Source organism: Ranitomeya imitator, chromosome 3 (genome assembly GCF_032444005.1).
Source record: "Ranitomeya imitator isolate aRanImi1 chromosome 3, aRanImi1.pri, whole genome shotgun sequence".
Classification (NCBI taxonomy): domain Eukaryota; kingdom Metazoa; phylum Chordata; class Amphibia; order Anura; family Dendrobatidae; genus Ranitomeya; species Ranitomeya imitator.
In genome coordinates this window covers 727,535,204-727,823,561 of record NC_091284.1, presented here as the reverse complement: position 1 = coordinate 727,823,561, position 288,358 = coordinate 727,535,204, and the positions used below count along the sequence as shown (strand labels likewise).

Here is a 288,358-nt window from a genome sequence, read left to right as displayed (position 1 = left end):
ATTAAGCAAAGCAGGATTGCCAGATTCCAGGGAAAATGCCCAATCCTGTGGGTCACCACGCAGCAGGGATATGATGATTTTAACCTGCTGACTGGGATCACCAGAGGACCGGGGTCTCAATGCAAAAAACAGTTTACAGTTATTTTTGAAACTCAAAAATTTGGATCTGTCACCAAAAAATAAATCAGGAGTGGGAATCTTAGGTTCTAATGCAGGAGTCTGAACAATATAATCCGAAATACCCTGTACCCTAGCAGCGAGCTGATCCACACGAGAGGCTAACTCCTGAACATTCATGTTAGTACTAGGTTCCTCAGCCACCCAGAGATTAAGAGGGAGGAGAAGACAGATCAAACTGAAAAAAAAAATGGCTCAAGACCTTTCCTCCCTTCTTCTGAGATGCATTTAACTTATTGTTGGCCAGTTGTACTGTTATGATCAGGTGGCCTTGGAGCAGCATGAAATGACCTTCGCTGGAGCAGTGGTAACTATACTGACCGCAAACTCTGATCCTATCACCGCAACTAGAAGTAGCCGTGGGGTGTGCCTAACCAGACCTAGACGCCTCGACACAGCCGGAGAACTAAATATCCCTAAAGATGGAAATTGGAAAACTCTCTTGCATCAGAGTAGACCCCCAAAGGATAGACAGCCCCCCACAAATAATGACTGAGTAGGAGAGGAAAAGACACACGCAGACTGAAAACAGGGATAAGCAAAGGAGGCCACTTCTACCTAGAAAGGAAAGGAAAGTACAGGATACTATGCGGTCAGCATAAAACACTACAAAATATCCACAGCAGAAAAATACAAAAACTCCACCACCTAATTAAAGATGCTAAAGATGTGGAGAGTATATCTGCGACTCCAGCGAATCCAACTAGACTGAGAAAAACATCAGGCACAGTCTAGCAGAAACAAAATAGAAACAAGATAGCACAGAAAATAAACACACAGCGGTGTGTCTAAAACAAAAAGAAGCAAACACTTAACTTGGCTGAATTGGCAGCAAGCAGGAGAGGCCAGGCAGGACCAAAACTTCGAAAGGAACAATGGACAACTGGCAGGGACTAAAGAGTCCTGCAAAGCTATATGCCCCAGTCAGCTTTGCAATTAGCAGATACACCTGTCCAATCCTGCAGTCCAGGCACCACTGCATTACCCTCTACAACCACCGGAGGGAGCCCAAAAGCAGAATTCACAACAGATTAGGCTTGGTGTTCAAGGTGTTTGTGGGTTAGGTGATAATGTCTGTGAAAGAACTAGTGAACCAACCAACAATGTCACGTCCTATACAAAGACAACTATCAACTTCTGTTACTTGACAGGCTACTCCACTGCCTTTCTTTGGCAGACACACAGCAGTACGCCTTGTTGATGAGGCCCAGAGAGAGCATATGCTTGAGTGGATGGCAAGCGCAGCTCCAAGTGGCCTCTCCTCCTTTTCCTCCACCTCAACATCACACCCAGTACAATGCACAGAGGTAGCACCCAAATTACTCTTGCTTCCCCCGCATCACAACTCTCCAACCCTACAAGTGACTGCAGGGAGCCACAGGTGGGTGAGTCTGAAGAGCTGTTCATATGGTGCCCCTGGGGTCCAGTCGCCACAGAGGTACTGCACCTCATCCAGAGGTGTGGTACCCCACTCTCAGGTAAGGAAGGAGCACTACCCAAGACTCTAACACTGACATCCAAAACACACCAGTTCAGTCGGGGCACCTGGGTGTATCCCTAGGGAGGAAGGCCTCATCCCAGGCTGGATAGGAAAGGGTGGTGGGAGTGGGTGGGGTAGGTAGAGTAGGGGAGGAGCTTATTAGGAAGAACAGTGTGCAGAGCTGTTGGTCCTAGGAGACCAAAGGAGATGGTGTGAGAGCAGAGCAGAAGAGACAATTGAAAGGGAGAGATTGAAGGAAGCTCGTGGGAGGACAGAAGGGGTCCTAGGGGCACGGGTAGTGCAGAAGCCACCTGTGGGGCCCGTATCAAGACGTGGAGGGACCAGGTTTCAGTTAGGGGACCGGCCCCAACTTAGTGGAATACTTCAAGTTCAGCTAAGAAACCAGAGGCTGTGGCTTTGCAAGAGTCACAGCCACATCCACCCATACTTTGCCAAAAAGGCAGCCGTATAGAATCCAGGGGACTGAGAAGACATCGCCCAACCAGGCTCGTGGCTGCTGGCTTGGGACACTGTGGGTTACGCGCTGGGCAGGAGAAGTGGACGCCAGCATAGTGAGACAGCCAGAGAAAGGCATATGAAAGGAGTGCTGGAAAGATGCATCCCAATTTACTGGGGAGTTTGCTGGACCACAACCTGAAGAACACCTCATCAGGCTGAAGTTTGTGGACTAGAGAACTGTAAGCAAAAGTGGAAACTGCACCTTATTGTGTCCAGCTGACCTCGACAACCATCAACCGCCTCATCAATCGCATCTGCTGCTTTTTGCTCCTCCTCTGTTACTGTACCAAATATCGTGATGCTGGTGTCTGACTGCAGAAGCTCAGGTTCTTTACCCACTCCAGTCATGCTGAAAGAGAGCTGACTGTCAGCTGTAACGGAAGTGGAAATGCCTGCTGCTTTGACTGATCTCAGAGAACGAGCAGACCACAACTTTCTCAACCCACAGTAAAATCTCTACCTGCACCTTCCTCATGGTCCAGCAGTTTGTCCGGTTCACCTTACCCTGCCCTCTCTCAGCACTGCAGTCAGCCCATGGTCCTACAGTTGTGATCACGTAAAATATTGTTTCATCCTACACATGGCAAAGCTAAGAGTTTGAACTCCACCATCTCCAATCTGTTGGACACAGAAATGCTGCCTTTCCGCTTCTTAGATACAGATGGTTTCCGAAAGCTGATGGCTGACGCAGTCCCCCAGTACCAGTTGCCCATTACTTTTCTAAGAAAGCTGTACCTTCTCTACACAAGCATGTTGCAGACAACATCATCCATTCCTTGACTAAATCTATGTCTCTCAGGGTGCATTTCACCAGAGACACTTGAACTAGGAAGCATGGCCAAGGGCGTTACATCTCACTGACTGGGCACTGGGTGACTCTGGTAGCTGTAGGGGCAGGCGCTGTCCTTACGTCTTGCAATCCCCAAGGCTTGCAGGACAAACCTCTTTATTTCACACTTCCTCCACTGTTTCTGCCTCCTCCTCTACCTCCTCTAGGGACTCCTCATGTGCCCTCAACCTCTGCCTTAATGAAACACGCATTCCAACAGTGCAGAGTGAATCTCCACCACCTTTACTGTGCAGCCAGGGCTCACCGCAATCAGGCAGAGTTAAAATTTATATGCCTCGGAGATCACGGTCATACAGCTGAAGAGTTGTGGACAGCTCTTCAGGCCGAATTTGAGCAATGGCTGTCTCCGCTAAACCTACATCCAGGGAAGGCTGTGTCCAATAATGGTGCGAACCTAGTGGAGGCCCTATGGCGAGGCAAGCTCACACACGTACCTTGCATGGCTCACATCCTTAACCTGGTGGTACAGTGTCTTCTTCGCCACTATCCTGGCCTGGGTGAGCTGCTGCAGAAAGCACAGAAGCTATGTGCTCACTTCCGCCACTCACACCTCTCAGGTCATCGCTTACATTGATACAGAGGTCTAACGGTACCGTTACACTTAACGATTTACCAACGATCACGACCAGCGATACGACCTGGCCGTGATCGTTGGTAAGTCGTTGTGTGGTCGCTGGAGAGCTGTCACACAGACAGCTCTCCAGCGACCAACGATGCCGAAGTCCCTGGCAGGGCCGCGCTTAGTAACCCGATGTTTACCCTGGTTACCATTGTAAATGTAAAAAAAAAAAACACTACATACTCACATTCCGGTGTCTGTCACGTCCCCCGCCTTCAGCTTCCCGCACTCACTGTGTCAGCGCCGGCTGGCCGTAAAGCAGAGCACAGCGGTGACGTCACTGCTGTGCTTTATGGCCGGCGCTCACAGTCAGTGCGGGAAGCTGAAGGCGGGGGACGTGACAGACACCAGAATGTGAGTATGTAGTGGTTTTTTTTCTACTTTTACAATGGTAACCAGGGTAAATATTGGGTTACTAAGCGCGGCCCTGCGCTTAGTAACCCGATATTTACCCTGGTTACCAGTGAACACATCGCTGGATCGGCGTCACACACGCCGATTCAGCGATGACAGCGGGTGATCAGCGACCAAAAAAAAGGTCCTGATCATTCCCAGCGACCAACGATCTCCCAGCAGGGGCCTGATCGTTGGTCGCTGTCACACAGAACGATTTCGTTAACAATATCGTTGCTACGTCACAAAAAGCAACGATATCGTTAAAGAAATCATTATGTGTGACGGTACCTTTAGTCCATGCCAGTTAACAGGTTGATATGCGATGTGCCAACACGGTGAAATTCCACTCTGCACATGCTGCAGCGACTGAGGCAGCAGAAGCAAGCCCTAACGCAGTATGTCATGTCTGTGCACCCTTCTGCACAGGTTCGAAATGACTACTAAGATGGCGCCATCATCAGCATCACTATTCCGGTCATCTATATGCTGGAGCAGACTTTGAATAGCCTGCAGATGGAGGTGGTGGTCCCAAAGGCAGAAGAGGGTGCGGAAGGGATAACATTGTCTCCAAGTTCCAGACTGTCGTCACACAGGTGAGTGCCAGGAAAGGTGGATTACTGCTATCGAGGGGGGATGGTGATAACAGACAAATTGTTAGTGAAGGAGCAAGATCTGAGCAACAAATGTAGGAGGAAGAGGTGATCGGCGAGCAACTATCAGGAGATGAAGAAGATAAAGATCCCCTCTCTGTTTGCGGTTGGCTGGAGGGAGCGGAGGAAACAAGCATCAGTGTTACCCAGCCACCAACACTGCATGGGCTTGGACTTCATGGAAGAGCCCTGCAACCAAACTTGTATAGGGCGCACCTGCATTAATAAACAAATAAATGTAAAATAAAGATGGGGCGCAATACCTTGTACGGAAAGAAATCCGTAATTCAAGGAGATAACAGACCAAACAAATAATGGTATGCACACCAAAACAACATGAATACAAATAATTATTTTTATTAGAACACTAGGATATACAAAATGTGTATTAAAATCACTTAAAAACATGAACAACTCATGAACAATAAATCACACCCCTGAACCAAAGACATGTCAGACAATGATGGACAAAATGTCACTGCTGAGTTAGCTAGTTGGACAAAGCAGGTATATAAATACTTGTGACTAAAACTTTGAAATTACCACATGCTAAGGTACCAAAATAGATACACAAGCAAAAGGCTGCAAAAAAGCATGCTGATAAGCTTGTTAAAGATATAGGTAACCTGTATTGAACAATGCTGTTGGAATAATAAACGGACCACATCCACACCTGCTACCCATAAAATCACAATATGTAGAATCTAGGCGACATAATAGCCAAAGAAGCAGCCATAAGGTAAAAAATGACAGTGTCAAGACAGAAAAATAAATAGAAATGTCCTTAAATATAGCTACCTGACCAGCTCTGGAGAAATCATGTGGCAGCCAAAATGGGCAAAAATGTCAACATGGAACTGGGGTGTGGGGAAAACCCCACACGTATCGCTGCTAAAAGCAGCTTTGTCAGGGGCAGTATGCCTATGGATCTAATCACAAGAGTTATATATAAAACAATCAATGCTTCAATTAATTACCGGAGTGTATGGTCCATGCGATTGGTAAGAGCTGAAAAATCATCCAGAGTAAGGACGGCCATCTCGCGCGAGTAGGGCCGGAAATATAGAGCACGCATCCACAATGTAACAGACCAGTCTGCATGCGCAATTTCAACCTCATGTTTATGAGCTTCACATCGCCAGCGCATGTATGACTCACGTCACACCTGGAACCTTTTCTTGTGGTGTTTTTTACTCTTGCACATGCGCAACTTTAGCTCCCTTCACATGGGCTTGATGCCATCAGCACAGGCATGGCTTACATCATGCCCGGCAATATCCTTTGCTGGACCAGACCGGTCTATTACATTATGCATGCGTGCTGTACGATATTTCCAGCCTTTGACCTGGTCCCTCCACGGCTGGATATGGGCCCCACGGGTGGCTTCTGCACTTACCGTGCCCCTAGGATCACTTCTGTCCTCCCGGGAACTTCCTTCAATCTCTCCCTTTTAATTCTCTCTTCTGCTCTGCTCTCTCACTCCTAGGACCAACTGCTCTGCACATTGTTCTTCCTAATAAGCTCCTCCTCTACTCAACCTACCACACCCACACCCACCACCCTTTCCTATCCAGCCTGGGATGAGGCCTTCCTCCTTAAGGGTATGCCCAGGTGCCCTGACTGAACCGGTATGTGTTGGATGTGAGTGATAGAGTCCTGGATAATGCTCCCTCCTTACCTGAGAGTGGGGTGCCACACCTCTCGATGAGGTGCAGTACCTCTGTGGCGACTGGACCCCCCCCCATAAAACACCGCAATAAATTTTTTAGTTTAGAGGTGTCTGTCAACAGGTAAGGCAGGTGAAAAACATTTCTTCCCTTTATGGGAGGCTCTCCAGATTTAAACATTGCAATTATAAATAACAATTCTATCAAACAGTGTATAAAACATTATAATTCTTCATTTAAACCTTAGCATATCTGCAAACATTACCACTGTTGTCAATGAACTTTTCTTCCTTGAACTCATCAGGTCAGACTTAGTTAGAGGTAGTAAAACATAAGTAAAACATTTTCATTTTAAGTGCAATAAAACATCTTTATATCAAAACTATAAAACTATAAAACTTTCTCTATCAAGTTCAGTAAGTTTCAATGGGATCCCAAACCGGGGCATCCTTCTTGTTAGTGCAATATGGGGGAACCCGTCTCAAACTCCCAACGTAGGCTTTGGGCGTGACTACAAAGCATAGCTGGTCCCCATGTTGGACCACTTCTTTGGCCACGCCAGACGGTTTTTGTTCTTTGGTCTTTTATTAAAGGGGTGGAGTGTCCTATTCACACTCTTAAAGGGGTGATGTACAACGAACAAGGAGCACATTAAGATGTGCTAACTATGTACAATAAAGTTCTGGCCACTCACTGTCCATAACCCTATTGTCTCTGTATTAACAGGAACTAAACCTTATCAGGTTAACTTAACTATTTACAATCACGTGTTATTTCTTGCTCACTTCTGCTGTTTCCAGGGCAGTACCTGATGCTGGCCACTCCCTGGCCGGGGAAGTTCGTCTGCTAATGTTACTCCAGGTAACACAAAGAGGTCATGGCCTATGAAGTCATGCACAGTCAGATCATGTCTTGCCATCGGTGTTTGAGTGGCCTGGGAACGTACTGCAATCGGTGTTGTTGCTTCCACAGTCTCCAAGGTAGTGTACAGACTGTCAGTTTTGCATAGGCTGTCGGGTTTAGTGCCGCAGTTGGAGTGGCAGCTGAGACCATTTTGGCTTCAGATGTAGTTGGCACTGCTTGCGTCTTAGGTCTAGTAGCCTCTGAATCAGGAGCGGTGTACTAGCATTTCCTGACATTCAGGGCATACCATCCCTTCTCGCCGAAATGCGGGGTGTAGGTCACTTGATCCCCTGGAAACAGATCCCTATCCGGGTGTCCGTCCAGGAGGAGAGATTCCACATCCTTCCGGTTGACAAACACCTCTGCCAGTAAGTCGGGCTCCTTTATAAATCCCCAGCCCTCTTTCAGTCTAAAGGCAACTATGGTGCCCTGCCTCAGCGGACCCTGCGTTGCATGTCCGACCCTGCGGGTCTGGGCGTTGCCTGCAGATCTCTCTCCTCAGTTGCCTTACGCTGGGCTTTGCGTTCCTTGTCCTCCGCCTCCCACTTAAGGGCTATCTACTGCTGATACTCCTCCCAGCTAAGGACTTTCACCTTTCCTCTTTCCTTCTGCTCTTCCCCAGGGAACCCGATTAAATCTGTTGCCGGGTTTGCCCAGGTGTATACTACTTTCTCGGCATGTACCTCCCCTGGTAGATTGGTGGTCTGGAGCGGGGCCCTCAGATAACTTTCTATACCTGAGGACAGGTCCCAGTTTAGATGAGTATGAACCCGACCGGGTTCCCGGCTTGGCAGTGCAGCTAACGGGCCCGCTAAAAGATTGTTTGGTCTGTCTTCACCTTGACTCATGGAAGAGTCCGACATATGAGTACCTTCTTGTTGCACTATCTGCAACATGGGCCCCGTATAGTTATGATTCGAACTAATGCTGACTACTGGGTTGCCACTCTGTTAGATCCACGTTATAAGACCAAATTTTGCCAGATGCTACCCGCCCTAGAAAGGGACCCGCGAAAGCTGGAGTATCAAAATACGCTTCTACACAACCATAGGAGAGGTTTTCCCCAAGACAGCAGTGAGGCACACAGTGCACATCGCAGCTCTAGACTTACAACCTCTGGCACATCAATTAATTAACACCAAAACATTAGGAGCAGCAGCTGCAGTAGTGTTAGTGGAAGAAGCCATTTCTGTGAGTCTTTGACACTTTTTTTAGATCACTTTGTGCACCAGCACAACAGATCCCAAGTCTGACATATGGATGATGCAGGAGTATCTAGAACTGAATATCAATAACATCATTTTCACAAATGGATGAGTGGCCTGAGCTCGCCTCACAGGCCTTAGAAGTTTTATCATGCCCGGCAGCCAGCATACTCTCTCTCATAACAGGTCTTCAGCGCTGTTGGTGGTGTCCTGATGGATAAGCACAGCTGGCTGTACCCTGAAAGTGTAGACCGCCTAACTTTCATCAAGATGAACAAGTCATGGATCTCCAAGGACTTTTGCACCCCAAGCGCCAACTGTACAGTCTAGGCGATGTGGCATTTTTTTGTGTGCTGCATTAATCCTGCGCAACTGTGTAACAAAGTGGCCCGGGGCGGTAGTCCCAGCTGAGTCAACTATGCCACAATCAGTAGGCACCACGGGACTTTGCATATGGAATAGACAGGATGACACAATCCTCAGACACGACTAGCAGTGCAACAGGGAACAAAGTTTAATAGCAGGGAACAAAGTTGAAGAAATTAAGTACAACACTGGCTTCTGGCCCTCTGCCTGACTGGCGTATGGGGCCTGATAAACGGAGGGTGCCCACATCGGGCCCCCTCTCTTCCGCTCATCGGGCCCAGTGGCAGGCTTCTGCCAGTGCAGTAACTGGATCTGTATCCGGGCCCGCACGGCAATAGTTAAAAGCTGCCAGCCAACCGGAGGCTGGCAGCTGATGTCAGCACGCACGTCGCCGGCGTATGACATCATTGTCATTCGCTGGAGAGTACACGCTTGCAATGCCTGGGGTGGACGTCAGCGCTGGTGCGAGGACAGGTAAGGAGAAAGTTTTTTTAAATTATTTTCATTGAAAGCGACCTGGGGCAGAATGGAGACACTGGGACAGGAATGGAAACACAGGGGGCAGGAATGGAAACACGGGACAGGAATGGACATACAAGGAGGCAGGAATGGAAACAGGGGGCAGGATGGAGACACAGGGGGGCAGAATGGAAACAGGGGGCAGGATTGGAAACATAGGGACATGAATGGTAACACAGGGGGCAGTAATGGTGACACAGAGGGCAGGAATGGAGACACAGGGTGCAGAATGGAGACACGGGGCAGGATGGAGACATGGGGCAGGAAGGAGACACGGGGGCAGGATAGAGACAGAGGGCAGGATGGAGACACAGGGGGCAGGATAGAGACACGGTAGCAGGAATATGGGGCAGGATGGAGATACATGGTGCATGATGATGGATCAGGATGCAGACATGAGGCAGGATGGAGACACATGATGCAGAATCATGGGGAAGGATGAATACGATGGAGACAGATGGAGGAGGGTCATGGAACAGATGGAGCACGATCATGGGACAGATGGGCCAGGATCATGGGACAGATGGGGCAGGATGGGACATCACATGGGGGCAGAATGGATACTCAGGAGGGCAGGATGGGAGAACATATGGCTGGAGCGAGGAATGAGACACATGGGGCCCAGGATGGGGGATATTATTATCATAGGGGCTAATTAAGGAATATTATTACTGCAGTGATGTATTTATTTTATTTTTTGGGCATCCTGTTTTAAATGGGGGGCGGTCCTATTACTGTGCAGAGCGACACTATGTCACCTTTTTTTCTTCATCTGGTGTAGTGCAGAAGTTGGGAAAAAATTAAGTATTGTGTTCTGCAAGCAATGCTCTAGATAACTGTGTTATTTTCTGCAGAGACGAGCCCTGGCTGGAAGAAGTGATGGCGGTCTGTGCTGGATGAAGATGAAAAGTGAAAATGAACGACTTCATTTAGAGACGTCACTGGTGAGTCAGTGTGTTACCTGTACACTGACATTATACACTATATACTATATACAGAGGTCCTGTGTGCAATGTCACCAGTGATCACTGTATTACCTTTACACTGACACTATATACAGAGCTCCTGTGTATAATGTCATTGATCACTGTATAACCTGTACACTGATACTGTATACAGAGCTCCTGTGTATCATTTCACTGGTAATCACTGTCTTATATGTACACTATGCACTATATACAGACCTCCTGCGTATAATGTCACCGGTAATCACTGTATCACCTGTACCAGGACACTGTATACTGAGAACAGCTCTGCTGTGTATAATGGCACTTATGGTGATAATGGTATTGTGTCGGTCATGGTGTGGCGCTATTTGTTCCTTGTATGTGCTGTTATTTGGTCACTATATAGTGGTAATATGTTGTCTGATCATGGTGTGGCAGTATTTGTTCATTGTATGTGCTGTTATTTAGTCCCTATGTGGTGGTAATATGTGGTCTGGTCATGGTGTTGTGGTATTTGTCCCTTGTATGTGCTATTATTTAGTCACTGTGTGGTGGTAATATGTGGTCTGGTCATGGTGTGGTGGTATTTGTTTCTTGTATGTGGTATTATTGGTCACCATATGGTAGTAATATGTGGTCTGGACATGGGGCAGTGGTATTTGTCCCTTGTATGTGATATTATCCAGTCACTGTGGTAGTAATATGTGATCTGGTCACGGTGCGATGGTATTTGTCCCTTGTATGTGTTGTTATTGGTCATTTTAACAATTGAAAAATCAGTAAAAATATACATAAATTGTATTGCATATTTTAACAAATGTTTAATAGGTTAAAGTAGTACAAGTCCTGGCCAAAAGAGTCTACCCTGTTGTGGTGGCGGCATAAAAAATCTTTTGGCCTAAACAAAAACTGCTGTCTATATGTGTGATCTCTTGATTGGAACTGTTAATGTGTGATTGTTGAAGACTTGGTGCAGATGTGGAGTTTTTCTATGAGTGGACGGTGGGACTGTGGAATGTTCGAAGGGTGGAGGAGGGGTTGTGGTGGAGCCTGGGCAGAATCTGAAGGGGGCCCCAAAAATGTTTCCAGTATGGGGCCCGAAAATTACTAATGGCAGCCCTGTCCCTAGCAATATCCACGGCCATACCCACAACAGCCATGTCAGCCAGTTGAAGCAGTAGTCCATACAATGGAATCTGGACGCTTAAAATCCCTTCGGCGACATGCCCGAGCTTCTGACTCCAGCAGCAGCTTCCTGACGCCTTTTCTGACCTGATAGTCCAGCCCACAGTTTTAACCCCCGGCTGTCCCTAACTCTACAACAGTTACATTAAAACATTAACACATATAGGAACATTGCCGACACATTATTATTATTATTTATTTATTTATTTATTTATTTATTTATTTATATAGCACCATTAATTCCATGGTGCTGTACATGAGAAAGGGGTTACATACAGGGTTATAGATATCGTTTACAGTAAACAGGTTTACAGTGACAGACTGGTACAGAGGGGAGAGGACCTTGTCTTTGCGGACTTGCATTCTATGGGACACATCACAATAATACATGGCAAAAGGGCAAATGCAGCATGTCATAATACAGTAATATAAGGCAATTCAATGAAGGTACATGGCATATACAGTAAGAACAATGTGAACGCAGAAGTCAGCACAATACAATAGGAACATACTGTATTTACATCAAGTGCTTGGGGGCCACTCGATAAGGAGAGAGGAAGCACTGAGGTCCTCCGCTACCTCCTTACAACTGTACTCTGTAATATTTTTAGTGTGGATTCTGTGCCTGCTGTTGCTGCTGAAGCTGTTAACACAAATTTGCAGAAATGTGAACAGTCATGGTTGGTCTCCATATGCTAGGTTGGCTGTAGTGGAATATTATACTATTTCTACTCTCGTGATATTTATACCACTTCGGTGGTGGCAGGTCCTCATTTTTTAAAATTTGAAGACTCCTGATTGGGTGTACATCTGCTGGTTAGGCTGTAGTTGAAGATGTGTCTGTCCCTATTATACTATTTCTACTCTTGTGAAATTAATGCCACTTTGGTGGTGCCTGACAATAATTTTGGAAATGTGGAGAATCCTGATTGGGTTTCTCCATCTGCTGGGTTGGCTGTAGTGAAAGAGATATTGGTCTCCATTATACTATTTATACTCTGGTGAAATTGATAACACTTCAGTAATGTCAGGCCCTAATTTTTGGAAATGTCAACATTCCTTGTTGGGTGGCCATGTGATGCGTTGGCTGTGGTGGAAGAGATGTCGATCCCTATTATATAATAATAATAATAATTTTTATTTATATAGCGCCAACATATTCCGCAGCGCTTTACAAATTATAGAGGGGACTTGTACAGACAATAGACATTACAGCATAACAGAAATACAGTTCAAAACAGATACCAGGAGGAGTGAGGGCCCTGCTCGCAAGCTTACAAACTATGGGGAAAAGGGGAGACACGAGAGGTGGATGCTAGCAATTGCTTTAGTTATTCGGACCAGCTATAGTGTAAGGCTCAGGTGTTCATGTAAAGCTGCATGAACCAGTTACCTGCCTAAGTATGTAGCAGTACAGACACAGAGGGCTAATACTGCATAAAGTGTATGAGAACATGATGCGAGGAACCTTTTTTTTTTTTTTTTTTTATTATAAATAGGCCACACAGGGATCGTTAGGTTAATGCATTGAGGCGGTAGGCCAGTCTGAACAAATGAGTTTTTAGGGCACGCTTAAAACTGTGGGGATTGGGGATTAATCGTATTAACCTAGGTAGTGCATTCCAAAGAATCGGCGCAGCACGTGTAAAGTCTTGGAGACGGGAGTGGGAGGTTCTGATTATTGAGGATGCTAACCTGAGGTCATTAGCGGAGCGGAGGGCACGGGTAGGGTGGTAGACTGATACCAGGGAGGAGATGTAGGGTGGTGCTGAGCCATGGAGTGCTTTGTGGATGAGGGTAGTAGTTTTGTACTGGATTCTGGAGTGGATGGGTAGCCAGTGTAATGACTGGCACAGGGTAGAGGCATCGGTGTAACGGTTGGTGAGGAATATGATCCTGGCTGCAGCATTCAGGACAGATTGGAGCGGGGAAAGTTTTGCAAGAGGGAGACCGATTAGTAGAGAGTTACAATAGTCCAGACGAGAATGAATAAGTGAAACAGTCAGAGTTTTTGCAGAGTCGAAAGTAAGAAAAGGGCGAATTCTAGAAATGTTTTTGAGATGCAGGTAAGATTATACTATTTCTACTCTTGTGAAATTGATGCCACTTTGGTGGTGTCTGCCAATAATTTTTTAAATGTGGAGAGTCCTGGTTGGGTCTCCTTCATGCGTGTTGCCTGTAGCAGTTGGCCTCTGAGACTGTCTGGCCTCCACTTTCTTGGAGTCAACTACCCAAATTACTATTATCCTTAGATTTTGTAGTCTACGAAAACTGATATTTGTGCCACCTGAGTGTGGCTGAGCATAAAAGCAGGTTGGGCTGTTGCATGTGGTATCAGGGCTCCCAGCACAGCAGGCCTACACCTTTCCCTTTCCTACCTCGTAGTAACATAGTAACATAGTAACATAGTTAGTAAGGCCGAAAAAAGACATTTGTCCATCCAGTTCAGCCTATATTCCATCATAATAAATACCCAGATCTACGTCCTTCTACAGAACCTAATAATTGTATGATACAATATTGTTCTGCTCCAGGAAGACATCCAGGCCTCTCTTGAACCCCTCTACTGAGTTCGCCATCACCACCTCCTCAGGCAAGCAATTCCAGATTCTCACTGCCCTAACAGTAAAGAATCCTCTTCTATGTTGGTGGAAAAACCTTCTCTCCTCCAGACGCAAAGAATGCCCCCTTGTGCCCGTCACCTTCCTTGGTATAAACAGATCCTCAGCGAGATATTTGTATTGTCCCCTTATATACTTATACATGGTTATTAGATCGCCCCTCAGTCGTCTTTTTTCTAGACTAAATAATCCTAATTTCGCTAATCTATCTGGGTATTGTAGTTCTCCCATCCCCTTTATTAATTTTGTTGCCCTCCTTTGTACTCTCTCTAGTTCCATTATATCCTTCCTGAGCACCGGTGCCCAAAACTGGACACAGTACTCCATGTGCGGTCTAACTAGGGATTTGTACAGAGGCAGTATAATGCTCTCATCATGTGTATCCAGACCTCTTTTAATGCACCCCATGATCCTGTTTGCCTTGGCAGCTGCTGCCTGGCACTGGCTGCTCCAGGTAAGTTTATCATTAACTAGGATCCCCAAGTCCTTCTCCCTGTCAGATTTACCCAGTGGTTTCCCATTCAGTGTGTAATGGTGACATTGATTCCTTCTTCCCATGTGTATAACCTTACATTTATCATTGTTAAACCTCATCTGCCACCTTTCAGCCCAAGTTTCCAACTTATCCAGATCCATCTGTAGCAGAATACTATCTTCTCTTGTATTAACTGCTTTACATAGTTTTGTATCATCTGCAAATATCGATATTTTACTGTGTAAACCTTCTACCAGATCATTAATGAATATGTTGAAGAGAACAGGTCCCAATACTGACCCCTGCGGTACCCCACTGGTCACAGCGACCCAGTTAGAGACTATACCATTTATAACCACCCTCTGCTTTCTATCACTAAGCCAGTTACTAACCCATTTACACACATTTTCCCCCAGACCAAGCATTCTCATTTTGTGTACCAACCTCTTGTGCGGCACGGTATCAAACGCTTTGGAAAAATCGAGATATACCACGTCCAATGACTCACCGTGGTCCAGTCTATAGCTTACCTCTTCATAAAAACTGATTAGATTGGTTTGACAGGAGCGATTTCTCATAAACCCATGCTGATATGGAGTTATTCTCATTGAGATAATCCAGAATAACATCCCTCAGAAAGCCTTCAAATATTTTACCAACAATAGAGGTTAGACTTACTGGCCTATAATTTCCAGATTCACTTTTAGAGCCCTTTTTGAATATTGGCACCACATTTGCTATGCGCCAGTCCTGCGGAACAGACCCTGTCGCTATAGAGTCACTAAAAATAAGAAATAATGGTTTATCTATTACATTACTTAGTTCTCTTAGTACTCGTGGGTGTATGCCATCCGGACCCGGAGATTTATCTATTTTAATCTTATTTAGCCGGTTTCGCACCTCTTCTTGGGTTAGATTGGTGACCCTTAATATAGGGTTTTCATTGTTTCTTGGGATTTCACCTAGCATTTCATTTTCCACCGTGAATACCGTGGAGAAGAAGGTGTTTAATATGTTAGCTTTTTCCTCGCTATTTTTTAAGGGGCCTACATTTTCAGTTTTTATTCTTTTACTATTGATATAGTTGAAGAACAGTTTGGGATTAGTTTTACTCTCCTTAGCAATGTGCTTCTCTGTTTCCTTTTTGGCAGCTTTAATTAGTTTTTTAGATAAAGTATTTTTCTCCCTATAGTTTTTTAGAGCTTCAATGGTGCCATCCTGCTTTAGTAGTGCAAATGCTTTCTTTTTACTGTTAATTGCCTGTCTTACTTCTTTGTTTAGCCACATTGGGTTTTTCCTATTTCTAGTCCTTTTATTCCCACAAGGTATAAACCGCTTACACTGCCTATTTAGGATGTTCTTAAACATTTCCCATTTATTATCTGTATTCTCATTTCTGAGGATATTGTCCCAGTCTACCAGATTAAGGGCATCTCTAAGCTGTTCAAACTTTGCCTTCCTAAAGTTCAATGTTTTTGTGACTCCCTGACAAGTCCCCCTAGTGAAAGACAGGTGAAACTGCACAATATTGTGGTCGCTATTTCCTAAATGCCCAACCACCTGCAGATTTGTTATTCTGTCAGGTCTATTAGATAGTATTAGGTCTAAAAGTGCTGCTCCTCTGGTTGGATTCTGCACCAATTGTGAAAGATAATTTTTCTTGGTTATTAGCAGAAACCTGTTGCCTTTATGGGTTTCACAGGTTTCTGTTTCCCAGTTAATATCCGGGTAGTTAAAGTCCCCCATAACCAGGACCTCATTATGGGTTGCAGCTTCATCTATCTGCTTTAGAAGTAGACTTTCCATGCTTTCTGTTATATTTGGGGGTTTGTAACAGACCCCAATGAGAATTTTGTTACCATTTTTCCCTCCATGAATTTCAACCCATATGGACTCGACATCCTCATTCCCTTCGCTAATATCCTCCCTTAAAGTGGACTTTAGACAAGACTTTACATAGAGACAAACCCCTCCTCCTCTCCGATTTTTACGATCCTTTCTAAACAGACTGTAACCCTGTAAGTTAACTGCACAGTCATAGCTTTCATCTAACCATGTCTCGGTTATTCCCACTATGTCAAAGTTACCTGTAGATATTTCTGCTTCTAGTTCTTCCATCTTGTTTGTCAGGCTTCTGGCGTTTGCGAGCATGCAGTTTAGAGGATTTTGTTTTGTTCCAATCTCCTCACTGTGGATTGTTTTAGAAATGTTCTTACCTCCCTTCTGAGTATGTTTTCCTGGGTCGTCTTTGTTCGAGTCTAATGTTTTTCTTCCCGTCCCCTCTTCTTCTAGTTTAACGCCCTCCTGATGAGTGTAGCGAGTCTTCTGGCGAATGTGTGTTTCCCAGGTTTGTTGAGGTGTAGTCCGTCTCTTACTTTGACATTCAATTCTAAGCTGTAAATGCTGGCCCACACCCCAATGTCTAATTGCTGCCATGCCATGCTACAATTTGTACTGAGAGTAAATTGAGGCCACTTTCCTGGTGTCTGTTGCTCATTTGATGTGTTTTAGCAGCTTTTGGGTGGATTGAAGGTGTTGTGTATGCATTTGTTTTTGCCTGCCATTGTCTGTAATGGCGTTCGCTGTGTTTGGTGAATATTCAACAAATAAATTGGAGAATATTGCAAATTTGGCAATCGTAAACCGAACATTGAAATATTTGTTCATCTCTACTGTTGTCTCAAGAGAACTTGCAGCAGAATGTATATTTCTGCCTCTAGCTCCTCCCCCCTTCTACCACTCCCTTCTCCATAGAATTTTAAAATCATCAACTGGCATCTTCTATCTTAATAATCTGAAAATATATCTTTGCTGAATACAGATTTTACCCATGAACATGAAAAAATCAGTGCAGGAGGAGGAAAAAATGATTTCTCCAATAAAATATATTGCAAATTTTCTTATTTTCAAGTGTAGTACGGATTTATGAAATGCAATTTAAAACAACAGTTTATCTTTACCTAAGCTACTCACATTTTTATACTGTATATGTAGTAACAGTGTAATTTATGGATTCATTAATTGATGTGTGTTGATGCATATTTTCAGTATATATGTTTGTATATTGGCCTTTTGGCCATGGCATATGTGCATTGTGCATTTTTATAATACTTGTATGTATATTTTTTGCATTGTGCACTTGGGTATGTGACCACCTCCCGGCCATGCACCCTTATCCATCCATCTTTACCAGATTGCTTTAAATTAGAGCTAAGCCTGGATCGTGTCATTGGCCAGTACATATGAGGCCTGGTTAACCGCCTAGAGAGGTGATTCACCAGAGTTAGGGTTCAGAGGTCACCATGTTGTTGGTGGGTTGCGTATACACTTTTTGATCAAAAGTGGTTCCCACATTTGTCTGTGCGTAGTAATTTATGTATTCATTAGTTGCAATGTGCTGACACATTTCATTAGAACATATTGGTGAAGTGCAGTTCACATAAACTTTTCTGGGAAAAGAAAGAGAGATTTCTGCCGACTCGCATAAAATGGGTGACTCAAATGATCCCTGGATACCTTTGCATCGATGCCCTACACTTGAAGGAACTACTCACAAAGCTCAAGGTAAGAGCTGTGTGTCCTTAAGGTTCCGAATATTCAGTCTTTGGCAAGCACCATGGTACACCAAAATAAGACAGAGGAATAAAGATTTTCCCACATCTTCTTCCACAGATGTATAAACTCCATTTACATGATGAACAGACCGGGACTGGAGGTAAAGGTAAAATCACTCTCATGGAGTAATCGACACAGCGCATGACCCAGACTACTGTATCATGCTTGAAGGGTTCACCAGCTGGGACATTTCATTGGGAACTGGGACTCTTCTGACAGCAGATTACCTGCCACAATGAAAGGTTATGGATTTTGACATGTCCTATATATTTTCCATCGATATCTGGCATCAGGGAACCATTCGACAAGTCCCCATACATACATGGATAATCCTGCCAATATTAGGAGAGATTGCACCCTTCTCTTGTAAGTATAGCCAGATTTAGCTCAAAAGTACAATAAAATCCAAAAGGATCAGAGCTTCATCAATAGGCTTGTAAAGGAACATGAATATTTATTGGAACATACCTTTCTAATGGATATATTATATCCTATAAGTACACTGCAGACAAGCATCCTCTATTTTTAGTTGTACAATAACAGCCTATTGAACTTAGTAATAGAAACACAATTAACCAACTGTTGTATAGCATTTAATCAATAGGTATGCTCTAGTGACCTGTCTGTGATAGCATGTTCAGTCTATCTGAAATATCAGCGGGTCGTTCTGAATTAAAAGATTAAAACCAAAGTGATGTGATTTATTAGAAAATCAAAATCAAGAATACTTAATGTTTAATGGGCAATTTTCTCCTTCCAAAAATCAATATAACCTCATGTGTAAAGCTATATTCCTTCAATGAAGCCTAATCTTGTTGGGAGATTTCTGTACTGACCAGCGTCATGTAATGTACAAGAACCCTGGTTACTTCAATTATGTTTATGAAGGACAAAAACTCATCTGCTTGAAAACGCACAATATACAAATCTAACAATTCCCACTGCTTTCAAAGAGACAATTGTCCAATAACTGTTACAGACATAAGTCTATCAGTGTAGCCAGGCAGTGACAATTGCTGTATCATCTCTCTAGGCCGAACATGGCCAAGCTGCAGCACTATGGCTGTTTCTACCCAGCCTGTGGACCAAGAAAGACTGCCTGTCCTGCTGCAGACACCCTTCCCCACACAACATCTCGATTTCACAATGGTAGAACAAGGAGCTGTCAACTCTCTCTTCCACCATTGAGCCTGTACAACTGAGATTCAGTTCAGCCCAGCAGGCGCGATGACTTCACTAGTTCATGCGGAGACTGGGTCTGCACACAGCAAAGGCTAGAGCAGTGGAGTAGTTGGAATGGGGTTAGAAGAGTAGTATTTGATTTTTTTTGTCATACACTTGTGGGGGGAATGTATGGGGACATCACACTGTGTGGGGGCCATCATACAATTCGAGGGGCTTTGGGGATCATATGGTTTTGAAGGAAATGGGGACATCATATTGTGTGGGGCTGTGAGGGCCATCACACTGTGTTGGGGGTATGGGGCCATCATATTGTGCTGAAGGGCTGTGGGGATCATATTGTTAGGGGGACTGTAGGAACAGTATACTGTGTTGGTGGCTATGGGTGCCATCATATTGTCTATGAGGGCGTGGGTGAAATTAAATTGTGTTGAGGTGCTGTAGGGGCCATCATAATGTGTTGTGTTGTGGGGTCTGTGGTGGCCATCATACTATTTTGTGGGGATTAGTTGGATCGCCCACAGACACAGGGCCACGGCGTTCTCAGTACCGGGCCTCTTTGGTTCAGTTCTGAGACTGTCACGGTGGCTAGACCCGGTCCGCGACCCTGCTAAGGGGCGTCCAATAAAGGTGGTATAGTCTGTCAGGGGTTCGTGATGCCACCTGTGGTGTTCGGTCAGGGTGACCGACGCTGCTGTGGGGTCCACTGGGGTGATGGAATTGCAGCTGGATGGTATACCTTCCCACAGGTGAAGTATGTCCCCAGAGCTTCCCAGTAAGGTGGATAGTGATGGTGTGAGGTGCAGGCAATAACGAGGACACAAGGTTGCAGTCTCTTTACCTCTTTACTGAAGACTTCAAGATCCTCAATCCAGAGCACGTTTAACAGGGCTATCAGAGACAGGCCAGTCTGATGGGCACTTCCAGAGTTTCCCTCGCAGATGGAAATCGTTGCCCACCACTAGCGCCTGTGTGTTGTAGTCCTACCCTGCTGAGCATTCGGAATAGTCCTCACAACTGCTGTTCTCGTTCGTTCGTTCTCTACAGCTCTCTTTAGTTCCAGATGTTGCTAGTTTCTCGTCCCCCAGTATGTTTTGGCTAGGACGCACCCGTTTGACGGGAAGGCTTGGAGGTCTTCCGGGACCCTAGAGACGCCCCTCTCCCAATGTTGCCCCCTATGTCTTCTTAGGAAATTTAAGAAGGAAAGAAAGAACATGCACCAAATATGGACCAAAAAATCCCCCTGACGAAGGAAATTTTCTTGGGTCCGAAACGCGCGTCGGGGTACATATCACCACATATTGGCGGTCTTGGAAGCAATTTTCCCCAGCTTTATAAGTAAGTCATATCAGATAGACTGGATCATATGGTCAAATAGCACTTTTCTTTTGGTGTGGCTGCAGCAAGGCTTGCACGAGTAGCTGCCTGTTAGTTGATTTTTGCACAAGTCTTTTGTCCTAAGCACCTATAGTAGGTACTTATACACAAGTTCTTTACTGTTATGTGACACATATCACTTATATATATTACATTATATATGATTTATTCATATATGCACATATATATATATATATTTTAAATTTTTTTATCTTTTTGGTCTCACAGAATTTGTTTTTGGTATTTTTTATTTTATTTATTTTTTTTGACATATGGTTTCTCTCTTTTTTGGTACTCATACTTTTATATATCCTTTTATTCGGTCTACTGGGGTATCCAGAGTATATACCGTATACACATTTTTTGACCTGCCATGTGCTGATTTTATTGCATTAATTATATGGTGTGTGATATGTGCATATACATATGAATGTAAAAAACTATACATATACATAGTTATTTTATCTTTTTATCTTCTATTGCTGTTGCTATATATAATAATAAAGATCATCTTTTAATATTATTTCCCTGCCATCATTATTTTTTTAATCATTTTTATTACTGATTTTTTGGTCCATATTTGGCGCATGTTCTTTCTGTCCTTGTAGTGGTTTCACTATATTGCCTTAACACAGGTGGTGACCGGTATTTTTATTTATTTTTTAGCTTATGGGTGTATCTTTCTATTTTAGCCACTTCTTTTCATAAATAATACCTGGTTTTCTATCCTGTGTCTATTTTATATTAGGAAATTTAAGGTAGACAGCCAACCTATAATTAACTGTCCTGCGGAGTTTGAAGTAAGGCCTGAAGTCAGTTACTCCCGCGGTGTTCCGGCCACCGGCTACGCGCCTCAGTAGGATGTTGCCTCGGTCTCACGGCACGACTCCTACTGGTACTCCTTTTTGCTTGATCTCGTTTACACTGTTCCACAATATCCTTCCTTTCTTGTCTCTTTCTTAGGATACCGCCGCAAGGTAGTGCAGGCGCGGTTCCGTAATGTTCTGTTCTGTTCGCTAGGCACCTGCCAGGTTCCCACGCCTGACAGGGACCCCCCTGTGTCTTCTCCCTGCAACACCCCCTGCCACGGGATGTTGCCTGAATCCAACCCAGTCAGCTTCTCACTAACTTTCTATCCAACCCCTAGTTTTACCAGTGTGAGGAGGGGCCCAATAAATAAAGCCTTTTGCTCCCCCTAGTGGCCGGAGTGTGAAGTGTAATGTGTGCTGGTGATACCTGGTCAGGAGAATTCCTTCAGTGCCATCAGACGTACCATCACTCCCCTTAGTGGCAGAGTGTCATACTGTAATGACCAGATCTCTGGGGTGCTGCACTCTTCCCCGGTTAAATCCAGTACTCCTGGACTGGGAAGAAGAACAACAATACATAGCAGCAAAAGACACAAAATTTTTGAAATGCTAAAACAAGTAAATAGAACAATGCTTCTCTTTATGGGAGGTGAGGATACTTGAACGTTACAAACAAAATTAAATATTTTTAAATAACATGTTGACTATAAATAACTCTCAGCACCCAGCCGGGTATTCTACCAAGTGCAAACTCTGAACAATAAGTTAACTTTTCCTTTAAGGGCGTATACGCTGAACCCACTAAAGGCCTACTATAAAATGCTATATTGTAACTCAACTTTTCTTTCCGTTCTAACTTCCCCAATGCAGGACCGCCTAGCTCCTTGGCTAGGCCTACTGTCATTGTGCCGACCATCTTTCTACAGTTCTCAGGAGGACTCTCTCTCTAACCCCTACGGGTTCACTTTCAAGCTTTCCTGTCCTCAGTCTCCATCAACATTATTAACGTTTCAACTTTTATTAAGGCACCCATGTAAACATTCCTTTTAAGAGGGACCCAAGTCTCTAGAAAGTAGTGCAGATTCTCTCTGTCTGCAAGTCCACTGAAAGCAAGACCTTCTGCGTCATGTCCAGAAGCATTATCTTCGCAAAGTCTTCTTTCACTTGTAAAACCAGTAGGGAGCACCTTTAAGAAGGTGCAAACTATATACAAAGCAGTTTTGGATTCATTCACTGTTCATGATCCGGCAGTCTTTGGAACAATGATAACTCTGCAAAAGTAGAAAAAGAACTATAAACAATAGGGATCCCGGGTAAACAAAGGGATCCCTAGGAGTTAACCCTGGACGGGTTTAAGGTAGCAGTTAGAAACAGTTAACTATTTACATTTTTGAGTCTCCGAGGTTTACTTCTGCTCTGGCGGCCTCTGCCAGGGTCTAACCGGGCAGGCAGACCTCGAGGGTCTGGGAAGCCTCAAATCCCGGCCTATTTCTGGCAGTGCGGGAGTCCAGTGAGCGATCCGAGGAACAGCAGCAGCGGCTGCCGCTGCTTCAGCCCGTTCTTCCTCCAAGGACTTGGCAGCAACCAGGACGGAGGTACAGCGCTGGATATCCCGAGCCCACCAGCCGTGGCCCTTCTGGTATTTGCAGTAGCTTACCGCATCCCCCGGCAGCAGGACAGGACCCTTACTGTCGCCCCGCAGGCCAGCCTCCACCACCTCCCGGGTGATACGGACCCTTATTGTCGATCTGATTTCCTGGACAAAGCCTCTTCCTCCCTGGGGCTGGTAAACGATCACCACTCCCCATTTCGGCAATGACCCATCCAGCAGCTCACCGCGGGCCTCCCGTTCCACGTCCCTGGCATGCTCAGCTATGAGGTGCTTCTGATAATCCCCCCAGGGAAGGAGCCCATATCCCACTCACGCATTTCCAGGTCGAATGATGCGGACTCCGGAACTCCATCAACCACGCCGGTAGTCGGGTCATGCGTCGGCGGAACACCAATCCCCGATCGGCCAGGGTACCGAGCTCGCTCGTAGGTGGCGGCTCCGGCAGCTCCACGCCGTTCCTCAGGGCCGGCCACCTGGTCTGGTGCAGGTAGCGGGGGCTCCGCGGACAGCTCCCAAGACTCAATCTTCTCCAGCGGCGGCATGCCGGTATAATCCGGTGATGGGGACCTAGACTGGGCCATCTTTCTCCGCAAGCCTCCCCGGCTTTCCAGCTCCACTCCATCTGAGTCATAGTTTCATTTCTTCGGTCTCCGCCCGCCATAGAAGATGAGAAGGCGGACCTCAGCCGCTGACGGACCCGCCCTCAGGATACAGCAATACTTAGACTGGGCGGTCATTATCTTTCGCGTTCTCCAGCTTACTCACGCCCACTTCCACGCCCTTCTTCTTCTCTTGCGCTCCTCGTGGCACTACAATGTCGGCAGTTTTGGTGGGAATCTTGCGGCAGATAGCAACACACAGTCCATGCAATAAATCACAGTCCAACACGTTCCAATCACAGTTCCAAGGCACACATGACCCAATTCTTCAGGCTTAAGTACAATCCTGTTCGTGACGCCAAGTTGCGTTCTCGGTACCGGGCCTCTCTGGTTCGGTTCTGAGACTGTCACGGTGGCTAGGCCCGGTCTGCGACCCTACTAAGGGGCACCCAATAAAGGTGGTATAGTCTGTCAGGGGTTCGTGACGCCACCTGTGGTGTTCGGTCAGGGTGACCGACGCTGCTGCGGGGTCCGCTGGGGTGATGGAATTGCAGCTGGATGGTATACCTTCCCACAGGTGAAGTATGTCCCCAGGGCTTCCCAGTAAGGTGACCCCCTTGTGTCTTCTCCCTGCAACACCCACTGCCACGGGATGTTGCCTGAATCCAACCCAGTCAGCTTCTCACTAACTTTCTATCCAACCCCTAGTTTTACCAGTGTGAGGAGGGGCCCAATAAATAAAGCCTTTTGCTCCCCCTAGTGGCCGGAGTGTGAAGTGTAATGTGTGCTGGTGATACCTGGTCAGGAGAATTCCTTCAGTGCCATCAGACGTACCATCACTCCCCTTAGTGGCAGAGTGTCATACTGCAATGACCAGATCTCTGGGGCGCTGCATATACTGCTTTGGGGACTCTAGCAACATCATACTGTGTGGGAGATTGTAGGAGATTATACTATCATACAGTCTGAGTAGTTGTGATGATATCAATTCTGCTGGGTATATTATACTGTGTGGGAAGTTGTGGGGTTATCATTGTTGCATAGTTTGGTCGCAGAAGAAATGTGTGAGAGTAGATTATATGGGGTAATTCAACTTTTATCTACACAGAACATGAGGTACATGCATCAGCTTCTTAATACAGAATAACAGGAAGTCTCAAGGACCTTTTACCAGAGAGAAAGTGAAACCAAAGTACAACAAGTATATGCATAACATTCAACTAAGTATATAACAGTAACAACATCGCTATCTACTGTCAGAAAAGTGTAAACTCCTCCTGCACACAAATAAGTCTGTGTCTGTTGCACATCTGCCTGCACCCTTTCTCAACAGTAAGAACTTATTCAATTAAGCCTAATTTCTTCATTAGTCTCTGATGTCTTTTAGCATTCAATGCCTTTGTGAAAATATCTGCTGTCATATCTTCAGTTGGGTAGTTCTCTAAATTTAGGATTACTTGTTCCTGGTGATCTCTAAAGAAGTGAAACTTTACATCAATGTGTTTAGCTCTTGGATTAACTCTTTCCATCTGAGCAAGAAAAATACATCTTTGATTGTCCTCATACATCTTTGCTGGTCCCAATTGTTGTTGTCCTAAGTCTGTTAGCAGTTGCCTTAGCCATAGAACTTCTTGACTGGCATGTGCTGCGGCAACATATTCTGCTTCTCTCAATGACAGTTTTACAATAGATTGTTTCTTTCTAGTCCAACTACTAGGTCTGCCTGAGAGCAAGAAAAGATAGCCACTGGTAGATTTCCTGTCAATTGGATCTCCAGCCCAGTCTGCATAAACATATCAAGTTAAAATGCATTTCTCATCTGCAGGTAGTTTCAGTTTAACACTTACATAGCAAATAGATCAATGGCTGCACTCAACTGTACTAAAGCAAGGAAATGTGCGATACATGAAATGTGAATAGCATAATGGCTTGTGAAATCTATGAAAAAACATAAGATGCTTAGCACAAGATTTGGCCAAAAATTGTGAGCCCATCCACCACACGTCAAGGTAATCTCAGATCGGATGGGTCCCTGACCTGACTGCCTAGTGAGAACACTTACCTCTGGCTAATATCATGGTAAAGCCTGCATTTATAGGAAGGTCGGAACCAACTGTGCTTGGATGTAATTAAAATCACAGCATGGTGAAGGGCGGGGTGTTCAAGTCAGAAAAAATAGTACATAGCAAATATAGGAAAACTGACTGAACAGCAATCTAGTCTGAACTGGTGCATAACCAAAAAAGGCTTACATAGCAAATAGATCAATGGCTGCACTCAACTGTACTAAAGCAAGGAAATGTGCGATACATGAAATGTGAATAGCATAATGGCTTGTGAAATCTATGAAAAAACACATGAGATGCTTAGCACAAGATTTAACACTTCTAGTCCCTTTCAAATAACGTATTACTCTCTTCACTGCATTCCAATCCATTTTGCTTGGCTTTGACACCTTCCTGCTCAAAATTCCCACTGCTGCTGCAATGTCTGGCCTTGTAACAGTCACAAGATATAATAATTTTCCCATTGCCTTTCTGTATTGTTCATTATTTGGTAACAGATTTTGTTCACTATTTATTTCCTTCAGATAGTTGGTTTCCATTGGAGACTTTACTGGTTTTGCATCTTTCAATCCAAATGTTTCGATTATGTCTTGAATCATGTGATTTTGATTAAGGAAACTTCCCTCGTCTTCTCTTTCTATCTGTTTTCCTAGGTACTGTTTCATATTTCCCAAGTCTTTAATCTCGAAGTGTTGATCCAAAGTTTTTACTATCTCAGCTTCATCCCTTTCTTTTGCAAAACAAACTGAAATATCGCCCACATAGATCAGCACATAGACTATGTATATAGACAAGGATCTGCTTAGCTTCTTTAAAAATGTTCATTTATGAGTACTTCTGTGATTTTATCATTCCATGCTTTTAGTGGCTTGTTTTAAACCATATATACTTTTCCGTAGCTTACAAACCATGTTTGGTTTCCTTCTATCCTTGAATCCTGGGGGTTATTGCATGTAAATGTCTTGTTAAGTCTCCATTCAGAAATGCTGCCTTTACATCTAGATGTTTCAACTGCATTTGTTTCGTTGCTGCAACAGCAAACAAAGTTCTGATTGTGGTGTGTTTGACAACTAGAGCAAATGTCTTATCATAGTCTTCTCCATATTTCTGAGAATAGCCTTTAGCAACGAGTCTTGCTCGGTATCGATCAGCTGTGCCGTCTGCTTGGTATTTTACTGTAAAAACACATTTACATCCTATAGCCATTTTTTCTTTTGGCAGTTCTGTCAGTGTCCATGTCTTTGAATCATGCATGGATTTTATTTGTTTCTGCAGCCTTTATCCATTTGTTGGCCTCTTCTTCTGAGAGTTGAGATATGTCCTCCCAAGATGTATTTTATTTGTGCTTGCCTTGTATGAAAGACGTTGAGGTGGTCTTCCCTTGTTTTCTCTTACTGCTCGTCTTGGTTCTGTGTCTGTATGGAGCTGTATTTCTTGACTTTCAGCTTTTTGATTTTCATCGATTTCCACTTCTTTCTCATCAGATGTTCCTGCAGTTATATCACTGTCGTTTCTCTCATTTTTTGTTTCCAGTGATGTCATTATGTCATCATTTAGATCTTCAATGAATGTTATAGGCTGAACTGGATGGACAAATGTCTTTTTTTGGCCTTGCTGACTATGATACTATGTTACACTGCTACTCACTGTGATTCTGTCTGCCTTGGGATCTAGGATTCTGTATCCTTTGCAATTTTCACTATATCCAACAAATATTCCTTCAATGGCTCTGTTTTGAAGTTTGGAGTTTTTTTCTTCTGGAATAAACACAAAAACTTTGCATCCAAAAACTCTTAAATGATTCACACTTGGTTTCTTACCTTGCCACAGTTCATATGTTTGTTTGTTTTTCAGTTTTCTTGAACAAAGTCTGTTTTGCAGTTAAGTAGCTGTCATTGCTGCTTCACACCAGTATTTCTCTGGCAATTTGGAATCTGTCAGCATACATCTTATCATTTCAGTTAGAGTTCTGTTTTTCCTTTCTGTTACCCCATTCTGTTCAGGTGTGTATGGAACAGTCTTTTGATGCTCTATTCCATTCTGTCTTAAGTAGTTTTCTATTTGGTAAATTCACCTCCATTATTACTTCTGATGATAATTGGCTTCCTCTGAAACTTGTTATTTGATTTTGTCACAGTCTTCTAATTTTTCAAAAACTTCACTTTTGTTCTTTATCAAGTACGTCACTGTGTATCTTGAGTAGTCATTTATGAAGGTCATCATATATCTATTACCTCCTGATGTAGTCACTTTCATGGGTCCACATACATCAGTGTGTACCAAGTCAAGTGGTCTTCTGCTTTTTGCCTCACTCTCTTTAGGTATAGATACTCTTGTAGCTTTAGATGTTATATAACATTCACATTTTACGGTAATTGAGCAATCAGATATCAATATGTCTTTTGTCAAATTCTTCCTTTGAAAAAACAAAAAAAAATGAATAACCAAGGTTCAAGAAACCAAGAAAAACTAAAACGAAAACCTTGTGTCCTATCAGATTACGGATAAAACATACTATTTGTTGTTCACTTTAAAACATTGAACATATAATCAACATAGAGACAACCGTGCAAGACTAAATCTATCCCTCACACTGTTATTGCTGAATAACCCTGCCTCACAGCGGAGGTTGGCATCTTAAAATATATACGAGATAAGCGCCCCCGCTCGTCGGCGGCTGTCCCTAATGCTCATACCTGCCAACTATGAACAGTGTGATTCAATTAAGTCACCGTTCTGACATGACAGGAAAGTGAAATGGACAGTGATTGCCGATTTTCAGATAGATAATGAAGGGCAACCATTAGACAGGGTGAGAGAGAGTGAATGACCAAATAACAAAATAACATAAGGTGCAAAAAAGTGCATGATAAACACACAGTACTTCTCTATAACTGTTCCCTGCTAATGCTGTCAACCTGCCTGACCATGGGGGTTGGCACCCTACTGTTCAGCGGATATGGCACCCCCACTCCTCGATGACTCACCCTAGGACAAAGCCCTACAGATAAACTAATTCTCTCACAGGGTGTGAGATATTTGACCCAAAACTTGTGGCCATAATGACCAATCTCAGACAGGCTGAATACAGTTAAAGCACATGAGCACAGTGCTGATACACGACCATGACCTCATCTTCCAACAAAGAATATGACAGTTATAATAACGGGGTACTCATCATCACTGATGTTTTGAGAATAGATGCCTCTTCTTTTGTAATGCCATTATACTGTCAGGATGTCTGTTGTCCTAGGCGTCTATGCCACAAGTGAATACAATTCTTGTGATCATGTGTACATAACTTCATCTGTTCCTTTAATGTGTCTAGATGATATAATTGTTCACTTGCTTTGCCATTAATTATAAACCTTATCTCCTGCTAGGATTGTACAATTATCGTCTTTGAATTTTACAGTAAGTTTTGGTTGACAGACGCTTTACGGATAACAATCCTCCTTCTAGTCCTGGAACATATAGCACATCCTTTACTAGTAATTTTGAATTATGCCCAAATCTATGAGGACAGATTAGCATTCTTTATCCAGTACCTTCTGCGGTTATTTTACTCCCACGTGCAAGATAAATTCCTTCCTTATGATTTTCATAAAGTTCATTAAAGAAGCTTTTATCACTAGCCATGTGACTTATTGCTTCTGAGTCAATAAACCAGCCTGACGATGACTCTTTATCAGTTACTTTAAATGTACCATTCCAGTGATCTGCATGTGGGCTAGAAATTGTGCTTTTTACTTTCTGTTTATTCTCCTTTTGGTGTAATTTCTGTTGTTCTGCTTTCCATATAGTACAGTCTTTCCTTAAATGTCCTTTTTCCTACATCTGAAACATTTTCTTGTCTCTATAATATAGGGCTTCTTGTCTGTGGCTTTAAGAGCATTTTCACTCTCCTTTTCAGAGGAATCGTTTGTTTGCTGTTTCCTTTTATGATATTCATCCATAAGTCTGGTCTTTACAGACTCTAGTGTAAGGTCTGCTTCAGGTCTTGTCTCTAGTGCATTTTTCAGGCAGTGTATGAATCTGGTAAACTGCACAATAATATTGCTGCTATATGGCTGTCCTTAACCCCTTAAGCCCCGAGGGTGGTTTGCACGTTAATGACCGGGCCAATTTTTACAATTCTGACCACTGTCCCTTTATGAGGTTATAACTCTGGAACGCTTCAACGGATCTTGGCGATTCTGACATTGTTTTCTCGTGACATATTGTACTTCATTTTAGTAGTAACATTTATTCGATATAACTTGCGTTTATTTGTGAAAAAAACGGAAATTTGGCGAAAATTTAGAAAGTTTCGCAATTTTCCAACTTTAAATTTTTATGCCCTTAAATCACAGAGATATCTCACGCAAAATACTTAATAAGTAACATTTCCCACATGTCTACTTTACATCAGCACAATTTTGGAACCAAAATTTTTTTTTGTTAGGGAGTTATAAGGGTTAAAAGTTGACCAGCAATTTCTCATTTTTACAACACCATTTTTTTTTAGGGACCACATCTCATTTGATGTCATTTTGAGGGGTCTATATGATAGAAAATACCCAAGTGTGAGACCATTCTAAAAACTGCACCCCTCAAGGTGCTCAAAACCACATTCAAGAAGTTTATTAACCCTTCAGGGGTTTCACAGGAATTTTTGGAATGTTTAAATAAGAATGAATATTTAACTTTTTTTCACACAAAATTTATTTCAGCTCCAATTTGTTTTATTTTACCAAGGGTAACAGGATAAAATGGATGCCAAACATTGTTGTACAATCTGTACTGAGTACGCTGATAGCCCATATGTGGGAGTAAACCACTGTTTGGGCGCATGGCAGAGCTCGGAAGGGAAGGAGCGCCATTTGACTTTTAAATGCAAAATTGACAGGAATTGAGATGGGACGCCATGTTGCGTTTGGAGAGCCACTGATGTGCCTAAACATTGAAACCCCCCACAAGTGACACCATTTTGGAAAGTAGACACCCTAAGGAACTTATCTAGATGTGTGGTGACCACTTTGACCCACCAATTGCTTCACAGAAGTTTATAATGCAGAGCCGTAAAAATAAAAAATCATATTTTTTCACAAAAATGATCTTTTCGCCCCCAATTTTTTATTTTCCCAAGAGTAAGAGAAGAAATTGGACCTCAAAAATTGTTGGCCAATTTGTCCTGAGTACGCTGATACCCCATATATGGGTGTAAACCATTGTTTGGGCGTATGGCAGAGCTCGGAAGGGAAGGAGCGCCATTTGACTTTTCAATGCAAAATTGACTGGAATTGAGATGGGACGCCATGTTGCGTTTGGAGAGCCCCTGATGTGCCTAAACATTGGAACCCCTCACAAGTGACACCATTTTGAAAAGTAGACCCCTTAAGGAACTTATCTAGATGTGTGGTGAGCACTTTGACCCAACAAGTGCTTCACAGAAGTTTATAATGCAGAGCCGTAAAAATAAAAAATCTTATTTTTTCACAAAAATGATCTTTTCGCCCCCAATTTTTTATTTTCCCAAGGGTAAGAGAAGAAATTAGACCACAAAAGTTGTTGTGCAATTTGTCCTGAGTGCGACGATACCCCATATGTGGGGGTAAACCACTTTTTGGGTGCATAGCAGAGCTCGGAAGGGAAGGAGCGCCATTTGACTTTTCAATGCAAAATTGACTGGAATTAAGTTAGGACGCCATGTTGGTTTGGAGAGCCCCTGATGTGCCTAAACATTAAAACCCCCCACAAGTGACACCATTTTGGAAACTAGACCCCATAAGGAACTTATCTAGATGTGTTTTGAGAGCTTTGAACCCCCAAATGTTTCACTACAGTTTATAACGCAGAGCCGTTAAAATAATTTTTTTTTTTTTTTCGCAAAAATTATTTTTTAGCCCCCAGTTTTGTATTTTCACAAGGGTAACATAATAAATTGGACCCCAAAAGTTGTTGTCCAATTTGTCCTGAGTACGCTGATACCCCATATGTGGGGGGGAACCACTGTTTGGGCGCATGGCAGAGCTCGGAAGGGAAGGAGCGCCATTTGGAATGCAGACTTAGATGGATTGGTCTGCAGGAGTCACGTTGCATTTGCAGAGCCCCTGATGTACCCAAACAGTACAAACCCCCCACAAGTGACCCCATATTAGAAACTAGACCTCCCAAGGAACTTATCTAGATGTGTTGTGAGAACTTTGAACCCCTAAGTGTTTCACTACAGTTTATAACGCAGAGCCGTGAAAATAAAAATTCTTTTTTTTTTTCACAAAAATGATTTTTTAGCCCCCAGCTTTGTATTTTTACAAGGGTAACAGAATAAATTGGACCCCAAAAGTTGTTGTTCAATTTGTCCTGAGTACGCTGATACCCCGTATGTGGGGGGGAACCACTGTTTGGGCGCATGGCAGAGCTCGGAAGGGAAGGAGCGCCATTTGGAATGCAGACTTAGATGGATTGGTCTGCAGGCGTCACGTTGCATTTGCAGAGCCCCTGATGTACCCAAACAGTAGAAACCACCCACAAGTGACCCCATATTGAAACTAGACCTCCCATGGAACTTATCTAGATGTGTTGTGAAAACTTTGAACCCCCAAGTGTTTCACTACAGTTTACAACGCAGAGCCGTGAAAATAAAAAATCCTTTTTTTTCCCACAAAAATGATTTTTAGCCCCCCAAATTTTTATTTTCCCAAGGATAACAAGAGAACTTGGACCCAAAAAGTTGTTGTCCAATTTGTCTCGAGTACGATGATACCCCATATGTTGGGGTAAACCCCTGTTTGGGCGCACGGGAGAGCTCGGAAGTGAAGGAGCACTGTTTTACTTTTTCAATGCAGAATTGGCTGGAATTGAGATCGGACGCCATGTCGCGTTTGGAGAGCCCCTGATGTGTCTAAACAGTGGAAACCCCCAATTATAACTGAAACCCTAATCCAAACGCACCCCTAACCCTAATCCCAACTGTAACCCTAACCACACACCTAACCCTGACACACCCCTAATTCTAATCCCAACCCTAATCCCAACCGTAAATGTAATACAAACCCTAACCCTAACCCTAGCCCTAACCCTAGCCCTAACCCTAACCCTAATGGGAAAATGGAAATAAATACATTTTTTTTAATTTTATTATTTTTCCCTAAGGCTAGGTTCACATTGCATTAGGGAAATCCGTTTAGCACTAGCGGATTGCGCTAACGCAATGTCTTTTTAGGTGTCGTGTTTAGTGGTCGCGTTAACGTCCCCGCTCTGGAAGATCGGGGATCGGACCTCGGGCGCGCCGCGGACGCTGCAAGCAGCGTCTGAGGCGCGCCACAAAAGAACGGCACCTTGCTAGCGCGAGCCGAAAATGGCACGCTCTAGCGATGCGCTACACCCGAAAATCACATTGCTGTCAATGGTTGTGCTAACGGACCCGTTGCACGGCGTTAATTGTGACATTTTCGCCGTGCAACGCTGTCCGTTAGCGTTAACCCATTAACGCAATGTGAACCTAGCCTAACTAAGGGGGTGATGAAGGGGGGTTTGATTTACTTTTATAGCGAGTTTTTTATATCGGATTTTTATGATTGGCAGCCGTCACACACTAAAAGACGCTTTTTATAGCAAAAAAGTTTTTGTGTCTCCACATTTTGAGACCTATAATTTTTCCATATTTTGGTCCACAGAGTCATGTGAGGTCTTGTTTTTTGCGGGACGAGTTGACGTTTTTATCGGTTACATTTTCGGACATGTGACAGTTTTTGATCGCTTTTTATTCCGATTTTTTGTGAGGCAGAATGACCAAAAACCAGCTATTCATGAATTTCTTTTGGGGGAGGCGTTTATACCGTTCCGCGTTTGGTAAAATTGATGAAGCAGTTTTATTCTTCGGGTCAGTACGATTACAGCGATACCTCATTTATATCATTTTTTTTATGTTCTGGCGCTTTTATACGATAAAAGCTATTTTATAGAAAAAATAATTATTTTGGCATCGCTTTATTCTCAGGACTATAACTTTTTTATTTTTTTGGTTATGATGCTATATGGCGGCTCGTTTTTTGCGGGACAAGATGACGTTTTCAGAGGTACCATGGTTATTTATATCCGTCTTTTTGATCGCGTGTTATTCCACTTTTTGTTCAGCGTTATGATAATAAAGCGTTGTTTTTTGGCTCGTTTTTTTTTTTTTTTTCTTACGGTGTTCACTGAAGGGGTTAACTAGTGGGCCAGTTTTATAGGTCGGGTCGTTACGGACGCGGCGATACTAAATATGTGTACTTTTATTGTTTTTTTTGTTTTTTTTTTATGTAAAGAAATGTATTTATGGGAATAATATTTTTTTTTTTCTGCTTTATTTAGGAATTTTTTTTTTATTTTTTTTTACAAGTGTGGAAATTTTTTTTTTTACTTTTTCACTTTGTCCCAGGGGGGGACATCACAGATCACCGATCTGACAGTGTGCACAGCACTCTGTTAGATCGGTGATCTGACATACAGCCGGGCAGGATTAGAGCTGCAGCTGCAGCCTGATCCTGACCCGGAAGTGCTCCCTGCAGGACCCGGATGCAGCCCGGCGGCCATTTTGGATCCGGGGACTGCAGGGAGAAGACGCTCGGTACCCGGTGAGCACATCACCGTGTACCGATCGTCTCAGGGAAGCCCGCAGGGAGCCCTCTCCCTGCGCGATGCTTCCCTGCACCGCCGGCACACCGCGATCATCTTTGATCGCGGTGTGCCGGGGGTTAATGTGCCGGGAGCGGTCCGTGACCGCTCCTGGCACATAGTGCCGGATGTCAGCTGCGATAGGCAGCTGACACCCGGCCGCGATCGGCCGCGCTCCCCCCGTGAGCGCGGCCGATCGCATATGACGTACTATCCCGTCCATGGGAATTAAGTCCCAGGTCACCTGGATGGGATAGTACGTCATATGGGATTAAGGGGTTAATGTCTTCACCAGCTGATCTCAGCTGTGTTACCACCTCCATCATGGAGTTTATATGTTCCTGCATGTCTTTCTTTGCACTTAATCTCATCTTGTAAAGTTTTCTTAGCAGGAATAGTTTGTGATTTAAGCTGGATCTCTCATGTAGCTTTCTTAATGCTTCCCACATTCCTTTTGCTGTATTCTCATTCCATATGTGGATTAACTGATCATCCTCCACTAATAAGCTGATAGTAGCTCTTGCTTGTCTGATTTTCTTATCCCATGTCTAATTATCAATGAGTCTGTCTGTAGTGATTACCTCCCATAAATCATCTTTAGACAATAACATCTCCACTTTAAACTTCCATAACTGATAGTTCTCAGTGTTCAGCCTAGCTACTGTGAGTCTCAGCTCTGAACTGCTGCTCATCTTTAACTTATTTGTCTTACTTTTTTTTAGAGAGAATTGCTCTGAAGTATTCTTTTGCATTCACCAAGTCCATTTGTCTTCTATGCTGGGCCCATAACCTGCTGCATAGTTTGATTGCAGAAGAAACTTGTGAGAGTAGATTATATGGAGTAATTCAACTTTTATCTAAACAGAACTTGAGGTACATGCATAAGCTTCTTAATACAGCATAACAGGAAGTCTAAAGGACCTTTCACCAGAGAGAAAGTGAAACCAAAGTACAACAAGTATATGTATTACATTCAACTAAGCACATAGCAGTAACAACATTGCCATCTACTGTACAGAAAAGTGTAAACTATTCCTGCACACAAATCTGTATCTGTTGCATATCTGCCACCAATCATACTGCCCAGAAGGCTGTTGAGACATCTTACTGTGTGTGGAGCTGTGGAAGCATGATACTGTGTGTGAGGGCTGTAGAGACATCAAACTATGTGGAGGAGACCAGTTGATCAAGTTACAAAGGCAGAATGGCAAAGTATTTACTGCTGTTTAGAAACTTTATAAAAACAGTAATGCATATGGTTTTGATTGACTGCTATTGATAATAATACATAGGGGCAGGCTGACAAATTTGGCAAGGGGCAAGCACACAGCAGTGGACCATGCATGAGCAGCGGCCCATCCTTATTGTGTTTATCAAACTCTATACAGAAACATCTTTACCAATGATATACACAGAAATTGTACTAGAACCAAGCTAACTACATAGAAGGAGTAAAAGAACCAAGACTACTACACAGATATGATACCAAAACCAAGCATAGGCTAGGTTCACATCCAGCAGGGTGGCGTTTCGCGTAATGCTTCTTCCATGGGGGCGCCTCCATGGAAGAAGCATTTTGCGAAATGGTTCTGTCGGGGTGAGAGCACACGGCAACGGGAACGTTTGCATCCAGCACTTTATAGGTACTACACATAATACTATGAGCTACATATTAGCCTTTCCTTTGTTTGCGTACTTGCCACTTTCTCATTGAGACTAGGCTAAGCCCATTTAACAGTTCATGATAAATGTTTACATCTGCACTATGCACTGTACACCTTACATGATATTCATGAATTGGAATTGATTCCATGTCCATTTTTTTGTATGGAAAGTCTTTTTTCATCCTAATACTATGTAGTGTAATACCCTATTTGCTGATATTCACTGTGTGTCCTGATGCTCCCATACTCCTCGTATGTTCCAGAAGCTTGATTTCACTTTATTCTATTATATATTTTTATCTAATGTTAATAATGAATAAAGTGTAGCATAGATATAATACAAAGTCCCAATCAATAACAATGCTAATGCATGTTAAAAAGTAGTCAATCCATACTTGTTTTCATTATGTATACCCCTCCTCACATGTAAAGCGCCATGGAACAAATGGCGCTATAACAATTAATAATAATAATAATAATAATAATACCAGGAGGTGGCTCCATGGTCCCTGTGATAGCGTCAGCCCCAAAGTGCGGTTCAGTGCTTCATTCTTCTAATGCCTGCTCCTCTCTCAGAAGATGGCAGTGACAAAATGCATGTTGGGGCTGATGCCATCACAGAGCGGGACAGTGGAACCACCTCCTGGTTTGCTAATAGATTTATCTTACGATACATATTATTTTTACTTATATGCAGTTTATATTGTCATTGTATCAACTCATTATTTCTTGAAGAAATCCAAACTGTGGCATTCTAGTTTGTAAATTCATTATACTGTCATCCTTTGTTGCATCACTTACCGCCTGGTGTTCCTTATCTGGTACCTGTTGTTGTTTTATAATAAAATATAATAAAATAAACATAATAAAATAATTATAAAATCATTTTATTATGTTTATTTTATTATATTTTATTATATTTAATAAAGAGTGATATATTTCTATTTTGGCACGTGTAATCTGTTTTTTTTTTTTTTCATTTGCGCAGTGTATTTCTGAATCTGCACCTGTTACCATGCCCAAAGCTTATGTACAGGTATTTTCATACTCTTCTACTTCTACATTTATTGTTGCACATCAATTGCTTTCTATTGCTTTATTTAAACCAAAGCGGTCACCAGGTCAAATGTGACCAGTTTTGCCTATTATTTTATTCCTGCTGCTCCCTAAGTATTCTGTTTTTTGTTGTTTTTAAATCCAACATATGGTTCCTTTTTATTTTGGGCTAATTTTTATGATCTTGACAAGGGGGTGATGCTAAATTATGCAAAGCTGACTAAAGACACTCCCCTAGAGAACCATCTGAGCCCAAAATAAAATGGCTCATATCTCTGGAACTGTATGGTCCATTTAGAAAGTAACGAAAGCCAGAAAACTGAGAGGAATAGTGGGAATAAAGTACGAGCAAAAACTAGACACTTTTATGTCTTTAAGTTAAACATGGACCGTGTCTGACTGGGGTGCCAAGGGCCCACCAATAACCAACTCCAGGGCCCCACTTTTCACCAACATGCAAATGTGACATTATACTCAATCACAAATATATATAGTATAACAATGAACTGGGTATATTGTTAAATGAATAAGACGCCGCATTTGTCTGTACATAGTGATTCAAGTATATTGTGCCAAGTAATGCTCAGATAAGAGGATGGTGGCCCACCGGAGGATTCTCCTGTTCTCCTGTGCGCCAGTCCAAGCCTGACTATGGATATCTGTCTCACCCACAGGAACATCCATCATGTCCAATCTTTCTTTGCCTCAGCATCTATCCATTTCGAGTTTCAATAGACCGCCATTCACATTAGATACTGTAGCTGTTGCATCATGTCAGATACTGTAAATGGTTCGTCCACCATGTATCTAATCGGTATGTAAGTTCAAGTGACTTTGACTTGTGTAACAGAGCACATATGTAACATGAGTTTAATCTTCTACTCAGAATTTGGCTTCCTGACGGCATCTGTCAATTAAATTACATTACTGATCTTAGTGACCACAGAGCCTAGTGCACACTTGCCAACTCTTTGAGAACATCCGGGAGAATCCTGGGAAAAGTAGACCTCCCACTTGAGTTTTCAAATCACGGGTACTGCCAAAGCCTCCCGTAAACCAGTGATTTAGAAAGCTTTTTGTGCCAATCGTACATTTAGGGAGGAGAAATGAAGTGTGGAGAGGACTTGGCATCTAAAAGGGGAACGTGGTTTGGTGTAGACCTATAAGTCTAGGATCAGTGGCTGCAGAAATTGACAAGTATGGTCTACTTCTGGTCAATCTGTCCTGAATGCTGCAGCCAGGATCATATTCCTCACCAACCGTTACACCGATGCCTCTACCTTGTGCCAGTCATTACACTGGCTACCCATCCACTCCAGAATCCAGTACAAAACTACTACCCTCATCCACAAAGCACTCCATGGCTCAGCACCACCCTATATCTCCTCCCTGGTCTCAGTCTACCACCCTTCCCGTGCCCTCCGCTCCGCTAATGACCTCAGGCTAGCATCCTCAATAATCAGAACTTCCCACTCCCGTCTCTAAGACTTTACACGTGCTGCGCCGATTTTTTGGAATGCACTATCTAGGTTAATACGATTAATCCCCAATCCCCACAGTTTTAAGCGTGCTCTAAAAACTCATTTGTTCAGACTGGCCTACTGCCTCAATGCATTAACCTAACGATCCCTGTGTGGCCTATTTATAATAAATAAAAAAAAAAAAAAAAAAAAAAGGTTCCTCGCATCATGTTCTCATACACTTTATGCAGTATTAGCCCTCTGTGTCTGTACTGCTACATACTTAGGTAGTTAACTGGTTCATGCAGCTTTACATGAACACCTGAGCCTTACACTATGGCCGGTCCGAATAACTAAAGCAATTGTTACCATCCACCTCTCGTGTCTCCCCTTTTCCCCATAGTTTGTAAGCTTGCGAACAGGGCCCTCACTCCTCCTGGTATCTGTTTTGAACTGTATTTCTGTTATGCTGTAATGTCTATTGTCTGTACAAGTCCCCTCTATAACTTGTAAAGCGCTGCGGAATATGTTGGCGCTATATAAATAAAAATTATTATTATTATTATTATTATTACTTGTCTAACATACCTGACTGTTGTACTCACAGACATTAGTTCTAGTGGGACCTTACTGGGACAATGTGACACGTGATGTAAGTCTTTTAGCTGCTCATTTATTGCGCATACAATTTATTTTGGTCTTTTTTCAAGTGATCGCCTTTAAATCAGGAAACAAGGAAATGTTGAGGAAAAGTTCTCTATTATTTGATTTATGAAACTGATTTAAGACTAAGATTTCTGAAAGAGACCAATTTACATTTTTGAAGAATTGTGTTTTTTTTCTTGATTTCCTGCGACACATTATTAAATATATACTATGAAATTTCTTTATATTGGTTGAATTAATCTGGCAAATTTGAGTGAATAGTCTCTTGCCATTAAATGAAGCAATTTTTGTTCTCAATAAAAAAAAGTAAAGGGGTGGTCTGAAACTAACACTGATTTAATCCTAAATATCAATTTAATGTAATAATCTAATTGCCTTTCTAATATATTTTAATTAAAATTTCCCCAATTGTTCCCTCTCTAATCTGTCTCACTGCTTTATTTTCTTTATTTTATTTTTTTTTTACCAAATTCTGGTTTGATGACATTTAGTTTGAAAATCCCCAGTAAATATTGTGATACTCAAATGAGAAATTAACAGGGAGGAGAGGCTGCGGTCACGGCCGCAGACTCTGCCCCCCCCCTGAAACGAGGTGTCATCAGTGACATCCATTTCACAGGCTGGGCTATAGTTACTAGAGTTGAGCAAATATGTTCGGAAAAAGATCGCTGAATCCGAATTTGCCATATTCGTACCATATTTGCGTTGAATTTGGGTTTGACGCTCGTTTCCAAACATATTCGATCATCTGTACGCCCATTGACTACAATGGCATTTGGCTATGTTCGGCAAATATTGCAAATCTGGTTATTGTAATCCGAACCGAAGATTTAAATATTCCCTCATCTCTCCTAGTTACTGGAATACTGAGCATGCATTGGCTGTCAATTCTAAAAATAGAATCTTGTCACTGTTCAGTATTCTTTTTCATGCATAGTGACAATGCGCTCACTTGCCAGCACTAATGAGAAGTGCTAGCAAGTGAGAGCATTGTAAAGTGATAACTCAACGAGCAGAGCGAATAGATAGCAGTCCCACCCCCAAAACTGATGTCTCATTTGGGGGTGGGGCTGGTCTTTGCTTTTCTGCTCGCTGGGTTATCTCCTTACAATGAGCATGGACAGTGAACTCTCTTGCCGGCTCATCACTTCTCATCAGTCATGGAGGGAGAGCACTGTCACTGTGCATTAAAAACAATATTGCACAGTGACAAGATCCTTCTGAGCATATGTTAGGATTGACAACCAACGCATGCTCAGTATAGCAGAGACAAGACCAACCGCTGAAATGGACGACACTGATGATGCTTTGTTTCAGGGTGGTGACAAAGGCTTCGGAAGTGACCGCAGCCTCTGCCCCCTGATGATGTCTCGTTTGAGTATCTCAGCATGCACAGGGGTAGTGAGTGGGTGCTTTTACTGATATTGCATAGGAGTCCAGAAGCCTCTGGCCAAGTGACATGGCTGGCAAATGTGCCCCTTAGACCTTGTTACTTTATTGATTATTGTAACCAGATAACCAGAGGTTAATACCACAGAAGTGCAGACAGTTATTAAAATGGCCCTTTTAGGTTAAAAAAAATCTTCCTCCTTCATGAGTGAAAACTTGAAAAAGGGACTTTCTTGTTGAAGTCAGAAGAAAAGGGAAGTCACCATTTAGGGGTGTCTGATGGGCTGGATTAGGGGTCAGTTACAAGACTTATTAAGAAATGTGAAATTTTACTGTCAAAGATGGCTCCTAGTCTGAGGCCGCACTGTCAGTGCTACTGCCTATGGGAGCCACCATGAGGAATCGAATGTTATGTTATGCTTGAGGTGCTGGTCATGAGGCTTACAGGCTTACTGTATGTAAGTGAAGGGACCCTGATTGAGTTTAATTAATGGGAAGCCCAGGATTTGTTTTATAGTTCTATGATTTACTTGCTTTGCAATTTATAAAAACAATAAAGCTGGGTGTGACGACTATGTTGGAGTGAATGTCCTTTGTGCGCCCACCAAGTATCCCAGATGGCGGTGATCCCAAGTGCTACTTGACTATTACACATGAATGTGAATGTGTATGCAGCATGCACACTTGGATCACTATTGTGATATTGAGCTATGATGTTTGAACAAAAAGTGTTGAAAAAGTTGTAATCTATTCCATAACTCTTTTAGAAATGACTTGTTACGCTGGAGATGATGTTTTCCACAAAACACACACCATTTCAAATTGCTTCTATATTGTTTTTTCCTTATGATCTGCAGGTAACTAAACAATGAAACCCTTGTTTCAGGCAGCCATTCACATGCTCTCGGAGAGGATGATTTTAGTGATGACTGTAGACATCCAGGCCTAGAATATATCATTTAAAATGGAGAAAGCCTGTGGCTGACATAATAGAATAAAAAAAAAAAAAAAAAGCATTCTCCACCTTTTGACCTTCTGGATTTAAATGTATCTCTAGGTTTATCTACTCCATCATAACCTGGGTCAAAAACAATACTGTTAGCTGTCTAGCTCCAGCCACAGATTCTCCATCCTCGCCCTGTGGCAGCTGGCTCACTCTGCTCCTGTGCATGTCAGGCTACAATTTCAGGTCACCTCAGGCGGTAGCATGCTGCTTGAGTATTCAAGCAGTCTGGTGTTATGCATTGCCTCACTGCTGGGCATTGCTTCAAGTTTGTCTCCTAGTCAACCCTGTTATTTCACCTGTTACATCTATCTGACAAACCCAGTTGTCCAATACCACTGGGCTTTGCTATATCTAACCTGAAGTGTGTCTCTTCACAAACCCAGGTCTGACATCCTAATGTCTGGTGATAAACTCAGCTTTGCTATTCCGCTGGGCTCTGCTACATCTAATATCAAGAGTTTCTCTGCTGTTCTAAGGTGCCTATTTGCATACTCAGCATCTTTCTGCCACGTTCAAGATGCCATCCTGCGCACTCAGCATTGTTGTTCTACACCCAAAGTGCTGTCCTGCGCACACATCATTGTTGTTCTACACCCAAGGTGCCGTCCTGCGCACTCAGCATTGTTGTTCTACACCCAAAGTGCCGGCCTGCGCACTCATCATTGTTGTTCTACACTCAAGATGCTGTCCTGCGCACTCAGCATTGTTGTTCTACACCCAAGGTGCTGTCCTGCGCACTCAGCTTTGTTGTTCTACACCCAAGGAGCTGTCCTGCGCACTCAGCATTGTTGTTCTACACTCAAGGTGCCGTCCTGCGCACTCAGCATTGTTGTTCTACACCCAAAGTGCCGGCCTGCGCACTCATCATTGTTGTTCTACACCCAAGATGCTGTCCTGCGCACTCAGCATTGTTGATCTACACCCAAGGTGCTGTCCTGCGCACTCAGCTTTGTTGTTCTACACCCAAGGAGCTGTCCTGCGCACTCAGCATTGTTGTTCTACACTCAAGGTGCCGTCCTGCGCACTCAGCATTGTTGTTCTACACCCAAGGTGCTGTCCTGAGCACTCATCATTCTTGTTCTACACCAAAGGTGTCATACTGCACACTCAGCATTGTTCTACACCCAAGGTGCCATCCTGCGCACTCAGCATTGTTGTTCTACACCCAAGGTGTCGTCCTGCGCACTCAGCATTGTTGTTCTACACCCAAGGTGCCATCCTGCGCACTCAGCTTTGTTGTTCTACACCCAAGGTGCCATCCTGCGCACTCAGCATTGTTGTTCTTCACCCAAGGTGCCGTCCTGCTGACTCAGCATTGTTGTTCTACACCCAAAGTGCCGGCCTGCGCACTCATCATTGTTGTTCTACACCCAAGATGCTGTCCTGCGCACTCAGCATTGTTGTTCTACACCCAAGGTGCTGTCCTGCGCACTCAGCTTTGTTGTTCTACACCCAAGGAGCTGTCCTGCGCACTCAGCATTGTTGTTCTACACTCAAGGTGCCGTCCTGCGCACTCAGCATTGTTGTTCTACACCCAAGGTGCCATCCTGCTGACTCAGCATTGTTGTTCTACACCCAAAGTGCCGGCCTTCGCACTCATCATTGTTATTCTACACCCAAGATGCTGTCCTGCGCACTCAGCATTGTTGTTCTACACCCAAGGTGCTGTCCTGCGCACTCAGCTTTGTTGTTCTACACCCAAGGAGCTGTCCTGCGCACTCAGCATTGTTGTTCTACACTCAAGGTGCCGTCCTGCGCACTCAGCATTGTTGTTCTACACCCAAGGTGCTGTCCTGTGCACTCAGCATTGTTGTTCTACACCCAAGGTGCTGTCCTGAGCACTCATCATTCTTGTTCTACACCAAAGGTGTCATACTGCACACTCAGCATTGTTCTACACCCAAGGTGCCATCCTGCGCACTCAGCATTGTTGTTCTACACCCAAGGTGTCGTCCTGCGCACTCATCATTGTTGTTCTTCACCCAAGGTGCCGTCCTGCGCACTCAGCATTGTTGTTCTACACCCAAGGTGCCGTCCTGCTGACTCAGCATTGTTGTTCTACACCCAAGGTGCCTTCCTGCGCACTCAGCATTGTTATTCTACACCCAAGGTGCCATCCTGCGCACTCAGCATTGTTGTTCTACTCCTGAGGTGCTGTCCTGCCCACTTAGCATTGTTGTTCTGCACCTGAAGTGCCGTCCTGACCAGTTAGCATTGTTGCTCTGCACCTGAGGTGCCGCCGTGCGCACTCATCATTGTTGTTCTTCACCCAAGGTGCCATCCTGCGCACTCAGCATTGTTGTTCTACACCCAAGGTGCGTCCTGCGCACTCATCATTGTTGTTCTTCACCCAAGGTGCCGTTCTGCGCACTCATCATTGTTGTTACTACACCCAAGGTGCCTGTCCTGCGCACTCATCATTTTTTTTCTTTACCCAAGGTGCCTTCCTGCTGACTCAGCATTGTTGTTCTACACCCAAGGTGCCTTCCTGCGCACTCAGCATTGTTATTCTACACCCAAGGTGCCATCCTGTGCACTCAGCATAGTTGTTCTACTCCTGAGGTGCCGTCCTGCGCACTTAGCATTGTTGTTCTGCACCTGAGGTGCCGTCTTGCACACTCAGTATTGTTGTTCTACACCCATGGTGCCATCCTGCTGACTTAGCATTGTTGTTCTACACCCAAAGTGCCGGCCTTCGCACTCATCATTGTTGTTCTACACCCAAGATGCTGTCCTGCGCACTCAGCATTGTTGTTCTACACCCAAGGTGCTGTCCTGCGCACTCAGCTTTGTTGTTCTACACCCAAGGAGCTGTCCTGCGCACTCAGCATTGTTGTTCTACACTCAAGGTGCCGTCCTGCGCACTCAGCATTGTTGTTCTACACCCAAGGTGCTGTCCTGTGCACTCAGCATTGTTGTTCTACACCCAAGGTGCTGTCCTGAGCACTCATCATTCTTGTTCTACACCAAAGGTGTCATACTGCACACTCAGCATTGTTCTACACCCAAGGTGCCATCCTGCGCACTCAGCATTGTTGTTCTATACTCAAGGTGTCGTCCTGCGCACTCATCATTGTTGTTCTTCACCCAAGGTGCCGTCCTGCGCACTCAGCATTGTTGTTCTACACCCAAGGTGCCGTCCTGCTGACTCAGCATTGTTGTTCTACACCCAAGGTGCCTTCCTGCACACTCAGCATTGTTATTCTACACCCAAGGTGCCATCCTGCGCACTCAGCATTGTTGTTCTACTCCTGAGGTGCTGTCCTGCCCACTTAGCATTGTTGTTCTGCACCTGAAGTGCCGTCCTGACCAGTTAGCATTGTTGTTCTGCACCTGAGGTGCCGCCGTGCGCACTCATCATTGTTGTTCTTCACCAAAGGTGCCATCCTGCGCACTCAGCATTGTTGTTCTACACCCAAGGTACCGTCCTGCGCACTCATCATTGTTGTTCTTCACCCAAGGTGCCGTTCTGCGCACTCATCATTGTTGTTACTACACCCAAGGTGCCTGTCCTGCGCACTCATCATTTTTTTTCTTTACCCAAGGTGCCTTCCTGCTGACTCAGCATTGTTGTTCTACACCCAAGGTGCCTTCCTGCGCACTCAGCATTGTTGTTCTACACCCAAGGTGCCTTCCTGCGCACTCAGCATTGTTATTCTACACCCAAGGTGCCATCCTGTGCACTCAGCATAGTTGTTCTACTCCTGAGGTGCCGTCCTGCGCACTTAGCATTGTTGTTCTGCACCTGAAGTGCCGTCCTGACCAGTTAGCATTGTTGTTCTGCACCTGAGGTGCCGTCTTGCACACTCAGTATTGTTGTTCTACACCCAAGGTGCCATCCTGCATATCCAGCAAATAACTCAACACACCAGATCAGCTTTAACAAATAAAGTACATTGCTGCTTCATCGTTTTGGGTGAGAGTTAAGCCTCCCATACCAGCAGATGGCTATAGGTCGAATGATCCTTCGACTGATCACTGGGCTCACAGCCATCTCTTCCATACACAAAAGTGGTTTTTCGGTTGAGCGCTGATGTGTTCTCTATGAGCAAGCCACAAACATACTGCTGGAGGTTTATCTCCAGGAAAAAAACGATCAACAGTCCAAAATCAGACATGTCCGATTGACATCTCACCTGACGATCAGTTGGCTGGCACCCCCATACACATTAGAACCTGTTGATATTGGTATCTTGTGACAACTTCAGTCTCAATCATATCGATAGACAGGAATCCAATCATGCTGAACTGCTACCTCTGCCTACATAGACCTCTGGGAACAATTCTGACTGTTCTGAGAATAATTAAAAAGCATCTTGTAGTTCTGCTTTGTCCGTTTTGAATATTTGTATTCCCCATGAATTAATGATTCTGGTCATTCTTTTCTTAAAATTCTGTATTGTGCCACTCCTCAGTTATTCATCCTGAAAATGTATAAATAAGTTGAAAACTGGGTATTATCATTACTCCTGTGTATGGAGGGTCACTAAGATAAACTATATTGTTCACAGGAACCAATCTGAACACAGACATCTATACATTTCAGATACAATATTTCAGAAAAATATTATGTACAAATCAGAAATAGAAAAACTTTTGCCTTTCATGAAATGAGTGTTTCAGTTCTTATTTTTTTAATTAGTTTCAACTTTTAAATTGTGCAAATTTACGGTAAAATAAAGTGTTATGTAAAGTTCTCATGATGAGATTTTGGTGCGCTTTTGACACTGCGTGAAAAAACAGTGTCTTACAGTTTCATTAATTATAGATATCTCGTGCCCACTGAGCTATTTTTTTAAACCAGCATAAACTGACCTACGGTGCGCGCTTCAAATCCACAACATGTCAATTCCTCTTGCGAATACGTTGACAGTACCATTCAACCACTGGTTTCACATGTCCTAGACTCCTTTACTGGTGAGTGACAGCTCTGGCTTGCATGGAGGAAGCACTGTCTGAAGAAAAAGCTCAGGCAAGCCAGCGCTGACACTCGCAGAGTGGTGCACGGAGCTCCTTGGCCACGTTACTTGGCCAAGTGCCTTAATTAGTATATTTGGATACATTTCGGTTTCTGCAGAAACAGAGGCAATGATTAGAACACTAAAGTGGGGTTTAGAAGAGCGATGATTCTCTTATGAGAATTGAGGCGATTATGCTAATGACACTTGGCTTAAATGCTATCAGTGTCTGATGAGAGTGTCATCTGAGTGCGATCCGATTCTCTCGCATGAGGGAATCGCAGCACAGGTACGGAGAAGATGGAGAACTTAATTTCTCCATCTTTTACATTGTCTGTGTCCGCAGATGTCGGACGGCACTTGGATGAAATCTGAGTGCAGTCCAATGTTTCACACGCACCCATAGACTTGTATGGGTGCACGTGATTCAATTCTCGCATGCACTCGCAGCATGCTGCAATTATTCTTTCAGGCTGAATCGGCATGAGAAAATAGTCGCAGATCTGCACTGCCCCATAGTATAACACTGGGCCACGTTATATCTGATAAAATATCGCATTGCAATCGCCCATGTTATAAGCCCGCTTGACTGAGTCCTTAAAAGGGAACCTGTCACCTGAATTTGGCGGGACCGGTTTTCGGTCATATGGGCGGAGTTTTCAGGTGTTTGATTCACCCTTTCCTTACCCGCTGGCTGCATGCTGGCCGCAATATTGGACTGAAGTTCATTCTCTGTCCTCCGTAGTACACGCCTGCGCAGGAGACCTTCATCAGTTACTGACGTAGTTGATAGAAATACGTAAGTTCCACAATTAGATGTATTTTTTTTAATGTTCCTGTGCCGAGATAATCTTATAAATATTCCCCTGTTGTGTGTCTGACTGTACAAGAACATGGTCTGATCATACCACAGCTCCTGGGCAGGGGAGGAAGAAAAGAGAGGATACCGATATTACAGCACAGGATCACAACTGATTCTTTTTGTGAGGTAAAACATGTTTCCCTGCCTGTTTTTAAGGAATGTTTTACCTCACAGAAGGTCAGATCCCACCTGATCAAATGCTGATCAGAGTGTGATTAGCATACTTGGACCGATATTCTCAGATGTGGAGGAAACAGTCATCTGCACTTGCCCTAGTAGATAGGAAAAGCTAGGAACATTTTTTTTTTCCTATGAGAAATAATGATGTCCAACTGATGGTAAAAACGCACACAAGGACCAAAATGGATGAAAACTGGATCCAGCACACTGATGAAAAATGGACTTAATGAGGCCTAATTGCATGTAGTTCCTGTAGTAGTATGGCTGTATTATAGTGATTTATGTAGTGCTTGATTCAGTAGTTAGGTGATTAACACACTGAACACAAGCTTTGTGCGGCACATTGAATCATAATGGAAATTATTAGGGTAATTTGCTTTAAAGGGTATTATGAATGCCAATGCCACAGACTTTCACTTCCTGAAAAGCACGGCTGCAGTGCTGGTCCTAAATGACTGAAAGCCAATTATTTATAACCTTTCTGTCATTTACCAGCAGTGACCCACTTAGATCATGCTACAAAACAACATGTTATGTTGGAGGGATCCATAATGGAATCCATCAGTACAACTACTCGTTTACCTAAGAGGACAGTTAAAGGGGACAACCGGGAATTATTTTTATTTATCCATAGGCTTCCAGACAATGAAAATAACAAATAGAGCTATACTCACCACCCCAGGTCCAGGGATACCGCTCCACTTCAGCTTTAGTAGTAGCTAACTGGCCGCAGAGATAACATCACGACTACTGCGCACAGACCGCCGCCATCTGCAAGATGCCGGATTGTGCTGTGACCTGCCCTCTCTACTTTACCTTTCTGCTGGGCTCCTCCCTCGTATTGGCTCCAAAAACAACATCAGAAACAGTACGTGATTCAAGCCTATGGAAAATTGTCTTTTTACCTTAGAGTTTTTTTGTGTGTCAAATTGATCAAAATGTTGCACAATTTTTAAACATTTTTTGCAAATTCAAAAATATAATATTTATGTCTCTTTCTTGCTTTTTTTTTTTTTTAGAGTTAAAAGGCTAAAAATCTTTTAAAATGTTGCATGTTAGCCTTCAAAAATCACATTGTACTCACATGACATGACATGAAGCGATTTTTTTTTTTACGCTGATGAGTTTGAGCCCTTAAAGGGAACCTGTCACCTGAATTTGGCGGGACCAGTTTTGGATCATATGGGCGGAGTTTTCAGGTGTTTGATTCACCCTTTCCTTACCCGCTGGCTGCATGCTGGCTGCAATATTGGATTGAAGTTCATTCTCTGTCCTCCGTAGTACACGCCTGTGCAAGGTAATCTTGCTTTGCGCAGGCGTGTACTACGGAGGACAGAGAATGAACTTCAATCCAATATTTCGACCAGCATGCAGCCAGCGGGTAAGGAAAGGGTGAATCAAACACCTGAAAACTCCGCCCATATGACCCAAAACTGGTCCTGCCAAATTCAGGTGACAGGTTCCCTTTAAGTTCAATGTTGGAAACATGCAGTATGGAAACTTGCGAGAGGATGTGGCTTGTGGATGAATCCAAAAATTAACTTAAAACTATGCCTGTGCCGTGGTACTTCCACCGAAAACGTCTGTCTCATCTGTATGGGGCTCCTACAAAAGTGTGTTTGTGAATTTTTTGCAAGCCCCAGTCAGATAAGTAAGGAAGTTGCAGAAACTTCCATTCCCGCGATGAGATTTTGATGTGGGTTTGATGCTGCATACTTTTGTTGAGTCAAAAATGCAGCATCTTAAAGTTCCAGCAAAGTGGATGGGATTTTTAGAATTCTCATGCCCACTGTTCTTCTTTTTACTGCATAACCTGACCTGTGGTACGTGTTTCAAATCCGCATCATGTCAATTTCTCTTGCCAATGCGCTGAATTTTCCATGTGGATTCTCCTCCTAAACTTGCATTAGGTGCAAAAATTCCACAGGTAAAAACCACGTGTGTAGACACATATGTACACACAAATCGAGTTTCTGAGGCAGAAACTCATCCACACCTATGTCAATAAAGTTTTGTTAATGCCAAATGCCAGGAAGTATCAAAAACACAGAAGCTTCATATAAAAAAGGGTCGGGTAACCTCAGGCCCGCAGGCCGTTTACGGCTCTTGATGGCCTTTATCCGGCCCACGGTAGATTTCTTGGGACCACAGTACTTGGGCTGGTAGCTGTATTTTGATGGCCATCAGCCCATTAATTTCTTCTTGCTGTACAAGCACACACACGCAGTGTTCACTACTGGGTGCTGAGGCGCATGCCGTGAAAGATTACGTTCTGACACCAGTGTCAGAGTCAGGATGTATTATGTGGATGGAGTTAGAGAGCAGCGAGTACGGGCCCCGAAGATGGGTTTAAATATCCAAGTGGCCTTTAGCAGTAAAAGAGATTCCCCATCTCTCATTTAAAGCATGACGCACCAACAAGAAACAAAAACCGCAGCATCAAAAAATCTATAAAAATGCATGTTGAAAACTTCACACAAAGGTACAATAAAATAAAAGCATCACATAATTTAAATAATAGATGCTGAAATTCTGCAGCGTCAAAAACTCCCCAAAAACTCATCGTAGGAACGAAGCTTAATGCAACAAATATGCTGCACGCGCGTATACCCTAGATACGACAGGATGCATCGCCACCATTATGTGAACTTCTCTGCATAAGGGCTCGCTCACATCGACGTATACATCAAACAAGCGCTCTCCAATTTTTTATCTGATAGCACTGGAACCATTATTATTCAATAGGGCTGTGCTGATGACTATTTTTTTTTTCACTGACCGAATCTGGCAGTGAAAAAAATTGAAGCATGCTGCGATTCCACTTTGAAGTTGGATGAAAGTCAACCATTTATGTCTATGGGTTCGTGGAAAACATGGACTCGTAAAATGTAGATACTTAGCAATTGCGCTAAGTATTTATTTAGAGTAATGCAATTCCAATTTGCTATATTTCATGTTTTCACGCTATAGCACTTACAGAGTGCTACTTTATTTGTTGGTTATCTATGGAGATGGCTATTCTTGGTATGCACCTGTGCACACCGGTTTTCTGTTTGGAAGTGACGGTCAGTCTTTTGACATCTGAGTGCAGTCTGATTCCGCTGACTCACACAATGGAGAAGATGGAGAAATTTTGCTCTCCATCTTCTCCTCACAGTGTACTCCGATTCTCTCATCTGAGAGAATCTGATCACACTAAGCTGACACTCGGACCAGAGTTTGATCCGAGTGTCATTACCATAATCCACCAGATTCTTTCGGATGAGAGAACCTAACGCACCCTTAAGATGTGTCATTTCATTTATGGCATGAACATGAATGCCAGTGGTGTAAGCTAAATCTCCAGCATGGCCCACAATTATTCTTTAGTAAAACTGGTCTTTTTATATCAGCCATAAGGACCTTTTGGGCCCCTCTGGGCTCCAGGGCCCATGTGCAAATGCAAACCCTGCGTCCACTATAGTGACACCCGATAGATCCCACATACATTGAAATGAAAGTTACACGTCAGTCCACACCAGCGATGTCACTGTAAAGTATAACAGGCTTTATTTGTAGTCGTATGACCTCGTTCAGCCGATGAAAAAAATAAAAGCATAAAAACATCGCAATAGCAAATATATTTAATGACGCACATACATATTATGTGAATATGTGTGCTTGTATATATATGTATATGCATATGTACAAACGCAGACCAATGTGCTTCTGACACTTCAAGGAAAGGTATTGTGCTGACACCGCTGAGCTCTTCAGCTGCGCGTCCTGTCTCATAGTCCCTTTAGCGGAGGATAATTGGTCATTAAAATCTTTGGCAAAATACTGAGTGGAGAGGGCTCCTTAACATAATCCAGTTCATGTTGGGGCATCAAAAGCTCCTGCACATATTGCTTATTATGGGGGTTACATTGCAGTGCCCATATTTAAATTATTTCTATGAAGTTGCCCCCTGGGTGTTGTATTGCTGTTTATGAAGTCCCATTCCAGTCCTCTCAGAGAGTAAGGCTTTTTTGCATCAGTAAATAAGAGCAGAATTGAGCACAACACAAGGCTTATAGCCCTGCTTATGGCTGACCCCAGAATGCCTCATATATCAGGGGGTGAAGCCATCTCGGCTCTTTGGAGGAGTCCAAGAGAAAGAACATTCTTCCCCTTATGTGCTTGGATGGCTAAGGAGTCTTGGAACCACTGCTATCTTCCTCTGTAGGGCTGCCTTCGCTGCTTTCACTGGAAGGAGGTTCACTGGGCTTAGGGGTTTTGGCGCCATCCTCAAAGGCCTCTGGATTTTCCAGCATCTCACGGATCAGTGGAGGCATAGGTCCTGGGATCTCCATTTTCAACGTGATTGCCCGCTCTGCACCTGTAGTAAGCAGAATGAAATATTTATGTTAGCTAAGGAATGGGTAGCGCTAATTGTACTAGTCACTTTTACATTTGAAAACTTAGAAGCTCTCCTCGCAATTATGCTTTAGTAAATATACTTGGGCCAAGTTCACATGTTTCGGATTTGTCACGGATCTCTGGTGCGGATTCCTCATTGCATATCCACAGCAATTTATGGTACAATACGAGTACTGTATTTTCTGGCGTATAAGACTACTTTTTAACCCTTGAAAATCTTCTCAAAAGTCGGGTATCGTCTTATACGCCAGGTGTCGTCTCATAGGGCAGGTGCAGAGTAATCTGCGGTCGCCGCATATTGTGGGGGGAGCGACCCCAATGACGAGGTGAGGGGGCACCTCACTGGGAAGGTGTAAGTGAAGCAGAGGCAGAGAAGGAGATAATAGGATACAAGGGCGAGCCAGATTAGTGAAAGAGGAGTGTTTTTCTAGGCACAGCACCACTCTCTCTCTCTTTTTTGCATACCCCTGGCATCCCAGACGCTGACAGTTTGCTTCACTTACACCTTCCTGGCGAGGAGCTCCCTCACCTCGTCATCGGGACCACTCCCCCCCACCATATACTTCGACCGCAGATTGCTCCGCACCCACCCTATAAGACGACACCCGGCATATAAGACAACCCCCTGACTTTTGAGAAGATTTTATATTTTAACTGGACAAGTTGGGGGTCGTCTTATACACCCAGTCGTCTTATACGCCGGAAAATACGGTAAATGTTTTTTTTCAAAACACTAGTCGCATGATATGGGAAAAAAAAAATCTGTATGAAAGTGAGAGCATGGTGCAGATTTCCAATCTGCAGCATGCGCATCATCATTCAGAGTTTCATTGCGGAGGTCGCATCTCCTTCAGCGCTGTACTCAATGAATATATCAGTTCTGATGAAGGCCCAATTATTAGGAACGAAACGAAAATTATTTGGATTGCTATTAAAAAGAAAAATTGTCTCACTCACTGCAATTTTGAGTGCCGAGTCTTTCACTTGCTAGTACAGTATATGGATTGGAACCTCACTCGAGCATTTTATCCTAGAACCAAGGAGTGCCGTATACTTCTACAGCTCAATAAGATTCTCATCCTCTTCAATTCTTAGTAAATGGAGCAGGGCAAAATCAGCAGCCAAATCCGTATCAAAATCTGCTTGTGTTACTTGCAGATTTTTAATACTAGAGGATAGGACCATTCCGATTGGGAACACCTTGTTGCGGTGGGATGGCCTTTACATTTTTTACATGTAGTATTACTAATTACTTACTGCCCAGTATAAGCTCATTTTCTATCTATCTTTGGATTTGTCTGTGAAATGGCCACAGTGTGAATGTGCTTCTACACAGTGCCCGTATACCAACTTATGCTCCGGCTCATTTTGTTAGTTTTGCTGTAGTTTTTTTGTCCTTTACACAAACAGGGACCTGGTTCCCTTTTTCACCTAGGTATTTCATTTATGTAGCTTCCCATGGCCAGGGGCTGACCAGCCAGACCTCGGTCCTGCCCTGTCCCCATCTACATTGAGGTCGTCTGTCACTAGGTGAGGTTTTAATATTAGAGGATAGGACCATCCCGATTGAAGCACACCTTGTCAGGGTGGAATGGCCTTTACGCTATTTTGGTCAAAAACAGTATTTATTAAGTGCCCTATGTTATTTCCATGTACTATTACTATTTACTTACTTACTGCAGGGTAGATGTTCATTTTGTTTCTATCTTAGGTTTTCGTCTGTTAAATGGCCACAATGTGAACATGCTTTTATATATTGCATTTATACCAACTTATACTCCAGCTCATTTCTTTGGTTTTACTCGTGGATTTAGTTGCAAAGATTTTCCGCAACGTGAGAACATAGCCTTATTCTCTATTTTTTTTTAAAACACTCTACATTTTGCCACTCCTGTTGAAATTTAGGAATAAATTGACAACTGGGTGTTATCACAACCAAAAGGACAAAGGGGAGTGTCCCGTGTCCAAGCATAACCTGACACAGGCATGCGCTGACTGGACAGTGTCTGAATGTGTAGGTACACCCTCCCTTACTCCTAACAAACAGATGTGGATTTATGCACATATTTCTATGAGGAATAATAGGGGAATGGTACAAAGAGGAGTTTAAAGAAATGAGGCGCTAGAAGAGTTATATCATGGGGAATCTTTATTTTTACTAAAACAGACATGTTAGGAGAGATCATTTCTGCAACTGTTATAATAAGAGAATCATATCCAATAACGATATGGCGTCTCGCTGTGTCACCTGGGGAATTAGAAATGGTTATGCATAGTACATGGTAATATCAGAGAATTATTTTATTACCTTTGGTGCTGATTCCTCTCAAATCTGTGATCTTCATAAGCATGCGAGGAAACATGTATGGCTTGTTGGGTCTTCGTCTTCGAGCGTAAAATTTAAGGGCTTCCAGTAATGGCTCCTGGAGCTTTTCTACCTTTTCTGGCTCTTCCAAATCCATCCGATCTATGGTGAGCAATGCATATGCAAGACTTAATACCATGGCATTGGAATAACATTACACAAAGTGGCCCTATCAGTTTCTTCCCTATCAGTTTCTTTTCCTTCTTAGTTCCGTGGGAATACATGGAGCATGATTAGCATATTTACTGGGCATTTCGCATGGTAAGTGGATACATTAATATGCTATATAGCCTAATAAGCATGTGAATACCCAAAACCACAGGGCATCTACTATGCTATGGGAGAGTCACATTCTGTTAGAGAGGCGGCTTTTCATCATGTAGATCTAGCTATACACACCAGATAGCTGATCAATCAGCAGATGCGCCCTACTAATTCCACCATTCACAGGAACTTGACTGAGTGGTTAGCACAGCAGCCTTGCAGCGCTGGGGTCCTGGGTTCAAATCCCACCAAGGACAACATCTGCAAGGAGTTGATATGTTCTCCCCATGTTTGCGTGGGTTTCCTCCTACATTCCAAAGGCATACTGATAAGGAATTTAGATTGCGAGCCCCAATGGGGACAGTGATGATAATGTATCTATAGGACTGTGGAACATGATAGCGCTGGATAAGCAAAGCATAATAATAATGAGGCAATTCCACAGAAATCTGTGGGTTTTGCTGACTTTTATCTAATGTGTATGGGGTTCTCTAAACCATTGGCGAAAAACTGGTGCAAATGTTGTTTACCAGATTTCTAGAAAAAAATAAAGTGGCCTATAGAAGTCTTAAGTGCACAAAACTGCTCCACTGCTGTTGGAGCAAAATATTAGTGTCAAGTAAGTCAACCAGAAGGTGGCACAAGGAAAAAGAAAGTGTCAAATAGTATCTGCACATGACATCTTTTTCAGGCGGATTATTGGAACCCACCTGAAAAAGAGCTAAGAAAACGCCAAAAAAGAATTAATGTGAAAATGACTTGCTGGGCATTTGTTACTTTTTTTTATCACTTTTTTAACCACTCCAGGCTTTGATAGTCATAATGCGACTAAAGGAAGTGAGCTAAAAAGTCTCCAGGCAACTATCTTATAAATGAGACCAAAAAAAAACCCCTCAATGTTTGTAATACCTCCACAGATGAGGCAGATGGCGCTCAAGAGTCCTATTTCTGTGTCATCCATTTCCAACGGGAGCAACTGTCCGGCAAAGGCAAAAAGCAAGTCTGTGAGAGGACCAAAACCGGCATTGTGCATCTGAGTCCGGTTCAAGGTCAAACCATCGGAAAAAGTCATGGTGTCTTGTTCGGGAGTGTAACGTGTGCAAATTCGCAGCATCTGGAAGAAATGAGGAAAAAAAAATATTTTTTTTGCTATGTATTATGGAACATGCTTGTATCATAGGAGTGGGGCAGTTATATAAGTAAGAGAAGGTCTTGAATAGTGACATGTCGGGGGTCAGATCTATAGAATTAGTTTTTGAAGGCAAAGAGGCTTTTTAGTTTAAGAAGTGAGGAAATTCCCAGAATTTCAGTTATGTCACGTAAGGCTACGTTCACACTAGCGTTGCGCCGCCCTGCGTCGGCGACGCAACGCGCGACGCACGCAAAAACGCGCGCAAACGCACGCAAAAACGCGCGCGTTTTGCGACGCGTGCGTCGTTTTTTGACCAAAATCGGACGCACAGAAAATGCAACTTGTTGCATTTTCTTGCGTCCGACGCTAGCGTCGAAAACGACGCAAGTGTCGAAAAACGCCACCCAAAAAACGCACGCGTCCCCTATGTTAAACATAGCGGTGCGTCGCCGCTGCGTCACCAGCGCAACAGCGACGCACATTGGCGGAACGCCAATGTGAACGTAGACTAAGACATGTTTGCTGTTCTATGTACAATCCAACAATAAACTAGATGAGAAACATTATTTCTTTTTGCATGGACACGAGTCATGGATTTGTAGATTCTATGCACTTGTAAGTCTTTCTCATGCCGATTCAGCAATTATACTCGTAGCAAATACCAAAAGTCTAATAAACGGTGACTGAGACCAGTCCTGAGACGGCGTCTGTATCTGTGCCATGCCAATCACTTGCTGCTCTGTGGTGAGCCTCAGTGGTGTGAATGCTTTGGGCAGGAAGTGATATATTGTGTGATAAGCTGTCACTACAGGAATGGAAACTTCAAACTATTTTTGCAGAATGGCAGCAGTAATAAGTATGTCATGTTCAAGAGCATTACTCACCAGGATGTCAAGGCAAGCGGCTTTCAACAAGGTTATTTGGTCGGCGATGGTCAAGGTGGTGAAGCCGGGCAAGCGTTTGGCAAACTCCACTATCTTGATGATGCATTTGGTGGCAAGTTCACTGAATTTATCCCATAGGCCAAGATCTAGTTGCACTCTTTGGTCAGCGCTGGAATTCTGCAAAAATATATAAAACTGTTACCAAAACAGACCAAAAAAATAAGAGAACATGGGCCACGACTCATTAAACAGCTTCACACCAATTCTGTTGGAAAATTGAAAACTATTTGTGCAGTTCAGACTTTTTGAAAAATGGGCAGAGCTGAGCGAGGAGGTGGCCCAGTGTGGGGAGGGCAGGGGCCCAGTGTGGGGAGGGCAGGGGCCCAGAGTGGGGAGGGCAGGGGCCCAGTGTGGGGAGGGCAGGGGCCCAGAGTGGGGAGGGCAGGGGCCCAGTGTGGGGAGGGCAGGGGCCCAGTGTGGGGAGGGCAGGGGCCCAGTGTGGGGAGGGCAGGGACCCAGAGTGGGAGGGCAGTAGCCCAGTGTGGGGAGGGCAGGGGCCCAGTGTGGGGAGGGCAGGGGCCCAGTGTGGGGAGGGCAGGGGCCCAGTGTGGGGAGGGCAGGGGCCCAGAGTGGGAGGGCAGTAGCCCAGTGTGGGGAGGGCAGGGGCCCAGTGTAGGGAGGGCAGGGGCCCAGTGTGGGGAGGGCAGGGGCCCAGTGTGGGGAGGGCAGCGGCCCAGTGGGGAGGGCAGGGGCCCAGAGTGGGAGGGCAGTAGCCCAGTGTGGGGAGGGCAGGGACCCAGAGTGGGAGGGCAGTGGCCCGGTGTGGGAAGGGCAGGGGCCCGGTGTGGGGAGGGCAGGGGCCCAGTGTGGGGAGGGCAGTGACCCAGACTGGGAGGGTAGTGGCCCAGTGTGGGGAGGGCAGGGGCCCAGAGTGGTGAGGGCAGGGGCACAGTGTGGGGAAAGCAGTGGCCCAGTGTGGGGAGGGCAGAGACCCAGAATGGGAGGGTAGTGGCCCAGTGTGGGGAGGGCAGAGGCCCAGTGTGATCAGGGCAGGGGCGCAGTGTGGGAAAAGCAGTGGCCCAGTGTGGGTAGGGCAGTGACCCAGAATGGGAGGGTAGTGGCCCAGTGTGGGGAGGGCAGCGGCCCAGAGTGGGAGGGCAATAGCCCAGTGTGGGGAGGGGCCCAGTGTGGGGAGGGCAGGGACCCAGAGTGGTGAGGGCAGGGGCACAGTGTGGGGAAAGCAGTGCCCCAGTGTGGGGAGGGCAGAGACCCAGAATGGGAGGGTAGTGGCCCAGTGTGGGGAGGGCAGGGGCCCAGTGTGCTGAGGGCAGGGGCGCAGTGTGGGGAGGGCAGTGGCCCAGTGTGGGGAGGGCAGTGACCCAGAATGGGAGGGTAGTGGCCCAGTGTGGATAGGGCATGGGCCCAGTGTGGGGAGGACAGGGACCCAGAGTGGGTGGGCAGTGGCCCAGTGTGGGGAGAGCAGGGGCCAAGAGTGGGGAGGGCAGGGGCCCAGTGTGGGGAGGGCAGGGACCCAGTGTGGGGAGGGCAGGGACCCAGTGTAGGGAGGGCAGGGGCCCAGTGTAGTTAGTTCGTCAGTGGCTGTTAACGGTGATCTGTTTGTAGCCATGATGTCACCCCTGCCGCCAAAATACAGAGATCCAATGCCTGGTCTGATCTCTGGTCTGGTCTCCGTGTAGTCTGGCTCTGCCCCTGGCCAGATCTTCCCAGCATCACTGTAGGTGACTCACAGGTCTCTGCCTCATGTCTACATTGGGAGCACAGGCAGCACGGTGGCTCAGTGGTTAGCATTGCAGCGCTGGGGTCCTGGGTTCTAATCCCACCTTGGACAACATCTGCAAGGAGTTTGTATGTCTTTGGAATGTGGGAGGAAACCCACGCAAACACAGGGAGAACCCCTGTGTTTGCGTGGGTTTCCTCCCACATTCCAAAGACATACTGATAGGGAATTTAGATTGTGAGCCCCATCGGGGACAGTGATGATAATGTGTGCAAAACTGTAAAGTGCTGCAGAATATGTTAGCGCAAAATAAAGATTATTATTATTATTATTATTGGGAGAGACCTGTCAAATACCTGCAGCAGTGATGGGAACAGAGTTGGACTAGACTGGTCGTGGCGGCTACGATCTGTAGCTGGATCACTATAGTATATTTTCTCTCAAATGCCAGAATAAAATATACCTGGCTGCAATCCTTTAGACAGACACTGATTCATGCTACCCATGGTTTGATAGATTCCCGTGAAGCATCAATATCTCACATCTTCCTCCATCTCTTACCGTAGTGTATTTGCCAAGCTGGCAGAGAGAAGGGAAGGTTTCCTGATGAGCTTTGCTAACTTTCTGGATAAGTTCTTCCATCTCGGGAGGCATGTCGTAGTTGTCTGGTACCACCACCTCTTCTTTTATTTCTTTCTTTTTCTTGTTCCTGTCATTTCGCACAGCTGTAGAAAACATAATATAGACCATTGATAAGAATCTATGGAGGAACATGTATCTCTGTTTCATGCCTTTGAACAATCTATATCCATTGCAAGTCTCTGTACAATCTGTACAAATGTATGTATTTGGTTGCTCATATTACTATGAATTGTAAAGAGATTAATTAGATAAATAAGTATACCAATATATATATAGACGACTAATACTGAATAGACTGCAAAAAAAAATATGACAACACAAAACTTTTTCATAAGTACCAGAGAAGATCCAGTGTTATTCAAAGGAAGGACAAAAGTATTGGGACACTTGTCTTAATAATAGAATTCAGGTTTTTGATTCCGTCCCATTACCACAGATGTGTAACGTCCGGCCCCGAGCCATGCCACCGGCCCTTAATAATACTTGTGATGGAATGGGTTGTTGTAAAGAGATCACTGATAGCAGCACTGTCCTGTAATGGGACTGATATCACAAGTCAGTTCGGGACTATTCTTTCTTCCTAAATATTCACCGTTGAACTGTGAGTGATATTATTGAAAAGTGAAAGTGTTTATGAAAATAAAAATCTCCTGTAACATTAATATCAGCACAAAAACTGTGCACCGGATCCTTCGTGACATGGGTTTACATGGCCGAGCAGCTGCATGTAAGCCTTACATCACTAAGCACAATGCCAAGTGTCAGAGTGGGGTAAATCCCAATGCCACTAGAATCTAAAGCAGTGGAAACGTGTTAGAGTGATGTATCACGCTTTTCTATCTAACGTCCAGTGGACAAGTCTGAGTTAGGTGGATGCCAGGAGAACGTTACCCATCTGTCTCCATTGTGACATATGTTATGTTTGATGGGGGTGTTTTCAGGGGGTCAGCCTCAGGCCCCTTAGTTCCATAGAAGGTAAATCATAAGTCTTCAGCATATAAGACATTTTGGATACTTGTAGCTTCCACTTTGTAGGAACAGTTTGGGGAAGACACTTTTCTGTTCCAGGATGATTGTGCCCCAGTGCACAAAGCAAGGTCCATACAGGTATGGTTGGGCAGTGTGGAATGGAAGAACTTGACTGCCCTGCACTGAGACTTGTCCTCAACACCATCAGACACCTTTGGGATGAACTAGGATGGAGATTGCAGCTAGGACCTCTCCTCCAACATCAGTGTCTGACCTCAGAAATACTCTTTCTTCTTCTTCTTATTATTATTATTTTTTTTTAATTATTATTATTATAGCGCCATTTACTCCATGGCGATTTACATGTGAAAAGGGAAAAGTGAATTAAGAGGTCAAAATTCTCAGACATATTCCAAAATCTTGCAGAAGCAAAGAAGTTCATATTAATGTCTATACATTTAGAATAGAAGAACCACAGTACCCCGATGAACGAACAATAAAGGCGGCAGCACTTAATCAATTATAATGCCTTTATTAAGATGGCAAATGGTGGTATCATACCAAAGGATGCCTACATTAGGACATACATCATATAATAACAATAATTTATACAAGAACCACAATATATATATATATATATATATATATATCTATATATACTGTCCATTCTTCGGGGTACTGTGGTTCTTCTTCTTCTGTTTGAGTGGTTTCAATCTTTCCCTACTTAGCACTGGTGATATTTATTATAGGATTTTACTTAGCTGGATTTTGTATATTATTTTTTATTTTCTGGTGCTTTGTACATTGGTTAACATTTAGAATAGGATGTGAAAAAAGCTCCAATAGGTATAATGTGTAAGTGTCCCAATACTTTTGGTCAATATATATATATATATATATATATATATATATATATATATATACACCTTAATTGCATTATCAGGACACTGTAGTAGCTGACAACATCAGTATTGGCTGAAGCCTTTTTTAAAGGATCATCACAATTAATCTCTAGTCATAGGAGTGACTAGCCGATATGGGACAAGTATCCCAGTCTTGTGTCTGCTGTCTGAGTTCCCTTACAAAATACCTCCCGACCTGAACTTTAACCCTGTAATGTGACCTCTGTCCCTGCCTGCAGGTGGTAGGTTTGAAGCACTACAGGGGACAGAGATGGATGACCTCTCGCTCCTTCTAAATCCCTAGTCTCTTCTTCATTTTTACTGTCATATATCTTACTAAAAACCAACATCTGTATACATTACCGAGAGGCAAGACAAACTAAGCATTTGTTTTCACCGAGGCTAAGACAAGTTAGTAAATCACATTAGATAGAATATTTGAGGCCAGCGCTCTATTACTGTATAAAGGTCAGTAACCTTTCAGTCAGAACACTTAAATCTGGGCCGTCATGTTAAGACATTGGGAATATGAATGGTAGGATAAATTAAAAGGGGTTCTCCACATGTGTAGAAAACTAACAAAATAAATGACGAGATGCCCTCAAACTGTGCAATATATCTTCAGTGTAGGCGAATCTCCTACTGGGCGAGCGGTGTGACCAAGACAGATTGCACAACTGGAGCATATCATGTGGTCATTTCAACCAACCTAGAACAATAGTGGTAAAATAATTATCTAGTTTCATCATCAGTGATGAAAAGATTGACAAAATCTGATATTTTTATAGACTGATCCACCTCTATTAAAGGAAATAAATCTATTGTCAACTATATGAATAGAATTATGTCAAAGATAAGAATAGGAATATTCTGGGGGTTCTATGTTTAAAAACTAGTAATAAAAAAGCGGAAGGGTCAGGGCTTATCTGCACCATGCGTCGCATGACATTGAAATTGTAGCTACAGAATGCAACATTGGATGTAATTATACCGATGGTGTTGCGGTACGACCCGTGACTGTCACACAGGGTTGCAAATGTTTCTAAATATGTCGTTGGTCGCATGTGACACACTTGTCATAGACTTCAATGGAAGTCACAAGAGACATGCAACTTGTGTGCGACTTATCTGCAACTTGGCTGTTTTATTCACAGCAAATATCAAAGCTCGAAAACTCTAAAATACTCAAATGGTGGAAAAGTTTTTTTTACACCTATAACGTGGCTACGGTTCGCTCCGGGCCACTGCTACATCACAGTGCAACAAAACTCAATAGGTTTGCATTACGACCACTAGGGTACGGCGACAGCGACAAAGAATCCGAGGAGGTTGTACTTCTTGTGATGAAGTATCCTCACGGGTCGCTATGTGACCCCAGTCAGTTGTATAGCACCAATGTAGAAACAGCACCGAGAGCATGGTCGTACCACAAGTGTCGAGGCCAGAATCATTCTGTAGCCCCAGCCTTAGGCCACGTTCACATTTTCAGTATTTGGTGAGTTTTTTACCTCAGTATGTGTAAGCCAAAACCAGGAGTGGAACAATCAGAGGAAAAGTATAATAGAAACACTTCACCACTTCTGTATTTATCACCCACTCCTGGTTTTGGCTTACAAATACTGAGGTAAAAAACGCATCAAATACTGCTAGTGTGAATGTGGCCTTAATCTGACTTCCTGTATAGTCAGAATTAGAATAATTAGTTGTCAGACAGGAAGGACTATGATATGTGCTATTTCTTTGATTGATGCACACCATTACCTTTTTAATCCTGTAAATGCAGAAACCTGAATAACTACCTTTCCTGTATATATTATAATTGTACATGCAATATATTGTAAGTCATTTTAAACTACTGTGGAATATGTAAAATAATAATTGCAGTCACCTGCAGTCATAATATTCTCTAATTAATCAGTACTAAACATTATAAAATATAATTTTGGTTTCCCAGCCCTGAGCCCGCTTGAAGTTCTCCTTACTACTGTACATGTCCCTGCGTTACTCTCTCTCACCCTACTCCCTTGTGCCCTGACTTTCCTCACACATTTCCTTGTGAACTTCCTATTCACCTCGGGATAAAGTGTGCGGGACCCTAACAACAGGAAGCCAGGCGCCGGAAACCCACTTATAGCACGAGAAGGGCACAAAAACTGCGCAGGGAGAAGATGGAGAGAGAAGGGAACATAGGGAGATAAAGCAGGAGCTTACCACAAGCCGAAACAGGGAGCAGGGCGAGAGCAACGTAACACATATTTAACTGAGTAAAAAAAATCTGAAAGACCAAACTGAAAAGAGTTAAAATGAAAGATAATAGAAGATGCACAAAAAGTGAAACAGGAAAACAAATAGGAAAAGAGTAAGCAGTGATAAAGACTTGGCTGCACAAGCAATAATGATAAAATATCAAGAGGACATACAGGGGATATACTAACACATCCCGTAATACTATTACTGGCTCTATGGCCACCATTACGTATATTTTAGATTTCTCTAAGCAATGTATACCATGGGGTATTATTATGACAAAGTAAATCATTCTATGGAAAATAAGATGAGAATTAAGGAACAGAGAAAATTAAATCTGACCTGGTGGCTCAGTGGCTAGCAATGTAGCCTTGCAGCACTGGGTTCAAATCCCACCAAGGCGAAAGAACATCAACAAGGAGTGCGAATGTTCTCCCTGTGTGTGTGGCTTTCATTTGATGCCTCAAAGACATACTGATTGTAGATTGTGAAGCTCAATGTGGGCAATGACTGTAAAGCTCCATTGAGTAAGGCCGGTTTCACATTTGCGGTTGTGTTCGCAGCATTTCTTCCGCAATTATCTGCATGCGTTGTGTTTTCCTATATTTAACATTAGGGACGCATGTGTCTGCGATCGGTTGCGTTTTGTCGCGTTTGACGACGCATGCGTCGTTTCGTCGTCTGCGGTTTGGCGCGGTAAACGCAGCATGTAGTAATTTTAGAAGCGTCAATTTGCTGCCTAGAAACGTATGCGGTTGTTAGTACAAGGAATGCGTCAAAAAAATGCATTACTGTCTATGGGAATGCATGCGTACACATGTCTTTGCGTACGCATGCGTTTGATGCGCTTACGTACTTCGGACTGCGCATGTCCAGGAACTGATTAAGACATGCCCATTAAAGACACACCCTCCTGGAAATACCAAATGCATGCGCATAAAAGGCGCAAACACATATAAAACGCATGCAAACGCTGCGTTTTTTTTACCATCATGTGTAAGCTGATGCGGATAATAAACGCTGCGTTACCAGACGTTTGCATGCGTTTGTGCATGCTTTGTGGTTGCGGACGATACGCTGCGGACTTAACCGCAAATGTGAAACTAGCCTAAGTCGGCGCTAGCAAATAAAAAGGGAACGTGTCACCATGAAAATGCCGTTTAATCTGTAGGCACCATGTTATAGAGCAGGAGAAGCTGAAAAGATTGATATATAGTTTTGTGGGAAAATATTCAGTATAACCTCTGTTTTAAGCATTTAAACCACATCTCTTTCGTGGATTTTCAGTCCAGTGGGCAGTCCTATCAGTGACTGACAGCTATCTCTGTATTCACTCATGTACAAATAAAGCTGCCAGTCACTGCTAGGACCACCCACTGGACCGAAAATCATACAAAGAGAAGAGGTTTAAATGGTTAAAACAGAGGTTATATTGAATATTTTCCCACAAAACTATATATCAATCTTCTCAGCTCCTCCTGCTCTATAACATGATGCCTGCAGATTAGACGGCATTATAATGGTGAAAAGGTTCCCTTTAAAATTGCAGTTGTGTACGCACCCATATTATGACCTGCAAAGACATTTATGAGCTGCCCAAAGTATAATGTCTGTGTGGGGCCATTAGATGTTCTGGTTTTTGCACTAAAGTTTTAAGGATTTCCTCAACATTTTCCACAGTTATGTTCTGTCTAAAGGACATCTGTAATCAGGGTTTTACTAGTAGTTTAGCTAACGGGGTTGGCCCCTGACCTGGAGGGGGCCACCCGGAGCTACACACCCTTAATTGTTGTGCATGTTGATTCAAATAAGTTCTACGGCAGAGCAACGAGAAATGGTCTCCCTGAACTACTACTCTCCGTTCTGATTCCACAAGTCGTATTAGACCTTCGGCCTACAGAACGATAGGTCCAGGTCAGAGCAACGCAATGACATCATCGCGATACACCAAGCACCGGACGGGAGAATCCCGGCACGATGACGTCACCGCATCGGACTGTCTGGGACATGCCACTGTCTACCAGATTCAATGGGTTTAAGTGACTATATGATTTTTCATTTTAAGATTGTATGATTAAATGCTTATTTATGGGGGCTACTAAGGGGGCCATAATAACAGTATGGGAGCTCATATGAGGGCAATAATAACAGTGTGGGTGATACTAAGGGGGCCATAGGAGGCTGCAAAAGGTACCATAATCAGTGTGGGGACTACTAAGGAGGCTATAATAGTGAAGGGGCTACAAAGGAGGCTATAATAACAGTGAGGATGGTACAAAAGAGGCCTTAATACCAGTGAGGGGGCTAATAAGCAGGCCATAATAACAGTGAGGGGGCCACTAAGGAGGGCCAAAATAACAGTGAGGTGGCTACTAAGCAGGTCATAATAACAGTGAGGGGGCTACTAAGGAGTTTGTAACAAGTTAGGGGGCTACTAAGGAGGTCATAACAGTGAGGGGACTACTAAGGGGGCCATTACAACAGTGTGGAGGCTATTAAGGGGCCATAATAAGTGTGAAGGCTAGTAAGGAGACCATCATACAGCATGAGGGCTACTAAGGGGGGGGGCCCTCACACATAGTGGGGGCTACTATGTGGGCCTTCATACATAGTGTGGGTTACTCTGGGGGCCAAAATGCAGCATAGGAGCTACTAATGATACAGCGTGCGGACTACTAAGAGTGACTATCATACAGCTTGGGGACTACTGAAAGGCACATAGACGGGTGTAGTGAGTTCACTGGGAGATCAGGTGTAAGGGCCTAATGATGGCATCACCGACAGGAACAAGAAAAGTGAAGTCCAGTGGAAAGAAAGAGATGAGTAGCCCCCTCGCTGTATAATGGTCCCTCTTAGTAGCACCCACATTGTATCATGGCCCCCTTAGTAGCCACCACATTGTAGGAGGCCCCCTTAGTAGCCCCCACTCTGTATGAGGGCCCACTTGGTAGACCCAACACTGTATCATTGCCCCTTCCTTTGGTAGCCCAACACTCTTGTGTGGATGTAATACAACATCAGGAATTCATTCTTTGCTACATTTAAGAGCACGCACTGTGCTCGAAACGCATAAAACGTATTCCTTTTTTCCCTTGTTTTGGATTTTATTCCATGAAAAATAAAATTGCCATACTTTTTATCCACACAAGAGTACTGAGGTACTAAAGGGGCCATGATACGGTGTTGGGGCTACTAAATGGGCTCTCATGCGGCATGGGGGCTTCCTACAGAGTGGTGGCAACTAAGGGGGCCATGATACAGTCTGGGGGCTACTAAGGGGGTCAACATACAGCATGGGGGCTGCTAAGGGGGCCCTCACACATTGTGTGGGCTACTAAGTGGGCCATCATACATAGTGGGGTTTATTTTGGGGGCCAAAATACAGCAAAGGGGCTACTAATGATACAGCATGTGGACTACTAAGTCGGACCATCATACAGCCTGGGGGCTACTAAAAGGCACAAAGAAGGGTGGAGTAGTCAATTCACTGGGAAATTAGGTATATGGGCCTAATGATGGCATCGCCAACAGGAACAAGAAAAGTGAAGTCCAGGGGAAAGAAAGAGAAAAGAGTAGCCCCCTCGCTGTATAATGGTCCTGCTTAGTAGCCTCCACATTGCATCATGGCCCCCTTAGTAGCCCCCACTCTGTATGAGTGCTCACCTAGTAGACCCAACACTGTATCATGGCCCCCTTTGGTAGCCCTACACTCTTGTGTGGATATAATACAACATCAGGAATTCATTATTTGCTACAATTAAGAGCACACACTGTGCTTAAAACGCGATGCCATGGGGGCTACTAAAAGGGACATGATACAACACTGAGGCTACTAAGTGGGCCTTCCTAAACAGTGGGGGCTACAAATGGGGCACTCCTACAGAGTTGGGACTACTAATGGGGCCATCATACAGAGTGAGGACTATTAAGGGGGAAATCTTAAAGTGGTGGCTTCCAAGGGGGCCAATATACTGTGTGGACTACTGTGTGGACCATACAGTTTGGAAACTACTGATGGGGATGACATACAGTTTGAGGGCCATTATACAATGTGAGGAATTCTTTGGGGACATCCTATAGGAGGCATCATACTGTTTATAGTGGAGCTGTAGGGACATCATATTGTTTATAGTGGAGCTGTGGAGACATCATACTGGGTATTGGTGGCTATGGGTGTATCATAGTATTTATAGAGAAGCTGTGGGGACATCATGCTGTGTATGGAGGAACTTTACAGGGGAAGACTCAGGGGACGTTATTAATGTTAAGTGGACACTTTTTGTAATAGGGGCACTTAGGGCATTGTAACTTTCAAAGCGGCTCACAGGGAACATTACTTTTTGGGGGCAAAATGTGGGCACTGTATTCTAGGGCACGTACACAGGGCATTAATATATTCTAGAGGTCTGTTTTACTATCTAGTGGGCATAAAATAGGAGCTTTACTTTGTAAGGGGCACAGTGGTGGGCATTATTATATGGGGCAGTAAGAGGAGTAATGTTTTGTGCCTTTCAGCAGCCTTTCAGCATTGGGTTGAGGAGTTTGTGCAGGTTGGGAATAGATGGGGACAGTGGCGGAAATGTGAAAAGTCAGATGTGTCGTTGTAGTAATCTCTGCAGTCGAGTCCTGGCTGGAGAAGTTGTCATGTCGATCTGGGCCAGAAGGAAAAGACAGGAAAAGTGACGACTCCATCAGAAAGAAAGTCAGCTGTAAGTCACTATCTGTAACTGTTTCTGTAACCTCTTATATGGTCACTGTATGTCGGTAATATCAGTGTTGGTCCTTGTATAGTGATTTACTTTCAATAGCAGCCTAGTCATCCGCTGACGTTCCCCTATATCCATTATTAGAGGGTGCCACCATAGTTGTTATCAGGGCTACCTTGTTAGGGGCCCACTTAGAAGCTGAGCTAAACTCCTAGCTACGCCTCTGAGTAGTACCATAGAATGAGTGTCTGCTGCCAGGAAAGTGTAGTATGATGCAATTAATTGACAGGCTATGTCCACCAAAGCATTCTTTTTTTTAAAATTTGCCTCAAGTGGGTCCAGAACAAGGAACTACCTCTACGATGACCAAATGTCTTAATAAGCCATATGGACAGGAACTATTTTCAAGAGACAACTGTAATGATGTTCTATACAGAACATAAAACGCCTCGGTGCCTCAGTATAAAAATACAGACACACAGAGGTACGTATGGGCTCATAGTAGACTACCAGGATTGAAATTGTTGCCCTAAAGTATCAATTCCTAGAAGAAAACAAATTAAGAAAGCAACGTTCTTCCAAAACAAGTTTCTCAGAAAAGCACTCCTCTATATTGGTTATTTATTTGTAGTTTTAGACAATATTATTGGCAGTCATCTCATATATGAGGCTACGTAAAAAAGCCTACTTATACAAGTCAATGACCAGGAGTCTGCAGGGTGGCAATGTAGACCAACACGAGCAGAAAGCCAGCATTCACAAGGTTAATGCGTTTCAGGCCAGTCAGACCTTTAGTCATACGACTAGGAGCTTGACTGGCATGAAACACGTAAAACTTGTGGAATATTTTCGTTTTTTGTATAATGTCTCATGTCTATTAAGAAGAAAAATAAAGTACCAAATTATTTTATTATCTTATGGATGCTTGCTCATTATTTGTTTAGGTCAACGTTGGTCAAAAAACGGCCGAGCAATCCTTTACACACGGTGAGCTGAGAATTAGTCTTTTCTTTCAGCAAGATGAGAATCGCCCGACAAGTAAAATGCTCATTTGTCAAGGGCAATTCTTTTTATGTTGGCACTAAAATTATTGTTCTCGGCAGCACATTTTCCTGTGTAAACAAGAGATATGTGCAGCACGGTGGCTTGGTGGTTAGCCCTGTTGCAGCGCTGGGGTCCGGGGTTCAAATCTCACCAAGGAGAACATCTGCAAGGAGTTTCTTCCATGTTCTCCGGTTTCCAAAGATAGGGAGTTTAGGTTGTAAGCCGTTATCGGGACAGCAATGATAATGTATGTAAAGCGCTGCGGAATATGATGGCGCTATAAGCAAAGGAGAAAAAATAAATGTGCTGCTGATAACAGGATACTGTATGGGGGACAGCAATTGTTCTATCCCTATCAGTGTTTTGTCAACCTATGTACACTGGCCAATAAATGACCACCAATCAGTATCTATAATAGCCATTCTGCAATCATCTAAAGAACTGGATTGACCTGTATAATTGGGTCATATGTCAGACTATCAATTATATCTCTAAGCATACCTATAGGACATAACAAAAAGTACAGAAATAAAATAAAATCCAGAAAAATGAGTCACACTAATCACGTATATCTAAGCATCACTATATAACATAATTAAAGGTACAGAAATAAAATAAAATCCATTAAAATCCAGAAAAGTTGCAAATTGTAAGAAATTCATCACTTTTATTATGCACTTGGATTTTAACACTTACCGTCTAAAAAAACCCCCACTGTGAATAAAAAAAATAATAAAGTAAAATATAATGAAAAGAATAATATAAGATGTAACAATAATATATGACATAAATATCAGGTCAATGCCACGGGTCTCGCATCAGATAGCTGAAACAGTTTGTATAAAATGTCAATTCAAAGGCAATAAATCTGGAGAAGACTTGACATGACCTACACAATAGAGTCCACTTCATGTAACGTCTATGTCAATAAACAGGACCTGCTAAATAGGTTGAGATTGCGCCGTTTTCTTTTAATCTTCCCCCTACGGAATTACGGAATAAAGGCTTTCACACTTTGATGACGGGAGTTGGGATCGCCTGTTACTTGAGTATGTTTACCTTTCAGGAATTCAGAATCGAGGAGCCTGTCTGGGTAAAGAATCTATTTAGATGAGCACCCGAGGGACTAAATGAGGTGCTGGGATTACAAGGAATGCAGAAAACATAGCATTAACCGTGTCAGACCCGGGTGTGAAAGCCGTAACCCTCTCCTAATGGCATTACCCGTTTTCTTTTTACACCCCACGTACTATTGAATGTTTTATAATAACTCACCTTCTTTCGACATCCCGACCTGAAAGCATTTTTGTAGTCGGCAAAATTGGCAGCGATTTCGTGTCACCTTATTGATCTGGCAGTTCTTATCACGATGACAAGTGTACACCATGTTCTTCTGTATACTGCGACGGAAGAACCCCTGCCAGACAGAGGGAAGGATGTGAGGTGAACGGATGGGGTGAGTGTAAAGACAAAAGGAGTGAAGAAAAGAGCAATAATGAGACGGGAGTGATTTATATAAGAACAAGAACGTGGGAGACTGATACAGTTAGCTGCAAGGACACAAGGGTAGAGATAGCACCAATGGAATGAGATACTGCGCACATTTGACTCTAAATTGCAAAAGAATGAACTACAAGATCATTGCGGAGGAGGTAAGGAACTATGAAAACAAAGCGGGACATCGCTCACTATTGATCACAAGAAAAAAATGTTCTGAAAAAATAGTGGAATGTTTCCTTTCTAAATATGAAGCAGCCCCCTTTTCCAGCAGAACTGTTTGAACACGTACCACCCTCTGTGGTGCAGGGAATGGAGCAAATACTGAGCTGAAATCATTGATTATTCTAAATAGACACAGATGATGAATGGTGATGACATGGGGAGAGGGAGACAAATGAGGCAGGGGAAAGCAAAACTCTAACAGATGGAGATACTGAGGCAATGATAAAGGAAGAGAGGGATGAAACAGAGTTAGTCAGACAAAAGTGTCAGGAATTACTGCAAGAAAAACCTACAAGGTCTACTCTCTACATTGACATGGTGAAAATAGTCATTATCAAAGTTATGAGTGAAGTTGCCACACCTTAGACACCTGATGTCCCCACAAACATACATGTTTTTCAGAGTAAGTTGCTGTCAGCCACCTCTGTCATTGGCCTATCTCCCATGAGAAAAAAGATTGCACACTGTAATTCAACATGCCTCATCCTTCTATTTCCCAGAGGAGGGCCATATACCTTATGGTACCGTCACACTCAGCGACGCTGCAGTGATATAGACAATGAGCCGATCGCTGGAGCGTCGCTGTTTAGGTCGCTGTAGAGACGTCAAACACAGTAACTCCAGAACGATGCAGGAGCGATCCAGTGACGTAACGGCGACTCACTTATCGTTCTCGCTGGTTGTTAGCTCCATGTAAAACGTTGCTGGCATCATTGCTTTTGATGTCAAACATGACGATACACGCCGACCTGGCGACAAAATAAAGTTCTGGACTTCTAGCTCCGACCAGCGGGATCCAGATCGCTGCTGCGTGTCAAACACAACGAGATCGCTATCCAGGACGCTGCAACGTCACGGATCGTTGTCGTTCTCGTTGCAAAGTTGCTGAGTGTGACGGTACCTTTAGGTTAAGAGCTCATTTGCAAGTCAGCTATCTTTCCCGACTCTCCAATACACATGATGATGGGATAATATTAGATGATGGGATAATAATCTGACAAATTTAATTTTGGACTGAATGTCTTTTTGTTCTCTAAACAAAAAATCTCTGCCAGAGATGTCTGGCAGAGGCTCACTCATAGAGAACGCAGGAACACTCGGCATAGCGAGCACACCTGTGTATGGAAGAATTGGGAGAGAAAGCTGCCTTTTGAACGATCTTCTGAACCATCGGCGGCCAACAGCAAACTGACATTTATGGATTAAATGTAGAGAATCCAATGGACTCAAGACATTTTCAACCAATTCTATTCTTGTTTTGATGTTATAAGTTGCATTTGACAACAGCTGGAGTAATCCCCTGGCAAATATTTGCATAATGAGTTTCCATAATGTTCTTTTTGGTTCTTCAAGTTCTCCTCTGGATAAAATGGCCATACACATACAGTACCCATCTTATCTCTCCTAGTCCTACTAAACACATGTAAAGGTACCTTCACACTAAGCGAGGTCGCTAGCGAGATCGCTGCTGAGTCACAAGTTTTGTGACGCAACAGCGACCTCAGTAGCGATCTCGCTATGTTTGACACGTAGCAGCGACCAGGCCCCTGCTGTGAGATCGCTGGTCGTGTCGGAATGGCCTGGACCTTTTTTTGATCGTTGAGGTCCCGCTGGGTAGCACACATCGCTGTGTTTGACACCTTACCAACGACCTCGTTGACGACTCAGACACCGACACATAGGCGTGCATTTGCGTTGCCTTTTCCACACACCTCCGCTCCGATTGGTGGTCGCTACTGCGTTCTGATTGGCGGTCATGCCTTCAACAGAAGGCGACATAGTAGCGCTTCCATCCTAGGTGTCAGAAGAACCGTTGAAGAATAGATAAATCGAAGAGGAGTCGCAGGCCGGAGAACTCTACAACGATCTGCAAACCACTACACGGTCAGGAACAAAGGACGGAAGGGCTATTGTGTCGCCTCATAAGGCAAGGCCGCCACCAATCAGAACGCAGTAGCGACCACTAATCGGAACTGAATGGGAGCGGAAAAGGCAACGCAAATGCACGCCTGTGTGACTACAACGTCACACAGGACGTCCCTCATCGAGGTCTGAATCGTCATAATAGCTGCCATGTGACAGGGTCACAACGACCAACGACATCGTTGTACAGGTCGCTATAGGTCGCCGCATCGCTGCTGCGTCGTTGGGAAGATCTCACTGTTTGACATCTCACCAGCGACCACATAGCGACGCAGCAACGATCCCTGACAGGTCGTAACGTTGTCGGGATCGCTTTAGCGTCGCTAAGTGTGACGGGGCCTTAAGGGTTGCTTGGCCAAGCCTGCATGTATTCTGAATAGTGAGAAGAGAATAAATAATCTACTGCCAGACTCCTCCAGTAGTGTCTTATCTCTTAAGTGAACAAAAGGATAGGACAGAGTAGAATCAGGAGGTTGCCATATACAAAGATAGTGGGCTTGGACCTTCCGAAATTGGCATTTGTATGCAGTTTAAAGAGGCGGGAAATATATCAAGCTGATGAAACTGATGCTTGATTAACTCTATTTTGCATTCATATAGAACATTAGTGATTGTTTTGCCTAATAATAGTACTGATATTTTTGCTTAAATTCCAACGAGGAGCTTCACAAATATGGACAGTCTATGTTCTGCCCATGTCTATGTGTTATCTCTATCTCAGTCCCCTATACAACAATGGTTCTGCCGATCCTTCAGCCGGCAGCTATCGAGATCACCTTTCCCATACAAAGGAGTGCTTGCTCTGCTGAGTGCTCCTGTGGTCTCTATAGAAGAGATACTGTCAGGGTATGTGCACACCTCAGGATTTCTTGCAGAAATTTTCCTGACAAAAACCGGACATTTCTGCCAGAAATCTGCATGCGTTTTTACCGCGATTTTGACGCGTTTTTGTGCGTTTTTTCCCAAATGCAAAGAATTGCGGGAAAAATGCAGAAAATCCGCAAAAATAATGAACGTGCTCATTTTTTTACCGCGATGCATTTTTTTCGCGGAAAAAAACGCATCCATGTGCACAAAACATGCAGAATGCATTCTAAATGATAGAATGCATAATGTATGCGTTTTTAATGAGTTTTTATAGCGTTTTTATCGTGAAAAAAACGCGAAAAAACCTGTACGTGTGCACATAGCCTCAAACATATCTGAAGGTAACTTATCTCTTAAAGAACAAAAGGATCTTTATCTTCCATATGTTGGAGAGAGTTTGGAAGCATCTATACACATTAGGTTGTAGGCCAAGCCTACCGGTATCAGCGTATTTTGGACACTAGTCTAACATGTATGGGGACCTTTAGACATCATGCATACTCTACCACTACTACAGTAAGCAGTAGAAGAGTAGTAGGAACCCTGTGTGACTATTCGGTTCGGAATTACATAGGTGTTGTCCACTAGAAGCAAACCTCCTAATAGAGGCTTCCTCAGTTTTACAAATGCTTTATCTTTCTTGGTGTGCAGAGTAGAAATTAACCATTACAACATGGTAGTCTGAGGACCAATATAAAATGACTAATTACTGAAATGTCTGGTGGTCAGTCATAAATGAAATATGGGTTCCTTCATAACAACAGTATCTATGGGCTTAAGATTGGAGAACCAAGCAATCATGGACTATGGCATCTTACCTTGCATCCTTCGCAGGAGCTAACGCCGTAGTGATATCCAGAAGACTTATCATTGCACACGAAGCAAGGCTTGTAAACACGTGGAGGTGGGGGAGGTGAAGGAGAACTTGGCACCATCTCCTCTGAGCTGGTACTTTGTGTTTCTACAGCTGTGTACAAATAAGAAAAAAACAAGGTGGTTAAAAAAGAAAATCCAAAACATTGAATACAAGTCGACTTACATGTGTGCCATAATTGTGGCGATGACTGGTACTACAGTGAATATCTTTGGCTATTTATACCTTAGGCATAGCCTTGAACCTTTTCTTCTTTCCTTTGGCTGCACAAAAGTTATTTTTTTATAGAAACACTGCACTACTTTTAGAAGTCAAGGCTATAAGGTCAGAAGCCACACACAAACATTGTATTGTGTTCAAACATAGCCACCACCAACATCTTCAATAATGGATATCTTACAAAGATGTACAGACATGTAAGTCAACACTAAGGTGTGAATAGAATTTAAAATGTAACCTTTATTATTAATTAATGCTAAAAACACTGAGTTCAATACATCCATTTGGATGTATATAAGATCACAGCTATAGAGATTGTAATCCCAGCTGTGATCCACTAGATCCCAATTTATGCTAGGGTATGAAAATAATAGAAATTCTTAGGTTGGATTACAGATCATGATCCCTAAGGATATGCGTTTCGCCAGTATACCAGCTTTTTCTAAGGGCTCTTACTGGTGGTGTACACCCATGAGAATAAAGGTCCAATGTGACATAACTTTATTATTGTAAGTCAACATTAAGCAACAATGCGGTGCCGAAACCCGAGATCAAAGCATATCCATTTACATGAGCTGCATTCCCATAAGCCTTAAGGTCCATGAATGCTCGTTTCACCATAGTCATGAGTTCTACAGTCTAGGCTGCCAACCACCCATCTACTGAGGCAAACGCTCGTTCACTGGGTGAAATGATCTTTTGCTTTGCACAAAATATAATTTTTCTCAGCAGTGCATTGTCCTGTGCTGCCAAGAACAATGGCAACCTATGAGCACTGAACGCCCTCTAACTGATCATTGTAAGTCATCGACAAAATTTAGTGCCACCGGTTGGGTAACGTAAACGGACCCTAAGGGTGAAGTGAGTGAAGTTGTCATCTTGTAAATGAATGTTGTCTAGCCAGCAAAATATTTAATGCCACGTTGACTAGACTTTGTTCATGATTTCTTTGTAGTAGATTGATTGAATCACCGTGAATGCGAGTTCAAACTGCAAAATTGTGACCTCCCCAATGTGTACAGGCCATAGGTAATGGTCACCAGAAGCTGTACTTGAAGAAAGGAAGTATTGATGAATTTAGACAGATGGATGAGAATATTCTAATCTGAGACCTTCTAATACAGAGGGATTTCATTATTTCTTCCTCTGCTATTAGGCCGGGTATTTGACTAAAGGAAGTTGCAATGTGAATATCACAAAGACATGTGCTACTAATTTAGCTCAGCCTAAAATAACCAGGAGAGGGGGAAAGAAGGCAGCCTTAACCCTAATGTAACCCAGCCTTCGCAGCCCCCTTAGGCCGAGAACATCCCTCGGGGCAGCTCTGCAGATGCTTTTTATCTGAGCTTTCAACACACATAGAATTTCCTGTTACATTGCCCTGAGAAGCACATTCCAGCTTCGCCAGGTTAAGAGACTGTGCTCCTGCAACTTATGTCCCCGGAGAGCAGCGTGCAAAGAAGGATCCCAGATCACCACCTTTCTAGATACCACCATGTAAGATTCAGCTACAGTGCATTTATATCTTACAAAAACCTTTTTCATTATTATACATTTTTAATGACTATAATGAGGGCTATAGAATATATATTTCTATACACATCATAACCTTATGGAAACAGCACCTTTTAATATTGCTTATGGTCAAATAAATATATATTGCCTGGATATACAACCCTCTAAATCAGTGTTTCCCAAACTTTAGTCTTTGCGGCTCCCCAACAAGCCATGTTTTCAGGATTTCCTCAGTGTTGCACATGTGACAGTATTACCAAGGCATCAGATATTGCCGCAGGTTTTCTCACCTATGCAATACTAAGGAAATCCTGAAAGCATGGCCCATTGGGGGGTCCGTGAGGAATGGAGTTGGGTAAACACTGTTCAAAATCATACAAGAACACAAATAGTTCCATATAGCTGATATGATAGTGGTGACATTGGACAATTTTATCCAAAGAGTCTAAAAAGACAACTATCATTGTTACCCATAGCAACCAATCACAGTGCAGCTTTCATTTTACCACAGCAGTCTATGAAATGAAAGCTGTGGTGTGATTGGTTGCTATGAGAAACAAAGCCGGTTTTCCTTCGAGATACTTTTGACAAATAAGACCCATATATGATAGCGTCGTGGAGTGAATGATGCCTGTGTAGCAGTTGCTTTACAAAGATCCATTAAGTAACAGAAGATGAAGGTTAGCAAAAATTGAAATAATTCTCTTTTTACATGTCGCGACATTTTGGTACTGTATAGAGGGCTACTTGACGCTCATAATGTAGATCCTTCGGTGGTCAAAACTATTCTCTCCCCTATCGTGCCTTCCCCATCCACCAACCAACCACACCCCCTTACCCAAATAAAACAGACAACTTGAATTTGGATAATGTTGGCCACAGCAGCCTTTATTACAGCAGATACATAACATTTAGAAACAGCTTAGTAAAGCATGGAAAGGTCCTTGAAGCTACAAAATCTAGTGATCCCAAAACAACCAATAGTAAACGGGATCACTCCCACAGGCTCGGGAGCACCATAACCAAAGGGTTCCTTTACAAATAACTGATACCCAGGGAGCCAACATTCCCTTGCTGTAAGTCCCACAAAATCACCAGACTAAACAAATTACAATTAAGGGATCCATACCCTGATGACTCCCCTGGACTAATTTAAAACAAACTTAAAGGACCCCGCCAAATGGCATTAGCCACCATGACCCAGCTAGTTTTCAACAATTCGGAATGAACCCAAAAAATAGGGGGGGAGTGTGGGACTCGAATGTGCCCTAAGAGCGGACCAAAACTGGCTTTATAAAGGCTAACGTAACCCTATGCTCCTCCCAAGTAAAAAATATCCCCACCTCCCTCCAAACCATTGTCCTGTTGGCTTACGCCCATTGTCTGGGACTAGGGCTCTGGCTTTTATTATTTGGTTAATAGATGGCACTGATATTTGAGCACTTTGTGGAGGTACAAATTATGCAATACATTACATGTACTCAATGCCACTGTTATGTGCCAGCGTTATATGAGCACAATTATGGTGTTATTAGGAATATTTGAGGAGGGCAAGGGGGCCCAAAATCTTTTCTTAAGGAACAGCTTTTTAGAAAAATTACGACCTTTGGTAGATTTCAGATTGTCAAACGTGACACATTACAAGTGCATATACCGTGTTTTTCAATTAATCAGCCATAGGGTGATCTGTGAAGAAATGACTGCAATTACATTTCCTTTGACAATTAGCAGCTAATCCTCATCTATTTTGCAAGGAGCATCTAGCAAGCTCCAGCTTTGTCTTCGGTGATGCTTTTCATCCAGACAGCAATGGATGACAGAGACCGAGTGCTGAGGTTAAAGGAAGGTGTTCATTACACAGTTATCTGATGTGTGGGAGGACAGAGCACACAAAGTGTCCACTTGGAAGAAGGTATAAATAGATTGGAGGAGATGTGAAAAGTTAACAAAAGCCTGATGAGGAATCCAAGAAAGAGAATAAAGGCTTCTGAAACTTATCATGGCTGTATGGACAGGCTGGGTGGAAAAAAGCTGCAGGCAAAACTGCACTTTATGACCATGCATTTCTGAACATACTACATTTTACAGGAGTCATAATACAATTAGCCCATGAATTCCTCACCATTAATTATGTAGAGGTCATATCAACTCCCCAGTCCAGCAACACTTAAAATTTTGCTGTAAATCATATCTGTACCACAGGAAAATCATTGAACAACCACAAAGATTTACATTCAGGCTCCCCTGGTGGTTGCCTTACAAGTTAGACCTATGTCGGCCAAAGACACCAACTGAAAGGGAAGCTATTGTCAGAAAATGACCAATTGTTTAAATCAGGCTTTTGTGCTACATGTATATTTGAAAAAATTATACATTTTAATTTTTCATATCATGATATTTAAAAAAAATTGTAATCTTGAAATTTTCACACTTTTTTTTAGACTCTAATAGCAAAGGATCCACCATTCAAAATTGAAAATGTCACACAGGATCTACCATTCAAAATAGGTAATTTCTCTCCCACACTTCACAATGACCTTTGAACTAGCTCATTAGATGCTTCAATACAAGATATAGTGTCAAAGTCTGTTCATTTTGGCTATGTACATGTATTGTTTCCTGAAACAACAGGAACTTAGAGTCTAAAATAGCCCCAGTGGCCAATATGAAAATTGTAAGATTTCTATCTTTTAGTTTTAATACAGATTATGATGTAGAAAAGAAACAATTGCCAAAAATTAAACAAAAAAAATTTGTAAAAACAGATGTAGAGAATAGGTCATTTTCTGAATATAGCTTCCCTTTAAGGCTCATTCAGAGAAGCCAATAATGAGGAACAAACGCTCATTAGAACCCTCATTCATCGGTTATTGTCTGCTGTAAACATGCCAGCAATCATCTGCCAACAAGAAATACGCTCATTAATCATGTGATTGGATCGTCCATGCCAGCATTAAAATGACTATTTTCAGTGGCACCTCAGTGTTACCAGGTCATAATGCTGCAGATAACAATGACAGCCTATAATAATAATAATCTTTATTTTTATATAGCGCTAACATATTCCGCAGCGCTTTACAGTTTGCACACATTATCGCTGCTGTCCCCGTTGGGGCTCACAATCTAAATTCGCTATCAGTATGTCTTTGGAATGTGGGAGGACACCGGAGAACCCAGAGGAAACCCACGCAAACACGGGAAGAATATACAAACTCCTTGCAGATGTTGTCCAAGGTGGGATTAGAACCCAGGACCCCAGCGCAGCAAGACTATCCACTGAGCCACCGTGCTGCCCCTGTGCACACGATCATTGACCGATTGTATTCATTATTGTTCTGTGAACGTAGAATACTAATCAACATGTCTAAACAGACGATCAAATATCTACCAATTGACTTGTATATAGCCAATCAGAAATCTCTAACGGCCGAGTCCAGCTCATCTAAATGGGTCATTATTAATTTAAACTGGATGCTAATCTAATGTATATGGGGATAACAGTCATCTAAAGATTATGTTCCTACCATTTACACACATAAAATCTGTCTAGTTATGTAGCAATATGGAAACATGTGAATTAAATTGCCTTCCCACCCAATATGAAAATGTATGTGTATTTATATTCAGCACTACAGAATATGTTGGTGCTACATTAAGAAAATATAATTTTTAACAGCGCAAAGGAAGTTTTAATAGTGGCTTTCTAATTCTTATTTAGTATTTCCTGGTAGATCCTGCTCCCCTCGGCTCTTTACCTTTTTAGTCCAGTAAACAATACATTGTCTTCTTTGTATATTTAAAATGTTAAAACAAAAGACCCAAGTACATATGTTTATTGAATACAATCCGTTGCTTCGCAAACACTCGTCCTCCGCACAGATTTATCCGCCAAACAAACATTATGAGGAGCCAGAGGCTGACGGCAGCCATAGAGATCTATAGAGTATAGACAAACGGAGGCCAAGAACAACACTTTCTGACCAGCTTTATTGAGAAGTCTCTCCTCTCTATTTGCACATAGGAAAAAAACATTCATGACATTATTGCTATTCAGTTCAGTCATTATGTATGTTTATATACACATATTATGTAGTTGTTGTCTGGAAGATGGTTAAGATGACAGCTATCTTCCCTGACTCTCCCATACACATATACTGTGTTCTTTAGGAGTGCCCTTCCAGACTCCTCTGACAGCAGCAGATCTCACGGAAAACCAAAGGATCGACGTTTGGCAATCCAACAGGCCGGATCCTTTTCTCCCTTGACATTACCTCTTGTTGGAGGAGAAAAGGCAGGACCCCATACACCTTAGATAGTTGCCCAATCCTTGGCGGGTTCGGACAAGTTTAGTCAAATATGTACAGAAGCTTTTAAAATGATTCTAGAAAATATAGAAAGCTGTAGGTCTAACGGAAACTCAACTCTCGGTTATCTTTCTTGACTCCCTCATACACATGGACGTTTGGCTCCGTCAAATGTTCACGTGTTTTCAATACAGAAAGGGAAGTAAGCAGCTGGCAAACACCTTGGGCAGTGGCTCATCTCCATAAAAACAAAAGCAACTGGGCGTTTGTCTCAGAAGAATAAGATGGTCTCACAGACATGAGATGATTGACCAGTCTAGCCAACGTTGTCGCACTCAGCCGACTTTAATCTCATATGTATTTTGGCATTTAAGTGTAAAGGCGTCAGGGACATTGCTCTTAAGGTACCGTCACATTAAGCGACGCTGCAGCGATATAGGCAACGATGCCGATCGCTGCAGCGTCGCTGTTTCGTCGTTGTGTGGTCGCTGGAGAGCTGTCACACAGACAGCTCTCCAGTGACCAACGATGCCGAAGTCCCCGGTTAACCAGGGTAAACATCGGGTTGCTAAGCGCAGGGCCGCGCTTAGTAACCCGATGTTTACCCTGGTTACCAGTGTAAATGTAAAAAGAAAAACACTATATACTTACATTCCAGTGTCTGTCGCGTCCCACGGCGTCCGCTTCCCTGCACTGTGTAAGCGCCGGCCGTAAAGCAGAGCAGTGACGTCACCGCTGTGCTCTGCTTTACGGCCAGCCGGCGCTGACACAGTGCAGGGAAGCAGAACGCCGGGGGACGCGACAGACACCGGAATGTAAGTATGTAGTGTTTTTTTTTACATTTACACTGGTAACCAGGGTAAACATCGGGTTACTAAGCGCGGCCCTGCGCTTAGTAACCCGATGTTTACCCTGGTTGCCAGTGAAGACATCGCTGAATCGGTGTCACACACGCCGATTCAGCGATGTCAGCGGGTGATCCAGCGCAGAAATAAAGTTCTGGCCTTCTAGCTCCGACCAACGATGTCACAGCAGGATCCAGATCGCTGCTGCGTGTCAAACACAACGATATCGCTATCCAGGACGCTGCAACGTCACGGATTGCTATCGTTATCGTTGTTAAGTTGTTCAGTGTGAAGGTACCTTTAGGTACATGGATGCGGTCTTGCTGACCAGAGGATCATGATGTAAATTTTTAGACTTCTCAAAGCAGACTGGTAAAAGACCATCAATCGACTATACAACAAAAAGACTAGTGGTTGTTTACTGGCATTTACATAGCTCAACGAAACAATGATTGGGACAGAACGATTAGCAATAGTATCATTCTGTCCTCAACAAGTATCAGGATATCGGCAGCCCATCTGCTGTTTACATCGGGAGAAGTAATGCCAGTAACAAGCGCGCACGAATAAAAATCATCGCACCTGATGAACAAGATTTTTGCATGCTCGTTGGCGATTGTCAGCCTGTGTAGATGAGCCAATAACTATGGATTAGATTAGGATATTAGGATTTACAATTTAGCAAATCAATGTTCACAAAATTAACAGGTCTAGTAGACTGGTCACTTCTGGACCACAAGATGGCCACTTACTAAGCTTCAGCAGTTATTAAGTCTCAGTAAACATGTATGGTGTTAAAATGTGGAGCAATCTGCAGTATTTTACAGGTCCCGCATATTTATGCAGTCTACGACACCCACTGCATACACAGATATCCATACAAAGTCATTTGATGGATTCTCCGGTGTAAGTACACCACACAACGGTCCCATACAATCATTGGGCGGACTCTTACATTCTCACCACTCTCCCTTGCTCTGAGACTTTTAGAAAATTTCAGGCTTTACTTGTTGAAACTAGCTATTGTTAAATAACGGACACTCCCTTTAAACCTGTTGTTATAAAAAGGCCAGAAATTTTCTCTGATACTCGTGTATCCCATTACTGGGCCTCCTGTCTATGAAACATAGGCACTTTATGAATTTTATACATGTCCATGTATGTTTCCTGCCGCGGTGCATGAAGCTGCGCAGCCGAGATGTGCGTGTGCATGTATTTTCCTGTATGAGTGTGTCCTTACTTGTGTGAGCTGGGTGTGTATTTTAGGAATGTTATAGCTAGGATTGCTCCTCTCTGTCACAATAGCTGAAATGCTCCAGCAGGGCTAAACTGAGAAGCTTTTCAACACCTGGGGGAGAGTTTTACCCCCCCAAAGCAAACACCCCTCTCCTGATCCTGCCAAACTGAGAACTGACATAACCGGTCCCTCAGGTAAATGCTACTATTAACTCATTCCTGGTAAGAGACAACGCGGTATCCCATGATATACCTAAATGATGAACAGGTAGCGAGCCTGGACATTTACACCAAATCACTAAATTTACAGCATAACATAAATATAAAATACTAATTAAATGTAAAATAAAATAATATTGCAAAATTGGGTAGATATGACATTAAGGAGTCTTAAAAAGTTCACTGTGGGATCGATTCCACTAACCACACTGATAATCACCCATGCTTGTTATTTAGCGATTTAACAGATAATTTAGGGATTAATCATTCTTAAATTGAATCTGTCAATAAGATCAACCAACCTAAGCCTTCAATATGGGCATGTAGGTTATAGGAAGCTGAATAAAATGATACCTTGATATCTGCCATCGAATGTTTTATTCCAGAGATATTCAGGTTTTTCTTACATGTAAATGACGTGTTCCAGGCTATGGGCCGGACACTGATCTGTATAAGAATCTGCCTCCAGGGATTGTTTTAACTAAAGAGGCGTTAGCGGTGTGAGAAATGTAACTTTAACACATAACAGTAGAACTGAACTTTGTCTCCTTACAAACACATTAGCAGCTGCAGCTCTCACAGCTCTGCTGTATTGTACTGTCTGCCTGTGAGATGGAAGCTGAGAGGAACCCACAGATGTGTCAGGTATAATTACACACAGCTCTGCAGTGAGATCAGGAGAGCAGAGAGCGGCTATTACACATCACATCTCTTTTTATTAAAGGTAAGATCCGGAGGCAGATTCTCATGCAGATCAGTGTCCGGCCCAGAGTCTAGAAAAGCTCATTTACATATAAGAAAAAAATGGATATCTCTGGAGCAAGATATAGGATGGCAGATATCACGGTATCATTTTATTTAGCTTCCTATGACGTGCGTCCCCAGATGAACAGCTTTAGGAGGGTTGATCCTACTGACAGATTCCCTTTAAGGAGGTGATACAATGGATGAAACTTGTTACCCACAAGTTAGGTGAGGGGCCCACCACCGTGGGAACTCCACTGATCCCAATATCAAGGCTTTGCAGTGCCACACTTGAGTTGAGTATTGCCCTGCAATACATACGACTAGCGCCAAGTACTTGTCATGTCTGGCAGTCACATACACATTGTATGGAGTGGTTGTGCGTCTATATAAATTGGCAATATAGATGAACATTTTGATTTCTGCTGCCCTGATCCAAAATACAGTGTGGTCCTCTGTCACAGCCAGACTTCACTCTGGCAATTACTAGGTTTCCAAGACATCAAGCGAAACCTAGCCACTAGACCTTGAGTAACATCTTGACCTCTCATGACTTATGTCATGCCAGTATATCATATGCAAAGCATAGTAAGGCACCCAGGATGCCAGCCCGAAGATGGCAGGCACAGAATAGACCAGCTTCTTTGCAGGATTGGACTGGGCCCTAAGACAGCACCAATTGTATCACTCATCTCTAATTGGCAGCATAGTCTCAGCTCTTCTTCAGGATGTACACAGATAACCAGTGAAGAAGGAAGTAACCTTATTTAGTAGCCAGAAACACTTGCTTCATGGGTCATTAATACTAGTCCTGCCATGAGGGATGGAGACAATAAAAGAACATCTTAATCAAAAAGAACAACGTACAAATAGCCCAAGAACATGATGGAAACGGAATAGGAGGGGACTGACAACTGAGCTTATCTCTGATGGCTCATCTCCATATTGCCATTTTCCTCAAGTAAATAAGAGCAAGAAATGAAGATCCTAATCAGAGATTCTCTCTCCAGCTCTTTGTATGTATATAAAGGAGTGGAGAATGGAGGGGGTCCCTTTTGCCTGCTGGGAGATTCAAATGCAGAGGTGTTTGTGGTGGGGGAAGGGTTGTTGATTTAGAATATGAGCCATTGTCTTATCTTAAAGAGGTGAAAATGACTCTTCTTTCTGGCCATTGTGCACTCAATCTGGGATGTTTTGCATACTAATTGCATACCAGAGTCAGTGGGGGAAGGCATGTCCTCCATAGAAATGATCTTCAGAAAGTGATACCAGAAACTGATCTGACTTGATAAAAACAAGCTCCATTGGTCAGATATTTAAAAAAATCAATATTTCTTAAAATACATATTTCCATTTGAAATATTAAGTCAATGCAAAATCATGAGAGCAACTGAATGTTTACATTGACCAACATAGAAAATTAGAAGTCGCTACTGATTAAAGGTCATATTTGTAGCCTTATAGTTCTCCTGATAACCTATGTCACTTACCCCATGTGCAGGGCATTGCAGTAACTTATGGTTACGACCACTAGCAGCTAACTGTCACTATCCGAGTGGTCGTAACCATGCATACCTAAACTACTGCAATGCCATGCACATGGGGTAAGCGACATAGGTGATCAGAAGAACCCATACTACATTTCTAATTGGAGGTATTTGCTAATTATTTTGCTTATTATTACACCTCCTACATATTGACATAGGACCTTAGAGATGAGAATACTACTTTAAAGGGAACCTGTCACCCCCAAAATCGACGATGAGCTAAGCCCACCAGCATCAGGGGATTATCTACAGCATTCTGTAATGCTGTACATAAGTCCCCAATGTATCCTGAAAAGTAAGAAAAAGAGGTTAGATTATACTCACCAAGGGGCGGTCCCGCTGCAGTCCGCTCCGGCGCCTCCCATCTTCTTACGATGACATCCTCTTCTTGTCTTCATGCTGCAGCTTCGGTGCAGGCGTACTTTGTCTGCCCTGTTGAGGGCAGAGCAAAGTCCTGCAGTGCGCAGGTGCTGGGCCTCTCTGACCTTTCCCAGCACCTGCGCACTGCAGTACTTTCCTCTGCCCTCAACAGGTCAGACACAGTACGCCTGCGCCGGAGCCACAGCATGAAGACAAGAAGAGGACGCCATCGTAAGAAGATGGGAGGCCCCGGACCGGACCGCAACGCCCATCGCAGCGGGACCGCCCCTGGGTGAGTATAATCTAACCTCTTTTTCTTATCTTTCAGGATACATTTTTTAAAAATGTCACTGTTCTCGTGAATCTGGAGTTGTTTATTTTTGTTCCTGTGTCTCTCGATTGATGAGATATGGTCCCATGTTCAATGTGTATAAATTTAATCTTTGTAGCCAAATGGGCATGGTCCTTAAGAATACTTCCATAGGGAAGAGCTGTTGACCACGCCTGCTTGGCTAAAAATATTAGATTTATACGCAGGAAAAAGGGGCTACACCTCAGGAATGGAGAAGCACAAGAACAAAAGAAAAACGTCAGCAGATTTGGGATGAAGCAGCATTTACACCAGGTAATAACTACATATTTTTAACATTTACTGATTCATCTATTGACTTATCAATCAGTCTATCCTGTGTATATTTCAACAGAGACATCAACCTTCTGCACTGATCATGATGAACAGGTGTTGTAATAGATCTTGCATACATCAAAAGTACCTGGGGGGGCACATACCTCCGCCAACTCGGCGACAGCTAGTATGAATTTCTCAAGTTTTCCATTAGTTATGAAGATAATAAATCACTACCGACATGATGATCCCGATGACAGATAAGAACATATTTGGGGTACATGCTTCGTTTGCTTTGATTAATCAAGAGGTTAATACATACTCTGGAGATTTAGCTAAATGTTATCTGCTTAGACACAAATTCTTATAAAGACAGGAAGTCAGAATATAATGCCACATAGTAGGTAACAGTGATACCAAAACGGAAGATAGAGGGTAAATCAGATTAACTAAACCACACAAATCTTCATTATGACTATTTTATAGTGATATACGTATTTGTAGGTCAAATTCCCAGGACCGCCCCCGCCATACTCAGAAATCCAGACAGAACTGGAGTTGTGTGGGGTCTTCATCTATTCGCTCCCAAGTTGTATTTAGGGCGTTTCTGGAAAGTAAAATCTCTGTTTCTGTCTGGGTTCGAATCCACAGACATTAGATATTTGTTGCTAGACTTCACCAATTATTTTGGGATTTGGTCGACGGTTTACAGATGACAGATTTCCTTATGAAAAATGTTGATAAATGTAAGATTAGGTCGCTGTAGTTCTCTATACTGTCCTACAGTTCCTAATACAACGTCTGACATAATATACGGACCACCGCTGCAGTATTGGGAGTAATCTGATGTACTATAAATGTTATCATCATGTGAAAAGAGACTACACAGTAGACAGAAGATGATTGTTTTTGACCATGTGCCTTAAATTTCCCTAGGGATCAAGAAAGTGTATCGTATCATATCGTATCGTAAAGGGAACCTGTCATTTTGAAAATATCTTAAGATCTACAGACAGGACGTTATAGAGCTCGGTATGCCGATGAGATCGATAGTATAATTTTGTGGGAAAAGTTTCAAAATAACTTGCATTTTCTTCTTTTAAACCTTGGTATTTGCATGCATGTGAGTCAATCATATGCAGTGATTGACAGTCTTCTCTGTACGACTGTGTATGCAGGTAGCTGTCAATCACTGTGTAGGATCGCCTACTAGACTCCTGTGCATACAAAGAAAAGAGTTTTTATAGTTTTTTAAGATTGAAAGTAGACAAAAGTCCATGGAGTTCAACCTAAAACCTAACATTCAAAAACCCACTTAGAAGTCAAATACGCCACACGAAGCCATAGACTCCTATAATACACACTAAACCATAGTAAAATCAGTACTTTAATTAATAATATAATAATACCAACAATAACAATTAACAAAGAAAAAACCTCCAATATACAGAGAACGGACCTATATACATAACACCAAGATAATATCTATCTAAGTATACAATGGCAAATGCCAGACCACAATGCATAAACTGCCTATTCATGCCAACACACACTGGCCAGACAGTAAGGGTACCGTCACACAGTGCAATTTTCATCGCTACGACGGTACGATCCGTGACGCTCCAGCGTCGTAACAATATCGCTCCAGCGTCGTAGACTGCTGTCACACTTTGCAATCTACGACGCTGGAGCGATAATTTCATGACGTATGTGCGATGTAGAAGCCGTTGGTTACTATGCGCACATCGTATACGATATATGTTACACCATGCAATCATGCCGCCACAGCGGGACACTAGACGACGAAAGAAAGTTTCAAACGATCTGCTACGACGTACGATTCTCAGCGGGGTCCCTGATCGCAGGAGCGTGTCAGACATTGCGATATCGCTCGAACGTCACAGATATATCGCTCGAACGTCACGAATCGTGCCGTCGTAGCGATCAAAATTTCACTGTGTGACGGTACCCTAGATCCTCCTGCAATCAGAATGGCTCAGTGTGATAGGGAAGAGCACTATAAGGTAGATTAAGCTACTTGTTTAACTGCCATGCGGCATGTATATGATGTAGCGCAATCACCGAAATGATGCTATTACCAAAGCAACTGAACTATGGCAGAAGGAAAGGCAAGCAAAAAGAGTATACTTACAAAAGTATGTGGTGTCCGTAGTCCGTTCCTTCACCCCGACGCGCGTTTCGTGACACTTCCTCAGGGGGCGCATGGCAGTTAAACAAGTAGCTTAATCTACCTTATAGTGCTCTTCCCTATCACACTGAGCCATTCTGATTGCAGGAGGATTTACTGTCTGGCCAGTGTGTGTTGGCATGAATAGGCAGTTTATGCATTGTGGTCTGGCATTTGCCATTGTATACTTAGATAGATATTATCTTGGTGTTATGTATATAGGTCCGTTCTCTGTATATTGGAGGTTTTTTCTTTGTTAATTGTTATTGTTGGTATTATTATATTATTAATTAAAGTACTGATTTTACTATGGTTTAGTGTGTATTATAGGAGTCTATGGCTTCGTGTGGCGTATTTGACTTCTAAGTGGGTTTTTGAATATTACAAATTACACACAGTGATTATATATTGACCTTTTGATCGAGTTCATCCTAAAACCTAACATGTTGGTTCAGAGAAAGACTAAAACCCCACAAGGCAAATGTTAATTGTCCCAAATTAAAGGAAAACTTTCTTCCCAACTTCAATCAATATGGCAATCAGACTAGTTCCCTGCATCAACGTCTCATCACAGAATATATTACCCATTACCTGTAAGAGTTTTGTGTTTTGTTTTTTTCAAAAAAGTCATCCAGACCCTCCTTGAACTTTTTTTTTAATGAGTCAAACATTACAACATAATGTGGCAGAGTTCAATAATCTCACAGTAAAGAATTATCTGTGAAGATTAAACCTTTGTTCCTCTAGATGTAGAGGATGCCTCGTTGTCATCGCTGCAGGCCTAGGTGCAAAAAGATCATTAGAAAGTTCTCTGCACTGTCCCTTCATATCTTTGTACATTGAAATAAGATCACCCTTAGGGTACGTTCACACTAGCGTTGCGCCGCCCTGCGTCGGCGACGCAACGCGCGACGCATCGAAAAACGCGCGCAAACGCGCGCAAAAACGCGCGCGTTTTGCGACGCGTGCGTCGTTTTTGACCAAAATCGGACGCACAGAAAATGCAACTTGTAGCGTTTTCGTGCGTCCGACGCCAGCGTCGGAAACGACGCACGTGGCGAAAAACGCAACCAAAAAGACGCACGCGTCCCCTATGTTAAACATAGGGGCGTGTCGCCGCTGCGTCGCCGCTGCGTCGCCGACGCAACAGCGGCGCAACGCTAATGTGAACTTAGACTTAAAAGCCCCCATACACATTAGATGGCCCACAGCTATTTGTCCCATACACAGGAGAGCTAACTTGGCCAAGCTGCAGACCGACACATCGGCTGGTGGCTTATCTCCAGGAGAACAGCGAGATTGGTAGTCCGAAATCAGACATGCCCAATTGGCCATCAGTTTGCTGGGACACCCATACACATTAGATTTTATGCCAAACAAAAGTGAAAAGTGGCGAGTTTGGCCCACATTACTCTAATGTGTATGGGGCGTTAAGCGTTTGTTTGTCCAAAATGAATAAACCCAAGTTTGATAACCTGTCTTGGTATTGAAGTTCACCTATTCATTAATAGGTTGCTTTTAACTGGTTGCTTTTCTCTGCACTCGATCTAGTTCAGCTATGTCCTTCTTATACACTGGAGCCAAAAATTGGACACTGTTTTCTAAAGGTACCGTTACACTAAACGATTTACCAACGATCCCGACTAGCGATACGACCTGGCCGTGATCGTTGGTAAGTCATTGTGTGGTCGCTGGAGAGCTGTCACACAGACAACTCTCCAGCGACCAACGATGCCGAAGTCCCCGGGTAACCAGGGTACACATCGGGTTACTAAGCGCAGGGCCGCGCTAAGGCTGGTTTCACACCTGCGTTTCAAAACGCATGCCTTTTAAAAAAAAAAACGCATGGTGAAAAAACGCATGTAAACGCGTGCAAACGCTGCGTTTTTTTGACGCATGCGTTTTTGCATGTGGTGAAAAAACGTGGCGTTTTGACGCGTTTACATGCGTTTTTTCATGCGTTTGCGTTTTTTAAACGCATGCAGATAAATGTGTGACAGCTGCCAATCATCAAAATAAAGTAAAAAACCCACTATAAACAGAAAGAGCTAGGGTTATGGTTAGGGTTAGGGGTAGGGATCCTAACCCTAAAGGGATCCTAACCCTACCCCTAACCCTAAAGGGATCCTAACCCTACCCCTAACCCTAAAGGGATCCTAACCCTAACCCTACCCTTAAAGGGATTAGGGTTAGGGGTAGGGTTAGGATTAGGGTTAGGGTTAGAGGTAGGATTAGGGGTAGGGTTAGGGTCCCTTTATCAATTTTATGGTGTGGGGTGGTTTATCAGTGTGTTTTTATGTTTTTTTTTTAAAAAACGCATGCACAAAAAAACGCATGCGTTCCCATTGACTCCAATGTGTTTTTTGACCCCCAAAAAACGCATGAAAACGCATGCGTTTTTTTGTGTCCAAAAAACGCCTCTCAAAAATACTACAAGTTGCATTTTTGAAAATGAACGCATGCAGTAAAAAAACGCATGCGATTGAAAACGCGACCAAACGCGTACACAAAAAAACGCATGCGTTTTCAATGTTAAATATAGGGAAAAAAACGCATGTTTTTTTGTGCAAAAAACGCTGCAGACAAAAACGCAAGTGTGAAACCACCCTTAGTAACCCGATATTTACCCTGGTTACCATTGTAAATGTAAAAAAAAAAAAAAACACTACATACTCACATTCCGGTGTCTGTCACGTCCCCCGCCGTCAGCACTGACTGTGAGGGCCGGCTGTAAAGCAGAGCACAGCGGTGACGTCACCGCTGTGCTTTACGGCCGGCGCTCACAGTCAGTGCGGGAAGCTGATGGCGAGGGACGTGACAGACACCGGAATGTGAGTATGTAGTGTTTTTTTTTTTTACATTTACAATGGTAACCAGGGTAAATATCGGGTTACTAAACGCGGCCCTGCGCTTATTAACCAGATATTTACCCTGGGTACCAGTGAACACATCGCTGGATCGGCGTCACACACGCCGATTCAGCGATGACAGCGGGCGATCAGCGGCCAAAAAAAGGTCCTGATCATTCCCAGCGACCAACGATCTCCCAGCAGGGGCCTGATCGTTGGTCGCTGTCACACATAACGATTTTGTTAACGATATCGTTGCTACGTCACAAAAAGCAACGATATCGTTAAAGAAATCGTTATGTGTGACGTACCGTAGCCACCGTAGTGTAGCCACATGACTGACTTGTAGATAGGCAAAACTATATTCTTGTCATGAGCATCTATGCATCTTATAAATCTATTCCAAGATTATATTTGCCTTGGCAGCAACTGCCTGGCATCGGTCATTTACTTTGCAGTCCATACTTACACCCAAGTCTTTTTCAGTGACAGTTTTACTTAGTGTTTTATTATTTGCATTTATCTATATTGAACTTGAATTGATATTTTTCAGCCAAAGCCTCCAGTTTACATAAATCCCTCTGTATGCCCTCTATAAAGTAATTCATAAATATGTTAAAAAAGAAGAGGGCCCAATACTAACCCCTATTGTACATCACTGTTAACTTTGACCCAATCAGCATTTGAGGAAGTACAGAGATATTGTTTTGTGCCAAATGAGTGTTCATCTGGGCCAGCGGTCTAAAGACTCCCTTAAAGCTTAAGGCCTTTATATCTTCCATTATTAACCACCCTCTGTTTTCTATCAATGAAAGAGTTGATAACTCAATTATACATATTTGATCCTAGTCCCATTGCTCTTGTTTCATAAACCCATATTGGTGTTGGGTCATGAAATTATTTTGATTGAAAAATTCCAGGATAACATCTCTCACAAATTTTGCCCACAGCAGAGGTTAAATTTACCAACCTATAATTTTCGGGCTCAGTTTTGTTCTATTTTTCAAAATTTGCACCACTTTTACTATGCGCCAGTTGTGTTTTTATGGAATCCTTGAATATTATAAATAATGGTCTTTCTATCACAGTACCTAATCCCGGCAGTACTTGGGGGTGTATGCCATCCGGGCCTGGTGATTTGCCTACTTTAGTGATTTTGAGGTAGCGTTGCACTTCCTGCTGGGGTCACCAGGTAACATTTAAAGGAAAATTTATTGTATCCATGATCATGTGATCTGTCATGGGATTTTCTTAAGTAAACATTGTAGAGAAGAAGTTAGAAAACTGGTTTTCCTCACATCCTCTTTCACCATTTCACCCAGATTATTTTTTAGGGGGTCAACGCTATCATTTTCTTAAGAGTTTGTTACTGTTTCAATTAATAAAATACACATTATACTATTTTTTTCCCAACAAACCTATATATCTTTCTTGACTGACCCGTAGAAGCACCAGGAGGGTGCGAAACGGCCGTCGTCAGGCTTGCCGCACTCTTTGGAATCTGTACCCCCGGCCGTGAAGACTTTTAATCTGTAACAATAAAGATACCTGTCTCGGATGGATCGGTGAGTGCTGCCTTTCTTTATCTCGATTGGATCTATATATCTTTCTGCTCAGTTTCTCTCTCTGTACTATCTTGCCCTCAGATCAGACTGCATGAGATAGCTTTTGGTGGAACATTCCGTCAGCAGACAGCTATCTTTCCAGGTGTCCCATAAGCAAGAGTGCTTGGCCAAACACTCATGTGTTTTCAAAGAGACAGCTCTCTCAGCAGCTAATCTCCCTTGAAAACAAAAGAATCAGATGTTGAAATTCCAATTTTCTCCCCCAACATCATGTCTTTGGAAAGTCAGGAGGCTCACATACAGGTCAGATGGTCAGCCAAAATTGGTAGAATTGACTGACTTTCATCTAAAGTGTAATTGAACCCACAAACAATAGACAGTGGTATTAGGGATCATTTGGCAGACAGCTATTTCTCCACATCATCAATACACAGAAGCGCTTGCTCTGCTGAGTGCTCCTGTTTTCTATATGAGAGAGCCACTGCCAGACTTATCTGGCGGCGGCTTATCTCAGAGAGAACAAAAGGATTGGGAGTTTGAAATTGGACATGCCAGATTTATATATATCTTGACACCATTTGTCGGGGAAAAGTTGGGAAGCCCAGGTACACATTAGATTGTTGGTCAAACCTGTCAAAACTAACAGTAGTCTTAAGGTACCTTCACACTGAGCAACTTTAGAACGATAACGATCGCGATCCGTGACGTTGCAGCGTCCTGGATAGCGATATCGTTGTGTTTGACACGCAGCAGCAATCAGGAACCTGCTGTGACATCGCTGGTCAGAGCTAGAAGGCCAGAACTTTATTTCGTCGCTGGATCACCCACTGACATCGCTGAATCAGCGTGTGTGACGCCGATCCAGCGATGTCTTCACTTGTAACCAGGGTAAACATCGGGTTACTAAGCGCAGGGCCACGCTTAGTAACCCTATATTTACCCTGGTTACCATTGTAAAAGTTAAAAAAAATAAACAGAACCTACTTACATTCCGGTGTCTGTCCCCCGGCGTCAGCTTCCCTGCACTGTGTCAGCGCCGGCCGGCCGTAAAGCAGAGCACAGCGGTGACGTCACCGCTCTGCTTTACGGCCGGCGCTTACACAGTGCAGGGAAGCTGACGCCGGGGGACGCGACAGACACCGGAATGTAAGTATGTAGTGTGTTTTTTTTTTACATTTACAATGGTAACCAGGGTAAACATCGGGGTTACTAAGCGCGGCCCTTTGCTTAGTAACCCGATGTTTACGCTGGTTACCCGGGGACTTCGGCATCGTTGGTCGCTGGAGAGCTGTCTGTGTGACAGCTCTCCAGCGACCACACAACGACGAAACAGCGATGCTGCAGCGATCTGCATCGTTGTCTATATCGCTGCAGCGTCGCTTAATGTGACGGTACCTTTAGGTGTATAGATGAATTAAGACAGCGCCCACAACAATGTCTCTGAACTTTCCCATACAGACATCTCTGTCTGTGACTTATCTTCTAATACAGTGTTCCCCAACTCCGGTCCTCAAGAGCCACCAACAGGTCATGTTTTGAGGATTTCCTTAGTATTGCACAGGTCATTAAATGCTTGCCTGTCCAAGTGATGCAATTATCACCTGTGCAATACTAAGGAAATCCTGAAAACATGACCTGTTGGTGGCTCTTGAGGACCGGACTTGGGGAACACTGTTCTAATATAATGATTGTCAGTTTCAATATTATTCTATCTCCCAACATCATCTGTCGGGGAAATATGGGACTTCTGGCCCTACCAAAATTGGCAGGTTCTGACAAATTTTATCCAATTTGTATTCAGGCCTTAAAAAGGGTGAACAGACCTTCGAGTAATTTTGCTTTATTAACACATGCAAAAAAAAAAAGAGTAATGGAAGATGAGTTTGGAATGTCTTTTTCTTCTTCTTTCTGTCCTCCTCAATCTATTTTCCCATCTTCTCTGTAAGTAGAACACTTCCTACGTCACCTTAAATGATGGATTGACCTATATTTCCTGCATGTTTAAGAGATTGCAGCTTTCTCAACTAGCCATCGTTGGTGGTGGTGACCAAATTTGACATAGTTGAAGAAACAAACAAAACATTAGGTATAAATTAGCAGAAAAAAAAATCCATAAAAACCCAATGTTCAGAGAGGACCGGTTACATAACATAGGCAATGTGAGGCTCCATTGTATAAACAACTTAATTACATTCATCTGCAGTGACCTTGAATAAAACACGCGTGGCTGTGCTATGATGTGACACTTGTGAGGTTAGCTCAGGTCACTGAGAACTTACTGAATTAATTAACTCTTACAATCGTGCTCTATTATATACCTGATAGATGATATGCACGGGGCGAGTATATAGAAGGCCCAGCAGCTAAGAAGGAGTTTTTCTTTGATATGCTTTTGCTCAGAGGGCAGCTGACACATACCATAATTCTAGAAAATATATTTTTGGTAATTTGCAGAACTAGCCGTAGAAAAAGTAACCAGTTCTAACAATATTACACAAAGAGTCACGTTTTTCAGCCTCTTAGTGAAAATGTACATTACATGCTCTGTCCCCCGCACACAGAGGGTTCTTATGTATTTTGCCATCAGTGGATCTAATATACAGAATTATTCCTGGAATGTGAAGAGCACAGGCTCAGCGTGTGGACAGCATGCTGTGCTTTTCCTTGATGTGCTGTCAGGATGGAGTGTTTGACTATATGAAAAATACCATCAATTGCAGAAATTGTGAGCAGTCAATTGGCCACACTTCTATATATTCGCACCATTTTTCTAAGTTACCGTACAGTGTTGACATGGTTTGAAATCACTGGACTTATACACTAAAATGGGATATTTCCATCTCAAACATCTGTTGCATATGTGCCCCGAGAAGACATATATGCCATATTCCAAGCTAGAAATAGTGACATTAATTCTATAGGCCCTTACAGACAACATAAAAGTCCCCATTGGGGATCGTAATCTAACTTCCTTAACAGTATGTCTTTATGTTGTAGGAAACCGGAGAACACGGAGGAATCCATATAACTACAGGGAGAATACACAAACTCCTTATAGATGCTGTTCTTGGTAGGATTTGAACCCAAGTCCCCAGCGCTGCAAAGCAACAATACTAAGGCTACTAGCGTTTCCCGACGCAGCGTCGGGAAACGCAGCGGTGACGCATGCGTCATGCGCCCCTATATTTAACATGGGGGACGCATGGACATGCGTTGTGCTGCGTTGTGCGACGCATGCGGTTTTTTTGCAGCAAGTGTCGGGCAAAGAAAACGCAACAAGTTGCATTTTTTTTTGCGTCGAAATTTCGGCAAAAAACGACGCATGTATCGCAAAACGCAGCGTTTTTGCGTGCGTTTTTATTTGCGTTGCGTCGTCGACGCAGCAGCGCACAACGCAATTGTGAACGTAGCCTAACCACTGAGCCACCGTGCTGCCCTAGCCAAAGTGTTTTTGGCCAGTACATACTGAGTTCGCTCTGCCCTAAATTTATTCATCGTTTATTCATCGCTCACTATGCTTTTCACTACAACTTCTTCCCAAAAACGTTTACTACAGTGTATTTTTTTAATTAACTGTAACAATTGCAAGTGTATAGTCGTATAGCTGCAGACATCTATCCACACCTATGGCGGAACCATACTAAACTGTCCCTTTAAGGTGGAGTTGGTTTCTAGGCATAGTAAGGTTTTCGAGGCACATATACAGTAACAATCATATAAATTTCCTTTTTTTAACTGGAGAGTGAAGAGTATCTGCATATTACGAGGACAGGAAGGGTCTTTATTCCGCTATCTGCCAATCATTTGACCACACTGGCATGATAAAAAATAAATCTGTACAAGTGGAAAATCTGTTGTTGCCTACTCGCAACCTACAAGTATAAAGTGAAATCCTACAATACAGCAACCCAATCAACTACCTAAAATCTACAGCAAACGGCAACCCAAACAGCGACGTACTAAATCTTCACCTTAAGTACATTTAATCCTTTTATTTCCAGAGTTTGGCATAACAGAAAGTTAATTCCAGACAAGGACATTATATAAGTGGCACAATCAATGGACATTACTGTGGTTGGTTAGACAGTTACAAGGCCATAAATCTCCATCTGCAGCCATCTAAATTGGATCTTTACAGCCGCGATGTTCAGGGCAGTCAACTAATCTATACTCAATCAACATCAAGTGGCATTTCAGAAGTTCCAGCCATCGTACGCTTAATTTACGGCAGTGTTTTATTCTAGAGCATTTCAGCAGTATTGCATTAGAGCCTGATGATGATATCAATATTATATATATGGATGACATCATGGATACAAATGACAGCATGGACAATAAAGACATCATGACCATCACAAACCATGGGTTCAGGTTGATTTTGTCTTCAGTCTTCACACATAATTATGGCATATCATACTACAAATTTTAACTGCAGTGTAAGAAAAAAAAATCCCAATCTCTGAGTAACTATCCTATATAATGTGCCGTAATTGTCTCAGAAGAACAAGACTTCTCTAGTAAATATTCACATTGGTAAATAATAGAACCACATGGAGCCTCTTCTTCTGTTGGGTCTTGTCCGTCGGTATAAAGGAAGGAGAGTTTCAGCAAATTCTTTAGATGATTCTCCTTGCTGACCACCTCTTTTTAACACAAGACATGCACTTGACATAATTAAAGTTTAACGGGATCACACAAAAAAGGACCCCGAGTGCTCACAGTAATCCTCTTCCCATGACAATGCGGGATCCATTACAAAAGGTTGCCTTGCCCTACTTCTGCTTGGCTCTGCATTGCTTTGCTGACTCTGTATTTTTAGGTGTCACATCAGTCAGAAATACAAATACTCCCAGAAATGCTAAAAAACCTGCACACAATGGTTTCTGAAGAGGAATCATCTGGTTCCCTTGTGGCAGAAGAGGGATGGTGCCTTATGGCTCCCTGAATTGTAATAAAGTCATTCAGGTTGTAGATCACCATGGGTCAAAGCAGGAATGGTGTGAGAAAATTCTGGAAATCTGGGCTGGGGATGGTGATGATGCGTGTGGTGCGAGTGATGTCACATACTGGGCCTTCGGTATATGGGGAATGGACTATGGCAATGACATCCTCAAACTGGGACTAGTACCCTATGTGGGTGTAATGGTCGGCCTATTGGTCAATTGTGCTCCTGCTCCTTCATTACTACTAATCATTAGATTTACGAGCTTGCTCATATAGACAATGAGATACAATTATGCATCAAGTACAATGTATTACTCAACAGAATAAGAGCTTTGATGTATGGGTAAAGTTAATGGAGACAGTCTAGCGTTGGCTGGGAAGACATTCATAGAGTGACAATGTTGCTCCCAGTGGTAGGGGTGTGGCTCGAAGAACGATTTTTCTGCTCCTTGGCATATTGACGCTAGTGATGCAAGTCGCTTCCAAGATTTGACAGTGGTGCTGACCTGAGATTACCCACATTTGACCAGGATTTTGGTGCTGGTGGCAATATTCACCGTGATACAAAAAAGTCACTGTCCAAAGAAGCTACAACAAAGAAGAAAAGTGCTCAATTATGGTCTAATCTCTTGAGCAATTAAAATGAACAATAGCAATAAACCCACAAACAGTGGCCAGCCCAGGGATGACTTCTGATGCCTTTTTAGTTTTTGCATCTCCATAATAACCCTGTCTGATGGAAAAGCTGGTTATCAGCCCTAGCATTTCCTGGGTAGATCTCATTACAGTCCAGGCCCTAATCCTTCTTAATAGCTTCTGAACACAACAAAACAAACAATCAAGCCTTTAGCGGAGGAGGGGATTCTCTTTAACTTGATCCCACTGATGGCGATAGAGGCAGCAAACACACCTGTGGAATGTACAGGGCAGAATGTCCGCCGGTCACACACTGAACCCTCTATCCAGTGCCACCGAGGGTTCAAGCTGTACTCGGCTGATGCCAGGAGGAATCTATTTCATTCATTCTCAACACAAACATAAATACTAGTATCATGATCTTTCTTTTAGGCACAGGGGGAATAGTGTTGCCTTTTCCATTCACACAATCGTACACTGTTAGGATCTTCGTATACATGGCTTCTGTCTTTCAGAAACATCCACTCTCATAATTAGACTAAAGTTGGCCAACGTGTCAATATCGGTGGGCTTGGTCGATAACATAATGTTATTGGGGGGGTCTTCTGGCTCTTCCCAAACTGATGATGTCCGGGATAAAAGTATCAGGCTGAAAACTGATCCTTTCTTTGACTAGGAGGTAAACCTCCAGCAGAGGAATCTGGCAGCGGCTCGCTCATAAAGAACAAAGGAGTTTTCAGCCAAGGGTTCCTGTGTATGTGGGAGTCAGGAGAAATAGCTGAACAATTGTTTAGCAGGCGGCTATCTAAGAGTACTTTCCCATTGCGTTTAGGCACCTGTTCAGTTGCCCTGTCTGAGCTTACGGCTGAACCCCCCACAAAACACGTTTTGGACATATGCTCCGACCAGGCCATAGACTATAATGGTGCTGTCTGAGTGTCCAACTTCAGTAGGCGTACACGCCTGAAAATGATGCATGGCAAGGCGCACGTTCACTCTGTTGGTACCATAGTCTATGGCTCTGTCGACACATATGTCCGAATCCCGTTTTTGCGGGTGCCTAAACGCAATGTGAATGCACATCAATTCCCCATGCACTTTAGATGGTTCGGCCGGCAGCTATCTGCCCTGACTATAACATACACAGGAGAGCTCTATCTGCCAGGGTAGATTTAGTGGTCCTCATACACATTAGACTGTTGGCCGAACCCATCAATATCGGCAGGTTCAGCCGACATTAGCCTAAAACCATAAACTTTAACACCTGTAGATACTGTAAGTGTTAAAACCTTAGGTAACTGTAGCCTGACAGCTTTCTTACCATACACATGCATACTCAACAACGCATACAATGGGGAGAGTGTAGTGACCTGCTGCCAGACGCCTATATGGGTGCCTATCTCCTAGGACATTAAACATGCCTCATTGATTGCGAGCAGCACTCCTCTTGGTATCTCTTAATTATATGTTACTCTCTAATGTTTTTATTATCTGTACAAGTCCCCTCTGTAATGTAAAGTGCTGCGGAATATGTTGGTGCTATAGAAATGAAAATTATTATTATTGTATTCCTGCCATTTGGTCAGTCCCACCAGGGAACACAGCTGACTTTTCATGGTGCACCATTGCCTATTTCCATAATATTAGAAGAGGTTGGCCACTACTTTTTTATTGTTGATCTGTTCTGATGGATAGGCCATCAATATCTGACCGATGGTGGTACGCCCATCGATCAGGGGCAGAGTAGCTGCTGTAAGTTTTCTAATGATGCTGGACCGCAGCAGATCAGTCATTTCTATAGTGGCTGAGGCCAGGTACGGCAGATCTACCCCTTATTCTTTAGGACTCAGCTGCGGCTACTATAGAAGTTACGGGGCTGCTCCGACAACTTTTAACGGCCACCGATAACAGCTGTGCGCCAGAGTTGCAGGGTGTAGCACCCTGAAGGATCAAATATGGATGGCCTATCCTAAGAATAGTCCATCAATAAAAAAAAGTAGACGTCAAAATTGATAACAGAATCAGAGCTATGATATGGAGCTGATCACTTTTACCGGCAGTTTATAAAACTTTATTTTCCTACATTTAGTCTTTCTATTTTTTAATCAGGCATCCAAAATGTGCTCAAATTTTAGTTTTATATTGGATGGTGTCCAAGCCATACACCACAGAAGCCATTTATCTACAGCTAGGTCTGATAAGATCTAGGAAGATAATAGCAGGCTACAAAATGTATTTATGGCTCTCCACTTACAGTAGTAAAGTGGCAGCTCTGGGTGCATCGCTAGTGAAGTAAGCTTATATATCAATTCCCAGTATTCTAAGGCTACTTTCACACTTGCGTCGTTTGCTGTCCGTCGCAATGCGTCGTTTTGGGGAAAAAAACGCATCCTGCAAATGTGCCCGCAGGATGCGTTTTTTGCCCATAGACTTGTATTGCCGATGGATCGCGACGTATGGCCATACGTTGCATCCGTCGTGGACTGGATGCGTCGGTATTTGGCGGACCGTCGTCACAAAAAAAGTTCAAGGGAATGTTTTTTCGTACGTCGAATCCTGTATTTCCTACCGCGCATGCATGGCCAGATCTCTGCCCCCTCCTCCCCGGGACTTTACAATGGGCAGCGGATGCGTCGAAAAACTGCATTCGCTGCCCACGTTGTGCCGAATTTGCACAACGTCCATCGGTACGTCGCACCAACGCTTTGCGACGGCCCCGTACCGATGCAAGTGTGAAAGTAGCCTTAAGGTGAGCTGTAATGACTTTGCTGTTCACATTAGCATAATGCTGACCTACAGTAAAGACCTATGGAAAAATATTATCAGAGTTGATCCATTTTCTCTAGGCAATAAGGGTCTCTGAAGGGCACAGAGATAAAACGAAGAGATGATTTACGGTAACTTTCACCCTAGTGTTATGTCAATTCCTGCACCATATTTCTTGAATATACTTTGTGATGTCAGAGCGTCAGAGTGTCTGTCTGACTTCCTTCCCCTTCCAGGCATTTACATTGCAATCATTTTCACTGAAAATTCATGTCACCGTCTTACGCACAAAATGTGACAAAACTTGTTTGACTCAGCTATGCCAACGTGAGAGATGAACGAGAGGAAGTGAGACATGAGAGGGAGGGGTAGACCTCGCTGAGACTGGGGTTAGAGATCGATAATTTATTACAAAAAAAAAAGGGGAAAGCCAAAATCTCAGAAGGAAAGTACTGACAATAAATTAGCAGAGAGGCTTTGATTGAGAGCCCAAAATAGCTACAAAAGAGACTTAAAGGAAACAACTGTATGAGCTTTGATGGCTTCTTTTATTTCGACTTCTGAAGTTACTGAGAGGATGAGTAGTCGTAAATGAAGAAGGAAATATATATTGATGATCTCCAAGACCAATGGCGGTATACGAGATATAAAACTTAGCACAAACAAGAGAACCTGACAGCTGCGACACGCTGCCTGATCTACGGGCAGCATGAATCGGACACTGGCTGTAGAATTTCAGCCAGATATGTCACTAAAATGCTTCGGGTCCCTGGCGGCTTCTCGAGCGCAGCTCGCTCTCCTGGAGTGACAGGTTTCTCCCTGCTTCCATGTATGTAGAGAGACCTGTCACTCCAGAGGAGCGGGTGGGCAGAGGCCACCTGTCCGACTGGTGTCCCGTGCAGCTCAGTCCCCAGCTAGCTATTAAAGTATGTTTCTCTCTAAAAAGCTCCAGCGCCTCAAGAGTCAAATACCTGGTTGAGATTATACATGCGTGTGGCTCGGGCCGCATGTATCAGCTGCCAGGTTCCCTTTAATACTTCATTCAAACATCCTGGATTTTTAATGGATGTAAAAAAATGTACAAATTTGATCAGTGTTTTGGATCCGATGCTTGGTCAGTGTGTCCATTTTTGACATCAGTGTTTTATCAGAGATAGATAGATAGATAGATAGATAGATAGATAGATAGATAGATAGATAGATAGATAGAGATAGATAGATAAATAGATAGATAGACTGTCCACTAATGCCATCTGTGTGATTTTCACAGACCCATAGACTTGTGTGGGTAATTTTCATCCATGATGCTGATAAAAAATTAACATGTCTCTGATTTTTTTTAAGAACATAAGCTCTGAAGAAAAAGACATGTAACATAGTAACACAGTTAATAAGGCCGAAAAAAGACATTTGTCCATCCAGTTCAGCCTATATTACATCATAATAAATCCCCAGATCTACGTCCTTCTACAGAACCTAATAATTGTATGATACAATATTGTTCTGCTCCAGGAAGACATCCAGGCCTCTCTTGAACCCCTCGACTGAGTTCGCCATCACCACCTCCTCAGGCAAGCAATTCCAGATTCTCACTGCCTTAACAGTAAAGAATCCTCTTCTATGTTGGTGGAAAAACCTTCTATCCTCCAGACGCAAAGAATGCCCCCTGTGAACAGCTCCATACGTTATAATGGGTACATGTTCTATTTGTATCTATCTAACCTCCTATCTCTGCAGGACAAGTTTTCAGCAGACTCCTTATCATCAGAAAGAGGATTACAATCACAGGTAAAACCTCTACACTCAGCTGATAACCCAACATTAGAGATGAGCGAACCCGAAATTTAAATTTTGGGGTTTGTACTGGTGCTAGTGTCCAGTGCTGAATGCCGAACATGGGCTTCTCCCGTTTGGTGTGTGGAGTTCCAGCAACAGAAAGAGAGAGAAAGATCATTTTACAACACCAAAGTTTGGGTCCCCATTGACTTTTATGACGTTCAGGTTCTGGTTAAAGTTCAAGTAAAGTTCTGGTACCTGAACCGAACTTTGGGCTAAAGTTTGGCCCGAATCCGATGAGCCCGAACTTCCCGGATCTGCTCAAGATAACCCAAGATGATCCACCAATCACAATAGACCCTGCTTCCCATTCCTCTACAATGCCTTTTGCACACGCTCATTAGATGCCTAAATGTAACACATTGGGTATGAGAATGGTCATTGCTGTTAATGTATATGTGCATTTTCTGAGAAGATCTGAAAAAGCCCCAGCGGCCAGTGTGAAAATTGCAAAAGCTCTAATTTATATTTTCATCAAGCTTATAATATGGTCAAAAGAACATTTATTAAAATGTAAAAGAATTATAAGTTGAACACAAAATTCTGATTTAAACAGTCAGACATTTTCGGAGGACTGATTCCCTTGAAGAATAAAGGTTTTCTAAATTAAACAGAAGAAAATTAACATTATGGCTCAAAGATTCACAAACAGCTTGAAAAATGCCACTGGCTATAAAAACTAGACAATCCCTATGGTCTTTAGTTAGACAACTACATTGGCAGCAGTCGCCTCTTTTTATACAGATAACAGGTCTGCAAAAATTTCTGCTTTTAAAGCAAATCTTTCTGGTGAAACAGTAACAGAAGCCGGCAACAAACATAAGTGTAAGAAGTGACTAATATTCATTGCATCAGAGTAACAGATTTTTTTTTTTTTTTGCTGAAATGAAGATTTTTTTTCCATCTTTCCAGAGAACCCATCTCTGCTTGTGATCATAAAAGCAGCAAAACCCAACAAATATCTTAACTTTGAATCAGAATGATGGAGACGCTGTGAACTCCGCTAATAAACTTATCAAACATTTGCTCTCATACAAAACAGCGTAACCCACGTACAAAAGGATTATGGCCGTGAAGAGGAAAAGGGGGGCTGGAGAGAAGCATTTGAGAAGTTTAAAGGCACTTTTACGAGGGCCCCAGACTGGTATCAACAGATCAAGGGGACAGAAAAAAAAAAAAAAGAGGCAACCAGGCCCCTTCACCCAGCTCTCACCTCTTCCATCATAAAAATAAGCACTAAAAAAGCTGGGACGGGAATGAGGGTTAAAAATGACACACTGTTTTCCAACCCAAATTTCTAAAATTGAGGAAATTCTTTGTCTATAGGCTGCACTTCAAAGTGGAAACATTTATAACAGTCATAAAATGTTTACAACCTAGCCGGACCATTAAGAGCCATTTGTCCCTAATACAGGAATCCTGGTAACTTGTGAGGAAGGCAGTATAAGAAAGCCTTTGTCAGGACATCATATGGAAGGCAGGTTTCTAGGCTTCCAGTGGAACCCACAAACCTGTAATAATCTCAGCTTGCCTATTTCCGTTTATCCGCCCTTTAACCCGTCATCGGCGCCCTTACTGTAGTTTTGCAGTTTAACTTGTCACGTTCCGATCCACCATCCCTCATAGCTGCTTTATAATACCCCCCAGAATTTGGAAGATGGGGTTAAGTGAGAAGGGGGAAGAGGGGTGTCATCAAATAAAATGGTGGAAAATAAATCATATATGAATCTGGTCCGGGGTATCCTCACTCTGGCATCTGTCCAACAAAAGGCTTACAAGGAGCAAGTCACCTAGAACTTGACTACAAGGAAGGGTTGGCAAGAGTTTAAAGGGCAGGTCATCCCTAGGTCTTCTCTTAAACAGTCATTATGGAGGGCTGTTGGAGGCTCCTTCAGTTCTGCTAACGATCATCTCTGCATTATGTGGCTAGTAAATGGCTAGAAGCTGCTAAAACCATTCTCCAGAAAGGTAAAAAGTGCAAGACCTCCCTACATGCTACGTCCATACTTGTCCTTACAATCATGTTGTTTTTTTTCTATAAATATTAATTGGTATTATAGTAAAAATATATACGTAATAATAAATACAATAATAAATAAACAATAATATAACAATAATAAATGCATCATTTTTTTTATTTTTCTTCTATTTGACAGCCCTCCATTTTCCTCCTATAAACTAGGCACCAAATGGACCCCACAAATATCAGATTTTACCATTACAAGGGCCATTTCTATCCATTAATGGGATTGTATTAGAAAAGGAAAATAATGTATTTTTCCTTGTTACTCATTTATTAGGGCTTTTGCTGGCATTGCACCTCAGCTCTATTTTGTCGTGCTCAGCTGCAGTACCAGGCATGAACCATAGGTACGAGTGATTATTATTATTATTATTATTTCCAGAAAAATAAAATTAGCACTTTAGTATAGCTTTAGTAATTTAGTCAAACAAATTTTAGTCATTCCAGGCAATCTATTTAAGTTACAAGTTAAAGTGATAATGCTAAAGAAAAAAAAGATAAGCACAAGGAATCTAGCTCTTTAAAGATAGGTTTGATATACAACCCCATTTTCAAAAGAGTTGGGCCACTGTAAAATGTAAAGGAAACGAGAATGCACTGATTTGGAAATCTCTTACGGCCATATTTTATTCACACAAGGAGATAGAAATGTGTAAAATGTAAAGGAAACGTTGAGGAACATTAATCTGAAATTGTTCCATGATTTTTAGACGCAGTTGTTCACAGATTGGTGAAGTTCTGACCATCTTTGCTTTTGAGAGACTCTGCCTTTCTATGGCTATGTTCACATGTCCAGTAATAATCCGTTAGAAAGGATCCAGCAGCAATCCGTTGGCACAACTTTTTTATCCGGCAAAAAAAAATAATACTTTCAACCGGATCTATTTTTTTTTAAACATTGAAGTCTATGGAAAACTGATCCGTTAACTAGCCATCTACAGTCTTCCATTCTAAACTGATCCAATAAGCGAAAACCGGATCCTTTTCAAACGAAAGCAAACTGGAAGGTTTTTAATGCATCTGTTTTCCTTAGACTTCATTGTTAATAAAATGGATCTAGTTGAAATCAGCTTTTTTGCCAACAAAAAGTTGTGTCTGCACAACTTGTTGTCAGTGGATTGCTGCTGGATCCATTCTAAGGCTGAGTTCACATTGCGTTAATGGCAATGCACTGACGGGATCCGGTACATAGCGGCACTAATGCTATGTAACGGATGCGTTAGCGCACCCATTAACTGCCATTATCTAGCGCATCGCTAACGCATGTCATAATCGGCATGCGTTAGTGATGTGCCGTCATTCTGTGACGGACCCTCGGACGCAGTCTGCAGCGTTTTCGGGTCCGTCACCGCAAGCACAAATAGAGCATCTGCGCTAGCGCGATTGCATAAACGCGATCTTTTTTGGCACTTGCGTTAACGCAGTCCGTTTAACGTATGTGTTGAACGGACTGCACTAACGCAATGTGAACCCGGCCTAAGGCCATGTGCACACGTTCAGTATGTTACCTCAGTATTTGTAAGCCAATATCAGGAGTGGGTGATAAATACAGAAGTGGTGCATATGTTTCTATTATACTTTTCCTCTGATTGCTCCACTCCTGGTTTTGGCTTATAAATACTGAGGTAAAATACTGACCAAATAACGTGTGAATGTGGTCTAACGGACTACTGGACATGTGAACATAGCCTAACATGCTCTTTTTATACATAGTCTTGTGAATTAGTAGAAAATTGACCGTCCGACTGTTTTTCATTAGTACCACTTACTTTTCCAGCCTTTTAACTGTTCCACCATTATTACATCAATTTCTCAATGACTTTATGTTTTAATATGAAATGATAAAAATGTCAAGTTTCACGGTCTGATCTGTGCTCTGTGTTCTGCTGGGAGCAGATATGAATATTACAGATTTCCAGATCAGCGCATACTTGTTTTCTTTACATTTTACACAGCGTCACAACTCTTTTTGTAATAGAGATTGTACAATATTTGGGAGTTGAGATAAAAAACAGGTTTAATTTGTTATTGTGCTAGTATAACCCAGACACCAATGGTGAAGTCGGAGCCTCCAATGCACAGAACGCCTCTGCTGTAAGTAATAAGAATTGACATTCGGGTTCTCTATATTGTATAGATCGGTAGTCGTCAGCTCTTGCAAAGTTACAATCCCCAGACTGCGCCCATCAAGGCATACTGGGAGTTGCAGCACAATAGAGACCACCCATATGGGTGTACATATAAGCAGTATATTCTTCAGCCAAGACATTGACTCTGAACCTTTGGAGAACCCAGTTCTGCACATTCCCACCAATGACCCTCATGTATACACCAGTAGCTGGATACGACTTAGTGACCCTAGAGGCACATCCCAAAGTGACCCGCTTCTTCACCCTTGGTGTGGAACTCATTGTGGCTTTGCCCTTTTCTGATTGTCATCCTGTTTGTCTGTCTAGTGGCACTTGGCCAAATTTCCATATTAAAAAAAAAAAAATCATCCGCCCAACAAGCGTGAAAGAAAATCTACATTCCGCCTGGTACTCCTCCCTCTACCACACACTCAACACTCTCACAATGTGACAGTCAAAACAATCCACACACAATCATACCTAAAGCAACACTCACACCCACTCAGTACTGACAGCCTGCAGTCAGTGAACCCACACAATCACAGTGCTGCACTAACCCACACACTGGACCCCAGAGGAAGCCCCCAGGATCCTGCTCAGCCAGAAAGAGCGGTCATCTGAGGGGCCTGGACGGCAAATAATGGCATCTCCAGGCTAAGCTTTCCACTCTCCCTTGGTCTGCTTCATTCTGGGACATGCAGCAGTGCTGATTTTGTCATTATTGGCTCCTTGGGATTTGACATAACAGCAATGACACAAGTTCAGCTTTACTCCATGGATTGGGGTCTATTTCACAAGTTACCAAACTCCCATCACTGAAATACTGAATGATTTTGACTTTTACCAGTTTGGTGGCTGCCCCCATACTATGATCTCACTGCAGCTAGAATGGTAAACCGGCTTTATGACATATAGGCGATGATTCCAGAATTCAATCTCGTCATTGTCATCCAGTTTGGCAGATTGTAGCAGTCAGACCCCCTGGATGCAGTAATGAGTCCACTGCACATATGGGATTGATATGCAGCAATAACAGGCAATGCAGGCACCTCTGTGGATCCCCAGGAAGGAATGCAGGAGAGGCTACCATGGATCACCACTGGCCATCTCCAGAATAGTGGTGGCCAAAATATGCAACAATGCAACCCAGCCTCTGTATACAAACAGCCAGGACACGGGGCCAGCAATGGAAGAGCGGTGAATAATCCCATGCCCCATCTACAGAGCACAGGGACTTTGCACAGGACTGCAGGTCCCCATCACAGTCTCCGAAGTTAATGTTGTTCCCATAGGAGATCCCAGGAGAAAACAAGCTCAGCTCTGCTCCATGTGTAGCCAGCACCGTCCTGAGGAGCAGCAGCGCGGATGCCAAAACACAACACTGATACTTACATTGTAAACTATGGCTCTGCATCCATCCAAAAGGGTCCAGTCCCCCGAAGCAGCCAGCCTTCCTCAGCATGCAGGCTCCCTGCGGACCCATGTCATAGAGCGGCCGGGGCATCAGGGGGTAAGCTTCCACACAGTCATACATGGTGCCCGGCGGGAGACGGGGCAGAGGAGAGCTGAGGGGCACGGTGCTCCGCCGCCGCTGTGCCGCCTCCTGACCGGGCCGTGCTCTCCTCCTCTAGCACAGCCTGCTTTGTGGCATTATACCTTGTGCAAATAGCCGAGCAGCCCCGGGCAGTGGGAGTGACTGGCGGCAGCGGTGGGCCGGCCCGCCTCAGTCACTGCAGCCTCTCAGCAATGGGCGCCTTCCTCCACAACAAAGCCCCTCTACCTGTCCCAAATCTGCCTAACAATGCCCCTCCACGGCTCTGCCGGATACCTGCCCCCTGCACACTAGGGCCCTCTACAGGCTGCCACCATCACTGCCCATGGCTGCCACCATCACTGCCCATGGCTGCCACCATCACTGCCCATGGCTGCCACATACTGACACTAGTCACCAGCAAAGCTGCACAGAACTGCAAATATTAGCCATCTGGCTGTCTATCTATTATCTATTATCTATCTATTATCTATCTATCTATCTATTATCTATCTATTATCTATTATCTATCTATTATCTATCTATCTATCTATCTATCTATCTATTATCTATCTATCTAACTATCTATCTATCTATTATCTATCTATTATCTATCTATCTATCTATTATCTATCTATCTAACTATCTATCTATCTATTATCTATCTATCTATCTAACTATCTATTATCTATCTATCTATATCTATCTATTATATATCTATCTATCTATTATCTATCTATCTAACTATCTATCTATCTATTATCTATCTATCTATCTAACTATTATCTATCTATCTATCTATCTATCTATCTATCTATCTATATCTATCTATTATATATCTATCTATCATCTATCTATCTATCTATCTATCTATTATCTATCTATTATCTATCTATTATCTATTATCTATCTATTATCTATCTATATATCTATCTATCTAACTATCTATTATCTATCTATTATCTATCTATCTATCTATCTATCTATCTATCTATCTATCTATCTAACTATCTATCTATCTATTATCTATTATCTATCCATCTATCTATCTATCTATTATCTATCTATTATCTATCTATCTATCTATCTATCTGTGTCTGTCTAACTATCTATTATCTATCTATCTATCTATCTATCTATCTATCTATCTATCTATCTATCTATCTATCTATCTATCTGTGTCTGTCTAACTATCTATTATCTATCTATCTATTATCTATCTATCTATCTATCTATCTATCTATCTATCTATCTATCTATCTATCTAACTATCCCATATCTATCTATTATATATCTATCCATTATATCTATCCCATATCTATCCATTATATCTCTTATCTATCCATTCTATCTATCTATCTATTATCTATCTATCTATCCCATATCTATCTATTATCTATCTATTATATATCTATCCATTCTATCTATCCCATATCTATCCATTCTATCTATCTATCTATCTATCTATCTATCTATCTATCTATCTATCTATCTATCTATCTATATTATATTATATCTATCTATCCATTCTACAGCTCTGGCAAAAATTAAGAGACCACCACATCAAAACCCTGTTATGGGCAGCCCAATCTCCAGACCTGAACCCCATTGAAAACCCCTGGAATGTAATCAAGAGGATGATGGATAGTCACAAGCGATCAAACAGAGAAGAACTTCTTAAATGTTTGCTCCAGGAGCAGTGTGAAAGGCTGGTGTCAAGACGCATGAAAGCTGTGATTGAAAATCATGGTTATTCCACAAAATGTTGATTTCTGAACTCTTCCTGAGTTAAAACATTAGTATTGTTGTTTCTAAATGATTGTGAACCTGTTTTCTTTGTATTATTTTGGGTCTGAAAGCACTGGGGGGGGGGGGGCTTTCTCCTTTTGAGAAAAAAAACAACAACATTTATTGCTTGGAAATTCAGAGACGTTGTCAGAAATGTATAGAATACATGAACAATTTACATTTTAGACAAAAATATACCTATAAAGAGAAGAACCAGACAAACTGAACATTTTGCAATGGTCTCTTAAGTTTTGCCAGAGCTGTATATCCAGAGATTGGAGGCAGCACACCATTGAAGAGGAAAAAAAAGCTTCTTATTTAGTGGCCCATGATGGTGACATTTTGGTTCTAAAGGCTAGAGAAAGGTCCTCACTAGAGAACAGAAACGTCACCATCATGGGCCACTAAATAAGAAGCTTTTTTCACTTCAATGGTGTGCTGCCTCCATTCTCTAGATCTATCAATCTGTCATCTACTCCCTTCCTCTCCTTTCTACACTCACATATATTTCCATCTCAGCTTATAATATTAGCAAACATTTAAATCATTTTTTCTTGTATCTTCCAGTTATAAAAGGGGACTGTCTTTCTTTAGTAATGAATTAAACACTGTGATGAAGGGGAATTCTTTGTATTTATTCGGTGCACACCTTATACCACTTACACAGCCGCGCATCAGTTTTCTTGATTGATTGATTGACTATCTGAGATACGGTAATTCTTCTATCAGGATATTCTACTTACATTCCCACTTTCCTCTTCTTTCTACTTCGCAGTATTCCAGCATCCCTTACAAGATGGGGCACCCATCAAGGAGTCAATGTCCCCAAGGGTTGATTCCTAGACCTGTGATTAGATATTATATACCTCCGATATCCTCTGATTACAAAGTACAAATGTAAGCAAGGTTCAAGAAAAGTGTCCACCATGTAACCCCGGCCATGAGTAGACTCTTTGCCCAAGATGATTGCTAATCGTCATTAACACTCGTCTACCTCTACTTACATCAGCACTGTATGTGACTGAACGATCGTTAGCGCAATCATTCCTTTGCATACAGCTTCATTATTGCTGGCAGTAAATTCTCATTTACTAAGGGCAATGTGCTGCCTAACAATCAATGGTTTTAATATCTGCATCAAAGATGTGAGCAAACACAAAACAAGTGGACTCTTGTCATTTGGTTGGCGGACATGTTTATATGTACTTACAGCTGAGAGCTAAGAAATGTAAAAGGGCTCTAACACAATTTGCAGCCCCCCAAATACAATACATAGCTGTCATTTGAATGATCGTTTGGCAGAGAGCTGTCTCTCCCTAATCCAGCATAATGAAGAACACTGGGCTTGGGTTGAGCGCTCCTGTATTTGTATGAGATAACCTCTGTTAAACTCCTCTTGCAGCAGCTTATCTCCAAAAGAAGAAATCCAAATTGCCAGATCCTTCTTTCCTCCGACATTAACTGAGTAGAGTCGGGAGGAGCTCATAAACATTAGACTTTTGGCTGATCCTGCCGATGTCAGCCAATCTGGCCAACATTAGTCTAATGTGCATGAAATGGTCAATGTCAACCATAACAAATGATCGTTCATTTCGACGAACAACTGACCAACAAATATTCACAATTGGTTCAAAACACCAGTTATACGTATTGCTCGTTACTCAAGATTTCCGAGCACGCTTGGGTGATCTCCGAGTATTTTGGGCATGCTCGGAGAATTAGTTCGTGTCGCCACAGCTGCATGATTTGTGGCTGCTAAACAGCCTGAACATATGTGGGGATTCCCTAACAAACAGGCAACCCCCACATGTATTCAGGCTGTCTAGCAGCCTCAAATCATGCAGCTGCATGAAATGTGTTTATGTCCATCACTGAATGAAATATTGTTCGACCAACAAATGATAGTTTGCCACTCTATTTTCATCCAACGTGTATGGGACCCTTACAGATTAGACCTCCTAAACTTGGAGGGGTGCCTACCATCATGGATAGCATATTAGGATTAGGAAGGGGATATGGTTGTGAAGCAGAGAAGGATAAGAAGACGCCCTCATCTTATAAAACAAAAAACTACGGTACATATATTTTGTATATATAAAAAGAATAACAATATGAAGAACTCCAGTAATGTAGTTATTGGAACACAAATTACTTTTCTCAAGTCCCTTGACAGTTCTCACTAATTTTGCTTCAGTTGCAAGAATATAATATAACTAGATGGCAGCCCGATTCTAAAGAATCGGGAGTCTAGAATCCATATATACTTTATTTATTCAAATGTAAGAATAATACAATTAATAAATAATAGTAAGAAAGAACAAAAAATGGCTGCACTCACCAGCTCTTGACAATTCTTGTTATTTAAGGTACAGTTACACAGGATCCATGAACATGCTTATGAGCAGAGGGATGAAAGACATCAGACGACAACTTTGCGTGTTGTGGCAAATGCCACAACAACGGTTCTTTGCTTAAGAACAATAATGTAAATAATAAATAATATGTATCAATAACTATGTATATTGGTATGTTCTATGACATTTTAAAATATTTCATTATTATGTGGAAAGGCTCTTAGTACCCATACTGGCGCATACTTGTGTGCCCCGGCATCGGCGGCTTTTCGCTCAGCGTCATTGGTATACTTATTATCAGACCTGATGTTACGTGCGCCATCAGCAGCTTTGGGCTCTGTGTCATTAGTATACTTAACAGTGTCCAGGCGCTTGCATCTCTCCTCTGTACTCTTGTTAGCACGCTGTTTGCGCTTACGTGCGGCATCGGCGGCTTTTCGCTCTGCATCATTACCATACTTTATATCAGACCTGATCTTACGTGCGCCATCAGCAGCTTTGGACTCTGTGTCATTAGTATACTTAACAGTATCCAGGCGCTTGCATCTATCCTCTGTACTCTTGTTAACACGCTGTTTGCGCTTACGTGCGGCATCGACGGCTTTTCGCTCTGCATCATTACCATACTTTATATCAGACCTGATCTTACGTGCGCCATCAGCAGCTTTGGGCTCTGTGTCATTAGTATACTTAACAGTATCCAGGCACTTGCATCTATCCTCTGTACTCTTGTTAACACGCTGTTTGCGCTTACGTCCGGCATCGGCGGCTTTTCGCTCTGCATCATTACCATACTTTATATCAGACCTGATCTTACGTGCGCCATCATAAGCTTTGGACTCTGTGTCATTAGTATACTTAACAGTGTCCATGCGCTTGCATCTATCCTCTGTACTCTTGTTAGCACGCTGTTTGCGCTTACGTGCGGCATCGGCGTCTTTTTGCTCTGCATTATTAGTATACTTTCTATCAGACCTAATCTTACGTGCGCCATCAGCAGCTTTGGGCTCTGTGTCATTAGTATCCTTACTATTAGAGCTCATGTTGGCTAAGCTAAACAGCTTTAAGCGTGGTGGTGGCAAACAACAGGTTAATAAGAGGCAGTGTCAGGTAGTAGGAAAATAGCCAGTTAATAATAGGCAATAGTTCTTTGCAGGAATGCAGATATTAATAAATAGGCAGTTTATATTGCAGAGAAATTGCTGGGCAATAATGGACAATGTCCTTATGTGGCAAATAATAGAGCAATATACCCAATGTGGCAAAGAAGAGGTTAATAAACGGCAGTCTCTCAGTATAACAGTCAGTGAATAATAGGCAGTATATGGAGAAAACACCAAACAAAAGTTCAAAATTGGTGTGAAAATGTCACTGAACCACTTCACAACTAAATATATATAGTTTTGGTAAATGGTATTATCATTTTTTTGACGAAATTCGGCAGGAGCTTGAAGAGCAACGTCACTGGGCCCGCCTCCACGCAGTAGAAACTTGCTGTGAGGCAAAAATTCAAAAATCACACCAAAATGGCGGGCGGAGTGTGTCACAGTACGGCACGTTTCTGATTGGTCGCTCGCAGCAGGCGGCAACCAATCAGACACTGGACACTGTTGACGTCACTTATCTCCGGACATTAGCTCCGGACATTAGCTCCGGACATTAACAGGAAGTAGTATTCTAGGCAATTATATATTAGATAATCACCAGTTGGGAATTCCTGCCGCTGTCCCCGAATCCCATAAGGCACCACGGCAGTGTCACTTGCACAGGTGCAGTTTGTGGCTGCAAAGCGAACATGCCTTAAGGTACCGTCACACTAAGCGACGCTGCAGCGATACCGACAACGATCCGGATCGCTGCAGCGTCGCTGTTTGGTCGCTGGAGAGCTGTTAAACAGACAGCTCTCCAGCGACCAACGATGCCGGTAACCAGGGTAATCATCGGGTTACTAAGCGCAGGGCCGCGCTTAGTAACCCAATGTTTACCCTGGTTACCATCATTAAAGTAAAAAAAACAACCACTACATACTTACCTACCGCTGTCTGTCCCCGGTGCTGTGCTTCTCTGCTCTGGCTGTGAGCGCCGGTCAGCCGGAAAGCAGAGCGGTGACGTCACCGCTCTGCTTTCCGGCCGCTGTGCTCACAGCCAGTGCAGGAGGAGTGCAGAGAAGCACAGCGCCGGGGACAGACAGCGGTAGGTAAGTATGTAGTGGTTGTTTTTTTTACTTTAACGATGGTAACCAGGGTAAACATCGGGTTACTAAGCTCGGCCCTGCGCTTAGTAACCCGATGTTTACCCTGGTTACCAGCGAAGACATCGCTGAATCGGCGTCACACACGCCGATTCAGCGATGTCAGCGGGAGATCCAGCGACGAAACAAAGTTCTGGACTTTCTTCCCCGACCAGCGACATCACAGCAGGGGCCTGATCACTGCTGCCTGTCACACTGGACGATATCGCTAGCCAGGATGCTGCAACATCACGGATCGCTAGCGATATCGTCTAGTGTGACGGTACCTTTACCGATACCGTGGGTGTAGGTCGCAGGCTGGGATGAGGGGGTGTCTCAGTGCTGAAATATCATCTCTCAAGATCTTGGTCCCGAGATCACCATCTGCGCATGCGCTGCCCCCGGCAGCCATATTCCCGTAGACCACTGCACATGGAACCATGGAAGTGCCGGGGCTCTGGCCTGTCGCTAAATGTTGGCGGAGCCCCGGGCAGCGCCGGAGACCCACACCGCACCACTGGGCACCGGAGACACCCGCAGCACCGGCCAGGAACCGCCGGGCACCCGGAGACTCCCAGCAGCAGCACAAGACCCCCGCAGCAGCACACCGCACATCGGAGCCCCCCTCATCCCTGCCTGCGGCCTGCAGCATCGCCCCACTCCTGTCTCCTCCAGCATCGACCCTGTGACCCCGCTTCACCGCAGACACCGCCCCTGATAAGTAATAAGATGAAAATATTATAAGAAGCACCACCATTTTATAAAAAAAATATTTTTTTCTTATTTTTCTCAAAATTTGGGGTGCGTCTTATAATCTAGAACATCTTATAATCCGAAAAATACGGTATGTTGGAAAGCGCAAACGGTGTGAGACATGTCCGCTGCTCCTGTCAGCACCACTAAGCATACACTGATGTTAATTTCCCCGCACTCCCAATGTGATAGCATCGGGCCTATTTCTAGTATTACCATCATTACAAGAATTATCTTCATGTCTATGGGAACCACTGACATTTATACATAACAAATATGTACACCCTCTAGTAGGGTTGTCTGGGGTAATAATAACAATGGGCCAAAAGAGGGGAAATTATATCAAATCAGAAGTGGACACAGACAAAAGAGGGCCCCTGTGCAAGAACAATACATAGTCCCTTTGCAGTCAGTTTGCACCAATAGTATTCCACCCCTGCTCAAAGAATAAAAGAACTGTGACTTATCTGTGAAATTCTCCAGTCATTCAGGGATTGCAAACTTATGCTTCCCGACCGTCTGTGTTTCCAGCAGCATTGATGTGCCGTGTACACATGTGACTGCTGCAGCTAATTACGTGCTTAGTGGGGTGACCACTTAGGTCAGTGATTGGCTGCAGTGCTCACATATTTCAACATAACAGTAAACAAAGATTGCCGGGGAACACTGGAGCTGTGCCGCTGGGACAGTGAGGTGTATATCCGGTAAGTAATGGTTCTTTTATTGTTTTATGACATTCTCCTCTTCCATTGGCAGGATTATTATTAATCCAGATAACCCATTTAAATGGCTACTATATTATATATAGGCAATCACAAGTTAAGTGAAGTACAACAGAATAACACAATTATGCCCTTGATTATCTCTAATTTAGCACCTAGGAAATGCTTTGGACCCACCAAGCTAAGGCTACTTTCACACTAGTGTCGGAATCTTCCCGTCGCAATGCGTCGGGCCGAGATTCTGACGCTAGCGTTTGATGCGCCGCACAACGGGTGCAGCGGATGCATTTCTCCGGCGCATCCGCTGCCCCATTGTGAGGTGCGGGGAGGTGGGGGCGGAGTTCCGGCCGCGCATGCGCGGTCGGAAAAAGCGGTCCGTCGGCAGCAAAAAACGTTACATTTAACGTTTTTTGCTCCCGGCAGTCCGCCACAACACGGCGCAACCGTCGCACGACGGTTGCGACGTGTGGCAATGCGTCGCTAATGTTAATCTATGGGGCAAAAACGCATCCTGTAAACAACTTTGCAGGATGCGTTTTTTCCCATAAACGACGCATTGCGACGTATTGTAAAAAACGCCAGTGTGAAAGTAGCCTTACCTGTGTTGTGTCTTTTTGTATGAAGACACGTGGTTTTGCCAATCAGAATACAAATGTTTTAAGACTACATACAATAATGGTAAAAGGAGACCTGATATGTAATAGATCATAGCCCATATCTGATCTGGCATCGTCTTATCTCCACTTCCACCCTTTTGTATTGATACACCACCCTACTTCAGCTACACAAGTACATTCGTTTTGGAAGCAATTCAGAAGCTGAAGCTTCCTTTATGGGTATCCCACCTACAAAGAAGAAAGACGCCTTCCATCAATCAATTGGAGGGGAGAATATCTCCAAAGAGGGTTTCTGGAGGACCCCGAACATTGTTACATTACTCTACCAGCCCATTGTTTTCTAGAGGGACCATGTACTATTCTATTTGCCCTGCCTCAAGATTGCTGGGAAACAAAATGCTTCTTGCAAATTACAACTATGGGGATTCCAGCCACAGGGCTCCCCGTGATCACCCTATTTTGGGGGCCCGTCTAACAAAAAGAGATAGCCCCCTTACAGAGAATCACATGCAATTATATCCTATTTCCCTGCAACATACATTTATAGTTGGTGATCATAATAAAAATGTATAATTCAAGTAATAAAATGCATGAAATGAAAACAATAACGATTTTCATAACAGTGTTTCCAATCTCACATATTATTTTTCAAGACTCGTATATGTATTGGACATATACATTAAAAAGTTATGCAAAAGTGCAAACTCCATTGATCTACCTCTGCCTAAATTTTGATGTATTTGTTTAATATATATCTAAAGTTAATTAAAAAGCAATACATTTTAAATGTAATGAAACATGCTGCTTTCCATGTAGCTAAGTCTCCGATTGAGAATTAGACTATGTTCACACATTGCGTTTTTGCTGCGTTCTTTTTTTCTGCAGGCGAAAACTGCAACAAAAAAAGCAGGCTTTCCTGCTTTGCAACTTTTTGCACCAAAACCTGATACCTGCTTTTTTTGCACTTACCCATTATTCCTATGGATGAAAAAAAAAACACTGCAAAAATACTGATAAAATGCTGAAATGCAGTTTTCAAAAACATAGTAGTTTTCCATGTCATCCTAAATTGCCCCTCTAAAAAAAATCAGTGTCTTTAACTGTTCCGTAAAATAAACATTTTAAGCTGATATTAACACTATAGGAATAATATTGACATGTAATATACATGTTCGGACAGATCAGATAATCTATTATTAAACTCATATATGACTTATATATGATAATTGTCAGAATAGTAAACATAAGAATTTAATCATAATTTGCCATGAAGACTGTAAGGCTATGACCATGACTGAGGGATCATCAGAGGTGCATTGTAAACACAGTGGGAGGCAAACACCAAGGGGAAGTGGTGTAGAAAGTTATAAAAGCAATTGTAACACTTCATAGGAATTGCACCTGTTAGATAACTTCCTAAAGGGCCTTTGAAAAGACAAAAAAAAAAAGAAACGTCTATTAATAGTTCTATTTTAAAATAAGGCTACTTTCACACTAGCGTTGTTGGCTGCACGTCGCAATGCATCGTTTAGGAGAAAAAACGCATCCTGGAAAGTTGTCTGCAGGATGCGGTTTTTCCCCATAGACTAACATTAGCGACGCATTGCGACCTATGGCCACACGTCGCAACCGTGGTGCGACGGTTGCGTCGTGTTTTGGCGCACCGTCGGCACAAAAAAATGTTACATGCAACATTTTTTTGCGCGTCGTGTCCGCCATTTTTGACCGTGGCCGAAACTCCACCCCCTCCTCCCCGGACCTTACAATGGGGCAGCTGAGGCGTTGTAAGACTGCCCACGTCGGGCAATATTTTCACAATGCGCGTCGGCCCCGTGCCGACGCTAGTGTGAAAGCAGCCTAAGTGTGACTCTAAAATAAACCCTAACAAAAGTCATCTACAATTCTGTTCACTCTTACACTGGAAAAGTGACAAAGACATGGTGCAATAAGGACACGTCACTAGTTACACGGAAAGTACATTCAAGGTCTAGACACACCACCTAATGGAGCAATAGCTTCCACTCACTAAGTATTCTTAGGGCTGCAGTATATATAAATGCACAGTCATTGGACTTCAAACCAAGCTATGAACTTGGCATGGCCAGCGTCTCTCTGCTCAGGTTAATAACAAGGCTACGGGGTAATAAAGAGATGCAAATCACATGTAGACGTGTCACTTTTTTTCCTGCAGCATGACTGACAAGGGCCAATAAAATTCTATGAGACCTTGAAAATCATGTACAGTACATGGATGGCATTAGTGTGCCATCTGTGCACTGTCCGTGTTTAAGTTTGCAAAGTATAGGAGAAGCTTTGTAATTTCTTTCTTTCTTTATCCATGCCGGAAAAACACTGAAGACACACTGATGGTACACACGGACACATGGATGACACACAGATGACACACAGATGACACACTGATGACGCCCAGATGACACTCTGATCAGTTGAAGGCTACAAGCTATTTATTAGAAAAAGGCTTAAGAAGAGGGGAGGAGGTGTTACATCGTATGTTGGGAAGGAATATCTCTCAACAGAGATCCAAGCTCCAGAGAATGGTAGTTTTGTAGAAACTGTTTAGGTAAGAATACAAGGAGAGAAAAACAGAAAGGATACTATTGTAGGTAATACTATTGTAGGTGTTTACTATAGGCCACATGGACAGACTAAAGATATGGATGAACTCTTTTTACATCAGATGTCTTTGTTCTCCAAAACGTACGACATAGTGATCACAGGAGATTTTAACTATCCAGATATTTTTTGGCAATTTCTCTCAGGCAAAAGTAATGGGTTCTGAGACGTCTTATCTCTCACTGACAACTTTATCTTTCAAAATGTAGAGGAGAGAACAAGAGGATCTGCCATCTTTGACTTAATTCTTGCCAACAGGGAGGAAATGGTGGAGGAAGTATTGGTGGCAGGGAAATTAGGAGGCACCAATCATGCTATCCTCGAATTTTGAATTACAAGAGAAGAAAGACCAGCAAGGACTCAGATTTTAAGGTTGAACTTCAAAAATGCTGATTTATCAGTGACAATCCCGAAAAGAAGGAAGAATTGGGAGAACTTAAAGAAACCAGGATGGATTAATACAGAGCATAAACACTTGTTAATAAAAGGAAAAAAATAAATGAATAGGAAATGGAAAGAGGGAACATATGTATAGAGGAATATAATGCTGTCTGCAAGCAATGCAATGTAAGCGTTAGAAAACCTAAAGCCAATAATGAAGTGAGGCTTGCAAGGGAGACCAAAAACAATAAAAGATTTGGGGGTATGTCAAAAGCAAAAGAAAAGTCATAGATGTTACAGGATTTTTACAGGATAAAAAGGGTGAAGTAGTCAACAATGATGATGAGAAGGTGAACTTTTAATTCCTATTTTGCATCTGTGTTCTCTAAGAATACAAATGTAACATCAACTGTGCTATCGAAGGAATAGAAGAATCCACACTTTTTTATAAACAGAGAGATGGAGAGGGAACACTTGTCTAATTTAAATGAATTTAAACCTCCTGATCCAGATGAATTACATCCTAGGATACTAAAACAGTTAGCAGAATTACCAGCCAGAATCTTTTAAAAATCCTGGAGAACAGGATATGTTCCAGAATATTGGAGAAGGGCAAATGTTGTCCCTATCTTCAAAAGAGGAAAGAAGATTGAGCCAGGTAATTACAGGCTAGTTAGCCTTACTTCTTTACCAGGAAAGATCTTTGAACAAATGTATTCAACAGCAGGTATGTAAGTACTTGGATAAGAATACAGTAATTAACCAGAGCCAGCATGGGTTTGTAGCAAATAAGTCATGTCAGACTAATATAATTTCCTTCTATCATTGAATCACTGACTGGGTGGATCAGGGAAATATGGTAGATACAGAATATCTCAAGTTCAAAAAACTATGAGATTGACAAGGCTTCGGTTAGGTAGATTCATAACTGGCTGAGTGATCTCACTCAAAGAGTGGTAATAAATGGTTGCACATCCAATTGGAAGAATGTTTCAAGTGGGGTACCACAAGGATCTGTCTTGGCCCCAGTGTTCAACATTTTTATAAATGATGTAGTTAAGGGAACTGAAGGAAAACTAATCAAATTTGCAGATGATACAAAGCTAGGAGGGTTAGCTAATACTAGAGAAGACAGAGAAAGTATTCAGAATGATCTAGATAAGCTTTAATAATAGGCTGCGACTAATAGAATGGTATTTAACAGGAGAAAATGCAAGATTCTACATCTGGGCAAGAAAAATGAAAATTACATCTACAGAATGGGAGGAATAGAACTAAGCAATAGCACATGTGAAAAAGACTTGAGTATACTAATAGATCACAGACCACACATGAGTCAACAGTGTCATGCAGCAGCAAAAAAGGTAAACACATTTCTGGGATGTATTAGGAGAAGCATAGAGTCTATATCATGTGAAGTAATTATCCCCCTTTACTCCTCCTTGGTCAGACTTCAGCTGGAATACTATGTCCAGTTCTGGGCATCACATTTTAAAGAAGGCTAAGAGGAGATTTAATAGCTGACTACAAATATCTGAAGGGATGTCACAGTGTAGATGGATCATCCTTATTCTCATTTGCACATGGGAACAAGAGAAGCAATGGAATGAAGCTGAAAAGGAAAAGATGCAGATTAGATGTTTTAAATAGGTTTTTGATAGTGAGGTGTTATCAATGAGTGGAGATGTGGTGAGTTCTCCTTCAATGAAAGTCTTCAAACAGAGGTTGGACAGACATCTGTCTGAGATGGTTTAGTGAATCATGCATTGAGTTGGACACGAAGACCCTGGAGGTACCTTCCAATTCTAACATTCTATGATTCAAGGATAACACACTGATGGTAAAAACGGACACACAGATGACACACAGATGACATACTTATGGAAAACACTGATGTAAAACACTGATGACACCAGTACCAGTTTTTCACATTCATGTTTTATATGGACGTGTGAAAGAGAAGAAAAAGAAATGATCATAGAAATGTTCTGTTAAATAAACCTATCTAAGGTCAATACATTTTAGATTCTAAAGTCTATCTCCCTATTGAAATAAGGGCTTGTTTATACTGAGCGATGTGCAGCGTTAAATGATCCGCAAGCGGCACCGTGCTTGTCAGTTGGCGGTCTGTTTATATAGGCCGACCCAGTTTCAGATGTGGACTGAACGATTTGTGTTGGATCATTCAGTGTGCATTGTTTTCGGCAGCACGAGTCATGTTTATGCAAGACAATGTGCTGCTGAGAACGATGATCTTTTGTGCAGATCAAAAAATCATTATCAGTTCGTCTGATTTCGGTAGCGTGTTTATACACTATGATTTTATGAAACTAGCTTTCCTTGGAATGTTTATAAATGGACCTTAAAGGGATTTTTTTCCAGAATAGAAAAAAAAAAATAACTGAAGAACATGTAATTATAAATAAAATCCTAAAATCCTTAGATAATTTAATTACCAAATCATGATTGTTTTGTCTAGAGAAGTAATCACTGTAGAATTAATTTTTTTTTCTATTCCGGAAAACTCCTTTAATGCTCTGTTTATAGTTATTTTTTTATGTACTTACAGTACAGACCAAAAGTTTTGACACACCTTCTCATTTAAAGATTTTTCTGTATTTTCATGACTATGAAAATTGTACATTCACACTGAAGGCATCAAAACTATGAATTAACACATGTGGAATTATATACTTAACAAAAAAGTGTGAAACAACTGAAAATATGTCTTATATTCTAGGTTTTTCAAAGTAGCCACCTTTTGCTTTGATGACTGCTTTGCACACTCTTGGCATTCTCTTGATGAGCTTCAAGAGGTAGTCACCGGGAATGGTCTTCCAACAATCTTGAAGGAGTTCCCAGAGATGCTTAGCACTTGTTGGCCCTTTTGCCTTCACTCAGTGGTCCAGTTCACCCCAAACCATCTCGATTGGGTTCAGGTCTGGTGACTGTGGAGGCCAGGTCATCTGGCATAGCACCCCATCACTCTCCTTCTTGGTCAAATAGCCCTTACACAGCCTGGAGGTGTGTTTGGGGTCATTGTCCTGTTGAAAAATAAATGATGGTCCAACTAAACACAAACCGGATTGAATAGCATGCCGCTGCAAGATGCTGTGGTCGCTATGCTGGTTCAGTATGCCTTCAATTTTGAATAAATCCCCAACAGTGTCACCAGCAAAGCACCCCCACACCATCACACCTCCTCCTCCATGCTTCACGGTGGGAACCAGGCATGTAGAGTCTATCCGTTCACCTTTTCTGCGTCGCACAAAGACACGGTGGTTGGAACCAAAGATCTCAAATTTGGACTCATCAGACCAAAGTACAGATTTCCACTGGTCTAATGTCCATTCCTTGTGTTCTTTAGCCCAAACAAGTCTCTTCTACTTGTTGCCTGTCCTTAGCAGTGGTTTCCTAGCAGCTATTTTACCATGAAGGCCTGCTGCACAAAGACTCCTCTTAACAGTTGTTGTAGAGAAGTGTCTGCTGCTAGAACTCTGTGTGGCATTGACCTGGTCTCTAATCTGAGCTGCTGTTAACCTGCGATTTCTGAGGCTGGTGACTCGGATAAACTTATTTTCAGAAGCAGAGGTGACTCTTGGTCTTTCTTTCCTGGGGCGGTCCTCATGTGAGCCAGTTTCTTGTAGCGCTTGATGGTTTTTGCCACTGCACTTGGGGACACTGTCAAAGTTTTCCCAATTTTTCGGACTGACTGACCTTCATTTTTTAAAGTAATGATGGCCACTCGTTTTTCTTTACTTAGCTCCTTTTTTCTTGCCATAATACAAATTCTAACAGTCTATTCAGTAGGCCTAGGCATGGTGACGTTATCTTCCTTCAGGTCTTATTTTGCTCTAACTAATGGCCCCACTTTTCTTTATATTCCCCATTTCTATACTTATTTTGTTACCAAAATGTCCTGATGGCAAATGTGCTGCACAGTTTTCCAAGACAACATATTTGTAAAAATTGCTATTGCAATTTTCATATCATGTCCCATGCTTCATTTTCTAAGACAGTCGGAAGAAAGAGTAGCTCCTTACACGTGGCTGACTTACTTTTGTCATATTCCATTGTAGTGCCCTATGCCTCATGCATCATTTATATGTGTAAAATAAATATCGGCTCTATTTTTCCAGTAAAATAAGTGTAGCTCAATGCCCCGTGCTGTGATGTATTGCACCAAGAGAGTATGAAGAATCGCTCGCTGACAACATGGTGCTGACGTTAGATGGGAAAATGTATGTTTACTGGAAACCAGTGCAGCAGCTTACAAAGTAAACACTGGGACAAAAATGGGGTCCTTCTCTGAATAACCATTTATGGTGGATAGGGTTTATTTGTACATCTACTCCTCAAGGGTATAATGCAAAAACTTTGGGCACTCCTGGTCAAAATTACTGCTATTGCAAACAAATAAGCAAGTTGAAGATGAAATGATTTCTAAAAGGTATAAAGTTAGAGATGACACATTTACTTTGTATTTTAGACAAAAAAATAATACATACATTGTCATGTTTTACATTTTAAAAATTACAAAAAGGAAAATAGGCTGATGCAAAAGTTTGGTTACCCCATGGTTAGTACCTAGTAGCACACCCTTTTGAAATGAAATGCTTTTTGTAGTCAGACAAGATTCTTTCAATTCTTGTTTGAGGGATTTTCATCCATTCTTCCTTGGAAAATGCCTCCATCTCTGGTGAGATTCCTGGGTTGTCTTGCATGCTCTGCTATTTTTAGGTCTAGCCACAGATTTTCAATGATGTTCAGGTCAGGGGACTGTGAGGGCAATTGTAAAACCTTGCTTGCACCTTTTCAAGTAGTCTACCATAGGATTTGATGTGTGTTTAGGATTATTATCCATTTGTAGAAGCCATCCTCTTTTCAACTTCAGATTTTTTTTTACATATGATGTTATGTTTGCATCAATAGTTTGTTGAAATTTCATTGAATCCATTCTTCCCTCTACCTATGAAATATTCCCTGTGCCATTGGCAGCAAGACAAACTCAAAGCATGATTGATCCACCCCCATTCTTAATGGTTGGGAAAATGTTCTTTGCCCGAAATTCTGTGCCCTTTTTCTCCAAACATACCTTTGATCATTGAAGACAAAGTCTATTTTAACCTCATGGGTCCACAGAACTTGTTTCCAAAATGTATCAGGCTTGTTTAGATGTTCTGTTGCATACTTCTGACATTGAATTTTATGGTGAGAATGCAGAAGAGGTTTTCCTCTGATGACGCTTCCATGCAGGCCATATTTGTGCACATTCCCTTTTATACACTAAGAGTAGTTGCCCACGGATAATAATTATGGTAGGTTGTAATGACTGTTTTTCATTGTCCATTTTACCATTTCAAATTCTTGCAGTCTGGTACCCTCCTGACATTAAGTAATTCATAGCAATGTTCATCTTGACCCTTCTGGTAAAAGAATATAATTCCAGATCTGTCAGTACTGTGACAATACAGGTACCCATACACTTTAGGTATAAAGGTCGGTTTACATGGACTGACTGGCGGCATGATCCGTCGGCCGATTGGTAAACTTTCACTGATCGGTGGTTGTCTGAATGCTTGTTAGCACAGTAAAACCAAAGTAAACAATGCGCAGAGTGATCAATGGCTCAGTGTGCCTAGATGATGTCCTTGTCGAGAGCAATGATCTTTTGTGCTACACATGAATAAGAATTTTTCTCATTGATCAGGTGATTGGCAGCTTGTGTACACGGCAAGATAGTCGTGAAATGAGTAATATCTCCCAGTGTCAATGCCCCTTTCGTCAGCCAATTTGGTCATTTTTACAAGGAACGGCCATCATTCTGATCTCTGTAGGGTTGTCCTGATTCTCCCCCAACGACAATGTTGCGGGAAAGAATATTGAGAATGTTGGATTTCTCCAGGCCCATTCCTTCTTCCTACAGGAGTCACTTCCTCACCTTGTCCTATTAAAAACACATGGGGTAAGCCTCGCCAAGTGTGCGACCACGTGTTTGCAGGTTCTACGTATCTACGCCTTGCTTTAGTGCAAGCCGAGGCTACAGGATCTCATACAGTAACTTCATCAGTGTGAGCATTTTTAGAAATTTCTGAAGAGGAAATGCCATCAATCTTTCAATTTTACTTCAGACGACACCACTTCTCACAAACATGAGACTTATGTATCTACTTTCTAATTAGGTTAAATGATATTTTTTCCCCCCAAGTCAGTGGGTCAGATCTCAGAAACTGTCTTTGTTGCCCATAACAACCAATCTAAGCGTGGTTCTCATTTTTCAAGAGCATTATCAGATATAAAAGCTTCACTGTGGTTGGTTGCTATGGGGGCAACAACACAAGCTTTTCCTTAGACACATCCTAGTATACACATAACAGTCAGATTTAGGCCTGGAACAAATATCCCTGTATCTAAATGCTGTGGTCATGACATAGTCAGAGTGGCTTGTATGTGCCACCATGTTCCTCACCCCATCCAGTAGTCATACACATGGTCACTAGTTACCCTGCACATGGATGAACCAGTAAATATCTTGCAATGTGCGATTCTGGTGCCAAATCAGGAAACTATTGATTATATTACAATATAAAAAATTAATTGGAACAGAGAAGTGACCATACATCTGTATTTACCCTCCCCCTGCCCTGCTCAGATCAGCATTCTTTTCCTCTTGGTACCAAGATGGCCACTGAAGTGTCCGGAGGAATGTGTGGTAACGCCAAACCATGTGTCTCGGTACTGTGCTGTGAAGTAGGAAAGGCCTGGTTTAGACTTACCACTGCAATCCCCATGCCAAAGAGGCAGCCATCTTGGAGGCAGTGGGAAAGGAGCGCCGATCTGAGCAGAGGAGGCAGCGAGAGGCAAACAGAGGACGACTGTATATGAGAAATCAGGGGCGCAACAATTGTGGCTGCAGAGTGTATGACCGGACCATGAAGGAAGGCCCAATGCCATCACTGTTGTTAGCTGAATATGAGTCCTGAGAAATAGATTGCAGCGCAGAGAGACACCGATGCATATGGCCAGGACAATATTCACAGTAATGGCACATTTAGATGAGTCAGTAATCATTCATAGGATCACTCATTCCGGATCTGCCCGTCTAAACAGGTTTCCAATGAACAAGTCCAATGCTCGTTCGTCGGGTGCGATGATAACTATACATGCCTAAGAATCATCCTTATAGGCTATGTATCATCCAGAGTAAACGGGATGCTTGCGTGCTGATTCCATAATTCTGTACTGGGACAGAACAATTGTATTAGCGATCATCATTGATTGTCAGTAGTGATGAGCGAATGTGCTGGGATAAGGTGTTATCTGAGCATGCTCAGGTGCTAACGAGCGTCTTCGGCGTGCTCTAATAATATATTCGAGTGCCCATGCCTGCATGTCTTGCGGTTGTTAGACAGCTGCAACACATGCAGGAATCCCTACCGTTGTAATACGAGTGCCAAATGACTTGAATAAATCGAGTTAGTTTTTTTTTTATAAAAGATATCTTTTAATGTATGTGGTTTTAAGAATACTATTCTAAAATTCCAACAGAACAAGCTCACTGACAGATCCTCAGTTACCTCATACACCAGCCAGCAATATAGCACTTTTGAGTGTTTCTACGCTGTAGCGTTTTTGAGTGTTTCCACCCTTATCTTCCTTTTCCGGAGATCCCCTCAGCTATTTTATGACCACAAAGTTAAGCTCAACTTTGATTTGGTCTTTGGTCATCATAAATTAGTACGGAGGAGTTTAGAAAAAGACAGATAAAAGATTTCCAGCTCTCATGTCATACTACTGACTGGCACATTTTTTTCTCATTCTGCAGCCGGCAATACACTGTACAACACAGAGTACAGAAAGCAAAGGGTGCAAACATTTTAAGGAAGCACATTAGAAAAAAAAAAAGCTTTTTCTCCCCTTAAAAAGATGCATTTAAGAAAAAAAATTCCCCAAAGGCATAAAACATCATCTAAGTCGTATAACACCACAGTACAGAGCACAAAGAAGTCTTTGAGACATTACACCTCTGTAGGCCTCTGATTTCATATGACGGCAAACATTTCATGTTTCTAGAGAAATACTTTGGTAATAAGGTGCTGAACAGAGATACCATATAGTGGCACCCGGAGCACCCGCAGCACTTCTTTATGGGCTCGCGCTCATGACTCTGCTATGTGTGTGATACCTTAGACCTTCTACTTCTTTTAAACCAATATTTTGGTAAAACTGGTTAAAAGCAAGAGAAAAGAACATGGCAGACAGACCCCAAATAGGCGTCAACTAGTCAACTACATTGTCGACCGAACTAATATTCTTAAGGGCGCAGAGTACTGAATCCCAAGAAGCCAGTCACATCGCTGAGGCGCGCAGCACAAAGAGCGCGCTTCACATGTGATGTCTACGCGGTTATACAACCTCTCTCTGCATTTTTCATATTCCAGATGTAGCAGCAGCCTCCATAAACAGGAGCTTAGAGTAAGATAAAAAAAAATAGGTACATATCGTGTTTCACACATGTGCCGCAAGCACTGAAAAGAGTCAAATATTTTTTTTTTCTGAGAGAACTACTGTATGCAGCAGATTTCATCATCTCGATACATATCTAGCCGCCTCGCGGCTGTATTTCTTTCTTGTTGGAGCAGATGTGCTAAGTGGTGATAGAAGGTTGAAGTGCGAAAAGGTCTCTGATCAAGTGTGCGACGTATGTGGAGGGCTGCGCGAGCGCCGTCCGGGCGTCATAGTCCCAAAATGGTGCGGGATAGACAGAACTGTGCTCGTTTTGGGGGAAGGAAGGCAGATTTATGAGTATGTGCATCCATAGGCGCTGGCTTTCAGGGCTAATTCCTGATTTTTCCACACAAATACGTTCACACCTCCGTTGCCCACTTCTTCCCTTTTTCTGTCAATCCACTGCTGGCTTTTTGGCTCCCTGGCTCCCCTTAGGTCAGGATGCAGTGGTACATTCCTGTGGCGTGAAACTCTGCATTTTCCTTTCAATCTGAGTTGCCTGGAGAGGGAATCCATTTCCCCCTCCTTTCCTCTCTCCCCTCCCTGTCAGTAAGATGCAGGCAGCCAGCTCTCTATGAACCCTGCCAGAACCCCCTTTGGGTGCAGTAACCTCCATGTGACCCAGCCTGTGTCAGTCCTTCCTTCTCTGCCTTCTGCACAATTTTCCAAGGCATTGATACTATTACATGCCTGCCCTCTCTCTCTCCCTCTTCTGGTCCCTCTACTTTCTCCTCTTGTTCACCCTTTCCTTATCCCTTCTCCCCCTCTTTTTTCTTTTCCTCCATCTCCCCTCCTCCAATGCCTGGTTTTATTTCTCTTGGTACCTTCTCCATATTTTTCCATCTCAAAATAGCTTTTTTTTTTCTGCTCTTACTTTCCTTTCTCATGAACCATTTCCCTTTCTTCTTGGTGGTTACACCATGATATTGTTTTCGTCTTACACTTTTCCTGTCCCGTTATCTGTCTTTTTTTCTGTAACTTTCCTATATGTTACATTACGGCTTCAACAATCTGATTGTTTTGGGGGTTTTTTGTTTTCTTTTTTCATATGCGGCAGCATTTTGTGCTTTTATGAAATATTTTCCTCCGTGTCACCAAATATTTCTCTATCTGTTTGACCCTCTGCCGTTTCTCCCTTCATTTCCTGTTTTTCTTTCTGTGTCTTTCTACACTGGTTTCCAATCTCGATAGTTAATCTGTCTCCCTTTTTTCTCACCTTCTCCCTCTCTCCGTACATATGTTTCACATCTTTTCCTAAATCGTCACTTTATTTTGCCTAGCAGTGAATGCCTGGAAAGAACATGGAATCATTTAAAGCGAAGCTCTAATATCAGGAGCAAACTCTCGGGAGGGAAGAGGCAAAAAAGCAAGAACTGAATGGAGCCTCTCACTTTGGGAGTGCCTCTGATCGGCCACGCCATAACCCCAACCATAGCCCCTGCTGGCAGGAATTCAGGGGGATTTTTTAAGTTATAGGAGAGGTAAGCATGCCTATTAATTGGATGTGGTGTCGTTCCTGGTTCTTCCAAAACTGCATTATGGAATTGGCATGGCTTACCCCAATTGGAGAAATGCCACCGATTGACCCGATCTTCTCTTAGGAACTATTTACAAGGCCGTCAGTAATGAAATATGGCAGCACTTTCCTTTTAACAGCCTTTACTGAGTCTTTTCAGAAAAAAAAACTAGGAAACTACAAACGTACTTCTTTATTGTTGAAAGAAACATCCAATGAAGGACCATAGAAGCCAACGGAGTCTGAACAATCAGTGTTTTAGACTCTTTTTAATGACTATGCTGAGAATATTGGAGCTTGGAGTGATGTAACTGACATATATATATATATATATATATATGTATATATATATATATATATACTTGACTTACTTCTATAGGGAGAGTACAGATCCGTGGTTTCTCTATATGTAGTAAATACAACATTGGTCAAGATTTGGCAACATCCATAAACTAGAGAGAAATGTGAATCCCATCATGTACTGTCGCTCTACGTTCTAGCCATGTACAAGAAAAAGCGACTTTCATCCCTTGCATGTGTTGGTGGCATCTACTTTGGACATATTTATATAATTAATTTGGGGATTTTATTTTCGGAGTTTTTTGTTTGCTGAAACTTATCCTGAAGAAGAGTTTTCTAGGTGTTTTTCCAGAGCTTTTTCCTGAGCTTTTTTTTATAGCCTTTTTAGGTTATGTGTACATGGCATCTTTACCCACTGGAATATACCTGCTGAGTTTTGCCATAAAAAGATGCTTCATGACATTCCGGCGTTTTTTGTCCTGAAGTGTCTTTTTCTGTAGTATTTTTTTTAATCGTCGTTTTCACCAGCAGATTTTTTGGGGGGATATTTTCATATAAACCATTGAGTGACTTCCCAGTGGAACTTGCCGGAAAGGCTACGTTCACATTAGCGTTACGCTAATGTGCGTCGCTGTTGCGTCGGCGACGCAGCGGCGACGCGCCCCTATGTTTAACATAGGGGACGCGTGCGTTTTTTTGGTCGCGTTTTTCGACACGTGCGTCGTTTCCGACGCTAGCGTCGGACGCAAGAAAATGCAACAAGTTGCATTTTTTGTGCGTCCGATTTTCGTCAAAAAACGACGCACGCGTCGCAAAACGCAGCGTTTTTGCGCACGTTTTTTGTGCGTCGTGCGTTGGGTCGCCGACGCAGCGGCGCGCAACGCAAATGTGAACGTAGCCAAAGATGGTCAGGTCACTTCTTTTTGCTTCATGGCTTTGGAAGCCTGAAGCTGTAAAAAGAAGCTCAAAAAGACTGAACATATTCACAGCAAGTTGTTTTGACATCGCGATGCAAATGTTCATTCTTTTTAGCATTTCTTTAGTGCCTTTTCAAGCAGAAGTCTCCAGAAAAAGACGTGCGCATATTCTAGTAGGACAGTGCCTAGTTTGGAGCCTTATCCATCAGGAAGTGCTTAAAAGTAGTGACAACAAGCACTTTCCACGATGCTGTACATCGAATTTAAGAAAAACACTGGCAGCAAATGATGTCCAGAAAGATGTCACAAAAGACGCTTCAAGAAAAAAAAACGCCCTCATTTTCCTGAAGCGTCTTCTGCTTCAAAAACTATGCAGGTATGCCAGTGTCTATATGACGCAGTGTGCACATAACCAAAAACTGATCTTCTAAAGTAAATCAAGAGTACACTGTCATGCAACTATTTTAATTAAAGGGGTTTGTCCACTACTTGGAAAACCCTTTTTCATTCAGCATGTTTGCACTATTAAAATAATAACACCTATACTCCCCTCTGTGTTGTTGGCATCGGCTATCCTGTGGCTTGCTTGACATTGTTATGTCAAGTGAGCCCTGTGGCCGATCAGCGCTGGCTTCACTCTCCCTGTCTTCCATCCTTTCAGACATCAAAAGGAAGTTAGTGGCCAGCCATAGCTCTGACTTCCACCTGGTGTCTAATATGTCTAATACTCTCCCCACCTTCTAATATGTCTGAAGGTGGGGAGAGTAAAGCCATCCAGGGGTCACTGGACACAACAAACTCATTGCAAGCGGGAGAGCCAGTGCCCACACCGCTGGGGTGACACCAATATTGGAGGTGAGTATAATTGGTATTATGTTACTGGTGCAAACATGTTGATTGAGATGGGGGGGAGGTTGTCCGTGTACTCTACAACCCCCTCTAATCATTTGCTAATTAAATGCTAAAAAGGTGTGTGTAATGAGATGTAGAATAGGAAATGCAAAACAGATTTTATTTAGGCGATCTATATACTGACCGCCCTACCTGACCAGCTGGCTAAAGGCTTTGCAGGTGAATGATGCCTCGCTTTTATGAGGGGGGAGATAAGAGTCACATTTGATGTTGCTTATGTTTTGGAATAAAACATAGTTGAAATCCAACCTGTATAACCATTGCTTACCTTAACATGCCGGAGTCCATAGTCATGAGATTGGGTGGATACCACTACAATCAGCAGAATTCACAAAAAGTATCATTAATGTGTCCACCTCAAGAACAATTTATTGCAGGTTATTTAAAAGAGTCTTAACCTACAAGTCTGCAGTCACTCTATGTGACTGCAGACTTGTGAATCCTCACATCGCCCCCTCGATGCGCTCTGAGGATTCTTTGGTGCCGCTGCTGGGAGCGGGGGATGTCATATGACCACAAGTATGCATCATGCATTCTCCTGGACACATGTAATCTCATTCAATGGGCGTCTATTGAGCGAGATTGGAAACAGTCTAGTTGGAATGTGGCAGGGAGTATGCATATCACATACTTGAGGTCACATGACCTCCCGGTCGCGTTGCCGACACCGAAGAGTCCTCACAGCGCGTCCAGTGTGCAATGTGAGGACTCACAAGTCTGCAGTCACATAGAGTGATTACAGACTTGTAGTCTAAGACTGGACGATCCCTTTAAGTCAAGGCTGGCACATCATTTAGCGGGATGACACAGCCCAATGTGTCGTCTGTGGATAGGATAAATACAGGTCTAGCCCTTACTGCTTGCTCCCAAATACTGGAGATATTTTAATACGCCTTAATGTCTATAAGTGTTTCCTAAGAATCCCTATAATGTGTTGTAAATATTTATCAAATGCCCCATAATGTATGTAAATGTTTGCTAACTACCCTGTAATGTCCACATACCGAACAAAAATGCCCCCTAATGTTGGTAAATGTTTGCTGAGCACTGTGCAATGTTTGTAAATCTACACTAAGTGCCCCCTACAACGTTCAGTATTGCTCCTGCCTGTATTTTAGTGCAAAGTATACAAAAATCTCTTTAAAAAACAAAAATCATGCTGTTGTTTCCTGTATTATGTTCTCTGTCGGGATATTTTGAGAAATAGAAATGATTTATTTGATTTAGTGGAAAAACAAACATACTTGTCATACAGTCTGTAAACCTAGAGAAATCACTGCAGGGAGCTGCACATAGTGTCAACCAGTTCATAGCTCATTAGGTCGGCTACGGATGTAGCAGCAATTGTAAATTCATTTCATGTCAAAATCTGTATTAAAAGACAAAAATAGTCATCTTGCAATTTTCACACTGGCCACTGAGGCTTTTTTTTATAGTCTCATACTTCTTGTCCTTTCAGGAAGTGTTTTCAGTAGGCTAAAGAAGAAGCTAAATCATAGGATCCACCAAAATGTCACAGGTAATCCTGCTCCCATCACCCTCATTGTGACCTTTGCGCACACTCATTAGAGGCTTCAATACAAAAGATAGGGTCTAAGTCTGTTCGTTGTGTCAGATGTACATGTACAGTGGTGTCATTGTGACGAGTTAAGCAAGCTTATATATATAGTAATTTTTTTCTAATTTTAAAAATTAAAAAAAGGAAAATGGGCCAATGCAAAAGCTTGGGCACCCTTGGAGATTTGTGTGCTCAGATAATTTTGACCAAGTTTTCAGACCTTAATTAGCCTGTTAGGGTTATGTCTTGTTCGCTATCATCATTAGGAAAGGCTTTATAAAAACCTGCCTCCTCTAACCTTGTGCCAAAAAAACAGCAGCCATGGGTTCTTCTAAGCCGCTGCCTAGCACTCTGAAAATGAAAATTATGGAGGCCCACAAAGCAGGAGAAGGCTATAAGATAGCATAGCGTTTTCAGGTTGCTCTTTCCTATAGCTCGAAATGAAATTAAGAAATGGCAGTTAACAGTGGACGTCAAGATGAGGTCTGGAAGATCAAGCAAAATTTTAGTGAGAGCTGCTTGTAAGATTGCTAGAGAGGCAAATTAGAACCCCCACTTGACTGTAAAAGACCTTCAGAAAGATTTAGCAGTCTCTGGAGTTGTGGTACGTTTTTCTACTGTTCAGAGACACCTGCACAAATATGGCATTCATGGAAGAGTCATCAGAAGAAAACCTCTCCTGCATCTTCACCATAAAATTCAGCGTCAGAAGTATGCAAAAGAACATCAAAACAAGTCATTTGGTTAAAATAGAACTCTTTTGCCACAATTATCAAAGGTATGTGTGGAGAAAAAGAGCACAGAATTTCAGGGAAAAAACATCTCTTCAACCATTAAGCATGGGGGTGGATAAATCATGCTTTGGGGTTGTTTTGCAGCCAATGGCATGGGGAACATTTCACCGGTAGAGGGAAGAATGGATTCAATGAAATGTCATCAAATTATTGATGCAAACATAACACCATCTGTAAAAAAGCTGAGATTGAAAAGAGGATGGCTTCTACAAATGGATAATGATCATAAACACACGTTAAAATCCACAATAGACTCCCTCAAAAGGCGCAAGCTGAAGGTTTTACAATGGCCCTCACAGTCCCCTGATCTGAACATCATTGAAAAATCTGTGGCTAGACCTCAAAATAGCAGTGCATGTAAGACGACCAAGGAATCTCACTGAACTGGAAGAATTTTCCAAGGAAGAAAATCCGTCAAACAAATACAGACTCTTGTCTGGCTACAAAAGAAGTTTACAAGCTGTAATACTTGCAAAAGGGGGTGCTACTTGATACTACCTATGCAGGGTGCACAAACTTTTAATTTTTAAAATGTAAAAGATGACAATATATATACAATACAGATAAAAATTTTGGACACACCTTCTCATTTAAAGATTTTTCTGTATTTTCATGACTATGAAAATTGTACATTCACACTGAAGGCATCAAAACTATGAATTAACACATGTGGAATTATATACTTAACAAAAAAGTGTTAAACAACTGAAATTATGTCTTATATTCTAGGTTCTTCAAAGCCACATTTTGCTTTGATGACTGCTTTGCACACTCTTGGCATTCTCTTGATGAGCTTCAAGAGGTAGTCACCGGGAATGGTCTTCCAACAATCTTGAAGGAGTTCCCAGAGATGCTTAGCACTTGTTGGCCCTTTTGCCTTCACTCTGCGGTCCAGCTCACCCCAAACCATCTCAATTCGGTTCAGGTCTGGTGATTGTAGAGGCCAGGTCATCTGGCGTAGCATCCCATCACTCTCCTTCTTGGTCAAATATCCCTTACACAGCCTGGAGGTGTGTTTGGGGTCATTGTCCTGTTGAAAAATAAATGATGGTTCAACTAAACGCAAACCGGATGGAATAGCATACCGCTACAAGATGCTGTGGTAGCCATGCTGGTTATGTATGGCTTTAATTTTGAATAAATCTCCAACAGTGTCACCAGCAAAGCACCCCCACACCATCACACCTCCTCCATGCTTCACGGTGGGAACCAGGCATGTAGAGTCAGTACTTGTTTTTATTATGTATACCCCTCCTCACATGTAAAGTGCCATGGAATAAATGGCGCTATAATAATAAATAATAATAATCCGTTCACCTTTTCTGCATCGCACAAAGACACGGTGGTTGGAACCAAAGATCTCAAATTTGGACTCATCAGAGCAAAGCACAGATTTCCACTGGTCTAATGTCCATTCCTTGTGTTCTTTAGCCCAAACAAGTCTCTTCTGCTTGTTGCCTGTCCTTAGCAGTAGTTTCCTAGCAGCTATTTTACCATGAAGGCCTGCTGCACAAAGTCTCCTCTTAACAGTTGTTGTAGAGATGTGTCTGCTGCTAGAACTCTGTGTGGCATTGACCTGGTCTCTAATCTGAGCTGCTGTTAACCTGCGATTTCTGAGGCTGGTGACTCGGATAAACTTATCCTCAGAAGCAGAGGTGACTCTTGGTCTTCCTTTCCTGGGTCGGTCCTCATGTGAGCCAGTTTATTTGTAGCGCTTGATGGTTTTTGTCACTGCACTTGGGGACAGTTTCAAAGTTTTCCCAATTTTTCGGACTGACTGACCTTCATGTCTTAAAGTAATCATGGCCACTCATTTTTCTTTACTTAGCTGCTTTTTTCTTGCCATATTACAAATTCTAACAGTCTATTCAGTAGGACTATCAGCTGTGTATCCACCAGACTTCTGCACAACACAACTGATGGTCCCAACCCCATTTATAAGGCAAGAAATCCCACTTATTAAATCTGACAGGGCACACCTGTGAAGTGAAAACCATTTCCGGTGATTACCTCTTGAAGCTCATCAAGAGAATGCCAAGAGTGCGCAAAGCAGTCATCAAAGCAAAAGGTGGCTACTTTGAAGAACCTAGAATATAAGACACAATTTCAGTTGTTTCACACTTTTTTGTTAAGTATATAATTCCACATGTGCTAATTCACAGTTTTGATGCCTTCAGTGTAAATGTACAATTATCATAGTCATGAAAATACAGAAAAATCTTTAAAGGAGAAGGTGTGTCCAAACTTTTGGTCTGACTGTATATATATTTGTGTGCCATACTTAACTTTCTGGCACTATTCACAATAACAGTAATTTTGACCAAGGATACCCACACTTTTACATGCTGCTGTATTGTTTCATGAAACATAAGGAAAAGTGTAAAAAAAACTCCAGCATGTAAATTTCGAGATTTAGATTTTAGATTTTTAATACTGATTGGGATATGGAGAAAAAAAGCATTGCCAAAAAACTAAAAAACCTTTTGCAACAAAAACATGAGTTAAACAATAGGTCCTTTTCTGATGATCGCTTCCCTTTAAAGGTTTTTTATGTTCTACAGTGGGGCAAAAAAGTATTTAGTCAGTCAGCAATAGTGCAAGTTCCACCACTTAAAAAGATGAGAGGCGTCTGTAATTTACATCATAGGTAGACCTCAACTATGGGAGACAAACTGAGAAAAAAAAATCCAGAAAATCACATTGTATGTTTTTTTAACAATTTATTTGCATATTATGGTGGAAAATAAGTATTTGGTCAGAAACAAACAATCAAGATTTCTGGCTCTCACAGACCTGTAACTTCTTCTTTAAGAGTCTCCTCTTTCCTCCACTCATTACCTGTAGTAATGGCACCTGTTTAAACTTGTTATCAGTATAAAAAGACACCTGTGCACACCCTCAAACAGTCTGACTCCAAACTCCACTATGGTGAAGACCAAAGAGCTGTCAAAGGACACCAGAAACAAAATTGTAGCCCTGCACCAGGCTGGGAAGACTGAATCTGCAATAGCCAACCAGCTTGGAGTGAAGAAATCAACAGTGGGAGCAATAATTAGAAAATGGAAGACATACAAGACCACTGATAATCTCCCTCGATCTGGGGCTCCACGCAAAATCCCACCCCGTGGGGTCAGAATGATCACAAGAATGGTGAGCAAAAATCCCAGAACCACGCGGGGGGACCTAGTGAATGAACTGCAGAGAGCTGGGACCAATGTAACAAGGCCTACCATAAGTAACACACTACGCCACCATGGACTCAGATCCTGCAGTGCCAGACGTGTCCCACTGCTTAAGCCAGTACATGTCCGGGCCCGTCTGAAGTTTGCTAGAGAGCATTTGGATGATCCAGAGAAGTTTTGGGAGAATGTCCTATGGTCTGATGAAACCAAACTGGAACTGTTTGGTAGAAACACAACTTGTCGTGTTTGGAGGAAAAAGAATACTGAGTTGCATCCCTCAAACACCATACCTACTGTAAAGCATGGTGGTGGAAACATCATGCTTTGGGGCTGTTTCTCTGCAAAGGGGCCAGGACGACTGATCCGGGTACATGAAAGAATGAATGGGGCCATGTATCGTGAGATTTTGAGTGCAAACCTCCTTCCATCAGCAAGGGCATTGAAGATGAAACGTGGCTGGGTCTTTCAACATGACAATGATCCAAAGCACACCGCCAGGGCAACGAAGGAGTGGCTTCGTAAGAAGCATTTCAAGGTCCTGGAGTGGCCTAGCCAGTCTCCAGATCTCAACCCTATAGAAAACCTTTGGAGGGAGTTGAAAGTCCGTGTTGCCAAGCGAAAAGCCAAAAACATCACTGCTCTAGAGGAGATCTGCATGGAGGAATGGGCCAACATACCAACAACAGTGTGTGGCAACCTTGTGAAGACTTACAGAAAACGTTTGACCTCTGTCATTGCCAACAAAGGATATATTACAAAGTATTGAGATGAAATTTTGTTTCTGACCAAATACTTATTTTCCACCATAATATGCAAATAAATTGTTAAAAAAAACAGACAATGTGATTTTCTGGATTTTTTTTTCTCAGTTTGTCTCCCATAGTTGAGGTCTACCTATGATGTAAATTACAGACGCCTCTCATCTTTTTAAGTGGTGGAACTTGCACTATTGCTGACTGACTAAATACTTTTTTGCCCCACTGTATCTACAGAAGCATTCCACTCCCCAGCCCCTAGCTCTCGCTTCACTGGGGGTTGTGCACTCCTGAAGATTGACATTTCGGAACAGCGGCGCGACCATTTTGATGGACCGAACTATATGTTCTCCCAAGAATCTGCAGCATGGGAGAAGCGCAGGGCACTGAGAGTGGTCACATCCAGTGATATGGCCAATTTTAGAGCACCACGAGCAGACTATAAGTGATAGAGCTGGTGGTGCACGTTAGCTAGGTAACTGTCACTCTGAGACTGATGGGTGGTCGGTAACTTAGGCAACATGCTGTAAAATTTAAAATCCTTTTGTTCTTGGTAAATAAGAGAATTTTTAGAGGGAGGTAAATAGTAAAGTAGCTTGTTTTTACCATCACTTTACTATTTTACTGATTTACAAATTTGAGACAACTCCTTTAAGTTAAGGGCAGCAAAGGTTAGGGCACTAGACAAAACGAGCAAGTCAACTTTTTCCCTAAAATTTGTAGAATGTAAGTCCGCAAGGACAAGGTCCTCTCCCCTCTGTACCAGCCTGTCATTGTAAATTTATTTACTGTAAAAGATATCTATAACTCTGTACGTAACCCCTTTCTCATGTACAGCACCATGGAATTAATGGTGCTATATAAATAATAATAATAGATATATTCTCTGGAGGCAGAATATTTTTTGTAGAAATGTCCAACTCTACCAAACTTTCTGCAACCGTTCAATTCTGTCAAAACAAAAATGATTGTCAGATGCAGAAATTACTGCAGCAATGTTAGTGTGTGAATACATGCTTAGACGTCACGTGAGCCATCACAGCACGATGTACTCATTGTATCCTGTCTATTAGGACACCTTGTCAATGCTCTAGGGTCTATGTCATGGAGATAGATAACACCTATCACCTCTTTAAAAGGGCCTAGATTTTGCTCTTGCTTTATTCCCGCTGTCACCCTGAGTATCCTGGCTTTTTTTTGTTTTTTGTTTTTTATCCACCACCATACATTTCCAGATATATGGAACTGTTTAATAAATGCTCATTTTTATGGTCTTTACCAAGGAGGAGTGACTCACAGATAACAATACATAGCAGAGAATCTTGTAAGCCATGTGCCCTTGATAAATAACCTAAAACCTGGGCACTTTGGACTTGGTCAGAGGTTCTGTTTAAACCAGTGTTCCCCAACTCCGGTCCTCAAGAGCCACCAACAGGTCATGTTTTCAGGATTTCCTTAGCATTGTACAGGTGATTGAATGCTTGCCTGTCCAGGTGATGCAATTATCACCTTTGCAAAACTAAGGAAATCCTGAAAACATGACCTGTTGGTGGCTCTTGAGGACCGGAGTTGGGGAACACTGGTTTAAACAAATCAAATCACGTTCTGTGCAGCCGGCGGGCCACATCCGGCCCTCGCCCGTCCGCTGCCGCTGGCTTCCCGCTGTCACAGCTATCTGCCTTCTGAGGATGCAAACCGAGGGGTTCAAGAGAGGCCTGGATGTCTTCCTGGAGCACAACAATATTGTAACATACAATTATTAGGTTCTGTAGAAGGACGTAGATCTGGGGATTTATTATGATGGAATATAGGCTGAACTGGATGGACAAATGTCTTTTTTCGGCCTTACTAACTATGTTACTATGTTACTATGTAAACAACAGTTACGGTAATACATTTGTGCAGGAGGATGGGGCTATCAGCCTCTTCTTCAACCAATAAACGCGTGAGACAGCAGGCACGTTGGTGTCATTACATTGCGTCTGCGGTAAAGAGAGTCAGTGCACAGGAGACAGGAGCAGAGTGCTGTGTATTGGATGTTTGTATGCATATAGGAGGCTATGCGGGGCATATGCTGTATTTAGTTGGCTATATGGGGGCTCATTTTGTATTTAGGAGGCTATGTGGGGCTCATACTGCATATAGGGGACTATGCGAGGACTCATACTGTAAATAGGGGCTGTGTAAGGGCTCATACTGTATATAAAGGTGCTGTGTGTGGGCTCATACAGTATATAGGTGATGTCAGCATACTTAATTCTGCTCAATATTAAGTCATAATATTAATATAATAATTGCAATTAATATGTTAATATTAATGTTGAGCAGAATGTATTTCAGCCTATTAGTTTGGCCTCCACAATAGTCACGGTCTCTCAGGAAAATTAATTGCCCACCCCTGCTACTGCATATATGTATATATTTTTTGTTACTGTATTTTCCATTTAATGCTTGAGCAAACTGTAATGGAGAATTAGGCCATTCCATCTGGCCATTTGACTTTTTTCTCCTACTTCAGCGTTTGGGTAATATCCCAAAGGGAAACTGATCCCACAGTTTGTTACGAGATCCTTCATATCACCATGTGCATCAGTTGTCACACCAAACCCTTCAAGGAGCCAGAGCCAAAACTATTAAGTGTTGTGTTTTTATATTGCTCCATATATTTGCAGTAGAAACTGTTGAAAAAGCCTGATTGCAACTGAGGCATTTTTTACATTGGTTATGGTCAGTCAAGGAACAAGAAAACGGAATTGTATAAATAAATGGAAACCCGGCATTACACGGTCACTGCACTTTCACACAAGTTTGCCCCATTTCAACAGATAATATGATTAGTAGACCATTAGCAACACACTTACGGTAATCTAAAAAATATTTCTTACCCTTGAAATAATGGCTCCAAAATGTTGGCAACTTGATATCTCCTCACTAACAAACTTTCTCTCCACTGCCTGTTGTCAAGCACAATCAGGCAACTTTTATTTCAGTGCTGGCAAGCCATTGAGCAATGACATGAGCTGTTCATGCTGGAAAGTGATAGAAAAGAAGAATCAACGCTTAGGGTGAAGTCAGACTGCCGTATAGCAATACATGCAGTCATGCCCAAGTCAGGAGAGCCAACGGCCAGTGTGAGGATTGTGATGCGATCCGCACGGGAGTAATACGGCCGTCTGACTGCACCATTAAAGTGCTGTTAGAATGCTGATGACGAGGAACACTCAAAAAGAGAAGATTGCAAGTTATAGAGCATGAGAATTGGGACAGTTCCTGGACATATTAGACTGATATGCATACCTTTAGAAATGTTAACTCTTTGTGAGGGATGAGGGCAGCAATACCATTCTTTGCTACAGGTTTTTGCATGAAACGACCGGTACACTTTAACCCCTTTCTGACCTCGGGATAGTACGTCCGAGGTCAGATCCCCTCACATCCAGAGCCGGCATCAAAGCCGGGACATGTCAGCTGTTTTGAACAGCTGACATGTGCCTGCAATAGCAGCGGGTGGAATTGCGATTCACCCGCTGCTATTAACTAGTTAAATGCCACTGTCAAACTCTGACAGCAGCATTTAACTACCGCTTCCAGCCATCTGGCCAGAAATGCGCATATCGCCGCCCCCCATCATGTGATCAGGAGTCAGCGATGCGTCAGCATAACAACCAGAGATCTCCTTGAGACATCTATGGTTGTTGATGCCGGATTGCTGTGAGCGCCACCCTGTCGTCGGCGCTCATAGCAATGCAACAATTCTACTACATAGGAGAGATCTGACCTTCGCTCCTATGTAGCAGAGCTGATCAGGCTATGCCATGGAGGATATTGAAGCATGACAAAAGTAAAAAAAAAATGCTTTAAAAAATATGAAAAAAATAAAAAAATATAAAAGTTTAAATCACCCCCCTTTTGCCCCATTCAAAATAAAATAATAAAAATAAAATCAAACATACACGTTTGGTATTGCCGAGTTCAGAATCACCCGATCTATCAATAGAAAAAAAGGATTAACCTGATCGCTAAATGGCATAGCGCCACAAAAAATTTGAAATGCCAGAATTACGTTTTTTTGGTCACCACAACGTTGCATTAAAATGCAATGATGGGCGATCAAAAGAACGTATGTGCACTAAAATGGTATACTTAAAAACGTCAGCTCGGCACACAAAAATAAGCCCTCACCCGACCCCAGATCGCGAAAAATGGAGACACTACGGGTATTGGAAAATGGTGCAATTTGCTTTTTGTTTTTTTTTAGCAAAGTTTGGAATTTTGTTTCACCACTTAGATAAAACATAACCTAGACATGTTTGGTGTCTATGAACTCATAACGACCTGAGAATCATAATGGCAGGTCAGTTTTAGCATTTAGTGAATCTAGCAAAAAAGCCAAACAAGAAAACCGTGTGGGATTGCACTTTTTTTGCAATTTCACAGCACTTGGAATTTTTTTCCCGTTTTCTAGAACATGACATACTAAAACCAATAATATTGTTAAAACGTACAGCTCGTCCCACAAAAAATAAGCCCTCACATGGCCATATTGATGGAAAAATAAAAAAGTTATGGCTCTGGGAAGGAGGGGAGCGAAAAACGAAAACGAAAAGCAAAAATACCCCGGGTCATGAAGGGGTTGATAATACAACCATAATAACCTTGCATATTTGACCAATAGCCAAATAAGCTGCCCTAAAATTAGATAATGAGCCAGAGGTTATCTATACTATGAAGAAGGAGTTCACCACCTGACAAGCAGGACTGCACGGAGGCTCAGTGGTTAGCACTGTTGCTTTGCAGTGCTGGGGTCCTGGGTTAAAATCCCACCTAGGACAACATCTTCAAGGAGTTTGTAAGCTATCCCTTTGTGTGCATGGGTTTCCTCCCACCCACCAAAGACATACTGATAGAGAATTTAGCTTTTGAGCCTCAATGGGGACAGTGATGAAAATGACTGTGAAAGCGCTGCGGTATATGATGGCGCCATATCAATAAGTAAATAAATATGTGGTTACAATATAAAAATGATGTCCAGTGAAATAGCTCAGTATAGCAGCATTGAGCATTACTGATGGTAAATTATTGTTTCTCCATTATCCCACATATACTGCTGCTCTTCTTTTATCGGTGGTCTATGCCTCCTAGGGGCCTAATTGTGCTTGCACCTAACATACATATGTCCCTGAAAAGTACTGTAGAGAGCATGCTAGGTGTCAGTTCTACATCGTCACAGCTTATTAGGGTGTGCGTGTTTTTAAAGGAACATGAATTAGCCAATGCTAGTTATTCGTACAGCATAAAAAGCCACAAAAGCAGAAGTTGGTATTTCCATCGGTGGTTCTACACCCAGGCTCGCCCCGCCCGAGCTACTTCCAGTTAATGTCTCTGGTCACACACATGGATCCAGTTATAGTCTAGAGAGAACTTTTTGGCACCTTGGGGTGGAATCTCCAGAAACAAAAATCATTAGCATCTGGAAAGGGTTTGAATTTGATGTGTCGTGACAAGATGCATAAGGAAAATATAGCCATGCCTTCATGTACAGACACAGAGCAGATATGGGGGCTTTAAACATAGATCTGCTGCAAATGCAGTGAGAAGCCCACCTCTGATCAGCAATGTTTGTCTGGCAAATGCATCACATAATATAAGATAGTGATCCATCTTGAGCCTCTTACTATAATTGGATTATATACTGTATATTAGAAAGCAACCAGTCTGATGTCACCCAATGGGGTGCAATAATGCTGTTCACATAGACAAGGTTTTTTTTTGGAAGGTCCTGACGTTTCTGACAGGTTTTATGAAAAAATTGTCTATAATCAAAAAGGTCCGATGCATCAAGACCAGCATTGTTCACCCTGGCCTTTTTGAGGAGGTGTGCTCGAGTCAGAGGCTGCTGATTCATGAAGAAATGTAAGCCTCTTCATCATGAATCAGGAGGATTGGATGTGTGCGCTTTGCCACAAATCCTACTCCAGCCCCGCTGAGGCAAGACTTGTTGTGTGGCGGATGCTGACGTGCGCCATGAATGGCAGACATCACGCCACATCATGACCCTGCTTCGTCCATTTTATTAAAGCTGGCAAATCCAATAGTGGAAGAATTTTGGAGTCTAACTAAATTTTGCAACTTTTCAAAGCTTTTCTGCCAGAATTCTGGAGTGAAACCTATGATGCATCGGCCCTAAATCTGCAATGTACGGTATATACCAAAGTGCCCATATACTTATTTTATAATTTATTTTACTTGCTTATATAGCACCATTATATTCCACAAGGTTTTATAGACATTATTATCACTGTCCCCATTGGGGCTCACAATCTAAATTCCCTATCAGTATGTCTTTGGAGTGTGGGAGGAAAATGGAAAATCCAGAGGAAACCTACACAAACAAGGGGAGAATACGCAAACTCCTTGCAGATGTTATCTTTGGTTGGATGTGAACCCAGGACCCTCAGAGCTGCAAAGTGATGGTGCTAACCAATGACTTTAGTGGCTAAACTTTGGGAAGTACAGTTGACTATGTCCATAAATGTTGCTGTGACTGAACAAAGAAGGTTTGGTGTCCTAGCTAGACCTTTGAAGATCCTGATGCTAGGTGGGAACACAGAGCATGGTGAAGCCAATATGCTTCAGGGGGTGAGAAAGAGCTTTGGCAGAGGATGTAGTTTATCGCTTGAGATGCTTGACTTGGAAATGGCTGGTCTTAGGCCACCTTCACAGGACCGCGCTAAAACTCAATCACATCTGCAAATTGCTCCATGTGCCTGTCATCTTAGTGGACGTGTGGAGGGGTTGTCTTCTAAAGACACACTCTACCTTGGTCTTAAAAACAAACCAGACTATTGTATGCTAATTTGTTTTTTTATTGGGTCAGTGTGCCGTCCACTGAGCACATAGATTGCACAGTGGCCAAATAAAACACATATCTGAGTGAGCCCTAAGGCTAGGGTCACATTGCTTTAGCAGCAGCCCGTTCAGCACATACGCTAACGGGCTGCTGCTAGCGCAAGTGCCTGCGCTACATCACGCTAGCAGTGACGGACCTGGAAACGCTGCAGCCAGCGTCTCGGGTCCATCACTCAATGACGGCGCATCACTAGCGCACACCCATTCTGGGCTTGCGCTAGGCGATGCATCCGACATTGCATTCAATGGCGGCGTTAACGGAGTACGTTACACCGCGTTATGCCGCGGTGTAACGTACTCCGTTTAACGTTGCCCCTGAACGCAATGTGAACCTGGCCTTAGCAAGGGATACTGTAGGTGAACACTTTTGTCAGCAGAAGTGAAAACTTGCCTCTCTATGAGGTGACTGGACCAGGGGTTGGAAGTAGTGACTATGTGATCTGTAGGGACCTATGGAAAGAGGTTAGTGGTTGGACCTCAGAGTGTTAGACAACTTACGTTGGGCCTTGGAAACCATGTCTTATGATCCATGCAACACACAACTGGTCTCATCCTATTTGAAATAACATGCTTCTCTTTTGCTTCTGAAGTGAACAATCCTATTAACAGGAGAAAAAAATTGTTGAATGTCTACTAGTTTTTTTTGACCAAAAAAATTCTTTGACACCTTTCACTCCCTCCTCAGTCTTAAAGTGCATGCCCCTATCACAGACATCCATGCTGTTGATCTGGCTTCCTACTCTACAGAGAAAACAGAAAATATCCTTCAGGAAATCAGCTCCAAGCCACCAAGTGCTGTGACTCCCATTCCTCCCCACATCTCCTCTGGCTCACTCTCCACATTTGACCCAGTCACAGAAGAAGAAGTCTCCAGGCTCCTCTCTTCTTAATGTCCTACTAGATGCACTCCTGACTCGATTCCCTCACACCTACTCCAGTCCCTCTCTCCAGTCGTCACTACTCGCCTAACTAAAATCTTCACTCTCTCCCTAACTTCGTTTGACCCATCCTGCACAAATAACTACAGACCAGTTTCCAATCTCCCCTTCATCTCTAAACTCTTAAAGCACCTGGTCTACTCTCGCTTTACCCGTTATCTCTCCACTCACTCTCTCCTAGATCCATCACAGTCCGGATTCTGCCCCCTACATTCTACAGAAACTGCACTCATCAAAGTGACAGCAAAACGTAACAGTGACTACTCTCTGCTCACTCTTCTTGACCTCTCTGCAGCTTTGGACACTGTTGACCACCATATCCTACTCTCTATTCTCCGCTCAATCACCATAAAGGACACTGATCTTTCCTGGTTCTCTTCCTTTCTTTCTGACCGCCCTTTCAGTGTATCATTTGTTGACTCCACTTCTCTTCCTCTCACTATTGGGGTACGTCAGGGTTCAGTCCTTGGCCCTCTTCTCTTCTCTCTAAATGGCCCCAATTGGACAGACCATCAGCAAATTTGACTTTCAGAACCATTTTTATGCTCATGACACACAACTATACACGTCATCCTCTGATCTTACCCATGCTATACTACAGAATGCCAATGACTGTCAGTCCGCAGTCTCCAACATCATGTCCGCTCTCTATCCGAAACTCAACTTTCCAAAACTGAACTTCTTCTGCTCCCGCCATCTGCTCACCTCCCTTAATCTGACATCTCCCTTTCTGTGTCACCACAATAACACCTAGGCAGCAGGCACGCTGTCTGGGTATTATGTTTGACACCAATCTTTCCGTCACCTCCTATATACAATCACTTGCAAGCTATTGTCGTTTGCACCTGAAGAACATCTCTAGAATCTACCCCATTCTCACCATGGAAACAACAAAACCCCTCACTGTTGCCCTGATCTGCTCTCACCTTGACTACTGTAATTCTTGATTAATTGGCCTCCCCCTCACTTGACTTTCCCCTCTATAGTCCATCCTTAATGCAGCAACCAGGATCATCTATTTGGCTAATCGGTACTCAGATGCTTCTGCTCTATGCCAGTCATTGCACTGACTGCCCATACAGGATCCAATTAAAATTGCTTATTCTCACCCACAAAGCTCTCCACAGTGTGGCGCCCCTCCACATCACCTCCGTCATTTCTGTTTATCGGCCTACCTGTTCTCTATGCAACTTTTGACTAACATCTGCACTAATTTGTAGATCCCACTCCCGAGTCCAGGACATCTCCCAAGTTGCACCAATTCTTTGGAATGCTCTACCCCAAGAAATTAGGACTAGCCATAACTTACACAGTTTTAGGCACTCCATAAGAACACATCTGTTTAGGGCTGCCTATGACATTCCCTAATCGAAGTCCTATATATATATATATATATATATATGTATATATATATATATATATATATAGCCCATTCACTGTTTCCTGAACATAATTCTCCATCAAACTCCACTGCACTACAAATATTGGCTGGTAACTAGCCCATGCAGCCTTTATCTATGCCCCATTCCCTCAAGATGGCTGGATCATCATTGTAAATATGCACCACCCCCACCTTATTGTAGACTGTGAGCTCTTACAGGCAGGGTCGTCATTATTTTTGCATTAATTATTGTTTTATCTTTAAATATGTTACTTATTACTGTTATATATGAACCTCTGAATTGTATAGCGCTGCGGAATATGTTGTCGCTATATAAATAAAGAATGTTATTAACCAGTAATCACACCACGCCTATGGTCACCAGATGAGGTTGGACATGGAATTTTTAATTTTTTTTTGTTAGTCTTAAGTAAAACTGACAATTTTAGTTTTCTAGATGCAGATATTTGATTTGTTACTTTGCTCACATGATTTGTCCTTCTGAATGCAATTGCAGTGAATAAGCCCCTTTGTCATTTTAGTTTATACACAAAGTAGATGTCAGATTTAAAGGGGTTAAAGAGCTGCCTGACATGCCAAAGGTCATGGGTACCCTGCAGCAGCTGGGCCTGATAATTGGAAGCAGAAATGTCAGAGTTGTGTGGAAAGGTAAGGGCCCAGATCTGTAGATCTCTAACTTTCTGACACTCAAGCCTTTATGGACAGATCTAGACATTCCCTCACTCCTGTGTCCAACATCTGGAGAGACGTCACATCCTGTCAATCGAGACTGAGACGCAGCTATGAAATGCCCCATAGCTCTGCCGCCCAGAATTTCCAGACTGAAAGTGAAATACAATCAGGACCATTAAGCCAACTATTATAGACATATTACATCTAATAAAGCGTTACTAAGTTCTTTGGTTAGGAAAGTGGGCTTTGCTATGGCACAATACTCCCAAACCCAACAGGTCCCACTAATACCAGTTTTTAACAGAAGGATATTTCTTTTAAATGTGGAGCTGGGAAAGAACTATATGTCCTGCAAACCCTGTGTTTTAGAACAGAATGTGAACATGCAGTCCCCCGACACACCCTACCCAGAGCGAGAAGAAAATACAGGTTTCCTGTTCTAAACAAATCCATATTGGTTTGGGACCACAGCACAATTGCAGTAATTCTCCCTCTTCTGCCGCTCTTCCAGTTTAAGCTTTCAGAGAGCTCTAATCCTGGAGTAATTCACTTTGTGCAGTTGGTGAAGTACAAGCCGCACTCATGGAGGACCAAAACACCATTGACTTTCACTGAAATTATCAGAGAATTCTGTGTTGGAGCCAGCCCAACGAATATATGACGAATATGACACTCACATAACTTGAATTGTTCTTTTTTTTTAAATCAGCTAATTGTTATAGAATTTTTTTTTTTTTACAAGCAAGACTATAAGACGAATAAAGAAAAAAACAATAAAACATTATTACCACATTACCTTTATTCTGAGAGGCCTCATTTCTAAAGATCCAACTGCTAAGACAAATGTTCATTCCTAGGCATCAGCCCAATAACGCCATGTAAAGTACTATAAAACTACAACCAACCTCCCTTCCTATAGTATACCTGGATCTTTCCTAGGTTGACTCATGATGAAGTAAGTAGAATGGATAGCACTGACTCAATTTAAAGAAGAGCTCCCATCAAAGTTTTTATCCTCTTAATATATTGCAGTCATCATATTATATAGCACTGTGTACTTACAATTGCTTATTTTGCCTTTCTACCCAGCTGATTCTTCTCTTTCCATTAGGCCTATGACATCACATGATTAAAAACAACCAGCTGAATCCTTCTAAGTTCTATGTAGAAACAGGAAGTCTCTTTTCCCTGCATGAGTCATCCCACTCTTGATTCACCTGCTTAGCTCCTCCGCCTGCCAGAGAATTTTCCAGTGATGACTCATGCAGGGAAAAGAGACTTCCTGCTTCTACGTACTAGGGCTTAGAAGGATTTAGATAGTCAGTTTTTAATTATGTGATGTCCTAGACCTAATGTAATGTTTCATGTACAGCACCATGGAATTAATGGTGCTATATAAATAAATAATAATAATAAAGAGAAGAATTAGCTGGGTAGAAAGGCAAAAAAAGCAATTGTAAGTACACGGTGCTATATAATATCATGATTGCAATATTCCAATATACCAAGAGGTACATTGAGTCGGTAACCCCAAGGTGTCGAACCCAGAGTGCTTCAGATTTTGATATATAATTCAGTTTAAGATATATGCCATGTTTCAAAGTAATAGCATTATACATAATACCAAGCTCAGATCTAATATGAGGTGTGGGTTGTATCAAATGAGCAGCGATTACCTTTCTAGCTTGGTACAAAATTAATTAGATTCCCAAAACTGTATACTCTGAATATTCAGATCACTCAACTGTCCTAAAAAAAGATTCTAAAGCTCATCATAGACATTATATAGCTCCCAGCCGAACAATCATTAGGCCGATAGCAATCGCTCCTGACTCCTCCATACACGGGATTGCTCAGCTTCTCTCTCTATGCATCACCCACTGGGAGACGTCTCTTCTGTGAAATTCTAACAGCCAGATCCTCTTTTCCCTAGATATAATTGGGGGAGAGTCAGGAGGCACAAATGTACTTAAGACTAAGTATGGCGATCGGCTTCTTGCGCAGAGGTTGAGCATGCACAAGTCCAATCCATTCAATTACAGGCTCTGAGCTTCTGATTATGCAGCCCTATTCAAGAAACTCCTAATCTGCTACCATGTGAACCCCCGTTGCAATTGAAGGGGCATGTTGGGGTCAAATTTGCCAGAATCATTAAGAGGCTGGGCGTGTCTGAAAAGTGGTGTTTGCTACAGATAACTAGATATGGGATAGATAGATAGATAGATAGATAGATAGATAGATAGATAGATAGATAGAATAGATCGATCAGTCGATCGATCGATAGATAGAGATAATAGAAAGATAGAGATAATAAATATATAGACAGATAGTTAGATAGATAGATAGATAGATCTATAGATAGATAGATAAATAATAGATAGATAGTTAGATAGATAGATAATAGATAGATAGATAAATAATAGATAGTTAGTTAGATAGATAGATAATAGATAGATCTGTCATTTTTATTCTTACTGAATCAATCTCCATTCTCAATGCTTTTTAGTCTACTTTCTAGAGAAGAATTTCCGCCTTATTACATGCCCATTTTTATTAGGTTAATCATAACACATATATTTATATGGGTAAAAGAAAACCACAGGATGTAGCTCAGTGGTTTAAAAAGCAAGTTAGTGATTTGAAGAGGAACCTACCTCAGGAAATAGTAACTTAGAAGATATCATGTTTTATCCAGTAGAACATTTTAGATCTTTAAGCTGCCCAGAAACATGAAATGATTATAACCTGATTCTGATGGAATGATTCGTGTCTGTCCATATGTTACTTACACTCAAAACCATATCATGTTATTCAAAGATGTAGCTCAGTAGTAGTTAAGAAAAGTACTGTCATATGAAAGGGTACTAAAAGTGACCAAATATATAACTGTCAGCCAAACCCAGCGATTTCTGAAGGGCAGGCCAACAAAACCATCTAATGTGTATTGGGGTCTACTGACGCTCCATTGCAGATGTAGGGAAAATGAAGGGTCTCCTATAAAAAAAATGTATACAAGCTCAACTAAGTTGAGCATTCTCCTTCATGGTGAAGGGATTAGCAGCGATAGTTCGGTAACACTAGTTATAGACCGACAGCTTTGTCACGCTGAAACTCAATTCACAAAGTGAAGAACACTAAAGTTACGTTCCATACCCAAATTGCATGCCAGATCTCTAAGGGCAAAGTCTTATGTATAATATGATAGATACATTGAGAAATCTATCTAAGAGGAACCCTACGTTTGTTCCTATTTTTTTACATTAACTTTGTAACTTTTGTTATTTTTTAAAATTTAAATGGAAGTCACAGAGACAGTGATGAGTATGACCTCCTCCCCTGGGAACCTGGACCCGACAGGGGAGCTGCATACAGAATTGTAATTGTTGTATAGTTGTTGCTATCCTGCCTTTGATCCAGCAGTAATATAGAATTGTCATAAACTGTTGCCTTCAAATGATGACATGACTTTGTTCACTCCGCCCAATCTACACAGTAAAGCTGAAAAGTGAGCAGCTTGGACACACTGAAGCCTTTATGTCTGCTATAGTGGTCAGTGTGGAAACTGGAATATTTCAAGATTGTTGTTTTTCTGGATAGTAATTTAATAGAATAAAAAAAAACCCCACAAACAATGTGAAAATATAATAATTATTTATTAAATATTAATAATTTCTATAATGTGTAATGTGGGTATTATAAACCTGTCGTGTTCACTGCAAATATTTATATACTTAATTTATAGAACTATCCCTCCAGAGGCTCTGTTATAAAACAGTTTCCAAAAAGTTTGGGGTCTCCATAATATGTTCTTACACAAAGATTGTGGTGCCTCTATGCACAGTGAGTGGTGATCAGAACATCGAGAATTGTATTGCATGATATGAAAATTAATGTAATTACGCCCGGGAAGCCAATCATAGGACCCACACAGTAACTTTTCAAGGCACACTTTGTAGCCGGTGGACTTAACTACTGGTAAATTTTTAGTGCGGAATATTTATCATTTGTCCTGTGGTGGTGTTGTAGGGGAACTGAACACTAAAAGATTTATTAACACTTTTTTATATCATTTTATAACTCCCCTAACATGATATCATATGTCCTATCAACGTTTGATCAAATTAGAGCACCAATTATTGGACTTACATAGTTGGGACTAAAAGCCTAAGACTTGCGGATTCCAGCTTTAAGCAGAACTAGTGAACCATTTTCAGTGATACCATTTTTTTCTCTATGATTTTCTAATAACTTTTTATTCCATTTTTTATGTCAGTATAATAAAAAAAACTATATTTTTGGCGTATTTCTTTTTCTTTATTTGTGCTCATCGCATGGGTTATGGTACAGTTTTATAGCTTTGGTCTTTCCGGGTGTGTCGATACTAAACATGTGCTTTTTTGTTTACTTCAGTATTTTCGTAAAACAATATTTTTAGTGGCGAAATATTTTTTCACAATTTTTTCATACTGTATTTTGATTTTTTTTGGTTTATTTTTAATTTGTTTTTCCTGCTTTTCATTTTGACCTCCAATTGTCCCCATATAGTAATATTTTCTTACAGTTGGCACCATACAGTTCTGGCCTCTATTCTGCAGTAATGTCCCCCATTCTGGCCCCATTTTGTAGCAATGCTCCATCCATCCTGGTCCTCTTAGTAAATAGTAACAGTTATTAAGGTTGAAGGAAGACTTTAAGTCCATCTAGTTCAACCCATAGCCTAACCTAACATGCCCTAACATGTTGATCCAGAGGAAGGCAAAAACAACCCATGTGGCAAAGAGTAAGCTCCACATTGGGGGAAAAAAAATCCTTCCCGACTCCACATACGGCAATCAGACTAGTTCCCTGGATCAACGCCCTATGAAGGAATCTAGTATATATAACCTGTAACATTATACTTTTCAAGAAAGGCATCTTACCCCAAAACATATTCCTCTCACCTGCCTCACTCCCACGGTCAACAGCATCATCTTCCTTCACAGCGAAGGCAGAGGGACGGCGCATGGCAGACACAATGTGCACCCTGACGTCAGCTCCCAGCCTCTGATAGGTCAGTGACTGGTATAGGTATTGAGGTTCAGGGAACCTGTGGTTTGCAGTATTTAGCTAAAATAAAATGCTGGCATGAGGGGGTCGCAATCACTGAAGCGTGTCGTGACCATCTCAGGAGCTTCGGTGCCCACGGGCGCCTGAGTGCAGCCTAATGGTATGTGCACACGTCAGGATCTCTGGCAGAAATTTTCCTGACAAAAACCGGACATTTCTGCCAGAAATCCGCATTTGTTTTTTTTGCTTTTTTGATGCGTTTTTTGCGCGTTTTTTATGCGTTTTTGATGCTTTTTTGCGTTTATTCCAAATGCATAGAATAGAACCCTGAGGTCGTTCAACCATAACTCCCAAGCAGCATGCCCGCTGTCTTGGGGTCATATTTGACACCGAACTTTCCTTTACTCCCTATATCCGATCACTCACTCGCTCCTGTCACCTGCATCTTAAAAACATCTCCAGAATCCGACCTTTTCTCACCTTTGAAACTGCTAAGACTCTTACTGTCGCTCTTATTCATTCTCGTCTGGACTACTGCAACTCTCTTCTGATCGGTCTCCCTCTTACCAAACTTTCTCCTCTCCAATCCATCTTGAATGCGACGACCAGGGTCATATTTCTATCCAGCCGCTTCACCGATGCCTCCATCTTGTGCCAGTTATTACACTGGCTACCCATTCGCTACAGGGTCCAGTATAAACTCATCTCTCTCACCCACAAAGCTCTCCACAGTTCTGCACCGCCTTAAATTTCCTCTCTCATCTCTGTCTATCGCCCTACACATGCCCTCCGTTCTACAAATGACCTAAGACTAACATCCCCCATAATCCGAACCTCGCATCTCCGTCTTCTCTCGTGCTGCACCAGCTCTCTGGAATGCACTTCCCCAGACGATCAGACTGATACCTAGCCCCGACCTATTCAAGCGCGCTTTAAAAACCCATCACTTCCAACAAGCCTACCACATCAACTACTCAGTAAACTAACTTTTTCCTGTTCCCTCCTTCCAAATATTATCTGCATGTGAATCTGCACCCTACTATTCATCTGTCTCCACACCCTCCATGCACACGATAACTGCACTTGATACTTGACTATTGCACTTAAACACACGGGCTGATGACCGGATCATGCAGCTTTATATGAAAATCCCTATTTATTATAATTGCCAGACCTGAAATAACAAGCACTTTTCACCTATTGTGTCCCCCCATTTTCTTGTAGATTGTAAGCTTGCGAGCAGGGACCTCACCCCTAATGTCACTGTTTAAATTGTCTTAACTTGTACTGAATTTATTGTCTGTACATGTCCCCGCTTAATTGTAAAGTGCTGCGGAATATGTTGGCGCTATACAGTATAAATAAAAATTATTATTATTATTATTATTATTATTATTATTATTATTAATAGCGGGAAAAACGCGAAAAAAACCACAAAATTAACCCCTTTACCCCCAAGGGTGGTTTGCACATTATGGACCAGGCCAATTTTTACAATTCTGACCACTGTCCCTTTATGAGGTTATAACTCTGGAACGCTTCAACGGATCCCGGTGATTCTGACATTGTTTTCTCATGACATATTGTACTTCATGATAGTGGTAAAATTTCTTTGATATTACCTGCGTTTATTTGTGAAAAAAACGGAAACATGGCGAAAATTTTGAAAATTTCGCAATTTTCCAACTTTGAATTTTTTGCAATTAAATCACAGAGATATGTCACACAAAATACTTAATAAGTAACATTTCCCACATGTCTACTTTACATCAGCACAATTTTGGAACCAAAATTTTTTTTTGTTAGGGAGTTATAAGGGTTAAAAGTTGATCAGCAATTTCTCATTTTTACAACACCATTTTATTTTAGGGACCACATCTCATTTGAAGTCATTTTGAGGGGTCTATATGATAGAAAATACCCAAGTGTGACACCATTCTAAAAGCTGCACCCCTCAAGGTTCTCAAAACCACATTCAAGAAGTTTATTAACCCTTCAGGTGTTTCACAGGAATTTTTGGAATGTTTAAATAAAAATTAACATTTTACTTTTTTTCACAAAAAATTTACTTCAGCTCCAATTTGTTTTATTTTGCCAAGAGTTACAGGAGAAAATGGACCGCAAACCTTGTTGTACAATTTGTCCTGAATACGGCGATACCCCATAAGTGGAGGTAAACCACTGTTTGGGCGCATGACAGAGCTTGGAAGCGAAGGAGCGCCATTTGACTTTTTAATGCAAAATTGACTGGAATTGAGATGGGACGCCATGTTGCGTTTTGAGAGCCACTGATGTGCCTAAACATTGAAACCCCCCACAAGTGACACCATTTTGGAAAGTAGACCCCCTAAGGAACTTATCTAGAGGTGTGGTGAGCACTTTGACCCACCAAGTGCTTCACAGAAGTTTATAATGCAGAACCGTAAAAATAAAAAATATTTTTTTTTCACAAAAATTATCTTTTCGCCCCCAATTTTTTATTTTCCCAATGGTAAGAGAAGAAATTGGAACCAAAAAGTTGTTGCACAATTTGTCCTGAGTACTCTGATACCCCATATGTTGGGGTAAACCACTGTTTGGGCGCATGGGAGACCTCGGAAGGGAAGGAGCGCCGTTTGACCTTTCAATGCAAAATTGATAGGAATTGAGATGGGACGCCATGTTGCGTTTGAAGAGCCACTGATGTGCCTAAACATTGAAACCCCCCACAAGTGACACCATTTTGGAAAGTAGACCCCCTAAGGAACTTATCTAGAGGTGTGGTGAGCACTTTGACCCACCAAGTGCTTCACAGAAGTTTATAATGCAGAACCGTAAAAATAAAAAATAATTTTTGTGAAAAAAAAATTATGTTTTCGCCCCCAATTTTTTATTTTCCCAATGGTAAGAGAAGAAATTTGAACCAAAAAGTTGTTGTACAATTTGTCCTGAGTACTCTGATACCCCATATGTGGGGGTAAACCACTGTTTGGGCGCATGGGAGAGCTCGGAAGGGAAGGAGCGCCGTTTGACTTTTCAATGCAAAATTCACAGGAATTGAGATGAGACGCCATGTTGCGTTTGGAGAGCCACTGATGCGCCTAAATATTGAAACCCCCCACAAGTGACACCATTTTGGAAAGTAGACCCCCTAAGGAACTTATCTAGATGTGTGGTGAGCACTTTGACCCACCAAGAGCTTCACAGAAGTTTATAATGCAGAGCCGTGAAAATAAAACAAAAATTTTTTCCCACAAATATTATTTTTTAGCCCCCAGTTTTGTATTTTCCCAAGGGTAACAGGAGAAATTGGACCCCAAAATTTGTTGTGCAATTTGTCCTGAGTGCGCTGATACCCCATATGTTGGGGCGCATGGGAAGGCTCGGAAGGGAAGGAGCGCCATTTGAAATACAGACTTAGATGGAATGGTCTGCAGGCGTCATATTGCATTTGCAGAGCCCCTAATGTACCTAAACAGTAGAAACCCCCACAAGTGACCCCATATTGGAAACTAGACCCCCCCACGAACTTATCTAGATGTGTTGTGAGAACTTTGAGCCCTCAAGTGTTTCACTACAGTTTATAACGCAGAGCCGTGAAAATTAAAAAAATCTTTTTTTTCTCACAAAACTTATTTTTTAGCCCCCAGTTTTGTATTTTCCCAAGGGTAACAGGAGAAATTGGACCCCAAAAGTTGTTGTCAAATTTGTCCTGAGTACGCTGATACCCCATATGTTGGGGTAAACTCCTGTTTGGGCACACGGGAGAGCTCGGAAGGGAAGGAGCACTGTTTTACTTTTTCAACGCAGAATTGGCTGGAATTGAGATCGGACGCCATGTCGCGTTTGGAGAGCCCCTGATGTGTCTAAACAGTAGAAACCCCCCAATTATAACTGAAACCCTAATCCAAACACACCCCTAACCCTAATTCCAACGATAACCCTAACCACACCTCTAACCCAGACACACCCCTAACCCTAATCCCAACCCTATTCCCAACCGCAAATGTAATCCAAACCCTAACCCTAACTTTAGCCCCAACCCTAACTGTAGCCTTAACCCTAACTGTAGCCTTAACCCTAACTGTAGCCTTAACCCTAACTGTAGCCTTTACCCTAACTGTAGCCTTAACCCTAGCCCTAACCCTAGCCCTAACCATAACCCTAGCCCTAACCCTAGCCCTAACCCCAGCCCTAACCCTAACCCTAGCCCTAGTCCTAACCCTAACCCTAACCCTAGCCCTAACCCTAGCCCTAACCCTAGCCCTAACCCTAACCTTAGCCCTAACCCTAACCCTAGCCCTAACCCTAATGGGAAAATGGAAATAAATACATTTTTTATTTTTTTTTTATTTTTCCCTAACTAAGGGGGTAATGAAGGGGGGTTTGATTTACTTTTATAGCGGGTTTTTTAGCGGATTTTTATGATTGGCAGCCGTCACTCACTGAAAGACGCTTTTTATTGCAAAAAATATTTTTTGCGTTACCACATTTTGAGAGCTATAATTTTTCCATATTTGAGTCCACAGAGTCATGTGAGGTCTTGTTTTTTGCGGGACGAGTTGTTGTTTTTATTGGTAACATTTTCGGGCACGTGACATTTTTTGATCGCTTTTTATTCCGATTTTTGTGAGGCGGAATTAGCAAAAAACAGCTATTCATGAATTTCTTTTGGGGGAGGCGTTTATACCGTTCCGCGTTTGGTAAAATTGATAAAGCAGTTTTATTCTTCGGGTCAGTACGATTACAGCGACACCTCATTTATATCATTTTTTTTATGTTTTGGCGCTTTTATACGATGAAAACTATTTAATAGAAAAAATAATTATTTTTGCATCGCTTTATTCTGAGGACTATAACTTTTTTATTTTTTTGCTGATGTTGCGTGTTATTCCACTTTTTGTTCGGCGGTATGATAATAAAGCGTTGTTTTTTGCCTCGTTTTTTTTTTCTTACGGTGTTTACTGAAGGGGTTAACTAGTGGGCCAGTTTTATAGGTCGGGTCGTTACGGACGCGGCGATACTAAATATGTGTACTTTTATTGTTTTGTTTTTTTTATTTAGATAAAGAAATGTATTTATGGGAATAATATTTTTTTTCTTTCATTATTTAGGATTTTTTTTAAATTTTTTTTTTTTACACACTTGTAAATTTTTTTTTTTACTTTTTTACTTTGTCCCAGGGGGAGACAATACAGATTGGTGATCTGCCAGTTTGCACAGCACTCTGACGGATCACCGATCTGTCAAACAGCGCTGCAGCGTTACCAAGTGCCTGCTCTGAGCAGGCACTTGGTAAGCCACTTCCCTCCCTGCAGGACCCGGATCCGCGGCCATCTTGGATCCGCGATTTGCTGCAGGGAGGAAGGTAGGAGACCCCTGGAGCAACGCGATCACATCGTGTTGCTGCGGGGGTCTCAGGGAAGCACGCAGGGAGCCCCCTCCCTGCGCGATGCTTCCCTGCACCGCCGGCACATCGTGATCATGTTTGATCGCGGTGTGCCGAGGTTAATGTGCCGGGGGCAGTCCGTGACCGCTCCTGGCACATAGTGCCGGATGTCAGCTGCGATAAGCAGCTGACACCCGGCCACGATCGGCCGCGCTCCCCCCGTGAGCGCGGCCGATCGCCTATGACGTACTATTTCGTCCTTGGGAAGTAAAGCCCACCCCACATGGACGGAATAGTACGTCTAATGGCAGAAAGGGGTTAATGAACATGCTGATTTTTTTACCGCGATGCGTTTTTTTTCACGGAAAAAACGCATCATGTGCATAAAAACTGCAGAATGCATACTAAATGATAGGATGCATAATGCATGCGTTTTTAATGAGTTTTTATAGCGTTTTTATCACACAAAAAAAGTGAAAAAACGCAAAAAAACCTGAACGTGTGCACATACCCTTAGGGGATGCATGTGGACTTCAGACCCTGTGTTTGAGACCCCTGCGTCAGAGGAACTACATGTAAATAAACAAACTACTTCAGTCAACAATCAATCTACTGTAAAGGTACCGTCACACTAAGCGACGCTGCAGCGATACCGACAACGATCCGGATCGCTGCAGCGTCGCTGTTTGGTCGCTGGAGAGCTGTCACACAGACAGCTCTCCAGCGACCAACGATGCCGGTAACCAGGGTAAACATCGGGTAACTAAGCGCAGGGACGCGCTTAGTAACCCGATGTTTACCCTGGTTACCATCCTAAAAGTAAAAAAAAACAACCACTACCTACTTACCTACCGCTGTCTGTCCTCCAGCGCTGTGCTCTGCTCTCCTCCTGTACTGGCTGTGAGCACAGCGGCCGGAAAGCAGAGCGGTGACGTCACCGCTCTGCTTTCCGGCTGCCCGACGCTCACAGCCAGTACAGGAGGAGTGCAGAGCACAGCGCTGGAGGACAGACGGCTGTAGGTAAGTATGTAGTGGTTGTTTTTTTTTACTTTTAGGATGGTAACCAGGGTAAACATCGGGTTACTAAGCGCGGCCCTGCGCTTAGTTACCCGATATTTACCCTGGTTACCAGTGAAGACATCGCTGAATCGGTGTCACACACGCCGATTCAGCGATGTCTGCGGGGAGGTCCAGCGACCAAATAAAGTTCTGGACTTTCTTCCCCGACCAGCGACAGCACAGCAGGGGCCTGATCGCTGCTGCCTGTCACACTGGACGATATCGCTAGCGAGGACGCTGCAACATCACGGATCGCTAGCGATATCGTCTAGTGTGACGGTACCTTTAGCTCAAGATTGTCCCTCTACAACATGAGCCTGCTGCTGATGTACATTAGAACAAACACAACCTTTATCAAGTAAGGTTTTTGTTTTAATGATTACATAGTAACACTATGACATTGAATTACTGCAGCTTACCGTGAATGGCTGCCATAAATGTTATATAATAATCATTTGTTGTGTAATTCATGTTTTTATAACAAGGTTTGTTATTAGTTTCCACAAATAATTACGATGATGAAGCAGGGACCATCCTTTCATACTTTTGCTATTTTATCAGTCCTTGTTCACCGTGAGTATTCTGTTAACCTTAGTATTTATGGCAGATTCTCTTCTAATTATCGGAACATCACAAATGCTAAGATTATTTTTTGGTATGAATATGATCGAACTTCATTAAAAAAAAAAAACACCCAATGCTTTTACAATTGAAGAGAAGGAATATAATCCAGCTCACCCGTGATGCATAAGCTGAGTTTCGGGAGCACGGACCCGCTGTGTCCAGGCTTGTAGAATCCAAAAGAAAAAAATGTCCAGCTTCACCGAATCCGTGAAAAAAAAAGTTTTCTTTATTCACAAACTTAAACATGGAGGATACAAACTTCAGCACAAACCATATGGGTAAGAATCTTGTTTCTGGAGATTAAGCTCCGTTAATTATGGCAACATGACAGTCATGATTAAGGGAGCTTAGTCTCCAGAAACGCGTTGAGATTCTTACCCATATGGTTCGTGCTGAAGTTTGCATCCTCCATGTTTAAGTTTGTGAATAAAGAAAACTTTTTTTTTCACGGATTCGGTGAAGCTGGACATTTTTTTCTTTTGGCTTTTACAATGGGCCCAATACATGTGTTATGTACAATGTTGCGTCTGGAGGAGAGAAGGTTTTTCCACCAACATAGAAGAGGATTCTTTACTGTTAGGGCAGTGAGAATCTGGAATTGCTTGCCTGAGGAGGTGGTGAAGGCGAACTCAGTCGAGGGGTTCAAGAGAGGCCTGGATGTCTTCCTGGAGCAGAACAATATTGTATCATACAATTATTAGGTTCTGTAGAAGGACGTAGATCTGGGTATTTATTATAATGGAATATAGGCTGAACTGGATGGACAAATGTCTTTTTTCGGCCTTACTAACTATGATCTAATGTTGTGAAATTGGAGGGTATGTAGTTTATGGCCAAACAATTTGGCTAAGTGCTGCCATAGTTTGGTCATAATATGCCTAGGTATATAAGTAAGCAACTTTTACAGTGTATGACACCTGTGTTGAATAAGACCTTTACATCCTAGACAGCAATAAATACAGGAAGCGCTGCTTTCTAAAGGAGATGCACTAAAGTAGCCTGAATTGGAGTCATAAAGTTGTCTGTGGAGGGAGGGGGTCCTTCCTGAATGTTTATGGTGGTGGGAATAGGACTTGGGGGGGGGGAGGGAAGTTCAGAGTGAATTACCGGCTGGCCAAGAGGAACAGTAGATCGATGTACCAGGTCAGATGTGAGGTTCAAGGGGAGATAGTGACAACCATGCTGTAGGCTGGGAAATTCCATCAATCAGTGATCATTGAGGGATATGTGGTTCCTAGTGACAAAATAGGCTAAATGTTCAAAGACAATTCTGTACAGGGTTTCCGATCCTTTCTTTAATCAACAAGTTCATGTAATGCTACAATTATATATTGGGGATTACATAATATACAGAGTCATTAATACGGAGCTATTTTATAAGGTTCAGGTTTTGTAATATATTCTGTCGCCATTTATATCTTCTGCTAGTCCTGTCGAAACAAGCCATAAAGCCCCATACACATTGGCTAAAAGTCATCAGTCCCTGTCGATTTCAAGGAGAAGGACACACCACCTAATGTGTCCAGGGGTCTCCCAACTGTGAGGGGACATAAAGATTGCATGGTTGGAATTCAGTTACCAATCCTTTTGTTCTATGGGGAGATAAGACCACGAAATACCCATGAACCAAATCATTTGCGAGCTAACAACTATACCATTTCCTCAGTGAAAATTCTCTACTAGGCATGGGTCTGGGCAAGCTTGGACCAGGCATTAATATTTATCAAGAAGAATAATTGGGAGTCTCACGTACACATTACTGAAGATGGTTGGCTGGTCCTACTAAAATCTGCCTTTTAGCAGACTTTAAAGGGGTTATTCATGACTATTATATATTTTTTTTACTATGGACTTAAAAACTAACAGGCAAGTAGTTTCTATCAGAGACAACTACCTACCTGCTCTGCCCAGCACAGACCACTCCTGTCAGCAATTCACTGCTCCACATAAACAGAGCAGCTCATTTTTTTCCGAGCTGCTTTGTCATTGGGGCCGGGGCAAGACTGTCGACATCATGCTGATTGACAGCCAGCAGATAGACAGCAGGGAGCTATCAATGAGCATGACGTCGGCAGTCACGCCCCGTCAACAGAACAGAGTGGAAGAGAAGCCATTGCCCTGTCGTCGTGAATCGCCAGCAGGAGAGGTCTCTGACTGCTCTGTGCCGGCAGAGATCAAAGCCAGGCTCAACAGACAGATAGTAAAAAGGTATATAGTCTGGGATAACCCCTTTAATGTGTTTAGTGGCCTTTATAGTGAAGGTTTCCATCTTTCTGCTTTAGAGACCTGATTTTTAAATGATAAGACTGAAGAATACCTTTGTTTACAGGGTGAAAAGGCTGTGAATGTGAGGAACATATGGCTCATTAGAGGAATACAATACCACATCCTTAAGTAACGGGTGTTGAGGTATGTCTGTATGTTACCCATTTTTTCTCCCTGATAGTCAACATTTTCAAAAAAATTGGTTCTTCTACAAGTTTTGCTGATTTTTGGCTACAGCCATGTGGAGCACTATGCACTGCCTATATATATACAGTACAGACCAAAAGTTTGGACACACCTTCTCATTAAAAGATTTTTCTGTATTTTCATGACTATGAAAATTGTACATTGACTCTGAAGGCATCAAAACTATGAATTAACACATGTGGAATTATATACTTAGCAAAAAAGTGTGGAACAACTGAATATATGTCTTATATTCTAGGTTCTTCAAAGTAGCCACCTTTTGCTTTGATGACTGCTTTGCACACTCTTGGCATTCTCTTCATGAGCTTCAAGAGGTAGTCACTGGGAATGGTCTGCCAATAATCTTGAAGGAGTTCCCAGAGATGCTTAGCACTTGTTGGCCCTTTTGCCTTCACTCTGCGGTCCAGCTCACCCCAAACCATCTTGATTGGGTTCAGGTCTGGTGACTGTGGAGGCCAGATCATCTGGCGTAGCACCCAATCACTCTCCTTCTTGGTAAAATAGCCCTTACACAGCCTGGAGGTGTGTTTGGGGTCATTGTCCTGTTGAAAAATAAATGATGGTCCAACTAAACGCAAACCGGATGGAATAGCATGCTGCTGCAAGATGCTGTGGTAGCCATGCTGGTTCAGTATGCCTTCAATTTTGAATAAATCCCCAACAGTGTCACCAGCAAAGCACCCCCACACCATCACACCTCCTCCTCCATGCTTCACGGTGGGAACCAGGCATGTAGAGTCCATCCGTTCACCTTTTCTGCGTCGCACAAAGACACGGTGGTTGGAACCAAAGATCTCAAATTTGGACTCATCAGACCAAAGCACAGATTTCCACGGGTCTAATGTCCATTCCTTGTGTTCTTTAGCCCAAACAAGTATCTTCTGTTTGTTGCCTGTCCTTAGCAGTGGTTTCCTAGCAGCTATTTTAGCATGAAGGCCTGCTGCACAAAGTCTCCTCTTAACAGTTGTTGTAGAGATGTGTCTGCTGCTAGAACTCTGTGTGGCATTGACATGGTCTCTAATCTGAGCTGCTGTTAACCTGTGATTTCTGAGGCTGGTGACTCGGATAAACTTATCCTCTGAAGCAGAGGTGACTCTTGGTCTTCCTTTCCTGGGGCGGTCCTCATGTGAGCCAGTTTCTTTGTAGCACTTGATGGTTTTTGCAACTACACTTGGGGACACTGTCAAAGTTTTCCCAATTTTTCGGACTGACTGACCTTCATTTCTTAAAGTAATGATGGCCTCTAGTTTTTCTTTACTTAGCTGCTTTTTTCTTGCCATGATACAAATTCTAACAGTCTATTCAGTAGGACTATCAGCTGTGTATCCACCAGACTTCTGCTCCACACAACTGATGGTCCCAACCCCATTTATAAGGCAAGAAATCCCACTTATTAAACCTGACAGGGCACAACTGTGAAGTAAAAACCATTCCCGGTGACTACCTCTTGAAGCTCATCAAGAGAATGCCAAGAGTGTGCAAAGCAGTCATCAAAGCAAAAGGTGGCTACTGTGAAGAACCTAGAATATAAGACATAATTTCAGTTGTTTCACACTTTTTTATTAAGTATATGATTCCACATGTGTTAATTCATAGTATATATATATATATATATATATATATATATATATATATATTTGTGGTATCTCTCTCTCTGTCTCTCTCTATACAAAATTAGTGAACTTGCTGATGTTTTATCATCGGGCAGCACTTTCTGCTCTTGATGACCTGTTATTAATATTTGTGCCATGTAAAAAAAATGCCAAGGAGGAGACAATAAATAGATAGGACCACTGTATTTTACCCAATCCATTTGACTGTTAATATACCATCTTGTTCCCAGCAGTGGAGCAAACGTTTCAGGGAACCAAATCTTCTCTAATATTGTTACGATGATTAACTTTAAATACGTTTTAGGTGTTTGCTTTTGCGTTGTACTTTTTCTTTAATATTATTCGAATGTGACATTTTTAAAGACAATTTGTCACGTTCCATAAATACGGTATGTAATTCTTTACTTAGTGTAAATGCCGATGTTCTCTAGAATCTCACATTTATTTTTCGGTCCTGTGCCCCTCTTTGACCTTCTGTTACATTTATATAAATCAAATCATGTTATTCAAGTCGGTGTGGTCCTCAAGAAGACCCTAGTAGGAAACGATTGAGGTGCACGCCCATTTGGCTAAATTGGCTAGATTTATAGACAGGGAAGATAGGGCCATATCTCAGGAACGGAGAGGTAGAGGAACAAAATAAAAACAGGAAAACAGCAGCATTTACATAAGGTAAAATATACACATGGCAAATGACAGGTCCTGTTTAAGATTTAGATCAGTCTATGACAACAGTGATTTAATGCAAATGCAAAGAAGGATCCCACATGCCCCATTCTGGAGCTGAGTGGCCACAAGAGGAGGTCCAGCAGGCGGCTTACTCTTCTCACCTCTTTTACAGCACATCCACGCTTGGCAATATCCAGAGAATGCATAATGGCATCCACATGTCCCATTGTAATCCTCTCTAAATAAATTGGAAAATCTATATTTATGGGAATACATGATCCAAGTGCTCCATGAAGGGCCATAAGTGATTCAGTGGAAGAACACCAAGGATCAAACCGTGTCCTGAATAAAACCTCAATTAATGGCCAACAATAACTTCCAATAATAAGCAGAAGTTCATACCCCAAATTGTAATAATTGAATATTTGCTTGATTTGATTGTAAGCGTTCACATGGAAATACGTGTGGCAAGATCTCGCCCAACAAAACTGGCACATTATCAAGAGGAAGAAAATCCGAAGAAAAGATTACAATGAATTAAAATGAATAGGCCTTGTGTGGAGACTAGACCTGTTGTTACTGCTACTAAAATTAATTACTTGTCTGGCTAATTCATCTCCCCTACTGAGTATTAGCAATTAGTCCATTAATGTTTCTCACCAGGATATTCACTTTTCTAACAGATTTCATTCGGAATATGATTCCTGAGATGCCAACAACCTGATCTGCTGTGATCAACGAGGAGAAATGTAGGAAACATCACTGGACCTGCCACTACTCCTCAACAAATAACAATTCTGCAGATTAGTATTAGTACTCTAATTAGAGCCATTCCTCTGTTATTCCTCTTGGGAATGTTTAGATAAAATTAAAAGTTACTATTTGTCTTGTTAAAGAAAATCTGTCATCAGCTTTTTGCTATGCTATCTGTGCAGCATAAGGGTACCGTCACACTATACGATTTACCTACGATCACGACCAGCGATATGACCTGGCCGTGATCGTAGGTAAATCGTAGTGTGGTCGCTGGGGAGCTGTCACACAGACAGCTCTCCAGCGACCAACGATGCCGAGGTCCCTGGGTAACCAGGGTAAACATCGGGTAACTAAGCGCAGGACCGCGCTTAGTTACCCGATGTTTACCCTGGTTACAAGCGTTAAACTACAAAAAAAAAAACAGCACATACTTACATTCTGGTGTCCGTCAGGTCCCTTGCCGTCTGCTTCTCGCACTCAGTGACTGCCGGCCGTAAAGTGAAAGTGAAAGCACAGCCGCTGTGCTCTGCTTTCACTTTACGGCCGGCAGTCACAGTGCGGGAAGCAGAGACGGCAAGGGACCTGACGGACACCAGAATGTAAGTATGTGCTGTTTTTTTTTTTTTTAGTTTAACGCTTGTAACCAGGGTAAACATCGGGTAACTAAGCGCGGTCCTGCGCTTAGTTACCCGATGTTTACCCTGGTTACAAGCGAACGCATCGCTGGATCGCATCGCTAGATCGCTAGATCGGTGTCACACACACCGATCTAGCGATGACAGCGGGAGATCCAGCGATGAAAGAAAGTTCCATACGATCTGCTACGACGTACGATTCTCAGCAGGATCCCTGATCGCTGCTGCGTGTCAGACACAGCGATATCGTAACGATATCGCTGGAACGTCACGAATCGTACCGTCGTAGCGATCGAAATGTTATAGTGTGACGGTACCCTAATGAAGGGGCATAGATCCTGATTCTAGCAATGACTTGATATAGTTGATTGTATAATCAGTGTTTTATCAACAGGAAATTATCACTACAGGACCAGATGTTGTGTGCAAGGCAGTCCAGCTAATCTGTGTAACCCTGCCCTCACCGCTGATTGGTAGCTTGCTGACAATGTACACAGGAAGCTGCCAATCAGGGGTATGGGCAGGGATAAACACAGGAAGCTGCCAATCAGGGGTGTGGGCAGGGATAAACACAGGAAGCTGCCAATCAGGGGTGTGGGCAGGGATAAACACAGGAAGCTGCCAATCAGGGGTGTGGGCAGGGATAAACACAGGAAGCTGCCAATCAGGGGTGTCGGCAGGGATAAACACAGGAAGCTGCCAATCAGGGGTGTGGGTGGGGTTATACACAGGAAGCTTCCAATCAGTGGGGTGGGTGGGGTTATACACAGGAAGCTTCCAATCAGTGGTGTGGGTGGGGTTATACACAGGAAGCTGCCAATCAGGGGCGTGGGTGGGGTTATACACAGGAAGCTTCCAATCAGGGGTGTGGGTGGGGTTATACACAGGAAGCTCCCAATCAGGGGTGTGGGTGGGGTTATACACAGGAAGCTCCCAATCAGGGGTGTGGGTGGGGTTATACACAGGAAGCTTCCAATCAGTGGTGTGGGTGGGGTAACATAGTAACATAGTAACATAGTAACATAGTTAGTAAGGCCGAAAAAAGACATTTGTCCATCCAGTTCAGCCTATATTCCATCATAATAAATCCCCAGATCTACGTCCTTCTACAGAACCTAATTGTTTGATACAATATTGCTCTGCTCCAGGAAGACATCCAGGCCTCTCTTGAACCCCTCGACTGAGTTCGCCATCACCACCTCCTCAGGCAAGCAATTCCAGATTCTCACTGCCCTAACAGTAAAGAATCCTCTTCTATGTTGGTGGAAAAACCTTCTCTCCTCCAGACGCAAAGAATGCCCCCTTGTGCCCGTCACCTTCCTTGGTATAAACAGATCCTCAGCGAGATATTTGTATTGTCCCCTTATATACTTATACATGGTTATTAGATCGCCCCTCAGTCGTCTTTTTTCTAGACTAAATAATCCTAATTTCGCTAATCTATCTGGGTATTGTAGTTCTCCCATCCCCTTTATTAATTTTGTTGCCCTCCTTTGTACTCTCTCTAGTTCCATTATATCCTTCCTGAGCACCGGTGCCCAAAACTGGACACAGTACTCCATGTGCGGTCTAACTAGGGATTTGTACAGAGGCAGTATAATGCTCTCATCATGTGTATCCAGACCTCTTTTAATGCACCCCATGATCCTGTTTGCCTTGGCAGCTGCTGCCTGGCACTGGCTGCTCCAGGTAAGTTTATCATTAACTAGGATCCCCAAGTCCTTCTCCCTGTCAGATTTACCCAGTGGTTTCCCATTCAGTGTGTAATGGTGACATTGATTCCTTCTTCCCATGTGTATAACCTTACATTTATCATTGTTAAACCTCATCTGCCACCTTTCAGCCCAAGTTTCCAACTTATCCAGATCCATCTGTAGCAGAATACTATCTTCTCTTGTATTAACTGCTTTACATAGTTTTGTGTCATCTGCAAATATCGATATTTTACTGTGTAAACCTTCTACCAGATCATTAATGAATATGTTGAAGAGAACAGGTCCCAATACTGACCCCTGCGGTACCCCACTGGTCACAGCGACCCAGTTAGAGACTATACCATTTATAACCACCCTCTGCTTTCTATCACTAAGCCAGTTACTAACCCATTTACACACAATTTCCCCCAGACCAAGCATTCTCATTTTGTGTACCAACCTCTTGTGCGGCACGGTATCAAACGCTTTGGAAAAATCGAGATATACCACGTCCAATGACTCACCGTGGTCCAGCCTATAGCTTACCTCTTCATAAAAACTGATTAGATTGGTTTGACAGGAGCGATTTCTCATAAACCCATGCTGATATGGAGTTAAACAGTTATTCTCATTGAGATAATCCAGAATAACATCCCTCAGAAACCCTTCAAATATTTTACCAACAATAGAGGTTAGACTTACTGGCCTATAATTTCCAGGTTCACTTTTAGAGCCCTTTTTGAATATTGGCACCACATTTGCTATGCGCCAATCCTGCGGAACAGACCCTGTCGCTATAGAGTCCCTAAAAATAAGAAATAATGGTTTATCTATTACATTACTTAGTTCTCTTAGTACTCGTGGGTGTATGCCATCCGGACCCGGAGATTTATCTATTTTAATCTTATTTAGCCGGTTTCGCACCTCTTCTTGGGTTAGATTGGTGACCCTTAATATAGGGTTTTCATTGTTTCTTGGGATTTCACCTAGCATTTCATTTTCCACCGTGAATACCGTGGAGAAGAAGGTGTTTAATATGTTAGCTTTTTCCTCGTCATCTACAACCATTCTTTCCTCACTATTTTTTAAGGGGCCTACATTTTCAGTTTTTATTCTTTTACTATTGATATAGTTGAAGAACAGTTTGGGATTAGTTTTACTCTCCTTAGCAATGTGCTTCTCTGTTTCCTTTTTGGCAGCTTTAATTAGTTTTTTAGATAAAGTATTTTTCTCCCTATAGTTTTTTAGAGCTTCCTGGGTTATACACAGGAAGCTGCCAATCAGGGGTGTGGGTGGGGTTATACACAGGAAGCTTCCAATCAAGGGCGTGGGTGGGGTTATACACAGGAAGCTTCCAATCAGGGGTGTGGGTGGGGTTATACACAGGAAGCTTCCAATCAGTGGGGTGGGTGGGGTTATACACAGGAAGCTTCCAATCAGTGGTGTGGGTGGGGTTATACACAGGAAGCTGCCAATCAGGGGTGTGGGTGGGGTTATACACAGGAAGCTTCCAATCAGGGGTGGGGGTGGGGTTATACACAGGAAGCTCCCAATCAGGGGTGTGGGTGGGGTTATACACAGGAAGCTTCCAATCAGTGGTGTGGGTGGGGTTATACACAGGAAGCTGCCAATCAGGGGTGTGGGTGGGGTTATACACAAGAAGCTTCCAATCAGGGGTGTGGGTAGGGTTATACACAGGAAGCTTCCAATCAGTGGTGTGGGTGGGGTTATACACAGGAAGCTGCCAATCAGGGGTGTGGGTGGGGTTATACACAGGAAGCTTCCAATCAGGGGCGTGGGTGGGGTTATACACAGGAAGCTTCCAATCAGGGGTGTGGGTGGGGTTATACACAGGAAGCTCCCAATCAGGGGTGTGGGCAGGATAAACACAGGAAGCTTCCAATCAGGGGTGTGGCAGGGATAAACACAGGAAGCTGCCAATCAGGGGTGTGGGTGGGGTTATACACAGGAAGCTGTCGATCAGGGGTGTGGCAGGGATAAACACAGGAAGCTGCCAATCAGGGGTGTGGGTGGGGTTATACACAGGAAGCTGTCGATCAGGGGTGTGGGTGGGGTTATACACAGGAAGCTGTCGATCAGGGGTGTGGGCAGGATTATACACAGGAACATGCAATCAGCGGTGTGGGGGATAATACACATTAAGCAGCGAATCAGTGGTGTGGGTGGGGTTATACACAGGAAGCTTCCAATCAGGGGTGTGGGTGGGGTTATACACAGGAAGCTTCCAATCAGGGATGTGGGCAGGGATAAACACAGGAAGCTGCCAATCAGTGGTGTGGGTGGGGTTATACACAGGAAGCTTCCAATCAGGAATGTGGGTGGGGTTATACACAGGAAGCTGCCAATCAGTGGTGTGGGTGGGGGTTATACACATTAAGCTGCCAATCAGTGGTGTGGGTGGGGTTATACACAGGAAGCTTCCAATCAGGCGTGTGGGTGGGGTTATACACAGGAAGCTCCCAATCAGGGATGTGGGCAGGGATAAACACAGGAAGCTCCCAATCAGGGGTGTGGGTGGGGTTATACACAGGAAACTTCCAATCAGTGGTGTGGGTGGGGTTATACACAGGAAGCTTCCAATCAGTGGTGTGGGTGGGGTTATACACAGGAAGCTGCCAATCAGGGGTGTGGGTGGGGTTATACACAGGAAGCTTCCAATCAGGGGCGTGGGTGGGGTTATACACAGGAAGCTTCCAATCAGGGGTGTGGGTGCGGTTATACACAGGAAGCTTCCAATCAGGGGTGTGGGTGGGGTTATACACAAGAATCTGCCAATCAGGGGCATGGGTGGGATTATACACAGGAAGCTGCTAATCAGGGGTGTGGGTGGGGTTATACACAGGAAGCTTCCAATCAGGGGTGTGGGTGGGGTTATACACAGGAAGCTTCCAATCAGGAGTGTGGGTGGGGTTATACACAGGAAGCTTCCAATCAGGGGTGTGGGTGGGGTTATACACAGGAAGCTTCCAATCAGTGGTGTGGGTGGGGTTATGCACAGGAAGCTTCCAATCAGGAATGTGGGTGGGGTTATACACAGGAAGCTGCCAATCAGTGGTGTGGGTGGGGGTTATACACATTAAGCTGCCAATCAGTGGTGTGGGTGGGGTTATACACAGGAAGCTTCCAATCAGGGGTGTGGGTGGGGTTATACACAGGAAGCTCCCAATCAGGGATGTGGGCAGGGATAAACACAGGAAGCTCCCAATCAGGGGTGTGGGTGGGGTTATACACAGGAAGCTTCCAATCAGTGGTGTGGGTGGGGTTATACACAGGAAGCTTCCAATCAGTGGTGTGGGTGGGGTTATACACAGGAAGCTGCCAATCAGGGGTGTGGGTGGGGTTATACACAGGAAGCTTCCAATCAGGGGCGTGGGTGGGGTTATACACAGGAAGCTTCCAATCAGGGGTGTGGGTGGGGTTATACACAGGAAGCTTCCAATCAGGGGTGTGGGTGGGGTTATACACAAGAAGCTGCCAATCAGGGGCATGGGTGGGATTATACACAGGAAGCTGCTAATCAGGGGTGTGGGTGGGGTTATACACAGGAAGCTTCCAATCAGTGGTGTGGGTGGGGTTATACACAGGAAGCTTCCAATCAGGGGTGTGGGTGGGGTTATACACAGGAAGCTTCCAATCAGGGATGTGGGCAGGGATAAACACAGGAAGCTCCCAATCAGGGGTGTGGGTGGGGTTATACACAGGAAGCTTCCAATCAGTGGTGTGGGTGGGGTTATACACAGGAAGCTGCCAATCAGGGGTGTGGGTGGGGTTATACACAGGAAGCTTCCAATCAGGGGCGTGGGTGGGGTTATACACAGGAAGCTTCCAATCAGGGGTGTGGGTGGGGTTATACACAGGAAGCTTCCAATCAGGAGTGTGGGTGGGGTTATACACAGGAAGCTTCCAATCAGGGGTGTGGGTGGGATTATACACAGGAAGCTGCTAATCAGGGGTGTGGGTGGGGTTATACACAGGAAGCTTCCAATCAGGGGCGTGGGTGGGGTTATACACAGGAAGCTTCCAATCAGGGGTGTGGGTGGGGTTATACACAGGAAGCTTCCAATCAGGAGTGTGGGTGGGGTTATACACAGGAAGCTGCCAATCAGGGGTGTGGGTGGGGGTTATACACAAGAAGCTGCCAATCAGGGGTGTGGGTGGGGTTATACACAGGAAACTTCCAATCAGGGGTGTGGGTGGGGTTATACACAGGAAAATTCCAATCAGGGGTGTGGGTGGGGTTATACACAGGAAGCTGCTAATCAGAGGTGTGGGTGGGGTCATACACAGGAAGCTTCCAATCAGGGTTATGGGTGGGGTTATACAAAGGAAGCTTCCAATCAGGGGTGTGGGTGGGGTTATACACAGGAAGCTTCCAATCAGGGGTGTGGGTGGGGTTATACACAGGAAGGTTCCAATCAGGGGTGTGGGTGGGGTTATACACAGGAAGCTTCCAATCAGCGGTGTGGGTGTGGTTATACACAGGAAGCTTCCAATCAGTGGTGTGGGTGGGGTTATACACAGAAAGCTGCCAATCAGGGGTGTGGGTGGGGTTATACACAAGAAGCTTCCAATCAGGGGTGTGGGTGGGGTCATACACAGGAAGCTTCCAATCAGGGGTGTGGGTGGGGTTATACACAGGAAGCTGCTAATCAGCGGTGTGGGTGGGGTTATACACAGGAAGCTGCTAATCAGGGGTGTGGGTGGGGTTATACACAGGAAGCTGCTAATCAGGGGTGTGGGTGAGGTTATACACAGCTCAGCATTCTGAGCACCGCTACAACTACAGCAGGAAAACAAGGATTGTATGAAAACTGCACCAAGCAGTCCAGTAAGTGATACATCACAGGAATCAGGCTCTCAGCCCTTACATCATGTTGCTCTCAGATTACGTAGCAAAAGCCCTCAGTCAGATTCCTATTAATGGCGCATGTCCTGACATTTTTCAGGACATACCCTATTCACAAAGGGAACAGAGACACCAATTATTCTTAAACTTACAGAAGGTATCACAGAGGAGTAGCCAAACACTTCATGGAGGTCACAAGTCTATAACATTGGAAGAATTGGGTGCATATGTCTTATGTGTAAGTGCACATTCGAGACCTTGGTCTTTATTTGAATCACCAGGTTGGATTTCATTTTCACTGGAAGAACAGGATCAACCACCACCATTTACAAAATATGCCTGGCTTCCTCTAAACACATTCATGCTCGAGTTTGTGTTGCTTTATGTCTGACTCCTGCCATATATTTAGAATGACATGAATGCTTTCCTGTTTATATGTTGTGAGTCCTTGTTTTATGCTCAGTGTATCCATATTTACAGTATATTTGTCTTTATTATACCTCCTGTCTTCATCTTGAATACTGAAGTCGAATACTCCGCCATCTTGTCGTGGCTTGCTTCTATTTATGATGAAGTGGGACCAGGAAGGGAGGAGGCAGGTACTCAACATGTTCCATACAGATATACCAGAATGACTGACAACTGGCGTGACTGATGCTGCGCACTGGACAGGATTGCATGCAGCTGCCCTTCACATTGAACTTCTATTGTTTTTGATACTAGAAACATACTTGGAATGGTTTTATGGCTGTTTTCTTACCTCTGTCAGAAAGTAAGATTGATGAGTCTGTCCGCAAGTCACTGACGGGACAGGGAAAGAATATAGATAGTAAACACATGACTTTCCTATTGTCGGGTTTCTTGAACTGAATTTGAACTTCCAGGCGAAATAAGGTACATGTTTCTAGTACAAAGATGCAGATATGAGGAGATGGTTAAATCGAGATTCTGTGTTGTTGGATTAATAAAAAGTTGACTTTTTCCCATTAGGCCCTGGTTACATGCCCATCGCGGTCTCTACACAATATGGATGTACATACAACTTAGAGCTCGGTCAGATGGACACAATCTATGTCCATGTGCGGACTGTATGCAAAACGGATATCATGAAGACAGTACACGGACCAACGCAATTCAATAGGGTAGTTCAGATGAGTGTTTTTATACATGGACCGATGGTGTTAAAAAGCGCAGAATGAACTACTCTAATCGGTTTTTCAGATTAAACTTGCCCATTAAACTCAAAGGATGCTTTAAAAATCAGATGCTATTCGGGCACCATCCATATGGCATCTGTTTTTTTAAGATTCCATTGCAATTATTAACATAGGTAACTGTATTTGGTCTTGTAAAGTTTTGTAATTGTTTGATATATAAAACTGATGCCATACAGAAGTCAACAATGGACAAATAGGCAATATATAGATGGCATACTGGTGACAATAGAGATAGAAAAACGGCCATTTTTTCTGGATGAAATACAGATCATTTTACAGTACATGCGCTGATCCCAGCCTTAGGGCTTGTCCAGATGAGCATAATAATCGTCCGTTTGCTGTCCATACGCAAAACATATAGCATGCGAACAGCACAAGGAACAATGTCAGTCAATGTGTTTGTTTGCATGAACATTTATACACATGGACCTATGGTTTACGTGTAAAAGCTCACATCAGGCGCTACTTCGTATTCCAGATCAGACTCGCCCATAATAAGTTAATAAGTGTACAATCAGATCACGTACATCTCATCATGGATCCATTACAATTATTAAGATAGAAAACTGTATTTGATCTTTTCTTATTTTTTAAATACTTCACTTAAAAACTGCATGCCATACCCATGTCAAAAACTGACACACGGGTGGCAAGCAATACGGATTCAATACGCCGATGTTATTCGGTTAGCACACGAGCATGCTTAGGTAACACCTTATCCAAGCACGTTCGCTCATCACTAGAAATAAAGGAACTAGAGAAGACATAAATTAAAGGGAACCTGTCACCCCGTTTTTTGAGATTGAGCTATAAATACTGTTAAATAGGGCCTGCGCTGTGTGTTCCTATAGTGTATGTAGTGTACCCCGATTCCCCATGTATGCTGAGAAATAACTTACCAAAGTCGCCGTTTTCGCCTGTCAATCAGGCTGGTCAGGTCGGGAGGGCGTGGTGACATCGCTGGTTCTTCCTCAGCTTTACATTGGTGGCGTAGTGGCGTAGTGGTGAAGACACAGCGTGCGATCTGCGCTGTCATCCCTTTCGTCGGTGGGGGCGGCCATCTTCCTGGGGCCGCGCGTGCGCAGATCGAGTGCTCTGCTGCACGGGGCTTCAGGAAAATGGCCGCGGGATGCCGCGCGTGCGCATTAGAGATCGCGGCGGCCATTTTCCCAAAGCCGAGATGCAAACTGATGCAGAGCACAGCGGTGACGTGCTTTCACTTTCACTTTACGGCCGGCAGTCACAGTGCGGGAAGCAGACGGCAAGGGACCTGACGGACACCAGAATGTAAGTATGTGCTGTTTGTTTTTTTTTAGTTTTACACTTGTAACCAGGGTAAACATCGGGTTACTAAGCGCGGTCATGCGCTTAGTAACCCGATGTTTACCCTGGTTACCCGGGTACCTCGGCATCGTTGGTCGCTGGAGAGCTGTCTGTGTGACAGCTCCCTAGCGACCACACTACGATTTACCTACGATCACGGCCAGGTCATATCGCTGGTCGTGATCGTAGGTAAATCGTATAGTGTGACGGTACCCTTAGACCAGAGTGTCAGCATAATTTACCCGATTCTCTTGACTCTATGGCCGTCTACCTCTGGTCTAATAAATCTTCCCCACTGTTTATCGATCATTCATAAATAGGGAGTGGCTTTGGAAAGTGTGACTTTGGTGCAAAAAGATTGGTGCTGTTCCAATAACTACTAATGTAAAAAAAAAGTTTAAAAAAATGAAGAAAAAAATAAAAAAAAGTAAATAAATAATAATAAAAATAAATATATATATGTATATATATATATATTCTTCTTTTTTTTACATCTTTTACATTAGTAGTTATTGGAACAGATTACAATAATCCACGTTGAATCAATGAGCACCAATGCTTTTGCACCAAATATATATATACTAGCTGAAGAGCCCGGCGTTGCCAGGGCATAGTAAATATCTGTGGTTAGTTATAGCACCTCACTTCTCTTATTTTCCCATCACGCCTCTCATTTTCCCAATCACATCTTTCATTTTCCCCCTCACATCTCTCATTTTCTCCCTCACTCCTCTCATTCCCCCCTAACACTTGTCATTTCGACCTCACATCTGTCACTGTCATTTTCCAATCACTGCACTATTTTCCCTCACTCCTCTCATTTTGCACTCACACCTTTTCATTTTCACCTCACACCTCTCATTTTCACCTCAGTATATACATGTTTGTCATCTCCCTTATATATAGTATACACCTGTATGTCATCTCCTGTATATAGTATATACCTGTATGTCATCTCACCTGTATATAGTATATACCTGCTGTGTGTCATCTCCCCTGTATATAGTATATACCTGTATGTCATCATCTCCTATATATAGTATATACCTGTATGTCATCTCCTTCTATATATAGTATATACCTGTATGTCATCTCCTCCTGTATATAGTATATACATGTGTGTCATCTCCCCTATATATACTATATATTTGTGTGTAATCTCCTCCTGTATATAGTATATACCTGTATGTCATCTTCTATATATAACATATACCTGTATGTCATCTCCTCCTGTATATAGTATATACCTGTGTGTCATCTCTCCTGTATATAGTATATATCAGTGTGTCATCTCCCCTGTATATAGTATATACCTGTGTGTCATCTCCTCCTGTATTAGACCTCGTTCACACGTTATTTGCTCAGTATTTTTACCTCAGTATTTGTAAGCTAAATTGGCAGCCTGATAAATCCCCAGCCAACAGGAAGCCCTCCCCCTGGCAGTATATATTAGCTCACACATACACATAATAGACAGGTCATGTGACTGACAGCTGCCGTATTTCCTATATGGTACATTTGTTGCTCTTGTAGTTTGTCTGCTTATTAATCAGATTTTTATTTTTGAAGGCTAATACCAGACTTGTGTGTGTTTTAGGGCGAGTTTCGTTTGTCAAGTTGTGTGTGTTGAGTTGCGTGTGGCGACATGCATGTAGCGACTTTTGTGAGATGAGTTTTGTGTGGGGACATGCGTGTAGCAACTTTTTGTGTGTTGAGTTGCATGTGACAGGTTAGTGTAGCAAGTTGTGTGCAGCAAGTTTTGCGCATGCCAAGTGTTGCATGTGGCGAGTTTTATGTGTGGTGCCTTTTGAGTATGTGCAAGTTTTGTGTGAGGCAACTTTTGCATGTGTTGCAACTTTTGTGCATGTGGCAATTTTTCCGCATGTGCAAGTTTTGCGTGTGGCGAGTTTTCCATGAGGTGAGTTTTGCACTTGTGGCGAGTTTTGCGTGAGCCTAGTTTTTGCATGTGGCGAGTTTTGCGCGTGGCGAGTTTTGAGCGGCGACTTTTGTGTTTCGACTTTTATGTGGCGAGGTTGGTGTATGTGTGGTGAAATGTGTGTTGAGGGTAATATGTGTTCAAGCACGTGGTAGTGTGTGGCGCATTTTGTGTGTGTGTTCATATCCCCGTGTGTGGTGAGTATCCCATGTCGGGGCCCCACCTTAGCAACTGTACGGTATATACTCTTTGGCGCCATCGCTCTCATTCTTTAAGTCCCCCTTGTTCACATCTGGCAGCTGTCAATTTGCCTCCAACACTTTTCCTTTCACTTTTCCCTATTATGTAGATAGGGGCAAAATTGTTTGGTGAATTGGAAAGCGCGGGGTTAAAATTTCACCTCACAACATAGCCTATGACGCTCTCGGGGTCCAGATGTGTGACTGTGCAAAATTTAGTGGCTGTCGCTGTGACGCCTCCAACACTTTTCCTTTCACTTTTTCCCCATTATGTAGATAGGGACAAAATTGTTTGGTGAATTGGAAAGCGCGGGGTTAAAATTTCACCTCACAACATAGCCTATGACGCTCTCGGGGTCCAGACGTGTGGCTGTGTAAAATTTTGTGGCTGTAGCTGCGACGCCTCCAACACTTTTCCTTTCACTTTTTCCCCATTATGTAGATAGGGGCAAAATTGTTTGGTGAATTGGAAAGCGCGGGGTTAAAATTTCACCTCACAACATAGCCTAGGATGCTCTCAGGGTCCAGACATGTGACTGTGCAAAAATTTTGTGGCTGTAGCTGCGACGGTGCAGATGCCAATCCAGGACATACACACACACACACACACGCACGCACGCACGCACGCACGCATGCACGCACACACACACACACATTCAGCTTTATATATTAGATCTTAAAGCAAATGTCCACATTAAAAACCCATATTCGCAGTGAACTAGATCTATGTGCAGCTTTTGCATACTTGTGGCACTGTTGCCTATACGTCAGTCCAGTGAGGACAAACATGGCAGATGGGATTGGTTTTCGCATCGGCTGGTTCGCAGCCCAGTTCTGATGAAACGCTCATTATAGTCTCTAAAGAGAATTTGGACCACGAAGCAGATTGTTGAATATGTTTAAGATTGCTTCAATTTCCTGTGTTTTTGCAAAAATGTATTTTTTGGAAAGGCTGGCGCTGGCAGCTCCGTCAGTAGTGGGGTCAGTCTGAGAACAGTAAATGGTCGGAGGGGTATGCGAAAGGTGCTGAGGGGGAGATTTTCTATGTTCAGACTCCAATGACTGATGGCTGGACTCTTCTGTCCTATCCATCCTTATTCCATGCTGCCTAAATGGTGCACGTCACATACACGTAGGAGGGGGGCGATCCATTCTGGTTGTATCACCCAACTTTCCTGGAGTTCTGAACATCAATGTTATATAGTGGAGTAATAAAGAGATAATAGATAGACTTTTAGAAATCTGAATAACTCTTTTCGGGACTTATCAATTGTCACACAACTTTCCCAAAAACAGACATAAGTAATATAAAAAGGTAAGTGAGTAGAATCGATGAATCCGGGCCGGATAGATACCAATATTATGATCTCGTGGTTTATGGGACAATACAGCGGAGAACAATATGTCCCTTTTTTTTTTAGAAAAATCCATCTTTACGTGAAGTTCATGTCAAGCCCCCAGGTTCAAGGAAAGAGTCATCTTTGGTGGAGTTAGTAAATTAACACTAGACCGCGGCGCAGTCTATTCTATATGTAGCCTGCGGAGCGCCTCCATCTGAAGCCCTGCCTAAAGAAAACTGTGTGTTTTGGAACAGCTGCTATGTATGTTGCGAGGGTGGGGGGGGGGAAGCTGGTATTACAGCTTATTCTAACTTGGATTTTACCCCCACCTCCCTGGCAAACTCCATCCACACCGCCCCTCCCATCCTGCTCCTCCTAGGTTCAATGGAAGGACACTATGTTGAAAACCCCTCCTCTGCTAATGGGACCAGACCAGTATAGGACTCTGCTGCTGGCGCTGAAGGAGTTAAACCGGCGGCTTTACTGAATGGTTTGCTCCCTCTGCAGGCGACAATAGGGAATGACACTCCCGCATCGCCTGGCAGTACATATTCTTTACACATCTAAAAATGTGTTACCTGTTATGGAACTTTTAAAAATAGATCCAAGACTTTTTTCTCTAATAGTAATAATAATAATAATAATAATAATAATCATTATTTTTATATAGCGCCAACATATTCCGCAGCATTTTACAGTTTGCACACATTATCATCGCTGTCACAATCTAAATTCCCCATAGGTACTGTTTCCTGATATTTACTATTAGACTACAGTCAACTATTATTATTAGTAGTAGTATGCATTGCTTACATAGCGCCATCATATTCAGTCACCCTTTATAGACATTATCACTGTACCCGTTGGGGCTCACAATCGATTTTCCTAATCAGTATGTCTTTGGTGGGTTAGAGGAACGTGCCGAACTCGGAGGAAACCCACGCAAACACGGGGAGAACATACAAACTCCTTGCATATGTTGTCCTTAGTGGGATTTGAACCCAGAACTCCAGTTTTGCAAGACAACAGTGCTAGCCACTGAGCCACCACTATGAAAAATGATATCAAAATCAGAAAAAAAAGAATACCCAGCGCATGGCGGGGGTAAAAAAAAAAAATACAATAGACCCAACGATGGAAAAAAAAAATGAAAATTGAAGCTAAAAACGTAAAAAGAAAATCCAAAGTGGATTTCCTATTTCACTATAGACTTTCATTGCATATCAGGCTAAAGAAAAATAAGGGACATTTTTCCTAAAAGTGTAGATGCAGCTTATATAATGAGTTGGCGAATATTGATTATAACGGATAGATTACAAACTGTGCAGAGATATTCTGGCTTCTATGTTTATATATACTCAGATTTTGATGGGATAAGATCAGGAAAATTGTTTCCATATTAAGAAAATAAATCCCAGCTATTCCCCATATTGAAGATTTGCTTTAAATCACCATTTTCACACCACAGTTATACAGATTTCAGCAGGAGGATTTGGAGCGCCCCACGTTAGGGCAATGGAGTACTCGGAGCCGGGCCCTTCGGGTTCTCAAGGGGGATGTCACGGTGGCTGACCCGGTCCGTGGCCCTAGGGGAACATCCGTTGATAAATGGGGGAAAGGTCTTTAAAGGGATAGTGTTCGTGACGCCACCTGTGGTATTCGGTCAGGATGACCGACGCTGCTTAGGGGTCCGCTGGGGTGATGTTATGGCAGCTGGATGGTGTACCTTCCCACAGGTGAAGTATGTCCCCAGGGCTTCCCAGTATGTAGATGGTGGATGATGTAAGGCGCAGTAAGAATGAGGACACAAGGTTGCAGTCTCTTTACCTTTACTGAAGGCTTCAGCATCCACAGTCCAGAGCACCAGACCACAGGGTAGGCAGAGTCCGGCCGGTCCGAAGGCAAATCCAGAGTCCCCTTATCCAGGTGGAAATCAGTAGCCTTCCTCTAGCGCCTAAGTGTTGTAGTCCCTCAATGCTGAGCTTCTCGGTGAGGTCCTCACAACTATTGTAGATGTATGTCTCTTTCTCTCTGTCTCTCTCTGATGGATAGGACAAACCCGTATGACTGATGGCCTGAGGCGTTTTTACAGGGACCCTACGACGCCCCAGCCCCCACAAGTTGTGACCGTGCCTCCTGGGTATAAGGTCGGGCAGCCAATGTGGAATTAACTGTCCTGACAGTCTCTGAAGTAAAGCATAGAGATCCTTACTCCCTCGGTGTTCTGGCTACCAGCTTCTGCGCTTCAGAAGGAAGCAGCCTACTCCTGGCTGGTCTCCCTCTGATATTCCTCTCCTTTGCTATGACTTCATTTCTCACTCACTACAAGACAATTCCCTCCTGATGTCTCTTTCTTTGGATGCTGCCGCACGTGGGGCAGGCGCAGCTCTGTGGACCCTTGTCCTCCGCAGACCTCAGTCTGCATCTGGCTCCCTCTCCCTCCAGCCAGCTTCAGCTTCAGTCTGCATCTGCCTTGTTCTGCCTAACTTTCTGTCCAGACTCCCAGTTTTACCTAATTGTGAGGAGTGCCCTAATAGATAGAAGCATGGCTCCCCCTGGTGGTCTGGAGTGTGAAGTGTGTTGTGTGGTTTGTGATACCTGGTAAGGTGAGCTCCTTTATTGCCTTCAGACGTAACACCACTCCCCCTGGTGGAAGAACAACATTACTGCAACGACCAGGACTCTGGGGCGCTGCAGATTTGTATCATTGCCTTGATTGAATATGATTCTGTGTCTACTAAGAGTCACAGATTAATGTGAGTCTTTGCAGACCCTTAAAGGGGTCGTCCCGTCTTAGGCTACTAGTCTGCAGTCACTATTGTGACTGCAGACCTGTGAATCCTCACATTGCACACTGTGCATTCTCTGCTGCCGGCACCGGGATGGGCGGGCATGTAAACGCAAGTGCCGGCCATAAGAGTTGCGGCTATGAAAACAGCCGTGAGCAGCTAAACAACGCTGTGTCCGTACTAACCATACAAATGAATGGGAGCTACGGAAACAACATGGACAGAACTGGACATGTCTATGGCGGCTTTCATCTTTACCCCGCAGATTACAGTGGAGATAAGGACACTTTTGCTATCAGCGAGACAAGAGGGTTTGGCAGCTAATGTGTATGTCCGGCTAAAGGCTGAATTCAGAGGGACATATGAAAAATCCTCCATTTTTCATCCCGAAAAAAAAATCGAACGATTCCTCATCCACATCATCATGCAGGCGCCACGTTCGTTTTATACATCAGCAACTAAAAAAAAAATACCAAATACAGATTCCTATGTTAAAAACTCCAAAGGATGCAGTAAAATCAGACGCCATATGGTCCATTTTTATAGATCAATTGGATTTAATGGCAGAGTCAAATCAAGAGCATGCTGAGATTTTTACAAGCGGACCATTGTTTAAAGCCTACCTCATTTATTTGCATTGGTCCATGTGCTGTCTGTGTGCCTGTCAGTTTGGCACACGTCCAGGATATGGACTGAAAATATGCCCTGGATGAGTCCTGAGGACCAGCTATAGCCCTGATCCCACCACGTATGCAGTTTTCAGGTCTCCATACACACTGGTTTCTTCCCTTCTGCCTACTGACATGAACATGTACGCTCACCATAGGTAGATATATATGTATGTAGTACCTCTTATCTATCTGATCAAATGTGCTGACAGTGCGCCACAGTGATGGGTAATTATAACAAAAAATGAATATGCAATGTTGTACAGATGGCCAAAATCTACAGCTAAACCCAAAGATCAAACTGCAGGGACACCATCTTAGGCTACGTTCACATTAGCGTCGTTTTGAATACGTCGCAATGCGTCGTTTAGGGGAAAAAAAACGCATCCTGCAAAGTTGTCTGCAGGATGCGTTTTTTCCCCATAGACTAACATTATCGACGCACTGCGACGCATTGACACACATCGCAACCGTCGTGCGACGGTTGCGTCGTGTTGTGGCGTTACATGTAACGTTTTTTGCTGCGCTGTGTCCATCATTTCCGACCGTGCATGCGCAGCCGGAACTCCGCCCCCACCTCCCCGCACCTCACAATGGGGCAGCGGATGCGCTGGAGAAATGCATCCGCTGCCCCCGTTGTGCGGCGCTTTCACTGCTTGAGTTGGTGCGCCGCAACGTCACATAGCGACGTGCAGTGCACGACGCAAGTGTGAAAGTAGCCTTATTTAGCGATCAAGTACTGAGCCATATTGTTACATTTCATGTTACTGTGTTGTATGTCCGAATCTAGGTAGTCAGTCTCAAGGTGAATTGTCCGAAGAAGAACCATATGTGTCACCCAGGGTGCAGGGCAGGGACCCTCGAGTACACCGGGCATGGATCAGATCCTTTCTTGCTGTCACATGGCCGGTGGTGGCCATGCCCGGTGTCTGGCACTCCCGAGGCACTGTAATAGGGTACACAGCTGTGGGTGTGAGGGGTTAAACATCGCTCCTTACTGTTCCCTTTAAGTGTGTGATGGTGATGGCGTTCCCCATGGTGTTGGTGCAGACGGAGAACAGGAGTCAGGTTAATGGTAGAACAGTTTAACTTTACTTGTGGCACAGCCAAAAGGGTGACATCCAGAGATGGTACAATAACACGGGCAGGTGCCAAAAGATCCAACAACACAGACAGTAGAAGGTAGCAGAAATAGAAAACCGGGTGCATATGAGGAGCGTGTGGCAGCAAGTTCTTCCAGTGTCTACAGCTGGAGTCCAATACTGGCGCTACGAATAGATCTTCCATCCTTTTAGGGCCGTGACCCCTAGCTGGTCTCCATGTCCTAATCTTCAGGTGCGTGAGCAGACGTTTCCTCCAGAGTTGCTAAGAGTCCCTTACTCCTGGCTCATTCTTCTTGCCTTTATTAATCACAAGAAGCACCCAGGAAGTCGGTATCCAAATGCCGGCCGAAGAAGATCAGTTGAATGCTCATTTTACTGAATGCCATCACTCCCAACTACACATGCTCACTCAGAATGGCCGAGCATTAATGTGATATGTAGGACAAGAAGGATGCTGGGAACTGTGCGCTCCTGATCAATGTTGAGAACAACCCTTTAAGCCTCAGCAGTGTGATCAGTCACCTTGGTTCTTCATCCGCTAGTTCAAGGACCACAAAAGAGGCATACTTTTCCATCGCAAATATTAATCCTTTCACCTGTAATGTTGATTTGGTTTATCACTCTAACCCTCTAGCTAAAAAGTCTGGTCAAGTCAGAGTGGTGGCACCATCAATGTGCTCAGTACCAGGGGAACAAGCTCAACTTGTCTCCAGCCCTGTATACAAGGTAATTTCAGGTAATTGTTGCTTATTGATTGAATAAAAGCTATAGTTCCACCACACTCTTCACGTTTTTATGTTCTGCAACATTGAAATTGCAACACAGAAGGAAATCATGCAATCGTGTAAATAAATGGATGGCTAGACATGTTGATGAGTTACAGATAGAAAAATGAAGCAACATTTTCAAACATCTCGAGTTATTCAGTTCAGTATCGATTATGTTGATTATGAACGCCATATGCAGTAACACTCAGACTTGTTGATTGTGCTACTGTGAGCAGCTTCTGTTGCCTAAATGTGCCACCATGTACTGCAGCGTCTCCAGACTTGTCTCCCTTCGAGCACATCTGGGAAGTCATTAGTCGGCAATTGCAAAGGGAGCTGCCAGCAGCGGATCTTGATGATTTGCCCACTTGCGTTCACCGTGACAGATCATTTCGTGGACAACTATTAATAACCTCATTGAGAGTATGTGGTGCTCATACTCGATACTCAATAAATTGAGAGTTTTAAAAATGTTGTTTTCATTTTTTCTTCATTTGCATATCAGTAACATATCTATGTTTTCCATAATTCCACGACTTTTTCTTCTTGATGTTGCAATTTCAATATTGAGGAGTGTATATGTGATCTGCGTCTGTTTTCCTTACTTTAATTGAAAGCTGAGGTGTTGGAAGGTCAAGAATGATTCTTGGGGGAGAGCGGATCTTAATCCCAAACCCAAACACATTCATCTTCAGAATAAACAGGCCTAATGGAATGAGAGTGGACTTTAGTGATCAAGTGTCTCCTTGTAAAGAAGACTAGTGACTTGTATAGACACCATCCTGGGATTAGAGACAAGCTAGACAAGAGGACAGGAAGCTAATGGGTTTACGAACCAGAAAGAATTAGCTGGAATTTAATGTGGCCATGATATATCGAAAGCCAAGTATTATTTATACTGCATTACTAGAAAACAGCAGCTGATGTGTATGTTGTGTGCCCCCCTGGGTATCAGAGTGGATTTTTCATTGATGTATCAGTACTGCTGAGCATGCAACAGACTAGGAAAGTGAAATTCCCATTCAGCCTTCTCCAAAGCTCTGGCATAATGTCAAGGAAGGTTTAGTGATAAAAATGAATAGGATCCGGAAGTTTTTCTGACATCTAGAAAATCTGGGTGAGATGTGACATGGAATGAGATAGACCAGAAAAAGTTCTCATTAAATGCTTTATCCTATTCTAATGGAGAAAAGAGGTTACATTGTTGTAACCCAAACTGTTCTACTTCTCGTGTTCAGTATAAAGCACATTCTTCTCCAGTTCCTCCCAATAAACATCAGTCTAAAAACACATGGCAGGGAATATATCCGAGACCTTGGAGAGTCGCACTTACCTAATCGGACCTGATTTAAAAAGTGTTAAGTGCAGGGGATGATGTCCTCAACAAATCATTGCCTAAACCAAAGGGGTTAAATCATTGGAGTTACTTGGAGAAGCTTCAAACCAAAAAGATTCATCTTCTAATACAATTAGGGAGGCTAATCTGTCAGATACAATCAGCAGCCAGGGGTCTCTCCCACACAACACACAGTAAGTCATTACATTACCTGTCAATAAGCCTCCCCTAGGAAAACAAACAGCGACTTCTGCTGGAGATGCACAGGATTGTTTGCTCTCACACTGAAGTCAATAGGCCTGTGCCATGTTGGCCTTTCAATGGACCTTAAGGGATGGTGGTGGGTTTTTGGAAATAGTGCACAGCTATTACTACGACCATCACATATTACAGGCCTGATTCATCAAGACCGGCATGAATTACACCAGTCTTGATGAATGGAGGAGATGAACTGGTTCAGGAAAGCCTACAGCCTGCAATAACCATCTGCCGCCTCACCACCACCCGAGCTGCCGCCTCAACACCATTCGAGCTGCCGCCTCACCACCACCCGAGCTGCCGCCTCACCACCACCCGAGCTGCCGCCTCACCACCATTCGAGCTGCCGCCTCACCACCACCAGAGCTGCCGCCTCACCACCACCAGAGCCGCTGCACCCCCGACTTTCTGCCTCTTCCCCACTATCCCGTAGAATGTAAGTCCACAAGGACAGGGTTCTCTACCCTCTGTACCAGTCTGTCACTGTAAATTTGTTTACTGTAAACGATATCTATAACTCTGTAAGTAACCCCTTTCTAATGTACAGCACCATGGAATGCTATATAAATAAATAGTAATAATCTAGTGGTGGAGTCGGATGTTCCTGGTTCAGGAAGAGGCACCAGGCTAGTAGCGTAAACCTCTGTGTGTTCCTCATCACAAATCCTACTGATGTCCCTGTTGGAGTAAGATTACTTATTTACTGTGCTTTTTTGTGTTTTCAAGTCTCTTGGTGGTGTGAACATGTCTCTACGGGCTTGTTCACTGTGCGCGCAGCTCATGTGTTCTGGTTTCACATAATTGTTTTCTTGTGTCCACAAGACTGGGGAGGCCTCCACCCCTCTTTTTTGAGCTGTGCGCACAGGAACCGTTCTGTCCAGCGTGTCCACATGGACATTCCTTTTCTGAATCCTGCTCATACAGGTATTGTACATATGACCAGGTTTTAAATACATCAGATAGGGATTACATACATTAGTTAGGACTGCTCTGATATGGGTATACCCATAGGGGTGGAGCCACATATTCATGACTGTAATGGGCGGCACCACGTGACCGCTCATACAGGAGAAGGTGCGGCGCGGAGAGGACGCTTCGAGGGAGCCGGGTGAGTATTTTAGTAACAGCGGGCGGGTGCACAGGGGGTGGGAGGGGGGAGGGGACATGGATCTTTATTTTAAACATGAAAAAAAAAAAGGATTTTTCATATCTTTTCTCTAGCAAACGCTGCTGGAGAGGAGATATGAATGGCGGCTTCAGCACCAGATGCAGGGGACAGCGCTTACTTGTAGCGCTGTCTCCTGCACGGTCGGTGTGGTACCCAGTTGGCACATGGGCAGCACACGGCTGCCGCACGTGTGCCACACTGATGTTCACGGTAAGCACACGGACACACGGCACGGATAATTTCGGTACCGATTTTTCCGGTACCGGAATTATCTGGACGTGTGAGACTGGCCTTACAGTGTTTTTTTTTTCCACCATAGAAAGCAAAAATGCTTTCAAAAACTCAACAGCATTTTTGGTGAATAAAACAAAATGCTGCAAACATGCAATGAAAACTTTTGTCAAAATGCTGAAAAACGGGCATTTTGAATGCAGTATTTTTTTCTGCCAAGAAAACAGGTTCCGGCTGCATAAAAAAACGCAGCATGTGAACATAGCCTAATACAAAATCTAACATATGACATTGATCCTGTCCTGTCACTTTCCAGCTCTCTACACATGCAACTGCTGCAGCTAATCACTATATCAATGCTGCATCCAGTGATTGTCTGCAGCATTCATGTTTACAAACATGACTGGAGGCCAGTGTAGAGAGGCCAATGGAGGACCCATGAAGATGCAGTGACATCGATAAGATGAGAATTAGTCATCTTGATATTTGATAGCATTTATGCTTTTGGCAAGCAGTTTTATCGAGTTGGATAACTCCTTTATGTGTGTTGTAAAGGTTAGTAATTGTATGAACTTGGAATGATGGGTTGGGCAGCATGGCTATCCAAAGACCAGGAGGGGAGTCCAAACCAAACATTGACTGGGTTTACATACACATATTTTGGCCTCCATTCAGACAATTATCTACAACAATCTACATTGGTGTACGTAAATGAAGTCTGCCAAAAATAAACGTTTTCTCTCATCATTATTGATAGCCGTGTGAAGTGTATATTTCTTCTAATACACGTCCATCTTATACGGAAATGATGGGAGATTTATAATGAAAAATCGTTGCAATACTAACAAAATATATATTATTTTTAATAAACGGCTGGCTCCTACCAAGCATCGCGTCAGTGATACTGATCTGAATTATGAGATTAGCATGAGTAAACCTAGCCAAACAACACAACGGTTTCCATACAGCTGTGCATATGTATTTGTTCATGCAGTAGCTCATCAAAGGGGCTATCCACTACTATGTTCCCCCCAGTAAAATAATAACACATGTATTCACCTCCAGTGTCGGCACTGTTCCAGCAGTATCAGCACTGAACCTCTTGGGCTCGCGCAATCCCTGTGGCCGATCAGCGCAGGTTTCCTTCACCTCTCCTACGAACGCAATTTGGCGGAATGAGAGAGCAGCCATAGCGCTCTCACTTCCCCGGGATGTCTTATGTGTCAGAAGGAGAGAGGGAAGCCAGCGCTGATTGGCCTCAAGGATCGCACCTCGGGAGAGCCAGTGCCGACACTGCTAGAATCGCGCCAGCACCGGAAGTGAGCATAGGTGCTATTACTGGGTGAAAGATGGACTCAGAAGGGGCTGACTGAGTATAGGACATCCCATTTAAACACTTAGGATGGTTCCAACTGATAGAACAAGATGACATTGATTATTAACCAATCCTTTTACACAACAGACATCAGAATTATCATCAATGACATTTGCTAAGTTTGGAACATTATTCATAACTGTTCCAGATGTCACCATGACATTCAACATATTACCTTCCATTTAAAATTTGGATCTATGCACCAAAAATTTCCCAGATTTATTATTTGTCACATACTGACCAAAATTCCATTGGCCCATTATGACCCATTGGGCCCATATGGCCCATTTTTACATAATGTCACGGTTCTACCTAAAAGTAATGCAGAGAAAGCAGTTGCCACATCCTTGGTGCAGAGGTTGGCCAAGAGTGCCTCAGTATGAGAAGACACCAAGATTATCAATGACAAAAATTAGATAGAGGGACATGGGGGCAGATTTTGCATTAAGGACCATTCCTTTATGCATTTATATGGGTAGTTTTATTAGAGGTCAGACATGGTAGATACATTTCATATTTTCTGTCCAGATTTGTTGTCAGAAATTCTGTAGCATATAAATGAACCACATGACATGGCCGTCATATACCGACCTCCAGGCCCGGCCACTGCCTTTATTGACCAATTCTCCACCTGGCTTCTTCACTTTCTCTCTGCTGACATTCCCACCATCATCATGGGTGACTTCAACATCCCCATTGATACTCTTCAGTCAACAGCCTCCAAACTTCCGTCCCTTACCTCATCCTTTGGAGTTACTCAGTGGTCCTCCGCAGCCACTCACACAGACGGACATACATTAGACCTGGTATTCACCCGTCTCTGCTCTCTATCTAACTTCACCACCTCCCCTCTCCCTATATCTGACCACTATCTGCTCACCTTCTCATCCCTGTCCTCCTCACCGGTCATCCATGTCCAGCAAAATCTGCACCCCCGCAGAAACCTTGCACACCTAGACACCCAGACACTCTCTGACTCTATCCTACCACTGGCATCCATATCCTCACTCCATGACACAGACAGTGCCACTGCTTTCTACAATGCCACTCTTGCATCAGCTATTGACACAGTAGCCCCTCTTGTCCATGGCAGAGTGCGACGTATCAATAGACAACCCTGGCACAATAACACCACTAAAAAGCTCCGGCAAGTGTCCAGGGTTGCGGAGCGGCGTTGGAAGAAAACACACTTGCAAGATGACTTCACTACATTCAAACATGCAACACTCGCTTTTAAATCTGCTCTCACCTCTGCTAAACAGGCCTACTTCACAACCCTCGTATCTTCCCTATCCTACAACCCCAAACAGTTATTCGAAACATTTAACTCCCTCCTCTGCCCCTCACTGCCCCCTCCAACCTCCCTCATCTCTGCTGAGGACTTTGCCACACACTTTAAAAATAAGATCGACCAGACAAGGCAAGTCTTCATTGTTCAACCACCGCAACCCCTTTGTATACCAGACCAATGCCTAAACCCCATATCATCCCTATCCAACATCACTTAATTGTCTCCTCTCCAAATCGCACCTCACCACCTGTGTGCTCGACCCCATCCCATCCCACCTCCTCCCCAACCTCACCACCACACTTATCCCATCCCTAACCCACCTCTTCAACCTATCACTATCTTCTGGCACCTTCCCTTCTGCTTTCAAACATGCCACAATCACGCCTATCCTTAAAAAGCCAACCCTTGATCCAACTGCTATGTCCAGCTATCGCCCAATATCACTGCTCCCATTCGCTTCCAAACTCCTGGAGCAGCACGTCCACTCTGAACTTTCCTCCCACCTCTCATCTAACTTGCTCTTTGACAATCTACAATCTGGTTTCCGCCCCCATCACTCAACTGAGACCGCCCTTACTAAAATCACGAACGACCTACTTACCGCCAAAGCTAATGGACAATACTCTATACTCCTCCTTCTAGACCTGTCCTCTGCTTTCGACACAGTTGACCACTGCCTCCTACTACAGATCCTCTCCTCCTTTGGCATCAAAGACATCGCCCTATCCTGGATCTCATCGTACCTTTCCAACCGCACATTCAGCGTCTCCCACACTACCTCCTCATCCCACCCTCTCTCTGTTGGAGTCCCCCAAGGCTCTGTTCTAGGACCCCTACTCTTCTCAATCTATACACTTGGCTTTGGACAACTCATAAAGTCCCATGGATTCCAGTACCACCTCTATGCTGATGACACTCAGATCTACCTCTCTGGCCCAGACATCACCGCTCTGCTGTCCAGAATCCCAGAGTGCCTATCAGCCATATCCTCCTTCTTCTCCTCTCGCTTCCTCAAACTCAATGTGGACAAATCTGAACTCATCATCTTTCCTCCATCCCATAGATCTTCCTTACCTGACCTATCTATCGCAATCAATGACATCATGCTTTCCCCTGTACCGGAAGTCCGCTGCCTCGGAGTAACCTTCGACTCTGCCCTGTCCTTCAAACCGCACATCCAAGCTCTCTCCACCTCCTGTCGCCTCCAGCTCAAAAATATCCCCAGAATCCATCCTTTCCTCAACCGTCAATCTACTAAAATGCTTGTGCATGCCCTCATCATCTCCCGCCTTGACTACTGCAACATCCTTTTCTGCGGCCTCCCTGCTAACACCCTTGCACCTCTCCAGTCCATCCTTAACTCTGCTGCCCGACTAATTCATCTCTCTCCTCGCTACTCCTCTGCTTCCCCCCTCTGCAAATCTCTTCACTGGCACCCATTCCCTCAGCGTATCCAGTTCAAATTACTAATACTGACCTACAAAGCCATCCATAACCTGTCTCCTCCATATATCTCTGAACTAATCTCCCGATATCTTCCCTCACGTAATCTCCGGTCCTCCCAAGACCTCCTTCTCTCCTCCACACTTATTCGCTCCTCATCCAATTGCCTCCAAGACTTCTCCCGAATATCCCCTATCCTCTGGAATTCTTTGCCCCAACACGTCCGACTATCAACCACATTTGGATCCTTCAGACGAAACCTGAAAACCCATCTCTTCAGGAAAGCCTACAGCCTGCACTGACCCCGCTGCCTCCTCATCACTACTGAAGCTACCGAATCACCAACACCGGAGCTCCGGCAACCCTCAACCTATTGTCTCCTTCCCCATAATCCTGTAGAATGTAAGCCCGCAAGGGCAGGGTCCTCGCCCCTCTGTATCAGTCTGTCATTGTTAGTTTGCTTATTGTAAGTGATATCTGTAACTTGTATGTAACCCCTTCTCATGTACAGCACCATGGAATCAATGGTGCTATATAAATAAATAATAATAATAATAAATAATAATAATAATAATAATAATAATAATAATGACATAGGGAAAAAAAAAAGCAGAAATTGATCCTCCATGTAAATTTTCACTGTGACATTTACCCTTTGCAATATGTAGGGTGAAATCCGCAATACAATCCACTGGGGAATATCTGTGGATATATTGTCATAAGGCTTTGTTCACACGACCGTATTTTTGCTCTGAGCGCTGTCCAGGAAAAAACTGACGGCACTCGGACCAATGTTAATAAATAGGGATGTTCAGATGACCGTTGTTTTTTTTCAGTGATTGACTTTCCACGGTAAAAAAAAATTGCAGCATGCACTAGTCTTCTCCGTATTTTGAGTCTCGCATATTCAAGCCTATGAGTGCACAAAATAATCCGATCTCATATAGATCATCCATATCAAATGATTTTTATGGATACATTGACGTTCTTTAACATAGGGAATTGTTTTTGGTCTTGTAAATTTTAATAACTGCTAATGTATAAAGATGGATGCCATATGGATGTCAAAACAGATAATAATAATAATAATAATAATAATAATAATAATAATAATAATAATAATAATAATAAAAAATACAGATTAAAAATTGTCTGTTTTTATTCTGGAAAAGAATCGGATGATTTTTTTAGACACCTGTGTGAACTTAGCTTAAGAGAAATAAGCTTTTTTAGGTTCAGACTTTTGACTTGTTTTTGTGCAATGTTATTCAGCATTTTGTCATCTTTGCACATCGATTTTTCTGGCTAACACGGTACCACAATGCAATTTGTTATTGTACATCATGTCATCTTTGCAGAATAAATGAAGCATATGAGTGGAGTTCCCATTTAATTCCATCCTCCACAGCACCAATAACCTGGCTTACACTTTTTATTACCGCAATAATGCAGACCAGATAGAGCGGAGCACTGAGTGCAGAGAGGTACGAGGTAAAACCCATTTAGGAGGTGAGAGCTGGATCTGTGGCAGTATGGGGTAATATTTTCCAGGTGTACAGCCAGCCTGTACTAAAATAAAAGTTGTCACACTCAATTCAAAGCTAAAGTCAACCTCTGCTTTAACCCGATGTTGCCTATTTCTAAAAAGTAAAATGTTAAAGAAATCTATAATTGAAAAATGTAACTAATTTATTCATGTTTTTAGGGGAAAAAAAGGCCCATTCTGCAATGGTACTGAAAACCTGCATATTACAGTAGGTTTACACGTAATAGAATTGATGCAGAAAATTTCTAGAGAAAATCCACAGAAAGATCCAACGCTAAATCAGTGTGGATTTTGTTTTGTTTCTTTTATTTTCTGAAAAAAAAGGGAAAAAACAAACAAACAAACAAACAAAAAGGGTAGGAACTACAGCTTATCACTAATACATTTGTAATTTCACAAAATTTCTAAGATTTCCTAGTAACTTTTGTACTGGGATTGTATTGGCGATAGTTTTGGGACCTGTGTGCTGGAACCCCCCACCGATGAGGCAGAAATGCTCCCCTGAGTAATATTCCCCCTGAACTGTGCTTGGCCAGCCTCGAAGAGGTGGGCAGAGGACTATGCAGACTCATGGAAAGTATATGAGCAAGTTTGACGCTCTAAAATGATAGTGAAGGTGCCTGTACCGATTAGGTAGCTGTTGGCCAAACCATCGTTTAGCCGCCAGTTGTGTCTTCTGACTCCACCACACACAGCTTGGTCACGCGTCTGTGTTCTCTACGAGAGCCCCCCACTGTCAGACTCCTCTGGTGCAAAAGAATCAGCTGAAGACGATTTTAGGAGAACAGGAAGCCCCCATGCAATTACTTGTAAGTTAGGCAATGAGTAACTAAAAATGTCTTTTTCGGCTCACCTGTCCAGCATTAAGAGGTTGCACTCCAATAAGCTTTATTCCAAAATCTTCATATAAAGCATGGACAACCGACAATAGAAAAATGGCAGAAATAGTAGGGGTCCCAGACACCGGTTTACGCATTTCAGGGCCAAATATGTCCCTTATTCATAATCATATTTGGCCCTGAAACACTACTCCTTTCATATATCCGATGGAAAGAGAAAAAGAAACATGCGATATACACAGACATCACCACAAAATAATAAATAAACATTTATTGGAATACACAGTAAAAAAAAGATTAAAAAGAGTTGAAAAAGTCAAACAATGACATATATAACAATAGTCCAAAATGGGAATGAAACCTCGCCTAGCAAACAACCATGTAAGTAAACAGCAAAATTATATGTGAATTATATGTAAATATTAAATCTCTTTTGTTCCTGCAGCTGATGGTAAATAATTTTGCTGTTCACTTATATGGTTGCTTGCTAGGTGGGGTTTAATCTGCATTTGGGCCTATTGTTATTTATGTAATTGTTTGACTTTTTGAGTTGTTTTTAATCTTTTTTTGCAGAGTATTCCAATAAAAACTCTGTCTCTTTTTCTCTTTCCATTGGATATCTGAAAGGATTAGTGTAAATGTCCCCATATTCTTTCCATTTGACTCTTCTTTACATGCTACAGGCTGAGTGGTGCCCTCTTTACATAGATTTGTACTCTCCTTTCCGATATCATGCACAGCTCAGGCTGGGAGCGGATCTATAGAGCGGGCTCAGGGGCCGAGGTACACCTCTTGGAAGAAGTGGAGGAAACCGTGAAAGCAGAAAAATAGAAAAATGTTCGTGTTATCCAGGACTATTTAATTTTTTTACTACAGGTCTAACAACTAACAGGTAGGTAGTTGCTACCTACATGCCTATTGCTCCCAGCATCATTTTCTGCCGGCACATAGTGGGCACAGACTGCTTTTCTCAGTGATTCAGCGACTTCCGATAACATTACATCGACAGAGCAGCACCTTCTTTTCCACTTTGCTCTGTTGTTGGGACGCGATTGCTGACATCATGTTGATTAACAGCCGGCTCCCTGCTGCCTAACTGTGGGGAGCCCCCAGTCAATCAGCATAAGGCCGCATTCACACATTCAGTATTTGGTCAGTATTTTACCTCAGTATTTGTAAGCCAAAACCTGGAGAGGAACAATCAGAGGAAAAGTATAATAGAAACATATGCACCACTTCTGTATTCTTCACCCACTCCTGGTTTTGGCTTACAAATACTGATGTAGAATACTGAACAAACACTGAATGTGTGAACGTGGCCTGAAGTTGACTGTCACGCTCCATCAACAGAGCAGCCCTGAAAAAGAATAGCTGGTCTGTTGATTTGGAGTAGCTAAATTACCGGGAGGTTTAGGTAGTTCTCTCTGTTAGTACTACCTGCCTTTTAGATTTTAGGCCCATAACTAAAAAAAACAAACAAACTGAACAATTCATTTAAAGGGAACCTGTCACTCCCAAAATTGAAGATGGGCTAAGCCCACCAGCATCAGGGGCTTATCTACAGCATTCTGGAATGCTGTAGATAAGCCCCCCGATGTATCCTGAAAGATGAGAGAAAGAGGTTACATTATACTCACCTGGGCGGGTGGTCCGGTCCGATGGGCGTCGCGGTCCGGGGCCTCCCATCTTCATAGTATGACGTCCTCTTCTTGTCTTCATGCTGCGGCTACGGCGCAGGTGTACTTTGTCTGCCCTGTTGAGGTCAGAGCAAAATACTGCAGTGCGCAGGTCCCGGGAAAGGTCAGAGGCGCCTGCGCACTGCAGGACTTTGCTCTGCCCTAAACAGGGCAGACAAAGTACGCCTGCGCCGAAGCCGCAGCATGAAGACAAGAAGAGGACGTCATCGTATGAAGATGGGAGGCCCCGGACCGGACCACAACGCCCACCGCAGCGGGAACACCCCTGGGTGAGTATAATGTAACCTCTTTTTCTCATCTTTCAGGTTACAATAGGGGCTTATCTACAGCATTACAGAATGTTGTAGATAAGCCCCTGATGCTGGTGGATTTTGGGGGTGACAGGTTCCCTTTAAATTAAAAATTAATGCAATGTCTAGATGTTTGAGCAATCTGTTTGATTGACTGCATACATATAATTTATTGTGCCCTTACTGTGCAAAGTAAATTCTATTATTGGATAACAAGCAAGTAAATATACTGAGATACTTTGCTATTATTTATTGTGCTCTTTTACTAGCCAAAGTGACGCCCATTGTTATTATATGTAGCTTTGGCCACGTGCACAACATATAAAGTAAATTAAAAATGTGGGTTTAAGGTGCATTTACACTGTACTAGTATAGTGATGGAGACTTTATAGGAACGCTTGTTTCATGGTAATAGGGCAGAGTAAACAGGCTGCCAATTGTCAAGCAAAACACACATTCATCGGGTGAAATGATCTTTTGTGCTGCACAGGACATCATAAGTCTCAGCAGCACATCATCCTGTGTAAACAGGACTCGAGCTGCCAAGAACAATTGCAGCCTTCGCGAAACTGAGCCATCTATTACGGAATGTACAGTGTTTTCTGCGCGCGCTCTGCCTGTGTGAACAGGCTACTAAATGACTGTCAGTTTCTGATCAGCGGCTGTTTATTGTAGGTGTAAACACACTCTTAGCAAGCTACTATCGAAATATCAAAACTATGCAAGTTGATCAAAAGCGCAAAACTAAAAAGGATTGTATAGCACTATGCCCAAGAGCACATTTCAGCTGGAAAAAGAGATACTATCTTAATGAGGTGACGAAGACACCGACACAAAAGAGAGGAAACACAATCAATGGAGAACACATTAGCACCAAACAAATGGGACGCAGCAGCATTGTGTCTGGATTATACCTGGGTAACAAAATGTACAAAATGCTGCAGTATCCATAGCAAATTATTCATGTGCCACACGTTTGAGGTGGACAAATGTTCCTCAGGGCCATATATGTTCTTAGTCACCTGAAACATGTATCATTGTGTTTAGATGGTGGACATAACATAATTATAAATATAATGCAACTTAAAATATTGGATGGTAGCAATAATTGCAACTGATAACTGGTCATTCTGGTCTGATCTGAAGGAGCTGCAGAAGGATCTGTTCCCTATTTTAGAGAATAGTAGGATCATTAAGGTTTTTTTTTCACAAAAAAAAATAAATAAAAAATTTCTAAGGTTTTTTTTTTAACTTGTAAAAATGGAAACTAGTAGGAATACGTCAATTCAGTGTAAATCATACACTGTAATCATCCAGGATTTACTGAAATCTCCACTTTAGAAAATCCATTTTTCGATATGGATCGTTATCGATGCTCATCTCTTGGCTACAGTAGAGAGTAACTTACAGAAAGGTAAAAATGAGCAAAAAATGTCATACTATCCTGGTTCAGTATCCACTTAGGTCCTCCATGGCTCATGGACCGGAACTGAATTCACTTCTGCGCTGGCATCCTGGGCATTTACTCATTAGACCTCACTCAACATCATGTCATGTGTCATTCCATGACATTGGCGTCCTAAGATGGGCGTCAGATGGGGTAAGATGGACTAAAGATTGCCAGTAAGGAACTGATTCTGACTGCAATGGAGGAACAAAGTGTATGCTGGACCAGGGTAGTTTGAATTGCTCATCACTAGAGATGAGCGAACCCAAACTGTAGAGTTCGGGGTTTGTTCCAGACACCTAGTGTCCAATGCTGAACTCCAAACACTGACTTCCCCTATAAATTTTTTTTAGAGTTGGGGAGTCTGAGGAGGAGAGAGATTTTCCAGCTCCAAAATTCAGGAGCCTATTTCTTTCAATGGGGTTCAGGTTCAGGTTAAGTACTGGTACCCGAACCTAACTTTGGACTAAAGTTCGGTCAAGTACCAGAACCCGAACTTCCACGAGTCCGCTCATCCCTACTCTTCACTATGGATAGAGTCTTTTGCTCTGGAAGACCCACTGATTTAACAAAATTTAGAGTCCTCAGTGGTTGAGAACTTTTAAAAGCTTACTGAAAAGATAGTAACAAATAGCAGCTCAGGTCTCTTCATCATCAGGCAAATTGTATAGTTAGAGGTGTAAAAATTAATGGCACTATATCAGGGAGTAAAATAAAATATTCCTGAAACCAAGGGTCATATGTCACAAAAAGTGTTAGATTAGAAAGCCATCATTTTTTATTCTTTTTTTTATTTTAGCAACTGACTAAAGGTACCGTCACACTAGACGATATCGCTAGCGATCCGTGACGTTGCAGCGTCCTCGCTAGCGATATCGTCCAGTGTGACACGCAGCAGCGATCAGGCCCCTGCTGTGATGTCGCTGGTCGGGCAAAAAAAGTCCAGAACTTTGTTTCGTCGCTGGATCTCCCGCTGACATCGCTGAATCGGCGTGTGTGACGCCGATTCAGCGATGTCTTCGCTGGTAACCAGGGTAAACATCGGGTTACTAAGCGCAGGGCCGCGCTTAGTAACCCGATGTTTACCCTGTTTACCATCGTTAAAGTAAAAAAAACAAACACTACATACTTACCTACCGCTGTCTGTCCCCGGTGCTGTGCTTCTCTGCTCTGGTTGTGAGCACAGCGGCCGGAAAGCACAGCGGTGACGTCACCGCTCTGCTTTCCGGCTGCCCGGCGCTCACAGCCAGAGCAGAGAAGCACAGCGCCGGGGACAGACAGCGGTAGGTAAGTATGTAGTGTTTGTTTTTTTTACTTTAACGATGGTAAACAGGGTAAACATCGGGTTACTAAGCGCGGCCCTGCGCTTAGTAACCCGATGTTTACCCTGGTTACCGGCATCGTTGGTCGCTGGAGAGCGGTCTGTGTGACAGCTCTCCAGTGACCAAACAGCGACGCTGCAGCGATCCGGATCGTTGTCGGTATCGCTGCAGCGTCGCTTAGTGTGACGGTACCTTAACTCACAAAGTTTGTGTTGTGTGAAAAAATTATATTTTTTGAGCACTGTTGCAATAGGCCAATATTAGAACTGTAGATGCCACCCGAATACCTCTTTTGGTTACCATCCATTTTACCCTAGCCAGATAGGTCAAGGTCACTTGGACATTAATAAGGTTGTGTTTGCATTAACCCCTTACCTACATCCATCACACATGTATGGCTTAAGTCAGTAGTGGGTGTATGGAGCGGCTGAGTGTTACCGCCAGGACCTATCTCGCGGGTAGCAATGTCCATATTGAGTTTTTTTTCTGTTTTTTTTCTACAATTTTTTCCCATTTTCCAGTACATTATGTGGTAAAATGAATGGTGTCAATCAAAAGTACAACTCAACCCACAAAAAACAAGCCTTCATACGTCCATTTGTACAGAAAAATAAAAAAAATGTATGGCTGTGGGAAGAAGGAGTGGAAAAAACAAAAACACCAAAAACGGATATTGGGAAGGGGTTCATTACAGTCCTAGGAGACCTGTGAGTTACTATTCATGTTTTTCTGGGTATTTAGAGACTTTTCAGTATTGTGGATCATGACCACTTTATTAGCTGCAAAACAAAATTTTGGGGGAAAATTTGGTGGCGCTGGCGAATCCAAATTTCAATCAATCTGCTCATCTCTACAAGAAGTGATATTGCTTGACAAATCATGAGAAATAATATGTCATGCGGTTACCAAAACATTTTGTAAGCAAAAAGAATTATAGTAAATGACTTTTTTTTTTTATTTTGCACACTTCAATTTTGTCAAACACATGGGCCACAGTCGTCGTGTTAAAGAATGCCGGCTGCCCCCGAAGGTACACTTTCTGACCCTACTGATGACGAGGTCATGAGGTCATCAAGGACCGGACAAGGCTCTGTACCTGAGGGTGTCAGGAAATGTGTCCAGCCAGTCTCCAGAGAGCAAATGTTAGCCTACTTATACTGGAAGCCATCAACGCTGACTAGAGGGGCAAGAGGGGAGCTTTAAGGGCTTTGACCTTATCTGTACAGGTTATTATTGGCAAATAATGACTGTGTGGTAACACTGATTATAATGGATTGATCCCCTTAATCAGACAGAACTAAACACAACACTAATATGCTTCCATCGCTCAAATTAGGTTGTTGGTCAAAGTGTATTTTATTCATTATGGTTTAATGAGATAATTGGTTTCTCTCATCTTGTCTGTTCCTTCTTGCACCATGATCATTTTATTTAATGGAGATAAAGTAAAAACAAAAGGTGTCAGGAACAGTTTAAATGACAACATCAAAGTGACATAGTGTCGATAATGTAAAAAAGAACGGCAAAGAAGCAAAAGATGTCACTATGACGGCTCATAATCAGAGGACACAGATAATGGGGTGCTCACAGTACTGTAGGTGCTCTGGAGAAAGTGTTTATGAATAGTCTATAACGATGAACTCCGGCACTCAAAGATATAATTCATATAATTCTAATTATTAAAAGAATTATATGAATTATATCTTTGAGTGCCGGAGTTCATCGTTATAGGCTCATAATCAGAGACACAACAGAGACATTACCCCGGTACAAGACATGTAGCTGTCCTCTTCTGTCCGGTCCATGTTCGGTTCCTGCAAGATCCGGGGTCCGATAGTCATGTGTTCCCATAGGTTCACAAGATCGAATAAAAAATCGTTCCGTTTCATCCAGAAAAGTGGGACGATTCTTTTCTCGCTTGTCCTCCGTGTACAATCCCTGTTTTCCAGCAGCAGCTTTTAATTATTTACGTGACCATTTACATTTTCCTATGTTACAGAATGGCAATGTATCCGTAAAAATCGGATGTTATGTTTTGATATCCCATTTTTTATCTCGCACCTTTAGATTTGAATGTCTGAGTTTTAGCCGATTGACGGAGGAACATTGTGCACGCTGCTTTAATTATTGTATTATTTTAACATTGGTACTTATGACTGTTGTGTATGAACTGTTAAACTGTAAAGCGCTGCGGAATATGCTGGCGCTATATAAATAAAGATTATTATTATTATTAATGGATAGCACTTGGACCGAAAATACGTTTGTGTGCACGAGCCCTAAGACAAAGAGCGGTAAAACAATGTGAGCAAACAGAAAACTATTACAAAAGTCCATCTACAATCACAAATCACAAATCTTAATATGAATTGTATGTATGACTTTATGTATGGAGCTATTATTATTATTATGTCGTCACTATATGTTGGATTTATGTGAGCACGGTGTGGTGGTGGACTCTAGACTGTGTGTGACACTGTGACTTTGGCACCATGCAGTGTATTATTTTGCAGTGTATGGTTAGGGCGGTACTGTACAGCATTGCTATACTTACACATGGATGGATGGCGTTAATAATTAGGCACTATACCGCACTATGGTCCTGTGAGAGGACTGAAAACGTTGCATTGTATATGCCTGAATAAACCACACTTTGCTTTGGAAATCATTGGAGTTCCCACAGTTCTTTCATCATTTGGCCATATTGTTCCTCGGACCAATGTGTTTGTTCTGCTAGTAGCGATCAGCATTTTTCCTTTAGGGCTCGCTCACACTGGCGTATAAATCAGACGAGTGCAATCTGATAAAAGATCAGGCAGCAGTGATCCGAGTTATACGCTCATGTGAGGAGGAGACACTGTGCCGCCATCCAAATACTGTATTTCATATATTGACTCATCTGTCCACTGCACCTGCTGCCATGTTTCTCTGCACCTCCAACTTTTCATGCCTAGATGAGTTACTTGGCCTTGTAACTGTGTATTTCTGCGGATGGCGCTCACTCCACACTGAATACATCAAGATGTTTTTTAAATTTTGTTTCCATTTTTTTTCATCATGTTCATATCATTAACATGTATATGGATTCCTGTAATTTCCAGAATATCTATCTATCTATCTATCTATCTATCTATCTATCTATCTATCTATCTATCTATCTATCTAATATCTATCTATCTATCTATCTATCTATCTATCTATCTCTATCTATTATATCTATCTATCAATCTATTTTCTATCTATCTATCTATCTATCTATCTATCTATCTATCTATCTATCTATCTATCTATCTATCTATCTATCTATCTATCCATCTATCATCTCTGTATCTAACTATCTATCTATCTATTATCTATCAATCTTTATCTCTATCCTATTATCTCTATCTATCTAGCTATCAGTGACATCATTGGTATGTAACGTGCCATTTTCTATCTATCTATCTATCTATCTATCTATCTATCTATCTATCTATCTATCTATCTATCTATCTATCTAATCTATCTAGCTATAGTTATCAGTGACATCATTGGTATGTAACGTGCCAGAGCCGCAAGTCAAGAAGAAAAACTCATTTTTAGCAATACCCCACAGAAAAAAAGACACTTATAGTTCTGTGCAGTTTTGAAACAAGGGTTCTGGTGTCCTAAGAAAAGCAAAAAAATTACAATACAAGCCACTAGATATCATCCGTTTACATGAAAAAAGCAGGAAGGGAACTAGGAGCCAGCTAGGAGAGAGTGACAATCCTGCAGCCAGGCGGCTTCCTGGACTTGTCCTGATCTGTAGGTTGAGGTGGGCAGAGTGCCAGTTAACGCCCCTTTAAGCCTGTCCTGGCAGGTAATTCATGCCCAAGGACTTGCCGTCACAGCATGCAGCCAGCTGGGGGCGAGACACAGAAAAAGGGCTAATGGCGAGGAGAATATGAAGTATAAAACAGAAAGAGGAGGAATTGTAAAGTGAAAAAAAAAAAATAGTGGAGGTGAAGAAGTGAGAGGACATGTAATATTTACTGTATGTATATTGTATATTAGGCAAGAATGGGAGAGGACCTCTGTGGGGGTGGGGGGGGGGGGGGCAACATTATGGAGAGGAACTGTGTAAGGGGAAAATTACACAGAGGAGCTGTGTTAGGGGGACTTTATGGAGAGGGGCAGTGTGGGGGATAACAGAGAGAGGCAGTGTGAGGAGGATATTATGGAGAGGGGCAGTGTGGGGAGGATATTATAAAGAGGGGCAGTGTGGGGAAAATATTATGGAGAGGGTCAGTGTGGGGAGGATATTATGGAGAGGGGCAGTGTGGGGAGGATATTATGAGGGGGGCAGTGTGGGGAGGATATTATAAAGAGGGGCAGTGTGGGGAAAATATTATGGAGGGGGGCAGTGTGGGGAGGATATTATAATACTATGAAAATACATAGAGTAGAACGGCACTAGACTAGAACGTCTCCAAGCAGTCAGGACTATTAGCGGACAGCTGTGTATTCAGGCGCCACAATCAGTATGGGAACCGGTGCTCTGCATAAATGTCCAACAAGAAATCCATAAACAGCAGAGAAGAAGAAAATATGCGGCACTCACCCCGGAATAACTGTGAAGATTGTGGTCTTTATTGGAGAAAAATGCAAGTTACATCCATCAGGACATCAGGTATCCGGACCCGTCGAAGCACCTGTGTGTGCGAAACGGCCGTCGTCCGAGCTCCTATACCGCACCCTCGTACATACCTGATGTCCTGATGGATGTAACTTGCATTTTTCTTCAATAAAGACCACAATCTTCACAGTTATTCCGGGGTGAGTGCCGCATATTTTCTTCTTCTCTGCTGTTTATGGATATTATAATACTGCCTGTTCCTCATTAGTACTGTGGTTCCTGTATGGTCCACAGTCTGATGATGGCTGGTAATAATAACTTCCAGTATCTCCTTACCATTGTTAAGGACATAGTGGGAGTTGTAGGTTAACATGATACAAGTGTATATGGGACTGACCTGAAACTACAATTGATCACTGTACTAAAGGCCCCTTCACATTAAGCGACGCTGCAGCGATACCGACAACGATCTGGATCGCTGCAGCGTCGCTGTTTGGTCGCTGGAGAGCTGTCACACAGACCGCTCTCCAGCGACCAACGATCCCGAAGTCCCCGGGTAACCAGGGTAAACATCGGGTTACTAAGCGCAGGGCCGCGCTTAGTAACCCGATGTTTACCCTGGTTACCAGCGTAAAAGTAAAAAAAAACAACCACTACATACTTACCTACCGCTGTCTGTCCCCGGCGCTGTGCTTCTCTGCACTCCTCCTGTACTGGTTGTGAGCACAGCGGCCGGAAAGCAGAGCGGTGACGTCACCGCTCTGCTTTCCGGCTGACCGACGCTCACAGCCAGTACAGGAGGAGTGCAGAGCACAGCGCTGGAGGACAGACAGCGGTAGGTAAGTATGTAGTGTTTTTTTTTTTTACTTTTACGCTGGTAACCAGGGTAAACATCGGGTTACTAAGCGCAGCCCTGCGCTTAGTTACCCGATGTTTACCCTGGTTACCAGTGAAGACATCGCTGGATCGGTGTCACACACGCCGATCCAGCGATGTCCACGGGAGATCCAGCGACGAAATAAAGTTCTGGACTTTGTTCAGCGACCAACGATCTCCCAGCAGGGGCCTGATCGTTGGTCGCTGTCACACATAACGATGTCCTTAACGATATCGTTGCTACGTCACAAAAAGCAACGATATCGTTAACGATATCGTTATGTGTGAAGGTACCTTTAGCTTGGAGATGTATTCATGTACTGACGGTGGTTCGGATCATGTAGAAATCCATACCGTGCTTCATGCTAAAACTCAAAGTACTCTTGTGTGACCCCAGCCTAAGAGCCATTTTTACTCCAGAGAAGATGCAAAAGCAATGATTGCCCCCTTTACGGTTTAATTCTTCACCATTTTCCAGACATTTGCTTGCTTTTAACAAATGATACCTTTACAAAGATACAATTGTATCCGGTTTAGCTGGATGCAGCAGCTGCTCAGGTCTCTTTTGTAGTTTGCTACTATGTATCAGACTGAAGTAGTGATGGGCGAACCCCCCGATGATCGGGATCGGTGGGTTCGCCCGAGTTTTTTTGTAAAGCTCGAGCTCGGGCCGGAGATGATGAGAACTTACGTCCGAACCCTGAGCTTGGACTTTACAGATATAGGATGGGACGTCGGGGTGGAAGGGGGGGGGGGGTTGGGGGAAGGGGGGCTGTAAAACAAAGCATAAAATTAATACCAGTCCAGCGACGCGTCCTCCCGTACCACTGTATCCCAGCCGCATCTACCTCCGGGACCGCTCATTGCACGTCACCGCACGGACACTGCCGGAAAAAGCCAAAGACTGCCAAGTGCAGTGAAAACCGCCGGAAGGTAATGAGCAGCCCTGGAAGCAGTGGGACGGGAGGACGCGTTGCTGGAACAGGTAAGTATAATTATAATGTTTATTATTAATTTTATGCTTTTACAGGCCCTAGACCCGAACTGTAGCACGGGTTTCCCATGGAAACCCGTGTTCGGGACCTTGTGACTGAACACTATGTGTTCGGTACGAGTCCAAAACTTTACAGTTCGTGGTCGCTCATCCCTAGTCTGAAGTCCAGATACTGTAGGATACGTTCACTTTTGATTTTAAATCATAGCCTTGAAGTCAGCCCCCATCTCATTACCCACAGTATTAAAAATGGGTAAATATGGACTTTATTAATTAAAGCACCACTCCAGTATTTTTTTATTACAGTACTGGAGTGGTGCTTCTAATCTAAAGTTCCTAAACCCCGACCTTATACTTACACGCTACCATCTTAATCTTTTATTGCTGCCGCTCTGGATGGCTCCAGTGTTTGTTGGACAAGCTGGAGGTCACTTTTCAATATAAGTCTATGAGAGCCTTGTGCTGGGCCACATTGACTTACATTGAGAGATTGTACCTGTTACCTCTGACTTCCAGTCAATGAGATGTTGTGGTCACAAAATGGTGTTGAGAGACCGGAGTAGCAGCAATAAAAAGTTAAGATGGCAGTGTAAGTATAAGACTAGGGTCAGAGAACGTAGATTGGTAGTAACTCTCCAGCGCTGAAAAAAACAAAAGGTGGAAAGGTGCTTTAATATATGTACAATAATTCTTATATATAATAAATACAAATAATATAATATCATATAAAATATATAAAATTAATATCTAATAAAATACATTATATATATTAATGAGAATAATAAAAAAATAAAAAGATAAAATTGAATTGAAAATTGATAATAATAATAATAATAATAATAATAATGTAAATAACATGCAGACAGACAAACCCCATGGGACAATACAAAATATTTGTCTAGAAACTGTTCAAATCCCTAAGTTCAATACTGTTCATATATAGGATATATACCACAATGGGATCCACAGGTGCACAGATTAGTATAATAAATCACAAAGGAGTGCAATAAAAACAGTATCACACACCCAATGTGTCAAACATGTATTTAAGGAAATGCAATGTATCTGTAATTCGGATGCTGTACAGATGATCCGTTTGGGATCTGATATTTTTTGCGCACCCATAGACATTTGGTCCATAACAAAAATAGTCATTAACAGTCGTATTAAAAAACATTTGTTCTGTCCATTTTTTTTTTAAGGACGCCACTCGGGCCGAAAAGACGGTCATGTGCCCGTGTCCTAACAGGAGAAATAGCCGAGTGCGGCCCTTTTTCCTAAGGAAGGCTCCGATACAACAGTGCTATGAAGCTGTAATGTGTCTGTGCGGTGTGCCCCGCTCTTGTCTCGCCATGTCCACACAGGCAAGAGTCCAATGTTTGATAATTCTTATTAACATAGGAAAGTGTATTTAGTCTTTTAAATTATAATAGCTACTAATGTATAAAAGCGGAGGACATTTGAGATGAATAAAACATCCAATATTTTTTTATGAAAATCTGATTTTTTTTTATATAGTTTTGTGAGCCTGAGCAGCACGGTGGCTCAGTGGTTATTACTGCAGCCTTGCAAACCTGGGGTGCTGGGTTCAAATTTAACGAGGACAAGATCTGCAAGGAGTTTGCGTGTTCTTCCCATGCTTATGTGACTTTCTTCCGGGTTCTCCAGCTTCCCACCACTCTCCAAAGACATACAAGGAATCTTTGTTGTGAGCCCCAATGGGGACAGTGATAATGTCTGTAAAGCGCTGTGGAATTAGTGCTGCTATGTAAGCAAGTAAAATAAATAAAAGAGCATAGCATGACGGAAACCAAATTGTCCCCTTTATAATACATGAGGTCATTTTGACCTTATTTAACCCCTTAACGACCACTGACATGTGGTCATTAAGGGTGCTTATTCCTCAGCAACCCTTTTTAATGGCACCAAGCAATAAGAGTATAGTGCTGCCAGTGGCGGGGATTCCTGCGGGAGTCAGCTGTATGTGACAGCTGACACCCTGCGGCATCGGCCCCGTATGGTTTTGTGACTGATCAGGGCCGATTAAGCCCTTAAATACCGCTATCAATTGCTACAGCGGAATTTAAGTTGTGAAACGGGGTCACAAGACCACCTTAGTAACCATCAGACCCCTGTGGTTACCATGGTACCCTGGGGTCATGTGGTGACCCCAGGGTACAGTGGCCTGTGAGATCCAGCAATAGGGCAGAGACAGACTGCCGTATTTCTCGTGCGAGAATCGCATCGTAAACCTCGTACTGGCTGTCGGCTCTCCTGACCTGAGCTTGACAGCTGCATTGTAATCCATCATACTGTTTGGCTCAGGTCAGGAGAGGTGCCGGCCAGTCCGTGCAGTGCCATGCGACCCTCGCACGAGTTATACGGCCGTCTGTTTCTGGCTCTGCCCATAAGCTGAGTCTCACAAGCACAGTCAGTAAGTCACTAACAGTCTGATACACTGCTGTACATGAGTACAACAGTGTATGAGACAAATGATCAAAACAAAAATTATACATGTCCCACGAGGAAAAAGTACAAAAAAATGAAAAAAATAAAATATGTAAAAAAAAAAAGTAAAACAACGCACAAAAAAGTGCACACAAATCACGAAAATCCGTTTTGTCACTCAAAACGCAACATTTGTGATAAAACAAGAATAAACAAAAAAGTACACATAATTGTTTTCACCACGTCTATGAAAACGGCACTTTATTTTTTCCGTTTGGCGAACGCCACTAAAAAAATATTTTAAAAAAGCCAAAAATATCACTTTTTCATCATAGTGACTCACAAAAATGTGTATAAAAAGCACTCAAAAAGTCATATGTAAAATAAAATGGCATAAATGGCATAAATGAAAATGCCAAACCATCCCGCAAAAAAAAGCACCAATATGGTTCATTCGGCAAAAATATAAAAAGTTACAGCTCTCAGAATATGATGGTTCAAAAACAAATTCATTTTGCTAAAATATTGTTCTTATTGTGTAAAAATAGCAAAGCATAAACATTTTTGCAATTCTCCAGAAAAAAAGTCAGGCGTGGATGTTACAAAATGTCACTGCAGCCGTAGATGAATTCATTGAGAGGTACAGTTTCTACAATGGGGTCACTTGACGCCTGCAGACCATTCCATCGGAGTCTGCATTCCAAAACGTCACTTCTTCCTTTCTGATCACTGTTGTGTGCCCAAATAGTGGGTTTTCTCCACATTTGGGGTATCAGCGTACTCAAGAGTAAATGTACAACTAATTTTGGGGTCCATTTTCTCCTGTTACCTTTGTGAAAATAGAAAATTGGGGCTAACAGTAAATTTTTGTGTGTAAAATGTATTTTTTTAATTTTCACAGCTCTATGTTATAAACTTCTGTGAAGCACCTGGGGGTTACAGGTGCTTATGACACTAAGTAAGTTCCTTAAAGGGTCTAGTTTCCAAAATGGGGTCACTTGTAGGGGGTTTCCACTCTTTAACCACATTAGGCGCTCTCCAAATGTGACATGGCGCCTGCTCTCGATTCCAACCATTTTTGTGTTCAAAAAGTCAAACGGTGCTCCTTCCCTTCTGAGACCTGCCGTGCACCCAAAAGAGTAGATTTACATTCATGGAACAGATTTTTAGTTGTAGGTGCTAAAAACTGCAACAAATATGACACTCTGTAAATGAAATTTGTGGTTATTCACAGAATTGCTTGGGGATATTCTCTGATTTCAGGGCTGGGGCAAGGGCAAGGCAGAGTAGGCAGCTGCCTAGGACACTATTGAAGTAAAGCCCAATTTGTGAACCATAAAAACGCTTTGTGTAACCAATTGGATGCTATCTCCAAGTTGCTTTTGGCACCAAAGAAGGCTTCTAGTACTTGGGCCTTTGACAAACAGACATGTCTCCATGAAGACAGTTGTACAATTTGGACAAGTCCTTTCATTTTCTTACACAGTTTTTAGTTGTGGGGTGCACACAGCAATATGACGGCCGCTGGAGAAGCATTATGTGAATTAGTCCTAAGGCCGGTTTCACACGTCAGTGGCCCCGGTACGTGAGGTGACAGTTTCCTCACGTACCGGAGACACTGACTCACGTAGACACATTAAAATCAATGTGTCTCTGCACATGTCAGCGTGTCTTCACGGACCGTGTGTCCGTTTGAAAAACACGGAGACATGTCAGTGTTTGTGGGAACGCACGGATCACACTGACCCATTAAAGTCAATGGGTCCGTGTAAACATGTACCGCACACGGATGTCCGTGTGCAGTCCGTGTGCCGTGCAGGAGACAGCGCTACTGTAAGTGCTGTCCCCCCAGCTTGTGGTGCTGAAGCCCCATTCATTTCTTCTCTCCAGCAGCGTTCGCTGGAGAGAAGGAATGAAAAATCATTGAAAAAAAATTTTTTTTGTTGTTAAAATAAAGTTCCCGGTAATCTCCCCCCTCCCACCTCCTGTGCGCCTGCACGCTGGCATTAAAATACTTACCCAGCTCCCTCGGCGCTTCCATCTTCTCAGCGTCACAGCTCTTCCTGTATGAGCGGTCACGTGGTGCCGCACATTACAGTGATGAATATGCGGCTCCACCTCCCATAGGGGTGGAGCCGCATATTCATCACTGTAATAAGCGGCACAATGTGACCGCTCATACAGGAAGAGCTGCGACGCTGAGAGGATGGAAGTGCCGAGGGAGCTGGGTAAGTATTTTAATGCCAGCAGGTGGGCGCACAGGGGGTAGGAGGGGGGAGATTACCGGGAACTTTATTTTACCCAAAAAAAAAAAAAAAGATTTTTCATTCCTTCTCTCCAGCGAACGCTGCTGGGAAGAAGGAATGAATTCTGGATTCAGCACCCAAAGCAGGGGACAGCACTTAACTCTAGCGCTGTCTCCTGCACGGTGCGTGTGGTACCCAGTCGGCACACGGACGGCACATGGCTGCCGCACGTGTGCCACACTGATGTGCCACGTGAGCATACGGACACACGGACACGGATAACTCCGGTACCGATTTTTCCGTTACCGGAATTATCTGGACATGTGGGACAGGCCAAACCCAAATAACTACCCTTTAAAGCTGATGATTACTGATGTCACGTAGGGTTTAATCACCGTGATGTGACATAACGACTGGAGCGTTTCTTAATAATGCCAATGTTCATAGTATAGAAACGGTTAATTGCTGAAAACTGCAGTGATCAGCATCGAAAATCAGTACACAGCTTATAATTGAGTAATCATGTTCTGTCCAGCAATAAGAAAAGAGTTTGATCAAACATCAACCAGCTGTGGAAGGAAACACATTGCAGCAGAATGTCCCTTTAAATGCCGTCTTTCCTTATTCCAGTCATTACTTTATGCAAATGTGACTCTCAAGAAAAATGGAAGAACATATGGAATTAATGAGAAGGAAAGAAAAAGGCGTGTAGAGAAACTGATTAAAAGCACACATGGCGGAGCTGCTATTTTTGACACTAGGGTACTGGGGACCCGGAGGTAAGAGAAAGAAAATAACCGTGTCATATGTCTACTGTATATAACCGCATCATATGTCTACTGTATATAACCGCATCATATGTCTGCTGTATATAACCGCGTCATATGTCTACTCTATATAACCGCATCATATGTCTACTATATATAACCGCATCATAAGTCTGCTGTATATAACCGCGTCATATGTCTACTCTATATAACCGCATCATATGTCCACTCTATATAACCACGTCATATGTCTACTGTATATAACCACGTCATATGTCTGCTGTATATAACTGTAACACCCCAGGGTCCTGGTTGTTACAGTGGCATTGCTTTCCTCATGGGAGAGTGATGTCACGCTTGGAAGCAAGGGAAGATCTCTTTTATCAGGTAAACACAAACATGCAACATGTTCACACTCCAGGCCAGTAGGGAGAGCTCTGAACCCGGTTGTCAGGGGAACTTCCCTTGATATATATTCTAGCTGGAGGGGACGTCAGAGAGTAGTCTGTCAGGAGGACAGAGAAGAGAGCAGTCAGACAGTGAGTGTCGGAAGGACTGAAAGGGCCGTGCAACCAGAGGTGCTGCAGCTCCTGGAGAAAGAGAATATAGAAGGAAAGAACAGATTGTAGAGAGCATGCAGGAGAGAGAAGCATAAGAGAGTGACAACTGGGGAAGATAGCTGCTGTGACTGGGCTACCTCCCTGCAGAGCGTGGATTCCCGGTAGTCCGAGGTTGTGTCGGACTCTAGGAGGCACAGCAGAAAGCGGCAAGACAGCTGGACTATACGTTGCCTGTCTGCCCTAATACCCAGGAGGGACAGTGGCGCATAGAGCCCGGGTCATGATCGAGACCCTATAAAAAGGCTCGAGCCACCTGTCCTACCGGTTTGTGTCCTAACCTTTATGGAGGACATAGAGGAACTGTGAGGACCTTGCTAGAAGCCATAGGCAGTAAGGGACTACAACATCAAAACGCTGGTAGGAAGGCTTTCACCTCCACCTGGTAAAGGGGACTCTGAACTTGCTTCCAAGCCGGTCGGACCCTGCCTGTACCTGTCATCTGGTGCCCTGGACTGCGGTTGCCTGAAGCATTCAGTAAACCAGGTAAAGAGACTGCAAACCTGTGTCCTCGTTCTTTACTGCACCATTCTCCATCTTCACCTACACACCTGGAGCCCTGGGAATATACTTCACCTGTGGGAACTGATACCATCCTAGCTGCCATAACATCACCCCATAGGACCCCTTTAAGCAGCGTCGGTCCCCACTGACTGAATACCACAGGTGGCATCATGAACACAAACTTTATTCAAAATCCCTTTAAAGACCATTCCCTTTAACATGGGCGCCCAGGGCCATGGACCGGGTCGCTGCCACCGTGACATCCCTCTGCGAGTACCCCACGGCCCTGGCGGGCGACTCATAACCATGTCATATGTCTGCTGTATATAACTGTGCGACATGTCTACTGTATACTCATTACCGATACTGAAAGTGTCTCTCGCCGTCTGCCATGCATACAAGACATTAATCACTGACTCGTTGCCAATAAAATATTTGGTGTGTACACAATTTCATTCATTGCTCAAACTTCCTTCAAGTGTTTGTTCACCTTTAGTGACTCTGCCCAAATGTGGAGAACTACTTAAAGAGCAACTCCCTAGTGCAGTTCTCTCATTGGCATGACTCCATTTAGCCATAGGTGAATTACAAAGGGGTAGTTTTGTTCCCCAGCCTCCCGGCTTCCTGCTAGCTGCTTGATTGACAGTTCAGATCGGTGGCTTTGTTCCGCCGCTGGTCCGCACTCTGTGCTCTCTGATGCTGCTAATTGGGGCATCTTTGCCTGTGCAGCATCAGAGGAGCACAGTAGGACCTAAGATGGCTTAGATCAGTCACTTAGGCTACGTTCACACTAGCGTTGCGCCGCCCTGCGTCGGCGACGCAACGCGCGATGTACGCAAAAACGCGCGCAAACGCACGCAAAAACGTGCGCGTTTTGCGACGCGTGCGTCATTTTTTGACCAAAATCGGACGCACAGAAAATGCAACTTGTTGCATTTTCTTGCGTCCGACGCTGGCGTCGAAAACGACGCAAGTGTCGAAAAACGCCACCCAAAAAACGCACGCGTCCCCTATGTTAAACATAGGGGCGCGTCGCCGCTGCGTCGCCGGCGCAACAGCGACGCACATTGGCGGAACGCCAATGTGAACGTAGCCTAATAGTGTGCTCCACTGATTTGCCCACTGTCAGAGCAGCACTTACAAGCTCTATTGGTAGGAAGTAATTTTCATGTTTGGCCACTGCTGCTAGATTGCAGTGGTAATTGTTGGCAATGCATGGTAAACAATAATAAAAAAAATCCATTTTGTTCTTGAGAAAGGAGGATATTTTTAATAACAAGTAAAGTGCAAAGTTACTTGTTGTTACAAGCACTTTGCAATTTTAACAATTTAAGATGACGAGACTAACCCTTAAAGGCCTCGGGTTAAGGGTAAAAGCACATGCAAAGGAAAACCTGCCTCAAATCTAACGCAAAATCCACATCTGCTTGTTACCCTCTTTGCAGTACCGCCATCATTAAGCTGAGTAGCATATTCACAGGCCATGTAAGGTGAGAAGAAAAGCACATTTTTTTCCCTATAACATTGCTTTTGTACAGCAGCGGTGTCCGATATTGTAATTCATTCCTATTAACATGAATGGGGTTAAACTACGATACAAGGCAAAATCCATAAACATGAGTGGCGTTGTTTCTGGAACAAAAAGCAAGCTGATTTCTTTTCAGTTCATACAAACCTTTAGGCCGGGATCACACATACGCGTGATACGGCCGAGTCTCTCAGGTGAAATCCCTCCTGTGGCGCCGGCACTTGGGAGCGGAGCGTGCAGCTCCATGTATTGCTGTGCGGCTGCACGCTCCGCTCTGGAGTGCCGGCGCCAGAGGAGGGATTTCACCTGCGAGACTCGGCCGTATCACGCGTATGTGTGATCCCGGCCTAAAAAGGAATTCTGTTACTAAGTTTCCGCTGCCGTATCTGAGAGTTGTATGATGTAGGTGCAGAGATCCAGCTGGAGCCGGAGGTCACTGATCAATGTAAGTCTACAAGAGCGTCGTTCTGGCCTCGTTCTGGCTCTCATAGACATGCAATGAGAGCTTGTGATGTAACTTCTGACTTCAGAAGTTGTGGTCACAAGATGGCGCTTACATCCCGCATACAGTGGGGGACTGGAGTGGCGCTTTAATTAGAAGGAGGGAGAGGAGTGGAGGACCTACACGTGCACTTCTATGAAGCCTCACTGACTCTGTGACTAAATGACAGCTCCATAGTTGTTAAGAATGGCTTCCATAGTTTACTACTTCCTGGACTAAGGTCAAAGAGTCAAACCATAAATGATTGACATAGGAAGAAAAGCCTGAGACAGTGACCGAACACCTTTGACCATCTTTGGTCATTAATTTTAGGAATCTATCCGTAAGGAAAAGGTAGAAATAAGTTACTCAGGACATTGGGAGCCTCAAACTATCTGTGAATAGGAAAGGCAGGAACATTTCGCTCCTTCCTCAGGAGTGCCCAAGAGTATGTATCCTGATTATTATTATTAATATTATTACAAAGATAATTACATGTTGAGGTTCATAAGAATGAGCCACTGCACCCATGGGTGCGGCTGACTCCAGGGAACAGTACACTATCTCTTGTGTAAAACATGCAGACGTTGGCATCGCCTCCCTCTGACAAGATCTACCTCTGCCTTAATGCAGGCGCTGACGCTGACATTCTGTAGGACATGGCCGGAGGGAAGAGCTGTCACTCAGTCACCTTTACACAGTTACAGTCACCCATGTTCATGTTATCTGAGGGCAAAAAAGTTACTTATATGAAGTAAACTCAGCAATCCACCACTGTTTCCATTCACATGTGTTTGACCTCAGACTGCCTCCATGACACCAGGCGACATATTTTCTGCTCCACATCGAAATTATTAACATTTTTCGGGCTGTAAGATACATCTGACTTAAGGACGCACCCAAATAAATAGTATGCCAACTTCCCAGGTGAGCTAAGGAAATAGAGAAGTTAATGTCACTAACTTGGGTTCTTTCAATTGATAAAAATGATAATTTTCACCTTTAAAATGGTTATTATGGTCATAAAGGGTAAAATTGCAAAGAACTTGTAAAAAGAAGCAACTTTGCAATTTGCTTATTAGTAAAAAAAAAATACTCTCCGCTCTCAAGGATGGAGAGACTTTTAATTTTATCGTTATAAACTCAGATGAACTCGAGCGTGAGAAAATATTCAGAAAAATTCCCATGCTCGAGTTCATATGAGGTTATGCCAGCAGGGGGCGCAGCACCGCAAGTCTAGGTAGCTGCGTTCCCCTTCTTCCCATTCATTCCCCAATTTTTACAGGCAGGGGCGGCTGCATTAGCAGAGCTCCTGCTTGTAAAATTATTTAACCCCTTCAGATGGATTTACAGGGTGGGACATGACTGTAACAGCGGAAAGGTATGGGATATTGTTGTTTTTTTATTTTGACTTTTTTACAGAACGAGGGTCGTCATTTGGATTGAGAGTATAATAAACTATTACAACACCCTGTGTCTTTATTTCAATAAATTACTTTTTTCATAATGTGTGTGTGTTTTATTAACCATTTACTACTATTGGATTAATAATGGATAGGTGTCTTATTGACGTCTCTCCATTATTAACCTGGCTTAATGTCACCTTACAATAGCAAGGTGACATTAACCCTTTATTACCCCATATCTCACCGCTACAGGGGAGTGGGAAGAGAGTGGTCAAGTGCCAGAATAGGCGCATCTTACAGATGTGCCTTTTCTGGGGTGGCTGGGGGCAGATGTTTTTATCCAGGGGGGGGGGGGGCAATAACCATGGTCCCTCTCTAGACTATTAATATCTGCCCCCAGTCACTGGCTTTCCCACTCTGGCGGAGAAAATTACGCGTGATTTAACCCTTTATTTTATCAGCTAGAGCTCCCAAATTTTGCACACAGACACTTGGAAAATTATTAGTGAGGAATATGTAAAAAAAAATAAGGGATATGAAATGGTTTACTGTATGTAAGCCATGTCTCATATCCTGTCAGGTTTGGGAAGGAGATAGCAAAAGCCGGCAACTGAATTACCTAGGCTTTTCTGCTATCTAGCGCTGTATGAAATATAAATATATATATATACTGTATATATATATATATATATATATATATGTGTCTCACTGACATATATATATATATATATACACCTATACTATATGTAGACATTTATTCTATCTATTCTAATAAAACCTGTCAGTGTGATTTTACTGTACACCGCACTGAATTGCCGGCTTTTCTCTCTAACACCGCTGCGTATTTCTCGCAAGTCACACTGATGGTCCGTGTATAATCCGTATTTTTCTCACCCCCACTGACATTCATTGGCTGATTTTTTTGCGCAATACGGTGACAAATGCAGCATGCTGCGATTTTCTACGCCCGTAAAATACGGCTGCGAAATATACGGCAGATAGGAGCTGCCCCATAGAGAATCATTGGTCAGTGTGCAATGTGTAGTTTTTGCGCCTCTCATACATCCATAACACTCGCTAGTGTGACCCTGGCCTTTAGGGCCCCTTTCCACTTGTGAGAAAAACGGACGAGTGCAATCCGATAAAAAATCGGATTGCACTCGGACCAATGTTTTTCAATAGGTGACATTCCATTTGCGATTTTTTTCCCAGCCGAAATCGGACTGAGAAAAATCTGTGTCGGCTGAGAAAAAAATCGCAGCATGCTGCGTATTGCTGAGATTCTCGGACGAGACTCGCCAATGCAAGTCGATGGGTGCGAGAAAAAAAACGCATGGAATACGGACCATCCGTATTCCATCCGTTTTTTACGGATACCTTACCATTCTGTGGCACAGAACACTGTAAATAGTCCTGTAAATGACTGTATAAAAATAGTTGCAGAGAAAACAAACGGATTGCATACGGATGTAAAAACGGATGATGTGATTAAAAAATCACATTACACTCGCATGACACTCGCATGACAATCGCACACGTTACATCCGTTTTTTCGGTCCGTAAATCGGACCGTTTTTTTCTCACACAAGTGGAAAGGGACCCTTAGTGTGAGCTGCCCCAGGCAGATGGGAAGAACCAATGTTGGGAGAAATGCCTCGGAAAGCTCAGGGCTTGTGGGCCAGACTAGGCCACAGTCTGGAGAGCAGGGGTTGAAGAAAGCTCATGTCGGCATACAAACTTCTACTGTAACGTGTTGCCTCAGGCTGAAAAAGGACTGAAGAAGCTGCTAATCCAGCATTAGAAACATGGAGGTCTCTAGAAGCCATCTCAAGACCCGGGCACTCAATATCACAGGGCCCAAGCTTGTCACATAATTATTAAGAAGAGTGTTATATGCATGCTCTGTCCATTCATTAAGAAGGCAGTCAAAAAGGAAAGGGCGTTTTATCGATCCTGCTTCCAGATGCAGGCTGCATGTAGTAGTTACCAGCTACCGTATATATGTGTCGGTGTAAGATCTGTCTGCTTTACTTTTCCATGTGCTTGAACCCTGATGCAACATCTAGAGAGCAAGTTGAAGCCTTCTTCTGCATACAGGCGAATACTAAAGATGCCTCATGGGATGCAAATTCACAAAAACAAACAAAAACTGACAATCCACGGCAAAATCTGTATGAGTTATATGAGGATTTTTCGCAGATTTTGCCGTGGATTCACCAGGAGTTTCACGTGGAGTTTTTTAAAAGGATATTTCTGTCTTAAAAATCACCATCCAAAATGATTAAAAATACACTTGTCTGCACTGTTTTGGTGTATTAGGCCATATTCGCAGCTTTCGGTGAGTTTTTGACATTGCAGATTTTCTCTTTATAATGTTTGCACCCATTTAGTAAAATAGGTTACTAGCATTTTTTTGAAAATCCGCAGCATAAAAAAGTTACCAAAAACTCATCGTGTGAACTTCACCTCAGGAGTCTTTTCTGCCTCAGTTAATTTCAATACTTAATTTAAAGCTTTTTTGTTTCCATGCTGAAAAAGTCATGTGGTTAAATAAAAAAACAGCAGCATGTCCACTGTAGGTGAATTGTCTCGTAAAAATTAATCGGCAATGTATTTGAGGAGCATTTCAAGCATTTTTAACATGGATTTAAAAGCAGAAGATGCTCAACACTCCCCGTAAAAAAAGACCCTGTGTGAACATGTCCTAATATATCTCCTAAACCTTTACATGTCTCTTAAAGCCATAGCTTCTACTTTCCAGTTCTAACATTTCCAGCACTTAATAATATTGGTATCGAGTCATAAAACTGCATACTCACAGAGAGAAGCCATTTCTTTGGGGAGGTCAGTGGGAAAATTCCGAAAGAAGTTCCCATTAGCTAGCATTTCAAACGGCGGCGAGCTCCGCATCCCTCCACTGAAGGCAAAGGGGTAAACAGAAGGAGGGAAGCCATTGACGTGCCCAAGTGGAGCACCGGATCCGCAGAGACGCTCTTTGCTACTGTTGGCCATGATTTTATTGTATCTCAGTACAACTCCCAGAAGATCCGCTTCGAACAACCAGGTCTCCTCTAGTTATTCTGCAGTAAATCCATCCTGGACGTTCCTGTGGACTGATCGAGGATCCGAAACTTGAACTGTAAACTTTCACATTTCTTCCTGAAAAACAGCATCAATAAATCAGTGTTATTTTGTATCCGTGTCGTGAAGATTTGCGTTCGCTTCTGTTCAGTAGTGACTCCAGCCATTCTGCAGTCACATATAGAAATCATAGACCAGTAAAGTTTTCTTTACACCTATTCATTAAGTCATAAACCATAATCAGCTACTGAGCGGTCACTGGCCGTGAATCATCGCCCAAACCAACAGTACACAGGACATGATCGTTTTGTACTGTCTCACTTGCATGAGATATGGACATCATAATGCATTTATTCTGCCTCCTGTCTGCCATCCGCCATCTTTATGTACTGTAGGTCACTTTCAGACGATCATATGTCAAATGACCAGTATATCAATAAATGTCATGAGGAACAGGGCCACATTTTGCGATGATATCCATTAGTAGCTCGGCTTGTTACTTATTTACTCATTATATGGCTCCATTGGTTTCCCGGACATTCTACAGATGCCATCACTGTCCCCATTGGGGCTCACAATCTAAATTCTGTTTTCGGAACCCACTGAAATTACTCTCAGATGTTATATTTGGTGGAATTTTAACCAAAGACCCCAGTGCTGTTAACCACTGAGCCAACATGCTGCCATGTTAGCCTTCCTACAAGAATGAGCAAGCTGGCTCTCTAGTGCCACCTATTGGAGTTAGTCTGTCGCTTTAAAGAGCCTTGCCACACTACAGGATATTTAATCAGAGCCTCCGCAAAAGGAAAAAAGACATCCACCTGCAGATAGCACGGTTGCGCCGTGTTGTGGCAGACCGCCGGGAGCAAAAAACGTTAAATGTAACGTTTTTTGCAGCCAACGGACCGCTTTTTCCGACCGCGCATGCGCGGGCGGAACTCCGCCCCCACCTCCCCGCACTTCACAATGGGGCAGCGGATGCGCCGGAGAAATGCATCCGCTGCACCCGTTGTGCGGCACAACAAACGCTAGCGTCGGAATCTCGGCCCGACGCAATGCGACGGGCCGAATCCGACGCTAGTGTGAAAGTAGCCTAATATACGAGCGCCTAAAGGATGCAAATTAAGTTAATCTGGTTTTCTATCTCATAGTAAATGGAATCTGTCACTAGGTTTTCACTAGCCCATCTGAGAGGAGCATGATGTAGGGGCAGAGACCCTGATTCCAAAGATGTATTACTTACTGGGCTACTTGCTGTCATTGTGATGCAATCACTATTTTCTCTGCTGCAGATCTAGCAGTTCTCCAAAAGCTGAGCCCTGTATAACCCCGCCCACACCACTGATTGGCAGCTGTCTGTGTACACTGTGCATAGGCAGAAAGCTGCCAATCAGTGGTGGAGGCGGGGTTATACAGAGCTCGTGAATTTGGAGGACTACGTGGCAGCAGGTTTACTAGTCATCTAGTGATAACCTCCTGCTGCTAAAACAGTGATTTCATCAACCTACAGCAAGCAGACCAGTAAGTGACACATGGCTGGGATCAGGGTCTCTGTCTCTACAATAGGCTGCTTTCAGATTAGATGGCAAAAATGTGGTGACAAATTCCCCTTAAGGGTTTCTTTAAATCCCTAAAACAGCTCAGCATTTGGTGGTGATGACCCCTTGATAATTCCAACGTTAACCCTAGTATCATGTTGTTGGGTCACGTTAAAGAAATGGACAAGGTTGGCAGAAGAGGGCAACGATCAGATAAAAACTAAAATGTGCAAATGCTGAAAGCTAGAAGTGGTGCCTGAAATCACATTTGCTCAGACTCATTTCTAAGAAATCTTGGTGAAAATTCCGCCTTTCCATCCGAAGTTCCAGATAATGGGACCAGAAGAGGGCGCCATACAGGAGTTAGACGCCTCTACGGGTAAAAGCCATTGCACGGTGGTGACATAATGCACATGATGGCGGTGTATGAGCACCTGGAAAGTCTCCCACAGAATAGTAATGGCGAGGAACGTGTAGTCAGGCAAAATCCTACTAGTAGATGAATTGACTTTAGTGGTTACTTTGTATCCGAAGGAAAGTACATGAAGTTCCAATGTGTGCAGCCGCCTGTAATTGTTTCTTATTAGGCAAATGTACACTACTATAATCTATGGCACATGTTGCTGTTTGTCACAACTATCCCGATTCCCGCTGAGCTTTAATAAAGTATTCCCGTTAGTTAAAGGGGTCATCTAGGGAGCAAATAACAAATGATATTGTATTTATAAGTTTTGGTTAAACTCTAAACCCTACGTCCATGCGCACATTCCAGACCACGGTGTGTAATATAATAGCATGTAGCGCTAGCAGTGCGAAGATTTGTTCTTTATTTGCCACATTTGTCTATGTAACTCTTTAGTGACCAGCTTTTGGGGTCTTAACCAACAAGCAATTTTTTGCTATTTTTGTTTTATTGCATTGTAAAAATCATTAGCATATATGTATCATTTTTCCATTAAGATATCTATCAGATGGTTTGTTTTTTTGCTGAACAAATTGCAATTTTAATGTGACTGTTTTGAAATAAATAAAAATATATTTCTTAACTTTTGTTATTCCATAATTTTTTAACATTATTATTTACGGCTTTCATTGGGCATTGCAACTGACAAGGTAACTTTATTATCTGGGTCAGTCCGTCAGTCTGGGTCATGGCCATATTAAAGGAGTTGTACACTAATCGGATGAGTGAGGATCGGATAGCACACTGACCCATGTTATTCATGGGGTAGTGGAGATGACCCCATATTATTCATGGGGTAGTGGAGATGACCCCATATTATTCATGGGGTAGTGGAGATGACCCCATATTATTCATGGGGTAGTGGAGATGACCCCATATTGTTCATGGGGTAGTGGAGATGACCCCATATTATTTATGGGGTAGTGGAGATGACCCCATATTATTCATGGGGTAGTGGAGATGACCCCATATTGTTCATGGGGTAGTGGAGATGACCCCATATTATTCATGGGGTAGTGGAGATGACCCCATATTATTCATGGGGTAGTGGAGATGACCCCATATTATTCATGGGGTAGTGGAGATGACCCCATATTATTCATGGGGTAGTGGAGATGACCCCATATTGTTCATGGGGTAGTGGAGATGACCCCATATTATTTATGGGGTAGTGGAGATGACCCCATATTATTCATGGGGTAGTGGAGATGACCCCATATTGTTCATGGGGTAGTGGAGATGACCCCATATTATTCATGGGGTAGTGGAGATGACCCCATATTATTCATGGGGTAGTGGAGATGACCCCATATTATTCATGGGGTAGTGGAGATGACCCCATATTATTCATGGGGTAGTGGAGATGACCCCATATTATTCATGGGGTAGTGGAGATGACCCCATATTATTCATGGGGTAGTGGAGATGACCCCATATTATTCATGGGGTAGTGGAGATGACCCCATATTATTCATGGGGTAGTGGAGATGACCCCATGTTGTTCATGGGGTAGTGGAGATGACCCCATATTATTCATGGGGTAGTGGAGATGACCCCATATTATTCATGGGGTAGTGGAGATGACCCCATATTATTCATGGGGTAGTGGAGATGACCCCATATTATTCATGGGGTAGTGGAGATGACCCCATATTATTCATGGGGTAGTGGAGATGACCCCATATTATTCATGGGGTAGTGGAGATGACCCCATATTATTCATGGGGTAGTGGAGATGACCCCATATTTTTCATGGGGTAGTGGAGATGACCCCATATTATTCATGGGGTAGTGGAGATGACCCCATATTATTCATGGGGTAGTGGAGATGACCCCATATTATTCATGGGGTAGTGGAGATGACCCCATATTATTCATGGGGTAGTGGAGATGACCCCATATTATTCATGGGGTAGTGGAGACGACCCCATATTATTCATGGGGTAGTGGAGATGACCCCATATTATTCATGGGGTAGTGGAGATGACTGATTTTTTTCATGTACAGAATCTGTCTGTGAAGAAATTGAAGATGCATCCATTCAAGTCTATGGGTGCGACAAAACAATATGGATAAATTGCAATTCTATAATATAGGAAACTCCACATGGTCCTGTCACTGATGAAAGTGATGGTGATGGTGTTCTCTCAAGCCATTACTGGTCTACTCACAAGGGATTTTGGAACCCCTCTTTTGACATTAGTATACATCCCAGTTCTTTGTTTCTGAGGTGTTGGACCCCTGAGCAATCATACATTTATCAACTATACTGTGCATAGGGGATACATGTTTGGGGAACCCTTTCAGTTGATCATGTACAGTGAAGGAAATAAGTATTTGATCCCTTGCTGATTTTGTAAGTTTTCCCACTGACAGACATGAACAGTCTATAATTTTAAGGGTAGGTTAATTTAAACATTGAGAGATAGAATATAAAAAAATCCAGAAAATCACATTGTATAAATTATATAAATTTATTTGCATTTTGCAGTGAGAAATAAGTATTTCATCTCCTACCAACCATTAAGAGTTCTGGCTCCTACAGACCAGTTAGACGCTCCTAATTAACTCGTTACCTGCATTAAAGACAGCTGTCTTACATAGTCACCTTTATAAAAGACTCATGTCCATAGGCTCAATTAATCAGTCAGACTCTAACCTCTACAACATGGGCAAGACCAAAGAGCTTTATGAGGATGTCAGGGACAAGATCATAGACCTGCACAAAGCTGGAATGGGCTACAAAACCATAAGTAGGACGCTGGGTGAAAAGGAGAAAACTATTGGTGCAATAGTAAGAAGTTGGAAGAAAGACAAAATGACATCGATCTGGGGCACCATGCAAAATCTCACCTCGTTGGGTATCCTTGATCATGAAGAAGGTGAGAGATCTGCCTAAAACTACACAGGGGGAACTTGTAATGATTTGAAGGCAGCTGGGACCACAGTCACCAAGAAAACCATTGGTAACACATTACGTTATAAAGGTTTAAAATCCTGCAGTGCCCGCAAGGTCCCTCTACTCAAGAAGGCACATGTGCCGGCCTGTCTGAAGTCTCCCAATGAACACCTGGATGACTCTGTGAGTGATTGGGAGAAGGTACTGTGGTCAGATGAGACAAAAATTGAGATTTTTGGCATTAACTCAACTCGCCGTGCCTATGACCCAAAGAACACAGTCCCCACTGTCAGGAATGGAGGTGAAAACATTATGTTTTGGGGGTGTTTCTCTGCTAAGGGCACAGGACTACTTCATTGCATCAATGGGAGAATGGATGGAGCCATGTACCATAAATTCCTGAGTGACAATCTCCTTCCCTCCCCCAGAACATTAAAAATGGGTCGTGGCTGGGTCTTCCAGCAAGACAATGTCCCAAAACATACAGCCAAGGCAACAAAGGAGTAGCTCAAAAAGAAGCACATTAAGGTCATGGAGTGGCCTAGCCAGTCTCCACACCATAATCCCATAGAAAACTTATGGAGGGAGTTGAAACTCCGAGTTGGCAAGCGACAGCCTCAAAATATTAACCCCTTTCTGCCAGCTAACGGAATAGTACATCAGCTGGCAGTATCCCCCGCTTTGAAGTGAGCCCACCTCAAAGCTGCGACATGTCAGCTGTTTTGAACAGCTGACATGTGCCCGCAATAGGCACCAGCGGAATCGTGATCCGCTCGCACCTATTAACTAGTTAAATGCTGCTGTCAAATGCTGACAGCGGCATTTAACAAGCACTTCCAGCCACCGGGCCAGAAATACGTGCACCGCTGACCCCCATCAGATGATCGGGGGTCATCGGTGCATTGCCATCACAATCACAGGTCTCCTCGAGACCTCTAGGGTTGTTGATGATGGATTGCCATGAGCGCCACCCTGTGGTCGGCGCTCATAGCAAGGCTGTAATTCTGCTGCATAGAGGTGATCTGTGCATCACCTCTATGTAACTGAGGCGATCGAGTTATGGCAGCTTCTAGTTTCCCATGGAGGCTATTAAAGCATGCCAAAAGTAAAAAAAATGTGTTTAAAAATATAAAAAAAAACCATAAAAGTTCAAATCACCACCCCTTTTGCCCCAATCAAAATAAAACAATATAAAAAATCAGACCTACATATATTTGGTATTGCCGTGTTCAGAATCGCTCAATCTATCAATAAAAAACAAGAATTAACCTGATCGCTAAACAGCGTAATGAGAAAGAAAATCAAAACGCCAGAATTATGTTTTTTTTGGTCGCTGCAACATTGCATTAAAATGCAATAACAGGCCATCATAAGAACGTATCTGCAACAGAATGGTATCATTAAAAACGTCAGCTCGGTGCGCAAAAAATAAACCCTCACCCAACCCGAGATCACGAAAAATGGCAACGCTACGGGTAACGAAGGATTGCGCAATTTTTTTTTAAAGCAAATTTTGGAAAAAAATTTAACCACTTAGATAAAAGACATATTTGGTGTCTATGAACTCATAATGACCTGGAGAATCGTAATGGCAGGTCAGTTATAGCATTTAGTGAACCTAGCAAAAAAGCCAATCAAAAAACAAGTGTGAGAATGCACCTTTTTTGCAATTTCACCGCACTTGGAATTTTTTTCCCGTTTTCGAGTACACGACATGGTAAAACCAATGGTGTTGTTCAGAAGCACAACTCATCCTGCAAAATAAGCCCTCACATGGCCATATTGATGGAAAAATAAAAAAGTTATGGCTCTGGAAAAAAGGGAGCGAAAAACGAAATTGAAAAACCCAAAATAAAGCTCCGGGGGTTAAGGGGTTAATGATTTAGAGATGATCTGCAAAGAGAAGTGAACCAAAATTCCTCCTGACATGTGCGCAAACCTCATCATCAACTACAAAAAATGTCTGACTGACTGCTGTGCTTGCCAACAAGTCTTGTTTGCCAGAGGGATCAAATACTTATTTCTCCCTGCAAAATGCAAATAAATTTATATAATTTATATAACGTGATTTTCTGGATTTTATTTTTGATATTCTGTCTCTCAATGTTAAAATTAACCTACCCTTAAAATTATAAACTGTTCATGTCTTTGTCAGTGGGCAAAATCAGCAAGAGATCAAATAATTGTTTTCTTCACTGTATACTGTGCATAGGGAATACATGTTTGGGAAACCCCAATCAGTTGACCATATATTCTACATTTGCTGAGAAGAGAAAATCTGGTGCAAGACCACTCTGTAGTGGCTTGTCTCCTTTGGGAACAAAGGGTTAGATGTGCTGAAATCCAACATGGTTGACCTCATTTTCTCCCAACATGTGATGTTAGGGATATTTAGAAGCCTGATACACATTATAATGTCCTAATATTCATCATACATCTCAATAGTGTGCAATGATACTGTTCTAGATCAAGTTCTTCATATGCACATGAACCTTGTATCTTAAGGCCCCCATACAGATTTGACTAGTGTTGGCAGAATCTGCAGAAATTGACAGGTTTGGCTGGTGATCTAATGCGTATGGGTGCCCCGGACAATTGATTGTTGGGGAGGATGTCCAATTTTGGTCTTCTGATCATTTTTTTCTCCATGACATAAGTCACCGGAAGAGGAATCCAGCAGCGTCTCTCTCATAGAAAACCCAAGCAAACAATCCTGTATGTGGGAGAGGTGGCCAAGAAAGCTGCCTGGTGAATGGAACATTGGACCATTGATCAGCCTATAGCCTTCTGAGTTGTTTGGGGAGCTTTATGGCCCACATACACAAAAGTTAGCTGTTAGCCCAATGATCGCATGGCTGATAGCTATCTCTTCCAACTGCCCCATACACAGGAATATTCTGCCCAGCTGAGCGCTCCTATCTTCTGTATATGATACGATCAGAGAAAGCTTTGGCCTGCAGCGCCCAATGCCCTTCTTAGCTACTCAACCCTGTTCCTCCAAAACCAGCTTCTCCACCATGACAGAAGATCAGCTCTCCACCCTCCTGTCAAGATTACACCTCACCACTTGCACGCTTGACCTGCTCCCGTCCCACCTCATCGCTAACCTCACCACGGTCTTCATCCTAACCCTAACATACCTCTTCAACCTCTCACTCACAACAGGTGTCATCCCTTCATCCTTTAAACATGCCAAGATCACACCCATCCTCAAAAAGCCCTCCCTCGACCCATCCTCTGTGTCTAGCTATCGCCCAATATCTCTTCTACCTTATGCCTCATAACTACTGGAACAGCATGTCCATCTTGAACTGTCCTCCCACCTCTCCTCCTGCTCCCTCTTTGACCGGTCACAATCTGGCTTCAGGCCCCATCACTCAACTGAAACTGCCCTAACTAAAGTCAGCAATTACCTACTAACTGCCAAGAGCAAGCGACACTACTCTGTCCTTCTCCTGGACCTGTCTTCTGCCTTTGACACTGTGGACCACTCCCTCCTGCTACAGATTCTCTCATCTCTTGGTATCACAGACTTGGCCCTATCCTGAATCTCGTCATACCTAACAGACCGAACATTCAGTGTCTCCCTCTCCCACACCAATTCCTCACCTCGCCCCTTGTCGGTCGGTGTTCCTCAAGGCTCTGTTCTAGGACCCCTACTCTTTTCCATCTACACCTTCTGCCTCGAACAACTCATAAAATCCCACGGTATGCAGTATCATCTGTATGCCGATGACACGGAGATCTGCCTATCCGGACCTGACCTCACCTCACCTCCTTACTCACCAAAATCCCACACTGTCTGTCTGCTATCTCGGCCTTCTTTTCTGCTTGCTTTCTAAAACTGAACATGGACAAAACAGAATTCATCATCTTTCCCCCATCTCACTCTACCCCTCCACCAGACCTATCCATCAATATCAATGGCTGCTCACTTTCCCCAGTCCGTATGCTCGGGGCCTCGGGGTGATCCTTGACTCTGCCCTCTCTTTCAAGCCATATATCCAAGCCCTTGCCTCCTCCTGCTGTCTCAAAACTCAAAAATATTTCTCAGGTCCACGCATTCCTTGACCACGAAACCACAAAAACACTAGTCACGCCCTTATCATCTCCTGCCTTGACTACTGCAACCTCCTACTCTCTGGCCTCCCCTCTACCACTCTGGCACCACTCCAATCCATCCTACACTCTGCTGCCCGACTAATCTACCTGTCTCTCCGCTATTCCCCAGCCTCTTCCCTATGCCAAGCCCTTCACTGGCTTCCTATTTCCCAGAGGCTACAGTTCAAAACCCTTACTATGACATACAAAGCCATCCACAACCTGTCTCCTCCATACATCTTGTGACATGGTCTCCCGGTACTTACCTACACGCAACCTTCGATCCTCTCAAGATCTCCTTCTCTACTCCCCTCTCATCTCTTCTTCCCACAACCGCATCTAAGACTTCATCTCTGCTTCCCCTATACTCTGGAACTCTCTACCCCAACACATCAGACTCTCGCCTACCATAGAATCCTTCAAAAAGAAACTGAAGACTCACCTCTTCCAGCAAGCCTACAGCCTGCAGTGATCCTCAATCCACTGAACCGCTGCACAACCAGCTCTACCCTCTCCTAGTGTATCCTCACCCATCCCCTGCAGACTGTGATCCCTCATGGGCAGGGTCCTGCCTCCTTCTGTACCTGTTAGTGTCTTGTTTTTTGCACATGTTTATTGTATTTGTTTATATTTGCCCCCTTTTCACATGTAAAGCGCCATGGAATAAATGGTGCTATAACAAATGTTTATTAATAATAATGATAATAATAATAATAATAATGTGATCAGCATGCAGGATACCTTTTTCCCCTGACATCTTATATTTTGGGAGAGTCAGGAGGCCGCCATACTTGTTAGACTGTCAGCCAATCCTGCCGATATCTGCAGGTTTGGCCAAGTATTGTCTAAAGCGTATGGAGCCTTTAAACCACTTGAGAGAAAAAAAAATCCCACAATTGTATGGTATAAACTGACCAATAGACGGAGGTCATAAAAGCCATGAGAGCACATTTTCCATGTTCCTATAACTTAAAGGATGAGGTGCAGCCCTGGTTGTACTCATGCCAGTCTCTGGTCTGGGCAGACGCACAAGAAACCCTTTCACCTAAAGTCCATGTGAATGTTTTAATGACAAACATACAAAAAGTTGTGTTTCGAATCCTCTTATGAACCCTACCAGTTAACTCCTCACTGTCCAAGAACCACAGAAAAACCTTACCGTTTTTTTTTTTCGGTTAATGGGGCTTGTTGTAATGTAGTACTCTGTGTACCGAGTATTTGTTATAGTTTGTAATCTAATTACTAACGGGCTGAAGCGTAACATGGAAAAAACTCGATCCTGGCCATCTTCGGAAAACTACCACATTAACCCATTACTCACAGATATTTTGTGAAGGGTTAAGTGCCGACAGTGGCGGCAGCTGAATGAGAGAACAGGGTGTGGATCTGCTTTCTGTGTGTGTGTGTTTTTTTTCCCTCTTTTGAGCCGTGTCCAGACTCGGTGGAAATGTGTGCCGCATGCAACATATGATTTAAATCAGGAGTCTTTTTGGGCTGTGAGATAAATAGCGCTTATGTTCTCACTGCCAGCGCTGGGGCAGGCTTGGCTCCCACCGAGCAGCAGCCTTGGCTGTACCATCCCGAGGGCAGAAACTGAGCTCAAATATTCCACATGGAACTCAAAACCACACTCCTAACTCACAACAGGCTTGCTCTGTCCCTGTGCCGTCCTTACGCTCCCCCCTACCCTGTCTGTCACCCGCACCCCCTCCCTGCTATTTCCTTCGTTGGCTCTTTCCTTTTTTCCACATCCCTCCTTCTTCTGCTTCTCTCCTTTTCAATCTATAGTTATTCTGCCGTGTTCTTTCCTTCTACAAACCACTTCCCTGAGCGAGCTACTTATTTCATTTCTCCATTTTATGACTCATTTACTTTTTAATTTCACGAAATATTCCCAGTCTCATTTAATCCAGATTTTCAAGTACTCCAGTGGGCTGCTGAGTTTCCTTAACCTCTTCCAATGTTTGTGTAGGGTAATGTTCCTTCAAGCAATAAACATTATGATATAGATTGCTGATACATATGAGTGCTCCATTACAGTGACATGTAAAAGTTTGGGCACCCCTGGTCAAAATTACTGTTATTGTGAACAGTTATGCAAGTTGCAGATGAAATGATATCTAAAAGGGCTAAAGTTAAAGGTAAAAAATATAGGCAAAAAAATATATATTGTCATTTTTTACATTTTAAAAATTACAAAAAGGAAAATGGGAAGATGCAAAAGTTTGGGCACCATAGGAGATTTGTGTGCTCAGATAACTTTGACCAAGGTTTCAAACCTTAATTAGCCTGTTAGGGTTCTGGCTTGTTCACTATCATTCTTTGGGAAAGGCCAGGTGATGCTAAATTCACAGATTTGTAAAAACCCAGCCTCTTCTAACTTTGTGCCAAAAGCCATGGGTTCTTCTAAGCAGTTGCCTAGCATTCTGAAAATGAAAATGGTGTGAGCCCACAAAGCAGGAGAAAGCTATAAGACGATAGCAAAGTGTTTTCCGACTGCCCTTTCCTCAATTTGAAACGTAATTAAGAAATGGCAGTTAACAGGAACAGGGGAGGTCAAGATAATGTCTGGAAGACCAAGCAAAATTTCAGTGCGATCAGCTCATAGAATTGTTAGAGAGGTAAATCAGAACCCCATTTGAATGCAAAAGACCGTCAGAAAGATTTAGAAGACTCTGGAGTTGTCGTACATTGCTCTACTGTTCAGAGACACCTGCACAAATATGGCCTTCATGGAAGAGTCATCAGAAGAAAACCTCTCCTGAGTCCTCATCCTAAAATTCAAAGTCAGAAGTATTTAATAGAACATCTAAACAAGCCTGTTGCATTTTTTAAACAAGTCCTGTGGACCGATGAGGTTAAAATAGAACTCTTTGGACAAATGATCAAAGGTATTTGTAAGGACTATTGTAACTCTCTACTAATCGGTCTCCCTCTTGCAAAACTCTCCCCGCTCCAATCTGTCCTGAATGCTGCAGCCAGGATCATATTCCTCACCAACCGTTACACCGATGCCTCTACCCTGTGCCAGTCATTACACTGGCTACCCATCCACTCCAGAATCCAGTACAAAACTACTACCCTCATCCACAAAGCACTCCATGGCTCAGCACCACCCTACATCTCCTCCCTGGTATCAGTCTACCACCCTACCCGTGCCCTCCGCTCCGCTAATGACCTCAGGTTAGCATCCTCAATAATCAGAACCTCCCACTCCCGTCTCCAAGACTTTACACGTGCTGCGCCGATTCTTTGGAATGCACTACCTAGGTTAATACGATTAATCCCCAATCCCCACAGTTTTAAGCGTGCCCTAAAAACTCATTTGTTCAGACTGGCCTACCGCCTCAATGCATTAACCTAACGATCCCTGTGTGGCCTATTTATAATAAAAAAAAAAAATAAAAAAAAAGGTTCCTCGCATCATGTTCTCATACACTTTATGCAGTATTAGCCCTCTGTGTCTGTACTGCTACATACTTAGGCAGGTAACTGGTTCATGCAGCTTTACATGAACACCTGAGCCTTACACTATAGCTGGTCCGAATAACTAAAGCAATTGTTACCATCCACCTCTCGTGTCTCCCCTTTTCCCCATAGTTTGTAAGCTTGCGAGCAGGGCCCTCACTCCTCCTGGTATCTGTTTTGAACTGTATTTCTGTTATGATGTAATGTTTATTGTCTGTACAAGTCCCCTCTATAATTTGTAAAGCGCTGCGGAATATGTTGGCGCTATATAAATAAAATTATTATTATTATTATTAAGGTATGTATGGTGAAAAAAGGGCACAGAATTTCAGGAGAATAATATCTTGCCAACCATTAAGCATGGGGTTGGATTAATCACACTTTGGGGTTGTGTTGTAGCCAATGGCACGGGGAACATTTCATGGGAAGAGGGAAGAATGGATTCAATTAAATTTCTACAAATTCTTGATGCAAGCATACCACTATTTGTAAAAAAAAGTTGAAGTTGAAAACAGGATGGCTTCTACAAGTGGGTAATGATCATAAACCCAAAATCCACAATAGACTACCTCAAAAGACACAAGATAAAAAGGTTTTACAATGGCCCTCACAGTCCCCTGATCTGAACATCTTTGAAAATCTATAGCTAAACTTCAAAATAGTATAACATGCAAGATGACCCAGGAATCTCACAGAACTGGAAGAATTTTCCAAGTAAGAATTGATAAAAATCCCTCAAACAAGAATTGAAAGTCTCTTGTCTGGCTACAAAAAGCGTTCACAAGCTGTGATACTTTCAAAAGCGGGTGCTACTACGAACTAACCATGCAGGGTGCCCAAACTTTTGCATTGGCCCATTTTCCCCTCTAAAATGTAATGTGCTATGGAATATGTTGGCGCTATACAAATAAATTATTATTTTTCTTTTGGTAATTTTCAAAATGTAAAAGATGAAAAAAAAAATATATATATATATATGCGTATAAAAAGGAAGCAGCACTCCAATAAATGAGGAATTAATGGACTTTATTAGCCCATATGGTGTGGCAACATTTCGGCTGTGACCAGTCTTTCTCAAGCTGGTCACAACTGAAATATTGCCCAACCATATAGTCCACTTTTGTCATCATTTATCGGAGTGCTGCCTCTTTTTTTCTTTTTTCTTATTTATACAAATGGATATTTGTTTGGAGGGCCCTAGCAGGGCATAGCACTCGGACCAGTATTCATCTATGGGGCAGCTCACATCAGCGTTTTTTTTCTCGGCCGCTTTCAACGTGCGAATTAAAGAGCAGCATGCTGCAATTGTCACTGACACTCGGCCGAGTCTCCGCTCACCCGCACCTATATAAGTCTGTGAGTGCGAGTGACACATCGCACATCACTCGGATATCATCCGAGTGATGTGCGATATACGCCGACCCCGGCAAAGCAGGAGATGGAGAAATTCATTTCTCCACCTCCTCCGTAGCTGTGCGAGAGGCTCCGAGCACAGACGCATGACATTTGGCTCCCGCTCGCAGCAGAGCAGGAACCGAGGGTTATTAGCATATCACATCGGATGCTCTCGCATGGGATGCCATACGCTAGTCTGACCCCAATCTTAGGCCTCTTTCACACGTCCAGATAATTCCGGTACCGGAGAAATCGGTACCGGAATTATCCGTGTCCGTGTGTCCGTGTGCTTATGTAGCACATCAGTGTGGCACACGTGCGGCAGCCGTGTGCCGCCCGTGTGCCGACTGAGGACCACACGGACCGTGCAGGAGACAGCGCTACAGTTAAGCGCTGTCCCCTGCGTGTGGTGCTGAAGCCGGTATTCATCCCTTCTTCCCAGCAGCGTTCGCTGGAGAGAAGGAATGAAAAATCTTTTTTTTTTCCTTTAAAAATAAAGTTTGTGTGTCCCCTCCTGCCTCTCATCCCCTGTGCGCCCCCCCCCCCCTGCTTGCCAGGAAATACTCACCGACACCCAGCTCCGCCAATGTCTCCTCTCAGCGCCGGCAGCAGGCCCTGTGTGAGCGGTCACGTGGTCCCGCTCATTACAGTGAGGAATATGCGCATATTCCTCACTGTAATGAGCGGGACCACGTGACCGCTCACACAGCACAGGCTGCCGGCACTGAGAGGAGACATCGCTGGAGCTGGGTGTCGGTGAGTATTTCCTGGCAAGCAGGGGGGGGGGGGCGCACAGGGGATGGGAGGCGGGAGGGGACGCACAAACTTTATTTTTAAGGGAAAAGAAAAAAACAATTTTCATTCCTTCTCTCCAGCGAACGCTGCTGGGAAGAAGGGATGAATACCGGCTTCAGCACCACACGTGGGGGGGACAGCGCTTACTGTAGCGCTGTCTCTCCTGCGGGTGGTACGTGCACATGGAGGAAAGTGCACACTGTTCTCCGTGTGCATGTGTGCGGGACGCTTTGCGGACCGTGCTACCGGAGAAAACCGGACATGTCTCCGGTGAAAACACGGAGACATGTGCATAGACCCATTCATTTGAATGTGTCTACGTGTGTCAGTGTCTCTGGTACGTGAGAAAACTGTCACTACACATACCGGAGACACTGACATGTGAAAGAGGCCTTAAAGAAAGAATCAGCTGTGATTCCATACTCTCCTTTTGTATCCTCTCTTTTGCTTCCCTCCTTGCCCAGGGGTTGTGGTATGTGCAGACCATGTTCCTGGTGATAGCACACAGCAGGGGCACATTTATAAGATTATCTCAGCATAGGAAAAAAAAATTTTAAATACAAAAAAAAAAAATCACTTTATTTGTGGGAAAACCCCTTTAAGAACCCCTCGGAACCAAGTACAACAGATAAAGGTTTTTTAGATAAAGGTTTTTTAGATGTCCCATCATCACATCAAGACATCTTCTACCATGTATTTTCCGCTGGAATAAAGCACATTTGTATAGCAATTAGGGATTAAGTAGACTTTCTAACATCATTGCCATTTGTAGATCGTATCACTGTCCATTAGCAAAAAGTCCTTACAATTACTAGAATATTGTTCTCTTCTATGGAGCCAAACCAAGCCACCTACCTGATTTTTATACCTAAAGGGAATGGCCACCTTCAATTCATTATTTTTTCACTGTCTTCTTTATGTAAAAATATTTCTGTAATTGGTTTTGAATTATTTGATAAGATCAGAATTAAACTAAACTGCTAACAATTTTTCAATTTTCAGCCAACCTTGGAAAAAGTGTTTTTTTTTCTTCCATGTATTGTATGAGGGCCAAGGAGAAAAAAAAAGTGTGAATTTACTCTCTTTCTTCAAACAAAAGTGTGCCATTGAGGGCACTGGTTTATAAAAGGTATCATGAAATCCCATAGCAGCGTTATGTCTCGGTTTACTTTTACTCATCGGCTTGCTTCATTCAGCACATTTTTGCCATGGTTTGCAGTTCATATCCTAGTGATCTCAACTTAACACAGCTTGTAAGAGGCATTTCTGGAATCTGTAGCAAAATAATGTTCAGTGTTAGATTCACACTGACCACCAAGACTGCGCTGATCAACCTTCCCACCCGCCTAAGGGCTGTACAAGCAATTCTTCAAGTAGAGAATAGATCCGTTCACATGACATATAATGGAACATGCCACAATTTTTGCTGCAGGACTAATGCGAAACCTAACAGAATAAAACCCTTCGTTTACCCTTGTATGAAACTGAAGTCGGCCGCTCAGCATGCAATCATTCTCTCCATGCCCGAACTGAAGAAGAACGGGTAGGAGAGTGACATTGGAGGGATACTTTAACGTGACATCTCAGGCAGGGGTTTAGGATTAGAATCGTTTGGGTTCATTCTCATGGGTCGTATCTGCAGCAGAAAAAAGCAGCGGAATCCTTGCGATGTTTCCGCATATTTCATCCTTTGCATGAAGAAATAGGATCTTACCAGTACAATTCTTGTTTCCCTTTTGGGGATTTGGCTCCAATCAGCCAAAAATTCTAATGCTAATGGTCATCTAAAAGCCAACACACGATGGACCACACAGGTACCCGCCTGAGCAGGGGGTAAGCAGCGGCTTGTTTTGACAGCACAGCTCACTGGGGTAATTTGCATCTAAATTTTAGGTTTTTTTTCAGTTAAAACTGTTCCTGTATTTTCATTTTTGGTGTTGGAGCGTTCCAAGAGACAAACTGAAGCTCTGAAGTGGCCTGGTGTCATGGTGCTCTCCGAGCTATTATGTCCTTCGCAATGACTAATAAGAATAATATTCCCACCGCAAACTTGAAGGGCTGCATTCCTTAAACTAGAACATGTAGTGTTGAAAGGGTTAATGACTTCTTGCCGCAATCCCAGAGATGGTTTATTAACACTTCTCTTGCCAAGATATATACCGTATACGGCAGGGGTCCCCAACTCCAGGCCTCGAGGGCCGCCAACAGTGCAGGTTTCCAGGATTTCCTTAGTATTGCACAGGGGTTGGAATCATCGCCTGTGCAGATGATCACATTACCACCGATGCAATACTAAAGAAATCCTGAAAACCTGCACTGTTGGCGGCCCTCGAGGCCTGGAGTTGGGGACCCCTGCCGTATACGGTATATATATATCTGCTACTGTGAGAGGCAATGATGAAAAATCCGCCTTTTAGTAATACATACTGTTCTTTGAGGTCCCCAATTCTTTAAAGTTCTAGAATTTCTTCAGCAATAATGATATATGATCTTGTTACGATGCAGGACAAATAAATGGGTCTCGCAACGCATGCCACGAGGTCTGGATCAGCAATACGAGTCATTGTGGATAGGGACTCCATATTTGTATGTAAGGACAGATTTGTACAACAGATCTTCTAATTCTCTTGTCCTTTCTCAAAAAAAAGGGTCAGCAGACCCCCAAGACCATGAATAGATCAATATTACCAAAACAGGAGCTAGGACTAATGATTTACAGACAATAGTCTGATCCTTGATCATAAAAGCATGGCAGCGATGTTATTTTACAGTTGGTGAACACAAAGGTATTGTGGTTTTGTCAGAGCATGTAGCCATAAAATGGCACCCATCTACCTATAGTGCAACCCCCTTAGGGTATTTTCACACGTGGCGTTTTTTCCTCAGTGTTGAATATTTTATGCAAGTTTAAAAACTCCTCCTCCAGATTGTCGGCGTGTGTTATTATTATTTTTCCTCAATTTTAATATTGAAAATAAAGATCTTACTTTTTTAACACGTGATTTGGATCGGAACCTGCATCACTTTTCCTCTTGCATTCACGTCACGTCACGCAGTGATGTTGATCGCTGGCTTCTATGCTGATTGAACCTCCTGAAGGTTGAGCTGGTCTACAAATTTGTTTCCTGAGAAAAATAATAGCTGGATATCTAATGTCTTATTCCAGAGAAATCCACATTTTTCCTAATGTGTAAATGAGCTGTTAAGATCTATGGGCCGGACATAGATCTCACTGAGAATCTGCTCCAGAGATTATGGGGCGTAACAGGTGTGAAATCTAATGGCCGCTCTCTGTTCGCCTCATCTACATGTCTCACACTGGAAACAGGAACACATGGGCTACTTGCACAGTGAACAAGTCTGTATGATCATGTTCACACACCACCAAGAAACCTGAAGACACAAAAGAGAATAGTAAAACCAAAAACACTCAGTTTGAAAAAATGTTGCAGTAATCCGCAAGTGCTAGTAAAAGATGTAAAAAACAGGGTATTTGGTTGATACGTTTTTTGCAAAAAATGTATACTAAGCTGCTCTACCAATCTTCACGGTATACCCTTATCAGAGCAGTCCTAACTAATGTATGCAATCCCTATCTGATGTATTTAAAAACCTGATCATCTGTATATAACCTGTGTGAACAGGGTTCAGAGAGGAAAAATCCATGTGTGCATACAGGGTAGAACAGCTTTTGTGCAGATAGCCCAAGAGGAGTGGTGGAACTCCCCAGTCTTGTAGACACAAGAGAACAATTATGGAAACAGGAACACATGGGCTACTTGCACAGTGAACAAGTCTGTATGATCATGTTCACACACCACCAAGAAACCTGAAGACACAAAAGAGAATAGTAAAACCAAAAACACTCAGTTTGAAAAAATGTTGCAGTAATCCGCAAGTGCTAGTAAAAGATGTAAAAAACAGGGTATTTGGTTGATACGTTTTTTGCAAAAAATGTATACTAAGCTGCTCTACCAATCTTCACGGTATACCCTTATCAGAGCAGTCCTAACTAATGTATGCAATCCCTATCTGATGTATTTAAAAACCTGATCATCTGTATATAACCTGTGTGAACAGGGTTCAGAGAGGAAAAATCCATGTGTGCATACAGGGTAGAACATCTACATGTCTCACACTGGTAACACTCCCTTTCATTTACAATAATCTCTGGAGGCAGATTCTCTGGGAGACCTATGTCCGGCCCATAGATCTTAACAGCTTATTTACATATTAAGTAAAATGTAGATTTCTCTGGAATAAAACAGTAGATTGCAGATATCAAGGTATTGTTTTATTCCGCTTCCTATCATGCACATGTCCATATAGACGTTGATCCTACTGACATATTCCCTTTAAGATGAGTGTTGACAATCTAGTCATACACAGCGGCAAATTGTCCTATCTTTCCACAGATTAGTCATAATTTACATCCATATAATGACATTACTCTCTCCATTGCTTGATATAACAGCATACCTTTTGGAGACTGTGCATGCCATGATCAATACAATAGCAGCAGTCATTGTTTGGATAGGTGACTAATTACTAGGTGCATCGAGTCCTGGCCTTTGTCCAGGACGTCCTCTGTTTTGAAATATACATACACAAAATAAGCTGTTGCGATCTGAAAACAAGGTGTGCGCCGATCTGATAGTAACATAATGTGCGGATCTTGGGCAAATATTGCTTATATTTGGATACTAAGAAAATGTACAAGTAATAACAAAGTCTTCAGTAACACAAATTTTTTGGGCCTACCAAGACTTTGGCAAATTTCTAACACTTAGCACTGAGTGCCAAGACCGGCTACAGATGGCAATGGCATAGTAGATCAGTTCATAGAGAATAGCACTTATTGAAAGGATATTGTAAATTTGAATACACTAAACATTGTGTAGTCAGATGTGAGATATAAGTATGTTTACGTCACTTACACTCTAGTGAGAGTGAAGGGAGGACAACTGAGGACAAGGGCAAGGCTGCAACCCATGTTAGATGTTGGGAGAGGTGCATCAGAATACTCTGCCTTATTGGTAAGAGAAAAGGAACATACAGTTGTGCTCAAAAGTTGTACAGTTGTTTGCATACCCTGGCAGAATTATTGCTTTCTTGGCCGTTTTCAGAGAATATGAATAATAACACCAAAAAATTTTCTCCACTCATGGTTAGTGGTTGGGTGAAGCCATTTATTGTCAAACTACTGTGTTTTCTCTTTTTAAATCATAATGACAACCCAAAACATCCAAATGATCCTGATCAAAAGTTCACATACCCTGCTGATTTTAGCCTGATAACATGCACAGAAGTTGATACAAATGGGTTTGAATGGCTACTAAAGGTAAAAACCTCACCTGTGACCTGTTTGCTTGTAATCAGTGTGTGTGCAGAAAAGCACAGAGTGAGTTTCCGGGATCCAGAGAGACTCTTACATCTTTCATCCAGCCACTGAAGTTTCTGGATTGTGAGTCATGGGGAAAGCAAAAGAATTGTCAATGGATCTACGAGAAAAGGTAGTTGAACTGTATAAAATAGGAAAGGGATACAAAAAGATATCCAAGGAATTGACAATGCCAGTCAGCAATGTTCAAACTGTGATTAACAAATGGAAAATCAGGAGCTCTGTAAAAACAAAAACACGGTCAGGTAGACCAACAAAAATTTCATCCACAACTGCCAGGAAAATTGTTTGGGATGCAAAGAAAAAGCCACAAATAACATCAGCTGAAATACAGGACTCTCTGAAAACTAGTGGTGTGGCTGTTTCAAGATGCACAATAAGGAGCCACTTGATGAAAAATGGGCTGCATGGTCGAGTCGCCAGAAGGCAGCCATTACTGTGCAAATGCCACAAAGTATCTGGCCTACAATAGGCAAAACAGCAGAGACAAGCCTCCAAACTTCTGGAACAAGGTAATTTGGAGTGATGAGTCCAAAATTGAACTTTGTGGCCACAACCTTAGACCTTACATTTGGAGAGAGGTCAACAAGGTCTATGATTAAAGAAACACCATTCCCTCTGTAAAGCACGGAGGTGGATCGCTGATGTTTTGGGGATGTGTGAGCTGCAAAGGGACAGAAAACTTGGTAAAAGTTGAAGGAAAAATGAATGCAGCACTTTATCAGCAAATACTGGAGGCAAATTTGCACTCATCAGCCCAGAAGCTGCGCATGGGACGTACTTGGATGTTCCAACATGACAACAATCCAAAATACAAGGCCTGTCATTGGATACAGCAGAACAAAGTGAAGGTTCTGGAGTGGCCATCTCAGTCTCCTGACTTCAATATAATTGAGCCACTCTGGAGAAATCGCAATTGCGCAGTTCATGCTAGACAGCCCAGGAATTTACAGGAACTGGAGGCTTTTTGCCAAGAAGATAGGCAGCTTTGCAATCTGAGAAAATAAAGAACCTCATCCACAACTAAAACAAAAGACTTCAAGTTGTCATTGATGTTATAGGGGTCATTACACGGTATTAAGAAATGGGGTATGTGAACTTTTGATCAGGGTCATTTGGATGTTTTGGGTTGTCATTATGATTTAAAAAGAGAAAACACAATAGTTTGACAATAAATGGCTTCACCCAACAACTAACCGTGAGTGGAGAAAATTTTTTGGGTGTTATTATTCATATTCTCTGAAAAACGGCCAAGAAAGCAAAAATTCTGTGGGGGTAAGTAAACTTTTGAGCACAACTGTATAAAGGAAATGCATAACTGTAAGCAGCGATGAATGTTAGGAAATCCACAAGGTCCCAATGCCCCAAAAGGCCCATGGCGGCCCAAAGTGACAATACAACAAGCCACCACTGATCCAACCTGACCCCTCCTCTCCTAACTCATCTTGGAGGGTATGAAATAGTGGTGGATGGGACAAAGTAATGAGATAGTGAAAGGAAGGGAAACGTGTTCAGAATACGGTTGCATTAGTTTGTATGCTGTATCAATGCAGTCTCCGCATCCTCTGCCTGTGCATTTATTTCATTTTGCTCAGAAGAGCTTGTCAGTTTATTTATTTATTTTTTTGGTGTAGATTTGGAACAAACCATTGCCTCCATTTTGTTTAAGGAGTCCTCCTATCTGTCCAAGTCTATTTTAGTTAAGGCTGGATCCTGCATAGCATTTAAATTTGTAGGTGTAAACCCATGAAAAGGAAGGGTTGGGTAGGTTTCCATTTACAAGAGTGTAGAGGTAAGTTTTGGCACAAACATAGGAGAAAAATACAACATCCTTTATGCAAAAGTCCATTAAAACAAGTAGCTTTCGTTGTGAAAATATTAAAAACTGACACGTTTCTGGTGTATCTCACGCCCTTAATCTTAGTTAAGGTTTAGTAGTATAGGTTTCCATCAACTGGAATCTCCTTGTTATGGCGGATGGGTTCATGCAATTTTATCAAAATGTGGACTATGAATCTTAAATTTATAAGAATGGTCTATACTGCAGTATTGTAGATCAAAATTCATATACTCTATGTTCACATATACCTTAACTCTCTCAGAGTGGAGTTTTACGTGGTTGTTTGCTACAAAAATGCAGTCAAAGCAACCTGCACCTGTACATTCATTGCATTTTGCTGGAAAGTGTTCACTTGTTTCATTTTTTGGAGATGAAGGGAAGAGTTGGATGGCTGGAGCAGCAATGCTACAAGGGGGGTTGAGATAAAGAACAGATAGCTAAAGTCCGGAGACATGAGAGGCAGTGTCAACTCGTGCCATATAGGTAGATGACACGGCAGCATAGTGTGAGTAGTGAGACAGCACAGTAGAGAGGCATCAGCCCCACCAGAGGCAGAAGATATCAGGCTACTGGTTGAGGGAAGAAATATTCTCATGACCATAAATGGTTTGTAAAAACAAGCAACTTTACATGATTACAGACAACTTTCGCAGTCTATCAGAAGACGCCGGTCTCCCAGGCAAGGATTGTAGTGCTTACAAACTGTTTGCAATAGAGCTTATCAGATCCGGCCAACTTCAGCATCTCTGCTCTCCTCCGATTCTACAGAGACCACGCTGTTCCTACCTGCACCATCAGAGAGTGCACAGTTCAGGCCGGCAGCAGCACGATGCCAGTGGTCTAAACTGTCAATCATGCAGGAGCACGCTGCTCCCTGGCAAACAGGAAGCTGGGATGCTGGGGAGTGTTTCACTCCTGCAGAAGAAGGCGAGAAAACGCTTTTTTCATCCACCAGTGGTTGTAGGTTTGGTCGGGAAAATCTAGATTTACCAGTTACTACAGTTTGTTATCATGTGTTCAATTGTTGGGAAAATTCTACAGGTGCTCAAGGATGTGATTGAGAACGCACCGTCTACTCTTGCTCCGATAAGTTCAGCATGATCTATAGATGGAGAATCATTCATTTAATGTTACCCCATTTCTCTTTTCTCTACCAATTACTTTTGTTATTATATATGGAAGCTGACTGGTAAAAAATAATTGTAAGTCAGGAAAATAGCGGTCTTTTAGGAGCGCTGTGAGGGCAGCAAGGGAATTGAAAAGGGAAAGCAGGATTCAACGCAGCTCCAGCCGTGCACCTTCGAGAAGGAACAAATGAAACTTGAAAAAACAAGCACGGTCACAGGAACGCTGAAATGAAGCCAGGACAAAAATATTGGTGTAAACCACAACGCGTTTCAACGGTACCCCGTCTTCATCAGGTGGAAGTTTAAAAAAAAAAAAATAAATAAATAATTAACACATATACAATACTTTTTTTTATATATCTAAAAATGTCATTCTGAGTAAGTTGCCTACAAGCACCTAACAAAATATCTCCTATAGGAGTTTTAGAGAAGCCAGAAAGTGAAGCTTCATGCCCAACAAGGCCTATCGTTTAGAACAAAAAAATGTGTGACTTTTGATGAACTCATAGTTTTGGTAGTTTTGCCGACAATATATGTTGACTTACGGATTTAAATATTTCTTTAGCAGGTATTTCTGGTCTGCACCAGAGACGGAGCAGCAGACGGCTCACTCACTGTCATATGCTTCTAGTTCACAGAAGTTATGGATGTTCATCCAGATCACAATCAGTCTCAGTACATTTCATTGGCTCCCAACACATTGGGAAAGGGTAATAAAAACAGACAACTGAAAACAATACATTTCATTGTAACATGTGTGCTAAATAACCCAATAAAGCTCTTGCCCAGATCTCAGCTTAGTGCCAAATGATAATGAATTGCCCTGCTAACATAACAGATGGATAGAGAGCGGCTCAGACGGCTAAATAACTCTAACTAACTCATCATTCATACATTTTTGGAGTATGACATATAATCCCGACTGTCTTTAATATTAGAAATAAAACAATGATGAGAAATTTAATTTTGAATTCCACATCAAATTAAATCCTGACAATGGCTCATCTTTATGCACTGGAGGCCAAACATGACACATGGCTTGGTTTACTCTCAGAGTAGGTGCAAATTAAACCCTTTCTCAAGAGCTGTAATTTATCTGCAAAATATCTGGAATGAACTCGCTTTGGCTGGATCGATCTCACATATATTATCCATGACGACGAATATTAGCCACAAGTCTGTATAATCAGAAAATATTGAAGCTAGTGTTATTTTAATATAAATGTATTGATCGGAGCAAGTACAATCTAAAGACCTCAATACACATTAGGGTAAAGTCAGCCAAATCGTCAGATACCGGTGGGGTCACCTGACAGGGTATTGTATGTGGGGGAGAAGGTTCCAGCCTGTTGGATTTCCAATGGCCAATTCTTTTGTTCCGCCAGAGGAGTCTAAAAAGAGCACTCCGCCGAGCATCCATGTCCATGGTGAGTCGGGAGATAGCTGATAGGTTTTCTATGTGTTTGGCCAATCTTATATCCCCCATGCACCTTAGACAGCTATCTGTTCCGATCCCCCATACATGCTCAGCTGAGAGTGAATATATCCTAAATAGGAAGAGTGGAGAAAACCACTTACAGACTTCTCCACTTATTTCCATGATTTCTGCCATTAGGGAAGAGTCAGTAAGCCACCATATGCTACATTTAGACATTCACACTTTTTCTTGGCCATCACACTGAGCCCTATAGTTTCATCGATCCAAACAAATATCTGTTTTTAAAACGAGTCTATGTCTCTGGTTCGTGAGGGTGAGCGCAAGTCCTATTCTCATCAGATTTTCGAGATCAGACTTGGCCATTAAAGTATATGGGGATCCGTGAGAGACAGATTATAACTGGGAAGATAGACTTTGTACTTCAAAGCTCCATCTGAGTTTCATCCATTTTTAACTGACACATTGTTAAGAGTCAATGAATTACAAAAGTTCAGACAGTCTACCTGCATCAGTGAAAAACAAAAGGGGTGCCACAAAAAAAAAATGGAACCAACTAGAATGACATCTGCCAAATAAAAATTGGTTCATTTTTCCCGAATGGCAAAACTCACAAGGATGTGTGAATCTAGCCTTACAGTACATTCACACATCCATGTGATGTGTCGGTGTGCTGACTGACTTTTTCATTGGAGTGCACACAGACCTATTGAGTATGTCCTGTTTTGATCTTGAAAATCAGACATGCCCTCATTTTCACAGATCTCATTCTCGGACCCTACATTTAACTCAGTGTATCCGTGTGTTGCCCCCCCAAACAATTTTGGGAAGAACTTGGACATTTTGCATGGACGTGTGAATCCACTCTTAGTGTTGTTTCTGTGATGGCAACTTAAAAAGACAAAAATTTGTGGCCACAGTTCCCGATTTGTGCTGTATGTTGGGTATATGCTGGACTTGTTTTCGGTTGGTGGTTACCTTCCTCTGTTCTCTTCCCTCCCTTGGGGTGTTCCATGCAGTTGCTAAATAATACAATTACACTGCGCCCAAAAAAAATCTGTGTAAGGGGCCTGAATTACACTGCCCAATGAGTAAACTAGAGGGGTTAGGTCACTTAGAAAAGGAGCGGAACGGCACTGGATACCGGACAAGGTGGTGGTAGATGGGTATATTAATGCACACACTACATTACATCCACATATGCACAGATTTAGAGAAAAAAAACTTCATGGGAAACTTCATTAATGCACATAATAAACAGTGGATGATTGCTAATATAATACACAATGTACCCAATGAAAAACTATTCCCATTTTGGCAATTTATCTCACCTGATTCCTGGAGGTCCAACTTCTGGGAATCCCATTGTCAATGTGACTGCCAGAGATAGACATGTACAGCGCTCATTTATCGCCGCCAGTCTTATAGACAACTAATTCAGAGGAGGTGCCACAGCTCCATTTTAATGGGGCATTTCAGAGCCTGATTTGCAGAATCCTTGAAAATCTTAGCTGTCAGACCCCCATCAGTCAGCAAGTGGAGAATGACCAGTTTCAAGCTATTAAGTATCAGCATGGCATAAACATGAGTGTATTGACATGGCATCATTAGGAGATTATCATAATGAATCCATTAAACATATATTATAGCTTATTTACATAGAATAAAGCCTATAATCCTATAAACCAGTACAACAATCTGTCTTTGCAATGAGAAGATTCGCTTCCATCACTACATCACTAAACAAAATTTGGATGCTAAGAACTGGGGCAGAGGTGGCAGTCGTACCTGTTCCTTGGCACCTGTAGTAGCTTTCAGGCCTCCCTGCCACATAACAAGATACCAGTGTTATAAATGACGCATTGACGGCTGTAGATATGATATTCGGAAGATTTTAAGGTTGAGATAAATTTATTTGAAGATGACTTTATAAAAAGGACTCTACAGCAAATACAATGCATTTCCTGACAGAAAACACCAAGTCTGACCTTAAGATGTAGTAAAACTGCAATTTTACTACCAACTCATGGGCAACTAGATGTCATGAGAATATTCTAGTCTAAAGTAGACTTAGGGGAAGAGAGGAAGAACATACGTCTGTAAGAAACCGATGCTGGAAAATCTCCTTGTAATGTCCTAATCCATCCCATGGTCATTTGGACTTCTGCTACGCTAATGGCAAAAAGAGTCCAAAGGCTACATTCACACATTGCTTTTTTGCTGCTTTTTATTCTGCGGCCAAAGCCTGAACTCCTTGGTAGTAAAAAAAACTGCAGACAAAACACAGGTTTTGCTTCCATTTTTGTCGCATTTTCAGAATCCCAACATTCAGTTTTCATTCCACCTTGGTTGGTAGGGCACTGCTAACTTTTACACATTGGTAGGGTATTGAGTTAGTAGGACATTGTTTACTTTTACACATTGGTAGGGCATTGAGTTGGTAGGGTATTGTTTACTTTTACACATTGGGAGGGCATTGAGTTAGTAGGACATTGTTTACTTTTACACATTGGTAGGGCATTGAGTTAGTAGGACATTGTTTACTTTTACACATTGGTAGGGCATTGAGTTGGTAGGGCATTGTTTACTTTTACACATTGGTAGGGCATTGAGTTAGTAGGACATTGTTTACTTTTACACATTGTTAAGGCATTGAGTTGGTAGGGTATTGTTTACTTTTACACATTGGTAGGGGATTGAGTTGGTAGGGTATTGCTTACTTTTACACATTGGTAGGGCATTGAGTTAGTAGGACATTGTTTACTTTTACATATTGGTAGGGCATTGAGTTGGTAGGGTATTGTTTTCTTTTACACATTGGTAGGGCATTGAGTTGGTAGGGCATTGTTTACTTTTATACATTGGTAGGGCATTGAGTTAGTGGGGCATTGTTTACTTTTACACATTGGTAGGGCATTGAGTTGGTAGGGTATTGTTTACTTTTACACATTGGGAGGGCATTGAGTTGGTAGGGTATTGTTTACTTTTACACATTGGTAGGGCATTGAGTTGGTAGGGTATTGTTTACTTTTACACATTGGTAGGGCATTGAGTTGGTAGGGTATTGTTTACTTTTACACATTGGTAGGGTATTGAGTTAGTAGGACATTGTTTACTTTTACACATTGGTAGGGTATTGAGTTAGTAGGACATTGTTTACTTTTACACATTGGTAGGGCATTGAGTTAGTAGGGTATTGTTTACTTTTACATATTGGTAGGGCATTGAGTTAGTAGGACATTGTTTACTTTTACACATTGGTAGGGCATTGAGTTGGTAGGGCATTGTTTACTTTTACACATTGGTAGGGCATTGAGTTAGTAGGACATTGTTTACTTTTACACATTGTTAAGGCATTGAGTTGGTAGGGTATTGTTTACTTTTACACATTGGTAGGGGATTGAGTTGGTAGGGTATTGCTTACTTTTACACATTGGTAGGGCATTGAGTTAGTAGGACATTGTTTACTTTTACATATTGGTAGGGCATTGAGTTGGTAGGGTATTGTTTTCTTTTACACATTGGTAGGGCATTGAGTTGGTAGGGCATTGTTTACTTTTACACATTGGTAGGGCATTGAGTTAGTGGGGCATTGTTTACTTTTACACATTGGTAGGGCATTGAGTTGGTAGGGTATTGTTTACTTTTACACATTGGGAGGGCATTGAGTTGGTAGGGTATTGTTTACTTTTACACATTGGTAGGGCATTGAGTTGGTAGGGTATTGTTTACTTTTACACATTGGTAGGGCATTGAGTTGGTAGGGTATTGTTTACTTTTACACATTGGTAGGGCATTGAGTTGGTAGGGTATTGTTTACTTTTACACATTGGTAAGGCATTGAGTTGGTAGGGCATTGTTTACTTTTACACATTGGTAGGGTATTGAGTACTTTTACACAATGGTAGGGTATTGAGTTGGTAGGGCAACAGCTTTCCAATTCACTCAGGAAAAAAACCAAGCATTTGCATGAGATTTCTGAAATCTGATAGCCTTTGCTGGTACTGCCAAAAGAAGCCTTAATTTGCAGAAAAAAACAGCAAAATTGCAATATGTGACCATAGCCCAAAAAACAGAAAACATCTCGCTCACTAAGCAACATCTCTAAGTAGAAATTTAGTCCATTCACTAGCCCTGATAACTGAGGAAAAGAACAATTTACAGAAGTCAGCTTGTTGAGTCTTTCTATATAACACATACACGCAAAAATATAGAAAAGTATCATGTCTGCAGTCTGTGGAACCATTTGACGCAGCATTCATGCCTGAGCAGTAATGTCTCCCACTGGGGAGTAATGTATACAACATGAGAAAAGGCGGTTTGCAAACTGCCCCCATTAGAGTTATAATTTCACATTAATATTAGTTTTTGTCCAACTCCCATTATTTCCTGGGGCCTTATGTGGCACATAGCAATGTACAACTAGAGCGTCATTGTCACTTTTACTTCTCGGCAGACTCATAAACGCATCAGATGTCAGCATAGATCATCTTAAATGCATCTAGACTTTCTGTACAAAGGCCAGATGTCTCAAAAGACATCTGCGAGTTCATTAGTTTACAGTCAAATGAAAGCCACTTGTATGTCAATCTATGGCCAGCTTTATATTTGCACATATTAGACAGCAGTTTATGAGCACCGCTGTACTTGCGTTTCAGGGTCTCCGCTATATGAGGGGGGCACTGCCAGACAGCTCTGTCTAATCTTTTTTCTCAGCGGGCTTTAGTGCCCCTCCTGCTTGATTTCAGCTTATAAGGCTGGAGTCATTATTAGGGATGAGCGGCCCTGTGGATGTTCAAGTTAGTCGGGTTCAACCAAAGTTTTGTCCAAAGTTCGGATTGGGTCCCAGAACCATACCCAAAGCAGAACGCAAACCACATAGAGGTCAATGGGGTCCCGAACTTTGTTATTGTAAAATGGTTGTAGAAAGGGATAGGGGGCTGCGAAAGGAAGCAGGGTATCCCACAGAGTCTCTCCCTCTTCTTCTCTCTTCCTCTCTCGTTCCTCCTCTCCCTCGCTCAGCTTCTTTTAACAACTTCAGGTTAAGCGGCTAGGCGGTTAAAAGAAGTGAAACGGCCATTCTTATTTATACTAGAAGTCAATTAGAGAGTTTGGAAGATGCCTGGAAATCTTTTTGAGCATTTTCCCAACATTTTTGTTTGAAAAATTGCTAGCTGTTATTTCCTTCCCGAATAGTCCTAAACAAACAGCCAGAAAACGTCTGTTCACAAAAATGCACAAGTACTATTTTATTTTTTTCCTTTTAAAATTTTGCAACTCTATGAAGTGGTTCAGCTAATGCCAAAGACCCAAGGCAGTGGTCCTGCCACAGACGCCTGTTTGGATGCCCCGTATCGCCATTGTTCTATGTGCAGGGGAGCAGAGGACTCAGATTGGGAGAGTATAAACTTTGTTATTTTGAGATGGGGTGGCTCAAAGGTGGCATTATTACTTTTGGAGGGGACACTCAGGACGCATCATTACATAAGGGAGCACTAAAAGGGCATTAATACTTCTTAAAGGGGGCACTCGGGGTCAATATTTTTTTAAAGACAGCATTCAAGAGGCATGATTACTGGCTCAGTGGGCTCAGTACTTGCTTTGCCCTTCGTGCTGGTAACACACACTACACTACATCACAGGATCATGGGGTGCATTAAAAGAGGTCTGGATACACATGATGAGAGCATTATACTGCCTCTGTACAAATCCCTAGTTAGACCACACATGGAGTACTGTGTCCAGTTTTGGGCACCGGTGCTCAGGAAGGATATAATGGAACTAGAGAGAGTACAAAGGAGGGCAACAAAATTAATAAAGGGGATGGGAGAACTACAATACCTAGATAGATTAGCGAAATTAGGATTATTTAGTCTAGAAAAAAGACGACTGAGGGGCGATCTAATAACCATGTATAAGTATATAAAGGGACAATTCAAATATCTCGCTGAGGATTTGTTTATACCAAGGAAGGTGACGGGCACAAGGGGGCATTCTTTGCGTCTGGAGGAGAAAAGGTTTTTCCACCAACATAGAAGAGGATTCTTTACTGTTAGGGCAGTGAGAATCTGGAATTGCTTGCCTGAGGAGGTGGTGATGGCGAACTCAGTCGAGGGGTTCAAGACAGGCCTGGATGTCTTCCTGGAGCAGAACAATATTGTATCATACAATTATTAGGTTCTGTAGAAGGACGTAAATCTGGGGATTTATTATGATGGAATATAGGCTGAACTGGATGGACAAATGTCTTTTTTCGGCCTTACTAACTATGTTACTATGTTACTATGTTACTGCATGTCTTAAAGTCTCTGATCTAGTAGATTAAAATATTTTCCCGACCGTCTACAATAGTGATTCTGCTTTCACCTGTGGGCAGAGCTTTCTTTTATTTCCTCTGTTTGCCTTCAGATTCATGCACAAGTTGAATCAGGCCTGTGCATTAGATATAGTTGTGTTTACGCAGCTGATCGCTTTGATGGTAGAATTCCCTCTCAACTTAAAATAGAACAGGTAGAAATATAAAAATGATTTCATCCATGATTGTTCCTAAATGAATCGTGCCGCCCACCCATGACATTGCATTAATGGTATTCAAGAGGATAAGAGGTGTTCTGCAGTAACCAGCAGCTGCAACTACACAGTGAATGTACAGTGCCACCGCCCAACGGAGCTTATAAATGACTGGTGGGAGTGCCAGGTGTCACACCCTCACCGATCTGATATTAATGACCTATGCTAACTATACTATTCTGATATGGATGACCTATCTCACCATGTGACCGGACAACCTCTTTAAAGGGATTGTCCTGCCTTGTGAAAGTCTGCAGTCTCTCTATGTAACTGTAGACTTCCGAATCCTTACAGCACTCTCACTATACACTCTGGGGATTCTCCAGTACCAAGACCGGGCAGTCATGTAACCGCAAACATACAAATTGCATACATGCAGTCACATGCCAACTAGACACACTTGGCCTCGCTCTATACAAGTGAATTGAGCAAGGCCGAGCACGTCTAGTGGGAATGTGCCGGGAAGTATGCAAATCTCATACTTGCGGTCACATACAACACAGTCTTGGAAGTGACACTAGGGAATTCTAACAGTGTGCAGAGGGCCTCGCTCTATGCAAGGGAATTGAGCAAGGCCGAGCACGTCTAGTGGGAATGTGCCGGGAAGTATGCAAATCTCATACTTGCGGTCACATATAGCACAGTCTCGGAAGTGACACCAGGGAATTCTGACAGCATCTGGAAAGGATTCAGAAGTCCGAGATCACATAGAGTGACTCCAAACTTTTATCACAAGATTGAACAACCCATCTATGATTGGTTGGTTGCTTTTAAAAAGAAAAACAGTTTTTCTCATAGAGATCTGCCCCATGATGACTGCATTGGTCATATATTTGTATTACCTGTGTGTAAAGCCTCAGACCTAAAGAATTATTGTATTACTCTGGAATAAACTAGACGTTATCACATCAGTCATCATCATGGCTGTAATCAGGGTACATATACAAAGTGAGATAATAAGCTGGCATGATCATAATTCAAGAAGCAGTATACGGTTCTGTATATACACAACTTTGAATACTGTATATACATTTCCATGTAGCCACTCATATAGGAATAAACTAACACAGATGCAGCGGAGTAAATAATCCGAGTGTGTTTATAAAGAAACCCCTATTACTGCCATAATATATTTTAAGATGTGTTGTAGTTACACATTGGTGCAATAAACTGTAAATAAATAGCAAGAAAATGGTTAAAAGTGTTCATTATAGGCTTAGACACAACGATTATTATCTGGCCAATACACTGTCATGCCTTATGATGGCCCTTAAAGGGGGTTCTCTCATCATCATAAATTGGTGATAATGCAAAGTGCTAGTAAAAACAATTAACTTTGCAATTAAGCATTAATCCTCTCCGTTCTCAAGAACATTTCATTTTATTGTACAATGGTCTCTGCGAGAATACCGGCCACCTCTGCAGTCTATCAGAGGTGGCCAGTTTCCTAGGCAAGCTGCTTGGAAGCTAGCCAAATTGCTGAATCCAGCCCTGCATTCTCCGAAAGCTACAGAGGTAAAGCTGCCTCTGTTAGCACCATGAGAAATCACACAGTTTGGGCCGGTGGTGTGGCCATCCCACTGCTCCAAAATGTCACTCATCAGGAGCGCACCCTAATGAGTGAACAGCAAGCCAGGAGGCTGCAGAGTAGCATGCCCCAAAATGGCAATTTTGAGAATCACGAGCTTATTGTTGTTGTGCTACTCACTTCTAATACCTCATTCTTCAGCTTTCGAGTCCCTAAATGTCCCTTTCCAGATTGAGTCCAACATATTTTTTTTTTTTGGCTCAATTTGCTGTGTGTGTCATGGGGGTGCTGGCTGACTGCTCATTTTAATAGCTAAGTCAGCCCCCTTCTCAAGTTCTTGTAACTGAAGAATAGAGCGCCTTTCAAAACATCAAGTATATTATTATTAATATTAAAGAGTTATTCCCAAATTAACAAGTTATAACCCTATAACCTGCATAACTTAATAATATAGGGTTTTTTTTAAATTTGTATATCCCCTTTTAATGTAAATGGGACTGAGTTGCAGTACCAGTTACATCCTTTGGACAAATGTGGTGCTGGTTTGGAAAAGGCAGTCATATTTTTCTAATCTTATATAGCCTATTAAAAAGTGTTTCTCTTAGATCAGGAACTCACTGACAAATTTTATCAGTAAATATAGTAAAACATGCCATTTATATGATTAGGTGAAAACGGTCTTTGGAGGCGCGGGTAATGACTGCTGAAAGGGGCCCACACTGGACTTTCATCTATCACTGGTCCTCGTAGAAAAGCTGTTTTATTTTATTAAGTGGCTTCAAAGTAAAAAATATAGATAATAGATGAAAGTAATGTACAGAATTAAAAAAAAATCTATTTTGAAAATTGAAAAATATTTCCAAATATCTAATTAAAGACATAGTCTGGGAATAATTTATTTTTTTATTAAATGGTTGCAGACATAGAAAATAACAAACACAGCAATACTCACCCTCCTCAGGTCCAGTGCTGCCTCTCCACTGCTGCTCCAGTGTTCCAAGACTGGAGAAGTGATGAAGATGCATTACTGGACCTGGGGAGGGTGAGTGTACGGGTTTTTGTTGTTAGTTATGTGTGCAATCCTATAATAAAATAAAATATTCGTGGACATCCCCTTTAATTTCCATGTTACTGTAGATGACCACAAAGAATATTTTTCGCAGCTGCGAATTTTTTGCCACCCTAGATGAGAGGCCTGAGTACTGAGGATGTGAAGTCCAGTGGAAAGATCGTGGAGATTAGTATAATTCCATATGATCATCTCCCGAAGACACTGTACAACACCACTGCTGGTGATCTCCCCAGACAGCTGGGAAAGGCGAGCTGAACACACCTACCATAGCGGAGCGCGCACAGCCTGGAATCATTATCCAGGAACAAAGGTTTCATTTTGAAAATGACTCCAATGAAGATGATGAGAGGATTGCTCGCAATGCCTTCTGAGCATATGACATATCAATGAAAACATTTGAAGCCCATGAGCGCTTTTGCAGGCCAGCTGGCCCAATGATCATGTACGGACCAATCACAATCAACAAAGTGTGCAGTAATGCAGGAAAGACATGCTTAATTATACAATACAGCATCAAGAACGTCCATGGGTCGCTTAGCCGAGCCTATGAGTAATGCTAGGAACTAGACAAAGCTTAAAAGAGCGCCATATAAATGATACCATCTCACTCCGGTCAGTAGTCTTCTCCTAACTTCACAATGAGATCTTTAACTCTTTTACTGCGGGTAGATTTGAGCAGGCCATATGCATTAAAGGGTTATCCAGGACTATTTTATCTTTTCACTATGGACCAAAAAATTACCTACCTATTCAACCCTGGTACCAGCACAGAGCAGGTACTGACGGCTCCTGCCTATGATTCTGCTGCTTCACGCTGACAGAGCAGCTCTTCCTCTCCCGGGCTGCTCTGTCGATGGGGCGTGACTGCCAACGTCATGCTGATTGTCAATTGGCTCCCCGCAGTTATGCAGTGAGGAGACGGTTGTCAATCAGCATTACATTGGCAGTCATGCACCATCGACAGTAGAATAACGAATACTCAGGGTACACAAACAAGGAGTCTCAGGGATACTAGTGAAAAGGGAGTTGATCCCCAATGTACATCCGAAGAATTATTCACTTGTTACAAGCAATGCTGATGATATCTATTTATTTACATGGGTATAGGAAGTATCACACAATTGGTGCTGCAGCGTCCTTACAGGACAACCTACATAACCCTTCTGGAATACCCTGCGACATTTTGGGAAAGATTCCTCTAATCTAAATATCAATCCCTTGACGCAATCAAGAAGTAATTTCTTCCTTTTGAGTGCATTACCTTTACCCATGTAAATAAATAAACATCATCACTGCACGCCCAAACAACAGAACAGAGTGGAAGAGAAGTTACTGCTCTGTCGAGATCAGCACCGGGCACACAGCTATTTAGCAACGAAGTGCAACTACCTGCCTGTTAGTTCTTAGGCCCATAGTAAAAAAATAAAGAAGTCCCAGATAACCCCTTTAACGCCTTCCCGACCTTAGATGTATGGGAATGCCCTGGAGATTTTAGGCTCAGAGAAGCTGTGCGCGCGCAATCGCTGCAATCTGACAGCTGACACCCGACTCTCACTGCCAGGAGCGAAGTTTAATCCCCTAAATGCTGCGATCAATATAGAAGGCAGGGAGAGGGAGGGGGCTCCATCGCGAGGGGACGATCGTTGCCATAGTGACCCGACGTCGTGGGTATAACGTACTGGGCACTACAACGATCTGGGCAGATTTGCAATTTTCACTCAGCAACATCCAATGCTACTTGTTTCAAATGATCACTATCTTTGTAGATAAATTCCACAATGGGTAAAAAATCCAAAATGGGGTTAAGGTACCGTTACACCAAACGATTTACCAACAATCACGACCAGCGATACGACCTCGCCGTGATCGTTGGTAAGTCGTTGGGGGGGGCCCTGGAGAGCTGTCACACAGACAGCTCTCCAGCGACCAACGATGCCGAAGTCCCCGGGTAACCAGGGTAAACATCGGGTTACTAAGCGCAGGGCCGCGCTTAGTAACCCGATATTTACCCTGGTTACCATTGTAAATGTAAAAAAAAAAAAAACAGTACATACTTACATTCTGATGTCTGTCACGTCCCTCGCCGTCAGCTTCCCGCACTGACTGTGAGGGCCGGCCGTAAAGCAGAGCACAGCGGGGACGTCACCGCTGTGCTTTATGGCCGGCGCTCACAGTCAGTGCGGGAAGCTGACGGCGAGGGACGTGACAGACACCGGAATGTGAGTATGTGTTTTTTTTTTTTTACATTTACAGTGGTAACCAGGGTAAATATCGGGTTACTAAGCACAGCCCTGCGTTTAGTAACCTGATATTTACCCTGGTTACCAGTGAACACATCGCTGGATCTGCGTCACACACGCCGATTCAGCGGGTGATCAGCGACCAAAAAAAAAAAGCCTGATCATTCCCAGCGACCAACGATCTCCCAGCAGGGGCCTGATCGTTGGTCGCTGTCACGCATAACGATTTCATTAACGATATCGTTGCTACGTCACAAAAAGCAACGATATCGTTAAAGAAATCGTTATGTGTGACGGTACCTTTACTGGTGGGGGGTTTCCACTGCTTAGGCACATCAAGGGCTCTTCAAACCCAACATTTGGTCTCCTAATAATTCTAGTCAATTAGTTTTCCCCCATATATGGGGTATCGGCGTACTCAATAGAAATTGCAAAAAAAAAAATTGGGGCTAAAAAACATTTTTGTGGAAAAAAAGTGATTTTCTATTTTCACAGCTCAACGTTATAAACTCCTGTGAAGCACCTGGAGGTTCAAGGTGCTCACCACACATCTAGATATATTTCTTGTGGGGTCTAGTTTCCAAAATGTGGTCACTTGTGAGGTTTTTTTTCACTGTTCAGGCACATCAGGGGCTCTCCAAATGCACCATGATGTCTTCTCTCAATTTGTGATTGACGATAATGTCACATTTGCATGAAGCCGAAAAGTGGGGCCCTGGAGTTGGTGGAGTTGGTTACTGGTGGACCCTCGGCACCACGGTCCGACACTGGGTGACTACATGACACTAAAGAGATTCCAAACCATTTTTTAACAGAAATATTTCAAATGTTGTATTTTAAAGAAAAATAAATTCTACCCTGAAAGCCTTATCCTGACATCTAACCATAACTGCGAGGCTATAAACAGCATTAATAGGGCGATTGCTCAGCGTATAGTACTATTATGTAATATAAACACACATACATATATATGCATATCCAGGTACGCTGGTAAATCTGTTCCCTTAACTTTCTCTGGTTCAGTGTCCAAGATCCCCCCTTAAAATAAACGTCAGGGCTTGAATGAACAAGGCTCCTATTCACCGGAGCCCTCCTCTGTCAATCCCTCTTATGTTTGGCTTATTCAAATAAAATAAAGTGATATATGCGTCTTATTCCACCAGGCGAGCCCAGGCCCGCTGCTCATTAGTGGCTCATGTCTGGCTAGAGAGAGGGAGGTCGCATATCCTGATTTCCAGGAGGGCTATTAGGGAAGAAGGAAGGGGGGCCATGGAATTGGCAGTGAGAGGCACCCACAGGCAAACCTACATTCAGGAAAGTAAAGAAAACCTACACAACCAAGTAAGGAAACAATCATCTGCTTTCATAGTGGAGCACGGGATAGCTGCATTTATTTAAACACTTATAATGTCGTAATTATGTTGTTTTTCCAGGTTCATTGTTTCTCAGTGTTTTCTGAAAGTCAAAAGCAAAAAGTAAAATATAATGAAGAAAGCTAAAGACTGGTCTGCAGATCCTAATCATTGTAGCTGAATATGTTACCAATCTAAAGTCTAGAGGATTTCTAGACCCTCGTTGGACAGCATTTGGAGATCAAATTTGAATTGGTCACTAGGATCCACCCTCTTATGTCATCTATATAGGCATAATGAATAAAATGATACCTTGAGATCTGTGATCTGATGTCTTATTCCAGAGAAATCCACATTTGTCTTAATATGTAAATGAGCTGGTAAGATCTATGGGCGGGACATAGATCTCCCCAAGACTCTGCCTCCAGAGCTTATTTTAATTGAAAGGACGTGTTACCAGCGTAAGACATATAGGCATATAATGGCTGACATTCCGCTCTACTGATTTACATGTCTCACACTGGTAACACTCTCGTTCATTTAAAATAAGCTCTGAAAGCAGATTCCCTGGGAGATCTATGTCCGGCCCATAGATCTTACCAGCTCATTTACATATAAGATAAATGTGGATTTCTCTGGAATAAGACATTGGACCGCAGATATCAAGGTATCATTGTAATCATCTTGTGGTTTAAGAGGGTTGATCCTACTGATTTGCGAAAAATGTATTTTTCCACCTCCATTAAGTAAAAAGCGGATCCTTTTCAAATGGGAGAAAAACGGATAGCTATTTAAGGGATCCATTTTCCATAGCCTTCAGTGTTAAAAAAAACGGATCCAGTTGAAATAATGGATTGCTGCTGGATCAGTTCTGAAGGATGGTTACTGGACGTAGCCTTAATGGGACCTGAGTTTTTTCCTCCATGATAAGAGGCATCATCGTCCTCTGCCTGTGCAGAAATAAAATGCATATTTGTCAGAGTGTATATTCAGGCAAGGCAGATAAAGGTGGCACTTTCCTAGTGTTCTTTGGCAGCAGCAGGCAGTTTGTGTATATTGGCCAGAAACTTGGAGAGCAGTAAAGGTGTCACCATCAAATGATTTATTATTTACCCAAAAAGAGGTGAATAATTTTAGCCTCTGTGAGTTACAAGTGTAGATGCTCTAAATTATGGATATTTGCTTTGACTTGGAAAGAGTGTGAGATGCATGGGATGTCCTGCACTTATAAGCTCAGTGTTAGACATCCTGTATTAATGGACCAATAGGGTTGGGAATGTTTTCCTGAATTTCCAGAATATAATTATAACCCTTTACGATCAACACAGAGCTTTATTCATTGACCTGGATCTCATGGCCTTGACTGTTTGACCTCAGCGTGGAACCTAAGGGAAAGCCAAAGTGCACACTACAAAGTCGCCCACATCTAAGAAGTGATATATAAAGTTCTGCAGCATAGCGCGAGAAGTGTTTACTCACTGGAAAAACAACCACTAACTAGAAGCCATACATCGATTAAAGTGGACCTGTTACCAGGTCAAAAGTGGCCAGTTATTGCAGTTATTGCTCTTAGTTTATTCCCGCTGAGCCACTAGGTATTACGATAAATCCTTCATACCGTACCAGTGACCTTTTTATTTAGTGTTAACGTTTCTGGTGTTCACCAAAGGGGTGTTGGCCACAGGATTATTTAGAAGTGGGTCTTAATTACCATATGGGCCACACCCCCTTTTAAAGACTATAAAATTAGTACTAAATTAACAGGTCCATATATTTGGAACCATATGAAGGATTGAAAAAAGTCATGCTCAGAGAAGCATTGGGAATAAATTAAGAGCAAAAACCGGCCTCTTTTTGACCTTGTGACAGGTACTCTTTAAACCAAATTGAGATACAACATAATTTTTGTATTTCTTTGCAGTTTTATCTCAGCAAATGATCCTAAATAACCTGAAACATACACACATTTTGATAAGATAAGGGTCTGGAGAGGTACAAGGATCTAAAGCTGTCCAAACTCATTAAATTGATGTCAACCAAACTTGCCAATTTTGGCGAGTCCGGCTAAACGCCTAAAGTGTATGGTGGTGTCCTGATTCTCTCCGGACTGCAGATGTCGGAGAGAGAAGGATTGAGAAAGTGCATTTCAATAATTCCAATTATTTTCCTCTCAGGTAAGATAGGTCACCAGGGGTGTCCGGTAGTAGCTAACTTCAATTTCCCTATTTAGAACACATGCAAGCTCGACTATGTATGTGTATGGAGGGGTGAAAAGGAACAGTTGTTGGCTAAACTAGCATTTGGCCTATAGTCATCAAAAATGTACCATGCTTGATCCAGGAGAGAACGACTCGATTCGTAGTACTCTGGTTCAGGCGCCACATCAGTGACAGCTAGAAGGTAGCCTTGCGATCCACCTCCTACGTGATGGAATTCCTGTTTTTTCTGACTTGTAGGCCCGGGGCAACATCATTGTTGTGGTGTGCCACACGCATGATGTTATCCAGGGCCTAGAGGGGCAGTGGGTGATGGCAGGTAGGAGAGGGTTGACAGGGCTTCTGTCCGATGGCCACGGGCTTTTGATATGGCCTCTGAACTATGATCTGGACATGAAAATTGATTTACTCATCTGTAGTCTTCAATCTAAGGTCTCTAGTTATAAAAAAAAACACAGAAGAAAAAAAAGCTTGATATTACTTTTTTACGAAAGCAAATGTGTTAGTACTAATTTTTGCACAATTATGAAAGAGATGGAATTGGAATCTGAAAAACTGGGAGTCGGAGTCAGAGTAGGAACTTTGGCTGAATGATTCCACGGCCCTTCATATTTATCTCTCTTTGCTATGTGCTTCTTTTTCTCATTTACCCCAATGGATAAAGGAAGCATCTTTCAATAGTTGATTCTTGACATACAAATAATTTTTAAGTCAATCCCCTAAATTTACTAACCAATGGACTAACCAATACTAACCAATATTAAGTTACCAATAATACAATGTTGAACCATTATTAAAGGGGTTACCTGGGACTTTTATTACTTTTGCGTATGGATCTGCCTGGCGTCGATTTCTTCGGGCTCAAAGTGATTATCTAGGTTCCGTTGATATCATGTCAACAGAGCAGCGTCTTCTCTTCCAATCTGCTCTACTGATGGGTGTCTTTGCCACTGTCATGTTGATTGACGGCTGGCTCTCTACTACCTAACTGCGGGGAGCCAACTGTCAATCAGCATTTCATCTGCAGTGACACCTCATTGACAGAACAGTGTGAAAGTGAAGAGCTGCTCTGTTGGCGAGATGAAATAAAGCAAGGTATCTCTGATAGAACCGACAGAGAAAAAAATAATGAAATTCCTGGATAATCTCTTTAATATCTAGATTTTATGTTCTCTAAGTCTATATATATTACTCTCGTGTGAAAAGTTCTGTCCTCATAGCCATGTAACAAGGTGGATATGTCACGTAAAACTGCACCACATATTTACCATATTCTGCACATGTACTGCTGTATACACATATGCTGATAATAATAGACAAATATAACTAGAAAACAGGTAAAAGCTAAAAATATATGTACAAAATGTCCAAACAGTCAGACCAGGACAGGACACGTGATTAGCCCTTGTTTCATTGCATTTCCTGTTATGATTCAGGAGGTTATAAATGTTGTACTGAATTCTTTTTTTCTGTGTCTTAATCCTGCCCTGCAGCCCTCCATGTATTTTTTAAGCATTACCGCACCCCACAAATAATTGTAGCACTGTATATTAATCCTGCCCTGCAGCACACTTTTCTATTGAATTGTTGACCACACGCACATAAGCTCATTATACCAGTTGTTTGCCCAGCATGAGCGCCCCCGTAACTCAACAGTATGTCTTTCCAACATAAAGTTGATGGCCAATCACAAGCCAGTTGGCACATAAAATGCGTGCTACTCCAAGAAGCAGTGGGCATGGACACTTTTAGAATTGTTTTTCAGTTGCCCTGAAAAGCCCTTTTCAAAATGGAAAATGATTATTCCTTTATTCCAAAAGGCACAAAGCTCTTCTACAGAAATTCTCGAATTTGTCAGTTGTATAAGGCCATATGCGCATACCCAACACTTATCGTGCCAGAAATGCCTATGGTTTAACAAGCAGAGTACAGTCTTCACCACAGAAACTTGTTTTGGGACTTAAATATTCCATTCCATGTTTATGCTTACATTAATTTCCTTAACACTGCATATTAATAAATATGATAAGCCTTTCAACCAAAGTAAGCCAAATCTCTCACATGACATAATCGACGGCCGTGTGAGCTAGCCTCTTAAGGGAGTCTCTCAGCCCAAACTGACATTATAAGCTAAGCACATAGCCTTGTAGGGGACTTCGACTCAATCTCGAGCCATGGTAACTTGATAGATTAACTATTTGTAGGAAGATCAATCTTGGGCAAGCCTCGATAGGTCCACCAGGGTCTTCCCTGCCGTTATCTTAATAGTTTCAAGCCATCGGGTTGCTGGTGTTCTTCATTACCTTGTTCTTTCTATCCTCCCAACCATGATGTCTTTCTCCAGTGATTGCTCTCTTCCTATGATGTGTCCAAATTAGGCAAGTCATAATTTGGTCATCCACATCCAGATGTCCATGGTTCAAGTACAAGTTCTATCTGTGATGTTTATGGGTAAAACATGTACCTATGTCAGGCTATAGAGCTATTCACATGTCTGATTTTTTTTTACAGACCGAGTGGTCCATGCAAAATTATGGCGACAATACCGATATTAATCCGAGTGTCGGATCAAAATCAACAATGCAAGTCTAAGAAAAAAATCAGTCAGCACTTGGATACCATTGAGTCATGAATTATGAACCATGACAAACACAATGAATATCTTTCAATAGCAGTTGTTGATTTTGGCGCAAAGTAAAAAATGGTCTTTTTTTCAATCTTGAACTGGTTTTATGACTTTTTTATAGCAAAAGTCGCACATTTTGCTAAATGAAGCAAAAATTGTACCGAAACATTGTCATTGTCATACTCAAAAATACACCAGGGATGGAGTGAAGTTGCACCAAATTTTGTGACCTGATGAATCAGGAGAAAGCATCTGTAATCACTAAACTTCGCCCACAGATGGAAAACAAAAAGGCAATCACATATAAAATACACTTAAAAAAAGACGCAAATAGAATAATGAATTGAGTGCAAACAACAAATAGCGCAAACAATACAAAACTAGGCAAAAAATGGAATGATGAATCAGGGCTTGAATTTTTTAACAATTTACTTTAAAATATTTTAAATGGTTTATATAATACAGTTTTTCAAAGGCATTTTCATGATATGCGCGTTTCCTCCCATGCACAGTGCCAAGACCAAACATGCCTACAGACCACTCCTGTATTTTGACAATATTTTCAAACAGGTTACTTTACTAATTAAATCTAATTAAAATAGACTTGTACCAGAAAAACTGATTTTTGTGCCAGTTCCCAAGTGTCTGCCTAACCCAACAGTAAGCAGCCTCAAAACACATAAGACTACATTGAACTAATAATTTTATATCATTAGGCACAATCGGACTGTCTTTGGGGGAAACAGAGTTTGGGTAGGTAGGATTTCATCTACACTATCCATTGTTCTTTGCTTCACTGAAATAACATGGCCTTTCGGCAACATACTGGTTGTCACTAGTTCTCATCAATGAGCATCTAAAATGAAAAGATACTTTCCTACACTTACCCACTGCACCACTCTACATTACCTGCACAAACACTCTACATTACCCACACCACTACTCTACATTACCCACGCAACCACTTTACAGTAACCAATCCAAAACTCCACATTAACTGCACCACCACTCTACATTACACGAACCAACACTATTCATTACCATCACTACCCTTTACTAGGGTTGAGCGAAACGGGTCGAACATTTTCAAAAGTCGCCGACTTTTGGCGAAGTCGAGTTTCATGAAACCCGATCCGACCCCTGTGCGTGGTCGGCCATGCGGTACGCGACTTTCACGCCAAAGTCGCGTTTCAATGACGCGAAAAGCGCCATTTCTCAGCCAATGAAGGTAAACGCAGAGTGTGGGCAGCGTGATGACATAGGTCCTGGTCCCCACCATCTTAGAGAAGGGCATTGCAGTGATTGGCTTGCTGTCTGCGGCGTCACAGGGGCTATAAAGGGGAGTTCCCGCCGACCGCCATGTTACTGCTGCTGATCTGAGCTTAGGGAGAGGTTGCTGCCGCTTCGTCAGAAGCAGGGATAGCGTTAGGCAGGGTCCATTAACCACAAAACCGCTTGTGCTGTAGCGATTTCCACTGCCCAACACCACCTTCGGTGTGCAGGGACAGTGGAAGCTCCTTTTTTTTTTTTTTTCCTCAGCGCTGTAGCTCATTGGGCTGCCCTAGAAGGCTCCCTGATAGCTGCATTGCTGTGTGTACGCCGCTGTGCAAACCAACTGCTTTTTTCAAAGCACAAATCCTCTTGTTCCTTCCTTTCTGCACAGCTATCTTGTTTGTTTGTCCACACTTTTTATTTAATTTGTGCATCAGTCCACTCCTTATTGCTGCCTGCCATACCTGGCTGAGATTACTGCAGGGAGATAGTAATTGAAGGACAGTTCCTTTTTTTTTTTTTTTTTTTTTTTGTGGGAGATTAAGATTGACATTTCTGCTAGAATGCCATCCCTGTCTGTGTCATCTCTCACTCAGTGGGCCATAGAAAGCCTATTTATTTTTTTGCTTGATTTGGGTTCCAAAATCTACCAGAAAAAATCACAACATCAATCAGTGGGAGAAAAATATTGGCCTCAGGGCTTGTGTGCCACTCCTTACTCCTGTGTGTGCCATCTCTCACTCAGTGGGCCATAGAAAGCCTATTAATTTTTTTGCTTGATTTGGGTTCTAAATTCTACCTGAAAAAATCAATAAATCAATCAGTGGGAGATTAATATTGGCCTTTGGGCTTGTGTGCCAGTCCTAAGCGTGCCATCTCTCTCTCTCTCAGATAGTGGGCCATAGAAAGCCTATTTTTTTATTATTTTATTGGGTTTATAAATTTTCCCTGGAAAAAAAAAAAAAGTGGGAGATTAATATTGGCCTCTGGGCTTGTGTGCCAGTCCTGAGCGTGCCATCTTTCTCACAAATAGTGGGCCATAGAAAGCCTATTTATTTTTTTGGTTGATTTGGGTTCATAATTCTACCTGAAAAAATCAATCAATCAATCAGTGGGAGATTAATATTGGCCTTTGGGCTTGTGTGCCAGTCCTAAGCGTGCCATCTCTCTCTCTCTCAGATAGTGGGCCATAGAAAGCCTATTTTTTTATTATTTTATTGGGTTTATAAATTTTCCCTGGAAAAAAAAAAAAGTGGGAGATTAATATTGGCCTCTGGGCTTGTGTGCCAGTCCTGAGCGTGCCATCTCTCTCACAAATAGTGGGCCATAGAAAGCCTATTTATTTTTTTGGTTGATTTGGGTTCATAATTCTACCTGAAAAAATCAATCAATCAATCAATCAGTGGGAGATTAATATTGGCCTTTGGGCTTGTGTGCCAGTCCTAAGCGTGCCATCTCTCTCTCTCTCAGATAGTGGGCCATAGAAAGCCTATTTATTATTATTTTTTTTATTGGGTTTATAAATTTTCCCTGGAAAAAAAAAAAAAGTGAGATTAATATTGGCCTCTGGGCTTGTGTGCCAGTCCTGAGCGTGCCATCTCTCTCACAAATAGTGGGCCATAGAAAGCCTATTAATTTTTTTGCTTGATTTGGGTTCCAAAATCTACCAAAAAAAATCACTAAATCAATCAGTGGGAGATTAATATTGGCCTCTGGGCTTGTGTGCCACTCCTGACTCCTGTGAGCGTCATCTGTCACTCAGTGGGCCCTAGAAAGCCTATTTTTTGTTTTATTTGTTTTCTAAATTCTCCCTGAAAAAATCATTTTATTTTCTTTGGTTTCTAAATTATTCCTGAAAAAAATCATTTTTTTTGTATTTTTTTTTCTCTAAAGTCTCCCTGAAAAAAAAAAAAAAAATCTGTGGGAGATTCATATTGCCCCTTCTGCTTGTGTGCCAGTCTTGACTCCTGGGTGTGCCATCTCTCTCTCTCTCCCCAATTGTGGGCCATAGAAAGCCTATTAATTTTTTTGCTTGATTTGGGTTCCAAAATCTACCAAAAAAAATAACTAAATCAATCAGTGGGAGATTAATATTGGCCTCTGGGCTTGTGTGCCACTCCTGACTCCTGTGTGCGTCATCTGTCACTCAGTGGGCCCTAGAAAGCCTATTTTTTGTTTTATTTGTTTTCTAAATTCTCCCTGAAACAATCATTTTATTTTCTTTGGTTTCTAAATTATTCCTGAAAAAAATCATTTTTTTTGTATTTTTTTTTTCTCTCAAATCTCCCTGAAAAAAAAAAAAAAAAATCTGTGGGAGATTCATATTGCCCCTTCTGCTTGTGTGCCAGTCTTGACTCCTGGGTGTGCCATCTCTCTCTCTCTCCCCAATTGTGGGCCATAGAAAGCCTATTAATTTTTTTGCTTGATTTGGGTTCCAAAATCTACCAAAAAAAATCACTAAATCAATCAGTGGGAGATTAGTATTGGCCTCTGGGCTTGTGTGCCACTCCTGACTCCTGTGTGCGTCATCTGTCACTCAGTGGGCCCTAGAAAGCCTATTTTTTGTTTTATTTGTTTTCTAAATTCTCCCTGAAACAATCATTTTATTTTCTTTGGTTTCTAAATTATTCCTGAAAAAAATCATTTTTTTTGTATTTTTTTTTCTCTCAAGTCTCCCTGAAAAAAAAAAAAAAAAAAAATCTGTGGGAGATTCATATTGCCCCTTCTGCTTGTGTGCCAGTCTTGACTCCTGGGTGTGCCATCTCTCTCTCTCTCCCCAATTGTGGGCCATAGAAAGCCTATTAATTTTTTTGCTTGATTTGGGTTCCAAAATCTACCAAAAAAAATAACTAAATCAATCGGTGGGAGATTAATATTGGCCTCTGGGCTTGTGTGCCACTCCTGACTCCTGTGTGCGTCCTCTCTCACTCAGTGGGCCCTACAAAGCCTTTTTTTTTTTTTTTTTCCTAAATTCTCCCTGAAACAATCATTTCATTTTATTTGTTTTATAAATTCTTCTGTAAAAAATAATTTTTTTTAAATTTTTTTTTTTTCTGAAGTCTCCCTTTTAAAAAAAACAAACACAAATCAGTGGGAGATAAATATTTACATTTGCGCTTCAGTGACAGTCCTGCGTGTGTGCCATCTCATTTGTTGCCAACAACAACAGAGTGTGTAACATTGTGGCTGATTTTCGTTGTGGTCTCACCCACCTGTAAAGGGGTAGCTAAATCATACTGAAGTTATAGCTCACCGTGTAAGTTGTGTGACAGCAACAAATACCGTTCGTTTGGTAACGTTTTTAAAACAATGAGGAAGTCTGGTGGAAGAGGTCGTGGCCGGGGGCGTTCATTGTCAGCTGGTAATGAGGGTAGTGGTAGTGGTGGAGCATCAGGTGGTCGTGGGAAAAAAAATATTGCACCTAAGTCTGGAGCTGTGGAGCCAGGTTCGTCGTCTGGCTACACAAGGCCTCGAACCCTCCCTTTTCTGGGAGTAGGAAAACCGCTTTTAAAGCCGGAGCATCAAGAGCAAGTTTTGGCTTATCTTGCTGACTCAGCCTCTAGCTCTCGTGAAACTGGTAAAAGTAAAAGCAGCGCGTCGTTAGTGGATGTTCACGGTCAGGGACAAGTCGCTTCCTTGTCCTCTTCAGCAAAAACAACAACAGAGAAGAATGCAGCAGGCGACACAACGGGTTACTCCATGGAGCTCTTTACACATACCGTCCCTGGCTTAGAAAGTGAAGCAGTTAACAGTCCATGCCCATTACAAGTTGAATCTGACATGGAGTGCACTGATGCACAGCCACAGCCAGACTACTATGCTGGTCCTTTGACTCAGACCACAACATTGCCCTCGCAGGGTGCTGATCAAGAATCAGACCCTGATGAGACTATGGTGCCCCATCACGAACGCTATACCACCGACCGACACGGTGACACAGACGAAGTTGCACACGAGCTACAAGAAGAGGTAATAGATGACCCAGTTCTTGACCCCGATTGGCAGCCATTGGGGGAACAGGGTGCAGGCGGCAGCAGTTCTGAAGCGGAGGAGGAGGGGCCGCAGCAGGCATCAACATCGCAACAGGTTCCATCTGCCGGGCCCGTATCTTGGCCAAAACGCGTGGCAAAGTCAAAACCTGTTGGAGGACAGCGTGGCCATCCGGTTAAAGCTCAGTCTGCAATGCCTGAAAAGGTATCCGATGCTAGAAAGAGTGCAGTCTGGCATTTTTTTAAACAACATCCAATTGATCAGCACAAAGTAATCTGTCAAAAATGTTCAACTACCTTAAGCAGAGGGCAGAATCTGAAAAGTCTCAATACAAGTTGCATGCATAGACATTTAACCACCATGCATTTGCAAGCTTGGACTAACTACCAAACGTCCCTTAAGGTTGTAGCACCCTCGGCCAATGAAGCTACTCATCAACGCAACATCCCTTCCGGCAGTGTAGGGCCACCATTTTCTGCACCACCTGCAGTATCTGTGCAGGTTTCTTTGCCAGGCCAAAGCAGTCAGGGTCAGGGAATCTCCAGTTTCGTAGTAGGAAACACTGCATCTAGGGCACCGGCGGCAACAATACCATCTCCCACCGTCTCTCAGTCGGCCATGTCCACCGGCACCCCCGCTAGTTCCACGATCTCCAGCTCTCCAGTCCAGCTCACCCTACATGAGACTATGGTTAGAAAAAGGAAGTACTTAGCCTCGCATCCGCGTACACAGGGTTTGAACGCCCACATAGCTAGACTAATCTCGTTAGAAATGATGCCCTACCGGTTAGTTGAAAGCGAAGCTTTCAAAGACCTGATGGACTACGCTGTACCACGCTACGAGCTACCCAGTCGACACTTTTTTTCCAGAAAAGCCATCCCAGCCCTCCACCAGCATGTTAAAGAGCGCATCGTCCGTGCACTCAGGCAATCTGTGAGCACAAAGGTGCACCTGACAACAGATGCATGGACCAGTAGGCATGGCCAGGGACGTTACGTGTCCATCACGGCACACTGGGTAAATGTGGTGGATTCAGGGTCCACAGGGGACAGCAAGTTTGGGACAGTTCTGCCTAGCCCACGGTCTAGGAAACAGTTGGCTGTAGCCGTTCGCACCCCCTCCTCCTCCTCCTCCTCCTCCTCGTCCTCCTGCAGAAGCGAGAGCTCGTCCACAGACCGCAGTCGCACAACCACTCCATCCGCAGCTGCCACTGTTGCACACCAGGTCTCCCATTATGGGGCAGCTACTGGCAAACGTCAGCAGGCTGTATTGGCTATGAAGTGTTTGGGCGACAACAGACACACCGCGGAAGTTCTGTCCGAGTTCTTGCAGCAAGAAACGCAGTCGTGGCTGGGCACTGTAGATCTTGAGGCAGGCAAGGTAGTGAGTGATAACGGAAGGAATTTCATGGCTGCCATCTCCCTTTCCCAACTGAAACACATTCCTTGCCTGGCTCACACCTTAAACCTGGTGGTGCAGTGCTTCCTGAAAAGTTATCCGGGGTTATCCGACCTGCTCCTCAAAGTGCGTGGACTTTGCGCACATATCCGCCGTTCGCCTGTACACTCCAGCCGTATGCAGACCTATCAGCGTTCTTTGAACCTTCCCCAGCATCGCCTAATCATAGACGTTGTTACAAGGTGGAACTCAACACTGCACATGCTTCAGAGACTGTGCGAACAGAGGCGGGCTGTTATGTTTTTGTGGGAGGATACACATACACGGGCAGGCAGTAGGATGGCAGACATGGAGTTGTCAGGTGTGCAGTGGTCGAAGATTCAAGACATGTGTCAAGTCCTTCAGTGTTTTGAGGAATGCACACGGCTGGTTAGTGCAGACAACGCCATAATAAGCATGAGCATCCCCCTAATGTGTCTGCTGATGCAAAGTTTGACGCACATAAAGGATCAGGCGTCTGCACCAGAGGAAGAGGAAAGCCTTGATGACAGTCAGCCATTGTCTGGTCAGGGCAGTGTACAGGACGAGGTAGCGGGCGAAGAGGAGGTGGAGGATGAGGAGGATGATGGGGATGAGTATATTTTTAATGAGGAAGCTTTCCCGGGGTCATTGGAAATTGGTGGCGTGGCAAGGGCGGGTTCTGGTTTTTTGAGGGACACAAGTGACGTAGATTTGCCTGCAACTGCCCCTCAACCAAGCACAACCGCAGATTTGACAACTGGAACTTTGGCCCACATGGCGGATTATGCCTTGCGTATCCTCAAAAGGGACACACGCATTACAAAAATGATGAACGATGACGATTACTGGTTGGCCTGCCTCCTTGATCCTCGCTATAAAGGCAAATTGCAAAATATTATGCCACATGAGAACTTGGAACTAATATTAGCAACAAAACAATCAACTCTTGTTGACCGTTTGCTTCTGGTATTCCCTGCACACAGCGCCCGTGATCGTTCTCACACGAGCTCCAGGGACCAGCAGACCAGAGGTGTTAGAGGGGCAGAAATCAGAAGTGGCGTTGGCCAGAGGGGTTTTCTGACCAGGTTGTGGAGTGATTTTGCTATGACCGCAGACAGGACAGGTACTGCAGCATCAATTCAAAGTGTCAGGAGACAACATTTGTCCAGTATGGTTACAAACTATTTTTCATCCCTTATCGACGTTCTCCCTCAACCGTCATTCCCATTTGATTACTGGGCATCCAAATTAGACACCTGGCCAGAATTGGCAGAATATGCATTGCAGGAGCTTGCTTGCCCGGCAGCTAGTGTCCTATCAGAAAGAGTATTCAGTGCTGCAGGTTCAATACTAACTGAAAAAAGGACTCGTCTGGCTACCCAAAATGTAGATGATCTAACCTTCATTAAAATGAACCACAACTGGATTTCGAAATCTTTTGCCCCACCTTGCCCGGCTGACACCTAACTTTCCTATGAAAAGGTCTTGCCTGTGGACTCTTCTGAATGACTTTTCCAATCTCGTAATTTTCTGCACCTGATTGTCCAGCATACGACATGTTTACTCCTAACAAAATGGCCAAACTCCCCACACGGGGCCGTGGTATCGCCACTTTGCGCCAGCACCCGTGAGAGTGCTGTTTGTCTGAAGAGGTGGGTGTGCCCGCTTTTGGTCGACGGCACTGCCACTGGGTCCCTCATAGTACAATAAAGTGTCTCTGGCGGTGGTGGTGCGCACCCAACGTCAGACACACCATTGTAATATGAGGGGCCCTGGGCCTGTACCGCCGGCCACAAGACAGTTCCCCCCCCCCAGCTCAAACAGTGCTCTACCACTAGCAAAATTATCTCTCACAGCTTCACCAATGTTTAGTCTATGCGCTGACATCCTTCAATGCCTGGCACTGACAATACCATTGTTTTGACATTTTTGTTATGTTAGGCCTTCGAAGCCTGTCTGCGGTCCGTTCTTTCTACAACTACTACACTAACCAGGCCACTGCTGGCCGTGTTCCCCTGGAACCAATTTAAACTTGCCTACAGCCAGCCCAATTTTGTTATGTTAGGCCTTCTTAGCCTGTCTGCCGTCACTCCTTCCACTAGACTTCCACTGACCAGACCACTGTTGCCCGTGTACCCCTGGAACCAATTTTAAATTGCCAACAGCCAAATGTTATTATGTTAGGCCTTTGATGCCTGTCTGCCGTCACTCCTTCCACTAGACTTCCACTGACCAGACCACTGTTGCCCGTGTACCCCTGGAACCAATTTTAAATTGCCAACAGCCCAATGTTATGATGTTAGGCCTTTGATGCCTGTCTGCCGTCACTCCTTCCACTAGGCCTCCACTGACCTGTCTACTGCTGCCCGTGTTCCCATGGAACCAATTGTAAATTGCCTACAGCCAGCCCATTTTATTACGTTAGGCCTTCGAAGCCTGTCTGCGGTCCCTCCTTCCACTAGGCCTCCACTTACCTGTCTACTGCTGCCCGTGTTCCCCTGGAACCAATTTTAAATTGCCTACAGGCAGCCCAATTTATTATGTTAGGCCTTCGAAGCCTGTCTGCGGTCCCTCCTTCCACTAGGCCTCCACTTACCTGTCTACTGCTGCCCGTGTTCCCCTGGAACCAATTTTAAATTGCCTACAGCCAGCCCATTTTATTATGTTAGGCCTTCGAAGCCTGTCTGCGGTCCCTCCTTCCACTAGGCCTCCACTGACCTGTCTACTGCTGCCCGTGTTCCCCTGGAACCAATTTTAAATTGCCTACAGCCAGCCCATTTTATTATGTTAGGCCTTCGAAGCCTGTCTGCGGTCCCTCCTTCCACTAGGCCTCCACTTACCTGTCTAATGCTGCCCGTGTTCCCCTGGAACCAATTTTAAATTGCCTACAGGCAGCCCAATTTATTATGTTAGGGCTTCGAAGCCTGTCTGCGGTCCCTCCTTCCACTAGGCCTCCACTGACCTGTCTACTGCTGCCCGTGTTCCCCTGGAACCAATTTTAAACTGCCTACAGGCAGCCCAATTTATTATGTTAGGGCTTCGAAGCCTGTCTGCGGTCCCTCCTTCCACTAGGCCTCCACTGACCTGTCTACTGCTGCCCGTGTACCCCTTGAACCAACATCATAAAATAAAAAAAAAGTATTTTGCTTATAAAAAAGAAAATACTGGTGAGATATCAAATGCAGACATTTTAACATTAAAAACAAACACACAACTAAAATCTGGTACAGTACTAAAAATGGCCACCAGCTACAATTACTTTATCCTGCAAGTATTTAACTGAAAGGTTTTTTAAATTGAAAACACAGATATGGCATCCACCGAGTGTTGTCCTGTCGCGTCTTCTTTATATTATTGCCGAGAAGATGCAAAACAATGAAAATAATAAAATCATTAATTACCAAAATAATAGAGAAAGTCAACACCACATTGCAAATAAACATTCATTCCAAATAAAGAAGCAGGGCGCGTCCGAGGGTGAGTATATACCTAATAAGAATATAATCACCCTCGGACGCGCAATGCTTATTTCCAACAGCCTTCCTTCCTAAGAATCAGCCCTTCCGTGGTGTAGAGAGACGTTGTGATACACTCCAAGGTGTTCCCCAGGTTGCCTTTCCTGAGCTTCGATCTTCCGGCTCTCGTTTAGTAGTTGTTGGAAACTACGCTGCATTAGGCCTTCAAATTGGGTATGGGGTGTAGAGAGATGGTGTGTTCCACTCCAAGGTGTTCCCCAGGTTGCCTTTCCTGAGCTTCGATCTTCCGGCTCTCGTTTAGTAGTTCTTGGAAACTACACTGCATTAGGCCTTCAAATTGGGTATGGGGTGTAGAGAGAGGGTGTGTTACACTCCAAGGTGTTCCCCAGGTTGCCTTTCCTGAGCTTCGATCTTCATGCTCTCGTTTAGTAGTTGTCGGAAACTACGCTGCATTAGGCCTACAAATTGGGTATGGGGTGTAGAGAGAGGGTTTGTTACACTCCAAGGTGTTCCCCAGGTTGCCTTTCCTGAGCTTCGATCTTCCGGCTCTCGTTTAGTAGTTGTTGGAAACTACGCTGCATTAGGCCTTCAAATTGGGTATGGGGTGTAGAGAGAGGGTGTGTTACACTCCAAGGTGTTCCCCAGGTTGCCTTTCCTGAGCTTCGATCTTCCGGCTCTCGTTTAGTAGTTCTTGGAAACTACACTGCATTAGGCCTTCAAATTGGGTATGGGGTGTAGAGAGAGGGTGTGTTACACTCCAAGGTGTTCCCCAGCTTGCCTTTCCTGAGCTTCGATCTTCCGGCTCTCGTTTAGTAGTTCTTGGAAACTACACTGCATTAGGCCTACAAATTGGATATGGGGTGGAGAGAGATGGTGTGTTACACTCCAAGGTGTTCCCCAGGTTTCCTTGCCATTGCTTCGGTCTTCCGACTCTCGTTTAGTAGTTGTAGAAAAGTACACTGCATTAGGCCTACAAAATGGGTATGGGGTGGAGAGAGATGGTGTGTTACACTCCAAGGTGTTCCCCAGGTTGCCTTTCCTGAGCTTCTATCTTCAGGCTCTCATTAAATTGTGGTTAAATGGAACAACTGCATTTGGCGTACTAGTTGGTTTGGGGCCTACTATCGGTGTCTGCCACTCCTTGCTGTTCTCCTGGTTTCCTGTCCTGAAATTCCATTTTCAGGCTCTCGTTAAGTAGTTGTTAATGTTAGACTGCATTTGGCCTACTAGTTGGGTTGGGGCCTACTATCGGTGTCTGCCACTCCTTGCTGTTCTCCTCCACTGAACAAAGCTGTGCCGCCTGTTTACTACGGTTGCCAATTTTGAACTGCATTTCGACTACTTACTGATTTGGCCCTACTCTCTGTGTCAGCCTCTCATTCCAGTTGTCCTCCACTGCAATGCCCCCTGGTTATTCCTGTGTTACCAATTTTGAACTGCATTTAGCCCACTTTATTCTTTGGGCCTATATCTGTGTTTCCACTTCATCGTGCCCATTGCCCAGCCAGTGATAGATGAGTCTGCTGGTACATTGACCCATAACGCAACATTCCCCGTGCATGCTACACAACAACATTGTGACCCTGCTGAAAGTCAGGTTGCTCTTCCCGCATACCATACCACCTTACACGGGGACAAAGAGGAAGGTGCAGATGAAAGTGCAGGTTCCTTCATCAGGTGGGGGGAGGAATACTAGTTGGCGACGTCACTGGCACAGGGCCTCTCATAGTACGCAAAAGTGTTGCTGCCGGTGGGAGGCGCCCCCGCCGTGCAAACACACCGCTGTACTTTGAGGGGCCCTGTGCCAGTGCCAATGCCAACAAGTGGGCCCCCCCTGCTTGCTCAGGATCACAGCACTTGCAAAGTTGAAATACTTACCTCTCCCTGCTCCACTGCCGTGACGTGGTCCAGATTTCCTGGGCCCACTAATTACTTGAACCAGCCCTACCCCACACAACTTTAGCCAAATGACCCCCAATTTCAAATGCTTTCCAATTATTATAAGGTAAATTACGCTTGACAAGCTTCATTAAGAAGAATGGATGGTTTTGACATTAAAATGGGCACTCTAGGTGTTTTCCTGGCCCCCACTCACTGCCGACTATGCTGCCCCATTGACTTGCATTGGGTTTCGTGTTTCGGTCGGTCCCGACTTTTCGCCATAATCGGCCGATTTCACTCGACCCGACTTTTGAGATAGTCGGGTTTCGCGAAACCCGGCTCGACTCTAAAAAGGTCAAGGTCGCTCAACTCTACCCTTTACATTACCCATGCCACCACTCTACATTACCCTCACCAACACTCTACTTAACACGAACCACCACTATTCATTACTTACCTTATGCCACCACTACACATTACCTGCACCACCATTCTACACTACATGAACCAACACTATTCATTACCATCACTACCCTTTACATTACCCATGCCACCACTCTACATTACCCTCACCAACACTCTACATTACACGAACCACCACTATTCATTACTTATCTTATGCCACCACTACACATTACCTGCACCACCATTCTACATTATATGAACCACCATTATTCAATACCCTCACCACTCTCTACATTACCCGTGCCACCACTCTACATTACTCTCACCGCCACTCTACATTACACGAACCACTACTATTCATTACTTATCTTACGCCACCACTACACATTACCTGCACCACCACTCTACATTTCACGAACCAACACTATTCATTACCATCACTACCCTTTACATTATCCATGCCACCACTCTACATTACCCTCACCACCACTCTACATTACACGAACCACCACTATTCATTACTTATCTTACGCCACCACTACACATTACCTGCACTACCATTCTACATTACATGAACCACCACTATTCAATACCCTCACCACTCTCTCCATTACCCGTGTCACCACTCTACATTACCCTCACCGCCACTCTACATTACACAAACCACCACTATTCATTAATTACACCACCACTACACATTACCTGCACAACCATTCTACATTACATGAACCAACACTATTCATTACCATCACTGACTACCCTTTACTTTACCCATGCCACCACTCTACATTACCCTCACCACCACTCTATATTACACGAACCACCACTATTCATTACTTACCTTACGCCACCACTACACATTACCTGCACCACCATTCTACATTACATGAACCACCACTATTCAATACCCTCACCACTCTCTACATTACCCATGCCACCACTCTACATTACCCTCACCGCCACTCTACATTACACGAACCACCACTATTCATTAATTACACCACCACTACATATTGCCTGCACAACCATTCTACATTACATGAACCACCACTTTTCAATACCCTCACCACTCTCTACATTACCCGTGCCACCACTCAACATTACCCGTGCCACCATTCTATATTACCCCTGCCACCACTGTACGTTATTTGCGCCACCACTCTACATTACCCACGCCACCACTCTACATTACCCACGCCACCACTCTACATTACCCACGCCACCACTCTACAGTAGACTGGTAAGGTGCCAAGAATTATCTGTGTCAGGGAGATTCATACTACAGAAAGTAGAGGACCTAGACGATGCTCTGGTCTGTAAGCAGCTCATCATTTTATTGTTTTGGATCAAAGTTTTTCTTTATAAAAAATCTCACATTAATAAACTAATATAGAGCTTCTATTTTACTCCAAGGTCATATAAGGTAGTAGGCTTGTATGTACATCAAGAGGGGTTCAGATATATATATATATATATATATATATATATATATATATATATATTTATGGCTCCAACTAACGTCTTTGGGAAAGATATACAGATTCCAGCATACCTAAATCTGGTCATATACATGACATGACTGCCATGGTTATTCCCTCCCGCCCTTCCGTCCTAAACCTTATTTCAGTAGTGAGAGGGGGATAAGTTGCTGCTTGTCACATCTGACAGCACTTATCTCATAGGTGAACAAAGGACTGAGCATGTTCTCTCATGTGTATGGCCGGCTTTAGGCCACTGTGAAGGAAGATTGTATGAATTGTGTCTGCTTTTTAGTAAATAAATAAAACATGTAGTACAATAAAAGTCAATGTATCTTTAGAAATAACACAGCTCTCCAGAGTCACTGGTCCACATGTACAATAGCCAAAATTCTACATATCAGCATCTTATGGTGGCCATAAATTACCATCATACAAACCCACTAATTTTGACATGACTAGGTAACTATGAAATATGAATCAAAGGTTGGAAGTCACATTATAATTATTTTCTCTCAATGGCAGGAAATCCCACAAAAGTTGGATGAATCCGCCTATTTCGGTGAGATCAGTCACAACTCTAATGTGTATGGGGTCATCCCAACTCTCTCCTGCCAGATGAAATCAGGGGAGAGGAACATCCAACCTGTTGAATTTCAACAGCTGCTTCTTTTGTTCGGTGCAGACATAATCTGCCGATAAGGAGCCTGGCAGAGCCTTTCTCATAATCAGCCAAACCAGATCTCCACTTTGCACTGACGAGGGGCAGTACCCCGAAACACAGTGTCTGCAAATTGAGATTCTGGTTTGCCTTTTATCCTAAGTCATGTGACAAGGCTCGTTAAAAGGTCGACATTGACTTTTAGGATTGCTACTTCCAATAGGTGGCACTAGAGTTCTAGTCCTCTTCCTCTCTGAAGAGACAATTTGCGTATACTAATCAGGAAGACACATTGTGGTACACCATATAAATGAGACCTTTCAACCAGTGAGAAACAACACGTTCATGCTATTATTTAGCCCCCCCAGATACACATTGGCTTTTGGTAAATTAGGTGCACATGCCAAATTTACAATGGTTTGTCCTGGTCATTACATGGCCTCAATGATTGGGCACGCTGAAGGCCAACATACACAAGAGACTAATGTCGGCGGCACCCCCTGATATCGACAGGTTTGGTAGACAGTCTAATGTGTATAGGGGTCTTGGAAAACTGATTGTTGGGCAAAATGTTGATTGGGCATTTCCAATTTTGGACTGCTGATCATTTTTAGATAAGATGCTGCCAGAAATATCTGTCAGCAGGTTTCTCATAGAGAATACAGAAACGCTCGACGAAACGAGAGCTCCAGGGAATGGAAAGACGTCTGAGATGGCTATATGACGAAAATTCTGCAAAAGCTTCATTTAGCCGGAGTCATCCAATGAGTATGCCTGCTTTACAATATTCTTATATATTTGAAGTAAAGTGAAAGGTTCTGACTATATTATGTTGTTTTCACAGGAATCTGGGATGGATACGTTGACCACAACTACATACTGTACAAACCATTTGAATGCCACAGAGCAGACCTCCGTATCCATTACAGTTAGTAGTTCATTTACAAAAGAAATTTTGAGTTGGGCGATCATTTTTGCATTTGCACAATTCAAAGCTTAAAGGCAAAAATCCAGATTTTGTCATTTGTATGTGCTTTGTTTTTAGACTACTTTACTCAACGGTGCTTAAAACAACTCAGTTTCCATAATTCTGCCCAATAGATTGCGTTTCTACGCATAAGTCCATAAAGTTTTGGTCTGAATGTTGGTGCAGAATTTTTTGGACGTGCTTTTCTCATCTGCAGTGTTATTTGAACTTTTGTTAAACCTGCTTGCACATGTCACCCAGAGTGTTTCTGTATATATTACATAGTAATTATAGGCTCACTAAAGAGACTCTAAACCTTTGCCAGGTCACTGGCCCTAAAGGGACTCAGCCAGACAGCTCTGGATTCAGATTGTTCCTATCTCTTCCTACTACTGTTCCCCAGATGTGTGCAGTCTACTACATTTTTCTAACAGCTTGAAAATTAGATATGTGTATTAAATGTTTTGTAAAAGTTCATTTTAGAAGCTACCTTGGCTTCAGTTTTTGTAATTTTGGTTGTGTTTTTTGATACAGGTTTTGTTAATCCAAATATTACAAAATGTTAATCTTTCTTTTCAATGTTTCCTTATGATTTTTAGATCCATTTTCTGCCAGCTTTTGCACCATAATTGGCATATATAACTCTGAATTAAAGGAGTAAGGTAATAAAAAAATTGTCATGGACAACTCCTTTAAGGCTCCGAAATCCATTGGAAAAAAGTGAATGATCGTTTGTCAGTGGTAAGGAAAGCTTCTCAGACTGCATCGGCCGTGTTAGATTGTTTCGGCTGATGATACGGCCAGTGCTTATTACCAACCAAAAAATGCAACATGCCTGATTGGTCTTTTGAAAGACAACAAACATTAATCAGTGGGTTATTTCTTCCCCGTGGTGGATGATAGCCTTCAACAAGATCACAATCTACCATTACGTCTGATTTTCAACTTATGTGTATGGAGGTCTTTAGTGGCTATCATATGCCAATATAAAAAAAGGATGATTGTTGGAGTCATTTATGCCTAGTCTTTTAAAAGTTGCATGATTCTTAATGAATTTGGTGACTTTTGAGTTGTGCCAAAGTTAGAACATTAAATGTATGCCTTCTATGAACAGTCGTTACTATGCATCCTAAATTTGCGTAATTTGAGGCTTTCTAAAATCTTGTTACTTACACCTATCTAGGTAAAACATACTAATTTCTTTCACTTTTGGTGAAGATAACGTAAAGAGAAAACATTTTGCTCAATTTGCTAAACTTTGCCCAATTTTCAACTTTCTGGAGTTCACTTAAAGCCAAAAACTGTCATAAACTGATCAATAAATGGGGGATAAGGTGGTTAAAGTAGGTCGAATAAAAAAAGAAAGTCAATAAATAAAAAAGAGTGGACAAATAAATGTGGATATGAAATGTAAGCAATGGTGCGGCATGGGTGGCAAAATATGGAATGACAACTTTAAAGTCGTAAATCTCCTGGTAAGCTCATTTTAGGCTGTGCCCTTGATTGTTATCGGTGGGGCAGTGTCTTTGTGCAAGTAATTGTTCTCGAAGTCGTCTATGACACCCTTTGAAATGAATGGGCACCTACTGTATGTCATTGACACGGGGTCAACTGAAACAGGCAACTTCTTGAACAAATTGCTGAGTTGTCAGCGTTTGTGTGACCGGCCGTACTTTTAAAAATAGCACCGATTTTACACACTTCAGTCCAAGGTAATTGTATGTTTTCCATCGTGATTCATAGTTTATTTAGAACAGCCATAGAAAAATAAAGATGTTCTTCCCGTCTGCAGTGAACGTAATTCACCTAACCATACTAAACGCATCGTAATTTAAAAAAAATCAAACTGTAATTTACACAACGATCTAATGTAGATGTTCCCACAGCGAAACTGTAAAAGTCGAACATCAGATGACAACCATCTGTGGAAGCATGAGACTAGCCGCTCAATGAAATTAGCCATAAACTCTCAAAATATGTAGAGGTAATACACATGCCACAGAGATATAGCCCAGGGCAGCAAGCAAGGAAACATTTCTACACAAAGAACAATGTGCTTTTATGGCAGATAGATATTAAAGGCAATTTCTGCACTAGTTTCCACAAACTTTACATGTATCAATAGTAAAATGGAATGTAAGAAACTTTGCAATATATTTTATCAGAAAAATCTGCTTCTTTCTCCACTTATGAGCCACTTTTTCTACTATCCCAAAAGCATCCTGAATTCATAATTTCTGAAAAAACAGCGGAAACATGACTATTTCAGATCGAGTCAAACTGCCAGCTCAGTGAGGAATCACATTGCAGCTGCCTATTAAAGTCTTTGGAGAAAGAAGAGGCGGAGAAAGAGGGAGGAGCTTCTGGATATGGACAGTCATAGACAAAAAAGAGCATTAATATCCATCACCTGTGTGTACTGTGTATGTGTATGTATCACCCAATGCCTCAGAGATAATTGCAGAGGGGAAAACCAGTAAATGTATGCAGAATACAATATATGCAATGGCCAGAAGTAGTGGTATTCCTCATATATACACAGGAAAGCTTATTTCAAAAATTCACCCTGTCAAGGAGAACACCGGAGAGATCACGCAGATCCCACTGCTGCCTCCAGTTTGTCTGGAAGAACACCTGAGAGATCAATGAGATCCCACAGCTGACACCAGTTTGTCAGGGAGAACACAAAAGAAATCAGGCAGATTCCACTGCTGCCACCAGTTTGTCAGGGAGAACACCTGAGAGATCAATAAGATCCCACCACCGCCACCAGTTTGTCAGGGAGAACACCTGAGAGATCAATAAGATCCCACAGCTGACACCAGTTTGTCAGGGAGAACACCTGAGAGATCAGGCAGATCCCACTGCTGCCACCAGTTTGTCAGGGAGAACACAAGAGAGATCAGGCAGATCCCACCACCGCCACCAGTTTGTCAGGGAGGACACCTGAGAGATCAATAAGATCCTACAGCTGACACCAGTTTGTCAGGGAGAACACAAGAGAGATCAGGCAGGTCCCACCACCGCCAGCAGTTTGTCAAGGAGCGCAACTCCACTGCCTTCAATCATCAGGACAATTACGCAATTGGCTGATGAGTGATGGATGAGGCCGCAGCTGCTTCCGCTACTAGGCTGGTTATTGGGGAACTAACATGGAGAGTATGGTATATACACCTCTGATTCCAAGATATGGAATATGTATATATATATATATACGTATATATATATATACTCCAATATGATCACTGCCAACTCCACAATAACAAAAGGAACCATTAGCTGCCACCACCAATCCTTTATACAGGCTGATTGGATATGTTACAGGGATCGTATTGGGTTCAGGGGTTTACAGAGCAAGAGGAATAGAGCTGTTAAATGTGGCAGCACGGTGGCTCAGTGGATAGCACTGCAGCCTCGCAGCGCTGGAGTCCTGCGTTCTAATCCCACCTGGGACAACATCTGCAAGGAGTTTGTATGTTCTCCCCGTGTTTGAGTGGGTTTCCTCCAGGGTCTCCGGTTTCCTCCCACATTCCAAAGACATACTGATAGGAAATTTAGATTGTGAGCCCCATCGGGGACAGTGATGATAATGTGTGCAAACTGTAAAGCGCTGCGGAATATGTTAGTGCTATATAAAAATAAAGATTATTATTATATCGTTAATTCGGAAAGATAGGCAGTGTTTATAAAAAATATACAAAGAAGTTACAAAATGGGAACAAAACAATACGGTAAATACAATCACATAGAATAAAAGGGATAACAAAAGTAAAAGTGATAAACCTGATGTCACGGAAATGGCTCAGAGCTTAGTGGAGGGAGGTTCTCCTTAGGAAAACAGACAGAACTACATAAGCTGTACCTTCCAGGACTGACAAATGACAGGAACCCAAACTCTCATTTTTATTAGATCAAGGCTACACCCACATACCTCCCTTTGGTGAGCTCGTATGGGGGCTGGCTGTGGAATGCGCTAGATCTTTTAGAAGTTTATGAGATCCCCAACTTACAGGATGTCTTTGACCCTGGAGGTCCTAGGCGGAAGATATCATTGTCATGTTTCCTATCACAATTTTACCTTTTTATAGAGATGAAATGTGACATGGATGGCATCATCCGTCAGTCGATATTAAGTTGGAGGTGTTCTGCCAGACCTTACGGTGATGTGAGTGAATGTGTTATGTTCATCCCTATGATGCCGAAAATCTATCTCCAATAAATATTGGATCGACGCTAACCCCAATATTCATCATTGACCGCTGACTAGAGAAATTCTAAGATAATTTCTTTGAACAGAGGAAGCCCCTGAACTTCTCTGGCTCCAAGTAAATGAATCCTAGGCTTGTTGGCTAGTTCTCATCATATTCCCTGTGGTAACTACCTGTTCACGGCCGGAGGCCCTATTTCAATGGAGGTTGAAATGTCAGCTCTTTCTCACTTCTCCAGTTACAATTAATCCAATATATTCACAATGAGTTCCCTCTCTGGAGATGTCTTTATGGATTTTACAATTTTTCTCTACAACACACCTCAATCTATAGGCAGCCCTGGATTAGGGCAGATTTGTTATAATAAAATAAATCTACCAAGATGTGTTAATATTTGTAGAGAAATACTTGTGGAGGGACCATAGGCATCTAAAAAGTCTATACCATTATATATACACACAACAACGTTTTGGAGGATGGGAAATTTATCATAATGCCCATATAACAAAGTAAAAAAAAAGTCTAATTCTTTCTGGTTCAGCACTCGGGGGCCTCATCGTGATATTCTGATGTATATATTTATCAACTCCCAGGAGGTTGCATATCAGTTCCCTGGGCCATCAACTCGGCATTAATAAGTTAAACTCAGCCCTTATAGATAATAAAATGCCGATCAATAATGGAACATTAGTACAAAGCAAATTGATACATAATTAGTAAAAACTGAACTTCAATTTTAATGGTTTATTTCTCATAACTATACAATGTCTACCTGGTCTTACCCCATAGGACCTGCTAGTAGGCGAATCTCAATCATGATGTTCCCATCTAGAGATGTAACTTGAAGTATCTGTACTTACCTTACCTACCCGATGCCGTTAAATGACTTTTATTGAAGCCCTAGAAGCATCGGGGCTCAAGTGGAATTACAAGCTCTGTATCTCCTACTATTGGAACCACGTATCTTCCCCTCATCTGACCTCCACCCAAGCACAAACATTTTGTGTTTTTTTCCTTTCCTGGTTAACAGATTTACCTTTACAACCAAAGCAATATTCCCGAGTCCTGACTATCTCCTCTATCTATATAAATTTGAAAGATATTTTGCCTGAAACTATCTGGCATTTCAGAGAAAATATAATTTAAGGATCCAGCTGGGGTCCTCTCTAAAATTTTACTACTCTAAAGGCTCATGGACTGATAAAGTAAACGCACCCTCCCCGGGTCTAGCCATGCCTCTATGCCACTGATCTGGTCTTTGTTGATCGGCTGCAGCAGTGACATCACTTCGACAGTGCTGCTGCCAATCACTGGGCTATGGCAATCACATAGGGAGAGCTGCTAAGCCCAATGATTGGCTACAGCAGTTACAAGCACGGTAGATGTCATATCACTGAAGATCAATAAAGACCAGAGCAGCGGCACAAGGACAGAGGGACAGTGAGTAAAAGCTCAGTATATTTCATTAGTCTCTTTAGTAATAAAAATTAATACAGGACAATCCCTTTAAATAATAGATTTGTGAGAGGAACACAGTAAAGAAGACATGTGCATTACGCAACTGCACAACTAAAGAGGTCAAGTTATCACTTATCTGCAGGATAGGTGATAACTTGTTGATCGGCGGAGGTCCGACCACTGGGACCCCACCGGTCAGCAGAATGGGGAATTTAAGGGTATGTGCACACGTATTCTGGTCCACTGCGGATTTTTCTGCAGCGGATATGATAAATCCGCAATGCAAAACCACTGCAAATTTATCGCTGATTTACCGCATTTTTTCTGCGGTTTTTCTGCGGATTTCACTGCGGTTTTACAACTGCGGATTTCTATTGGAGCAGCTGTAAAACCGCTGCGGAATCCACAGAAAGAAGTGACATGCTGCGGAATGTAAACCGCTGCATTTCTGCGCATTTTTTTCCGCAGCATGTGCACAGTGTTTTTTGTTTCCCATAGGTTTACATTGAACTGTAAACTCATGGGAAACTGCTGCAGACCCGCAGCTGTGGAAACGCTGCGAATCCGCAGCATTTTCCGCATCGTGTGCACATACCCTTATAGTGCGGCAGCTCAACCTGATGCTTCATTCAGTCCTTATGGGGTTGCCGAGCACTGTGCTCCACTTTTTCAGGCAGCCCCAATGAGAATGAATGACGTGCTGTCAAGCGTCCAACTGCCGAACCATCTTGTACTTGGGATAAAAGTTCCCTGTTTTGGAAAGAAATACCCCAACCTGCCGACACTGACCGATCACTAAAGGTACTGTCACACTAGACGATATCGCTAGCGATCCGTGACGTTGCAGCGTCCTCGCTAGCGATATCGTCCAGTGTGACAGGCAGCAGCGATCAGGCCCCTGCTGGGAGATCGCTGGTCGGGGAAGAAAGTCCAGAACTTTATTTCGTCGCTGGACTCCCCGTAGACATCGCTGAATCGGCGTGTGTGACACCGATTCAGCGATGTCTTCACTGGTAACCAGGGTAAACATCGGGTAACTAAGCGCAGGGCCGCGCTTAGTAACCCGATGTTTACCCTGGTTACCAGCGTAAAAAAACAAACAGTACATACTTACATTCAGCTGTCTGTCCCTTGCCGTCTGGTTCCTGCACTGACTGCTGGCCGTAAAGTGAAAGCAGAGCACAGCCACAGCGGTGAGTCACCGCTGTGTGACTCACCGCTGTGCTGTGCTTTCACTTTCACTTTACGGCCAGCAGTCAGTGCAGGAACCAGACGGCAAGGGACAGACAGCTGAATGTAAGTATGTACTGTTTGTTTTTTTACGCTGGTAACCAGGGTAAACATCGGGTTACTAAGCGCGGCCCTGCGCTTAGTTACCCGATGTTTACCCTGGTTACCGGGGACCTCGGGATCGTTGGTCGCTGGAGAGCTGTCTGTGTGACAGCTCTCCAGCGACCAAACAGCGACGCTGCAGCGATCCGGATCGTTGTCGGTATCGCTGCAGCGTCGCTAAGTGTGACGGTACCTTAAGTTATCCCATAGACTCCTGATAGGTCATAATTTGCTTTAGGCCACGTTCACACGTTCAGTATTTGGTGAGTTTTTTACCTCAGTATTTTTAAGCTAAAACCAGGAGTGGGTGATAAATACAGAAGTGGTGACGTGTTTCTATTATACTTCTCCTCTAATTGTTCCACTCCTGGTTTTGGCTTACAAATACTGAGGTAAAATACTGACCAAATACTGAACGTGTGAATGTGGCCTAAAACAGATAAAGAAACGGAGGACTTTCCAATTCTCTATTTTTTGCCTTGTATATCTCGTAGCAATTTTCATCAGTGTTTTGGATCCAATTTCCACCAGTGTTTGGTCAGTGTGTTAGTTTTTATCATCAGTATTTTTGCAGTTTTTCTCATTCCATAAGAAACTGATGCAGGATTCTCATGTTTCTACTATCAGTCAGTGAAAATGGGCAGTACAAAAATACAGCTAGGATGGCATTCATGTGCTGTCCTCGTTCTTCACGAACCCATAGATTTGAATTGGGTGGGGGCCAAAATCAAGCCATTATCCGCATAAAAGACATGTGAACAGCCCCATAGACTATAGCGGGTATGTGTCCCATCTGTGACAGGGTACGTTCATTCTGGCAAAACACACATTAGATCGGTGCTGTCTGTGTGGAAAATGGTTTAACCACGGCGCCTGAACTCAGCCTTAGGCCGGAGTCACACTACAGCGAGATACGTCCATGTCTCGCAGGTTAAAACCAAGCTCTGGCACCAGCACTCCGGAGGGAAGCGTGCGGCCGCACAGCAATACATGGAGCCGCACGCTCCGCTCCGGAGTGCCGGCGCCACAGCTTGTTTTTAACCTGCGAGACTCGGCCGTATCTCGCTGTAGTGTGACTCCGGCCATAAACGAGGATAACCAAATATATGTGAAAATCGGAGGTGTGAAAGGAGCATATGTGAGACAAACTTTGTTATATTGGCTGTAAACAAATATAATTTAAAAAAATTATATATATAAATGTAATAAAAGCTGCATTTTCAATATGGCACAGGGTCCGTAAAAAAATTATAAAACAGAGAGGAGTATACAAATGTAGAGTATTACATATATATACTAATAGCCCAAAAAATGTATGAGCTCAGCAGTGAGGGAAAAAAAAGAGAAATCCAAATACATTACATGGTAATGGACCCACAATTATTAATTTCTTGCTTTGAAGTCCTATCCTGGGACTGAGTAGTCCAGAAATCTCCCACTTCTGTCACACTCCCTACAATCTAAGTGTCTTCAGCACAAAAACCAATGCTGTGGTTACCTCACCACATCACAGGGTCATTAAACCGCTCTTCCCCGAACTCCCTCCTTTTACCATCATCCTCCCGGGTACCACACACAAAATCACAGAGCCGCAGTCAGACACCGCTCCGGGGGGCAAGAGGCGGAGCAGGAAAGGGTGCCGTTTCTTTCCCCGTATGCCAACCCCCCTTCTGCTGAGTTCACCTCACCTCACCTCCTTCCCCCCAATACCCTCTTCTTCAACCTCCCCCACTATAAAAATATTCACACATGATGGAAAATAAGAAATGTCAGTGGAGACTCCTGCTGGTCATCCTGGGAATTGCAACGGAGTAGCATGTATTTTGTGTACCAAGACAACCGAGGGTTAATTGGTAAAGATGAGCAAAGTTAGTATATAACTAATATGAAAAATACTCTGGATATATATAAAAGGATAATATTTTAGATTTCCAGTCCAAAAAAGAAACGCAGCAGACCTGAATACGTCATTAACCCATTGGGGGCAGCACTGGTAATGTACCCAGATAACTATACAAGGGGCAGCATACATATACATATTAGATAGACGTTGGTTGGTGATTGATGAACCACTAAACAAAAGATCGTTTGGTGAATGATTATTCAAAAATGCATAAATTAAGATAACACGGTAAGTTTGGATGGAAAACGAATAATAACATATGGTGATCTAAGAATGACTTGTTCCAAGTGGCAAAAATGGTAGCGATGGCCTACACACAAAGTGGCATGTCTTGGTGGAAGCTCGGTCATAATAGGTCATACTTTACATATTTGTTCTGAAAATATAAAGTTTTAGGCATAAAATACTGATAAATATAAAATATTTATATAAATAAAATATAAAGTGTAAAAAAAAAAAAGAAAGAAAGAAATAGCGGAAAAAGCCCAAAATGACAATAAATAGAGGTTTATTGAAAAAGTGGGATTCCGTAATGATCCGATGAGCCTCATGGCAAGGAAAGGGTGCAGAGTGAAAATTGTCAATTAAACGCAAAAACTTCCTTGTGCCTATGAATAGTGTTATCCGGGCGGCGACATTCTGCTGCTGCAGGCGGCTTGTCAGCCAGTACAATGTGTGAGGAGGTCTGGCCAGAAAAGCTGCATAGGTTGCAGGTCAGGAAGCCACAAGTTAGGGAGGGAAAGCCCTGGAGCATCCTAGGGTGCAGGGAAAAGTGGGAAAAGAAGCCGAAATGGGGAAAGGAAGAGGAAGAGGAAGAAAGGAGGATTGAGAAAAAGGCTGAAAAGACTGAACGGATCTAGTAGTAAAAAGTCAGAATGGAGACAGAAAAAGCAGAAAGAGTCGCGCAGAACAGAAAGGGGATCCGGAGAACCAAGAAAATGCGAAAATGATTGACGGAGGTTCGTAGACAGCGAGATGACAGCCGTGACCTCTGCCCTTCCTCAGCCAAACAAAAAAGCAACGTGTCAATAGAGGTTTGTGCCCCGGCTCCCGATCACAGAGGGCACCGATGACCAGGGGGCACAAGGCGAAGACTGGGAGGCGAAGAACACGGAAAAAAGGGCACCAGCCGGGTTCAATTAATGAAGGGAAAAAAAAAATCTCTTCTAACTTCCTGAGATGAGAAATCTTCCCTCCTCCCTGAAAAGTTCCCATAAAGAAAACAATAGCCGGCCATCCCCCACCATTGACACGAGAGCCACTGGCCACTCACCTTGTCCACAAGTACAGCCTCCCTCCGAGAGGATCTCCACGGCGTACCTGGCTGCGTGATTGTGAGTGTGTGCGTCCGTCGCCACCCAGCAGACAGTGAGTGTGTGTGTGTGTGTGTGTATGTGTGAGTGCTCTCGCCTCCTCTCTTACTTACACTACCAACTCATTACAATCTGCTATTCATAACCCGGGTCATGTGACTCCACTCACAAAATATAAAGCACATTTTTTTTTCTCTCTTCACAAACCACAGAATGAATTTCAGTGGAAAGGACGGAAAATGTAACCCCCCCCCCCCCTTCTTCTCCGTCTTCTGGCCGTGCCATTCCAGGCAATGTAATTTCAGTCATTATATGGCCATCCTCCTGGAGAGGCCTGGACAGGATTCCTGTGTACATACATACATGTGTGCGGACAAATCTGCACGCAGGAAAACAACCTCAAGTTTTGTATTCAAATTTTTTACAAGTTTTTTCCAATTTTAAACACTTAGAAATGTTTCTTCTAAAATAAAAAAAAAATTTGCTAAATCAAAATTCATGATAAGTTTTAAATGTAATAAAACTTTCTCTGGGAAAGCTGGGTGACGATCAATATGGCCATAATTAGAGCTTCTAACTAGGGTTGTCACCCAGCTTTCCAAAAGTCCCGAGAGGCAGATCTGACTAGTTTTGCACATATAAAGAAGCAAAGGGTGGGTTTCTGTCTGGGAAAGTAGAGTTAGGAATTCTGTAGGGCTAGGGGTTACCTGTATGGAAGATGCAGCGTTGGCCACCCAGCTTTCTGTACACTGATGTAAGTCTGTGTTCAGATGTTGCAGTTTTTCCTGCAAGGCAAATCCATAGTGAATTCAAGGCAAAATATTCTTATAATACACAATTTAATGCGAATCCTGCAGAGGACATCACCATAGATTTCACGTTTTCCATTCACAAACACTAGTGATAATTCTACAAAACCTTAAAGGGAATCTGTCAGCAGGTTTTTAACACCTAATCTGAGAGCAGAATAATGTAGAGACAGAGACCCTGATTCCAATGCTGTATCACTTACTGGGCTGCTTGCTGTAGTTTTCATAAGGTCACTGTTTTATCAGCAGGAGATTGTCACTATAGGACTGCCAGGTATTCTGACCTCCCCCTCACCTCTGATTGGCTGCTTTCAGCCTAGTACACAAAACACTTCCAATCAGTGGTGTGGGCGGGGTTATACAGAGCTCTGCATTCAGAGAACTGCTAGATCTGTGCAGAAAAAACAGGGATTTAATCAAAACTGCAGCAAGAAGCCCAAGGATGTGATATATCAATGGAATCAGGCTCTCTGCCCCTACATCATACTATCATATCACATAGCAGGAACCTGCTGACAGAATGACTTTAAGGCTGGGGTCACACTTACCGTATGGAAAATCGTTCCGAGTCCACCCTAGAATCATAGAATCATGCGATGTTTTCTTGCATTGCACTCGTCCGTATTCTAGGCTAGTGTGACCCCGGCCTAAAGAGTTGTCCATCTCTGTGGACAATTATTATTTTTTGCTTAAATGCATGTACTTGGGAATAAGAATTATTTTTTTAATTTAGTTTCACTAAACATTTCTCACTGTTTTGCTTTTACCGGCTGTTTCCCTTACGTGGTCTATTGTCATATATCTGCTGAGAACAGCTAAACAGAACAGACAGTGAAGAGTTAGAAACTCTCCAGCTGGACCATCAGAATGGGCTCACTGATGGATTCTCAGTTAAGTCATTCTACAGCCAACTATAGTCAATGCAACCCAGAGCCTATAAAAGGTAAACAGTGCAATTTTTTAATGAAACACAATTATAAAAATGATTTTTTTTAATCCAAAAATACATGCATTTATTTAGGGAAAAAAAAAACTCTACAAAGTTCTACCATTTTAAACGGCTTATTAATGACCACCAAGTAGGTGAACAAATAAATAAAAAATTCTTATCTCTTAGATTTGCATCAACATTCTGCAGGGGTGTTAGGTGAGCACTGCAGCCAGTCAACTGCAAAAAATTGATAGAGCAAGCTCAGAGAGGCCACAAATCTACTCTGGAGCTGGAGTACTTGAGAGGGATCCGGCACTGAGCATGGAGGAGCAATAGTGAACTTTCTCATCTGGTCTTTGGAGGAGGAACTTCACTACTGAGAATGTGCAGCACAGAGTCAAACATTTTAAAGAAGCACTCCTCCTCCTCCCTTCAAAATGTTATCCTCTTAATATATTGCAATCATCATATTATATAGCACTGTGTACTTGCAATT

The 288,358-nt window shown here is 42.9% G+C and overlaps 1 protein-coding gene across 5 annotated transcripts; it reads right to left on the bottom strand.

Moving 5' to 3' along the window:
* Window positions 1-51,241: 51,241 nt before the first annotated feature.
* RARG (retinoic acid receptor gamma) lies at window positions 51,242-286,391 on the bottom strand. Of its 5 annotated transcripts, XM_069758769.1 has the most exons (10): window positions 286,083-286,244; window positions 218,032-218,371; window positions 74,342-74,490; window positions 70,287-70,428; window positions 69,708-69,725; window positions 59,063-59,226; window positions 56,764-56,940; window positions 55,657-55,861; window positions 54,427-54,585; window positions 51,242-52,077 (listed from the first exon to the last, which is right to left on the bottom strand). In XM_069758769.1, the coding sequence occupies exons 2-10, from the start codon at window positions 218,222-218,224 to the stop codon at window positions 51,887-51,889; spliced, it is 1,398 nt and encodes a 465-aa protein (XP_069614870.1). In that variant the 5' UTR covers window positions 218,225-218,371; window positions 286,083-286,244; the 3' UTR covers window positions 51,242-51,886. The 5 variants fall into 5 exon arrangements, with proteins under 5 accessions (XP_069614870.1, XP_069614872.1, XP_069614875.1 ...); XM_069758771.1 differs by lacking the exon at window positions 69,708-69,725 and having other exon boundaries at window positions 286,083-286,391; XM_069758774.1 differs by lacking the exons at window positions 218,032-218,371; window positions 286,083-286,244 and adding an exon at window positions 141,285-141,412.
* Between the last annotated feature and the right edge of the window lie 1,967 nt (window positions 286,392-288,358).

Bases quoted from the DNA above. Each gene is read 5' to 3' on its own strand.
- RARG (XM_069758769.1), bottom strand. From the start codon at position 218,224: ATGGCCAACAGTAGCAAAGAGCGTCTCTGCGGATCCGGTGCTCCACTT. The intron at 56,941-59,062 runs GTAAGAGATGGA...ATATTTTTGCAG, and splicing joins AGCTTGGCAAATACACTACG to AATTCCAGCGCTGACCAAAG. The intron at 52,078-54,426 runs GTAATAAAATAA...TGCTTACTACAG, and splicing joins GAGAGGAATCAGCACCAAAG to GTGCAGAGCGGGCAATCACG.